The following is a 288,358-nucleotide window of genomic DNA, read 5'->3' as shown; positions in this document are numbered from 1 at the left end:
TTTGTTTAATCCAAAGTGATTTACAAATGAGGAATGCTACAATGGATCCTCTTAGCAACCACTCCATTAAGACATTTTTGTCATTTTCCAACTCTTTGTGGCTCACGGATCCATGAAGAAAGACACTTAAGGGCTAGCTGCAGTATAGCAGCACCATGTCTACATGTCTGGGTCACATTTCACCTAGACTGGCTCTACTGCCTCAATCTAACAGTCAGCAGCTTTTAAGGAGTCACTTACAAGTGATTCGTGATCCCGAAACATCCTGATATAACTAATGTGACCTTCTTTCAAACAAGTAAAAGAGCCATCTTGTCGTAACCTTTTTTCCTGCTCTTAGAAGTCAGGGGATTTTAAGCAAGAAATGTTCTTGTTCACTCCGCTGCCTGAGGCACATGTTGGGCTTTGTGGTTTTAAGTTTCAATGACAAAATAAACTTGTCTGCACTGTCTGAGCATGCTTAATATTTATGAATGATAAAGACTGTAGTTTGTGTTCTTTGTTGTGACTGTTGTTTCTCTTTCTCGCTGCTCCATGTGTTTGAAAAAAATGTTACACTTTCAGTATGAGTTTTGACTCATTGCAAATCATCAATAACATGCTTGGAGCTATCAAGAAACTCTTCAACTTTTTATGGTTTTACTGGAAAACAAACAACCTATGATGTCCTTTCATTTTGGCTGCTATCAGGCCATGGCTCTGTCCTGTTCTTAACCTCTTCAAGAAACCCTGAGTATTCCACTGTGATTTAGAGGAAATTAGGAATCTGGAATCATATAACAGGATGTATTGCTTCATGATGGCAGCGGACAGGCTTTCAGTGCGATGGGGCAATCAGAGCCTCTCTGCAGGCAGACCCTCTGGGTTTGCTGTTGTTGATTGATTTGTGCAAAAGATCCTTCTGCCCTGGTCTACTCCCACAAAATGCTCTCACACCCCACTGAGTGTCCATAACCTGCTGACTATCTCTGTCATCACTCTTGACAAAATCCAGCTTTAACACAATGTAAAACTGAATACATAAAACAAATAAATTCTAATGACTCAATTTTTTAATGACAACCAATTTGCTAAACGTTCTCTTCTTTATTTGATGCTATTGCAGACATAACTGTTTATTTATAAACTCTTTGTAAAGTCTGTTTAGTTATAATAAATGCATTGTATGTAAAAAAACAATTATGAGTAGTAATGGCAATCTTATGAAGGCTTAATTCACTGCCTGCTTTAGCTTCTTTGTAGGCCAGGTGGCGGGTTCTCAGACACCGCTGAAGCATCCTGCCAAAATTCAGACTTTTACAGGAATTCTAATTCTACACCAGCCCTCAGTGTTGGGCAACCACTTATAAAAAGACAGAAAGAGACAAAAAAAAACAAAAAACAAATGAAGACTCAAAGACATATGTAGTCAGGATGAAAGCAGTATTCTGAGGTTTCACAAAACTTTAAAACATGAAAACTATACAAACAAGTATTACGTATATTAATATTGGCTATAATATTTTTATATCACACACAAATTTTCACAATTCTAGTTGCGAGTAAGAATTAAAAAAATATATGTTAAGCAAGGATGCATTAAGTTGATCAAAGACTTTTGCATTGCTACACAATATAAATGATACTTAGAATAATTGCTGTATAACTGTTTTAATGTATTTTTAATCAAATAAATGTAGCAAGAGACTTCTTTCTAAAGCATTTTGTAAAATCTTACCGACCCCAAAATTTTGAATGGTAGTGTACATATAAGGAATAAGAGATTGATAGCTGGCCAATGAATGATATATTTGATTATTATTAATTTTTCTTTTGTCTAAAATGAAATATAAACTACACGTGAATACAGACATCACAGATACAAATACATTTAAAAAAAATTATGTATGAAAATTATACTTTAACATTAAATGTATATGCCCGATATACTCTTCATCCAATGTTGACTAAAAATTAAAAAATTACTTAATGTAATAAACACCAGTTGATTTTGTATCAGTATACAGTCCATCTTTAACAATTTTTCCTTTCTCTTTGGAGTGTTACAAGCTCTTGGTGCATAAATAAGATCTGTGAAGTTGCAAAGACTAAAGTCTCAAATCCAAAGAGATATTCTTTATCAAAGTTAAGAGTCAACCATGACCTCCTAAAATGCCTCGTTTAAACACACCACCATATGTCTATTTTACGATGTGGGAAGATTTGCATAATGCCACCAATGCCGTTGTTTGTTGTTTCTCCGAAAACAAATGCAGAAATGGCCTTATGTTTACACAGCACGATATGCAATGCAATGCATTAAAAGACAGTTTAAGTCATTAAGTAGATATGCCCCCACTGGATGCAGAAAATACCTAATTTGTTATGGGAATTGTAATTTTTGTCTCATCGCACTGGGACACGGCATCACAGTATGGTAAGGGCGTAACATTTCCGACACAAGCTTGAGGGATCCGGCCAATCAAAACACACTGGATAGCTGGCCAATCAGAGCACACCTCACTTTTCAGAACGATGAGCTTTGTAAAAATCCATGCATTTCAAAAAGCGGGGCATAGAGGAGCAACAATATGTACATTATGTGGAAAATAATGTTTTTTTTTACCTTAAACCGCATAAACACATTGCATTATACCAAATACAAAAAAAATTATGTTCTTTTTATCAACGTCATATGACAACTTTAAACCTCCTAAAATATATATTTACAGTAAATGCTTCTGACTTCTAAAAGCTGTTTTACTTTTGAAACTCCACCAATCAGAATTCAGGTTCTCCAGATCTTCCCATGGGTTACAGATGTCGAGAACTTTTGGAGCCCTGCATTGTTGCAGTGAAAGGCTGCAACTATTTTTCGTATGGTTCTGCTCCATCTGTTGATTGGCCAAACTGGTGGTCAAAGCAGGAAAAAGTTTGTGACACAACAGAGGAGGCAAAGAAGCAGGCACAAAAGCACAGCCGGCTGGTCCCTTGCCATTTCAGACCCTCAATGAACCAGCAGAAGTGCCCCCTGCTGGGTTCGATACCTCTATGGCTCCCTCACCCCAGGATGAGCCACGCTTTTATAATGTGTTCAGCCAATTCATTTTCTCCTAGGACACATTGGTATGTTGTCTCGCATGCTTCTTAAGATTTTGAATAAAAACTGGAAATGTGTGTACAGCTACAACTAAATTCGGGGTGGGGGGAGGGTGTAAAAATTTGAACAGAACTATAAGGTGCACATTTCTGTTTAAAGTATTTTTTAATTTAGCACTGCCCTTCAGAGCCTACATGGCCTTCAGATATTTAGATGTTTTCCAGTAGTCAAAATAAGTATATTCATCCAATTCAAAAAGTTTACGCATCATTTTGCTGTCTTGAGCACCAGTGAATGTGTTTACCTTTTGCAATAGTTGTATTTGAGTCCTATGATGGGATTTTAAAATCAAATAGTCACTGTTAAAAAGAGTTCAAAATATGCAAATGATGCTTGAAAACTGTATGATTCATAAATATTGCTAATACTTAAGAAGAATACCAATATGGCATTAAAGGAAACTTAAGGAATCATGAATATATATATATATATATATATATATATATATATATATATATATATATATATATATATATACAAAAGTGAACAAGTGGTAAATATTACCATTTATGGAAATGGTAACCAAAATCGACCCAAGAAGGATTCTGCAAAGACACTTAATCCGGTCTACCAAAGAAATGTGAGAATGTTGTGCCACTTTGGTCTGTTTGATGTTCAGCGGTGTCTGACTGTGTCCGATTGTATAGTATTGAAGATTTATGATTCAGCCAGGCATCTGAGTGTGGTTGAACAGTTGTGAATGATTATGGTGAACAGTAAATCTCAGTGCTGCGCTCATGCTTCAGGGGAATGGAGCAGGTTTGTCATGTCCATTTTTTAGCAAAGTGTAGCAAATGCATTGCATAGAGAGAGTAAACTGAGATCAGCTAACACATAGTCATTCTAACAGATGCCTCATGAAACAATCACCACCACACCAAATCTAGCCTGCCAACGTGAGAGCCTGCAGATTCAGATTAGCAGCAGAGATGTATTCTTTTGATTTTGGATACTTGTGATTGGTGTTGGTTGTTTATGTCACATCCATTTAAACTCTAACTAAACTCTAAACTAATAGCTTCTCTAAATCTTAGTTACTCTCTTGAATTGTGCAATACGTTTACATAATAATGTTGGCAATGCATCAGAACCTTCTGGATGAATCTTCACATACAGATCACACAGGACCATTTATCCCTGACAATTCTGTACTAACAGGATATGGTACTTTGACAAAAAATGGCAAGGACAACACTTTCAGATTGTGCAATGCTTGAGAACAATGTTTCCTGGCATTAGCATGAGAGCCCTGCATGTTTTGATTAGCTTTCTTGCTTAAACAACAAGCTTGTTAGTGCAAAGACAGAATGTTAACAATGGAGATCACATCATCGAGCCAAAATGCTTTACGTAAGCTTAAATTATACCATAGATATTTGGAGATACAAATAAATCCACCGGTACCAAGAAAGATAAATTGTTGTTTGAAACACGTTTTATTTGATAAAATTATTAATTTGGCACTACATTCTGTCATCTTTATACATTGGTCTCAAATTCAAAGGATAGTTTGCTTCTATGCTATAAACTCCCATGACATTTATCATTGATACACAAAAACCTCTTTTACAGGACCAGTTCATCCAAAAATAAATATTCTGTTATCATTTACTCACCATTATGTCATTCCAAAACCATATAATTTTTTTTTTTTACTTCCTTGGAGCATGAAAGTTCAGGTTTTAATAGAATATTCCCACATTCCTCTTAGGTATTATGAAAGTGAATGAAGACTGATCTTTCAAACTCCAAAAGAAAAATTTGATTTAAAAAAATCAAATTTCTCCAAAATAAAAACTAATTAATAGGATTATTTAATGTGAAGCACACTGTTGTTCAAACGTTTTTAAAAAGTTTTTTTATATATTATTATTATTTATATATTTATTCAAAAAGGATGCATCAAATGGATGAAAAGTTGCAATAAAGAGTCTTACAGTGTTATTAAAAAATATTTTAAATAACTTTCTATTCATCAAAGAATACTGAAAAAAATTATAATGGTTTCCATGATAATAAATAATAAATAGTTCTTGAGCACCAAATCAGGATATTAGAAATGTCATATTTAAACGTCATTCAAACCTTAATCATAAGCCTTATCAGACAAGGTCCAGTTCAATTGCACGACTGTGAAATATGAGGAAATGATCTGTGAATTGTGACGAATTGTGACTGATTGTGACTGCTATTTGCTGAAAATGTATTTTTAAGAAAGAAAAAAAAAACTACATTTTTAAACGACAAGTCAGATTTCTTAAAAGTGCAGAAAGCATACACGCTACATTATTTTACTTCTGGGAGCAACCGAGGCCTTATCGCAAGGGATGATACCAAAGAAATTTTACCAGTGAATCACAGACCGCAGCTAAGAAACAATCTCTCTACATTAACCATCAATGATGAGAAAACAGTGGGAAAATGCCCCCACACACCCCAAGCTCTAAAATATCTGCTTTACTGCCATTATTTTGTAACAGTGTATGACACAGTTGTCCTTTCAAAGCTCCATAGTCATTTTTGCGGTAGCGGTTAAACATAAAACACTACATGCAGATCCTAGACAGTACGTTGTGTCCTGTGGGACAGTGTTTCCCGCTCGCTTGCAAGATGCACATGTTGCAGATTACATTCTGATAATATCTATAGAACAGAAGATGTGGCATGGGCTGCAATATCTGCCAGCAGCATTCAGGTGGACACATTTAAGTATGACTGAAGAGAGGGATAAATTTGTTGTGCTAATCATCTTTGATTGAATCCTTTTAAAGGTGACTTTTGTATGCTCTATTGGCATCTTGTGACACAATTTTGATTATCACATTATTTCAACTAATTACTTGTTTGCTTAAAAAAAATAAAAAGAACATAAACATAAGAATCATGATAAGAAGAGAATGGGGCCAGCTTTAAGAAGAATTAAAAGCAGAAATGTGAAGCTTATAATTTTATAAAAGGACTTTCCTTGAACATTTTTGTTGTGTATTATCTGAGCTGTAAAGCTGTTTAAATGTAAATATTTTAAGGTTTAAGGCGTCTTGTTTGTCATGACAATAAAGCTGTCAAAGGAAAAGGTGAGTTAGTGAGTTTTTTTAATTCTAAAATCATCATCATGTTATTAAAATTAATAATTAATACATTATTATTAAAATCGTGTATATTTTTTTAAGTTTACAGATTGGCCACATTTAAATAAAGAAAATGAGGGTCAAGGAAACAAAATTTTGTGGTAATCAACATCAACAAACGCTGGGAACTAAACTTGTACTGAGCACAAAATATTCCTTTAGCCCCAATCACACTGCATGTTGGTCCCGGAAAACTGCCAGAACATTGCCGGATTGCCTTCTGTGTGAACGCAAACACGTCTCGGGATTGATTCCGGAATCATTCCCGGGTTGGGGACCTAGTAACATTGCCGGGTTCAATCCAGGGGGGCAGGGTTTCATATTTTTTTGAAGCACCCCTGGGCGCCACCATTGGCTAGCGGACCCCCACCTGCTGTTAGCATTCCATTGACTCCCATTCATTTTGGCGTCACTTTGACAGCGAATAACTTTACATCTGAGGCGTTTAAAGAAAAGTGTATAAAAGGCTCCCGTTGTATCTTAAGTTGTGGCCCCGTAGAAGCAGTTTTTGTAAAAAATAAGCTAACGATTGCGTCATAACCTGCGACTCTCTGTCGCACAGTAGAGAAATTACTGTATGGACAGGAGGAGAAGCTCGCAGGCAATTTTTTTTACTGTCTATGAGGCTATCGGGGGGACGTGGAGGTATGAAGTCAAGGGAGAAGCCCATAGAGAGCCCATTAAAGCAACGGGACAAAATTATTCAACAACGTCTGCAAGATTCGGTGGGTGATTCAGATTTCTCTTGGCACAGCTATTAGAAGACTTACAATTGTCAGACAGGTTGCTCACGTCACATCTACGTCATCAAGCTCAGTTTGAGTCTGCGCAGTACACTCGACCCCCAGGAAGTCCGTGCTTCCAATTAACTTCACGTGTCTCCGTTACATCCAATAGGGTCGCTGTGTCCATTTCTTTTACTGTCTATGGTTCAGTCCCGGAACGAGCTCTGTCCCTGCGTCTCAGTGTGCCTACTTATACTACGCCCTTACAATATCTTTTGGTGAAAAAAAAGTACACACTTTTGAGTGTGTAGTAGAAGAGTAGGCAAGCTGACATACTATCATGTCACACAATTGCATCTTTAAAGGACCGCTCTGTCCCACCTGTTACATGCACCCTTTCAATGTAAACTGGCCTGTCAATCATCTTGTAACAGTTAACATATTTCACATTTCATTTGATTTAACTTCCTACAGTACTGGAGAGAAAAGAAGTAGCTAGCTGATCTGCCAGTCGCGGGTCTTTCATGCTAAGAACTAATTTCATATTTTTTGCATAATGATGCATTTAAAAGTGAATCACCAAATGGATATATATATATATTTATAAAAGTTCACATTGCTGTTGCATATGGAATATAACACGGATAACAATAAAAAAAAAAAAAAATTTACCAGGTTAAATGTTGATTATTATTAGTAACTCACACCTCTGTAAACTGGTAAATATCTAACCGTCAATCGCGTGCATCCGCCACATTTTTTAGTTTGGATTGGATTGTGGGCAATGTTAGCCATTAGCTACTGCAGATCGAGGCGGGGCTGCACTTGATCTATATGTTTAGATAACATATAGAAGATATCTGCTTGATAACTTATTATGGAGCTGGGAACAAGCCCAAATAAGCAACTACACTTTAGAAACAAGCCCCCAAAAAATGCAACCCGAGACTACCAATATTTGTAAGCGACTTTACAGAAACAAGCCCAAAGTCGCTTATAAAACGCGGACTTGGCAACACTGATAAAAGCCAGATGCCGCAAAGGGTGTGTCGTAGTGATGATGCACGTTATCGTGCGACTCTTTTACCGGGTGTTTTGAAGGTAGATCAACGTTCGCGACGAAAAAATATGTGCAAACTGTAATGAGGCAGAAATCAGTTAGTTCCTCACGATCCGCGCTGAAGCTGAGATCGTTCGCCAGTTTAAGTGAAAGTTAACGTGCCTAGCGTTTTCGACTCGTACATCAAACGTCACATCCTGATGTGTCACGTGTCATTACGGGGCCTTTACTGGTCGTGAGTGAACGCACGCACAGATTCCGGGAATTCACTGTCAGTGTGAATCAGGCGCGTCGTTAGACATGGGCATTCGGGGCTTCAGCTTCAGTTTTTTTTATAGCCCCGGATCTCAAAAAATTTAATTTATTGATAATTATTATTATTTTTTTAAATAATTTGTATATATTTAAAAAAAAATGACCGGGTCTTTTAATCTATCCTTCGGAATCAATCATGTATTAAAGACGATTAAAATGTGTTCAAGCAGATCAAAGTTACAGCGTAGAGTGCGCGCCTGAGGAGAAAGAGCTTTGGGCTTTACTGTCATTGTTGTTTGTGGCTTCTGGTGGTAGCTATGGACATTAGACACTTTTTAAAAAGTAAAATAAGGAGGCAAGAAGAGTTATCTACTGGCGCCGTTCCCTCGTCATTAAGCTCAGGTCGGTGAAGGCTCTTTAGCAAACCCTGGTCTAACGTACCTAGCCCTGTACTTACTGTGGTATTAATGCAGAACAACATGTACTGTATATATAAAGTACGTGGGACCTTACTATTTCGCCTACAACCCGAATTCCGGAAAAGTTGGGACGTTTTTTAAATTTTAATAAAATGAAAACTAAAAGACTTTCAAATCACATGAGCCAATATTTTATTCACAATAGAACATAGATAACATAGCAAATGTTTAAACTGAGAAAGTTTACAATTTTATGCACAAAATGAGCTCATTTCAATTTTGATTTCTGCTACAGGTCTCAAAATAGTTGGGACGGGGCATGTTTACCATGGTGTAGCATCTCCTTTTCTTTTCAAAACAGTTTGAAGACGTCTGGGCATTGAGGCTATGAGTTGCTGGAGTTTTGCTGTTGGAATTTGATCCCATTCTTGCCTTATATAGATTTCCAGCTGCTGAAGAGTTCGTGGTCGTCTTTGACGTATTTTTCGTTTAATGATGTGCCAAATGTTCTCTATAGGTGAAAGATCTGGACTGCAGGCAGGCCAGGTTAGCACCCGGACTCTTCTATGACGAAGCCATGCTGTTGTTATAGCTGCAGTATGTGGTTTTGCATTGTCCTGCTGAAATAAACAAGGCCTTCCCTGAAATAGACATTGTTTGGAGGGAAGCATATGTTGCTCTAAAACCTTTATATACCTTTCAGCATTCACAGAGCCTTCCAAAACATGCAAGCTGCCCATACCGTATGCACTTATGCACCCCCATACCATCAGAGATGCTGGCTTTTGAATTGAACGCTGATAACATGCTGGAAGGTCTCCCTCCTCTTTAGCCCGGAGGACACGGCGTCTGTGATTTCCAACAAGAATGTCAAATTTGGACTCGTCTGACCATAAAACACTATTCCACTTTGAAATAGTCCATTTTAAATGAGCCTTGGCCCACAGGACACGACGGCGCTTCTGGACCATGTTCACATATGGCTTCCTTTTTGCATGATAGAGCTTTAGTTGGCATCTGCTGATGGCACGGCGGATTGTGTTTACCGACATTGGTTTCTGAAAGTATTCCTAGGCCCATTTAGTAATGTCATTGACACAATCATGCCGATGAGTGATGCAGTGTCGTCTGAGAGCCCGAAGACCACGGGCATCCAATAAAGGTCTCCGGCCTTGTCCCTTACGCACAGAGATTTCTCCAGTTTCTCTGAATCTTTTGATGATGTTATGCACTGTAGATGATGAGATTTGCAAAGCCTTTGCAATTTGACGTTGAGGGACATTGTTTTTAAAGTTTTCCACATTTTTTTTACGCAGTCTTTCACAGATTGGAGAGCCTCTGCCCATCTTTACTTCTGAGAGACTCTGCTTCTCTAAGACAAAGCTTTTATAGCTAATCATGTTACAGACCTGATATCAATTAACTTAATTAATCACTAGATGTTCTCCCAGCTGAATCTTTTCAAAACTGCTTGCTTTTTTAGCCATTTGTTGCCCCCGTGCCAACTTTTTTGAGACCTGTAGCAGGCATTAAATTTTAAATGAGCTAATTAAGTGGATAAAAGTGTAAAATTTCTCAGTTTAAACATTTGCTACGTTATCTATGTTCTATTGTGAATAAAATATTGGCTCATGTGATTTGAAATTCCTTTAGTTTTCATTTTATTAAAATTTAAAAAACGTCCCAACTTTTCCGGAATTCGGGTTGTATAACTAATCCATTTTGTGAGCCATAATCCTTTTCTCGTGAAGAATGTAGATGAAGTAGCCTATACATCTGATTTGGCGATTGAAACACGATGTGTAAATAAACGTTATTCCCCTCAGATGGATAGCTAGCTAGAATACCAGGGGCCGTATTACAGAAAGAGTCTAAGATAGGATTTTCCCCAATTGGTATTACCGAAGCAAATACTAAATAACTTTAGGAATCATATCTTGCTTCATTCTTTTTATTTCAGGTTAGGAAATCCTAACATCGCTAGCATCAACTTTTCTGTCTGATAGGCTAAGTTACCTATAGCAACCGATGTCACTTTTCTCATCTCGCGAGACGCGAGCTAAACGGCTTTTAATCGCTGTTTTGCTGCCGTTTTTTTAATGAAACATACAGTGAAAATGGAGAATTAACAACAACTCATTCATTGTTTCATTCCTGTCATTGAACTTTAAGTCAGGTGACTATGGTGCGTTCACACCGGCGCCGCGCGAGTGATTTTTATGTTTATGTCAATGAATGCACAGGAGCCTGCTTGCTGCTGTCACGTGGTGAAGTGACACAGTTTATAAAGTTATATTATGTTTGGCCTCAATAAATTATTTTGTAATATGACTAAAATGTCTCGTGTGGTTCTAATGCACAACAAAGCAAATCTTTCACATAAAAACTCTTTATGATTTTAATATATGAGAGATACTCATTTTGTATTGAATGCTATTTATTCCATATATATTCTAGATTATTTGAAACATTATTATTTGAATGTAAAGACAACAAACACTTAATGTATAAGAACAAAAAAAAAATCACAGGACAGGTTTCACTTTTGGAGGCTGGCTCCATTTATTATCAAAATAAATGACAGATTAGGTGGTGTCAAGGAAGGAGGCAGAGACGATGACTCTTTCTCTTATTTAATAAGAAAAGGTATAACGAACAGAGGTTCAAGTACACAAGTGCTGCTACTCAGCGAGCTCACGTTATATATGGCTTTTACCTTAAAAGGGCTTCCTTTAAAGTCACATACACTGTACTCTTAAAGTCGCATACACAATACTCTGACAGGTGGGTGCGGGCGAGGGTGAAAGAGCAGCCATGTAAATGAGTTATTAAACAGATAAACACTATCTGGTGGAAAAGTAAAAATTAGGACCGGCAGTTATAATATAATTTAAGGGTAAAATTCAAATACAGAACAAAAAGTAGTGTGAAGTGACATTCAGCCAAGTATGGTGACCCATACTCAGAATTTGTGCTCTGCATTTAACCCATCCGAAATGCACACACACAGAGCAGTGAACACACACACACACACTGTGAGCACACACCCAGAGCAGTGGGCAGCCATTTATTCTGTGGCGCCCGGGGAGCAGTTGGGGGTTTGATGCCTTGCTCAAGGGCACCTAAGTCGTGGTATTGAGGGTGGAGAGAGAACTGTACATGCACTCCCCCCACCCACAATTCCTGCCGGCCCGGGACTCGAACTCACAACCTTTCGATTGGGAGTCCGACTCTTTAACCATTAGGCCACGACTTCCCCGTAAACAAACAATATGTAAACAGTAAACATGGCCGTGTAAGAAAGGACATTCAGTTGCATTAATATTTACAGGATCTAGGTTATAATGGTGATATTGCCTTTATGAATGCTGTAAAAGAAGTGTTTAATACCCAATGCTTCCAAGTTACCAAAAGCGCGGGGCGGGGGGGGGGGGGGGCTGTGGATGGGGGGATCTGGGCTAAGCCCCCAATGTATCAAGACCCTAGCAACGCCCCTGGTGTGAATGAACCAAAATCTAACGACCCGGGAACTATTGCCGGGATACATTACCCGTGTATTATCCGGAATCTCAGTGAAAGGGGCTTTAAGTGATTGGAAGATCACCGTGCTGGAAGATTGTCTGCACAAACACTGGCTGTGAGATAAGTAAATATGTGTGAAACATCTGCTCTCTCTGCATTCAGATCTCTCAGTTTGCTCTCCTTCACTTCGATTAGCTAATTTTATTCCTCCCAACTCATCTTCATCAACTGTAGTTGCCATAGAGCCAATGACAAAGACAAACGTAATGTGATTTCCCTCTCTCAGCACAAAGAGCAATAGCAGATGTTGTCCACAAAGTCCCACACAACGCTTAAACGGCTATTCAAAGCCATAAGACGATGAAAAACATAACAGGATCGATCTAATCCTATAAAAATGATAGAAAATGGGATTATTTTTCTGATAGTTGTCTTGTATGCTGGTTTAAAACACCAACGGAATTCCAATGTCATCACGTTTTAGCTGAATTTAGAAACACAAAACACTAACTGGCACAAGTCAATCATACAATTTCAATTTCATTTTTCATACATTTTTAGGTTGAACTGCTTGTTAAATTTTTATTGAGGCAAGTAGTCACATGTGCTTTATATGCTGCAATTTTATTCACATTTTTACCTTTGAAATTTTCAGTTTAACAATTTTTCATAATTAGTTTACAATTAAAATTTTGCTTAAATAGTCTTTGACAACTTAGTGTCAAAGTGTGAGAACATGTTTGTGTTAAAATGAGTCTTGTTCCTGCACAATAACGGTGGAAATGTTCAATATCTTTGTTCAATATATGTACCTACACAAAAAGTGTGACCACTAACCCCTGTATCTACCATTATAAATCTATAATGGAACTAATTTAATATCAGAATTTCATTCATGGGTTCATTGTGCTCTTTTGGGAGGTTTGACATTATGAGTTCGGTACAGAGATTATTTATTTATTTGGCCAAACTGATGGAACGGAACAGAATAATATGAGAATGTCTTTTAGTCAAAACAATGAAGCTGGTAAATCCTATTTAAACTACGAAGCTCTAGCAGTTAGCAAATTAGATTGGGTCAATTGTTCCAGTAAAAACTAATTTTGTTAACCACAACATTGACATAGATATGGTCACCCTGGTGGCTGGTATGTCTGGGTGGGACTCCATCACTCTGCAGGCATATGGGGGGCATGGAGTCTACAGGGCTGGATTTAGACCCTAGAAGGCTCTTCTCGTGTCAATGATAACACTTCTAGTTTCCCTGTTGGCAGCATGTTTACTTAACTCAGGGGTACTCCACAGCAAGACCCCCAACACTCCATGTGGGGCGACTAGGACGGCGCAAGATCTGAGGATGACCTGACACCTCTTGTAAATGGAACTTCCCTCATTACAGTCAGATGATAATCTAAAGGGTTAATGAGATTTAATCCAAAATTACTTGATGAATATTCTTATTCCATGGCTTTGAAATGTTTTATTGTGAGTAATGAGGTTCTAATACTTTAAGATAATTTTTAACATCTTTTTTTAACAAATGAAATTTTGAAAATACAATGCTTGTTAACAGCACATTCAGAAAAAGTAGTTTAAGAGTTCATTTTGGTGACCCACTTCAGTACAGTCACTTCATTCCTCATAAGCTCTGCACCGTAACAAAAAAAAAAAAAAGTTTTATTGTTTCTATGCAAACTAAACCAGAATATTTCCATCGTAAATCAAATCCATCTGCTATGTTTCAAAAACACAGGGCTGGTCTACAAACCATAGAACCGAACACAATAATTCTTTAAACATTTCTGATGGCTTCCTTAAAATATGTATAAATTTATAAATATGTTTAGATATGTAGAGAATGTATTATTTATGAATGGACAGGTGGGTAAAAGGTGGAATATTTTGTAAAAAACAAAAGTGAGACTAGGAAAACAAAGCAGGCTCATTCAGAATTACAAAACACTTTGTTTTCCAGTTGTATTTTCCCTTTAGATGCTGACTGAGCATTAAGATAAATTCAGAGCTCTTGATCTGACGAGGCTTTAGAAATAAAGTGAAAACTTTAGAACTTTCTGCTTAAATCTCTTGTTATCCACTGGCCAACTGGGAATGTGCCTGCAGAATCTCAGGGTGGGTGTGAACTCTCCCACCAGTGGCACCTTGTAAAATGACATCTGCATTCACCTCCGGGCTTTTGAAGAGAGGAAAGCTGAGCACTCAAGACTTTAAAGGCATTAAAAAGTTAGTTTAAACACATTAACTAAACTTAGAATGACAGCAATAAAATAGAGACAAACATTTAAAAGCTTTAAAATAATGCCCAACAATGTTTATTCCTATCTTTCAACATTCTTTAAAATTAGATATACAAGCTAAAAATGTCTTTGAACAACAACAACAAAAAAAGCCAGTCTGAAATAAAATCTGGACTGCCCCTTCACTTACTAATGTGTCAGGGTAATTGACTGTGAGCGTGTGATTAAATGCATGCCAACACTTGTACCCCTCACTACACTGCTGGCACACACGGGCCACTGAGCAGCAGGTTTGACCCGGTGAGCTGGGTCTGTTTAGAGTCCTATTACATGAGAACTCGCCCCCCTCCTCTGGAGCTTCGTTCCAGGACAAGAGTCTAGCGGGGCATAGTTATATCCTTGGAAACTGAGAACACATCTGTGTCCTATTATACAAACTAATACACCCCCTCCCCATCAATGCCTCCCCACTCCGATTTAACTAAAAGTTTTGGCGGAAAGTTCTGGCCCAATATAAAACTAATTGTTCGCTTTCCCCTTTTCACTTTCTCTCTGATTCTTCTTAGGAGTAAGATGAAACAATAACACAGATATATATATATATATATATATTTATTTATTTAAATTACATTTTTCATGAGTATTTGTTTATGTTGCTAATACAAGGGATACAATTAATTCATTTCCAAAACAGTCATTTATGAACATAAACTACGAACCAGTATTTATAGTAAACTGGGCTGTTACAGAACTTGGAAAAGCCAGAGGTCTGCATCTGTTTGCCTTCAGTCATGGTAAACTCTGCAAGTAGTTTGGTGGGATCTGTGGCTGAATTCAGGATAACAGAAAAATACACAATGAAACTCTGAAAACACAATTCAAGTAGATAAAGACTTTAGAAATGTAAAGGTCAATGAATTGACTAATCCAGTAAGTAAAATACAGTACAATAAGAAATGCAATGCATAAGAATGAATCTTTTTATGATAATTATGTTTTGAATTTCTGAATAATTTGTGTAGGATTTGTATAAAGATGTATAGACAGTGTAGCTAAGAGGCTGTAAAAAAGAATCTATGAAAATACAGAAATTCTTTACAAATTTGGCATAACTAGTGTGACAATGTTTTATTTATGGGAAAATAAGCACTGAAGCGATACTGTTCATGTCATGAGTCACAATATTCATTTTCACAATATTCATCACCAAACTTCAAATATGACAAATCATGTATAAAAAAATAACTGCTCCATTGAAAAAGCGAGTATTTTAATTTGGTTCCAGAAAAGTAATTGAGGCTATCTGTAGGCCTACCTCCAATAGCTGACAAATCATCGTGGGAACACCCACTTTCTCTTTTTGAAGGTGGGGGTGTCTGGAGTAGAGCCTGCGCGTGGATTTAACTCAGAGACGCAGTTGCTGCTGTCACAATTGCTCCAGGATTCTAAATTGTGCGGATCTCTTCTTCACACTGCAAACATGGATCTGAAACTAATCGTAATATTCGCTCTGATGGCGGTCGTCATTCATGCACCGGTTTCAAATGGTGAGTTATTGTTTAACAGATACTTTGCAAGTTTTTACATTATTTTTGCATTGTGCATAAAGCTTAGATGCATGTTTGCTATTTTTGGGCAAGATTGTAATCCGTTCATAAAAGTAATTCGCAACTATTGCAAATTTCAAAATATTAAAGGTTTTTACGTAAACGTGCACCTGCGTGTAAAACGACGCGTATTTCATTGCATTTACGCATTTGCATTTAAATAGCTTATTAACCCAGAACAGTTTTATTTATAATAAATGTAATACACTACGGGTTTAGTTTCTAAAATCACGTGGGTCATTCGCACCAGTTGGTTTTATATTTTATTTGAATATAACATAGGTTAGGTGTACGTGATTTCGCAGATACCAAACTGACACGCATGCGGTCAGGAGGGCAGAAAAGAAGCTGGCACGGCGTTGATTAATGTGTGTATTTGTCGCCCTATTTGTTTTCTCTTAATTACCCACAAATTAGAGGATAAAACAGAAACCGCAGAGATAGCGCCAGTCTTTAGTTCAATCGAGCCAGTGCGCGCGGCTCTAACTATGGCTCGCGCGTTTACATGATAATAAGAATAGATTACTAGAGAGGTCATTAGCATTTTACAAGTGGGCTAAGGTGGATAGATCCGTTAAGTCGCAGGTACTTCACACCTCTGGGGGCTTGTGAGTGGGCAATGTCCGTTAAAGTATTTTCGTACGTGCAATCTTCACATACAATGTAAAGCTGCTCGAGCTGTGAAGTCTCTGCTTCCTTGAGCGCGTAACAGGTCTGAACCAAAAGGAACAATAATACCCGCGCTGCCATCACAACTGGCTCGCTTTAATGTGCACAAATGGGAAAGCTATTGAAATAAAGTATTTAGGTGCGCGCATACACTCAGTTTAATCTGCATTTAGTTAAAAATAAATCATACAATTATCAGTGCACTAAGCATTTCTCATCAATAGTAATTACTTGAATTGCTTTATAAATACACCTTCAAATGTCTCAGTACATACAATTACCCCAGTTTATACCTTATAATATTATAAACTGAATTTAGAAAGCATATTTATTTACGATTAAAATGTATAGAACACATAACAAACAATATCGCAGTTATATTATAATTTTATATACATTGCTAAAAAATTATAAAATAAATCTCGTTTTGTAAGTTTTCATAGAAAAGCCATTAGAAGGACAACGCATCTTCAGTGTGTCAGCAAATTGTGCTGGTTGTTATTAGAGAGTGTTCCAATAATGACTTTGGAGCTAGAATGATTAAGTAACAGTTTTTGAAAATTAACCAAATCTTTTAAGTTTCATTTTTAGTCAAGGATGCTGCTTTCTTTTACGAAGCACATCTGTGATGTGCTCTCAATGAAAATACCAGGCAAAAGTGATTTGCGTTTGTGTACTTTCTCATCAGGCTTCATTATTCGTCATGATTTTATCCAATGCTCACATGCACCGAATTAAAAGCATCACAGCAGCAGCTGAATTGAATTGAGTTTCTCTTTTCTTTTTTCTCTCTATTCTTCTCCAGCCAAGCCAATTAGCCTGGTAGAGAGATGCTGGTGCCGTTCCACAGTCAACACAGTCCCACAGAGAAGCATTCGCGAGCTCAAGTTCCTCCACACACCAAACTGCCCCTTCCAAGTCATGTGAGTATCTACACTGTCTCTTTCCAACTCGCTCAGCAGCTCTGCCTCTGACGAGGTGTCTGCCTGACCTAGAAACACATCAACTCACCCCATCAATCTCCAAATACTGAAGGGACACTGAATGGGAAAGGAATTGGTCTCCTCTGTCTGGCATTATAATGTTGGACAGGCTCTCACAATTGCACACATCCAGAGGGAAATGCTATAGGGGGTAGGAACTTTAAGCATTGATGCGACTGTATTTCTTACAGGAAAATGACATCACTGAGGTCCGAAAAAGTTCTTTCTCACGCATGTAAAGGACTTAAATTATGTGCTTAGCCACACACCATAGCCTTGCATGCTGATGAGAACTATCCTCCCTGTTATGTTTTCACCTCTGTTGAGTGAAGTGTTCAAAACAGCTGTTTTATTTTAGTTTTTAACAAAGATTAATGGCAGTGCCGTGTCAAACTCCATTTCAAACCATACTTATTTTCCATACCATTAATGCTCACCAAGGTCTATACAAAGACTTAAACTGTGTCAAATGGTCAGTGAAATAAAAAACAGCTGGTCATACTCAAAATTCACAATACAACCAACGACTGACACAAAAGCCAAAGGCAAAGCCCTGGAGAGTAGATCAGAACCTGATTCCCAAAGCTCAAGAGCCCTTGATACTTCAAATCTGCATTGATGAGTGATGCTGGTAACACTATCTACCAGTGTTTGCTGTTGGACTTGACTTGCTGTGAAGTAATTACTACCTGCTGTTCATAGTCCAGACCCTCTCAAACCCCTGCTGACTAGATCGAGATCGAGCAACAAATGCCAGGCCCTGATAAACTGCTGCTACTTCAAAAGAGTCAGCTAACCAAATTAGAGGACATCCGTGAATTGAAGATAAGAACTGATTAATTTAAATGATACAGATATGATGATGGTGGACACATTCTTTGAAGCTAACCTAGTCTCTGAACAAACTTCTCATTTTCATGACATTTTCAAGGATTTATATTATGTAGTGCCATTAATTTGTGGGACCTTTAGGAATGTTTTACTCACAGGATTATGAGAAGGACAACGAATAACATCTGCAAATTTATTTAAGTATTTGAGTGTGTGATGAGCTTTGATTTTTGCCAGAAACCCCAGGTTTAAAGAGATTCATTTCTTAGAAAGCATTTCTAGCAACAACACACACAACCAAAGCAGACCCACAAATTGTATTATTAATAATAATAATAATAATAACAATAATAATAATACATTATTATTATTCTATTAAACTATAATGATTTCCTTTTAAAAAAAAGTTTTCATTTATGTAATAACTGATTTTCAATATTGTAATACAAATAAATTTTTTATATGAATTAATGTCAAACTTAACTTGATTTGATCTTATATTGCTTAAATATCTTTTTTATTTTTTACAATTAAAAGTCAAAAATTACATTTGAACCTGAACTGGTTTTACTTAACATAGGAAAGAGTTTAATGATTTGTTTGTGTCAGTTGTAGCCAATTAAAAACAAATGGTTCACCTGTGCTGACAAGACACCTCTAATCTAATCTCTTTGCTGAGAGCTACAAGGAAGAGTGTGATAACAATCTGACCATCTGTTAAGACCTGTAAGAAAGACGAGGACTCAAATGCAGAAAAAGAATCAGGGTGATGAGAGACTGCAGTGTAATATCACTTACTAGAGAGAGGAGTGACTGAGAACTAACTGCTCGGCTGAGCTTGAATGCACAACTGTTCTGCTATTGTATGGCTGATGCTGACTATGGGGTTTCTATTGTACTGCATTCAAAATCTACTCACAATGGGCTCTTGTTGCTTTATACTTAGTAATGATTGATTTTTTATACTGCAATCTGAATGTCTAAAAAGTTCAGCACCAAGGTGTCATTCATATATATATATATTTATTTATTTAATTTTTTATTTATTTATTTATTTATATATTTATTTAACGTATAATGAAAACTTGCATTTTTTCCCCTACAGTGCTAAACTGAAGAACAACAAGGAGGTGTGCATTAACCCAGAGACCAAATGGCTGCAACAGTACCTGAGGAATGCCGTGAACAGGTAAGGACACCCTCTTGACAAATAGGAGCAGAGAAACGGGATAGGAAATACAGGGCCTTGTTCTCAAATGCACCATAAATGGTCTTACAGATTCAATTTTATTCCAGTTAACCAAACTATACTTACTTATCCCAGATTAAATTGTGCACTGCATCAAATATCAAAGTCTCATTGTTATAGTTTATATAATAGACTCCCAAGTCACCCAAACATTAAAACATTGGTTTTTCTTGTTTCAGATTTTTAGGGGTTCAAGCACGCAGTGCTGAAACCCTATTGTTTTTGTTAGGATTTTTATTATTATTATTATTATTCTTCTCCCCTAAAACTGAACGTGCAGCCCAAACCGTAAGGCCTAGAGACTTGAAACTTGGTCAGATGATAGAGCTCAATTTGGGGAGAACCTATCAAAGTCTCAGCCCAATTGGCCAATAGGGGGCGCTACAGTGATCGGAAATGCGTTTTAGCTAATAGCTCCTAAAGCGCTTGTGATAGAGCCAAAAATTTAACATTTCTGGAATCCTTGGGTCATGCGAAATGAGTCCTAGGTTTTTCGCCCAATCTGAACCAAACCACTGCAGAAATGTTCTCTGGCCAGTGAATATCAATAATTATCAAAAAAAAAGTAGAAATCTCGACTCACTGTCGTAATGGGATGCCAAAATGTTTGAAAGTCGAGGACCAATTTTACGCAACAGGCTATAACTCATGAATGAAATGAGATATCTTAACCAAACTTGCTGAACATTTTTATGAGCTAAAACTTTGGTCAAATAAAAAAAATTGCACACCTCTGCCACTTGGGGGCGCTATAAAAAGAAAAAACACATAAACGGCTATTACTAGGCAACCGTTGGCTCGATCGACTTGAAAATTGGTATGCAGTGTCTTGGTCTGAAGGGGCACAAGTACCTATGAGGACATTTGCATATCTCAAAAAACATGGCCGCCATTGGCCAAAAATTTTTAGGCACCTATTTGAAAGGGTTAACAGATGTTGATCGGAACGAAACTCGCTGGGTACGTTCGACTCATGAACCTTAAGGTCTGTAAGAATTTTGAAAGAAATCAGCCACTAGTTGGCGCTAACGAGTTTTATGGCTCTGTAATCACGTGGTGTTTCACATATCAACACAATATGCATATCATTTGATAGATCTCCTCATAATGCACAACTTTGTCTCAAGAACCATTGCTGTCAATCAAATCGATCAATTGTTATTCACAAATATGTTAAAAAGCTACTTTTGCGAACTAGTCCTAGGTTTTTTGTCCGATTGGAACCAAACCACTGCAGTAATATTCTGTGGACTCTCTAGATCAATAATTATCAAAAAAATGTTGAATTTTGTACTTTGGTTGGCTTTAAAGGGGTAATTTAGAAAAGGGGTGTGGCCAAACACACCCCAAAGCCTATAAAACCTAAACGAAAACTCAAAACTTTATGAAACTTGGTGAAATCATGTAACAGGTGACTCTTAACAAGCATGCAAAGTTTCATGAAGATCGGACCATAGGTGGCGCTATAACAGTAGAAAAGGTCTCAAAACACAAGATTTATATGGTAAATGCCCTCAAATTGTTTGAAAATGCTCATATATTCACTCAAAAACACTAGATCTTCATATCATATGATAGATCTTCTCATTCTGAACAACTTTGCCTCTGGGACCAATGTTGTCAATAAAGCTGTTAATTAAATATTCAAGATTATTTTAAAAAGTTACTTTGGCAAACTAGTGATAGGGTTTAAGCTGAAAATCAATAACACCACTGAAGTACAATTCTCTAGACTCTGAAGGTCAATAATTATCAAAAACATGTTGAACAATTGCATTTGGACAACTATAAACCAGTAATTTTATAATATGTTATTTGCATAGTGTACACAAAGGCCTATTAATACAAACAAGAAAGCCCACAAATTATCAAAACTGTGTAAAATAATGCATAATTTCATTCTAAGCAAGCATGCAAAATTTAAGAGAGATTTGGCAAAAAAAAAAATAACACTATAACAGTTATGTTTAAAAACACATTGTTGTTTGAGTAAATGCAATTTATAACCACTAGATGGCAGCGGAAGACCAATAATGGGCTCATTCAGCTAAGTTAAACAGTACTGTTGAAAGGATTCATTAATTCATGCCTAAACAATCAAAAAACACAGTTACAAAATTTTAAATCTCATTGAGTTAAAGTTTTCCATTTTGTTTATACATATATATCAGTTTTTAAATGTTTGCCACATTATGATTACAGTGAAACCTGAAAATGACATCTAAACTCTGAAAAACTAGTTTAATCATTTAATTTCAGTGCATGTGTCTGACTGTGACTACCTCAGAGGCCTTAAATGCTTGAACCCCGGTAAATGCTGCTTGCAGCTTTAATTTTTATTGTTTCTGTCCGCTTATAGTGCTGTGAAATATTGATCTTAAATTGATGTGCAAGATTAGCAGCTACTGCCTAGCAAATGAAAAACATGTTCAGGCTTTTGGGCCTTGCCTTAATAGTTCCTCTGCTGATCTTTATCGTAAACGTCTAAAGAAAGCAAAACAAGCTTTTGTTGTACTGAATCATGTGAAGAAAGACATTTTCCCACATCTGATCATGAGCTTGATATATTAGATCAGGGGATTGGTTGCCTTCGTCTTTCATTTCACCGCTAGCTGTAAGATTGTTATGCACACTCAGATTAAATTTGGGTTGGGTGAATATAAAAAGACTTATGGATGTATGGCAAAGTAGCTGGTACCATCATGGTGTGTTTGTATCTATTAAACAGTAATCATTGTCTAAGGGACAGAAAAGTGTAAATTGTCCAGTCTACACAACAAAACACTCATAGCCAGAGATGAATGATTGCTCCATGGGGCTGAACACCCATGAATGGCCGCTAGACGCTAATGAGTACATATACTGTGCGGTCATTAGTACAGCTCAATTAGGGAAAAAGGAAGTTGTACATCTGCAGGTAGTGAGGGAGGCTGCTGCCATCTGCAATACCCCTGGTCAGTGAGCCAGAGAGTTTTTTTTTTAACTAATTGCAGCATGCGGTTACTAATAGAAATTGCCTTTAAAAGTACAGAAATGTCAGTTACATTCTTGCCAGAAGCAGAATTTAGGTTTATTGTTGTAATCACTGTGGAGATTCAGGCTATTTAAAAATGTCCTGCTTCTCTTAACTAGTCATGAACACATTTAGTTAAAATAAATAGTCATTCAATTCTCCAGCATTATGGCATGACAGTTTTCTTATTCTGATGTTTTTCTTCTTTTCATTGCAGAATGAAAAAAGCCCAACAACAGCAGAGCTAAGAAGTCTGTCCAGATGACAAGAGAATCTGACAGCCCACCGTCACAGATATGTACCATATAGTCCTCTGGCATGCTTGCTGACCCAGCACTTAACCTGCCAAATATGCATCCCCAGTAAATGACCACCAGACCATCATTGCCACCCATGTAGTCTCCTCTGTTAGCACCAAGTGCAATTTTATATGTATGACTGTATTTTTTTCTTTTTTACATATGATGTATATACAATGTTTTTATATATCGTCTTAAAACAGTAAAGAGCTATTTTTGGAGTCGTGTTTGCTCCTTGTTGTTGGGTTATGTTGGGTTAGGCAGAAGGGCATTGAGATAATGAGGTATTTTGGAGCAAACATTCAAAACTCTGAAATATATTTTAATCTCAGATGTAAAAGAATATGTGACTTCACATTAGCAGGACTGAAGTTCTGACAATTCATATGCATGCAAGTGCTTTGACAGAAAAATAAGGGCATTGTTTTTTAACTATTTCGTTATGTATTTTACTACTTCATAACTTAGACATCTGTAACAGCATAAACTACATGTAAACATTATATAGCATATAAAAAAAGAGTCACTTGTTTTTGTTCTTGGAAAGGCAGGTTACTTTGCAAAACAAACATGAACATTTACCCAAATGGTTTTTGAATGACTTTATGTAATAGGCTTAGTGGAAGGCATTCGAACACCGATAGAAAGTATTTTGCAACGTTCTGTATATACCAAAACATCTGTGCTTGCAAATGTTAATGGTCCGATCAGAGTGTGCGTAAGGAGCTTGGTGTCACAACATATTAATCTTGCTCCAGCAGAATTATGTAATCAACAGAGACATTAGAGACGTCAGTCAACAAAGAAAAAACTAGAGGTTAGTGAATTTAAAGCAGTGCTCTGCAAGTACTAATTCATGCAATGATGAAAAACTGAATTTAAAGCATGGTAGGCATGATAATCTCAAAAAACAAAACAAAACAAAAACAGCAGTGTTAGTGGAACATTTGAGGCAGACCTTGAGGCAGAACTAATTGATGTAATGACTACCTATATATAACAATGCACTTTATAACCCCTTGTGACATTGACAGAAAAAAAAAAGATTCTGAATGACACCCATGACGTAGTGAATAGTTCTAGTGTCTTTGTTTAGATGTAGTTATGACTGTACTGCCAAATGTATTAAACATCTGTATCTTCAGCATCAGAATTATTTTGGGGTTTATTTGATTTATATATATATATATATATATATATATATATATATATATATATATATATATATATATATATATATATATATATATATAATTCATTTAAACATCAACAGCAGATGAATTACTGTACATAATAATAAATATGTCTATAGATACATTTAAAAAAACTAAAACAATTTATAAATATCTGACTTTTTGAATAAAAAAATACAACCAGAAAAGACATCTCAAAATCCCCCCCCAGTGAAGAGTAACCTAAGTGTGTCTCATGTTTCCCTTGGACAACCGTTTTGTCTAGGAATACACATAATGTGAACACCAAACATATAGCAAAGTATGTCAATGCCTTCTACCTCTCCAAAGAAAAATTAGTGTATGGAATTTGTGTTACATTACTGCCAATTTCATAATGTTGAGCCATTAAAAAAAACAGACCTCACAAACACAACCCTGAGGCACAAACTCTATAGAGAAACATAATGTGTACAGGATGAGGGGTTATATCCCCCGCCAGTACAGTACATCTTGCAAAAAATATCATGCACGCTTTGAAAATGGCTATTTCAGAATGTGGTTAAAGCCATATAATTAATGAATATTTTTCAACATTTAGAAAGTGAAAACAGACACAAAGCTTTTCTCACTCAAAATGTCCCAATGCTGTGATGCCAATAAATAAACCATTTCCAGGACTAAACAGCAAAGTAAGGGTAGTTATTTTATATATATTCCATCAAATTGCCAATATTCTCAATGTTGTAACATAAGTAACTGTGGCATATACCGTCCTTCCACTCATTTTCCCCACTTAATGTGAAGATTACTTCTGTGTAAATGGCAGCTTAAAGCATATCTGTTGTTCTTTCTTTTGTAAGTTTGTATATTGACTTGATTTAATCCCTTACATGTTGATTTTGAAATAAATCATTATGAAGAATTCTGTATGAAGTTTTACTAATGGATGCGTATGAACATCAGTCATGTCACCTGTGATTTGTTTCACACCGAGAGAAAAAAAGGTCACCTGTCACCTACTGTATACGTCTCTAACAATTAGAATCTGGATGTTAAATGAGCAAAAGGGAAATTAAGATTTCAAATGAGAATTGCAGGAAGACTCAAAATTCACACCTTGAATTCACACAGCTCTTATAAATAATCCTGGAAGCACTTTTTTTGATTTGCACGAGACACTGAATGACTTTTCACCTGCCCAAACATCCACTGAGGTTTGTTGTAAAATAAAATACCTGCCTTGTGCATTTTATAAGTTGTCATATTCAATTTGCCTTAAAAACGGAAAAAGAAACCCAATAAAAACCAAACTTAACCTCACTCTCAGAAGAAATCACTTATAGCACAGCAGGGGTAATTCAGTCATATTACAACTTAGTATAGCTGTCAAAATCAATATGCAAAATAAGGTCAAAATAAATTAATATTGCTAGTCAAAAAAATCTGGTACAGAGTTTATGCAAGATATATGCTGTAAAATAGATTCAATCAAGTTTAAATTTGAGGTACTAATTCAAAACAGACATTTAACTGACAGTAGAATAGTATAAAAGTACATGTATAAGGTTACATTTGTTCAATGTTTCTAATACTTATAAAAGAGATACTTTAAGCAAATCAATAATGGAATTATTAATCAGATTAACACATTTAACTGATATTAAAAAGACAAAGGGAATGTGTGGCTAAACAATATTATTTGTGATACGTTTATGAAAACTGTAGAATGATAAATGACAAAAAACATTACATATGTAAATTGTATAAATCGCTTACGTGAGTTAAAGATGTGGAATATAGTCCAAAACTAGGAACATCACAAGGTTTATTATTATTTTTATTTTTTTATTATAGTAAATAAAGTTTCAGATTTAAGTGAACAATTAGAAGTTTAAGTTCAATATAACTTCTGTCACCAATTTCACAAAAGTCACAAGCAGGTACTTTAAGGCTAAATGTGATGTTTCTAAAAGGTAATACTAGTTGTATGAAGTCTCCAGAGGTGAACTGATCGATTCAGCAGAGAATGAACTGAATGAAGAGTTTTAAATTGAAAATACAGAAACTCAAGGTTGCCTGAGCAACCGCATGTAAGAATAATACACCAAGCTGCTTAAGATGAGCTTAAAAATTAGGACACTTACAGTTAAAATTGAAAAAATTGCTTTGGCAGACTTCATAATGAAATCAGGAGCAAAAATAAACAAAGTCCTTCACAGAAGCCAAAGGAATTATTAAACCAAAAGGAATGTAATTCTGGGAACTTTCACAAAACTTGAAATCCCATGTACAGTGAAAGCATGCAACTTTATTAACAAGCATGTAAGATTATTAATCAAACAATCATTGTATGGTAAACTCTGACACACTTTTATTTATAACCACCTTATTTTAAGATCTACAGTCTAGAATGACATTGTGTAAAACTGTTTGAGGATGCCTCATTTTATAACCTGTCACCAACTATGTGGAATGAGTTACAGTATTCAAAGAGAATGCTACAAAGATATCATCAACCAGATCAGTATTTTCTGTTGCTGTGAAGACAGATATGATGTGAGTTATGAGTGTCAGTTTATCTTCACCGCAGGGCATAAAGAATGTACTTCAAAATGTGATACAAATATTGTTGCCTTAAGTATACATATATATTTACTTATTTAAAACTTCTGTTTTAGCATCTGATTGAGTCTCAAGAGAGCACAGAACAATCAGTCACTATGAACACAAATTAAAATTTGAATGCACAAAAAAGGTCAGTGAAACAAAATGCTGGACATATTTTTTATTGAAAAGGAAAAGTATAAATGTGCATTATGAAGCATAAAGTGTATAATAATTTGCATGGCACCGGGAGACAGTGACAGCAACAGCAACAGTTTTTCAAAAATTCAAGTCAACAAATCTGTTATTACAATCTATATATCAATACATTTCTAGAGAAAAAAAAAACACTGCACCGACAACCAAGGAACTCATTGCCAGTTAATCAACAAGCAGACTAACATGCATCATCACTGCAATATTCTTTAAAAAGCTTTTAGTGCCATCTAAACATTTGTACTCTATTTGGAGGAAGAGAATATATTTTACAAGTTCAAAGAAACAAAAAAGTGTTTCTGTTTTACAAAGTGATCACCAGCAAGATTTTAGCTCTGCTAATTTCCAGTTCCTAAAACTTTGTGACCTCAAAAACAAGCAGGAAAAGACTACAGTAACATGTTATTGATAATATAATATTTAGTCAATATTATAACTGAAAGTTATTAGAAAGGGATTTGTGACTATGATCTGGATTTATTACAAAAAATATACATTTCCCTCATTCAGATCAGTGATAGGTCACAGCGGTTAATTCTCATAGGTTTCTGCGTCAACCCCTGCATTATATTTTGTCTAATCTTTCAAATAGCTTGAAAACCACTCTAATTCGCTCCCTAGGGGACACACCAAGGGCTACTGCACTTTCTCATCACAATCTCTCTGAAGTTGTACGATGTGGCCTATGGCCATTTAACTTAGTCCATATTCTTGCCTTATTGCAAGCATGTGCTCAAAGAATTGCTCAAGGTTATGTGACAATCACTGAGTCACAATCCACCAGGGGATCGCGCCGCATTGGCAAGCACTAGTTGTTTCTGTATCTGATGAAACTTTATGATACAGCATGCAAACGTTTTCCCTCAAAAGGGCAATAATGATTCTGGAATGGCTCTGTTTGAAACTTTTCCTGATTATACATAGCTGAAAACCCTTTAATTGTTCTTACAATGGACAGAACCTACAAAGACATAAATCAATCCTAGAAGGAAATAATTCTGCTGAATTTGTCGAGGGAAGGGCAACAATTGAACAGTGTTCCTGTACATAATAACATCTTCAGAGTTCCTTTAAAATATAAAAACAGCCCCCTGTGGTGGATTTAACTATGTGTATCATGTGCAGTGTTGGGGAGTAACTAGTTACATGTAACGGCGTTACGTAATTTAATTACAAAATAAATGTAACAGTAATCAGTTACAGTTACTAAGAAAAAATGAGTAATTAAATTACAGTTACTTATGAAAATTGTAACGATTACAAAGAGGATTACATTTGAATATTTACACACATCCAAATACAGTTTATTTCTTTCCCAAATTGCACTAAGACATATGGCCCATAATCTCCGAGACGCGGAAAACACATTCGTAGAATCCAGTCATAAAAATGGATTATAACGCGGACGAAATATGCCACATTTTGGACGAATAAATCAAAAGTAGGTCAGTACAATTGAATCAAAACCCGATATGGACTGATGTCTGTGAATATTAAGCCGCAAAAAGACTGAATATGAATCCTGCACATTCTGCGTGTCTGTGGAAATCAGGCGCTGACTGGACATCGGGAGAACCGGGATTATTCCCGGTGGCCTGGCAGACGATTTGGCCCTCTACTTTAATATTGTTATTGTATAATTGCAGGCCGAATATACTAAAGCGATTATTTCCGAATCCGCCATTTGATAATTAAATCTCTAATAAATCATGAATCGGTTAGTCGTGACTGGCAATGGTTGGGCTCGCGCGCTCTCTGCGCCTCCGCCGAACGGTTTGGATCAGACTCCGAGTAATCAATGCGAGAGAGAGAGACCGGAGTGAACTGTGTAAGCGCACAGCTGGAGCAGAGAAGCGACTCTTCTGTTCAGGGTTTCAGGTGCAGGTCAGTTTCATCTGTAAATATGCTAATGTAGTTTTGTCTTTGTTTACTTAGTCAAGCAGCAGCAGCACATTGCTCGCAATCACTCAAAATACTGTATAAACGACGTCATTATTATCTTTTGTAATGTTACAGTAGTAAGTTAGCAGACAAATCATCATATTTTATCATAGGTTTAGGGGGAGCTAGTGCATACAAAAACACAACCTTTAGGAAAATTAATATAGCCTATGGTATGGCACTAACCGTGGTTTAATTATGGAATTTGTAGTAAAAATAAATACAAGTGGTAATTCATTTGCCAAAAAAACAAAATTGCACTTACAAAACATGGTAAAAGTCAAATAAAAATCTTCAGTATTAAAGTCATGAGAGAGATGGGTGGATAATGGAAGTGAAGGTGCAGTTCAGGAGAGAACTCTTAATTACGTTGCAAGTCCCCCAACCTAAGGATTCAAATCTTTTTGATGTCAGGTCCAAAAAAAAATAGAGTTGTCCATGTTTCAGAATGGGTTGTGGGTGTATGAGTGTGAGATTTCCCAGCCTATTTTTTTTCCCAGTCCGCCCCTCATGGAAATTAATCTCTAGAACAGTCACTTCATGAGCATTTTTTACTTGTTTTGAGAAACTATCATCATATCATATACAAAGAGACAGCAGTGTTTCAAAAAGACACCAATGTTTCAGGAGTTTAGTACACAAAATAGGACACATGCTTATTAGATAACCGTATTTGAGTTGATGTATATGCTTTTATTTTTTTATTAACTATTTTGCCCCAAACCATTGTTAGATGCAGTTAGATGCCTGTAGTTATGCAAAGATTTGGTTTCAAAACAGTATCTATAAACTATTTCTTTTGATTTTAAATCTGCTTTGAACTTCAGATCAATCTCTAAGTAAAAGCCACTACTAAAGTCTGATTGTGTGGTGGATGTGTTCAAATGTGATCATCTTAATTCAGCTGATGAAGAATGATGAAAGTCTGACAGTATTGAGCTCTACTGTAAGGTTAAACCTGCATGGTGTAAAATGGTTGAAGATGATTAACAGTTGCAAATTAACATTCATTAGAAATTTATAAAAGTAATCAAAATGTACTCAAAAGTAATTAGTTACATTACTTTATTAAAGTAATTAAAAAAGTTACACTACTATTACATTTTAAATAGGGTAACTTGTAATCTGTAACCTATTACATTTCCAAAGTAACCTTCCCAACACTGATCATGTGTTAAGGGAGAATATTAGATTTAATGCCACAGAGTCCGAGGGATTATACAATATACATTATACAGGCTCCAACAATGGTGAACATAGATGTTGGTGAGAGCGAGGTCTGAGCAGCAGACAAAGCAATGCACTGCCAGATTCTTTTGGAGTGACTCAGGCTCTGATGGAGGCTCCCCATCCTCCAACCATGTGAATTCCCTCTTTCAGATGGATGGTGTTCTTTTTGATCACAGATATTCACAAGACAATAGACTCTATTTCATGTGGTGAAGTGACCAATAGAAAATCACTTCTCTGGGGGCTAACGAGGCATGACGGGGGCCTGTTTTTGCTTCCCCTCCACACCTTATGCTAAGATAATAATGTTTCAGGAAGCCATGTTGAAGTAAGAAATAATTTTCTATTACTCATTAATTACTAGCGGTAAGACACAGAATACAGTCTCAAGATATCATGACTTAAAATCAAAAGAGGCCACATCCAACAGTGAGGCTCTAGGTGACTAAACCTCTTAACAGCAGACTGCTGACAAGACTAGTGATCTTATGAGATTTTTGAAACTTTATCGGAGGCACTTTTAACTAATTAGAATCAGAAACAAGCAAGAATTCTATTCTGAAGTCACATTTGCCTGTGTGAGTGTATATGATGCTGGGTAACACAGTAACACTTCATAAAAAGGTTAAATTTGTTAACACTGGTTTATGCGTAAAGTATCACAAACTAGCAATGAACATTTTTACAGCAATTATTTACTACTGTTCAACCGTTTGGGGTTGGTAAGATTTTTAAATGTTTATATGCTCACCAAGGCTGCATTTATTTGACCAAAATACAGTCAAAGTAGTAATACTGTGAAATATTACCGTTTTACATTTTCCATTTTACTTTTTAAAAATCTTCAGTGTCACATGATCTTTCTTAACTAATCGGTGCTCAAGATACATACTATCTGTGTTAAAACAGTTGTGCTGCTAAATATTTTTGTGGAAACCAGGATACATTTTTTCAGGATTTTTTGATGAATAGAAAGTGAAAATGTACAGCATTTATTAAAAACCATGTTTTTTTTTTTTTTTGTAACACTGTAAGAGTCTGTTCTGCCACTTTTGATGAATTTAATGCATCCTTCTTGAATAAAAGTAACAATTTCTTTCAAAAAAGAAACTCTTACTGACGTCAAACATTTTAATATATGAGTTTAGATTATTGTTAATGTATTAAATATATTAATATTATTAAATTATTGTTCATTGTTAGTGTATGTTCATAATAAATCATCTAATGTTAATGCTTCTTTAATTTAAAATGCTATTAGCTTATGAACATTAACCTAGAAAAATAAATGATTAATAAAACACATTTTAAAAGTCAGTAACTGATACCTATGAATTTAGCAATGTGAAAAAAATTAAACCTTTTTTTTTAATGTTAAAAAGTCCCTGTAAAGTAAATAGTTTCTAAATGTATTTTAAATCCTACAAATGTATTGCTGAAACACATTACAAAGACTGTGAATTCTGTAGTACTGAATAGTGGAGTTAGACTGTTAAACAGTTTTTCACCAATTCTGTATTCATGATTTTTTGGGTGGGGCTAAAACGATGGCTCTATGACGCACTGACTAACTCCCCTAACACTATAATAACTGTCGATGACGCACCGGAGACACCGAGCATGGCGATGAGTTTGATTCTTGGGTAGCTGGTGCTCTGAATTGGATTCTGGCTCTTGGAGGCTCAAACATGTATGGCTTTGTAAATCCATTTAAGATGCTAGGAGCATCCCTTCAGGCTGTAGCGGGTATTTGACATTTAAAAGACGGCAGTTTCCCCGTGAGTGGGCGTGTTTCAGCACATACAGTGGACACGCCCCCAGCATTTGAGAGCAGAGGATACCGCCCATTTTTCTTCGAGATTTTGATAACTTATTTTATGTACTTAGTGGATTTTTTTATCATTCAAATTTAGCTGAGTGGTTAATAATACATTTTTCTGTAGTGTGACAAACTCAGAGCACATTAATATTGACTTTACAGGGACTTTAAAGCTAATGGCAATTTTGATATAAAGCCAAAAAGCCAGAATGTGGCCCAAAGTGGCGATAACCTGAAGGCTTACAAAAGTTTGCTTTCGTTCATAGCAGCACTGAAATGGAAAAAGTATTGACACTTACAACCTAGCTTTTCTAAATCTATGCTGCAGACAATGGAAAATCACAATAAACACAAATTCCAGAGGATATTCTTATTCAAGTTAAACTTATGCACAACCAGCCAAACTCAAATGTTCGGATTCCCTCAGGTTTTGAAAAAGAGACCTTCAAGCTGTGACAGTGACATAATACAAAATGTGATGTTCAGCCCATTCGAAATGTCTGGGGATTAATCCGGATGGAATTAAATTAAGATGACAGATGAGGAACATAAGAACATGATAGACTGGAACATTAGAATTAATTACATATATTTCATTAGCTTTATTATTACACTTTTCAGTCTTTATATCAGAGCTGCTGCTGCTGCTGCTGCTGCTGCTGAGGAGATGTACGAGGAGGTTTGGTTTTTCTAACTGGAATGGCCAAATAGTGTTGAGTTTATTTATTTTGGAGTGATATTAATCAACAGACATACGAGAAGCCAAGTTGAGTCAGGGCTGTACTGGCACAAACATACTTATGTAATCATGCATATGGCTGTTGATCAGCTTCTTTATGCAGGTATCAGTTGTGAAAGATTAACTCTGGGCTAATCGTAATAAAATTCCTCTGGATCAACAAAACGGTTAAATCCACAAAAGGAACTTTACAGTAATAAAAGCACTGCTTCAGCTGGGAAATGTCCGAATGGCAGACAGTTGGAAAAGGGAAAAGGGAAAGTGCAGGGCCAGTAATAATTTGTAGTTTTATTGAAATAAGCTATTCTGGGAAGAAATAATAATTGGCTGCTGTACATAGTCTTGCTTTACACATGTAAAGGATTATAAGAGAGAGAGGAAAGTCAATGTAAGAAACATTGGATGCAGAGTAAAAATAAAATAAAATCTACCAGCAGGGGCTTTATTAAAGGGTTAGTTCACCCAGATAGCAAATTTATGTAATTAATTACTTACCCTGGTGTTGTTTCAAACCCGTAAGACCTCCGTTTATCTTCTGAACACAGTTTAAGATATTTTAGATTTAGTCCGAGAGCTCTCAGTCCCTCCATTGAAGCTGTGTGCAGGTATACTGTCCATGTCCAGAAAGGTAAGAAAAACATCATCAAAGTAGTCCATGTGACATCAGAGGGTCAGTTAGAATTTTTTGAAGCATCGAAAATACATTTTGGTCCAAAAATAGCAAAAACGATGACTTTATTCAGCATTGTCTTCTCTTCCGTGTCTGTTGTGAGAGTTCAAAACAAAGCAGTCTGGATATCCGGTTCGCGAACTAATCATTCAGTTCACCAAATCGAACTGAATCTAACAGACCCTCTGATTGACTTTGATGATGATGTTTTTCTTACTTTTCTGGACATGGACAGTATACCGTACACACAGCTTCAATGGAGGGACTGAGAGCTCTCGGACTAAATCTAAAATATCTTAAACTGTGTTCCAAAGATAAACGGAGGTCTTACGGGTTTGAAACAACACCAGGGTAAGTTATTAATTACATAAATTTGCTATCTGGGTGAACTAACCCTTTAAACCAAACATGTAACAAGCCAAACAAAAAAGAGAGGCAAATCTTTATTCAACCAGTTAAACATCTGCATACACTCTTACCACATTGGTAAACTTGGTACTGTAATATTGTACCTTGGTACATCAAAACATATCTTTTACAATTAAGATGTCTTTTCATAGAGTAACAGACATGTACTGTTGAGAACATGAAACGGTTACGTATGGAGAGTTCTCAAAAAAACACTACCCTGATCTAGACTAGTACACCTTTTACGTCATTCACTTTTGGGTATCATTCATGCTCTACTGTGCATTCAGCATTTTAACAGACACACTGATTACTTTTCAGATTCACAATGTATTCATTACATACAGACACAAGCCAAATGGATTACGCAATCAAGCATTTTAATATGATGGGCTGCTTTCTGCATGTGTCTTTTTTATGTTGACACCAAAGACAACAAGATTGATTCCTCAACGAGGCGTGGAACTGCGTAATAAAACAAGTTTTTAAGGTAAATAACAGTATGTATTATTATGATTGGACAGATAAGAACACCTTTCTGGCTTTCTTTTGAGCACTTTGCACGTTCACAAATTCTCAGAAAGTATTGTTTTTTTTCTGTCACAATATTGAAATGATCTACAATAATGGTTCATCATACATTTACTTTCACATTTAACAAAATGCACTTGTAAGGTTGTAATTTAATTTTAATTTTGATTTAAAACCTTTTTTAAAGTCTGATTTAATTTTTCTAAATTCCATGAATAAACTGTTTTTTATGACCTCACCTAAATTACATAATTTGACTATAAATCACCTCAGTTTCATGTTCGTCATTGCTTTAAGTTGCAGTTTTACAATTACTTTGTCAATTGTTTTTTAACTGTCATTATTTTGTGACTAAACTCTCTCCATGATTGGCTGTCCACATAATCAAACCCCTTTGCATGTCAGTCTGTCAATGAAAAAAACCCCGGACATTTTTACATTGAATTTGACAGTGTGGACTAATGGCACAGGTTCAAACAGAATACACTGGCAATACTGCTGTAAAGAACTGCACTCCTTTTCTAGTGTTTCACCAACATACTTCAGTTAAATGTGTTATAAGGCTGCAGAAACTGTTCTTTCTCAGCACATTCTCATTGTTAAGAAACCACATGAGGCTTATAGCAAGTCAATGAGAACTTTGTCTCCAAGGAAATCCTATTTATTATCACAAATCAACGGTAAAGCCAAACCACACAACTAAACAGTCTGTTTGAATGAGTAACAGACAAAAACAACTGTCCAGATCAAAAGTGTTTTGAAGTGGAATAGAGAATCAAATACATTTTCTTTAGTCCTATGAATATAAGGCAGACCATAGGGCTTTTTCAACATGGCACCATCACAAAAAATGTGTATTGTGCTTCACATGCACAAATATTGGTAAAATCATTAGGAATTTTGGATACAGATATCACTAACATGTTTTAACACTTTTTTCTGCTTGCAAAATTTAAAGCATGCACATGCAGAACTCACTCATGCAAAGATATGAGTGTCTGAAGAAACAGCCTGCAGATGTTTTAGTCCTTCATCACTTCCTGCCCCACTGAGACGCCACCAGGTTTCCAGGCCCTAATTAAAAGGTAATTGAGTTGGACCGGTTAAAATCTACCTAACCACTGAGCACACATTCCTGACATGGCATGTTTCACCTCTTGAAGAAACAACAAAAAATACTTTGATATTTAAAGGCGTGCTGTTTTGTCTCGGGTGGCATTACTTCAACAAACAACGATAAACCGCAGGGTCATTTTGTTAGTGAATAGAAGTCCAGGATTATTAACCTTGAATCTCATAGCGTGAAGGATGCAGTCTGAATGTGCTCAAAATTATTTTTGCATTTAAACAAAAGTAAGGAATGTTTCAACCGCTTTAACATACATCTCAGCTTAAACACTGAATATAATGGTAGGAGTCATATTATTCACCAAAATCGTCTGGCTCAAACCCTCAGAGGTTCTGGTAAATGTGGACTTGGACACTCCTCAGTATGAGTCTTTGTGAAAAGTGGAACTGGAAAGTAACATCAACTTTGTATTAAGTATATCTGAAATCTCTTGGATTCTTTATACACCATTCAGTTCTAGAAAATGGAAGAGCATAAAAGGAGAGCATAAACACTATTTCCAAACTTGGACTGAAAGAGAATGCACTATGAGTCAAATGTTAAGAGCAAACAAAAGACCTCTGCATTGAGAAATCAATAACAAACTGAAAATTTAAAAAGTGGAGGGACAGACAGAGATGGACAAGAAAGAAAATGTAAACAACAGGACAAAAAAAAAAAAAGATTCTTACAAGAAGATTAACAGTAAATCCAAATGGAAAGCAAAACCATTACTTGGTGAATGTTCCTGGGATTTAGAGGAAAGAATAGTGAAACTAGAAAGACTGGAAGAAGTCAAAAAAGGTCAAAAAAGTGTCGTACAGAATCTTTTGAGGGGAGCGATACAAATGACCAGTTACCACCAACATCTGTGGATCAGTTTCAGCCCTAAAAGAGGATCAAATTCCAAGAACATTCTGATATTCTCCAGTAGTAAATCTCCACACGATCCCTATTTTAAGTTTTTCATATTTTCAGACTCGCACATTAACTCTGAGTCACACTGGTCAAATAATTCTTATCCTTTCACACTAGACAGCTATTTATTTTTAGTTTAAATTTTCCCCTAAAATGCTCTCATGCTGAAACACCTGCAGTTCTTTAGACCTAGATTTCAGAAGCTGTCTGTGATGCACTGTCATAGCTTCACTGCTTTAAATGCACTGTAAATCTGAGTATCATCATGTGATTCATTAAAATTCTTTACAGATTAAGCAACATATTAATGTTTTCTTTTGAAAGACCATTAATGACTTATATATGACTTATAATATATTTATGTGATTTCTTCATCTTGTTTTGAGATTTACACTGCATTTACGTTTATATATTATAACTTTGATGAAACACGGAATGTATAAATAATCTCCTACAGGTGGAGATACCTTTTATCGAATATAGTAATGTTGAACTCTCACTTGCTGTTGGCTTACATACTAAGACCCCCCCCCCCCCCCCCCCCCCCACTCCAGAATTAAAAAAAGGGTATAATTTGCAAAGGGTATAATTTCCTGAAGGTGAGAGAGCAGTTCACACCAATGCTGCTTTATTATTCCAAAGGTGAGAAGTACTGTACTTTAATTTGATCTAGAGAGAGGAGGAGGATATTAGTTACACAGGTTTTATTGTTGTTCAATAAAAATGACAGAACAAAGTGTGCGATAGTCACATTCACACCTGTTTTTGTGAGACACGATATAATTAGTTTAATGTGAGAACCTGCTTCAGAGTAAACTTTCTGAATAAACTTCTAACACAGTTGGTTATTAGTATAATTTACAGTGAATAACAACTCTAAAGTTGAACTCTTTGGATATTATCATACTATAAAGAAGGAATTGTTATGCTTGGCACAATGCTTATCAAAAAAATGTTGTCTTAAATATAGGCATGTATATATAATTTAATAAGATGGAACTCTTTCAAATTGTCATATTGTTCAATTATTGTCAGATATTTTTATTATCATTATCTTTTTTTTTTTTTTGTAAATTTGACAATATATCAATAATGATCCAAAATGTGGTATTTCAGAACTGATCAATTTCAAAAGAGATTTAAAAAGTCAAATAAGATCAAAACTGTAATTCAATAGTGTAATAACATAACACTGCATGAAGTACAGTGCAGCTGAGTGTGTAGCGTGAAAGTTCACTTTCTTTTTTATTAGTCTGTTTATAACAAGAGTGTGAGGTTTCCAGTGAATTCCTGAATGTCAGTTTCATTCAAGCAGCTCCCTCAGTCCTGAGTTAAAGCAGAGATCTATAATCAGCCCCAGGCCTGACATCAAGTCATCCACAACTACCAACAATTTTTCACAGATCGTATGAAACATACGTCAACTACAAATCTCAACTAGAGCTATAAAGAACAGATAATGACCAAACGACCTATTAATGCCCCACACTGTTGTAAAAATATTTCATGGAGCGATTGCTTCACTGAGAGATAAATGAGGTGTCACCCCGCTGAGAACACTGAAAGATGTTTATGTTGCTTGTTGTTCTGGGCCTTGAGCTCATTTGTGCTCCTTGACACTAAAACTGGATGAGACCACAGAGATCAGATACTTTATATAAGCCCCTTTCACAATGCACGTTGTTCCAGGAAAATTGCCGGAACATTATCGAATTGCCTTCATTGTGAACGCAAACACGTCCCGGCATTGACTCCGGCCCGGGATCGTTCCCGGGTTGGTGACCTAGTTTCTTTTCCGGGTTCAGTCTCGGAATGAGCTCTATGTGAACAAAAGCCAGAACCAATGCCATAAAGGGTGTGTCGTAGTGATGACGCCGTTATCGTGCGACTCTTTTACAGAGAGTTTTGAAGGTAGATCAACGTTCGCAACGAAAAAATATGTGCAAACTGTAATAAAGCAGAGATCAGTTAGTTCCTCACCATCTGCGCTGAAGCTGAAAGTTAACGTGCCTAGCGTTTTTGGCTCGTACATTTCACGTCACATCCTTATGTGTCACGTGTCATTATGGGGCCTTTACGGGTTGTGTGTGAACCCACGCACATATTCCGGGAAATCACTGTCAGTGTGCATGAACCAAAATCTAACGATCCGGGAATAATTTCCGGGACACATTACCCGTGTATTATCCGGAATCTCAGTGTGAAAGGGGCTTATGACAGATGTATTCAGAAAAACACACTGCTACCTTCGTGACCTGCTTAATCAGATCAAAGGCGATCATGAGGCCTTATACCGATAACTGCATCATATGGGATGAAAAGCCATATGGGATGCATTGGAAGGGTTCTGTAAGCAAAACACAAACAATGTTTACAATAATTGTGAAAAAGACACTTCTACATTGCTAGCAGCCAGAATGAGACGTGGCAAACACATCTGCTAACTAATTTCTCAAATGGGACACTTGTAGCAGTGAGTTTAGCAGATCTGAAAAGAGAAAGCAGCTGTGCAGATTAAAAGCCAAGCACACACTACTTTTCACCATTCTTTGTAGAAGCTGTAGAAGCTTTTTACTGGTTACAATAATGTACATTTAGCAGAGTCTTTTATCCATAGCAACTTACACATTAGGAAAACAAGTGATTCATCTTAAAGAGGCAATAACACTCTAGCAACAGAAGTCGTGTTGCCATTGTTACTAGGGAAGTCATGGCCTAATGGTTAGAGAGTTTGACTCTTAACCCTAAGGTTGTGGGTTTGAGTCATGGGCTGGCAATACCATGTCTGAAGTGCCCTTGAGCAAGGCACTGAACCCCCCAACTGCTCCCCGGGTTTTGCAGCATAAATGGCTGCCTACTGCTCCGGGTGTGTGTTCATGGAGTGTGTGTTCACTGCTGTGTGTGTGCACTTTGGATGGGTTAAATGCAGAGCATGAATTCTGAGTATGGGTCACCATACTTGGCTGTATGTCACTTTCACTCAACACAAAGTTCTGAACAACCTCCAGAATTGTTCAAGATTTTAAGAGAATCTACTTAAATTTCATCCTGTTCCTCAAATAAAGCAATTGCATGGCTTCAGAAGAAAATAGGGTTGCATATATAAAATAAATGTGATGCTTTTTCTGTCCGTCACAGCCCCTAGTCACCATTCACTTTGACTATTTTCAGCATTCTACACAACAAAGAATGTGATCCAGTTACTTCAAACATTCAAAAGGTGATAAATTTCACTCTTGCAGCATGCGTTTAGCATTAGCAATGTTCCTCAGCCAAAGGCTTGGTTTGTTTTGATTGCTGTGTGTGTGTGCAAAGGAGAGAAAGGTTATGATTTCACCCTGAACGGCAAGAGGTCAGGAGTGATGTGTATTTGTCTTGCTCAGTATGTGAAGTCTAGGGATGTTATTAATCACTGCTGTTTTACTTTAATAGAGCTGGTGCAATTAATCATGATCGCTCACTGAAAGTTACCTGTTGAGAGTGATTAATTCAGAAAGCAGTCACCGGAAGAGGAATGAAACCACTCAACAACTCTTGTTATTTCATCAGAAGTGAATGAAAACATATTAGTACCTTCAGTTTTGGGGATAAAGTGTGTTTAATCGTGAAAAAACAAATTAACCAATCGAGGTGTTTAAGGACAGATTACATTTAAAGTCTAAACAAATTCAGGTCTGAAATTTTGTAGTATTGCAGCATTTGATGAAAACCAAATTTACAATACAAACGAAGCACAAAATCAGCTAGGATTTCCATAAAAAAATGTTTAAGCCTCCCAGCCAAACACTTGTCTTTATTCCATATGTGAAATTGAAAGGAAGTTTAGACGCCTTTCAAGGCTCACAAAAATATCTGAGGGGCAACCTTGTGTATCAGACCTCCAAGCTCTCCTGACCTTTGCCTCTTTATGCCAGGGTTTCTAAAATCACAAACGCTCAGGGATTTCACATGCTTATAAGAGGGCCTCAGAGCAGAAGCTTGTTTTTCTGAGAGTGTGATTGTCTTTAAAGAGCTTTGTGTTGGTCTAAAGGTGTGAGGGATAATAAAGCAGGGCTTACAGCTTGCTTAGTAGGGCAGCAACCTTTTTAGCAGCATTACAAATTGAACTTGTATTATGTGTGCTCAGATAGAAACACTTCACTAAGCCCAGCTGAGTCAATAGCTTCAGGGCGGGAAATCCAGCTACCTGATAGTAGTTAGATAGGAAGTACTGCAGAGATGACCAATAGGGCACACTGATACATTTATTTATCCTTAAGTCCTTCACAGACTACAAGTCAGGTTTGACTTCCATAGCAAGAGAATAATGTATCTTATACATTTAAATACACTTATAAATCTTTTGTAACCTTATACACTACTGTTCAAAAGTTTGGGGTCAGTTATTTTTTATTATTATTAATAGGAAACCATTATTTTAAATTGTAATAATATTTTACAATATTACTGTTTTTACTGTATTTTTTATCAAATGAATACAGCCTTGACGAGCATAAGAGACTTTAAACATTAAAAATGGTCTCATTTTTAAATAAAAAACAAAATATTTATACAGATATATTTTAATTATTTTTTAAATTATTCTAATAATAGACAAGAATCAGTTGATAATGTTTACATATTTTATTTATTAATTAAATATTTAATTACATTTAAATATATATGTATATATTTTTACTGCATTCAAACAGAGAACTTACAATGAAAAAATAAGTTGTAGTAAAGTTAGACCAAACTGATCAGTGTGTTCTCACTCTATTGATCTCCTGACACTCTAAACATGAGTAATATATTTTCCACATAAAGGGCCCCACACATTGTATACACTACCTTATGCAAGCAAAAATAAATGTAATGTTGAATGGGGGAACAGTGTGCTACATATATTTTTCTCTGGCCCCGTGTGATCAGTAAAGATGGCAGTCAATGTTGCTTTTATCTGGTAGAGACTGATGGATTTCGTTTCTCGACCCAGTTTTACTTGCAAATTCCATGTCAGCATTTTTTTTTTCTTTGTGAAAGGCCAGAGAATAAAATAGATGAACTGTAACTCACATTATTGCCTTTGCGCAATGTAGAATGATCTGAAAGCTCACAATAAAAATTACTAGGTTTGCATTTCTTACAGTTGCTTAAACTACACTCAGATCCAGGAAACCAGAGTCATTTGAATGATTTTAAGTTGATTAGCTGTGAGCAGCAATCCCAAACCCGGACTCTTTGAAAAATAATTGTACAAGAATAGAATGATTGCACAAATAAAGCAAAGACACAGCCAATTGCCATATTAAACCTACTTCCAAAAAATAAGATGTACCTCCTCTCATTTTTTCAAAATATGCTTTGTGTAGAATAATAGAATATTAGCCCTTTTGGCACATTCCCAAAGAAATGCGTTCCTGTACCGTTCTAGATTAGAAATGCAATCTAACCCTGTGGCAAAACATCTGGTCCTCACGTATGAGTTGTAATCTGTAGCGTTTGGAAACCCAATAGAACATTTGTCCCCAACTTCCAACCTCTCATTGACATGAACAGGATCTCTTGTATCAGATTCAGCTGAACAGACTCGTTACATATTTTCTCTGAGAATGTCTTTACTGTCCAGTGCCCTGGAGGCCTGAGTGCTGTCAATTTGGAGAATGAAAGGTGGCGACTGTATTCTGAACAGATTATATGATACATACAGTACAGTATGAAGACTTCAGTGCCCTGAAGGCCTTAGACTGGTCAATTAACAACTATATACAGCACTACTTGGGGGTTTCCATTTCCTCCCGAAATTACGTGCCAAATCTGAGCCCTTGCCATTATAGTCATCAAATGAACCAGAGGAAGACTGGTTGAGTACAATTGGGTTCATTTTAGAGTATATATATTTATATATATTATTCTTATTTTTTTAAGATTTTTAAGACTCCAATTACCAATAATCATAAAAATACATTTGTTTTAATATTAAAATAACACTACACATTCTGCCAAATTCTAAAACCACACTTGCAAAAAACTTGAAGTTCCTTATAAAGAATGTTAAAGGGATAGTTCACACAAAAATAAAATTATGTCGTTAATTACTCACCCTCATGTCTTTCCAGATATTTTTGATGAAATCCAAGAGCTTTTTGAACCTGTACAGACAACAATATAACTACCATGTTCAAAGCCTAGAAAGGTAGTAAGGACATTATTCAAATAGTCGGTCAACCGTAATGTTATGAAGCAACAATAATGTTTTTTTGTGTGCAAAGAAAACAAAAATAACAACTTTATTCAACAATGTCTTCTCTTCTGTGTTGTGTTCCTGAGAGTACCACAGCCCATGCATCTGCATTCCTTTGCTTGTAAACTTGTAAACATTTCTTACGTCAGCATCATCACATGCATGTGTTGTGGTCCTCCTGTGAACATGTCCACTGACAAGGAAGAGAAAATATAATTGAAAAAAATATGTTATTTTTGTTTTCTTTGTGAACAAAAGTATTCTCATAGCTTCATAACATTATGGTTGAACCACTGATGTCACATGGACTATTTTGTTATTATAATATTAAAGCAAAATTATTTATTTTTTTGTTAGAATTTTCATTTTTGGGTGAACTAACACTTTAAGGGGAAACCGTCTGCTTGAGTTATGTTCTCAGTGCAATGTACAAGTTTTTTTTTTTTTTTTTTTGGAAAGATAATGTGGGAAAATACATATTTCTTTCTTTTTATCACAACGAATAGCAGCAAGTGGGCATATTTATGAAGTGATCCTACAACAGTGAGTCTCTTTGTAATAACCTTTTGCCTGTACATAAATAATATATTAAGGACTGGACTGTGTCTGCAGTTTGACTCTGGACCATTTAGTTATCCAGATTGGATCTGATATTCCCTGCACACTTCTTTTAAGTTCACTTAAATTATTAGTGTACTGAATTTGACATATGATCCAATTCTTCACAACATCAATTATCTCTAAAAGATTAGCCACAGGGCCAAGAGTTCACATAACCTTTACTATATTAGATTCAACTAAAAACCAGCAACACTAAGTATAAAGAAAATCCCAAAAGGCCAAAATTGTCTGCCAAAAAGGACAGATTATATGAGATAAACTATTGCTGCTAAAAGTAAATGAGGAAGTGCAGGGTAAGCTGACATTATACAAATGCAATGTCACCAGGCCCAGAATACGATAACAAGGGTCCTGGGAAGAGGAAACCATTCAAGTGGTTTTGCCTGCAAATATATATTTTTTTGTAAATGAACAAAGGTACAGTTGGAATTTACAATGATCTATTTGCCCCTAACTGGTACCTTGACCAGGTGCTGACAGCAGCTATGTTGGGTGCCAAGCAAGAAAAACAAAGAACACAGCCAAGAACATGCTCTGTTTGTAATGCCAATCCAACCATGTTCCTTCCTGACTGCCAGAAAACTGAAAGTAGATTTTTTGTTCCTCTTAGTTACTTTTATTGATATAAAACTAACAAGGTGTTGAAAAACAGGTAACACAATGAGCAGATACAGCTTTGGGACTTTCTCACACTGTGTTTGTCTCACATCTGTCTATAAAGGAATCCATTCCCAAAACCATTAGCAGTCAGTTTGGGACGTCTTGTACCAGTAAATGCACATTGCATAACCAGGATGTATGCTTGACCCTCCAAAGAAGCATTAATCATTCCCTCTAATGTCAATTTACTGTTTATTTTTGATTACACCAACTTATTTCTTGAAACTCCTCAGTAAACCGCTGCAATGTCAAAGGCAAAGGACCCGTACATACCTTACAAAAAATATAGCACATTCTGTTTACAAACTATTATTAGATGTGGCTAGCTGATTCTTGATTTTTGTATCCCCCCAATTCCTAATATTTCACATTGAACAGTGTCCTCTCAAAGTAAATGAACAAGGACATTATGTTTCTCCCAGCAGTGATTGTGCAACTGATACAAATTTGTGCAAGCTGTATGATGGATCAAAATATGTCTTACATGATCTGCAGTTGATTTCTGAAGGTTCCAGATTGTACACACAAGAAATAAAATGACAAAAACAAAGATTTGTTTGATGGGCTGTGAGTCTGTCACCTGATTTTCAGTTGGTTAAACTCATTTAAGTGTTAAAGGTCTTTCCCCTGGGCCACTACAAGAAGTTTGCACAGCTTCAAGCCTGATTCTGTATGACATTACAAACCTTGTAGAACATGACTTTACTATGTTGAAACAAATGAAGTCTGAACCCTTGAGGTCTGGTCTCTCTAGTCACTTACCTGAAGCACAGTCGACATCTGCAGCAATGAAAGCATGCTGGAAACATTATTTTGACAATTACATAAATTAAATTCATATAGAATATATTAAACTAGAAAAAGTTATTTTAAATGGTAATTGTTGTTACTGTTTTTATTGTATAAATGCAGCCTTGGTAAGCATAAAACAAAAAAATCAAACACGGTAAAGAAAATGTAAGAATGCACACAAATTCACTGGTTATGTATTGTGAACATGCCAGTTCTATAAATAGACAGAATGCACTCTTTCATAGATCCACATTTTTTTATTTCATCGTCCATGATTATTATGATTAATATCACAAATTGCCAGTCTGCCAGGGTTTTTATTGTGCTTGACAAAAGCAGCATCTGTTTCCTAGAGTCCTAGCAGGGCACACTGCAAACTCACTAATGTTGGGAGTGAGGACAGAACTTTGGATTGCTCCTTGACTAAACTTCAGAGTCTGTTGTAAATGATCTGTGACTGCTCATTTTCTGATTTAGCACTTCGAGTTAAATAACATCAACCACACAATCCTTGTGGGCGCTCTGCACTAGGCCAGGCAGTCAATCTTTGAGTCTTCAGTCTCTTTCAGACTTTAGAAAATATCAGTGGCTCCACCAGCTGACATGGGTAAAAGATAGAATGATACGGGTGGACAGTTCTTTTGACCTGAGATTTTAATCTCTCATGACTTCTGGTGGGGGGGCTAGACTTTACTGGAAGCTCAGGTCTGTTCCCATTCAATGGCATAGAATAATTGTCCAAGGTCAGCGATTGAGGAAAAAACTAAACAAAAAAGAGAAAAGAAACATTGACCTCCTCAAACTGCGAAAACACAGAATCAGTTTGTTGTCCTCAACAGTATTACTCAGAAAGGATGTGAGCATCCGACCTGGGCTACTTCTGTGTTGCAACCTACCACATATTTCCTGTCCTTTATGCATGGTATCTTCATTGGGACGTTTTGTTTTGCTGTAAAAGACAATGCCACACACATCTGTTTGTCTCATTAGAGATAATAGAGGGGCAAGGTAATATCAGGGCACTGAACTCAAGTCTTTCACTGCTGCTCGCTTACTGTACAACTCTTATTATCCACATAAACATAATAGCAATGTCTATATATACAGTATATATATATATACATAAGTGTCTGGAGGCAGAGCAGATGTAATCTTTAGTAATGTTTCATTTTATCTATCTATCTATCTATCTATCTATCTATCTATCTATCTATCTATCTATCTATCTATCTATCTATCAATCTATCTATCTATCTATCTATCTATCTATCTATCTATCTATCTATCTATCTATCTATCTATCTATCTATCTATCTATCTATCTATCTAATAAGCTCTCAGAATATGGCAAGAGCAGACATGATTTATTTGATTCCTTAGCACTAAAAGTGTAATACAGTCTGAGTCTGCTGGCTCAGGGGGGTGTGATGGCTCATTAATAGTGTTGACACAGTGAATTCTTTCTCATAAAGGGAAACATGGACACAAAGGGGAGGTGGCACAAGGGAGAGAAGGGGAAACTTAGTGAAAGCATGTTTCCTACCACAGGATGAGCCTATAAGCACATAAGGCCTAACTGCAAGACTATAAAAGTGCCAGAGCCATATTTAACACACTGATCTGCTAGAAAAGACTGATGAAGATGCGACACTTCTATTTGCAGCCTTGTTTCTGTTTCTACTTAGAAAAACAGGAAAATGAGGTCAAACTTAAATATAATAAATTATTGTTAATGACCACTAAAGACTTTGATTTGAATGTGATTCAAATAATATGTATCTTCCAAAAATGAACATGCTGTCATCATTTACTCAAGCTAATGTTGTTCTAACTCATGTGACGTTATTTCTTCTGTGGAACACAAAAGGCTTCAGAAGACACGGAACAGTGTGTCTTAACTGGCTAAATAGTGCTCATTCGCTCCTAAATATTCAGCATCACAACAAAAGAAATCATAATTTACATGAGTTCTACATATGCCTTTGCAGTCTGCATTGAATGTGATGTGATAAATGCATGTGATAAATGAATGTTATAAATGCAAAAACAAACATACAACACAACCAGTGTAGTCAGATTCATGAACAAATTATGAGCGAGTTTTTAAATTTAAAAAGACGAGTTACCAGTTTCAAATCTTTGTAACTGAATCCATTAGTGGCTACTGAATTTTCTGATTTATCAAACTGCAAATGTGTTCCAATAAAGACAGAAAAGAAGCGCAATAAAAGTATTAATAAAGATTCACAGACAAAGACTATCAACATTAGATAATTATATACAGTTGAAGCCATTTAACTATAGATTAAATAAATTAATAAGATTTTTTAAATATGGTGGAATCAGTCTGTGGTTATGGAACCATCTTCTGACTCACTCACTGAACTACAAATCCCACAAATATATACAGTGTTCCAAGAAATAAAGAAAACCATATGCAAATAGGGTGAGTGAACGTTAGCTTTTGGATACAGCAGTTCTTTGTTGTTTTCTGACTTGCACTAAACCGTTGCCTTCACACTGAATTATGCATCTGTAGCCTGTTCAGTGTCAGTGCAACCTCAGACAGAAGATTAGACGGACATGTTGTGTTTCAGTTGTGTGCTTATTTCTCTGGTTATTAATCTCAGGCCTTTGACTCCTCCAGAACTGTAACCCTCCCAGAGCTCTGCTAGTGAATGGAGTCCTGATGCCATTGCTGAAAAGACACAGCATACATCACCCCCTTGGAATTCCAGGCACACTTTCACTAGTCTGACCAGATGTCGACTCATCATGGTTAATCATTATTTTGACTACAGCTGCTTTTTCTCATTATTCACAAATGCTTTTTCAGTGGATGCACTTTTGCATTATACAACCAAGGCTTGATTGTGGCTCTAGAAAATGGTTCCAGTGGACAATAAGATCCCTGTGAGATTAATTCCAGAAAAAATTAATTGTTGCTTGACACTGACACCTCAACACCAGAGGTCTCCAAGCCTTCATGTCCCATCAACACATCTGATGTGAGCATCAGTTCAGAAGAGCATATAATGGTTCTTTTAATTGCTAAATAACTTACATATGTATTTTAACTCAATACTGCTTAGCTAATGGACGTGATGCTACCAACTCATCCAAACTAAATATGAAGCAAAGGCTCAAGTCATTTATCATCATCAGAATCATGGCAAACTGTTCTCTGCAGCCATTCCCTACAAAGGCTGAATAATTTAATTACTACCATAAAAAAGAGAAGGGATGGGTGCTGTAGAGAAGACATGTTATGTTGCAATCTCTGAATAAATTATGATAATACAAGTACAGTGAAGCCTTGGTTGTATAATGAGAGACAGCTGTTGAGAAGTGTCCAATCACTAATTGAATTTGTGCAATCAGGAACCGATTATCCCCAGTGTATAAACAATTCATTCCTGTGAATCAAGTTTCTAACAATCATTAATATGGAATAGAAAGTAAAATTATTTCGCAGGAAGTTCATCCATTTGGTCACATAAACAATTTGTGCATTAGTGCATTTGTAACTCACATATACACCAAGAATATTAGATCCACCAGTGTTGTTTAGTGATGTGAGAGGGGGAAATATCGCAAAGATCTTTTTACACTCCACCTGTCTGAACTGAACTGGGGCTCCACCTGTCTGAACTGGAGTTCATGAAGAATGTAATTAAAATGGAAATGTTTTGCTGCTTGCCGACAGATGTATGAGTCTCATTTCCTTCCCAAAATTATTCTTAAGACTGTCAAGAGTGCTATGGATCCATATAGTGACACCCTACAAAAGACAAATCTCACTGGACAGATCCCCAGCTCTGATTTCATGAATTATTATCTGTACATGATATGGCAGACGCATTAACACAGCTGGTTTCTCATTAGAGTCTAAAAAAAGTGCCTAGTGCCTCAATCTTGAAGAATCTTGAAGGTATATTCCTTGTACAAGTAAAGCTTGGTAGAACCTGTGGTTAGGTATAGCGTCCATTATCCCAAAGTAAATAAATAAAATGAACTATTATTATTATTATTACAATTATTATCAAAATCATTACTTTGACTGGCCCCTTCCTTTCTTTCAAAAAAGCAAAACTTAAGCTTACAGTGAAAGACTTTTAGTATCAAAAACCTTTTTGTGTACAGTTATATATTTATACTTTGACAATGTAAGTGCCTCACCAGACCCCTGTTATTGTTGTTTTTTTTTTTGTTTTTTTTTATGGTAATAAAAAAGTTAGATTGATCTTAATTTCTATTGAACTAGGAACATTCTTTTTAATTTATTCTTGACAACTTCCTTAAACCTATACCAGTGAAGACAATGAAAAATACAAAAAATCAAGGCATGCAGTCAAGCATAAGGAGTTTAATGAACCTACAAAATCTAAATTAAAAAGTAGTGGCATTTATTTCACATCTATTAGTTTTGGTGCCTTCTGCTTGTGTATTCCTAAAAGTTGCTCCTAAGACAGGAGCAACATAAACCCATTAAGATCTTAAAGGGGTCATATGATGTTGCTAAAAAAAACATTATTTTGTGTATTGGTGTAATGTAATGTGTTTATGTGATTATGTGATTTAAGGTAAAAAAAACACACATTAATTTCCACATAATGTACATTATTGTTTCTTCTCTATGCCCCACCTTTCTAAAATGTGCTAATTTTTACAAAGCTCATCAGTCTGAAAGGCAAGGTGTGCTCTGATTTGCCAGCTATCCAGTGCGTTGTGATTGGCTGAATGCCTCAAGCGTGTGACAGAAATGTTATGTATCTTACCGTGATGCGTGTCCTGGTCAGAACACTGGTGTGACAAGACACAAACAATAAAACCCATTACAAACGAGCCATTTGTTGCATCCAATGGGGACATAATTATGAATTATAATGACTTATACTGTCTTTTTACGCATTGCACCATGCCACGTAAACATAAAACCATGTCTGCATTTGTGATCAGAGAAACGACAAACAACAAGTGCTACTCTACACTGCTCAAAATTTGCGTTTGAATCATCAGTGGCAAATCCTTTAAATATGAAAACATACTTACAGACTGTGAGTCAGAACAGTTGGCATTGTAGTCTACTCTCCCAGGTTCAAGAAACAGTCCTTCATCAAATGCGCTGCACACATCTGTATATTTGATTTGAACTGTTTTGGAACAGTGTTGTAAATACAACTTAACCACTGATTTCTAGTTGTGTCCTCTTTTGGAAGGCCAAACAAAGTAAGTGTCTCCACAACATTGCGCCGGTGGCAACAACAAGAATCAAAGTTATGCATTCTTTATTTGCGTGAACATTTGGGCGGTGTTATGCAAATCTTCTCACACAGTGACATAGACATGTGGGGGTGTGTTTAAATGAAGCATTTAAGGAGGGTGTGGACGACTCTAAACTTTTATTAAAAATATCTCTTTGGGCTTGAGACTTTAGTCTTTGCAACTTTGGGGATGTTATCCATTCATGAACAGCTTGTAAGACTCCAAAGAGAAAGGAAAACTTGAAATAGCACCATATGACCCCTTTAAATTTAAATATCTGAATAAAAATCCCAGTTGGTCTTTGTATCTGGGGTGTAGGCAGGATTTTCTCTTTGGATTGGTCTCCAAAATTGTGCATTGTGGCTGGGTGGGCAAGAATGCAGGTCCATGCTAGCCCAACCGAAGTAATGTGCCTGCTTTATACGCAAAGTCGTGGGTAACTGCTCAATGCATCTGTGATGTGGTGGCAAAATCTTTAGAAACTATTGGGTATCCAAGCACATTAAGTTCCCACGGTGATAATGGCAAGCAAAAGGTAAAAAAAAGACTTACGGTCCACTTCATTTCTTTCAAAGAAATCACATATTAGTCTTCCATCTCCCCTACTGTTGTGGGAATTTTGGGAAGAACTAATATTGCTGAATTAAAAGGGAAGGGAGTTGAAGGAGATGCCAACTCCAGTTCTAATATTAGCCATGTCATGCAACAGTGAATGCACAGCTAAATAAATAAATAATATACACACATGATAGTTCAGAAATCATTCTAACATGCTAATTTGGTGATTAATGTTTTTACTATTATAACTGTTGTGCTGCTTAATATTTTTATAGAAACGGTTTTTTTTTCAGGATTCTCTAATGAATGAAAGTATTAAATTCTTAAAAAATAAAAATCTTACTAACCCCAGAGGTAGTGTATGTAGTTATTTGTTATTTTTAAATAACATTTACAAATAATTAAAATCAGGGCCGTCGCTAGTGGGGTGAAAGGTGGTGACGATTATAGGGGCCCACAGCTGTGGGGGGGGGCTCCCAACGATCTCAACCGACCGGCTGAGGCCAGCCTAAAAAGATGCTCAGGACAGTTGACGGGACACTGCTTGTGTTCGGTGCACAAGAGAGAGAGAGACGCGTATCATGGACAGTAGCATTTAATCGTCTCTCCTGCACCTGAAAAGTCCCTCCTGCACCTGAACGAACAAATACAAATCGCAATTTGAACAAACAAAAAGTTCCGTACCACAGTGTTCTGGTGTGCAGGGCTCACGCAGAAAGAGGCATCTCTCAAAATGCTTGAACACAGAATTTGCATCTTTTTGCTCGACGACAAATACATACAAAATATGTCAAAATACCCACCTTGCAAAGTGTGCTCGAAAAAAATGTCAGTTATTTCTTAAGTGAAAGTAAACAGTTGAGGAAAAAATATATATTTTGGACGCGTTCGTCTTCTCTTAAAGTGACCACGCTATCTATCTATCTATCTATCTATCTATCTATCTATCTATCTGGTAATTGGTCAACAAAGTATTGATAGTTGTGTAAATATTGTCATAATAACAGTTGTCTGTAGTTTTGGTTGATTGTAATCCATTACGTACATTTCTATCAAAGTTATGACATTATGAAGAGAAATTTGTTCTGACACAGTTTAAATCTTAAGTTCTTGTCATATTTTATAACCACTTTACAAGTGATAGCAAATAAACTGTTATAATGTGAGAAATGTTATAGGTGCCTGAATAAATTTTGGTTTGATTGTATATTTCATTTTTACATTGAATACTATCCATTGCTATTTTACATTTGATTATTCGGTTTCTGTACCTGGACACCTACAAACCTGAAAAAAACGTAAACATTGTGTAAATAGCACAAATAAATGAAAATGAACGAACATACAAAATAAACAATTTCAAACAGGGCCCACTGGTACAACCTTCACCGAGGCCTCGCAAACCCCAGCTACGGCCCTGATTAAAATACCTTTTTTTTATGTCACAGTATAGAATGTGGCAACATAGTAGAAAAATTATTAATCAATTTATTAATGTATTAATTGTACAAGCTGTATGTGCACTGCACTTTAAACTAGCAGTACCAACGTGTTTCTGAGGACATTCATACAGCATTTACAGCTACAACCGCAGGTGGTTGCCCAATACATTACCACCTTATAAGATTCAATAAACGACTCAGATCTGCTGGCAAGCCAGATCAGGGAGAAACCCCCAAAGTATGGAGCCAGTTGACATTCCTCTTAACAGGTCAGCCTTTGATTCCAAACAACATTAAGAACATATCACTGGCTGAGGTAATTCATTTGTGGCTCCATAGTTTATTTGAGTAAGCTTTCTCCACCTGCCTACACTCTTGGCTCTCTCCCGGAGCAACGTGTACAGACTTGTGCTGGGAGCAATTCAAACATCTACTTTTATTTCCTTCCCATGAGATTTCCCCTCTCCTATTTCATGCAGTGTACATGCTGAGTAAATATTTTAATTGCCCATCCACCTTCAAAAAATTCACACAGAGAGGCATACAAAAAAAATTGCTATAATGCGCTGTGTATATTTTAATTTTAATGTTTGGTTAAGATGCCTCTGCATTTGTGTATCGCTGAGTAGAACATGGATAAGATTTTAATTAAATCCTCTGTTTATTTTGAAATGCTCCGTAAATAAACATTAGCCATTAGCCTTTTTTTTTTTTTTAAATCCCATGCTAGGTGTACTGTGTTAACCTAACTGAGACTTGTTATAGCACTTATATATCATTGCTCTTTTTGATGTTTTTGATTGCTTCCACTGTCCTCATCTGTAAGTCGCTTTGGATAAAAGCGTCTGCTAAATGAATAAATGGTAATGTAATGTAAATGTAAATAAACGCTTTGTACCGTCAGCTTTGCATAAGTTTCTGTTCATAGTACAGATGTTCCAGTGAAAAAGGAGTTTACACAAAACACCTTCTCACCAATCTATCAATAATCATCTGAAGCTCCACTAAGAAGTAACAGTATTCCTCATATTGCACAAAGATCTAACTTCAGGGGTCAGAAACTACAAAGTAAAGGAAAGAAGTGAGATTTTAATTTATAGCATCATCAGAAGCATAGACTTAAGCAAACCCAAGATTCACAAACACACACACACACACACACACACACACACTCAAAACCTCAGTGATCCACTGAAACCTTCCAGGTGCTGCACATTATTGTATTTTACAATATGAATAAAAAGCATTTGATGTAATTCATGACTGAACAATAGACTTATGTTTCTCGTGGATTTTGGGATTTTTCTATAATCTATGGATTTATGGATCTTTGTATCATTTATATATATTCGGTTAATTCTTAATAAAGATATCTAAGCACAGTCCAATTTAGTCAAATTAACAGTCTACTTCTAGCATTTAAGTTTTAAAATATTATTTTATCAGATAGGGCCTAGTAAAAAAAAAAACATAGATTACAATTTGAATAACATCACAAACTCAATGAGCTTCTCAAGTAAGATACACTACTAACAAAACAAATAAATAAATAAAACCATTGTGATACATTGTTGAAAGATGAACCTATTAGGAATTATAGAAGAACATTAAGAATAAAACATTCAGAAGAGGAGATTAATTAAACACTGGATATATCAGTTAGTCCCTCAGCAAGCCAAGGTTGACACAATGCCATAAATATATCATATGGAAGAAAACATCTGCCAGCAAACTCAAGGACAAAGAACAATTGATTTAGGTTGGCATGATATCATCAGGAAAATAAGTAATAAAGTATAAATGTTGTGCACACCAAGCACAGGATATTATGGAATGGTTGTTTTCCTGATCGCTTACTTTGATGTGTCACAAACTCTGTCATTACCGTATTTAACAGAGCCATCGAGGAAAGGGGGAAAAACAGAATTGGAAAACGAAATATAAAACTATTATACTTTCGGGCATTATTGGTTGGTTTCACACGTGCATATTTTTCCTTCGTCTACAGTATAAACAGCACATTTCAGATATATCTTGCGACTTTAGCAGCTCTAAAAGATTGGAGGCACGAGCAGTGTTGCCAGATTGGAAATGTCCAAGTATCGTACCAGAAGTTCAAAATTATCGTATTTGGAAGAAAATTATCGTACACGAGTCAAAAGAGTTATTTATCTATTCTAAACCAACAACTTTTTGACACGACCTGCAAATTACCACAATAGATAACAAGGCGTATTGTTGGACGGAAGCAGTGAGACAAAATACTATCCCATTATTTTCAGTGACTTTCTGCATCGTAGCGCATATTAAATCATATTAAAATGATTTTTAACACTTGCTTTGTCGCGTCCAGTGAAGAAGGAATTTAGCTGTTGCTGCACGGTGCAGTTAACTACACATCTGAGCCACTGTCATCGGAATCCTGCGTGTTGCCAGATGTTGAAGGGGTTCTTGCTGTCATGGACCGCAACTAGTGCTCGTTGGCTTTAAAGAAGGGCACTCTCCTGCATTCTTAACACACCCTCAGGTGCACACGAACGCATTTAGAGTGTCTGTAATGAGCCGATTTCGTACATGAGTAAAGAAGCCCTATGACTGCAACTACCATCATTTAAATTTTAATAAAATTCTGAAATTATTGTACATTACGGGATTTTTTTCATTATTGATCGTACATCGTACAGAGGTAAAAATTATCGTACAAATACGATAATTATCGTACGTCTGGCAACACTGGGCACGAGACAGTAATCGAAGTCTGGGAGACAGTCAATAATATTAAGCAGTTCGCTTTCGCCATCTACAGTTCATTCACCAGTATTATTCTAAAACAAACACAAGCCTCAGCCGAATTAACACTAAACGAGTGGGAAATTGTCATTTATGTAGCCTATATATATATATATATAATATATACATTTATGAAGAGGGTGACCGTGTGTTCATTGAAGGGATTGTAACACTGGCGTATATTAACCAGATCCTCAGTGGATTGAAAACATTCTGATCTCAAGAGGGCGCTGTATGATCTTGTAACGTGTCCATTAAGCGTCAACGTTGGCATGTTAGTCATAATGTTTTATAAAAGTATAAAAAGAAGGTCAATAAACTGATAATAATAGTTGTTAAATATTAAATAAAATTGATGTCGAATTCAAAATATGTAAATAATACACAATTTATGTTAACACAATAAATAATAATAATAATAATAGGGCCTAATAATAATAATAATAATAAATGTAACATCTCAAAGCACTTCACATAACAAATAAAACAAAAATACACCATATAAAAATGTATCAAAATAAGTGATAAACAAACAAATAATAATATATATAATATATGGGAGTGCCTCATGTTCAGTGTTTTTTCAGAGCTGATTAATTAATTCATTGATTCATTCTTCAGCCCACAAGTATGTATTTTTATATACAACGAATACAAACAGATAAATTAACTCGGGTTGGAATTTTTGCCATTATTAATTTCTGCACACACAAAAAGAAAATAAAAATAAAATAAAAAACTATTTACTTTCACTCTGCTTTCACTGTACGTACATGCGCTACTGACTTTTATTTTGACACGTTTTCTCTAGTCGGTGACATTTATATCGTGCCTTGAACTTTCTTTCTTCACAGTTTAAAATGCAGTGATTGTATAACAAGTTCACATGCTAGATAGTAGTACACAGCAAAATTACGAGATCTTAATGGATTTCACGTTAAACGAATAAATCATTTAAAAGAGTCGGGTCGTTGTGAAGGTTTGTTTGTTTAATGTTGTGCTTTTTAGAAGTCGTGAGTTGAAGGCTGACAACAATAATAGTATGCTAGCAGTTAGCATTTAGCACATAAGCCTATACTATTAGACAAATCGTTATTTAAATAGTTTTCAATTTGAAAACTTGAAAAATGAATAATCAAATATCATTTTAATCACATTTGTTTTCAAATTAATCCGTTCATCGCGTTGTTATTGTGTGTTACTTTGACATTTGTGGCTGTTGTAGTATTCAGTTATTGTGTAACGTTATGTCTTTTGTTATGTTCTTTGACAGTTACTGTAATTGTTCAGTACAGCTGCTTTAACCATTTTTAAAGAGATATTTATGAAACAAAGTACATTTTAAAATGGGATTCGATATATAAGCTATTATTATTAAACGGTTTTCTTGTTATTTTAATACTTTTACTTTGGTGTCTAAGTAATCAAACGTCCAATATTACAGTCTTAGATCATCCCTATTCACAGCTGCTTGGTAATGCCAGTAGAAGGTAACAAGGATCAGGCCCTGGCTCCTCTGTCCAGCCCCGTCAGTGCCCTTACTCCTGGAGTCCAAGAAGACAATGGTCTCTCCATCCCAAGAAGCCGTAAGGAAGAGCCAGCGGCAACATGTCCCGAGAATGTTGGTTCACAGAATCCTAGAAAATCACAGGCCCTGCTCCAGATCAACCGTCAGGAGATCCAGTCAGTGGACCGCAACTCTCAGGCTGCTGAGCTGCTGGGATTGGGAGTGGATGTGTACGACCAGGATGTTCTCGAGCAAGGTGTGTTGCAGCAGGTGGACAGGGCCATTCAGGAGGCCAACCAGGCTGCGGCTAAAGCGGAGGCTGAGAAAGAATATGAGTCCGTACTGGATGACGTCAGGTGAATTTATGCTTTTTTTGTTGATCTTGAAACAGTGTACGTTATGAATGTCTGTCAAAGGATGAAGTTAAAAGCAAAATATAATGTAGTTGGTTTGTAATGCATTTCAGGTCATGTACAACGGCCTTGAAACACATCAACAAAATTTTAGAGCAGTTAGCCCCTCATGCTGCATCTAGCAAGGACATCAGTCGGAAAATTGAGTCTGTCAAACGACAAAAAGAGAACAAGGTTAGCATGACCTAGAATTTTTTTTTTATTATAATTATTATTTTTGTTGTTGTTGGATTGGTTTACCCTGTACCACTGTGGATTTTTATTAATATATTTTTTTAATTGATTGATATTTTATGTTAAATATATTTGAACTTTAAGTCCGTTACCTTTTACAGGAGAAGCAGTTAAAAAAGATCCGAGCTAAGCAGAAGAGATTGCAGGCTGTTCTTGACGGAGAGGATGTCCAGAAGCTTGAGGCAGAATTATTGATTGAGGATGACGAAGGTAAGTTTGAAACAGTTCTTTGCAGAGGCTTTACATGCATTATTAGCACTATCAATTAAATATATTGGAGCATCATGAGCTCTTTTGATCTTGCTGAACAATAATTTTGAGTGTATAAAAGTGTTACATATTTTACATTTACAGACTATCTGTATCATGCAAAGTTGTCTTTTAATATTTGCTTGAATGTATTTTGTGGAGTACTTAGATAATAGTGGTTCTGCTTACTGGAGAAACCTTTTAAGGAGCAATGCTGGGGCTCTGAATTTATGTTACAATATATTTATATACTTTTTTTTTCACTAGATGTTATTTTCTAGATATAAAAACCTCTCTGCATATTGTCATTTTATAAGACTCAATAATAGTCTTTTTGAGCTAAAATAGATTAATACTGACAATTATGGTTGTTAATATTATATTACATAACATTTAAAAAAATAGTTGCACAATCATTATATTATGTAACTTTAAAAAAATAAATGCACAATTTATGATCACAATAAATGCTACACATACAATTTAAATATTCAGAAACAATTCCGTTTTTGTCTGTCTGTAGTTCTTTGGCTAGGAAATTAAAAACCGAGGCCGGGGACTTTTGGTACCTGCCTGTCCCTTGCAAACTTTCCCGTAGGAGGCTTCTTTAACGGAGTCAGATTTTAAATGTCAGCAGTAGACTTGTTTTAGTTTGAGCTAAAATAGATTAATACTGACAATTATGGTTGTTAATATTATATTACATAACATTTAAAAAAATAGTTGCACAATTATTATATTATGTAACTTTAAAAAAATAAATGCACAATTTATGATCACAATAAATGCTACACATACAATTTAAATATTCAGAAACAATTCGTGCTAAGTGTTTTCAGAGCTGATTTACTTATTCATTCATGTAAAAAAAATTCTGCACATTAAAACAAAATGTTACAGAAGGCCTGCATCATGGAAAGTTAATTTCCCTTATTGTCTTTCTTCAGTGTTTGCTTTAATACGCTTTTGTGTGCCTGTTAGTTTTACTGTTGTGCACTCTGTTTGTTTCTGTTAGAACCAGGCCCATCCACCTTGGGCAGCATGCTTATGCCAGCCCAGGAGTCTGAATGGGAAGAGCTCATCCGCACAGGTCACATGACCCCCTTCGGTTCACGGATCCCTCAGAAGCAAGAGAAGAAAGAGCCTCGAAAGGTTATGCTCAGTGAGAACTCCGGATTCGACAAGTACCTTGATGACCAAGCCATGTTAGCGGAAAGTAGGAAGAGACCCATCTTAAAGAAAAAGATCACTAAGAAAAACTCAGGAAAGACCATGGATGGCAAAAAGCAAAAGAACAAATCCCTCTCCAGCAAAGATAAGAAGCTCCAAAAGCGAATGCGTAAGCTCCAGAGGACTGCTCTGAAGGCTCACCCCAAAGCCAGGCCCAAGGTGGAGAAGGAGCCACCCCGAGCCAGGAGGAGGAAAGGTGATGGAGAGCAGACGTCCGACAGCGAGGGTTCAGAGTACATCCCGAGTGATGAGCTGATGGATCCTGAGGAACCAGAGAGAGATGATGATGATTTCTGGGTGGATGAAGATGAAGAATACCAACTTAAACCATACAAGAAGAAGAACCAAGCCAAAACCAGGAAGCCCAAGAAGGAGGATGAGAGCGATGAGTACATTCCTAGCAGCTCAGATGATGAAGACTCACAGAAAGGCAAAAAAGTCAAAAAATGTAAAGACGATGGAGATATTGAGTGTTACAGGCAAAGGATTAGGTAAGTTTAGTCTGAATCCATTATTTCCAAAACTGTCACAATCATTACAGTCAAAGGCCATTCATATGTTTAGTTACTTTGCCTAGCATGTATGCTGGAACAGATAGCCTAATCCACTGATGATATTGGCAGCTTTTCCTTGACTAAGCAAATTCTATGCCTATTCATATTTTTTCATTATGGTATGCATGTATTTATTCCAGTGTTAATGTGCAAATAGATGGAAGCAAACCTAACAAGATTTATGCATTTGTATTTATAGTAAGCAAATTGAGTTGGCATACGCTCTCTCTCTCCATAGTTTCTCCACTCTGATTGGTTTAAATGTGAATGCGGCTACTCATTTCTGCTATGGTGGCGCGCAAGCAGTGCCGAGCAGTGGAGGAAAGGGGGGAAAAGCGTAATTAACTGAACCAATGCTTAGTCTTGACTTAATTACAAGTGCAGTCTCGGAAGCCCCAGATAAAGGGAACAGTTTCATTGCGGAGTGACAGGACCAACCCCAAATGAAGATGGATTTTGATGGACTCTCTGTGTACCTTTCTTGGGGAGCTCAAACTCCTAATTGTCTATATCAATCTTAATTTGCCTTTCTGACGCCACTTCCACTAACTGCTGTAGCTTTCCCGAAGCCAGAAATGGGTCAATTAAATCTGGCCTGCTGGAGTGAGGGGCAGAGGAAGGGAAAGGTCTCTCACTCTCTTTCTCTCATTGGTTTCCGTTTTTGTCTGTCTGTAGTTCTTTGGCTAGGAAATTAAAAACCGAGGCCGGGGACTTTTGGTACCTGCCTGTCCCTTGCAAACTTTCCCGTAGGAGGCTTCTTTAACAGAGTCAGATTTTAAATGTCAGCAGCAGACTTGTTTTAGTTTGAGAAGATTGTTCATCAAATACTTTATGTGAAGTCTTCAGCATGGGAAATATCTGTGGGGTCTGCTGTTCAGTGTGACACCGTGTCCACACCAGTCTGTGCTGCGTTTCTATTTTTGACATGCAGCACAGCTACTCGAGCCACTTTGTTACTGAACTGTAGCCTTGTGCTTAGTGGTCGACTGATATAAAAATTTTTATGGACGATATCATGCAGAACAGGGTGGCTGTAGCCATAATAAAACAGATATATATGTGATTTCACATATCACACTTAATTTAAAGTTTAAATAACACATGCTGCAATAAAATTTCTGTATATTTTAGAATGATGTGTGTTAGAAATGAGAAATTAATCATTTGAAAACAAATCAATATGAAAAAATATTAGTTTGTTGAAAAATAAGACTGTAAAATAAAGATATTTATACTTTTGATAACAGTTTTTTGATTCTGTAATTCTAATATTTCTTACAAATAAAGAAATAGTTAAAACATGACTAAAAAGGAAGTATACTCCATAGTCTGTGCGCACTGGAAATCACATTCAGGTTGCACAAATTTTACACACGGTACACAGTGAATGTAACAAAGCGGCAAACTGGATATAGCTCAGCTTAGTTTGAAATCAACTAGTTCGAGATCAGCCAAAAAACATTTTGGCCAATGGGATCTTTATATATTGGTCAACAACTACTCATACTTAATGCTGATTGGTCTGTATTGATGAATGTTCAGTGATAATGTGCAGATTCAAAGGGCCTCATGTTAATGCCTGTAATGGCATTGTTATGGTTTTGTCTTCTTGCAGGAAATGGAAAAGGCGAAGACTTTGTGAAAAAGAAGCGAAGAGAGAAGCAGGAGAGGATGAGTCCGAGGAGAGTGACGTGGAGTTTGATGAAGGATTTAAAATGCCTGGTTTCCTCTGGAAGAAACTCTTTAAGTATGGCTCAACACAAATCACACATACAGTACTCTAATAATCAAAGAAAATAATCAATAAGTCACGGTTTTCTTGCACATGCTCATACAATAGGAAATATGAACTGTGTAAAAAAATTGTATGAGTCTTGAAAGATGAGCTTTAAATGATGGGGGGGGTGAAGTGTTGTAGACTTGTGTTGTGTTCTGGTTGTGTTTTACAGCACATCAATTGGGCAACACTTATGGCCCATTTATCCAGAATCAATAGTGATAATGGCCTTATGATTAATTCATCAGCCACTGTGTTTGTATTTGTGCTGGATCTGTGTTTTGTACGACAAAACGTTTGCTTTTGTTGTCCAGGTATCAGCAGACAGGTGTCAGGTGGATGTGGGAACTGCACTGCCAGCAAGCAGGAGGTATTCTGGGAGACGAGATGGGCCTGGGTAAGACCATCCAGATAATTGCCTTCCTGGCAGGCCTGAGCTACAGCAAACTAAAAACACGTGGCTCCAATTACAGGCAAGAGACTCCACTTGGTCATACATTTTTGTTTATATATCTACTGTATTTATGGAAGTCTGTTTCAGTTTCAGAATAAAAAAAAAGATTTTATAAGTAACCTAAAAGTAATTGATATTAATATTAAAAAAATTCTTAACATTTCTTTTTATGGAATGGAAATGGGCTTCTGTATTCTGTCTTTTCTTTGAGTCTTATCCTTTCCAAAACATGCTCATCATCATTAGCCACCCAGTCACACACGCACACATACATGTGTACAAACACTCGTAAACACTAACACACATAAACACAGCCGTCAGCCGTCCCCCCCCCCCCCTCCCAGACTCAGAGTCTCGATTGCGATGAATATTTCAGCAGCTGGATTTCTGGGGGAGAGAGGTTTTAGATGAATTATTAAAGACATTTCAATTATGATATTCCTCTAATTCTCTTAGTGGCGGCATCAAAGGAGATACAAGGACGTGACATGAAAGAGAGACTGCTCATTGGGCAGGAAAATTACATGTAATTAAACATGCTTAAAGTAGTGCCTTTTTACTTTTTTTTGGCTTTTCTTGCCATACACACTTGAGGTGGAGGCCCTCCTGGATGGTCAATAAGCTGTCTGGCATCGCCCATCCGCAAATTGATTGTTTGCAAACTCAATTATGGCTTGCTATCAATGGCTTTCACAATCTGGAATATCATATCAAGCCGTAATGCTCCCAAAGCCATTTAGTGCATTTCGTCAGTTCATCTCTTTTAGTGAACAGAGAAGAGCAGAACAGCTGTGGTGTAAGCTCATGGGGTTCATCACCTTGAAGGTAATGTGTGTAATTGCAAGTAAAACATTTGTAGGTGGGTTTTACCAAAAAGGACTACAGATAATAAGCTAATAATGGTATTGACACAAAACTCTCCTCTTTGCCATGTGCACAACATCACTAAAGTCAGATGGTGATCCAGTAACCGTTCAGAGAAAGGTTAGTCTACAAGATGCTTTTGAATCACTAAAACAAAATGACTCATAAGAGACATTTGTTCATGAATCATTTTACACTGGTTATATATTTTTAAATGCAAACCACAAGGACAACTCTATAGAAAGCAGTTTCTAAACGTTGTTTTGCAGTAGACTGCAAACTCACGGTCACAACATAGCTTACATGTATATTTATTTCATAAATTTATATTATTTACTTTTTTATATATAAATATATGCAATTTTATTCCCGTGACGGATTCAGTGTCACAGAAATTATTGTATTATACAAATTTAGTGCTCAATAAATATTTCTTCTTATTAAAAATAATAAAAAATGCTGCTTAATATTTTTGTGGAAACATTTTTTGATTGAAAATAAAAATAAAAATAGCATAAATCTTGCGTGTCATTCTAAATATCTTTACTGTCACTTTGGATCAATTTCATGCATCCTTGCTTAATAAAAGTATTAATTTCTTTTTAAAAAGTCATCATGACCCAAACTTTTCAATCGTATCATTTATTTATTTATTTATTGCTTTGCTGCTGAAAAGTGCAGGGCTTGGAATTATATTTGATTAAAGGCTTTTGTTTACCTCATATGGACACCAGATGACTGGTTGCATATTAAAAACCTGGTGCATATTAAAACTAGTAATCCAACTCTCATAGTTTCCCCAGTGTTGTGACCACATTCTCCTCTCATGTAGGTATGCTGGATTGGGGCCCACGGTCATTGTGTGTCCGGCTACAGTCATGCATCAGTGGGTGAAGGAGTTCCACACTTGGTGGCCTCCATTCCGTGTTGCTGTCCTCCATGACACGGGCTCCTTCACCTGCAAAAAGGTGAGTCACGCTTTTCTGGAGCTGAGAACATCCATTCTTGAGACTGTCATAATGCAAACTGTTTTGTTCCACTCTGTATGTAATCTCAACACCCAAACTTTTCCATGAAAAGAAGCTACATGACAACAAGAATAAGATGAACGGTGTCATTTTGGCCTGTAACGTTTATGCCAGTGTGAGATTTTCCCCCTTGTCAGCAAATATCCTAGTGTGTGGAGTCGAATTGGCTCCAAGGAAATGTTAAATTAATTAAAGCTAAGGTAGCAGGAGCTGCTGTGGGGCGGCTGTGAAGCGTTTACTGTGAGTGGTCTTCACTGCCCCCCTCCCCACCCTGCCTGACACAGTGATTAATGGGGGTTGTTGTCTGGCAGTCCGTGCTTTGGCCTCTAGGTGGAGAGTTGGTCTCAAGAGCTTGTGGGAGAGAGACAGAGGAACGTTTATGCAGCGTTGGCACCTAATGATACGCCTTCACGCTAACACTAACACTCCCGTAGAGCAGATGTACCTGATTAATTGGCTACAAAGTAAAAAAACAAATTGTGTGTGTGTGTGTGTGTGGGGGGGGGAGGTGATCTGGGAACAGAGGTTAGTTGCTTTGCAGGTCTATAATTGGAACACACTTGAGACCGTTCATGTGAGACATCAAAGCAGATGTATAGACTGGTTGTTCTGATGAAGATGCTATCACCAAGGGCCTGATACCGGCAACCTATAGCAATTTCCTCAATTTAATTAACAGCCAAAAAAGACATCATTGTCCAAGCGAGTTACTTTATTTTATGTTTTACTCCTTTATTCCTCTTTTTCAGGAGAAGCTCATCCCGGAAATAGTGGCGAGCCACGGCATCCTTATCACTTCCTACTCATACATCCGTATTATGCAAGATTACATCCAGAAGTACGACTGGCATTACGTCATCCTGGATGAGGGCCACAAAATTAGGAACCCCAACGCTGGGGTTACGATGTCATGCAAACAGGTGACCGTTGCTTTCTTTATAATAGATTTCTCCTTTATTTTACAATCAAGCTGTCAAGTGAAGTCTCAGGGGTATCGCAAAGGATCACAAGTAAAGCTAGTAGAGCTTTAAGAATGATCTTTGTTCAGTCTGTAACAAATTATATGAGCTCCAGTGCTATTGATCGCTATATAAAAAAAAAAAATCAATTGGAAATTTCACAACACTTTGATTTGGTATTGAATAAACTGAAGCTAATGGAGCTTTAAAACCAAATCCATCACAAAGGGAGTCAAGTATTATCTAACTGCTTGTGCACTTAAGCTCGAAAACTATTTTGATCTCATAAATTATGAAGGATTGTCACTGATTTCTGTGTTTTTTTTTGTCTGTACACAGTTCCGGACACCCCACCGTTTTATTCTCTCTGGCTCACCCATGCAGAACAACCTCAAAGAGCTGTGGTCGCTTTTTGACTTTGTATTTCCAGGGAAGCTGGGGACTCTGCCCATCTTCATGGAGCAGTTCTCTGTGCCCATTACCATGGGAGGATACTCTAATGCGTCTCCAGTGCAGGTGAACCACTCGTCACCTAGAGCTTACGGATCAATCCAGTTAAAAGTCTCTCATTATTTAAATATAAGGCTATAATTTGCATCAAATATAACAGCATAATGAACACAGAACACATTGTATATTACACAGAGATGGAAGTGCCTGTATTAATTCAAAGGCACATAAAAAAATTTGAACAGCGTAGTGATTGCTGTATGGTGAATGAAATCTAGATGCACCATTATTAGGAAACCTTTTTAATAGCACACTTACTTTATGGATTTCATTTCCGAACTGCTTTAAAAGGCTATTGATGTTTCCTCTGCCAATAATAAAAACCTTTACTAATTATTAATGTTATTAAATGGTTGTAGATAGCTAACCCCTGACTCATGGCGCTCTCTCCTTTCCCAGCCGTCTGCACAGTCCTGCTGACCAGCCTCATACATTCATAAATTTTGTTTTAGTGGATATTCATTTGAGAAATGAGAGAAGATTTTACAATCTTACAGTTAGAACAATTTCTTCTTTTCTTTGCACGAAAAATATATATATATGAAAAATGAACTAACATCCATCCAGTGCACTATTTAAAATCACTTTGCACTCTCATATATCTGACTCCCAGCTATGGAGTTTTTAATTTTGTGATCAGATTTAACACCCTTATTTCATGAAGATATTTTGTAATGATCATTTAAATTTGACTAATTTTCATATTGTTTGTCATAGATCAACATCTCAGGAAAATGTTATGGGTTTTCAAATCAAAATAGGCCTTTCAGTTATGAAACAGGATATCAATTTCAGACATGTCCACTTTAGAGGACACCAGGACTTAAAGGGATAGTTCACCCAAAAATTAAAATTCAAACAGTTGGTGGTTACCGTTGACTTCCATAGTATTTTTCTTTTCCTTCTATGGAAGTCAATGGCAACCACCAACTGTTTGATTACCAGCAATCTTCGAAATATCTTCTTTTATGTTCAACGTAAGAAAGCAACTCGTGCAGTTTTTGGAACGACATGAGGGGGAGTAAATGATGACAGAATTAAAATTTTTGGGTCAACTATTCCTCTAAAGAATGTTTATTATGCATTTTGGGAGACACAACAAGTGAATATGGATAGAAATTATTTATCAGTATTCCTATGAAATATTAGATTTCATTACATTTCATTTTTCATTACATGTTGCCCCAAAAACACATTAATATGCAAATTAGAAACAGTTTATAGATACATTGTTTATAATGGAAAAATCCTGTCTATGGCCATTTTACACACATTGAATAAAGCAAAATGGTATATCAGATTATTCTGTTATATAGTTTATAGCATAGTTGAGAATCATCTTTATACAAAATTTGGTATAAAAAATAAAGATTGGTTGGTTATTAAACATATTTTTGCATTTTCATGTCTATTCATGTCTTTTCATAAAAAATAAATTAAAAAAGAGGACTAGTGAGGACATAGCATAGCATATTAATAAAATATTATTTAAAAATATATATATATTTCAATTTTTTCTTATTTTCTAAAAAAAGTAAGGACATGTAAAATAATAAATTCTAAATCTGGGAAATTCTAAATTTCAGAATTTAAATCAGGAGAAAAAACATTCAGGATTTTGAGCAAGACAACATTAGGACATTAGAAATGTTTTAAGATCCTTTTAAACAACAGTTTGCTAATTCTTTTATAATCATGCATGCAGCTTTTACATCTTTATTGAGAAACTACATGTAATGTATGTACCTTTAAAATTTTATTTGTTATATTGCTGGACCATTTAAAATTAAACAGTGAAGGGAAAGGTTTTTCTTTATTGTTGACAAAAGAAAAGGAAAAGAATGATGGCTTACAAGTCCAGAAAGAAGGAAACATGAAGTCTTGAGCTCTTTTGCAGCCAGCTTCATTACTAAGGCATATGCTGTATCACTATTTATTCACACTTCTCTCTCTGTATCTTTCTCTCTTTTGTCCTCTCAACTGGGCCCTAATCCGGGCTCATTGTATGCCCTACAGTGTTGTGGTTCAACTGCAGGCTCTCTTTTGATCTGCAAACCCCTTTAAATTACAGCTAAATGGCATTTGGCCTAACGCTGGATCAGGAGAACATTATTGATAAAAGAGTGCAGCCCCCTATGGAGTCCAGCAGCACTCTTATGAATCTTTAATGTGTCAATCTGCTGATCGGAGGAGAGAAAGAGAGCAAGCGGCTGTTGACATGCCTCACGACACTCACATTTGTTTGCCTTTCATAAAGTCTATTGAAGTGGATGCTTGTTAATTAGCCAAAAACATAAATAGATTTTAGTTGGTGTGTTTGCTTGCAAAAAAGTTAAGACATACACACTGATGTTTAAAAGTTTGGGGTCTGTAAAAAAAATGGTATGTTTTTGAAAGAAGTGTCTTGAAAGATGCTTACCATGCATTTAAAATGCATTTTTTGACAAATAAAATAAAAACAGCCATTTTTATAATAGAACAATTTAAAATATCATTTTTATTATTTTACATTTTATATTTTAAAATGTAATTTATTCCTGTGATGGCAACGCTGATTTTTCTACATGATTCTGCAGAAATCATTCTAATTATTCCAAAAACATGTATTTTTTCATATTTATTTTTTAATAATGAAAACACTTGTTCTGCTTAATATTTTTGTGCAAACTGTGGTACAATTCTTCAAGATTCTTTGATGAATAAAGTAAAAAGAAATTTGTTTGAAAATATAAACATTATTATAAGCTCCTTTATTGTCACTAGCCCTTTTAGATTTTTTGAATCTAAGTACTATCAATGCGGAATATTGTTCTTGATTTGTCGCTAATGGTATTTTTTTTTTTTTTTCTATTCCTCAGGTCCAGACAGCCTATAAATGTGCTTGTGTTCTTCGTGACACGATTAACCCTTACCTGCTGAGAAGAATGAAGGCTGATGTGAAAGCAAACCTCTCTTTACCTGACAAAAGTGAACAGGTGCCCATATAATACATATAACAAAGAAATCTATACTCCACTATTTGGGCATTCCTTCTTACAGCACAGTTGCGAGTAAGAGATAGCTTTCAGTAACTTGCATTTCAGACTCTGCTTGGCCAGTTTTTTTTTTTTTTTTTTTTTAATGTTTTAAATGAAGCCAGAGCATCAAGCTTTATGTCAGCAAGCAATTCCAGAAGATGCAAACATTGAAACTTCATTCTGTTGTTTTAACTGTTGAATAATTATTTTATATATTTTACAATAATTATTAAATATATGTTGCCTTCTATCCAAATATCAACAATTATAGCCTATAATGTTTTATTTTCCGAACAGGTCCTGTTCTGCAGATTAACAGAAGATCAGCGGCAGGTTTACCAGAATTTTCTGGACTCCAAAGAGGTTTATCAGATTCTGAATGGAGACAAGCAGGTAAAGGATCCATGTGTGAAACACTAATGTGATTGTTTAAAATTGATGATCTTCTGTTCCTCACATATTCAGTATCCATTTATTTGAGAGCATTGACGGGCTCTATCATTATATGTTCACATACATGTTTAAAAGTGTGTAAAGAGTAACATTTAAAGAGGTTCAGGAATTTGTAGTGAAATGTTTGAACACCAACTGTATAAGTGTTTTTTTTTTTATCATGTAGAATGAATGAGATACAAAATATGTATGATTCACCATTAATTGTTGGTCACTAAAAAAAGCTAATTAGCAAATCATCAAGTTTTAAGCTTTTAAAGCAGCTCAAGCGCTGCTGTCATCAAAGCAAAAGTGAGTCAAACTGTGCAACTTTTCATGCAAATTATGCAGATAACAAACAGTGTGTAATGAAAAAAAAAACACGGTTAAGTTAGAAAAATGTAAAAGTGGACCTTTGAACTGAACTTTTTATTAATAATATGTGTACAGATACATTTTCTTTGTCGATAATTACCTTGTCACAAGCATGCAGAATCTGTTTCATTGATAAATGTTGTGTCGGCCTTATACAGTTTAGACGCTGGTTGTATAAAAAAAAAACGGTCCATGTGATCTATTGACACTCTTTAAGTGTCACAGAAAAGAGGAAGCTCCTTTATTCAAACTATTCATCACAATGCACCAAATTTGTTTTGTGGAGGAAAAAGCTGTGGGTTGCAGAGCAGTTTACAAACCGCTCTTATGTGGTCACAAACTCCATTAAGCCACATATATAATGCAAAGACTGCATTTACGTCAAGGAAGACACTTTACTTTGCTCTGGTCAATTACCTTCATTAAATTAGCCAGGTTTATTAATATTAAGATTTGTGTTTGCTATTTCTTACAAGGAAAGGGAACAGATTTTCTCCCTTCGTTAAATGTATTAAGATATCCATCCGGTGTATTAATCTCAATTCCCCACCCTGTGGTTCTAGGTTTTCTCAGGCCTCATAGCTCTGAGGAAGATCTGCAACCACCCGGATCTGTTCACAGGCGGGCCACGGTTGCTCCGAGGCATCCCTGATGATCAGCTGACTGAGGAGGAGCACTTCGGTTACTGGAAACGCTCTGGGAAGTTGATTGTGGTGGAGTCACTGCTGCTCCTGTGGTTCAAACAGGGACATCGAGTTTTGCTTTTCACCCAATCCAGGCAGGTCAGTAAGAAATGAGTGATGAAAATAAGGAGAGGAAAAGAAAATGTTTGCAGGTTGGCAATATGATCGGTGGAATTTAGCCAAATCCATCCAAATAGATCCATCAGGCCATCGTTGAAGTAAAGATGTGCGAATAAACCAACAGTATTAATGGATAAGCTGCACTCTCCCTATCTCCAGCAGCACAACTAAAGGACCAATAAACTTATTATGTCATTTTGCCCTCTAATAGAATTCATTAGGAGATCTTATTGCATTGTAGGGTGTCTGTCAGGACCCAGATGTCTTTGTTCAATAGAAATGAGATTTGGCTTCAGAGAGAACCTAAAACCCACACAGTTGGTACTTCTGTACATGTAATATTAATCTCACTTAATCCTATTAGCACTTATCCTGTTCTCAGTGCTCTGTCTGAAACCATTTCTCCCACACACACAGATGCTGGAGATCTTGGAGGTGTTCGTGAGGGAGAATGGCTTCTCGTATCTCAAAATGGACGGCACTACTAACATTGCGTCCAGACAGCCAATGATCACTCAATTCAACCAGGTGAACAAGATCACAGTGTCTGTGTTATGCTTTCTGTGATGGTTAAGAAGCTTTCAAATCAATTTTTTTTTTCTTTTTTTTCAGAACAAAGACATCTTCGTCTTCCTTCTGACAACAAGAGTTGGAGGTTTGGGAGTTAATTTGACTGGAGCCAATAGGGTTGTAATCTACGACCCAGACTGGAACCCAAGCACAGACACTCAGGTCAGCCAAAGCAGTATCTTGCATTTAGAATGCATGTTCTTGCAGTATCTGATGCAAACTATTCTTCTTAAAGCGTGTGGCAATGAACGGTATTGATGTGAACTGTTGACCTTTTCCTGTAGGCTCGTGAGCGTGCCTGGAGGATTGGGCAGAAGCAGCAGGTGACGGTTTACAGGCTGCTGACAGCTGGAACAATTGAGGAGAAGATTTACCACAGGTTAGTTTCCTAGGGTTTGGCATTGAGATGGAGCTGGTAATGGTGAGGAAGACTATTATAATCCATAATGTCCTACTTCTGTCTGCAGGAGCTCAATAGACAGTAATTGAAATGCATTATTTTTCTTAATTCGATATCAACACAGTTTGCTAATTGGTCGCTAAAGGCTGTCGTAGACTACTGGGTTATTTGTGGGGAGGCGATGGGAATTACGAAAGAACTGTGAAGACCAGGATTGTTTGCATATAAATTTTTGCTATTTCGAACTAACCACAATGTATTTGTTAAGCAGATAAACCATCCAGCAGGGTGAGATTGTAGCATGTCAGTGATTAGGCTATAAAGGAAATAATTCAGAAAATGTGGGACTAGGTTATATAATAATGATTAAAAAAACAAAAAAAGTACATTATTTCTTGTTTCTTTCAATAGACAAATCTTCAAACAGTTTCTCACCAACCGAGTGCTAAAAGATCCTAAGCAGAGACGGTTTTTCAAGTCTAATGACATTTATGAACTTTTCACGCTGAGCAATCCTGATGGCTCCCAGGGAACAGAAACCAGTGCAATATTTGCAGGTAATTCATGGATATGTTAACAAACTGAACATATTTTCTTTGCAAGAATGTTCATTTGGCTGATTTCACAAAGAGAACGTGTGTTGAAATCATTGTAAATAGAATTAAAAACTGGTACACTGTCAGAAAAAAATGCTTGTCACTGGGGCAAGTACTCTTAAAGAGACAACTATATACCTTGACTACCCTGAAAAGATGGATATCATTATCATCTTAAGGTAGCAATATGTGCCCTTAGGTTACTACAATTAACCATTTAGGGATAAATAAGATACAAAGTTGATCTTTGCACCAGTGACAAGCTGAAGTTCTAATTTTAACACATTTTTTCCCTGAGAGTGTAAATACCTAACTTTTATTAAATTGTGTTGTCTTTTTTTTCTTATTTTATAGGCACAGGGTCAGATGTGCAGGTTCCAAAAAGACACAAGACCTCCCGTCCATCTCAGGGGACCTCGAGACCATCATCTTCATCTACATTTTGTGTTGACGACCAAGATAACACATCTCCGTCAGGAAATAGAAACGCTACCTCAGTCAATGGTCTCTCAAACAACAATGCTTTTGGGTCGCAGAACAATAGCCTTGAACCTCATTCCACTGCTGATCGTTTGACAAACAGCACTAGTAAAGATCATTCTTCTGCAAACAGCCCTCAAAAGCACAGAGAGAAGAAAAAGCACTGTGAAACGCCAGAAAAGGACACGATATCCTCAGACAGACACAAGCGCAAGCATAAAAAGCGCAAGCACTCTGAAGACGCTACGTTTGAGGGCTGTCGCATTTCGCACCTGGTGAAGAAACGGAGGTACAAGAAAGAGGAAAATGAGGAGGAGGAAGAGGGAAAAAATGAGAAAAAGAGTGACGATTATGTTCTAGCCAAACTCTTTAAAAAATCAGGGATCCACAGCGTCATGAAGCACGACACCATCATGGAGGCATCGAACCCGGACTATGTGCTTGTGGAAGCTGAAGCCAATAGGGTTGCGAAGGATGCGCTTAGAGCGCTGAAGATCTCCAGACAAAACTGCAGGCTTTCTTTCTCAAGAGGGTCAACAACAGCAACCCCACCTCCAGTCAAGTATGTCTGTTTTGATTTTAATAAAAAGAATGGAAATTAAAAATAGTGCGTACTGTAATATTATCAAATTTAAATACATCTTAGTAAATAATACATTTTGCTCTTAGGAGAAGGTTTGGGCATAAGAAAAACTCTCTTCTGTCTCAGTCATCTGGGACAATGGCAACAGCAGCAGAGAAATGCAAGGTATGTCTATAAGGATACAATATCCTGTGAACCCCCAAAAGAATAAGAAATGATTGTTGGGCACTCATGTTCTGTTCCGTCTTTTCTTTTTTTACTATAGGATGCAGATATTATAAAAAAGTCGGTTGTAAAGAAACCAGGAAATGCTGCTCACTTCAGCGGTGAAGGAGCGCAGGAGGAGTCTGGTTCTCTCTCCTCATCTTCTCTTCTTGCTAGAATGAGGGCCAGGAATCATCTCAAACAACCCCAGAGACTTGAGGATGAGGAAGAGGGAGAGAGAGAGTCTGATGCCGTGCATGCTACCCCTACAGAACACGATGAGCTTCTGGTTGACCTGAGGAACTTTGTGGCCTTCCAAGCTCAGGTGGATGGCCAGGCGAGCACCAAGGAGATCCTGGAGTACTTCACCCCGAGACTCACTTCCACACAAACACCTGTGTTCAGAGAACTGCTGAGGAATATTTGTGAGTTCCACAGACTTCCTGGTCAGGAAGGGATGTGGAAGCTTAAAGCTGACTACAGGTAGACAGAGCAGAACTTATTAAAAGCTATATACTGAGAAGCTCCAAATGGAATATATACCTCACACTTCGAAACAGGTGATCCATGCATCAGTTATTTTAAGATTACAAAATGTGTGAATGCAATTCATTTCAATAATCCTCCTAGAACTTTCCAGGTTGGCCGTAAAACATACAAAAGAATTGTATTGACCCAATTATTGCACAACACTCCTATTGAATTTTAAAAAACCTGATGTCATCCTATTGTTGTTTTTTGTAAAATTCCTGGAATTTACTTGAACTTGGGAAATCTTTTGAAAATGTGTTATTCATGCAATTATTGTAGAGACCAGTATGTTTTTCTATACTACATTATAATACTATTACAATGTTATTGTAATACTGCTGTGATTTTCTTTTTTATTTCTTTTTTATTATTATTATTCACTCAATTATCGGTTGATAATTGAGTTCTACCAATAATTTGGCAATAATGGAAAATGTACATTTTATATAGGGTTTTCTACCCTATAAGGTGCTTGGTGTCAATGTGTTTCCATGACATTTTAGTAAGTGAAGATGATTTTGAAACTTATCAAATCAACATTATTTAATGTCTTGAGACTACCTCTGCCTTTCACTTACTGTATGTTCACCGAGAACAAATGAGATCTAATGTAATTACAATGTGTAAAGCCAGTGATGGAGTTGAGGGAATACTGTTCACATTTAAACAATTAAATTGATTCATTAAATGTTACCCAATAAGCATCATCCTTTATATCAAACATTTTATTAATATGAGCTAGGAAATTTTATGCATCACTAGATGATGAACCAGATACACCACCTCACAGGGGCTTATTGGATCTCATTTAAAAAAGGACTATGATTTTCTGTTGTTGCTTGTTGCACATTAATCACAATGCCATGGCCTCTCAGGGACAGGCTTTTATTTCTTGTAAGTTAATGTGTCAGAAATTAGTATATTGTTTAAAAGTGCGAGTTAGCACACAAGCAATTAAAATAATTTCAAAAATACTTCTGCAATTGCAAAACATTTATTTTATTTTATTATTATTTTAGTGCTTTTGTTATAATACTTTTCAAATAAGAACGACTACATTTTTAAATGAACTGCAAAATGCTTTTTGAAACAATATAAAACAGAGCTGAATTTATTCAACGCTTTATTCGAGTTGTCGACCTCATTAAAACTTTTTATTCGTTTCTGCAGTCGATAATGGGCTCAGAATAATACTTTACTAAATCGTTTGTAGTCTATTAATCAAAATGTTATTTTTAATATTGAATATTTGTGCGCAAACTGTCCTGTTGCTGACCAGGGTACTGAAAGTTTTTTTTTTTTTTTTTTCCTTTCTTATGAGACCTCATCCACACAGAATCATTCTGTTAGTTAAAAATTGAAAACAGCAATTCTTCAGTCGCACGTGCATTATAAAGACGTTTTAAACAGCGCGCTTAATGGCACTTATTTCATCTGGCACATATAATACACTCCCACCCAGTCAGACTCCCACTATAGTAGAAATCAGTTGATCTATAGATTTGATCATTCTAAATATATCTCCGTTTCGTATAATATTACAAATGTCAGGTTATACAGAGCTCGTCCCCCAGTTTCCGATGCATTTTGATGAGATCATAACACCAACTTTATTTTCAACGGTGCATAAATTAATTACACGCATTTAATAACTAAAATATCATTATATTCCCCTCTTAATATCATAAACGTTCTACGCCAGGGAAGCACTTAATAGTGCAGGGGGCCATAACAGGCTATTATCCTTGTGTAATGCTATTAGAGAACCAATTATGCACCATTACACTTGCTTTTTTGCAGTTTATGTGATTTCATCCAATACCGTCCCGCACTTCAAAATTTCAGCTGCTACTCGGAGCCTCATTCCCAGCAGCAGAGGAGCTGCGGTGTCTGCGCGCGGCGTCCCGCGTGCGTTTTAAAAGTAATTGAAAGGGTCCCGCAGCATATAATTTACGCGAGAGTGGGAAATAAATCCTTGGACCCCTTGCTGAGAACAAAATCAAAATTTGGACCTGCGAGCGCGCAGCCAATGGATTCTCGTATAAAGTGGACCCCTAACCCATATAATGAGCAATTACTGGTCTGACAGCCAATTTTAAATTCAAAAACAGTCATCTAGATTTTTAATATAAAAAGCAACTGTGTAAAAAAATAAAGTGCATCGTGCTTGTGCCCGTGTGTTTGTGATTTTGGGAATATGCATGCATCGAGCTAAAGTTTCGGAGTAGGATTGATGCCTTGGAGGATTTAGACGTTTCCACCACGTGCGCAAGCCGGTTGGCCGCTGAGAACCTATCCAAATGACTTGAAAACGAAAATCTGATTAATTGCAATTACGTGGGAGATTATAAAGCCAAGTGTTGTCATGCTCTAAACAGTCACAAAGACATCTGGTCACTCCCTCCTTATGCGCGAGAGAGCGGATAAACTGAAGCGCTCAGTGATTGACGGAGGGAGAGCTATTGCTTTGCTTAGGTTGTGCTGGAGACACGAGAATCGCGATTGCATAAAGACCATCTATTCTGCAAACCGATTGCAGAAACGTATTAGTATTGTTCAAAATTATCTTTTTAAGACGTATGCGATTGCAGTAATAGTTGAGCATTACGTTTCAATATTTTATTCTTTGCAGAGTGAATTATTCTGTCCACTCTCAAAGCACCGGGAAACATGTTTTACTTTCACTGTCCTCCACAGTTAGAGGGAGAATGCTGCAGGACCAACACATGTAAGTATGATTCATTTCTTCTGTAATAATGGAGTTTCATCTAAAATGTTAACTTTGTAATTTTATATATTAACAGTTCTTTCTGTGGCAATTTATAGGCTAGTTCCATAATTTGGGCCTACCTTCATAATGTGCATTACTATATTTGACAAAGTTACTTAATAATTAGCCTATGTTTGTGTTCGTCTTATGGTGTTTAATATTTTGCCACATGGTAACGTGATCGAGGCGCTTGAGAGCCGCAGCTGAGAATTTTTGTTGCAGTCTGTCTGAGAACAGATGTTAGATGTCATGCCTTTCAACTGGCGTTTTGTTGGTCACGGTTTCTCATTGTGTCCAGCGATAATTCAGGACTCTAGCAGATGAATACAATAAATCAACTGTTCTCTGTGAATTAGTGCGTAGCGATTAAGTGAGAGACAACCGAGGGGAATCATATTTTCCATCGCATTTGGGGATATATGAAAATGTTTTTTTTTTTATCCTATAGAAATATTATCTTTTAAAAGTGTCTCGTTACTGTTTTAAACAGTGAACACAAATGGATTTGGGAATCACTCCTCTGGAGACTTTGATGATGGTTTCCTGCGCAGAAAACAACGCAGAAACAGGACGACATTCACTTTACAACAGGTATCAAGATTTCCAGTGAATACTAAATAGAACCACTCTTCTCAAACTTATTTACATAGGCTAATGTTGATTTATAAACGCCCTGTGTTTATTTTTGTATTTTTATTTCTTAGGTATGCAGTGTGTAGATGCACCTAAACATACATTTATATGACGAAGATATCGCCTTTTAGAAGTAAACTTGTTCTTTTATTTGTAATTCAAAAACCAAGCATTTGCTTATTTAGGTTAAACATTTACACATCCAGACATCCGGAAAGGCCGAAGAGCTAGGCCGTTTTTCATTTGAATTAGGCTTTCTGTTTCAAAATCCATTCAAATTGTTACAAAAATTCAAATTCCTGTTATTCTACCACTTAAGGCAGCAGTTAAACAATTTTACAATTTTAGTGCATTATGCATGTAATTATTAGCTAATTATCAGCAAACGCAAGATATTTCTTTCTGAATTATAATGCATAAATTCTTGAAATAAATATATACAATATGTTTTACAGTTGGAGGCTTTGGAGACGGTTTTTGCACAGACCCACTACCCAGACGTGTTTACGAGAGAAGAGCTGGCTATGAAAATCAACCTAACAGAGGCTCGTGTCCAGGTGAGAGATTTTCCACAACTGTCCCGATCCAGAGAGGTAACCAATAGAAGATCACTCAAAATTCTCATCGAGCAGGTTTGGTCAAAGAAAGTTGGCTAAATGAAGCCACTCTGTCATTTCCGTGATGCGCTTTAATAACATCAGCATAATGTAGAATATTAGATTAGGTTGATTAATCGGTCATTCATAATTAACTAGTGGTAATGCTCTACACTAATTTGCCCTCGTCTCTAAGGTATAAAAAATTGCTTAGATGCACTACCATTTCCGTGTTTCAGCAAATGGAGAGAGGATACAGGCGTTTCGAATAAGACAAACGTCCCGAGAACGATTTTGCTCGGTTATAAAGCACTCGTGCACCTGAAACCTCCGATTTCATATTCCGCGGCCTTGCGAAACATCCGCAGTAGCCTAATATCAAGTTGGCCACATATAATTGCATTCAATGTGTCTGTATGTAATTTCCTGCATTCCAGATTTGCTTTTGGGTTTCCTTCTGAGCTCAGATCTAATTGTGGGGAATATAATAGTTTCCCTTTTGTTCCCCAGGGTCATCTTACTATCGCTTAAAACCAATGACTGCGACGCAACAATGGAATTCGCTGCTGTAAATTAGGGATTGTAAACAAATTATTTCTCTCTAATCGGATTACCCGATTCCTTTTATTAAATCTGAACATGAATCGGTCGCAACATGCAGGGATATTAAACTTACATTATTATTAGGAAATAAATTTTCTTTTTGTTGTAGTATAGTGGGCATCCACCGTTTTTAAAGTGTCAATTGGCGTGTGCTGCATTAAGAACAAACTGCAAATTGAGATTAATGGTGCAATTATGGAGCATTCAGTGCTGGGGGATCATGACTTCTTGCTGGAAGGTGCAAGGGTGAGATAATGTTGCCACAATTACATTGTGAATATTGTTGTCCTGCCAGTAAACTGTTGTGTCATATTATGTGGAGAGAGCAGCTATATGTGTGGCCTTTTGTTTGTTTGCTTCACCCTTTGCACAAAGCTGGCCAGGCACTGGAGATATGGATGCATTATGCAACCTTTCCCATTCAAATATGATTAATGCCTTAAAGAGCACAGACTTAATCAAATCTGATGTTGTCAAACAATCACTAAATAGAGAAATAAACGACTTCATCATGGTTCTCTCTCAGAAGCAGGGAGACTGTCAGTAGGAAGTCATTAAAAATGATAATGAAAAATTGCTCAATTAAATGTTGTTATAGGCAATGACCTTCATTCAGTTAACATACAAGAACTTCACTGCATATGCTCAGCAATTGTGTTCGTGAAGTTTCAAATAAGTCACTGGCTTGTTAGATTCTGTAGCACATTTCAGAAATCAGCACTGGGTGCAAATAATAATTATAATATTTATGCAACTGCTACTTAACAGGTGACATTTTATAGACTGGGTTTCAGCAGAGGATTTCACCCCCAAAATGACAGTTCGGTCATTTATTCACCCTCATGCTGTATGACTGTTTTTCTTCTGTGAAACACAAAAGGAAATGATAGCCATCTTTCGCCAAACCTCTCTTTTCTGCAGAATAAATCAATTCACAGGTTTCAAATGTCACGAAAGTGAGTAAATGACAAAACAGAATTTTTATTTTTAATCAAACCAAGAGACAATATTACTCATTATTACTCTGTTTTTTATACTATGCTTTCTCTTTAGGTGTGGTTCCAAAATCGAAGAGCAAAGTGGAGAAAAACAGAGAGAGGAACTTCAGACCAGGAGGGAAGCAAAGAACAAATGGGTGACGGCACCCCTCCAGCACGAAACCTAAACCAGTCTCCTGTTGACCACGGCAGAAATAAGAAAGAACCAATGGAACTACAGCAGAAGTGTGTGGATCATCAAATTAAATATATGTTTGTTTGTTTTTGTCAAGAGATATAATGCCAAACTCTTTCCTTTATCCACAGTATTAACAGAGTGGTGGGTTCAGGTGGACCTTTTTTCCCATCTTGTCTGCCCGGGACTCTGCTGAACACAGCCACTTACGCACAAGCCCTTTCACAAGTGGCAACTTTAAAAGGTAAGATCAAGGATCTACTGGATGGATGTCATCATGGAAACGTGTCCGATAGATTTGATATCTTAGTTTTCTTGTTACTGCAACTGATGTGGATGAAACGTATTATATACAACATATTTTTCGTTGTCTCTATATTAGAATCATAGATATATTGCATTACCTTATGAGACCTTAGAGATAGATAGATCGATTTTGAGCTACAATTTTTTTGCATTCTGTGTACTTTATATATAGAACCTTTTTTTCTGAAACCTTTTTTTCTGAACTGTTTTTCTGAAAAAGTGTGAAAAATGTACACAACTTAAAAAAAAAACATCACATGATGTATATAAGTTTCACAGAATAAAAATATACGAATAACTCAATTTTTACAAAAAATGACAAATAGAACCTTATAATTCTAAGGGGACTATAGGCTGCCAGATTATGACACACACTTCTGCTCTAATAAGGAAGTCCACTGTGTTCCTGCTGTGTGCCTGACCCAATGGGCCTCTCCTTCCTGCCACCATATGGATGCCAGAGTAACCGGACAGCCAGTGTTGCAGCCCTACGGATGAAGGCCAGGGAACATTCGGAGGCAGTGCTGCAGTCAGCCAACCTGCTGGGGGCAGGGTCTCCAACCGGGACTGGAGCGGGTCCAGGGGTCGGGCTGGGCCAAAGCACTGCTTCTGTGGGAGGAAGTGATTCCAGCCCTAACTCTGGTACCTCTAAGATCACATCAATAAGGAGAACTCCAGACAAACATTTGCACTGCCAAAAGGAGGGTCCGGATAAGAAATGAAGGAGCCTTGTTTTTTTTCTTTTCTAATCTGAGGACACACTTTGGACGAAGGATTTACAATATAATCAAACATTGACTGCCTGCTGCCTCTTTTTTGAGAGCACTGACATACCCCGGACAGGACGGTGTTAAGTGCAATTCCTTCTTGTGTATTCTGCGTGTGTGTGTCAAACTATTCATTCAACTGTAATTTTTCCTTCCCTCGTTCACTTTTACTCATGATTCTTGCCTTTGGTTTTCTTTGTTTGGGTGTATCTGGGTGCTGCAATTCAGTTTTATTTTTTTGTGGCGGAATGACTTTTGAACATGCTGTGTGGTAAAAGAAAACTCCCTGGATGCCAATGTGAACTTATTTAATTTGTCACAATCCACTTTGATGTTTGACTTGTGTACTGTGAAGTCAGGTGGTGATAGACATTCTGCATTGTGTCAAGATATATGCCATGCTGAAATATAAATGTACTATTGTGAAATAATATATGTAAGATAATATCAATGACAGAACTGTATATTACGTGGTTTGTCATGTTTTATGATGATCCGGCTAACTCTTATTCATGCTGATGTGATGGTAACTGACATCTCTCTTGTCATCACATCTGTACATCCATGATAGACTGCAAGAGTTCAGACACTGGTCCTGTTTTGACATGTTCTATAAAACAATTAAACATGTAGGCAATCATGTACATATCATGTTGCCTATTGCTCATACCATCTGGCTATGATCAATTATTAATTAGTTTACAAGCATTAGGGCTGTAAAAATGGAAGCTATGGTTGGTCTTATTATTTATTTACCGTAAAGTACATCATGACTTTCTCAATTCTTTTTTATATTAAAATTACAAACAAAACTACAATGTTTTAGACTGTCAGTGCTATTATACGATGAGGAAAAGGCATTTAAGAGCATACGAACCAGCAAATAGGGTTATTAAAAGGAAACGTGAGTACTGGTTTTCGAAGAAACACTTAGCAATATTGGAAAAGCAAGTTAGTTTAAGAACACTTTACTGCTACCTTTGAAAAGAAGCTGGACTGATTAAATTCTCGTCCTTGAGGATTTTCAGGAAAATTACTTTTGATAGGCAATAACACAATTGAGTAAACTGCACACACATTAGCATTAATAACTGATGTTGAATTATGTATTATCACAAAGTAGTGATTTAATTATTCATGATGTGACACCCTGGTGAAAAAGCAGAGGCAGATAATGTCAAAAGTCTTGCCTGATGAAACAGTGCAGCTTGGCATATTTGCATTGTTTGGTGACAATAATAAATGCTTTGTTCAAAATATGTGTACAAATATGGTATTATTTAGATTGAACTTAAAGAAAACCTCTTTTTTTTGGCTACAAATAATATGAATGATGACAATAATAGAAAATGAGACTATTATAATATATACAAATAAGGTAGAAAAAATTAAGTTTGACCAGGCCACAATATCATCGCTCATCTCCATATAACAAGCAGAATTACTATTACTCATAACATGACGTTAAGTGCGAAACAAATGAAAATTGTCATATCATACGACACATGCAAACAGATGAAAGAATGTACTGAATCTACAACAAAATATACTGAAAATAACTGTACATGTTCTCCATACTCAAACTATTTAAAATTAGTTGGAAGAACTATACAGGTACATCTAAAGTATAGATAAATCTTGCATGTTAAATACAATTAAATAAATATTAAAACTATATATCACTCGAAAAAATGCTGGGTTAAATACAACACAGCGCTGGGTGAAATATGGACGAACCCAGCGGATGGGTTAAATGTTTAACCCAACCTTCTGGGTAGTTTTATTTAATTTATCTATTGTTTAAAATTTATACTATACAACTATATGGCTGGCTTAAAATAAACCCAAGATAAGATGTAACTTAAAAATCAGACACAATTACTAGAGGACTCAGCAATAATCAAAAGGTGAACATTTATTAATAAGCAATTAAAAATATATATTATTTAAATATTATTTATTCAACTTATTAATAAATGTTGATTTATTGACCATATAAATACATGTTAGTTTTCAACATATATTGGGTTCATTTATAGAAATTTTTAAGCAGTAGTTGAGTTAAATAAAATTACCCAGATTGTTGGGTTAAACATTTAACCCAACATAAAGATTAAACGTAATGTCTAAACTTAATGTCTAAACTTAAATATTAAATCAGATGTCCACTCTAAATATTGAATTATGCAAAGTGACGAACAAAGCAGAACAAATTAAGATTAATTAAGTGACTTATTAGGGGAGCACACATATTGTGTTTTTAATTTAGGTATTTTTATCACTCTTCTGTCATCAAACAAAGAGATCACCCGGTCCAGTTCATAACTCTAAAGGTCTCAAAAAAGGGTAAAGATGCAGTGCTTTTAAGGCTACATTTACACAACAACTTTTTACACAACAACAATTTTCCCTTGCATTTTTTAAAAGTTTTACGTATACACAACAACGTTTTCAAAATGATTCCTTTTTACACATATCTGCAAAAATGGCCAAAAGCGCTGTATTACATATGCCAGGCCAGTAGTTGGCACCCTTTGTTACGTAACTAAAGTGGCGAAAGTTGAGTGCATGAAGCGTCTAACATTCCACACGTTGTTTTTTCGTTTATTTAAGTGCATCATGCAGGTGTTTAAAGTGCACTTTTCTTTTTGGAATTTTCAGTGTGAACGCACTACTCACACTATTTATATTACAAAACGTTATAGAATAGTGCATAAGTATGTGATCTGGGATGCACCTTATGTTTGTTCGCACTTGCCTTTAAAATTCTATTGACATGTATTGCGCATGTCTACATACCTAACACATACTACTCAAGCACATGACATCACCGCTTTCAAAGATTCCCGTATTGGGTGTTTACACGGAAACAATAACGTGCCATTTTCAAAAACTTGCACTTTGAAACCATTTTTCAAAAATATGCGTTTCCAGTCCCCAAAATGCTGTGTAAATGAACAGGCAAACATATAAAAAGCTTCCCGTTTCTGGCTGAAAACGTTGTTGTGTAAACGGCCCCATCCTGTCTTCACAGCGCCCTCTAGATTGATAGACTGAACAGTGAGTGGCGGATGGACTTTTCACCAATATGCATATTGGATAAGTATTAATTTATACATTTAGCCTTGATTTATGTGAAAAATGTATAATTAACATGTTGATTTATTAATATGTATACTAGTAACCTATGTACACATACATTAAATCAAAATGTTTCAAAATATTACAAAAAATGTTAAACTCTTTTTTTTACCTACAGATCCCCAAAATGTTGTTGTTGTTTATTTCTGTGCTGATACATTTTGTATCGAATTGTTAAAGGGCTTGTCCCTTTTTTAATAGCCAGTAGCCATTTCAAAAGTGTGATTATTTCATTGTTTGTTGTTTTTGTTTTTTTTCAGTATTATTAAAATTGTTAAATTACTTTACAAAGTCTTACAAACAGGAACAAGTAGGCTATAGGCTACTACATAGAAATTTCTGTCTGTGCTAAGTGGACTGTGCTTTTCCAGTAAGTATGAGCAGTAGGCTACATGGGTGGCGCGCCATATATTTTCAGCCGTTTTTCTCTTTCAGCCAAAAACTGAAAATACCATTTTCAGCCGATAATTTTCGGGCCTGAAATTTTGGTGCATCCCTAATTTGGCATTTGTAGATTGAGAGGAGTGTGTTAATCTAATCTTGTCAATTAGAGTACAAATTATGTTGTAGCCTATTATATTGATTTAAATGATTAAATATTGAATTATTTTTATTAGTTATATAGCCCATGGGAAAGTTAAAAATAGAGTTTAAAAGCAAGCAAAATATGTTTATCTTGCAATGATTTGAAGTGATATGAAAAGGTATCAAAATGTGAACTCGTGAACTAGGCAGTGTGTCAAAAGCAGGAAAGATACTGGTCATAACGATCACAGTTTTTAAATATCTAAACCTAAAACATGTTTGCACCATATGTGACCTGTCGTCCTCAGTATGTTTCTCTCATACAATAGAAATACTATTGTAACTGCACATTGCATCGGCTGATAAAGATGTCTCCACTTTGAGAAAACCCAAGGAAAAAAAAATCAATTTAGACGCTGTTGCTGTTGTTAATCTTTTTTCCTTTTCCAAAATGAATTTCCCGCACAGCAAGCAAACAAAGAAACAAATAGCCTGTGATGGTTTTAAGTAATTTAGAGTTATTGTAGTAACCTAGTATTTTTAGAAGATTGTTCATAACATTCATTACACGTGGATTATTGATTATTCAGTGCAGTAATTCATTCTATTATGAGAAGCATTGTTACATCAAATTAACTGGAGAGAGGCCAAGCAATCCTAAAAACCTTAAACTAAACTAAATAATGACACAAATCATTGTTTCAAATTCTGTTTGAATGAAGTTAATGAGTTCTTTTGTTGCATTAATGATACATTGTCAGTGAAGTCATATCCAAACTCCGGTGCTCCAGTTGTTTGTGATATGGGCCTCCTGCATAGGTCAAGATATGGTCAACATTTGTGCAGTTATCACAACTGCCTGCACTTGCATAAAAAAAAGATAAAAAACTCACTACATTTATTTTGACTGGGAAAGATAAGACAAAACTATCGTTAATGGATCTGATTATGCTTAAACGTTTTCTTACACAGTGCTGAATATTTATTATGCCCAGTTAAATTACTGCAGTTTTACAGGACGAAAGAAAATATAACTTTTAAAATAATTTTCAACCAGATATTTATTTTTACAAAAAACAGATATATCTGTAATATTTAATTTCATTGATTTATTATTGAATATAGTTTGTTCATACAAAGTTCAATGCACCCTTTGTCCACTAGAGTAGTCTATTGTGCAGATTCTGAATTCCCTCAAACCCACAAATAGGCTATATCACAGCACTGGGGTAAAGAAAGCAATGAAGCTCATTCTCAAGTTTACGTCAGATATTACTTGCATATTTTTAATGCATTAGCTGTTTAATGGTACCTGTTTGAGAAAACAGCAGTCAGTCAACAAATTTTAATTTTACATTTTTCTTTAATGATGATGTAATGAATTTCTGAAAGACTGTAAAAGTGGTACATTGCAAGTAGTCGTTTAAAGGCAATATTTTCATAGTCATACATCAGCAACCATGGCAAGGTAAAGACAGTCCACCCCTTTTTAATATATAATCTGCCAAAGCACATAAAGGTTTTAATGTTTTAATATGGCAAGTACCATTATCTGACTTTTAAACCTGAGGGCCTTAGCATTACCACTAAAAAGTCACATTAGAAATATTCTTTGTTGTATTATAAACAAGTACACTGCAAAATTATTTTCAACATAATTAATTGGAATGCTTCACAGTTCTTCCCTTGACTTTTTTTTGACAACAAAGAGCCCCTGCCTACCGCGATTACGGTAACTTCAGCTACAAAACACAACACAGTTTAACAGCAATCCTCAAATACAAATCAAAACAGTTTTAAGAACTAATTTAACATATTTAAAAGTCACATTTATATAGCTTAGATGTACATTCATTTAGCTTTAGATTTGTTTACAAACAGTATTTACCTATCTAAACAACTAACTTTACTCGTCATGTGCTCTCCATTGCAAAGTCCTCTAATTCACTCATAGTTATAATATCTGTGTGTCTTTCATTGTTGTTGATATTGTGTTCTGCAAACAAAGATGGATTGTGATTTTGCTCAGGGTACTGTGAATCTCTATTGCTATTCTGCAGATGACCATTCTGACTCCATGGTTCACCACCTCTCTCAAGCATATCCTGGTTGTCTGCTGGTGCTAACATTTCAGATGATGACCTCAAGGGTGTTAATGAAGACGCAGCCATTGGCAGAAGCCCACGATATAGCATGCAGGGAGTGTTCAACACCTCCAACGATCCTGGCTGTGTTAGAGCACCCTGAGACCTGTGACGGACATTTAGCTGTACATATTTACCAGTTTCTGGGTCATAAAATGTCTTTGTCTTAACCAGTAATGGTACATCCACCATGAAGTACTGCCCTGAGTTTGGGTCTTGCAAAAGTTTTCTCTGTGTCACAGGGAAAGGTTGGGCGACTATACTGTGTGCTGGGGGGATGTGATTTGGCTGGATGTCATACTGTGAAAGAGGAGGTGAGGCTTGTACCTCTAGATGTGTTGACAGTGTGTCCGAAGGTGAAGAGGGCACACCAGAGAGGTTTCTGAATGATTTGGACTCTAGCTGGTCTTGGTTTTCAGGTGCCATCTTGGGCGTCTCTGCCTTTTTCATATGTCTTGTTGTAAGTCTTTGTGCTCGCCGAAGAGCTTTTTCAGATTTGGGGGGCACCACTGGAGGTCTACCGAGTGGCCTCATATCACTACAGGCTGATTCTGGTCTATCATAGCAGGATGACTCTGGTCTTTCATAGCAGGCGGACGCAGGCCTTTGGTAGGTGTCTCTGTAACTTTCATGCTTGGGCATGTAGACTACACTTACGTTGGCCACATCTGTGAGGCTCACTGTACAGTTCTCCATATCCCCTGACATTGTGCTGATGACAGAACGAGTTTCTTCTTCCTCAAAATGCTGGCTCCTTCTCTGATGGCTCTTTGATTGTTTTGCTGCATATTCTGCTGAGGGCAAGTTGTTGTGGAGTGTCTCTTTTAATTTATAGAGCCCAAGGGCAGCAATAGCTGGTTCATGGTTGACTGGAGGGTTAGCAGACTCTATGGGGTGAATTACATCTTCTTTCTCTGAACCGTTCAAGTGTTCTTTTGGGGAGCCAATCCTGAAGTCTTCAGAGAATGACCTGTGAAAACGTGGCTTGACGGTTTTAGTCACAGAAGATGTTCTGATGGTATTATCCTTCACTCTGAACATGACAGGTTTCCCCATGGCTGGAGAAGAAGAGTTGGATTGTGGTCCTGTCGCATGAACTTTACCGTAGTCTATTAGACTTTGCAAAAATGAGTCTTCCTCTGATTTTTCAGTTGAGTCTGTGTTTTGAGACATTTTGAGAATTGGAGGAGGTGGTTCAGGTGCTTTTTTGGGCTTTGTTTCAGTGTCAAGAGCATTCACTGTGTAATATTGTAGTTCTTCGATTTCTTCTCCAGGTGGTGATGCCATATTTATTTGGTTGTCTGCTGCTTTTACAGTGCCAGACGCGGACAAGTTTGCAAGAGATTCTTGTCTTCCATAATGAGAAAGATTGCCTTTTTCAGTTGTTTTGTCATGAGTCATTTGTCTTGGTCTGCTTATTTTTCTGTTGGCTTGCAATGGTACACCTTGGGGATTCTTGGACTGATAAATGTTCTCCCTTTTCCGTCCGGTTGGATGCTCCATGAAAGTTGGTTTAGTGTTTAATTCCTTTTGATTTGTTAGAGCCTTTGGTTGGGTGCCCACTGATGCAGCTTCATTTTGTGAACCTGAAGCTACCAGTGATACAGGTTTTAGTTGAACTGTACTGGGAACCAAGTGGTTTTGGTTTTGAGATAGTGTCTCTTTATCTGTTTGTTTTTTAAGTTGTGATGTTTTTTGCTTGAGATTTTGACATTTCTCCATTGAAATGACATCTCTTTTAGATTCTCCCCCTATATCCGACACATTTGCATATAAATCTTTATGAATTCTTAAAACTGGCTGATCATAACTGTTGTAGAAGTCCGTTTTAGGGAATATATCAAGCTCTTTCGTATCATCCTCAGCTGAGATAACTTTCAGTCTAGCATAGTCTGCTATTGCTGATATTTCTGGTCTAGTCACCTTCATGTTTTTCTGAGTAGCTTCTGGTTTGGATAATATGCCTTCATTTCTTGTTTCCTGTTTACTTAACTGAGCATGCTCTTGCTCATATCTTGCACTTCCTTTTGTTTCTGGCTGATGCTGGTTTATATTACTCTGTTTACCCTGTTTTGTCTCCGTAGCTTCAACATTTCTTTCTTTATTCCCTCTGAGGCTGCTTCTGTTTTCATTAACTTTCAAATGACCATCATTTTGACCACTCAGATTTAATACAGGGTCTTCTTTTTTTCTTTTGTCGCTGTTCAGTGTGTGTTGTTTATTATCATAGACTTTTACATCATGAGTCTCAACTGCTCCTCGTCTTGGATTAATTTCTGTCTTTTCTAATTTAATTGGATTGCCTTTCTTAAGTGGTGAATTTTCTTTTCCAAAATCATATGTATTTTTGTTTACCATTTCAATGTGCCCTTTCATATTATCCACAGTTTCGGGTTCAATTTGGACTGTAAGGGTCTTCACTGTTAAGTTCTTTTGCTCTGTAAAATCTTTTTCACCCACATGCTCAGTCACAACAGCTCCTTTCTTTCCTTTCAGATCTTCCTTCTTTATCACTTCATGTTGGTTTTTGTGGCCTGCCATGAATTCCTTGTTTGATGATACTTCTGCTGTAGACACCTTTATGTCCTCTAAGTGAATTTTTGGGACTTCAAAACAGGCCTGGTCTTGTTTTACAACAGTACACACATCCTCACCAATACTGCAAACTTTATCCCTATAATTATTAACATGTGTGGCAGCACCTCCTTTTAAAACCATTTCATTCCTTGTATTAAGTTCAACTTGTAACTTTTCTTGTGACCTTTTCTCCCCTCCTTTGTCATCCTCCTTCACATTCTTTCGCAGAGTTTGAGCATGTTTGTCTGAGACAGATTCTTGTTTCATAGCCATTACAGGATCCTTTTGTTTTGCCTCATGTACAGTTTTATCAACTTTTAAGTTAAATGTTTCTGTTTCATGTATTTTATTCTTTTGAGATGTAAATGTATCAGTATCATTAAACAATTTGTCTTCACCTTCCACCTTTTGAGACTTCTTTTTAGATTGGGGTATCATCCTTTCAAGAATTGTACGTTTAGGGAGATTAGTGTTGACTGTATCCTTCACCATGGATGAAATGGGTGCCTTTAAAACCTCAGTGTTTGTTGGTCTTGTTGATTCATCTGTTGTTGTAGGTTGTTTAGCTGTCAGGGATACATTCTCAGTTTTCTTTGGGGACTCTCTAGAATTAGATTCAACATCAATATTTCCTGTCATTTTCCGACTTTTCACTTTATCAGTGTTTCTTACTTGCTCCTCAACTTTCTCTTCCTTCAACTCAATATCATTTCTCCTACTTTGCCTTGATGGTTCAATGTGAGTATCTTGATCTTGTTTAACATTTTCTGTATCTTTGAGTATTATGGTGGCATCTCTTGTAGAATTACCAAGCTTTGGCGTATTGTTTCCTGTACTCTGTTGCTTTTCAGCCATGTTGTTGGAATGAGTTATTGATATGGTATCATAGTGTTGCACTTTTACTTGCTTGATTTCACTCTCAGTCCCCTTTAAAGGTTGACTGGTAATGGATGCTTGCTGATCACCAGAAACCTGTCTGGAGTCTTCTGGATGTATTTGTGTTGTATCTGAGCTTTTTTCTTTGGATGGTAGAGGTCTGTTCATTTCATGATCTACTGATTTGTGTGGCAGGTGAGTTTCAATCTCCTCCTTTTCTTTTTGTTCTCTGTCATCCTGCATATGTTTTGATGTGAGATGACTGCAAACTCTGACCGGTAGCCCATATTTAGCTAAGAGGTCCTCATATGATGTACTGATTCTTCCTGTAATGTCTGACTTATCTGTAGTTGCCGTTGGGTCACACTTTTCAATCTTGTCATCTTTTTCTTCAATGTTTGAAGACACTTCAGTCCGTCTGTGAACATCATCATGTTCATTTTCTGCTCTCTTGTTTTTAATACAAAAGCTTTCATCCTTCACAAATCTGTCAGTTTCAACAGAACTCTCCTCTTTTCGTTTTACCGGATTTTGTTGCTCATCAATAGGACACTTAGTGGACACACAAATAGTGTAGATCCTAGGTTCATCATTTGAAACCGTTTCTGTTTTGCTTGAGACACAAATACTGTAAATGATGGGTTCCTCTGCAGGCTCCTCATTGCTTGGTGTAAGAATGGTGATGTTTGATGTATCTGCTGTGGATTCTACATTCTGTGTTAAAACAGGCTGTATATTATTTATTTGAGTTGCATCCTCCTCTACTATGACTTTATGCTGGGTAGAAACATTTGCTTTTAGAGCATCTTCAGATGATTTTTGGGGTTTGGAATTGGTCGGATTCACTTCTTGATACTCTTTTGTGGACTTTTGTGGATTGTTTTTCTCATGTGATATTTCTAATAGTCTGGGAAATCCTTGTTCTTGTTTTGGGCTTGCTCTTTCTGTTATTTTCTCTCTCTGTTGACAGTTATTTACTACTTCTGAATCATCTTTTATCCTTGGGATACCCTGATGATTTCTTGGAAGTTCATTCTTGTCAAATGAGAACAGAGTCTTTGTATTTTCATCATCTTGATGGATTTCTTTTTGCTGACAGCTTTCCTTTGCTTCAGCTGAAGCTATTTGTGTTAGTGATTCTTCATCTGCTTCTGGTTTTGAGTGACTCTCCACCATTTGGTTTACCATGGTCCTTTCTACAGCCTTTACTTGTGAAGTGTTGTTTTGTTGCTTAGCCAAGTCATTTCCCTGTGTTATATTGTTTTTGTTTATTAACACTGATACATCTTCATTAATAAAAGATTTTAGTGCTTCTGGCTTCCTGGTTCTTTGTAAGGCCAGGTCATTTGTTGGTCCAGAGTTGATTTTGACTGTATTTTCTGTTGATGACACCTCTGAATCTGAACTGACCCCAGAATTGTGTTTGTAGGTTCTATTTATAAGCTGCTCTGGATCTACATTCAATGTATTAGTTTGAAGGTTTGAGGTGAGCTCTGATTTGGCTGGTTCCATTAGTCGTTTAGTAGGTGGAAATCCATTTTTAAACTTAATGTCACTTGATGAGGATGTCAGTTGTCTAGCTGCAATCTCAGAGCTATTTTTGATTGGTTCATTTTTAGACTGCTCCACGGCAGCAGTAATCTTACTTTTATGATGTACATAAACTTCCTCAAATTTGGGTGTGTTTTTCTCCAATCCCAAGAGAGCATTTTTATTCAAATCACTGTTTGATTTTGTAGTTTCAGTGCTTGTAACATGTACTTCTTCTTTGATTATATCAGCAGGTTTAGTCACAGCTTTTTCAGTGGAAGTATACTGACTCTGGCTACTTCCATACATATTTTCTTTCCAATCATGCTGAACTGTTTGTTTTTCATTATGCTGTTCAGGTGGATTATGGGAAGTGTTGTTCTCTCTGTAAGTCTTGACTGGGGATGTAAAATGACCTGACATCGATTCCTCTGGTGACATTTCATGACTTTGCTTCACCAATTCCTTATTAGTGTTTATATTCTCTGAGCTTGTAATACTGTTTTGTTTATCTTCTGAGATTCTGGATGTCGGGTAGTTTTTATGGACATTATTTTTCATATTTGCCACTGTTGCCTTTCTGTACTGATTAGACGTTTCTTTTATCTCATTATCATCTACTGGATGTTTGTCATTCTGCCTTTCTATAGTGAAATGTTTGTTTTTTATATTTTCATCCTTTTCTGAGACAGCATTCTGATTATCTTCAAAATGGAGAGGAGGTATTATTGTTGATGGTGGAGATCTATTCTTGGGATGGTCACTGTGCATTTTAATTTGTTCTTTGTACTGGGTTACACTGGAATAAGTTATATCTTGAAACAAATGATTCAGCTTGTCTGCTGTGATTTCCTTCTTTACAGAATGACCTTCTTGGCCATCATTATTGATAGTCCCTCTTGTTTTTGTTGCATTTCTCACAAGAATGCCTTGTTTGGCAAGTCCCTTTTCTTTAATAGCTGATATTTCCTTTTGAGCATGTGCTTTCAATTTCGAAGTCAGTATTTCTTGTTTACTTTGGCTTTTTTCCTTGTAAGAAAGCACTCTTGTTGTGACCTTGTGAGTATCTTTACTCATTGTACTGTCTTTTGTTTCATTTGTATTTTGAAAATCCTTTATTACATAGCTAGGTGACGGACTTGTAATGTCCTGGACTTTGTAGCCTTGTTGCTCTTTTACAGGCTCTGTTATGGTTAATTTTTCAGCTGTATCATATTTAATTGGATTTTGTGGGTTTTCAGATTTAGCAAAAACAAATGTATTATCTTTTAACCTCCTTGCTTGCTCATTATCTCTAATGGAAAGAATATCATTTATGCTGAACCTGTTTTCTTGTTTAGTTGGTAAACTTATATTATTATGATGTGAGGTATCAATGTTTGGGATGACCAAATCTTTATTTTGCAAAGCAAGATTTGATGCATCGTTGTTGGTGGAAAACTTATTTTGATGTATGTGTAGTGTACTTGAAGATGTACTGGAGATTTTATAATTCTTGGCATCAGTTTGTTCAATCATCTCTGATTGTTTCTGTGTCCATACTCTTTCCTTGGTGTGTCTGTCTTCACTTGTTGATGACATGTGCCACTGTTTGTTAGGCTCATACCTGTATGGCTGATAGGAGTACAATCCTTCATTCTTTTGACCTTTATTAAAGTCATGAGCTCTCTGATCAAATGTATTTTGTGTTACCATGGTGTTAAAAGAAGAATTTTGCACTGGTACTCCTTTAACAAAATCATTTTTGACACTGAAGCTTTGTAAACCACCATAAACTTCTGTTAGAGGAGATGTTTTGGTTTGGAGACAGTTTTTTGGTATTCCGTATGATTCAATAGGCTTTGAAAATGTGCTTAATTGGTTGTTATGTATAGCTTTTTCACTGTAAGATGTTTTCCTGGGTGATATTGTTTCATCCCTGACCTCTTTCTCTTCCTTTTTTGTGAGTCGACCTAGTTTAATGTCTTCATTCACTTTTTGCATGTACGTTTCCTTTCGGACAGAATAGCTGTCATTGGCAAAATATTGCTTAGCGGTGGCCTTTCTCTGTTTGTCCATTTCAATCAGTGCTGCTATTTCTCCTCTAAATGGCTGTGATTCAGATCTGCTGTCTGTTTCCTTGACTGAACCAATCTGGTCCCATGAACATTTTTCTTTTACAGCCTCATTTTGACTGTGTTCAATAAATGTTTTTCTTCCAAAGTCCTTTCTTTGTTTTAGATCATTTTGACTTGCGTTATCACTCTGGCCGTATCGCTCTGATGTCTGAGCAGGCAGAGAATGTGTCGGTGGGTAAGCCCTTGGAAGCACATTTGCTATTTTTGTCCTAGCTGGAATAAAAGTATTGAGGTCTTTTAATTGACCTTCTGACATCAGAGAGCTTTTATCCTGAGCTGAAAGATAGCGTGTTGAGATCTCTATGTTAGACAGCGGATCTGTACTGGGAGAGTGACCCTCTGAACTACCACAGAACAATTTGTAATTAGTTACTCTGTCCTGAATTTGAGTTGAAGTTAATGTCAAATTATCATATGATCCAAAGCCATCGGTATAATCTTTAGGGGTGATAGGAGCTGCACTGGGCTCTTGAATTAGGTTACATGAGGCCTGTGCATCATTTCCAATCAAATTCTCCTGAGCAGTTTCTTGGGATACTAAAATATCTGAATATTGGGATTCTCTGCCCTCCAGCTTTGAGATCAGCTTATTTTGATCTGTTATTTCTATCCCTTTAAATCTAGTGGGACTGTACGTACTCTTGACTCTTTTTCGGTTATCTTTGAGGTTGAATAGCAGACTTGAAGCTTTGAATTTGTAGCTGTCACGCAGATGTTTGACATCAGTCTGAAGATTAGGGTCAGTTTCACCCTGGGAAGAATAATCAGAAGCATAAGGAGTTTGTGCAAACTGCATGATCTCAGACGTCTCTGTTTCTTGTCTTGTGTGAATTACTGGTGTGAGGAGCTGAGTGATATTGAATGGCGTCACACTGCTTGGCAGGTTGCTCTCGACCACTATCTCATGTGTAACTTTGTTATTTCTAAACAAATTTGAATCCGGCCTACATGTTCTCTCATTAGTAGGTGAAACTGTAGAGGGCCGGTTGCATGGAAGTTTGTTCCTTACTAAGTTGTTGTTTTTCTTCCAAGGTGGATAGTTGGAAGCCATTTCAGATTCGCACCTCTTCTCAATTGCGGAGGTTTTCTGGACAACTGTGGACATGGAGCACTGGCTGGCCACAACATTCAGAATTTTTCTCTGATTGAAGCCCCTACTTTCACACGGAGAGTTTGGAATTCTGTGGTTGTCTTTCAGCTCTTTGTACATAGGAGAATCATACCAACGTGGGAATTCTCTAGGTGGCATAAACCTTGACACATGTGTACTTTGGAAGGAGAACCTGTTGTACTCTTCCCAAAGCTGGAAGGGACTAAATTCACTATGGAAAAAACTGTTTGTAGAGTTCAGTGCTTTGAACTTACTTTTCAAAGATTTCATCAGGCCTGTTGTCTCCATCTGTGCCACTGTGGCAGCCACGTCGGATGTGTAAAAATGGTTTCTGTAAGACTGAAAGGGGCCGGACTTAAAATTCTGATGATATCCTGCAGAGAGATCGCTTTGGATGCTTAGCATAGCTGATTTGTCCCATGATTCACTGCCAAAATCTCTATACCTATCCCTTGCCAGAATAACGTCACATGTCCCACTGTCATGGTAACACTCCCCTGAACTAAAGGCTTTGATTAGAGATGACACCCTGGATGTGCTCCTGCTTTGCTGCCATGTCACCTCCTTGGAGCCATTGTTCATATGAGACAAGTTTCCCTCTCTGAAAGCCTGTTCCTGATGGGTTACATCCACATAGGAATGCTGGAATGTCGAGGCCATCTCTGACTGTGCTTCTGCTTCCCCATATCGCTGAATGCTGTATGACAATGCTTCGTGGGAGATTGTCTTTTGCTGGGTTTCCTTTGAAAATGCCTTGTGTCGTTCAGTAGGAGATGAGGAGAATTCTGAGTCATTGTAAATGGCCTTCTCTCCGATGCACAGGCTCCTGAAGGCACGATCGGTGAGGTTGCTCACCTCCCTGTCTGTGTCATCCATAAAGCTGCCACTGCTGGATGTGTCCCTGGGGCCATCTGAGTATTTGCGGTGACCCTGCATGCTTTCCCGCTGGCCTGTGTGGCGCTTTTCCAGGGAGCTCATTTCAAGCGCTCACTCTCATAGGCGCAGTTGTCCCTGTCAGTCTTCAGATGGCTGACACTGGGTGTCTTGCATTTAAGTCGTTTACCTTCTAAAAGGTGATCAAAATGCCTTCCTTTCCTGCAAAAGTACCAGAGATGTCGTAAACTTGCAGTTCACTGTAGCTTTCGACAAAGTTGCAAACTTGCAAATCACACTGCTATTGCTGAGTGATTCAGGTTTTTTGAAATTCAGATTTTGTCATGACCTTTAAATCTGATCATTTGTGAGTTGAGCCGCACTTTTGCCTTGTATCCTGAATATTCATATATTGTGAAGCACTATATAATTAGAGAAGGAAACTGCTTCCCATTCTTACACAGGATCACATATTAACCTTCTCTGACACTTGCATACATGCTAAAATAGGTCCCACTGGAACAGCCTGCACATGAACTTCATGTGTTAGTACTGGTAGAATTATAGAAGTACTCGGTTCTAGCATTACATCCAATTTTATATCATTTAAATAATAATATGTTTTGAAGTAATTCGAACTATTAATTTTTTGCATTTTGACTTTACATATTACAAAACGGCATGTTTACAGTTGTGAACATTGAGTGAATATAATTAAATATGGATTATTTTAATACCTCAACTTTTATGCAGAGCAGTATTCAAATAATGGCAATTATTTTCAGGTTAATTGCTGGGGTATAGCTATAAATACTTCCCCCACATAAGTGTGGTTACAAATTTAAACTGGCAGTAAAAAAAAAAATCCCCTGATGCTTTGAAACATGCAAGACATTTCGGTGAGAATGCCTCTGGAATGTATTTTCTTTTGTGTTAATTTAGTGTTTGCAAGTATGTCGAATTATGAATGTGTACACACACACACACACACACATATATATATATACACATACATACACACACACACATACTGATTTTATTATAATTATTACTTTGAGTTGAAGTGAAGTGTTGTCTGAATGATTAAAATACATCAAAGTTTCAGTATAATTTTTAGATGATAATAAAATTAATTACTTTTATTTATTAAAGCAGAATATGATATTTGTTTTAAGGCTGATTCGTAGTGTTTTAACACTTTTATTTTTGTCCCTGACTGTCCTGCATTCACAGATTAAAGATGCTACTTTACAGGCATATAACCACCAAAGACACATCCTCTTTAATGCTCAACCAATTTTTATTTATTTTATTTTAATGCGATTTACATTTATTTATTTTTACATTTGGATACATCCTTGCTTAGTAGTATGAAAACATAATAATAATAATAGTAGTTTGGGTTAGACTGTCTGCATGTACATTTTGTTTTATTAAAGCTAAATAAAACTTAAAAGCATAATTTCAATGCAAATATATCATACTTTGCATTTTTTTTTTAATGAATCAACTGGAACTAATGTGTTTAACATTGCAATTTCTTTTATTTTTATTTACATATTTTGGATGATGGTACTCATACACACAAATAATAACTTATTTAACATATTCTGTTGTTCAATTGCATATTTCTATAAACAACATAATGAAGACATTTTAGTTAGATTTTAATGCCTTGCATAAACTATCCATTTTACATTCTGTACACAAGTGTGCTTTTTTCTTACCTTTTGCTATTATATGGCATTTTTTAGTGGATAATTTTTTCATGCTTCAGAAAGAAGCTATTCCTCATCAGTTGCATATGTGCAGCAAAAAAAAAATCTCTTCAACAGTGCTTTTGCTGGGCTCTCCTTAAAGTTGACAAAGTGCAGATGTAAATGCCACTTTGTTCAAGGGCCCCGGTGGGGCTAAAGCAACGAGGCTTCTGAAGCAGAAACACACTGAAACAGCAGTGGCATCAGTCAGAGATGACAGAGCTGGAAACATGGGATGATGGCTTGAGACCGTACACGTATTGGAATAACCATATGGTGTCAAGTGTCAAGCAGATGAAAACAAAAATAAATAAATCCTTAAAGCCAAGCCTGTAATTATGTTGCTCCCTGTCAGTCCTTAATAATCAAAATTACATTGGAGCACCATTTAAATGTATAATACCAGGAGAAAAATCCCTGTTGTTTGTGGCATAACATGTATCCACTTGTAGAGTTGTTGTGGTGGATAGCATGTATCTAACCAGATGAACATGTGCCCACGGTGTAAAAATAGATTCTTGCTTCACATACAAGTGTCACTCTCTTCTTTTGGCTGAACTGTGCTCATAGACTTCAACAGATGATATCTGACCCCTTTTTGGTATTATAAGGGTTAAACATGTCTATTCAACACATTTACCCCATTTTTACCCCAGTAACTGTCAGTTATTAAAGCCTAAGAAAATTGAATAAACTGGACAGTCTCTGTTGTTCAAATTTCCTTAATATAAGGGGGTAATAAAAGGGTCACAATAGTAGGGGTATTTTTTGAGCCAACTCCTCCTCCTTTCAGTCAATCCAATTTCAAATGTCCCCCGATGTCAAGCTATCTCATGCCAGTCTTAACTTTGAAGCCAGGCACTGCTATAATAGGACATGGGTGCAGTAGGCTCTTTCCCAGGAGTCTTGGCTGCAGCACAGGGCCTGGTGTGTAAAGGTGATGGACACTCACATGTGGAGCAGCAGGGCCGCCCTCACTCCTCTTTAGAGCTCTGTTGCTAAGCTCTCATCAGAGCTATTTCTCCCTCACTCACTATCTCCTCAACACTCACAGCTGTAGTTTGCAGCACTGCCTGATACTGAGCAATTAATTATTCTCAGCTGAACAAGATGATATGTTATGACCAAAACAACATGATTCTAACAGCTGAGAACATGAGAGATGGTAACAATATAACAATTCAGTAATCTATCATTTTTGTTGTCATAAACATTTTTGTATTCATTTGTGCAATCAAGAAAATTCTGATCATGAAAAATAATGTTTTTTACAATGCAAGAAACTTTTTCTAGTAGAAAATTCTAAACATCTTTAAAATAAGATTTACATCAAAAGCAATATTCCATCTTATAGAGTTATTTTTTCAGTTTATTTTGCATAGCCTACTAGAAATAAAGGTTAAAGTTCACAGTATAAACACATGAACTGTTTGAGTAGGCCAAAACAGCAACATTCATCCAGTGGTGTGAGTTTGGGGATGGGACTATCTGTTTAACTAACCAGTGACAGACAGTGAGTGTTTAATCATTTAGCAATTTTTCAAATGATATTAATGACAAATTATTATTATTTTTTTATATATATATAAACAATAGATACCGACATTTAAGCTTAAAACAAGAAAAATAAACAATTCTTATTTAAAAAAAAAAAAAAAAAAAAAAAAAAAAAATATATATATATATATATATATTATGTATATAATATATGATATATATATCATAATATATATATTATGTTTATTATTATATTTATATAGATATATTTATATATTTTTTCAGTGTAAAAAGCTTACATATTACTTTGTGCCTAAAAAATCCTGAGCTTGAAACCCAGCCCTAGTCATGGAGTTGTTGTATCTAAATTGAAATGACAGTTGTTTTTAAACTCTGTGTGTATCAAAGGCGAATAATTAACACAGCCAATAAGCACAGTCACTTAAAGTACTTAGGCCATCAAGTATTAGAATAGCATCACCGCACCCTGGCTCATTTACAAAATGCTGCTGAGCGAAAATAACGCATAGCTCTCCTTATGGCGCCTGTATTGTTCTCGGATATTGATTGTATCAAAGATATTAGCTAGTCTATGACTCAATCAGCCACCACCCCCATCTGAATAAAGCTTAAAGCTAAATGACTCCCTCCTGAGGGGTCTACTTTGTCTCTTTTTATTAAAACCACACAGTCATTTGAAAGAATATGTCAATAGATTTCCCCTTACATATTTTATTCTAATTCAAATGTTATGGGCTTTTTTAAAATGCTGATCCACTGGGCCTACTACAGTATTTCAGTATTCACAGCTAATAAGCCGTGTTTCAAACTATGATCGCTGACATCCAAAGATCATGATTCAAGAGTTTTTTTATTCCCAGAAAAGTCGTCATGGATTACCGATACTGGAGAACAGCAACAGGCTATAATATGTAAATAATCTAGGTCATTAAACAAACCTATTTCCTCGCTGGGTCTTTTTTAGAGTGCCACAGTGTTGGTCCTCTGCATATCCATTAGTATAATTATAAACCAATTAACTGAGAATAATTTGCCCAATAAACAAACAAACTGAGCAAGTGATTTAATGGAGGGGTGTCTTTGTGTTGCTTTGTTGCCTTGCGAGTGGCCCAAATGAGTTTAACAAGAGCTCCCTTGAGATGCTACATATACCAGAGATATGAGAGAGCATCTCCTTTTGATTTCCCCTGGTCCTCGACTCCCATTAAAAAACTTTTAGAGTTATCTGTGGAGGTCGGTCAAGCACTTTACTATACCCAGCACTGACCAAACCGGAGATACCCATAGTAGAGACCGGACTGGAAGGCTCCTGTTTTAGCTGTTGTTGATAAGATGTTGTTGATGTGATGTGTGTGTTATTGTGCCGTCTCTCCCGCTGACTCGTGTATTACATTAACAAGCCACTTACCGATTGACTGAGCGCTTCTCTCCATGAGCCCTTTTAATCTACTCTGATATGAAATGCATGATTTCGCTGCAGGAGTTAGATCTGCGGGTGGGAAATGTCTTAAACTGTAATTGAATAAGTGAAAGAATCACTGTGTCTAACACTATCAAAGGGTAACATGAAATAAGTGATTTTATAAGTCATAAGACCATTTACCCTTTTCATTGGCACACACACCCACACCGGTTTATACACATTTGCTGCAAAATGTCATCCAAAACACAAGCTTCCAGACTGTGAACAAAGTGAACCATTTTATATCTTCTTGAACTATAAAAGCCTTATACAGTATATAACTATAAAGTCAATAAAGGCATCTTCTGTGTTGTAGCCACATGGAGTCAGTGTAGAGTCCTGATAGCAGGAATGAATGTGGTATGTAATTATTTAAAAATGAATTGAGTTGTTCTTGCATTTTGCTGGCATGATTAACTGGTTAATTAGAATAAACAAAACAGGTGTTTTGCAAAGAAAAACCTGATAAATGAGCTTGAAAAAAAAAAAGTGAAGTGAAGCTCCAAAAGTGATGTCAATACTGTTTGCTTTATTGACTAATGCTTTTTGGAATAGCCTGGCTTATACTGCTATTTCTGCAGCATACAATATGTACAGTAAGCCTATGCATGCATTTTCAATACAGTATTCCACGATGCAGAATTTACATTTCCAATGGTAGGAATAAGGAACCATTTGATTTGAACGTTTCTTGAACGTTGACTCATTATTGATGTAACAGTCACTGTACATCTTTTCAGGATGATAACTGGATGCTAACTCAGTTTTACATTTAATAATAATAAAAAAAACAACTATATGCTAATTGAGTAAATGCATGCTTTTATTCCATTTGGAATGTATAGTCAAAGATGTAAAATACAAACCTTTTTTCCTTGTTGTAATCAGTGAGTTGGAGGCAGTCCTGAAAGATAAGTGGTGGCATTTTTAGAGAATTGTTATTACAGTACATAGAATTCCTACTTGCTACATAGACTGCTGAGACTCGGATCATGTGGCTTGTGCTTTGTAAAAAGCTTTGAAAAATAGGAAACAGAGAGGTACTGGTTCCATCACATCAGAGTTTACTAATAACCATTTTCATGGCAGTTGCTCATTTAGTTGAATTTGTCATGTTTCATGTATTATTGTAGACTGTGAAATTCACAACAGGCTTTGTCTCTAGGCAGCATATTACAACATGCTGTATAGGCCATATACAGTATGCTATAAATTCTTCCTTGATCCGAAAAATGGAAGGATTTTTCCCAAACAGTACAGAGTTAAAGACAAAAGTATTGTGCTCACAGGGCACGCACTAAGTTGTAGTCCTATACTTTGCTGCTATATATTAGTACATTGTGTAATTCTACTCTTCTTGGCAGGAGTTGTAAGGAGAAACCACTAGCTCAGCACAAAACCCTACCCAATAAACCATTATGCTTCAAACCACGAGATGAGTTGACTAGAACTGTGTGCTGAAGACAGAAAACTACTTAAAACTCCAGACAGAGTACATATTTTTAAGAGTCAAAGTTTAAAGGGATAATTCACCCAAAAAGCTGATAATTTGTCATTATTTATTCATCCTCTTGTCATTCCAAACATGTATGATGTTCTTTCTTCCATAGAATACAGTATGAATTTTTTAAATGTTTGGTCATTTTGTTACACAAAGCTTTTATATATTTTGTATAAATTAGGGTGACAAAACATCCTCTTTTCCCTGGACATGTCCTCTTTTTGAACTAAAATATTTTTCTAAATCGCCCAAAATGTCTTGGATTTGGCTTTGGGTTTCTACAGTCACCATTCACTGTGTGTGGTGGATCTGCTTGGGGCAGCCTATGCACCAGTGGCTAAAGTAGTCAATGCTACTGCTGCAGACAGGGCATGGGAAGAAGTTGGCAAATACAGAGAAGTTACACCAATACCTCTCTCAGAAGATCCACTTCTGGTATAAGTATTAAGGAGTGTACCCACTTTTGTCCCTCCAGGCAAAACACTATATTTGTGTTCCAGGGACCAGTGTACCAGCTGAAAGAATTTTCTTACAATGCTGGTAGTGACAAAACACTGTAAGGAAGACCCTATCTAGGATTAACACACGCAAGGCTGCAGGTCCTGACGACATACCTGGCCGCATACTGAGAGACTGTGCTGAACCACTGACAGACGTCCTAACAGATATCTTTAACATCTCGCTGAGCCAGGCTGTCATCCCCAGATGTCTCAAATCCACAACAACCATACTGGTACCAAAAAATCACCTGTGTCCTGTCTAAATGACTACCGTCCCATAGCACTGACTCCAATCATGATGAAGTGCTTTGAGAGGTTAGTCATGGACAACATCAAAACCAGCCTCCCCAACACACTTGATCCGCTCTAGTTTGCATACCGTCCAAACCGCTCTACAGACGATGCAATTTCCTCCACCCTCCGCCTGGCTCTTACCCACCTAAAGAATACACACTCCTATGTTAGAATGCTGTTCATCAACTTCAGCTCAGCATTCAACACAATAATACCAAAACAGCTCATAAACAAACTAAACCTGCTGGGGCTTAATAGTTCCCTCTGTAATTGGATCCTGGACTTTTTAACTGGAAGACCTCAGTCAGTCTGTGTCGGCCACAACACCTTGAGCACTACAACACTGAGCACAGGTTCCCCACAAGGCTATGGGCTCAGCCCACTGCTCTTCATGTTGCTGACCCACAACTGCACTGTTCCTTAACTGCCAAGTTCAGCTCCAACCATATCATCAAGTTTGCGGATGACATAACTGTGGTAGGTCTCATCAGCAACAGCGATGAAACACACTACAGAGAGGAAGTGGCACAGCTGGCTGAATGGTGTTGCACTAACAACCTGTCCCTCAATGTGGAGAAGACAAAGGAGGTTGTGATGGACGTCAGGAGAAACTCCGTTGACCAAAACCCAATGACCATCGACAGCTCGACTTTGAAGAGAGTCAGCAGCACTAAATTCTTGGGGTTGCACATCACAGAGGATCTCACCCTAATTACTGTATGTAGCACCGTGGTCCTGTGAGACATGACATTTCATTCCACTGTATGTCCACACATGTAGTGGAATTACAATAATATGGTCATTGCACTACGTTGAGGGCTCCTTTAACCCCCTAAAACACAACACCTTTAAGCTTTGTAATAGTCCACTTTACTCATTATTTAACATAAGGATGTAAATGCTACTAAGACCTGCTACTTTTCCTACTTTCAAATGCTGTAGGTCCAGCTGAAATTTTGTGCTGTTCCCAAAGATTCTCTCTGGAAATGACATTTCCTACATACTTTTAACTGGCAGGGGGAGTGATTACAGGATAAAGAAAGAGAAAAAAGAAAAGAAAAAGAGAGAGTGGGTGAAAAAAAGAAAGACTGGGAAAGAGGGGTGTTTCTAAATGGGAACAGATCACGCACTGTTTCAGGTTACACACACACTGAGAAGGAGAAAGAAAAGGAGAGAAAATCCCAGGGACTCCTTTCTTTTCTTGACGTTTAGTTGGGTTTATGGAGCCTATGGGTCTGCAAAATGAAGCTCTCTGGTTTTGCGATAGTTGTCCTGACTAGGGCTTTTATTGGAGGTAAGAATGTTTATGTTGGTCTATTAATATGCAATGACGAAACAACTTGCAAAATAGCTTTCAGGGAGTGCATGATCAGTGAGATAATTTTTCAGACAACAGCTGCCCATTTGTTACACATGTAACTGCAGCATTCATCTGCATAAAACTATTTTGCATGCTAAAAAAATTAAGTAAACAAAACTTTTCTACTTTTATTCACTGACCTCATTTTACATTAAATATACATATTTTTCTTCAGTACAAAAACATATTGCAAAATGTTGCATTGTTCAGAACAGTCTAGGCATTTTCAGGTCAGGGGTTTATTCAGCATTATTATTGTGGGCTTTTTGTTTATGTCCAAATCTCTCTTGTGATGTGGTTTTTGCATTGAAAACAGAGCCCCAGTTGACCCCTGAGGGACTCCAGTAATTGGGACACATCATAAACACGACAAAAAAGGCTTTTAACAGCTGGATACAATCTTGTTGCCGCATTCCCTGCTCTTTCCTGTAGTTCAAGAAGGCAGACAAATGTTTTCCACCTGTAGTTTCTGTTTGGCACGGCATATTAAACCCAGATGCATTCAGATATTTTACACCCTTTATGGGTCATGGATTTGGTCCAAATAGGAGATATCATATATATATATATATATATATATATATATAGAGAGAGAGAGAGAGAGAGAGAGAGAGAGAGACTGATAATTAAATCTTAAAATCAGGATACATTTCTATAACTGTTTATATAACTTAATTGTTTAATTACTACAGATTTTATTGTATGCAATTATCTTTTTGAGGTATAAATATTACTATAGGAAAACATATTGATAAATATTTTTATACATTTAAAATTTTTGAAAAATACATTTGCAATTTTTTAATCTCTTGGGTTTTCTTTTTATGATTAAAATCTATTTTTTTCTCTTTTGCTTGCATATTTAAATCATGAAGGGCAATCCCTTTCTTGGACTTGATCATAAAATCAGATATACTGTATTTAATATAATACATCTGCAGCTATTACACATCTGCAGCAACAATACAGAGAAAGTCTAAACATGTTTTTATTCTTTTTACTCCATGTTTTTTCCCCAGAGCTGAGTGAAGCTTTAAATGTGACCGTCACCCCTGGGCCAGTCAGCATGTGTATGGAGGGAGACAACATCACTTTGACCTGCTTAGTGTCTCAGAGAAAGAGAAGCAACAGTGTCCTGGTGCTACGCTGGCTCTACTTCCCTACCCCTGAAGACGAGCACCTCGTGGGCAGGATGGGCATGAAGAAGACCAAATATTACGGCAACTACAGCAAGCATTTTCCACAGACCAAGTTCCACCTGTGGGAAGAAATGGACGGACAGATCTATCGTTTGCTGATCCTGAATGTGTCCCTCGAGGATGGGGGCAACTATACCTGTAAAGTGCAGGAAATACGGAAGCACAGAAACAATTGGAGGGCCTCGTCAAATGGAACAGGAAGCATGGAATTACGAGGTAACTTGAATGTGTCTTAAATGTACAATACACTATGTACTCAGTCTTCTAGTATATGACATCTTAAAGCTACTATCGTTTGAAGTGAAGCAAAGTTTTTTGTTTTTTTTTCACTAAATGGAAGCATTTGCCTTTTTCAGTTGATTTATCAAATGTGCATCCTCTCATTTTGGTATTGCCATTAGCTTTAGCATGTTAGCTACCTGAACCCAAAGCATACTTCAGACTATTTTTCAGTGCAATCACACTACTTGCACTACTTAGCAATCTGGAGTATAAAACTAACGTTCAATTCATGAACTAGTCAGTAGTGCCAGCAAACAGTGTGGTTTCGCTGGATGTTGTCGAAGAGTGATGTCTTGCCATGGTCAGGGCTACCACACAACAGCCGTTTCCTCCAGTTCACTAATCCTACAGTTCATCCAGCACAGGGTCAATAACAATTCCATAATCGGTGACAAAGTTCATTATTAGCTATTTGTAAACCTCTTTTGCAGAGTGGGGTGGTCTTTCTTTTCAGAACATCACAAAAGAGTGACTATATCAGATTCACACAGTGACATTACTCCATGTCAACAGTTCAAAGCCCAAATCCAAATAGTTTTTCAGAATGGTCCATAAAATTTGAAATAAACAATGAGAAAATGAGGCGTAAACGTTCCCATTTCTCGCACTGAAACCTTTTCCACATGCTAGCTTCAGTGTGTTTGTAAGTCTTAGGGTTCGACCTTCCACATATATATACATCATTTCCACTCTAAACAGGTTCTGGACCAAAACAAACAGACCATGAGGCTGTTAACGAGAGCAACCTGTAGGGACAGAGAGAGGAGACTTGGCAAGGATGCAACTGAAAACATTTACACTGGCTGAATTATGAGTTTTCCTTTGGTGTTCGGACAGCAAGAGGTGCCCAAAGCCTCAGTGTCCAATGGATTAATCATCTGCCTAATAAATGGCAATTGCCAGATGCTAGCGGCAATAAAGAGAACAAATAAGTATTAGTTGCATGCACTTGGAGTAAAAGTTCACTTAAAAATAAACATTCTGTCATCATTTACTAAGGCCTAATTTCTGAAATGACGTTCTTACTGCTGTAGAACACAAAAGGAGATTCTGAAGTTTATACTAGAGCTTTCAGTCTTTTAAAAACCACTTTGCATGATCAGTAGATTAAAATGTAAGCTATTCTCTGAAAATCTTCACCTTCAAGCGTTGAATTTGAGAACTGGATAAGTCTATGAATAAGTCAGCCCGATTTTGAGAACCGGATCAAGTCAGTTGAAAAGATACGTTTTGTTCTCTCAAGGACGTGCCAGTGAGAACTAGGTCAGATGTAAAGATTTTCAGTGAATCATAAATTACACAAAGCTATTATAGGTTTCAGAAGGATTGGAATACAGTCCACAAGTCATATTTCTTCTTTTATCTTCCACTGAAGAAAGAAAGTCATATGGGTTTGGAACAACATAAGGGTGAGTGAATGATGAAACAATTTCTTCAAGTTTCAATACAGTGGAATGAAGTGTCATGTCTCACAGGACCACGGTGCTACATAATTAGGGTGAGATCCTCTGTGATGTGCAACCCCAGGAATTTAGTGCTGTTGACTCTCTCCAAAGTTGAGCTGTCGATGGTCATTGGGTTTTGGTCAACGGAGTTTCTCCTGACGTCCATCACAACCTTCTTTTGTCTTCTCCACATTGAGGGACAGGTTGTTAGTGCAACACCATTCAGCCAGCTGTGCCACTTCCTCTCTGTAGTGTGTTTCATTGCTGTTGCTGATGAGACCTACCACAGTTATGTCATCCGCAAACTTGATGATATGGTTGGAGCTGAACTTGGCAGTTAAGGAACAGTGCAGTTGTGGGTCAGCAACATGAAGAGCAGTGGACTGAGCCCATAGCCTTGTGGGGAACCTGTGCTCAGTGTTGTAGTGCTCAAGGTGTTGTGGCCAACACAGACTGACTGAGGTCTTCCAGTTAAAAAGTCCAGGATCCAATTACAGAGGGAACTATTAAGCCCCAGCAGGTTTAGTTTGTTTATGAGCTGTTTTGGTATTATTGTGTTGAATGCTGAGCTGAAGTTGATGAACAGCATTCTAACATAGGAGTGTTTATTCTTTAGGTGGGTAAGAGCCAGGCGGAGGGTGGAGAAAATTGCATCGTCTGTAGAGCGGTTTGGACGGTATGCAAACTAGAGCGGATCAAGTGTGTTGGGGAGGCTGGTTTTGATGTTGTCCATGACTAACCTCTCAAAGCACTTCATCATGATTGGAGTCAGTGCTATGGGACGGTAGTCATTTAGACAGGACACAGGTGATTTTTTGGTACCAGTATGGTTGTTGTGGATTTGAGACATCTATGGATGACTGCCTGGCTCAGCGAGATGTTGAAGATATCTGTTAGGACGTCTGTCAGCGGTACAGCACAGTCTCTCAGTATGCGGCCAGGTATGTCGTCAGGACCTGCAGCCTTGCGTGTGTTAATCCTAGATAGGGTCTTCCTTACAGTGTTTTGTCACTACAACAGCATTGTTAGAAAATTCTTTCAGCTGGTACACTGGTCCCTGGAACACAAAGATAGTGTTTTGCCTGGAGGGACAAAAGTGGGTACACTCCTTAATGCTTATACCACCACTTAAGTGGATCTTCTGAGAGAGGTATTGGTGTAACTTCTCTGTATTTGCCAACTTCTTCCCATGCCCTGTCTGCAGCAGTAGCATTGACTACTTTAGCCACTGGTGCATAGGCTGCCCCAAGCAGATCCACCAGCGCACAGGATTCTTATGACCTCTTTGGTGGGGCTAGGAAGGGGTCACCTTCACCAAGGCAAGCTCCTGTATGGGTCTTTCTTAGTGAGCCCCCACTCTTCCAATGCCTCTGAAAGCAATGCACATATGTTTTTGTTTATTTGTGGCCTTTGAGAATCTATATTGCATCGACCACATTTTAAAAAATTATATATCGAAATTGAAGTTTTTGGATGAACTATGTCTTTAAAGTAGCTCAACAATTTATAAAGTTCAAAAAGTTATTTACAGTTATGCTCCATCATTGGCTATGAACAACCACCGCATCTAAAATATGTCTTTGTATGACTGATGCTTTACAAGCTAAATCAAAAAAACTAAAAGTTATAAGTCTGTGTATTTCATAAGTTATACATCGTTGTATATTTAAGTAGGGTACATTTAGAAAATAAATAAATGCAGTAAAAATACTTTTTTAAACTATTCCATAAAGTGCATATGTAGCTGATGATTTATTTGAAGAAAAACATCAGCATATATTTCACAGACATAAAGATGTGGTTTTGAAGGAATAAAAGCAACAGAATATTATTGCAGGGGTTAGACAACCACAGATACCCCACTTAACCAAATCTGAGACACAAAAATACAAGAAAAAAATAAAATAAAATAAAATAAGGAAGGAAATGGAGGTAGTAGGTTGACTTAAACAGGGAATTTGTCTTGTGAAACACACAACAAAATGTCAACAAGCTGAGATACCCCATAAACAGACCAAAGCAGGACCACAGTTTTGGGTTAACTGCTTCAATCAACTCTATAGCCACAGGGTCCGTCTGAAAATGACTTAATGCTTTTCCAAAACAAAAGCGGCATTCAACATATGTTGTTCCCCACCCGTTTGACTTTGGATTTAGCGTGTTCTCAAATGTAACTGCACAATGGGTCTGCAGATCTGAAAATGTGCTGAACCCCTCAGTTTAGCAGGGGTTAAATAGAATGGCTTTGTTGTGAAAGAAAATGCAAATCAGATGTGTAACTGTATGCCTGCTGCTGATGGAGTCAGTGCTAATATAGTGCATGTGAGAGACACACAACAGGATCCGTTAGGACTCAGAACACAGAAAGAAGGGTGCTAAAAGTTCTTTAATATGCTGCTGATCAAGGCTTATGTTTTTGGAAGATTTTCTTTTTTTTTTTTTTAAAGCTCAGCCCTTGTAAAATGTAAATTTTAAATACCTTCTAATTGAATATGTATAGATTTCCATTTGTAAATTGGTTTACCTTTATTTCTTTAACATCTTAACCTTCCCAACAAAGCAACACTGACTCGAGCAATGGTGTTGGTTGGTTCTTCGCTGGCCAATAGCAAATGGAGGAAGTGTTCAGGAAACTTCTTGAAAACAGTTTTTTCTTCTTCTTTTCTTTTTATGATAGTAGCACAAAAATTACAGTTTTAAGAGAGTGAGAACCTTTATTGCGTTTCATCATACAATTATCTAAATTTTATTCAGCTAATATGACATTTTAAATAAATATCATTCAATTATTTTTGACAGTAATACTGTCCACCAGTGCCCTCAACATCTGTAAGCAATTTTCCCTGACCTGACATGCTTTTAAAAAAACTCAATGCAGTAAGCGTTTAAAGAAGAAAAATTAATGAAAGAATGAGAGAAAATATGATTTTCCATATAATCTCAAAAATCTGAATTTTGTTTCAGGTAAACAAATGTTAAAAGTATTTAATAGTAGACTAAGTAATTTAAACATTGATGAAATGGGTGCTGTGTGTATTAATAGCTGTTTATGAGCTTTTTGTGATAGATTTATTAAAGCAACATTTCTCAGGGTCAAAGGTTAAATATTTTTAGAGGACTCTAACCCAAATTCCTTTTAATCAAAATGTCCTTGACTGGTCCTATTGAAGCCTCATCAAGCACAACCCTGCAAAAAATCTGCACGGAATACAAGATGTTGGTGAGAATGACCAGGTTGAGCATTGAGTCAAATATGCAACAATGTTAATACGCTTCATTATCATGTTTTCCCCTTAAACTTAGATTGTAAAATTGCAATACAAATGTTAAGCATGATTAAACAATCCACAAGAATTCAAAACCAGTTTACTTTATAAAAAAAAGACCTAACCCCAAAGGTCAATCAATAAAATAATTTCTCATAAAATGTTTCTTTATATAATTATTTATAAACATTTTACCTTTTACTATTTTCACATTTCATACTTTTCTTTTGTCTCTTTTAATGTTTTCAGTACATCATATAGCCAGCACAGGAAAAGCTGATGTCATATGGCGCATGTTTGAAGGTATGCTGTTACCTCATTATTTTAATAAAATAAGGCAACATGTTGTTTATTGCAGTCTGGAATCTCTGTCACTGATCAAGTGGATAGGATCACAGCTTACAGTGTTGGACAGACTTTAGCAAGTGTGTTATATTTCCTCTTTTCTGGTTGAGAAAGACCAAACCAAAATCAACCAAGTGTAAACCAAGTGTGCTCACAGCGTTGGGTTTATTTTTGTGGTCAGCTCTGCCTAAGCTTATATTGGAATAAGGATTCTACCTTGGCTTATGATACTTTTTCAACATTTCCACTACATTATTCCAAAATACACTACATTTTATATGCAAATTCATAATTGAAAAATTATAGTTTTATTTCCATATCTGTTAAAGGGATACTCCACCCCAAAATGAACATTTTGTCATTAATCACTTTCCCCCATGTCGTTCCAAACCCGTAAAATCTTTGTTTGTCTTCTGAACACAATTTAGGATATTTTGGGTGAAAACCAGGAGGCTTGTGACTGTCCCATTGACTGCCAAGTAAAATACAGTGTCAAGGTCCAGAAAAGGATGAAAGACATTGTCAAAATACTCCATCTGCCATCAGTGGTTCAACCATAGCGTTATGAAGCAACACGAATAGTTTTTGTACAAGAAGAAAGCAGGTTCAGCAAGTGTTTTCCAAAATGGTGCTACAGTGATGTAGGGAGAGATTTTTGTTTTCTTCTCATACAAAAAGTACTCTTGTCACTTCATAACGTTACGGTTGAATCACTGATGGCAGATGGACTATTCTGACGATTGTCTTTCATAGTTTTCTGGACCTTGACAGTGTAACTTACTTGGCAGTCAATGGCACAGTCACAAGCCTCCCGGTTTTTATCCAAAATATCTTAAATTGTGTTCCGAAGACGAATGAAGCTTTTAAGGGCTTGGAGCGACATGGTAATTAAGTAATTAAAGACTAAATTTTCATTTTGGGGTGGAGTATCCCTTTAAAACTAAAACTAAAATAAAAAGTGATTTATCACTTTTCAAAAAAGTTTTTATTTGTTGTCTGCCAGGTCAGGGCTTGTTGTAATTTAGTGTTTACAGCACACTGTTTTGCTGTGATCTTTCTCAGATTTGTATCTGTGTGCTGCGCTCATCTGCTCTATCGGTCTGGTCTGTATGCTTGTCTTTGCCATGACTATCACATGTCAGCACCTGCAGCACAGACGAAGACTACGAGGTGATGAGCTTTTTAAGATCATTTATCATTTACATAATACTTTTAAAAATACAGTGTCATCAAAGCAAATGCATTTCAAAATATATAAAAACAAATATTGTATTCTTATCGTATGATTCTGTTTTTCTTATTACTACACACATATTATTTAAGTTTTTATGCTTGTTCATTTCTATATCTATCTAGCCAGTTATTACCTTGTGAAGTGTCCAGAAAACAGGTAAACCAATGCAAAATGATTGATCACTGCTTTACTGTTATAACTGACTGATTGATTCTTAGACTGAATTTAATAACATCATTGCGTTTTATATATCTAGCTCGGGAGAAACAGTAACCAGTGTGTGCAGTTCTTCTCCTGCAATGCACAGAAAAGAGAGACGGCACAAACCACAGCTCAGAGACATCACTGAACCACTACCACCACCACAGATACCAGCTAAAGGTACATAACAAACTGAAACCCTTACATTAAAACACCAAATCAAAAATGATTGGGTTATCAAAATGTTGGATAACACTGTACATGAAGGTTCAATTCAGTTAAGCTAGTTAATACATTAGTTATTTTGAACAATGAATGAGCATTTATTGCATTTAATAATATAGGTTAATGTTAATTTATGAATATATACTATTGTTCATTAATTAATTCATGTTCATTTAAAATGCATTAATGAATTGTTATTTACAGTGAAATTATATGTAGACCAAAGTTAATGAACGCTTTAAATTATTTAATGTTAGCAAATGTTGAACACGTATCACTCATTTTTTGGTTTTTCTCACTCTTTCTTTCTCCTTTTTTTCTAGCACCTGTACCAAGAAAGCCACGTAGGACCAAACTTTTAAAGGCACAACCTACAAAAAGGGTAGGAATGCTAAATTTTATTGAACTCATTTTACATAAGAGCATAATTTTCTTTCATACTAAAGCATTAAAAAGATTAAGTGATGATGATGGGGTTTCATAATCGTCCTAAATGTATATCTTGCTAAATTGCTTGTTTTATAATCAATTTTGTATGTATAATCTTTTTATTCACAATTGTATAATATTTGCATCAAACAACACACTGTTTTTAGCCTCTCAATTGAATTTTCACAGACTAGAAACATGCAAGAGGGAAATAATGTGGCTTTCTTATTGAGCTTTATGTTTGCCACAGTTATTGCTATACCAACCTCCATTTATGGCTGTTATAATTTTATTTACTATTATTACTTTCCAAAGCGTGATTATTTATTTAACATGCTTGATTCTTATTAGATTAGATTCCAGGGAAATCATCAATGAAATGCTGAAAAGCAGCAAAAAATCTGAAAATGTTTTACGGTCCAGCATTGTATTGTGAAATCAATTTGTAATCTGGTTGGTCAACGGAGAACAAGCTTTTTAGACTCTTCTAGCAGGACACAGACTTCCTTAAATAAGTGTTACTGGCAGGGGATCGGAGAACATTTATATGTCTATCCTGCTGTTCTGTCCACTTGCTTTTTTGCATTCCATTTTAGAAGTACTTCCTTTTGACCATCTGAAATATATGTTTATCAGATTAAGTGGCCGTTCCGACTTGTTAGAACCGTTTATGAACAATTACACAAATAAAATTACACCTATAATTTCATGTTGTTCTGACCCCGCATTCCCCAGAGAATCTCCTCTTTCAGACCTCTGACAACATACTTTAGTTTTCATGTATCTGAAATGCCCTGTTCTCTTCTCGTCTTCAAGCCAAGGGTGGTAGAGGACAGCCTGACATATGCAGAGTTGGAGCTGGTGGAACCGAAGCCTGAGCTAAAAACAGACTTGACTGGATGTGCACAACCTGAGCTGAAAACACAATGCACAGGGACTGTATATGCCCAAATACTCTTTGTGGAGAAGCAAGTGTAAATATTTTCACACCAAAATTATTTATAAGAATAAAATATTTTTTTCCCTACATACTGATGTTCTGTTATTTCACGCGTACTAGTATTTCTAGTATAAAATCTGTAATACAAAAGCAGCATTTTCTTTTATATATGTATGGGCACATCTCTTTAACCTAAAAATTAAGGTTTTCATTATGGATTTGACTCCATTTGGAGTGGAATCTGATGATGCAATTTTGTAAAGAATGTAACAATTAAATTTTTTGCTGTGTTGTATAAAATAAAGATTACTTCCTAAATGCAGAGGATGATACAGTATGAGCAAACAGAGCACATGGATATATTATTGTCTCATTTATGCACGCTTAAACAGGTCATCATTGTGTTGTTTATTGAAGCATATCAAAGAACATTTAACCCTCTGATATAACCAGAATAAGACCTGTAAGATCAATTACCTTGTTTGCTGTTGTTTACTTTCCATAACTAAAAATACATGTCAGCTATAGTGTATTAAAGGGCAAGTTAGAGATTTAAATGGGAATTTCAATTGAACTTGCCTGTGACTATCTAAAAAAAAAAAAAGAATTATAATACATTTTTATAATTACTTTATGTGCATAATATTTACACTTTAAGCAACATATTGTACATAATACTTTTCTATTTATGCATATAAATGCAATTTATGTATTACATTCTGTAATATTTTCTAACTCAGAGGCGATCATAATTTGTTACTTTTTACAATGTATAAACAGAACATCTGCTGACTGTGGGGCGAAAGACATGCAGGCGGAAGACGTATGCGTCAGGCGCACGCAAAGTTTCCTTACTTTAGCAAAGGAAAACCAGTCTTCTCTTGGCTTATTTTGAAATCCACTGACGTTTTTATTTACAAATCATCTATTTGTGCTTCTAATTCATGACTGGCATTTTGTTTTGTTCTCTATCCGCTCTCGTCACTAACCATGCAGCGCTGACGAACTACAACATCAGCCTGCAAGTCTTCTGGCTCCCAACAGTCAGCAGAAGTGAGAAAAAAAGTTTTTATTATGTTTGAAATCTGGATATTTAACTTACCAAAAAGCATGGATTCGCTACAGGGGGCCTTTAATCATCACCCCCCGGAGCCATGTGAGGGACATTTTGTTACATATGCATGCACTTTATTTCACATCTTTTGAACGGTTGACAACAAACACCTGCTTATGCCATTGAAAGGCTTGAAAGAGCAAGGACAATTTTTAATATAACTCCGATTGGATTATTCTGAAAGAAGAAAGTCACATACACCTAGGATGCCTCAAGGGTGATCAGAAGACAAATTTTCATTCTTGGGTGAACTAACCCTTTAACAGCTAAAACTGGTTATCTACAAAATTAGGTTTAGACAAGATGGGTGCAAGTGCACAGCTATTAAGCATAAAGTCACTGATACAATGCGCATTATGATGTCTCAGTTCATCTTGTCCTCTCTTATTGACCGTTCTTGAGTTTAGTCTGTCTCTTTCTCTCCCACTAGGGCTGGACAATATGGCCAAAAAAATATATAACAATAAAATTTTTCATATCAGTTGATATCGATAATTATAATGATAAATTTCAAATCTTTATTTCTTTCAAATTTAAAGGCATATTTTGCTCCTAAGTGTAAGCTGTAGAAATCAAACCGTTAATTGGGGTTTTAAACACACAGCTAAGAGCCAGTGATTAACCCATTAATGGTTACATTTATTAAAATCATACTAATTGTAATTATGCTTAATAATTAGCTTTACAGTGCATTATAATTAGGTTAGGCTACAAGATGGTTCTGCCTAGGTGCTATAATTTATTTGATTTAATTATTCAGAGGAGCCAAAATGGTTTGACATTTAATATCATAAACCCACCAACATATTAAAATTGAGATGGCTATTGTCTTTTGAGAAGGTCATTTGCTTCTCTTCAAGAGATATATGGTGATTATGTTCCAGTCTATTAAGCGCCTCTATTTAGCACAATCAGCCGCATGCACAAAGGTTAAAGAGAGCGATTCTCCCCCTTCATTGTGGTCACAGAGCATATTAATGAGCAGATGCAGCGTGAGGATGGCATAGGGGCCTGAGAGGGAGCTCAGAGGGAGTGAGAGAAGGAGATGCAGTTTCTCCTGCGTCCTTAGCGCTGGATCACTCTTAAACATTAGTGTCGAGCGTAAATAAAGCTATACTCTTCAGCTGTCTACTAGTCTCTTCTAAACCTGTAATGACGATCTGCGGTCCCGCTTTGTTTTTGCTCTGCAGGATTGCATATATGTGACATGACATTCAGCCAAGTATGGTGACCCATACTCAGAATTCGTGCTCTGCATTTAACCCATCCGAAGTGCACACACTCAGAGCAGTGAACACACCCACACACACTGTGAACACACACCCGGAGCAGTGAGCAGCCATGCTGCGGCGCCCGGGGAGCAGTTGGGGATTCGATGCCTTGCTCAAGGGCACCTAAGTCGTGGTATTGAGGGTGGAGAGAGCACTGTACATGCACTCCCCCCACCCACAATTCCTGCCGGCCCGAGACTCAAACTCACAACCCTTCTATTGCGAGTCTGACTCTCTAACCATTAGGCCACGACTTCCCTGTGATATGATACAACAGATCCTCTCAGAGAAAGAGTATCCAAGTATGGTGTTCTGCATTGAACCCATTCAAGTGCACAAACACAGCAGTAAGTAGTAAACACACACAAACACACATACACACACACACACACACACACACACACACACCCCCGGAGCAATGGGCAGCCATTTTTTGCTTTAGCACCCTAGGAGCAGTTGGTGGATTGGTGCCTTGCTCAAGGGTCTGGTATTGTAGGTGGAAGAGAGCACAGTACATTCACTCCCCCACCTACAATTCGACACTCGAACCCACAAACTTTGAGTAACGACTCTAACCATTAGGCCACGGCCGCGCCTTCTTTTGTATATAGAACTACAGTGGGTGTAGATGTTGCAAGCACAAAACCCAGAGCAAAGCGAGAATGAAAGCCGTTGTTCTGTCGATTTGTCCTACCCTGTCAGATTTTGCTACCTTCCATTAAAACAGTGGGTAATACAATTCTACAATCAAAAATGCTGCCCATAACATTATGGTTTATTAACATCTACACCCTTCACAACCCTAAACCTACCCTTACAGTAATGCAAATACAGTAATTATGAATTACTGTATATTCGCGGTTGAAGATATAGAAGGATTCAGCTACAGGAAACCAATAAATATTTTTTTCTACCTATTAGATTGTGTTTTATTAAAGTCTACACCTATCCTAAGAGTAAAAATACAATTACAGTAGTGCAGACACATTAAATGTTTTTAAGCATGAGAAATAGGGATGTGCAGTAAACCCTGTAAGGAAAATCTGACGGGTAACAGTTAGTCGAGTAGTCGGAGTCGGGACAGAAATCCACAAACACAGTGTGTACCACGAACTATTAGGCCATCAAAAGCAGAGCAAATTCATCTACTCTCAGTTCTGTGGCTTAGAACAACACCCTTGACCAAATATGAGGAGGAAGCAGCAAAGAAAAAATAACAACAAATTTTCTGCACTGAGCCTCAACTTCAGTAAAACATAAAGTGTATGATTATTTAACTTACTCACGCTCATGTTCCAAATCCATATGCTGTTATTTTCGCATAGATACTTAAAATGAGAAAATCTGAAGAATTTCTACACCACTCTTCTCCTCGCAAGCAGTTGACCTAACGGAGATGTGTAACGTTAACATAATTTTTACACGACAGCCATTTTATGTATGCCTACTTAACTTTATGTATATAACTGTTTACTCACGCTCAAGTCTTTCCAGCGTAACTTATGTGTTTTTATTTTAAACTCCAAAGGCGTTTATTTTAAACACTATTTTCTTAACATTCACAGTGATGTTAATACTCGATTCGCGCCATCCAGGGGCCTGTTCTTCGTACGTCGCTTATTACATCCGAGATCAAATGACAAATCCAAGATGATATCATCGTGCTAATCATGATCCGGCTAATTGGGTTCTTCGAACACACCTGTTGTGTATGAGTATCGCTGGATTGAGTTATCTGAGATAATTGCGCGTTCATGTGTTGGCTTAAAAGGGGATATGTATCGATACTCGAAACCATGATCAGCAGTGCAGCGATTGGCTGGTGGCAAGACGGCAATGTAATGACGTCATATAATTTAAAATGACACCCGACGAAAAACTTGACAAATTTCTGGACTTTTCTAACGAAACAGCCAAGCAAACAAAACTACATAAATGTTATAATAGATACATGAAACAGATAATAGATGCATGTTTTTATTTTATTAGAATTTTTTTCATGATTCCCAATTATTTATATTCGCAATTTATAATAGTTGTACAGTCTTTACATTTTTATTTCAATGTAGAAATTATCTATTCATTTCATTTTATATTTGGACAGATTTGTTACGTGACAGCATTAATGAAAGTTTCTTAAGGGTCAATATCATGTTATCTGCATCTCCTGCACTCCATCAAGCCACTCTTATAATAGCAGCCATCACTCCAAATAATGCACGACTCCTCTCTGTATAGCATGTGTGTAAGACTCTAATACAATTATGAAGTAATACTTTTATGACAAATAAATATTTCAGTGAGTAAAACTGGCTGTGTCTATAGTAGGCTGTTATAGACTACACAGCATTTTTATATTATTTTTAAATATTTTTTTTAATGATTATTATTTTAAATTATTGTCCCTGGATCAGTACGATACTCTTGTAATAAAGTAGCGGTGGTAGCAGATATATTTTGAGTATCAGTTCTGGTTGAAAAGAAGCGATCTAATCCTGTTTACATGAAATAAGCCTGCTGCCGAGCAGGTTTAAGCTCACGGACCTGTTGCTATGACAGCAGCTCCGGGATGAGCTTCGAAGAACCAAATGATCCAAGATCACGCCAAATCGTCAACATTCAAATCCAGCTAACTGAGTTAGCGACGTACGAAGAACGGGCCCCAGCGGTGTGACATCATATTGTCCATGGCAACGCTTTATCAAAAATGAATCCATTTCTCAATGGATGGTTGTTATTTACGCTCTTGGCATTTTTGTTTATACATTTTATAATGTTATATTTCTTAAAATAAAAAATCACATCTCCACTCGAACGCCCTCTTACAAAATTCCATTCAAACACGGATATTTAAAGACACCGTATAAAATAAACCACTATACATGGTTTCATTATTTGGAATAAACTGAAATTAGGAACAAACATTATTTAAACTAACGATTCCTTTAAATATAAACATATAATCTTACTGCAGTGAATACAATAAACTATAACATTTATTTAATTTCCCTATTTTGAGAGCAACCCCATTTCATTGCTCTCTATAGCCTACACAGCCTTATGGAATGGCTGATTTCAGACCGCCATCCCTGGTTTATTTATTTATTTTATGGCCCGAACCCCATCGCTGGCTTATTCATGCTGCTTCATGACAGCTATTAGGAGAAGACAGTCTCCAAAGGTTGGAGGGAAGCAACAATTAGCCCTCTTCCCCAGAGAGGCAAGTGAAGCATGGCCTGGTGGGAGCTCCCAGGATTCACAGCTCTTTGACTGCTGTCTGCTTAATGAGAGACCCAGACTCAGCCCTTTAATACACAGCAAAGTGTGTACACAATACATCTGGACAGCTGAACACAGGAAGAATTGATGTTTTTTTGCAGTTGAGTCTATTCAACAAGTCAGCCCTGGAAGCATGAATATGTTGCCGAGTGTCTAAGAAATAAGTATTTCAAACAACAGACTCTACAAAAAAAATAAAATAATAATAATAATTATATATGTGTGTGTGTGTGTGTGTATGTGTATATATATATATATATATATATATATAATATGAGAAAAATTAAATTTAAAAAAGCATATTAAAAATCAGTAAATTACATTTATTAAGGGTTCATCGTCCACATTGCAATTTTGTTGCAAATGGAATGTGTTACTCTGCATGCAATTAAACTTAATGGACATCTTTGTCGATTCTATGGATTTAACTACCGCAGTAGCCCAGACAACTACAAAAAAAACGTAATATCCACTTCTGGATGCTGACAGAGAACCACATGTACAAATGTTCAATTCTCAGAAAGCTTAGGCTACATTTGCTAGTATTTCTGTGGAATAAACACACTCACTCATGATTCATTAAAGGATGTCAGAATCGGACTGTATGCAAACAAAACCGTCATTCAGGGTCATGACTAAATGATGTTATTCAAATCACAAGAATCATTAGTATTCCTGACATCTTTAACAGATGATGTTACACATTTACACTTTATGTGTTGATGCCTATGAAAGGGTTAGAGGTTATATGTTAATAAATACTACTGTTCAAACGTTGGGGTAGGTTTTACTTCTGTGTAGCAAAGTCACATTAAATTGATCAAAACTGACAGTAAAGACTTTTACATTGTTACAAAAAAAAAAAAAAAAATTATGTATATATCCTGACAAAAAGAAATCACAATTTCTACAAAAATATTAAGCAGCAGAACTGTTTTTAACACTGATAAGAGTTAGAAATGTTTCTTGAACACCAACTCAGCTTAAAATATATTAAAATAGAAAACAGCTATTTTAAGCTGGTGAGCATAAGAGAATTCTTTCAAAAACATTTAAAATATTAACAACTGCAGATTTTTAGACACACACACACACACACATATATATATATATATATATATATATATATATATATATATGAATGCATTAATGTTAACAAATTTAGCTGTTACCAATAATAATTCTTTACACAGTCAAAACAGCATATCACTGTTGTTTCCTGTTTGCCATAATTTACTGGCATTTACTTCAGAATTCTTCAGATCATGGAATGCATCTAAATGCAGCTTTACAGATCCACACCCTCTGTGATGGGAATCTGGGGCACACTGGCAATGGAAACTCTGACTCTAATTGGCTGAGGAGGTTGATTCAGCCCTTTAACAGTAACATGTCCCACACTGAGCTAGCAGGACCGCATATTGAGTAAGGAATTTTATTTGGATTTAATTACAGTTAAATTTAACTAATAAAATTATCTTGATATACAGTATTTACTATATAAAAAAAATCTTACAACATAAAACACAACTAGTAAGCAGAACCCAGCTACTTTATAAAAAAAAATATATAAAATGGCACGCAAGCGAATGCCTTTGAAACTCCAGCATACCAACACTGCGTTGGTTTTTCTGGGAGTCCAGTGAAAGAAAGAGAGCTACTATACGATAAAACCGATCAACCAACTGGGCCTAATTTATTTTTTTTAAATTGCATCATCTTTAATTTCTTAAATAAGCGGTGTTGCATTTCCAACTGTGGCCAGCAAGCCTCACTCAGTCCAAGAAAGAATGCGTCATCCCTGTAATTCACCAGACCCAAAGTAGGTCTCCTGAAGTCAGCAGTCCTGCTGGAAGTGGTGAGAGCAAAGTGCATATGTAGGCAGTGCTTAAGCTGGTCTCTCCGCTGGCATGTGGCTGCATTCAGCTGCAGTTACAGCTGACTGTAACACTGACTGACGGATGATCAACTGATCCTAGCTCTCACAGGACCAGCTGTACACCCTGCCCCAGGCATCACCGACCAGCAGTGTGCCATGCGTTCTGAAAGCACAAATTAAAATCTTCAGAAGAAAAGACTAAAGACTGCTAATCATATTGAGCGTAAAGGGATAGTTCACCAAAAATGGAAATTCAGTTACTTACTCGCCGCGCTGTTGTCACCACATGCCCACCTTTTTTTTTTCTGGACGACTGGAGTAGTAATAAAAAAAATGTCCTGCTCACACTTCTCTGTATAATGCCATTGGATCACGACCAGCATCAAACCTTTTTTTTAATAAGACCATAAGTATCACTTTCATCATGTGTCAAACTTTTTGTGGGTAAGTCAGAATGAACAAAGTCATGTAAAGAAGACCACCGGACAAGGTCAAGATTTTCAGTAAATAATAAATTACATTTCAGTTTGATGCTGGTCACTATCCACTGCTATTATATTGATTTTTTTTTTTTTTAATCTCCAACAAAGGAAGAAGGGTATATGGCATTAAAACAACACCAGGGTGAGTACATGATGACTTAATTATATTTTTTTAGGTGAACTAACCCTTTAATCCTGTACTGAATAATTTTAAACATTAGAAGATCCATTTGATACCAGGTTTCAGATCATATTTTGGTCTGAGAGACCTGCCTTTCTTCAATACCTTGATATGCCCAGAGCTGTAATCGCAGGGTTATTTTTGCAGCGTTGACGAGAGATGACCTGATTGCGTTTTAACTCTCGACAGAGCACCAGGTGTCTTTCCCACTTCCATGAGCTGCTGTCTAAGAAAAGCAAAGGCAAGAGTGAGATGTGAGAAAGAGATTATTTATGGTCAGCACGTTGCTAAATTGAGAGAAATACATCTAATATAAAGCCTTCACTGTTACGAGTTCCCCCAATTTAATTTAAACGTGTTGATACTTACACGCACTGACGCTGTGCTGTAACCAATGTGTACCAAATTGGATTTGGTTATTATTGCTTTCTAAATTGCATGCCTACATCAGCAAAATTGCTCATCAGTGTTTGCAGGCTGTATGTTTAATAACTTTGCCCTGTAATTTCTTGCAGCTAGCCCTAATGCGTCGCACAAAACAGTAGATCATTATGAACTTTTTTTCGGATCGCTCAAAAACAAACCTCCGGCTGAGAGTCTGCACCATCACACTTAAGAGCAGACGTAATCCCATTTATACAGCATTTTTGAAGGATGTCTAGTATTTGTTCTGGCTATTTAATTTCAAAGATTACTCGTATATTAGAAAATAACGATTCTCGTGACGTCACAAAGCACACTGTTTTCCAATATTCCAGCATTGAGTTCCTGTTATTTCTTGCTGGCCTTTAAGGAAGCTTGTGGGTTATAACGCTCCTATGAACAGAGGCGAGAACGAAAGCACATATTCATGCTCTATTTCAATTCTGCATTTAAGGTGAAGTGTATTAGTGTTACCTGCTTCCTCAGGAACTGATGACAAAACATCCCCTTGAGACACCGAGCACTCCTCATGTCCAGGTAATTGTACTCTAGTATATTCAGTCTTCCATATCTGCAACGTAACCACACGGTTAATGAAAAAAAAAATAGGGGGAAAATATTGAATGCGATTGAAGCTATATTCATAAATCAAATCTGCCGGCCATTGATGTCGCAGGTCCAGGCTCCACTTGATGCCCAATTTAAAAAGCATTTTGATTTAATAACTGCTCTTACCTCATCTTAAGTTGAACACATGTAACTATTAATGCTTCTGTGGGACTTCTCAGCCAAGCCCGTGAACCTCATTTCAATATCCCAGTTACCATATTTTAATATTTTGCAGCTATATTACCTGACTATTAAAGCAGAAAACACTACAAGGAAGATTTATTGCTTAAACACAAAGGTGTAGTCTTTGAAGAAGACTTCTATTTAAATTCTGTCATTATAAAGTTTGCTGCGTGAATGCTACGCCTCATCATCTTTCAGTCAGAACCTTCGGAGGAGCACCGAAAAATCCCGTTCTGAAGATGTGCACGTACCCGGACGATGCCGTCAGCGCTGCCTGTGATGATCACGTTGCGAGGGTCCCACTCATACTTCTGTGTGAAACAGCAGCAGAGAATGTTTCCTTCAGGCCGGCAGGAAGTGTTTAAAGAGGCCAGCAGCTCCCCCTTCATGGTCCACAAGTACAAATGGGTCCCTGCGCATGACACAATCTCACCCTGAAAGAGACAGAATGGTCATTAATGATGCACATAGCAGGCAAAAATACACAGTTTTTGTTCGGGCTCAGTAATTTATTTATTTTTTAATAATTCATTAAACTGATGAAGTTTAATGAAGTGACAGTAAGGACTTTCACGTTGTTATATAAAAAAAAAACACTTTCATAAAATTAAGTTTTTTTTTTGATTCATCAAAGAGACCTCAAAATGCATGATGATTTCTGTGAAAATATTAAGCTGTACAATTGTTTTCAACTGTGATAATAGGAAATGTTTTTTGAGCACCAAAACAGCATATTAGTATGATTTCTGAAGAATCATGTGACATTAAAGACTTGCATTCAAAAACATAAAAAATGGTAATATATATTTCTCCGTATACACAAGTTTTTTTAAAGCTTTTTTTAAACTTTCTAACATGCCGACATTCAAAGTAGTTTTTCTAGTTAAAAAAAGCAACCCATAAAATGTATGAAGAAATGATGATAATAAATGGATAAATGACTATAAATACTTTCAATTTGCTATAATACTAATTATTTCAAGGAGGTTTGGAACTATATCTCCATACTTTTCTCTCGTGTTGTGCGTAGCAGGTATGTTTCGTGCTGTGTAACAGGGGGTTTAAGCATTAAAGCAGGTCTGAAGGGAAGGACGTGCCCACCCTTCCTTCACACATCTGGCTGAGGGGAGTTTCAGAAACCACTCTGCTGGTGCAAATGAGCCGGTGGAAATGTGTTATCCAGAAGGCAACATGAGCCGAAAGGCCCTAACCAAATTAAATGTACAGGAGTGAGATGGATGGAGAGAGATTTGGAGGCTGAAAAATCCAGGCTGACCTCAGAGCGTGTATGTTTTTTCTGGAGGGTACTCACGGTCAGGTCATTAATAGCCAGGGCAGACACGGCAGAGGAATGTTCTGGTAACTGTGTGATGTAGCCGAGCTCCTCCAGATCCCACAGGATGCAGGTCTGGTCCAAAGAGCCACTAATAATCATGCTATGTGCTTCTGAAGCTACCAGACACGTCACGGTGTCTGTGTGTCCATACAAGGTCTAGGATGGAAAATAAACATTTATTAATTCATTAAAAAATAGACAAACCCACTGTTTTGAATATTAACATTTCAGAACTGCTTTGTGACACCAAAGCATGAACATGGCTCTCTAGGAATGATAACTCTTGTGAATCTGACCTGTCTGAGTCTCATGTGTTTAAGTTTGTCCTTGCTGATGGAGACATCCCACACACAGACTACAGTGCTGGTCCCGGCCGTGATGATGGTGTTGTTGTTGGGGCAGGCAGCACATACAGCATTACCCCAGTCCGACAGGCTCTCAGACACTGCAAAGCTCTGAAACACAGGTAATTAAGCTATCAAACTTTAACAGCCAACCAGAAGTAACCTCGTTTAATAATAAACAATTCTTCAGTTACACAATAGGAAAACATCAAATAAAAAATGAATCAGTGAATGAACACTACAAGCAGGCCCATCAGGTTAATTTATTTATAGATCTAGAGAAACTATGAAAGCAAACCTTTTCAGCTGTGTAGCTCCCAAAAGAGCAGGTCTGGTCATAAGAGCCCCAGCTGAAGTATGTGTTCCAATGAGGTGGGATGAGAAGTTTGTTTTTTTCCACGACCAATACATCTTTCTCTCTACACACTATTTGACCAACAGGACCCAGCGTGAGCTCTTTGTAGAGAAACAACAGAAAAACAGGTTTATGCAGTGTGACATGCTCTCACTCTTATATATATTTATATATATATATATAGTAAATGTTTTTGTTCAAATTAATGTAGACTTGCTGAATAAAAGAATGCATTTCTTTCAGAAAATAATCTAATAATAATGACTGAAAACTTGTAAATGGTAATGTCTATTTAAACATCTTTAACCTGCTATTAAAATGTAAAAAAAGAAAATTTAAATTTACGAATACTATTACATATTTAAAAAATATATTAATAGTCTAAGACTTTTTGCAACAACCTGTTTATTTAAAATGTTACACTCTATGTATTATATATTTAACAAAAAAACTTTGTTGAAATGGCCATGCATTGTTATCAAGTTATTGCATCAATCTATCAAGAACTTTTGAACCAGGCATTTGAGTCATTTTAACTGATCATGTTTACAATGTGAAAAAATTGTTGAAACAACTGTCAGGACTAAGCATTAAAAAAAAGCAGTATTCTACTTTCAAATGACCTACATATACGAGGACACATTCTCCCTGCTCACTGACAGTAGAATAGTAACACAAATCATAATGAAGCCTAAGATGATCGCAAGTTTCTCTCGAGATGCCCTTTAAATCTTTCCTTGTAGGATTTACTGATCAGAATGATAAAGTAATGCCTGATGTGAGGAAAAGATATTGAGTGAGAGACAATAGAGTGAGAGAGATGGAAAGAGAATCATCTAATTTTCCAAAGAGATCCTTTTGGGACATTCAGATTATTAAATAAGCCTCAGTGGCTGTATCTTCAAGAGTGGCCTAACAAATAGCTGAATGGAGCCGAGCTGAGCTATGACTGAGAAAATGAGCCTGCGAAAAGGCTAGCCAGCATCTTCTTCCTTACGGCTCCTATTGCTCCCTGTAGACATGGCCCCATCTTGTAAAAAATTATTGAGGAATGGAAAAAAATAACAAGGTGACTATGAATGATTAAATGGGGGGGAGGGGGTCTTTACCTCGGAGCTAAAAATGTTCATTTTAAGCAGTACCTTTAATAGCTTGGGCGGAAAGCTTGAGCTTGTCCAGTTTAAAGAAAAATGGGGTTATCTGACTGGATACTGATGTCTCTTTCCCAGCAGAACCCTTGTGAGATGTGCGGCTAGGGTGTGGTTTTGTGAAGAGCTGGAAGCATAAAACTTATTTTAGTATTTAAAATAGAATACAGTATCACAATAAATCATTTCATTACCGTAAAAAACCTTACCAAACATTGGAAATGCTGCATATATATATATATATATATATATATATATATATATATATATATATACACAGTACAGACCAAAAGTTTGGACACACCTTCTCATTCAAAGAGTTTTCTTTATTTTCATGACTATGAAAATTGTAGAGTCACACTGAAGGCATCAAGGGCTATTTGACCAAGAAGGAGAGTGATGGGGTGCTGCGCCAGATATAATTCCACATGTGTTAATTCATAGTTTTGATGCCTTCAGTGTGAATCTACAATTTGCATAGTCATGAAAATAAAGAAAACTCTTTGAATGAGAAGGTGTGTCCAAACTTTTGGTCTGTACTATATATATATATATATATATTTTTTTTTTTTTTTGACAAAATAATAAAGAATTTTAATACTGATCAAATGTATCCGTTATCAGCCATAACATTATTATCGGCATCAGCCAGAATTGTAATATGGATGCATCCCTAGTATAGCTGGTTGTCAAAAGTGCTATAAAATTGCATTTTGTATGTACAGCCAAAAAACATTTACTAAAAAAATTAAATACAGGCTTAGAGGATCTCCTAATATTCTTTAAACAGTGTGCTCAACTGGTGTACCTGCTTAGGTATTTGGCCAAAGTTGCTGATGTAGCCAAGGACAGTGCTTTTCACGACAGGATCCTTCATGCTCGCTCTGTCGTGTTTGTCAGTGTAGAAATATGGGTGAAAGGTGTTTAGGGCCTCTACTGCGGCCAGACCCTGCTGTTTGTATCCGAAGATCAGATCAATCCAAAGATGCAGGCGTGCACTCACATAATCACTCTCAAGAGCCTGAAGAGAGCACAAACTCAGTCAGTCAGCAGATCTGGATGGGGACTAATACGCTATCAGTGATGCCAGAACTTTTATTTCCGTAGAAGTGCAGGCGGAAAAGCTGTACTTACAAATATCAGGTCAAAGAGATTGCACAATAATGTATTTAAAAAAGATATTATTCCATCTTGGCAACTGATTACAGTTCAAACAATCTGATATAAAATTATATTCCAAAAGTCTGTATTTCTATTTCATGTTACGAAGTCATTTTTCCTATATATATATATATATATATATATATATATATATATATATATATATATATACTTTAGATAAAAAAATACTTTAGATAAAAAAAAAAAAATATATATATATATATATATATATAGAATTTTTTTTTTTTTTTTTTTATCTAAAGTATTTTAGAATTGGCTGAAGTGTCCAAACAAAACAAACATATATACAAAAGCAAAAACAATAAAAACACTTAAAATAACAAGTATAATCAAAGCAGCTCTAAGTCACAAGCACTAAATTGTGGAAGATCCCTATATTACCCTTCATATGCATATGAAGGAAGGTGAGCAGACCGAATAGCTCATTTTATGCCATCTGGAAATGTACAAATATTGCTCTGTAGATTGGGAACTGATAAAGTCTGGCCCTTATATGCCTGCAGGCGTAACGTAGTGAGAAAGAAAGCATTCATTCCAATAACCAGCAGGCTTCAGTAATGGAGTTATAGGAGAGTGCAGATATTGTACTTGTGCTGCATTGGGCTTGTTATCTTCTAATTACAATGGCGTTAAACAGAGTAATGGGGCTTCCTTGATGAACTCAACAAGTGCTTATTATCTCAAGAAAGGCAAAAAATAAAGCAGCTGCAAAAATTATTTAACCATTGCCAAGTTTATCTGGATATAAATGGTGCCACAACACTGATACTGTTTTAACCCTACGCTTGGTTTCAAAAAACTTTGCTCTATGCTCTGATTGCACTGACCCTCGTTGTCTTTTACAATATAGTCTAAGAGTAAGTAGAGCAGTATCTAAAGCATAATTGGATATTGTGATGTTGGTGGTCCACAGTAAGGCCTATTTTTAGTTTGATGGACTGCCTTGACCAGAGAAACTGACCTCTCTGTGCACTCTGATGAACTCCTGTGGGTCTCCTTTGGCCCAAGGTGGCAAAACCACATCATCTAATGGTGTTCCATCCTGCATGCAACCTGTATTATCCATACACACATTTACATTACACATGAACCAGACTATTTACAAACAAAATATTAAAAACAAGCTTCTATTTTTCTATGCTTCTAAATTCAGCGGGCGGGGGGGGGGGGGTGGGCATACAATTACATTCAATTGTTGAGCTAATACTAATAAATTACCAAAGTCAAATTGGTTGGAGTTGACAAGAAAGTCTGGGAGGTAGAAAAATTCTGGAATGAGCTCTCTGACATCACTCATGTTGTCCTTAGATGCAGATTCCCACTCATTCTGAACGCTGTGAAACATCCGCTCTGGAACGTCAAACATTCCGCCCTATGAAAAAAAAAATTATTAAACCAAAGTTTGAAACACAGTGAAGGGTGCGTTTCCTAATGTTGTTTGAAAGCAAATGAAAATAACTATTAAAATACAATTTAGAGCAATGAAACAGCAAAGAAGTAAAGAAGAATCACAAATGAAAAAAGTCATGTCATCATATGTATTTGTTTAACACAAGGTTGGGAGCTCCACCGCCAGCAAGACTGCCTGGAACACTAAAACGGCCCCATGTGTGTGTATGAATCAGTCAAGAAACAATTGTCTTGATTTGAGACATTTTCAAGCAATTGATTCAGGCTTTTTATTTTTCAAGGGAGTTTATACATCCTGACGATAATCTCTGGAGAAGTTATGTAATTTGCAATAAAAGCAAATGCCTTCATTGAATGAAAGTAATATACTGTTAGTGGCACAAATCTTATTATGAATATTACTGTATGGAGAAAAGCTGCTCAAGTGAAGCAAATATCACTGCAAAGTGTTAGCCTAATGTTTGCATTACGTTACACCGGCTATCAAATATGCATGACATTTTATTTTAATCAATTGGTTCCATGTGTATAAATGAGATATTCTTTAAAAACAAAATGTGATTTTGCACGCAAGAGACGCAAAATAATTTATTTGCATACATATTAAAATCATACCCTAATTTGTCTTTGGAAAGAAAAAATGAAAAGCGCACACAAGCCCAAACAAGGCCAAGAACAATAAAGCTCATTTCATCCTCAAAGTTCAATTTGGAAAAATTAAATTTTATAGAAGTTCTGTCAAGCTGACGTGCTTTGTGCTTCATTTGATAAAAAAAATAAATAAAAAGAAAATAAAAAGAGACCAATACACATTATTTATTGGAGTTTCTGTAGCACTGTGTGTCCTGTAACAACAGTAGTGTGATGTAATTGAGAAGTTTACCTGCAGGTGGAGGAAGGTCTGGGAGAAAGGCTCCATCCTCACCAGGTACGAGGCCACTATGATGGCTGAGGAATAGTGTGTGCAGTAATGACACTGAGCTGACAGATCACCTGTAATCAACACATTCACTAAGTAAATGAAGGCATTGGTCCCCGAATGCTGAATTTTGTTCATTTCTGGGAAAGAAAACATAAAAGACACCCAGAGCCTCCATGTCTGCAGGTGAAACAGACAAACTGCATGAACTTCAGCTGTATGAGCAATAGGTTTTTGGTCTCAGTTAAGGAATAGCTGCACACAGGTGCATATAAAAATATACTTTACCATCATTGTTTTCCACCTCATTGTATCTCTGAATGAATTTCTCTCTTCTCTTCTCATTTTGAGCTCCCATTGGTTTGGACAGATCTCTGAATGTAGCAGGGCAGGACAGATCCAGAGTCTAATAAGCGGTTAATAAGATCAAACAAACAAAATGTTTTAGCATGAAAAAAGAAAAAAGTGAACATTTTTGGGTCAAAATGTAAAAGTGTGAGTGATATTAGTTCTACCTCTGATTCGTAATCAGCAATGATCCATGGAAAAACAGGATATTGCATCAAGTCATTGTATGTCCGTCCAGCAAGTGTGTTTAAATGCATAAGGTATTCAAAGTTACTGATTTCTCCTCTCTATGGAAAAAGAAGATACACGCTATCAAGAACAGAAGAAAAATAATACCAAAAAATATGCATTTGTGTTAATGTAAAATACATTTTCAAAGAGCTTATATTTATATAAATATTCAATCAGTTCACTGTATAAAAAAATAATGGTTAATAATGATGCAAGTATTGAAAGGCTCTTTACCTGCCATTTAATTAGGGCAGTCTTCTCAACTGCTGCCATCTTTCTGTATGAACAAAACAAAAGAATAATTGAAGAAATATTTTATGTCAAACAATTTGTGATATTTCTTTCTCACTTATTTTACAAATACCCTGTTTGACCTATTGCAATGTCACCTAACTTAATGCATACAGAGTTTTTTTTTTTTTTACTTCTTAACAGTTACAGAATCAAGCGCCTTGAATACAGTGAATTCTGAACAAGTCATCCAAAACAGGTCTATTATGATTGAGGTTAAGGAATAAAAAGAGCTTATGCATTTAAACCAATGAGACACAATAGACACAAGGGCCAAAAGAGAAACATAAGTTCTAGTGGGAAAAAAGGTTTAAGATTTTATTCAGGCAATATGTTCCTTCCTTGAAAGGAGTATAGCGCCATCTATAGGTTTTGGAAAATATCTGTAAACATAACATTACCTCGGAAGTTTCCTCCTTCAAACACATTAGTGAATTACAAGATTACAAATGCATTTCCTACAACAAGCCATCTAAACATTCAAGATCACAGCTGATTTGACATGGATGTTCAGATTTACACTATTAAAACTGGTTTGCTCTGAAATATTTATCACTGCTTATTACCACATATAAATGAAAAGAAAGCGATTAGAGAAGAAAATGCAAAGTTCAATCTAATGGGCTATTGGGTGAAACCATTAATGCCCTGGACTTCAAAGAACATTCTGGAAATGTAATCCGAGGGAGTGTACAAACACAAACGCTGCAACACTTCTTTCTCCCCTTTCTTTTGTGCAAGCTCCGGTCACAGGACAATAAAACTTTTGGCACCCCGTGCAAGCGTTGCTTGGTAACAAAAGTTAAACAGGACAAAGCTTCTTTTAGGACTACAGTCTGAATATCCTCCTCTGATTCTCAAGCAATTCAGCTGTGGACCTCATTTAAAAATTGTAAGTAAGAAAAACGAATTTAAGTCTTTTTCTTGTCTATTTCTTTCATACCAGAAAAGGGATAAAATGAATCCTGGGTAACAATAGCTGGTTGGGGCAAACTGATGGTTTGTGTAATCCTTTTACCTGTAATTATTTTATCCTTTCTGAAGTTTTCATGGAGCATGTTTAAGAACAGGCAAAAAATAAACTAAAAAAAGGTCACACTAACAATAAAACATTTCAAGATATAAATATATAAATATTCCTAAAAATGTGCTTACTGACTGATTTGTAGGGTGAATTCAGGTACAAAGAGTGGCAAAGTTAGACATTGAAGCTTAATATTAATCTATCACAGTATTTATATATTTTTTTATTACTAGAAAAAAAAACATTTTATAATTTCAAACTAGCCATTTGGATCATATTTTACAAACAACAAAAATGTCAAATTGAGAGAACGTGTCTGACTCTATTAACTATTTTCTTGTTATATGTACAGTAAGTGTTCAAAAGAATACATTCAAAATATATTATTAATTTTGGTAAAAAAAAAAAAAACCTTTAAATTAAGACTCACTAAACAATTGTTTAAGAGATTTTCAAAAGCATATTCAACAGTTAAAAAGTATATTTTGGTAACAAACTGTTATCGGTTTTAAATCATATAGTCCCAGAATCAATGTCACAAAAATAGCAATACCATCCGATTTTCTCTCTATTCTGAGGGATTCAGAATCAGCGAATCACAAACAACATGAAGATGGATCACACCGATGGGCAGCTCCCTGTAATTGCACCTCTCAGATGCAACAGATTCAAAACAAAAGGTCTAATAGAAACAGGATGAAACATAGTAGCCTATCCACCAATGTGATTAATGAGTCGCCAAAGGGCTTACAATGTAGCCACTCCTCCTTTTTAATGGGAAGATATGAAGGGAGCGATTTAAAATGTATTTCCAGTGTCATTTATCAAACTGATTTAACTCTCTCTACACAGTCACACGGACTGCTAGCGCCACCCTAGATCAATCAGATGGAACACAAACAGCTTTTCCAAGAATATGTGTTGAGCGCTCGCCGTACCCACTGTTATCTGGTATTAGCCATAATTAGAGAACGACATTATCCCAAAAGATCCCTTTAGGGTGAGTTGGGTGTAAACATTACACCCCCCCTCATTCCCCAAAAGGCCCGACACCTCCGCGCCCCTGATACTGCCTGCAGGCATACATGATACCACTTCCCCATGCATGCAAACAACTAAACTGTCCCATCATTAAGTCATACATGCTTAAAGCTACGAGGTCCTGAGATAATAATTACATGACTTGAGTTAAGACTTAATCAAATTGATGCTTCAGAAGTGCTTAACCATTAATCTGTCTATACAGCTCCATGGCTAAAGGAAAGAGAGCAGGTGGAGCCAAAGGTACAAAGATCACACTGAAAATGGCTAAAAATGCCCTTAAAGTAACTCCAGATGGCAAACTACGACTTGATCTGAGCAATGTAGGCATCGCCACATTTCCCAAATGCCTCCTAAAGTTAAGAAACATAGAGGAACTTGACCTGAGCCGGAACAAATTGAAAATTATCCCAGAATTCGTTGGCCAGCTCTCTGGACTGCGTTGGTTAGATCTTCACAGCAACCAAATCGAACAACTCCCGGAAAGCATTGGACTCCTAACATCTCTGGTCTACCTCAACCTCTGTAACAACAACCTGGACTCTAATGGTTTATCGCCTGAAATAGGAAGTCTGAGAAATCTCCAGGCTCTCAACTTGGGTATGAATCGTCTAAATGCCCTCCCTCCCACCTTGGCCACCCTGACAAACCTGACAGAGCTGGGAGTTTTTGATAACTTGTTCACACGGATACCAGAATGCATAAACGTATTCCCCTACTTGACGAAGCTCAACACCAAACGCAACCCTGTTTCCTATACACAGCGAGAGGGCAAAGACTCTGACTCTATAAAACCAACAGGAAATCTGTTTTTGGTCAGAGAGGGAGATTTGTGCCATCCCTGCCTAGAGAGATGCAGAAGGAAAAAGCTGCTTGACATGTCGCAAAGAAAGAGTAATTTTTCAGGGCTGATCTCGCCAAACTCTATAGCTCGAGGTAATCAAGAAAATTGGCGGCAGCAGACTTCTATCTCACCTCCAAGTTTTCAAAAAGGACAAGCCAGACCTGCCGGAGATACCAACACATTGTCTTTTATGAATAACCTTTATGAATAAGGGCATTCTACATAATGAATCAACTTTTAAAACTCCTCCTGTACTTTTAGGGAATAAATAGGTTTTGCAGGGGGTCCACCAAATATTGTTAGATCTCAAGCTCATTTTCGTGGGGAAATTATTTTGAAATGTGTCAAACACAAAACAACAAAGTTCACTTCAACTAAAGCTAAAATTATGAAGTTAAAGTTTAGCTAACTGTTTCATTGTGCTTCCCAAATAAAGCGTTTTAAATAGAAATCAAATGAAATGTACATTGATGTACAAACATGAATATATAAATACGCATATACATTATCTGACACTAAAATACATGTTTTTACAGGCCAGCCCAAAAATGCAATACTTTTTTACAATATCCTTTATCTCTCTATATATATTTCTTATTTTAAGAAAACAGCTTTGACTTTGAAGCCGATGGGAAACGTTAAACATTAAGTCCATTCCCACTTCATCATTTCAAAATGTCAGGGGAACTAAATATGATAAAACTAAATTGAGTAGAAATTGAAATGGTGAGTTAAGGAATGATAATTTGAACCAAAAGAACATCTGAAATAACGAATAGTTAGTAAGCTTATGGCATCCTTGCAGACAATTAACAGCTATAAAATTGTGAGTTGTATTGGCTGTTGATGACTTTCAAAAGTTACTGAGGCTGTTTTAATTGGTAGGAAGTGCTGAAGATGCAGTAATTGTAGTTTCAGTGTAATGCCGGGATATTGTTCAGGGGATTGAGAGTCTTCCTGTCAATCGTTAACCGCAAACATAACAGAATGGGTTTTCTGGAAACTTTGAAACCTGTTTCATTATAAAAGCCTCAGTCTCTCTAACTGAAATGGAAACTGTCTGCGAGATCTGGCAGATGCTTTTGATACTCACCTCACATTAAGTACAGTTTCTCCCCTTCCCTTTAATGAGGAGACCACAGAGCACAGCCTAGAAAGAAAAGATAAATCAATTTAGTCTGTCACCTCACACAGTTGTTTACCTGCCTGAATCACAAGCACTTTCTCATTTTACCTTTTATATGCGTTGACATGGTCATTGTTGAAGAATACCAGGAAAACTGAAGTTCCGTTCTTTAAGAAAATTTCCAGAGCATTGTCCTATAGTGTCATGGAGAATTAATTAAATTATCAAACATGATAAATAAAGAAATACATATAGTGGCTAATAAATGCACTGGAGAACACAGACATATATGCCATTTATAGAAGACAAACAAGAAAATAAAAATCAGTAACATTAAGTTTTAGATTGATAGATTTATCCTATAGAATAAATAAAGTACAAAGGTTTAATGACTATGGGACTTGTGAATCTCACCTCAAGCAGAAAGCGCATGAAACTGGCCTCTTTGATGTCATCATATGACCAGCGTTTGCAGCTTGGGCTCACTGAGCTTTTCTCTTTAGTCATCATGTTGCAAATATATGAGTCTCTCACACTATAAGTACAGAAAATGTAAGATACTGTTAAATCTGTACACAAATATAAAGAAAGCTGTTCTCAGTAAACCTGAAGTTAATAGTTATATTATTATTATTATATATATTATCACATAATAAACTATATAATTACACAATTCTGATAAAATGCGTCTATTTTGCATTTTTTCTATTTATTACAAACACACACATTGTAAATGATATAATTTTATAATGATATAATTACATTTGTAAAAAATTCCAAAACCTTATTTCCAACTCTAAAGAAAAAAAAGTGATATTTTAAATGCTTTAATAAGTAAAATATTAAATAAATAAAAAATAAAATAAACATACACTACTGTTTAAAAGCTTCTCATTAAGATTTTTTTTAAAGAAATAAATACTCTTATTGAGCAAGGATGTACTAAATTGATCAAGAGTGACAGTAAAGATAATGTAAAAATATTAATATTAAAATACTGTTCTTTCTAACTTTCTCATCATAAAAGACACCTATAAAATATATCACCGTTTCCACAAAAAAATATCAAGCAGCAACTGTCCAAAACAGCATATCAGAATAATTTCTGCAGTATCATGTTTCACTGAACATTCAGCTTTCCATATGTTCTATCCTTTTATAATGTAATAAAATAATATATTTTAATTTTAAGATCTTTTACTGTATTTTTGGTCAAATAAATGCAGCCTTGGTGAGAATAAGAGACCAACCCCAAACTTTTGAACAGTAGTGTCTATAAGTAGAGTAGAGATTTATGCTGAGAGAAAAATGTGACTTTACTTGGTCTGATGATGGATTCTACAGCACACATCTCCAGTGGAGGTCAACGTGAAGCCCTCACATATGTAGAGGTCAGCTTTGCCAAACAACAGCACTCCTTCGGTCACTATGTGACCACTGACGACCACCACACAGTGTTTCGCTTTGACCTGAGGTATGGACACATTACAGCAGACAGCATGTGTATCAAGCAGCTCATATAGGAATCTGTGCTGTGCATTGAACTGTTTAAAATAAAGCTGTAATTTGTTTTACATGCTGTCATATTCAATGAATAAGTTAACACAATGTCAAGCGAAGTTTTCAAGAGTTATATAAAGTGTCACTGCACCCTGCCTTCTGAATTGTGCCCTGGGGCTAATGTGTCAAGGAAGCACCACCCCAGTCTTGATTGATCACTATTACCACTTCATTAACTAAACAACACTGTGGAGAGACAAAAATTAAAGGGAGAAAAAGGTAAGATGCTGAATGGATATGGTGTTTGTGCAACGAGGCCAATCTTCCGCAGGCGGAGTTCGCACGAAACCTCTCGATTATGCACGGCTAATTGTATTGTCTCCCTTCATTTCACACCAAGCAGCTGCACCTGGCCTCAGCCCTGAGTCACCACAACTCTGGGCTCCGGGGATCCGTGCCTCGAAACATATGGGGTCCAGCTATACTGCCAGCCGCTCCACAATTAATACAAATCAAATCAGAGCCTCCTCTCCATGCAAGCGCCCCCTCACCAGCACAGAGAGAGGGCCCCACTGTTTATTACCAGAATTAATCAATGACACCGCAACAATAGCAACACGCTAATTGATTAAGGCCCTGTTTAAATATATGGTCCACCTGGTGCGGTTTTGGTTTCAAACAGAGCTATAAACCTGAGGCAGTCCTAATTATGTCTGGACTTAGGGATTTACAACAACGTCAAATTATACCTTGCTAGAGGATGTTTTTAAGAGTGCTCCGCTATAGTTTACTACGGAGAAAGATTAAATATGCACCACTCATCATCCATTCTGTCAAAAACTACGGGCATGACGGAAACCAAAGGCAGCCAATTAATTCATCTATAGGCATTTTTTGAAGGAAGGTCCTAAAGAAACCAGTTTCAGATCAGGTTCCAAGTCATAACAAAACAGATTTAGATATAAACCGAGCAAATATTTAAATGTATCTTTTCAAAGAAATGGTATTCTAAAGGAAAAAAGGGGTTAAAAGTTGGATTTTTATAAACAAATGTACTTTTTTCAACCCTTTAACTGCCAAACCACACACAGATTTTGCGGAGTAAGCACTGAGGGATCTATGTAATAATAAATAATAATGATAAAGTCATAACAATAAAGGCACAATAATAATCATCATCATAAAGTCAAAATAACAATAATAATAATATAGTCATAACATTATAGTAATCAAAATACAGCCAAAAATAATAATGATAAATTATAATAAATAAACATAACAATATAATCATAACAATTAAGTCCTAATAATAATATTTTATAATAATAACATTATTATTATTATTATTATTTTGCCTTTGTTATTATTATTATTATTATTGTTCCTAATAATAATAAAAATAAGTTATTTTCTATTTTAAATGTGGCCTTTTGGCACCTTTATTGATAGGAATATTTAAGCTAGTACAAGAAATTCTGGGTAGGTGAAAGATTGGGGAATTATATTTGTACCCAGCATGTGCACTAACTGACACACTTTAACTCCATACAAAAGCAATAATTAACAACACATAATACTGCATCTTTAAAGTTATTTCTTGTTTGAGCAATAATGAAAAGCTAAGCCTCAGAAGACATGGTGGCTGTAAATTACAATCATCACATTGCCTCTGGAATTGTACGGAGAGGGCAATTTGGTTGAACACTGCACAGCAGGACACACCACCTACTGAATGAATACAAGACAGCAGACATCACCTCCTACTGTTCCTTATTAATACTTCTGTCAGCAAATCTCGGCCCTATTAATGCTGAAGAGCACTGTAAGGCTTAGCACACACACACAGCTGTCCACATGAAAATGTGTTTTCTGTACCAACGGAATGTGGCTCCAGGTGAATATGGGTCACTCTCACCTCTTCAGTTGGTTCCAGCTCCTTCAGTATGAGTTGAGTATCCATGCACTGCTCTGAGAAATCCTCGGGCATAGGTGAGGCCTCATTAAGGACGGGGAAAAAGGTCAAATGCTGACAGTCCAAACTGTGCTCTTCCTCAACCTCCCGGCTTGGCTCGCACAGGATCCTGGGGTCTGGGACACACAAAATATGTACTTTTAAAAAAAATGTCCAGATACAGCTTTTGCTACACAATATAAAAAAACGATCACTGATCATAAAAATGACAGGAAAAGTGTAAAACCTGAATCAGCCTCAATAATTTCTGTAGCTCCTTTGATTTCTTCAACAAAATTCTTCTGAATGAGGCCTGAGGTCAGTGTTGGCATCTATTTAAAATAAATAATATGTAACAGAACAGAACAACTGAAACTGATAAAGAAGACAAATGAAAACTTGTTTTGTATATTTACTGTTATAAATTAAATGTAATATAATAAAAAAAAACTGCATTTGAAGATTATTCAATAGTGATAGAAAAAAATGTTTAATAATAATAACAATAATAATAAAAATAAGTAAAAGAAAACCTGCATCTTTACTTTATTTAAAACTCAGAATTTTACTTTATCAATATTCTTCAGCCAGAAATTATTATTCTTATGTACACTGGTAATCGTTTACCTTTTTGGATCGATGTAGCTGCTGTCTGCGAATTCGGGATCGTGTGCGGTTGCGCCCCTCTGCGGTGTTCTGCACCCAGCCTCTTTTGAGGAAGACTCCTGGACCAGGACCAAAGAGACCCCTCTCTCTAAGCAAGTCTTCCTCTATTCTTAGCCACTGAATGGCCATACGATCATTCTCACTATGCATCATCTGCACAAAACACAAAAGCAAAACAATTACTTTTTTTTTTTTTGCTGGATTCCTGGATCACATCTTTATATGTGTTAATGGTAAAATAAATAAATAAATAATATAAAAACCTGTGCGTGACTCCTCAACATGCTGTCAAATATGGTCTCACAAGTTTGCCAGTGTGCTTCCATGTCTATGACAAACCCCTAATGGAATCAAACACACACAACATGACCACACATGAAGGTACATTACAAAGGTGAACAAGCAGACAGTTATACGTAAACGGTCCTCTGTAGCTATTAGGTTTGCACACAGTTACAATAACATTTCGTAAATGCATTCATGTGGGGAAAAACAAGCTAGTGGCTATTTAACCATACAATAAAGCTGTCTCCAATAGTCCTCAGTGTGCTCTAATTAACTTAAAGTATAATATGAGCACAGTGTGAGGTGGCTGCTGGCCCTGCGCCATGCTCTGTGCCCTGCTGATTTATTGTACTGATAGGCATTAGCCCTTCAGGAAGCCAGTGTACTTCAACAACGACCTGCTCATCTCCAGATTTACTTAAAGGCTCATTAAACCAATCATCACAGTGGTGTCCTCTCTGAGCCGGCCCAACAGCTGACTGACTGCAGTTCAGAGACTGGAGGTGAATCCAGTAATGCTAAAACCCAATCTGAGACAAGAACGAATTATGAAAGCACAAGATAAATCTAAAATTGGTTCAAAAGCGTAACCGCATGAAAATGTTTTCTAAAAATCATCTATGACCATTTAATGTTTTGTTGTTTTACTGCTTTAACTCACAGTGGACCTAATTTGGCTTTTTTGGTGCGTCTACTAAATGCTGACTTGAGGCCGATGAATAGTTATGAACAATACATTTTAAACAATTTGTAGAAACTTCATTTTGACATGAAATAATTTTCCTGTTATTTGCATCAAATGCAGCAAATTAAATCATCTGTTGTGAAATAATAAAATGTGAAAATCTCCTAAGGGGCAAATACTTTTTATAGGCACTGTGCGAAAAGGACTTATGCAAGTACACAGGAAAACACCACTTCAGAAGATCTATAAACTTTATTAATACATTAGGTTTGCAATAAAAAAAAAGTCATTTAAATTTGTAGTTTTTCTTCCTAACTCTGTGTATTTGTTTCACCTACATACCCATCGCTGCTGTGCATGCCATAGCAAAATGAGAAAATCGCAAAGATATTCAGGAAAAATACAATTTGAGTACTTCGAAAGACAAACAGTGACAAGTTATAAAACTAGAAAAAAGGAAAGAAAATTGTGCATTTGTGTGTGCTAAATGGATGGCGGGATTAAGAAGTGTTACAAAGGAGTTCACAGGAGTAATTACGGTCCTGTGCTGACAGATAAACATTGAATCATCGCCTAATTGTATTCTTTTATTTAGAGAATCATAAGTAATATATAGCATTAATTACTCCATTTACCCAAACAGCAAACTTATTTGCCTTGTACATGCGCCACATTAAACAGCATCCCCTCTACAATTAACATCACACTGATTTCCATTTTAATTACTTTCCACAGAAAAAGACTACCTTTGATGATAACATAACAATGTCAGCTTCATTTTAGGCTGTTGGTGAATGTGTAATAAACTTAACTTGATCATTAGCTATGTTAATTATCTTTCCATTATGAATATATAATTAGTCCGTAGCATATATCTGAAATGAATCCAGAGAAAGTTTGTCCCTTGCCGTGCTGAAAGAGTAAGTTCTGTGGTGTACAGGGAACTGGATTAGATTGTGTGTGCTTAACAAACGTTTTAAAATGCTGAAATTGATTTAGCACCCATTAGACAGAATTGATGTAATAGTAACAAATAACTAGATATACGTTTGCAGACAAACTAAGTTGGCTTGAAAAAGCCTAGCCAGAAAGTTTGTAAAAGATTTAAAAGCTTGAAGTTTGAAGTTTTTGAAGGCAATACAGTCAATCAGAAGAACAGACATAGAAAAACATATCACTAGGGTACCTGGGTGGCTTCTAGGGTGGTTGCTAGGGTACTCAAGATGGTTACTAGGGTATTTCTATGTAGTTGTTAAGGTACTCAGGGTGGTTGCTAGGTTGTTACTAACATGTTGTTAGCATGATTAACAAGTTACAGGCATGTTTCTGGTATGATTAGCATGTTACTAGTTTTTTGTTAGCCTGTTTCTAGCATGATTAGCAAGTTACTAGCATGTTGTTAGCATTTTTCTATGCTAATCCAGCTAAAACCAGTTGACTCAGTAAAAAAAAAAACCTGTTAAATACTAGCTAAGGGAGACTTATAAGCTTAGGCTGGTTTTAGCGGGTTTTTTTTCAGTAGGGAGTCTAATAAGTCTGAAGGTCTGACCTGAGTTTGGTGATTGTAGCTTTAAATGTCTAGGAGGAGGTACAATTTAAATTTTGGTCTCAGAAGAAGAAGTTGTTTAAAATGGATTTCAGTAAGTTGGATTTTTCAAGCCAACTTAACTAATAGAAATAACTATGGTCAACCTCATCAATTAAAAATATTTTTTTTCCCCCAATTTATTTGTACATTTTTCTTTTTACTTAGATTTTCCCCTATGCAGAAAGAAATGAGATAGGTAAAACTAATATTCCTTATTATTTTTCACATTACTATCAACTGAAATTAGAAGTTTACACTACAGTATATTGCAAGGCCCATATAAATATGACTTCACAAAAAAAGGGACAAAATGTGTAATATATGAATTATTTACATTTCAAATAAAAATACGAACTTAAAAAAAAAAAAAGTAAAATCCCATTCTAAAGTCTTATCTTGCTGGACATTATTTACATTTTCTTAAAATAGCTAAGGAAAAAAGTTTCATATTCAAAATAGTTCTGAGTGTTGCATGGCATTTTCTGCATTTGGACCAAAACTTACAATGACTATTAGTTGAGCAAATAACATCTTATCATTCAGTTTAATCTTGCTCAATTGAATTTTCTTACATGAGCTAAAGTTAACTTTCTATCAAACCTTATAAGAACTAAAGTATGATCTGATGATTGTGTGTAACCTCAGGCATTTATGATGACTAGTTTCCAGGAGAAATTCAAAATCCACAAAATTCTCAGCTAATTTCAAGCAGCACGTTTTTGAGGAGGACAGTTCATCAAGACAGCTGATAGGCTGTCATAAGCTGATATAATACAGAGTAACACAAAATGAATGTTTTCATCGGTTCGGGACTGACTATAATTACCGCCCTCCTGTTTCTGAGGCGGAGACAGAGATAACAGCAGTTGCAAAGAAACAGCAATTTCATGCCCTTGTGCCTGAGTAATATCTCTTTGCATCCTTTTCCAGATGGCGACGTCTTCAGCGGTGGGAACTAATGATGTGGGCCGCGTTTCGGGGGGAAAAAACAACAATAACAGCGTCTTTAACCTTCAACAGCAAATGCAATGTTCTAGTGATTGTTCCCATGGAAAAAAAATGAACAAATATCAATTACATTGCCCACTGAGGTGTACTCAGCTGTAATAATCCAAACCGATTTAGAGACAGGATTGAGACAGTGCCACGGGGTAGGTGACGACTTCCGGTTGCTGTGAAATTGGGATTGTGTGAGGGCACCGGTGTATGAATTCTCAATGACTAAACCAATCACTTCCTGTCTATCTATAATATCATTCATAGGGTACATTCAGTAAAGCGGTTCTGGACATGCATTGCATCAAGGAACTGGAATATAACAGAAAACGTGTGTTAAATCTAAACTTGATTGTCCTACCTCAGGAGTGCAGACTGGATCCTTCCCAAACCTCTTCTGAACAGACTGCAACGCACTGCTGAGAAGTCCTGCCCTCTTCTGGTGACCATTATTCGCTTTTTTCTTCTGAGAGTCTGAAAGAAATATGTTAAAAATATTTTGCAACCTACAGTATGTTATTAATAGCCAACTCCAAATTTCCTCTTATATCAGACAAATACCACCGAAACTAAAGCAAAAGGAACAAAAAAAGATGGCTGACAATAATCTCAAATGCTGACACACAAGCAGAGACTGACCTATAAAGACCTGCCAAGCTTTCATGGCCGTCTCCTCCCACAGAGGGCTCACATCACCCATAGAAACCTGGCCCTCCTTGCTGCCCGGCTTAGCAGAGAGGTCAATTTTATATGCCTCCTCTAGTGCCTGTCTCCGCTCCCTCATGACTCGATTCCAGGTGCTTTCCACAAGCAGCATCAGCTCCGACTCCACTACTAGGATCACAATCATTTTCAAAGCTTTTAATTTGAATTGTGTGCTTGGCAAACAGAGCAAAACAAAAAAGTAAATGGATGGTAAAGAATAAAAACAGACCTTCTGCTGAATCTGTAACATTAGTCTGTGACATCACCCGGTTGTTCTTGTGTAGAAAAATGTGCCTCCAGATGTTTCTTGTAGGTTTTTTATGGACTTCGCAGCCAAACCCTTCAAGAAAACTTGAAGAGAGCATTTTTTAAAAATGATTTCTTATTCAGAAAATGAATGTTAAAAGGAGGAGTATACTAATTATATTACATATATTTAACATATATTTAACACCTGTTCTTTATTTCTTTCTTTAGCTAGCCATCTGTCTAAAACTAATAATTTTAGGGATGCAATTTTTTTTTTCATACAATAACCAATGATATGTTGGACTTGTGCTTTTTAATACTTAGAAATAAGACAACAAAGTGTATCCTGTATCCTGTCCTGAAAAGTCCCACTGTCACTAACAATGAAACCCACCTGCCAGAGCGGATAAGGACGAGGCAGTGCATGAGACAGATGATGAAGTGGACATTGGCATTGTATGTTGCCATGATCACATCCCAGTGCTGCTGTAACAAGTGAAGTGTTTGAACAATGAGTTCCTGCTCAGCTGGAGTCTGTCTGGGTCGAGACAGGAAGTAAAGAAGGGCCCGGTTCAGGTTTTTGTAAAGAACGCTGACTGTTATTTCCCGATTACCGTGACCTCTCTCCAGTGCCTGATGTCAATACAAACATGCAGTGTAAATACAGGTTTGTCTAGACTTGAAACAATACCGTATTTTCCATACTATAAGTCGCACTTTTCATAGTTTGGCTGGTCCTGCGACTTATTTATCAAAATTAATTTAACATGAACCAAAAGAAATGAACCAAGAGAAAATATTACCGTCTACAGCCGCGAGAGGGCGCTCTATGCTGTTCAGTGCTCCTGTAGCATAATATTTTTTCTTTTTTTTCCTCGTCATGACATATTTTTGGAGTGATGCGACTTATACTTAGGTGCAACTTATAGTCCGAAAAATACGGTAATACCATATATATTGGATAAATAAGAAGATAAACTCACCATTGCTATCTGTTCAGCCATGAAGACCAGGAGATTCTCTGGCTCTACCACAAACATTCCAGAGTAGAGTTTTCCCACTAGCATTTTACTGAAGAATGCCACATTCTCAACCAAAACAGCAGCTTTTCCGTCCTGCTTGGACCTGGATGGATCTTGGAAGAATATAGTGGGACATGTGAGTGGTATAAAACAAATTCAAACCCTGCTTATTTTTTACAATATAATTTCGGCCAAAAAGATAAAAATCGATTTCTGACATTCAACAAATTAATTTAAAGAAGTTTCATATGGTGTCTGATATATTTTACCATCTCTGGTCACGTGAGTAGACTGGCCCTCTTCCTGTCCTGTCATGTGGATGATGTCCATCACAAACTCCAATAGTTCAGTCTGAAAACTCTGCCTCTGCTCTTGACAGACACCATCCGGGGAAAACTAAACACAAATCATTCAGAATGCTAAAATAATGCTGGGGGAAAAAAATCTTCACTACGGTCCAAAAGAGTGCTACCAGCTTGACTGTATAAACCGCTAGATACTGTCCCCCAGTGAGCAGTAATGTGCCTCTCATTGTCAAAACTGAGCAAAGGGTGGCATCTTATGGAGGAAAAATATTATACACACTATCAGATCCTGATTTAACAGTTCAGATATGACAGTACCTTTTATTATTAAACTGCACTTGAAAAACGAACCGTATCTATAGTGTTTATTTATTATAATAGCATATATATTTAATATTAATTATTATCATTAGTAGTATTAAAATAAAACATAATATATTTATAAATTATAATATACTTAAGTAAATTATTGTAATGTATTTATAAGTTATGGTATTATTTTGTTATAATAATAATAATAATAATAATAATAATAATTATTATTATTATTATTATTAATAATAATAATATTAATAATAATAAATAATAATAATAATATTAATTATTATTATTATTATTATTATTAATAATAATACCAATAATAATAATAATAATAATAATAATAGTAATTATTATTATTATTATTATTATTAATAATAACTACAGCAAAAACGTTTATAGAATGTATACAACAATATTGTGAAAAAGCAGTTTGATTTATTAAATATCAATAATTGACATCCCTTACCTCTACTAGTTGTATTAAAGGATGAAAACCATCTTTGACAGGAATGTTAATGAGGCTGTCCATCAAGAGGATGCGGATGAAGTCACACACCTGCTTCCTGCCTGGGTGGGAGGGACGGAGCAAGAGGGGCTCCCCCACCACTTCGCCACTTTCTTTGATACCCTGGACACCTGCAGAGCTCTGTATGAGAACCAGAATACCACTTCTGTAAACTGCTTGACTATGGGACAGTAAAATGTCTCTTGGGTATGTATTTAAATTGCACACAAAAAAAAAGTACAGTCCCCAAAAGTCTCACCTCTGGGGTTTCAGAGGGGAAAACAGCACTGGCCAGTGAACTTAGGAAATCAGGGGAGGTCCAGAGAGGATCTTGAGGAAACAAACTGTTCACCAGGCAGAGAAACTGCATCACACTACCCGGGTAATGCACTTCCCAGCCATCAGTACTTCCTGTTACAGGCTTTTTAGAGTAATACAAATAGCTGGTTTTACTGATCTTGCATCAATGACTATGGTGACACAGATAACGCCTTTAAGTAACTGGATCATGCAACCTTTTTCCAATAAGTGACTGTAATCATGCTAACTGCCTCTAAAAGAATATGTACAAGATTACATCCTCCAGACATGCAACTGTCCGTCTATTCCAGTAATGCCTTTTTTTTTAGCATGGTGCTTAAATTTCTACCCAATTCCAGCTGCTATAAAATCAGAATGCTTTAAATATATATATAAAAAAAATGTGTGTCATGCCAATACATTTAGCAATTAAGACACACTTACCTTAGTAATGACAACCTTAATCAACTCTAAAAGAACACAAGCTGCATCTGTACATAGCTGAACGCCCTCAGATCTATCACTGCAGCCGTCAATCAAACTCTGAAGCATCATGTCAACATCCACCTGCCATCCAAAAGACAATGCATAGTATAAAATTTCTCATAATTAATCAAAACCATGAAAGACATAAGCAGAGAGGGGAACTGGTCATTTGAACATTACAAATAAATACACTTTGGCATATCAGACAATTAGGCAATGTGACCTCTACCTGCCCAGGAGGAACCTGGAAATCAGATTTTCCTAGAAGCAGTGCAGCGATAGCTCCATAAACTTGAGGCAGGTGGATGTGGCTGACAAGAAGCTTCTGCAGGACTTCAAACCCCGGGCAGATACAGCTCAAACATTCAAACGACCATGAGCGAGACTTCAGATTATCTAAATTAAATAAAAAATAACTGCTGTTCAATTTTTTTAATGGTTGTAGTGCTGTACATAGCCATCACAATGATAGTACTTATGAAATTTAATCTAGAATCACCTGTGATATTGATGGGCATCTCCATGGTCTCCACTAATGTTCCTGGTGACACACCCTCTCTAAACTTGGCCAGGATGCTTGGATATGATAGGAAGTGAGTAAGCAGTGTGAGCACCAGCAGCACTGTGCTAGTATGGATGTGGCTCTGTAAGAATAGGAGGAACCAATCGGATCCCAATGCGAAGAATACCTCTTCATGGTTACTGTCATTTAAGAAACATCAACATATTTAGAACACTAGATTAAATTATTTGTCAGTGGGTTCATAGAAAAAAGGATAAAGCGTGCAAGACTTTGTGTTGTTACATTGCTAATCTTGACTCACATGCTTGAATTGTTTGAGTTGATTAGAGAAGACAGCATAGAGAGCAACTGGTTCCTGATCCAAACTGATCTCCCAGGAGTTTGACTCCAGCCTAGAGCCACAAAGAGTTTAAAGAGCATGTAAGCAGTCGGCTTCCTTCAGAATGTAAGATTTTGGAGCAAAGTAAAAAATCTAAAATCGTGTGTGTAAAAAGTGTGTTTATTGCAAAAATCTGTACCTTGTGATTGATCATCAAAATCCAAATAAGAGAAAGTGCATTTCTCATTCAAAGTCGGAGGCAAAAGACTATGAACTAGGAAGAGTCCAAGCCTGTTTGAACAAACAGGACTGTCAAGAAATCACACTGGCTGACATATTTTTTGTAATTCGATGTCTTAAAGCGTTGGTGATTTTCCCAAAATTGTTTGATAATCAACAATGCAACAAATTATTCAAGTTAACCTATAAAAGTTAACAGACATGCCTCTTGATGTCTGTGGTGTTGAAATGTTCCTCGAGGAGGGATCTGATGATGGTGCAGATAACGGACACCTTCCTGCAGGTCACATTGTTATCATGCAGCAGGATCAGGAGTTTGCTCATAATGTTGAGTCGGTGCATGACTTCAGCATTCTGTTGACTCCCACTGGAAATAAATTCACAATCACAAAAAGCACTAGCATGGTTGCATGGTTGAAAAACAGGAAGTGATCTTTGAGTTACACATCTCTTTATGCTGCAAACCAAAATTCGCAAAACAACCTGACATCAGTTGCCTACAACGTACCTCGGTGACTTCAGGATTTCAACAAAATGATTTAAAACACAAATGTCAAGATTTTCTGGAGCACTCTGCCACACCTACAGGAAAAAGAAAAAAGAAACTTGAAGAAAACAATCTTGTGAAACAACTAGCAATGAAAATAGAATCTGAGTCATGGATTCCCTCTGGATTTTCCTATGAGTTTTTAGGATGGCAGTAAAATAAGGACATGTGAAATTGACAATAATGGCATTTATAATGTACAAAAGATGTATTTCAAATAAATGCTGTTAATTTGAACTTTGTTAATTAAATAATTCTGAACTTCAAAAGGAAGGTTTGACTTTAAAAAACTAAAATTCTAAAAATCTTACAGACCCCAAACTTTTAAATAGTAATGTACCTTGCTAAAAATGTTTCTACATAAGGACTAAAAGATCTGTTCATTTAACTGCACATCATTAATCAAGCACAAACACTTGCTTCCTTGTTTTGCATACAGAAAGTACTGTTAGCACTATTTTTATACATGCTAGCCCACATATTCAATGACTGAAAGAAAACAAGAACAAGAACATAAAATAAAGCTGTCCATGCAGAATTCCTAAAGCTCTTAAAAGTGAATTTCTATATGCCAGCTTATTAGATTTGCAGTGGTTTTCAACCTTCATAACACAAAGTATTTGAAGAAAGCTGTCAGTAAATATAGACTTAGCCATGACCAGATTTGCTTTGTAGTGACAGCAAGCAAGTTAAGTTAGCCTTCTGGGTTAGTCTACAAATTGACTTCATGACTGAGCAGCTCTATTAATATAGCGTTAAAAACATTCAGAATGCCATTTAACTCATCAGAACATAAAATAATGTACCTATGAAGAAACATACCATACCAATCTAAAGCTTACCTCAAAGTCACAGAGGATGTCCTGGAAGGCAGTGATGTTTGGAATGCGAACAGTGAAAATGCCCAGCTCCATTGTGCCAACTATGGCCATAATTAGCTGGAAGATTCTACTGCTGATCAGCTTAGACTTCATCTTCAGCAGGAAGGACAAGAGCTGAAAACACAAAACAAATCAAATCTGCAGCTTGGATTCGTTATACTTCCAAGTCTTAACTGAATTTATTTGACAGCACTACCTTATAGCCATTGGTCCGTTTCATTTCCTGATCCATCACAGGATTTGTCTCTAAAACAGAGAGCAGAACTTTGATAGCAGCATACAAGGAGCCGTCATCTGAGGCCATTGCCACCAAACTCAGAATGGCAGCAGGTCCACCAACATACTGGAAGCTACTTGCAGCACTGTATGACTTGAAAGTCCTTACACCTGGAAAACAAGGTTTAAAATCAGCTTCAAATTAAAAGTTCACTACAAAAACATAACTGCTGCAGTTGTCACACAGTAAGCACTTTAGAGAAGTAGCTAGTGGACGTTTTACCAAAACAACCAACCAGGGCTGCCCCAATTGTGCGAGCAGTTCCACTGAGGTGCTGGCTGATGTTATGAGCCAGAAAGACAGGAGTACAATTATCACGTGACGTAATCCCCATCTGTGATCAAAATAATGGATGAATAACTCATGATTTAACAATCAAAATAATTAAATGCACGAATTAAAAAAAAAAAAAAAAGTCAAATAAAAGCACCTCTTTGGCTATATGGCGACAGTCTACCTCGTTGTACTCGTCTCTAATATCTGCTACTGTAGTGATGGTGGATACAGCCATGTTTATGGCAAAGGAAATCCTCTCCGGGGAGACTATCCTGATTTGAGACATAACACCATCTGTCTCACCTCCTAATTAACAAATGCACTTTTGTCAATACAGATTTCTATTCAATTCAGAACTATTTTTGGACAGAGAGAAGCAACCTTTCTCACCTTGGGCACTGACAGCAAGGTAGTTGCCGATATATTTGGTGCCTTGCCCATAAATAGTCTCCACTTGATCAGAACTCAAAACTTCCTCAAACAAGTATGTAGGACCGACCCGCCAGACAAGAGCCGCATGCTGTTTCCATAGAGATGGAGTGCCAATAATCCCACACACGTCAATGACTGCAGAGGGATCCATTGAGACAGACTGACCGGGAAATGGCAGAATGTATTTAATCTGCAAAAAGACAAATAAAGATATTATGTCAGTTAATGCTGACTAACACATATTCCATATATTATATAACATATATTGGCAAAAGCTTTTGTCCAAGGCAACTTAAATTCCATTCAGGGTATATTATTTTAGGTTATGCATTGCCTTGGACCCGATCTTGGCCTTGTCAATCCATTATCAAAACTCTGTGACCCTTTTCTCATGCTTACACTACTATTATGGTAGTTTGGGATCAGTAAGTTTTTTTTTTTGGAGAAACAAATATATTTATTCAGCAAGGCTGTAAAACTGATCAAAAGTGACAGTAAAGACAATGTTATAATTTCTTTTTAGATATATAGCAATTTTTTTCAACATTAATAATAATAATAATAATACTAAGAAATGTTTCTTGAGCATCAATTCAGCATATTAGAATGATTTCTGAAGCATGGAGTAATTACTTTATTCCATCACAGGAATAAATTTCATTTTAAAATTTAATAATATAGAAAACAGTTACTTTAAATAATTACAAATATTTGTGTAATATTTTACAATTCTGTTTTTAGCATAAGAGACTACAAAAACATTAAAAAAAAATCTTACTGACTCCAAACACATCTGACTTGCGTCTTTTTGGAAAAATCCTTCATACTTTATAACAGAACATCAAACATTCTCGCAAAGTCCCTTAAGTCAAACTTTCACTATTTATAAAAGACCAGTCAGAATATTTTTTTCAAATTTCATCTTTTGTTTTCCACAGAAGATACAAAGTCAGAACATGAACAACATGAAAGAAGGATGAGTAAAAGATTAAAAAGAATTTAAATTTTTCTGTGAACTATCCTTAACTCCCTGCACCAACCTTTGCTGTTCCAATTACTGTTGCATTCAGATAAACAGTTACTAAACAGCTCTTCTTGATTCCTTTGGCCATAACCAGACAAAGATGGTGCCATTGGCCTGGTATCAGCTGTTTGGAACATTTAAACCGGACTGAGGATGGTAGAGTGTTGGGAATCTGCTCCTCTGGCTCCATCATGTCTGTAGAATAAAATAAGTACTGTAAACAAAACATGCCTAAACTAGTACAAGTTTAAATAAAATGTAACCGCAAGTGAAAATTTTCACCCAAGAACTGATAAGGTTCCTCCTCAGTGGAGATCACCATGCAGCCGTCAGTGGCAGAGATACTGACAGCGAGGCAGCTGAACTGCTGCTCAGCACGAGACATGTGGCGCACTATCGTGAGAAGACGCACAGGGTGGGATTCACAAGCTGAGCTGAACCTACAGATCATAAACCAGCAGGAGAAAGACAGGCCAGCTGAAGGAGGGAAGCCTCTGCAGTCTGTAGTGATACACAGGAGGATACATACAGTAAGAAGAAAAAAAGACCTGCATACCACTTTTATATATTTTATAAAAGCATAAAGGGGTACGTGGGTAAATGGGACCTTTCTGAAGCAGATACATCCATTTGGAACCAATCTTTTATTAAATCATTAAAATATACAATTTTCATACAAAATTATTGAGATGTATTTATAGCGCATGTTTTAGATGGGGTTTCTATTTGAATCTCCGGTTATTAATGTAATTCTATAGATTTTCTCACCAGTGCCCAGTCCTCCTGTGGAGATAAAGTCTGCACTGACACCTTTTACTGTGGCAATGGATGGCAGAAACAGACATCTGTGGAGACAAAATGGTTATCTGCAATTTAACAGAATAATCAATGCTTCGTTACAAAAGTTTAATTAATATATCCATAACTTTACTTCCATTGAAATTTTACATTTGGCATTGATGTGGTAATTCATTGATGTCAGTTTAATTCATTGCTATGTTAAATAATTGTATTTTGTATAAAAAGTCCCAAAAACTATAAATGAACCACAATCATTTTGTGATCCCAGAAGTTCAAGAAGAGTTTGTTAAATAAAGCCAATAGTTATTGGTTGGGGGGGATGAAAAATATGATTTCAGATAAATTCTTGACTTAACGTATGTATGCTCAAATGTATTGGAATATTAAGAGTGGTCACATGATGTTGCTAAAAATACAACCCGAATTCCGGAAAAGTTGGGACGTTTTTTAAATTTTAATAAAATGAAAACTAAAGGAATTTCAAATCACATGAGCCAATATTTTATTCACAATAGAACATAGATAACGTAACAAATGTTTAAACTGAGAAATTTTACACTTTTATCCACTTAATTAGCTCATTTAAAATTTAATGCCTGCTACAGGTCTCAAAAAAGTTGGCACGGGGGCAACAAATGGCTAAAAAAGCAAGCAGTTTTGAAAAGATTCAGCTGGGAGAACATCTAGTGATTAATTAAGTTAATTGATATCAGGTCTGTAACATGATTAGCTATAAAAGCTTTGTCTTAGAGAAGCAGAGTCTCTCAGAAGTAAAGATGGGCAGAGGCTCTCCAATCTGTGAAAGACTGCGTAAAAAAATTGTGGAAAACTTTAAAAACAATGTTCCTCAACGTCAAATTGCAAAGGCTTTGCAAATCTCATCATCTACAGTGCATAACATCATCAAAAGATTCAGAGAAACTGGAGAAATCTCTGTGCGTAAGGGACAGGGCCGGAGACCTTTATTGGATGCCCGTGGTCTTCGGGCTCTCAGACGACACTGCATCACTCATCGGCATGATTGTGTCAATGACATTACTAAATGGGCCCAGGAATACTTTCAGAAACCACTGTCGGTAAACACAATCCGCCGTGCCATCAGCAGATGCCAAATAAAGCTCTATCACGCAAAAAGGAAGCCATATGTGAACATGGTCCAGAAGCGCCGTCGTGTCCTGTGGGCCAAGGCTCATTTTAAATGGACTATTTCAAAGTGGAATAGTGTTTTATGGTCAGACGAGTCCAAATTTGACATTCTTGTTGGAAATCACGGACGCCATGTCCTCCAGGCTAAAGAGGAGGGAGACCTTCCAGCATGTTATCAGCGTTCAGTTCAAAAGCCAGCATCTCTGATGGTATGGGGGTGCATAATTGCATACGGTATGGGCAGCTTGCATGTTTTGGAAGGCTCTGTGAATGCTGAAAGGTATATAAAGGTTTTAGAGCAACATATGCTTCCCTCCAAACAACGTCTATTTCAGGGAAGGCCTTGTTTATTTCAGCAGGACAATGCAAAACCACATACTGCAGCTATAACAACAGCATGGCTTCGTCGTAGAAGAGTCCGGGTGCTAACCTGGCCTGCCTGCAGTCCAGATCTTTCACCTATAGAGAACATTTGGCGCATCATTAAACGAAAAATACGTCAAAGACGACCACGAACTCTTCAGCAGCTGGAAATCTATATAAGGCAAGAATGGGACCAAATTCCAACAGCAAAACTCCAGCAACTCATAGCCTCAATGCCCAGACGTCTTCAAACTGTTTTGAAAAGAAAGGAGATGCTACACCATGGTAAACATGCCCCGTCCCAACTATTTTGAGACCTGTAGCAGAAATCAAAATTGAAATGAGCTCATTTTGTGCATAAAATTGTAAACTTTCTCAGTTTAAACATTTGCTATGTTATCTATGTTCTATTGTGAATAAAATATTGGCTCATGTGATTTGAAAGTCTTTTAGATTTCATTTTATTAAAATTTAAAAAACGTCCCAACTTTTCCGGAATTCGGGTTGTAACATTATTTTGTGTATTTGGTATAATGAAATGTATTTATGTGGTTTAAGGTTAAAAAACACATTATTTTCCACACACTGTACATTATTGTTTCTCCTTTATGCCCCGCCTTCTGAAACGCGTTGATTTTTCCAAAGCTCATCAGTCTGAAAAGCGAGGTGTGCTCTGATTGGCCAGCTATTCAGTGCGTTGTGATTGGCCGAATACCTCAAGTGTGTGACGGAAATGTTACTGCCCTTAACATACTGTGATGCCCTGTCTGGCCGGAGCGACGAGATATAAACTTAAAACCCATTATAAACTTGATATAAACATGGTTTCTAGTCGTGTCCTCTTTTGGAAGGCCAAACAAAGTAGTTTCGCTTTCTCAATGAAACAGCGTCACACACTACGGCCTTGAGTGAGCGGAGGCCGGAGGCCTTAAGTGTGCCGTGGCCTAGAGTGAGCGGAGGCCGGCTTGAGCAAGCAGAGACGGAGGTGTTTGAGTGTGCCATGGCCTAGAGTGAGCGGAGGCTGGCTTGAGCAAGCAGAGACGGAGGTGTTTGAGTGTGCCATGGCCTAGAGTGAGCGGAGGCCGGCTTGAGCGAGCAGAGACGGAGGTGTTTAAGTGTGCCATGGCCTAGAGTGAGCGGAGGCCGGCTTGAGCGAGCAGAGACGGAGGTGTTCGAGTGTGCCATGGCCTAGAGTGAGCGGAGGCCGGCTTGAGTGAGCAGAGACGGAGGTGTTTGAGTGTGCCATGGCCTAGAGTGAGCGGAGGCCGGCTTGAGTGAGCAGAGACGGAGGTGTTTGAGTGTGCCATGGCCTAGAGTGAGCGGAGGCCGGCTTGAGCGAGCAGAGACGGAGGTGTTTGAGTGTGCCATGGCCTAGAGTGAGCGGATGCCGGCTTGAGCGAGCAGAGACGGAGGTGTTCGAGTGTGCCATGGCCTAGAGTGAGCGGAGGCCGGCTTGAGCGAGCAGAGACGGAGGTGTTCGAGTGTGCCATGGCCTAGAGTGAGCGGAGGCCGGCTTGAGCGAGCAGAGACGGAGGTGTTTGAGTGTGCCATGGCCTAGAGTCAGCGGAGGCCGGCTTGAGCGAGCAGAGACGGAGGTGTTTGAGTGTGCCATGGCCTAGAGTGAGCGGAGGCCGGCTTGAGTGAGCAGAGACGGAGGTGTTTGAGTGTGCCATGGCCTAGAGTGAGCGGAGGCCGGCTTGAGTGAGCAGAGACGGAGGTGTTTGAGTGCGCCATGGCCTAGAGTGAGTGGAGGCCGGCTTGAGTGAGCAGAGACGGAGGTGTTTGAGTGTGCCATGGTCTAGAGTGAGCGGAGGCCGGCTTGAGTGAGCAGAGACGGAGGTGTTTGAGTGTGCCATGGCCTAGAGTGAGCGGAGGCCGGCTTGAGTGAGCAGAGACGGAGGTGTTTGAGTGTGCCATGGCCTAGAGTGAGTGGAGGCCGGCTTGAGTGAGCAGAGACGGAGGTGTTTGAGTGTGCCATGGCCTAGAGTGAGTAGAGGCCGGCTTGAGTGAGCAGAGACGGAGGTGTTTGAGTGTGCCATGGCCTAGAGTGAACGGAGGCCGGCTTGAGTGAGCAGAGGTGGAGGTGCTTGAGAACAACGCAGCTGGTGGATTCCAAGAAGGAGCGTCCATTGGGTTTGTGGCAACCACATGTGACGATCCCGGGCTGGACTCAGCTTCGTCCATTGTGAAACACGATCCGGCATTCCACAGTGCAAAGTTGATGTATTTTAGGGGTGGGAATCTATGGGTATCTCACGATTCTATTCGATTACGATTCAGAGGCCCATGATTCGATTCGATTACGATTAATGATGCATCACAATGTTGCCATACAACCTGTACATCTATTAGGGGTGGGAATCTTCAAGTACTTCATGATCCATTCTTCAAGGGAGTCACGATCCATTTCAAAAACGATTCTTGATCTACATTTTTTCCCCAATAAATTCTTCTGCTGTGCAAATAAATCTTTACAACTTTACATCTTAAACAAAATTGCAGTTATACGTTTTTTTCTTTATGTCAGTACTGCCATCTTAAAAATATAGGGATCTTCACTGGTTTCACAATTCAGTTCAATTACGATTATCATTATCAACTCAATATCACTTTGCTTCACATTCTCAGTTTTCAACATTACTGTGCATGGCTACATTTTCATATACATTTTATATCAAATTTATTTTGTGCAAAATTAACTTTTATTATTATTATTATTAAGGCTATTTCTTTTTAAACAATTACTTATTTAAAATAACTGTTCTTTAAGTGTCCAAAAAATTAAAGACAATAGTTGAGGATTTTTCTTTTTTTCCTGAGCATTATTGCCATATGCCGTTTGATTACTGATGAGATCATAGAAAGTGGCCGCTTTAACAGGCTGCATTCATACACAGATCTATTTCGACATCAGATGTTTTGTCCTGCTCTGAAAACATAACTGACTGTGTGTACATCAATTTCACATAAAAGTATTCGAAAATGCAAGTGCATTTAAACTCAGCCGCTATTTAGCTTCAGGACAACAAACACAAAGCGTACGTAAAAGTCTGTCAGTGTGCGAGCTTCGTGCATCTAATAGTACTGCATTCCAAATGGCATAAATTAAAACATAAACATTAGCGCACACAGGTGCCATATGCGGGAAAAATAAACAAGCTCAGAATCGATTCAGAATCATTGAAGAGAGAATCGCGATGCATTAGAGATGCACTCAGCGACCAGCTCGGATCTGCTCCAGGCATGACGAAGTGGATATCGTCCTCTTTTGGAAGGCCAAACAAAGTAGTTTCGCTTTCATAACCAAACACACAGCATCTATACGGCATGGCAGCTGCAACAACAATACTACAACGAGAATAAAAGGTACGCCTTCTTTCCTTGCATGAACATCTGGGCAGTGTCATGCAAATCTTTCCACATAGTGACGTAGAGATGTGGGGACATGTTAGTATGAGCCGTTTTAGGAGGGGGTGTGGCTGAGTCTTAACTTTTATAAAGAATATATCTTTGGATTTGAGACTTTAGTCTTTGAAACTTTACAGATCTTATTTATGCACCAAGAGCTTGTAACACTCCAGAGAGAAAGGAAGATTTAAATCATATGACATCATATGACCCCTTTAAATATCATAAAATATATATTTTTTTAATATATTTTTATATATTAATTGTTATTTATTTAAATAATCTGAAGCCATCCACTGTGGTCACTGTGATGACAAATTTGCAGGCCCAAGTGGGCCCTGGCCCCTGGTTGACAACCACAGGACACACATCTGTATTGTTGTCTATGAACTGATTAATTTGTGAGGATATTCTTACCCATAGCCACTGTCTGTCATGTCAAACTCCACAAAAGAAGGGGAAATGGAGACTTTGTGTGGCTGAATGCTCCGTGGCGATGTTATGGAGACAAGGCTTATGATTCTATGAAGAGGAACTACAGTCCCACTGTCTGAAGATGTTTTCAGTAGACTAAAACTTCTTTTCATTGCCTTTTTTGAGGATTTTTTGTTATCCTCTATTGAGTCTTTTGTCTGGTCTGCAATAGATAAAAGATAATTATGAAAGTCTAAACAGCCTCTTCAATCAATAGATATAAGAATAGGTTTAAATGTTTTCATGAAACAGGAAGTAATCCAAAAAGTAAATCTGTGAATACAAAGAGGAACTGTACTTGTGTTTTTGGCCTCTTCACAGGAGACAGAAAGCCGATTGTTACCACTACACATCAGAGGATCCCCAAGACAAAGGAACCGCCTAAGATAAAGCACACTATTGTTATGGCATACAAAACATGTGCACTTCGTCTATCATTTAATATCATATATTTAACATCTGTCATGAGGAATGCATGAGCATGTCGACTGCATCTGCTTATGCTGACCTGAGGCATTTGTGATCCATGGACTGAGATGCGAGTTTCTCAAGGATCCGTACTATGGGCAGGTGTAATGAATGGGAATTGTCAATGAGGATATGTTTGCAGTGAGTCAGCAGTGTGGACGCCAGACCAAACTCACACATGATCTGTCTATCTCTTTCCGTTTTCAAAAGAGTCTGCACATGATGAGTCACAGCGAGCTGCAGCTCTTCAGACAACTAAAAAAAAAGAATGTCTAATTATTGTAGTATATAGTATGCTCAAAAACAAACACATATTCAGCTCTACATACAGTAGTTTTCAAAAGTTTTGGGTCATGATTCTAAAGCCATTATTGCATCTTAATCATTACAACAAATACAAATTATGTAGAAGATATGTAAATGATACTGGTTTTACTTACACAAGGGTCACTGGGACAGTAAATACTAGGCAGAAGAGTCATGATCAGCTTAACAGCTCCAGGATGAAGAATGATGAGGTCACAGTAAGCCCTGAATAAGCAATTATATGTTTAACAATGACAGAAAAAGCAAAGCAGAAACGGGTACCAGTTTCTGACTTTTCAGGTCTAGACAACAGCAAATCTATATCAAATAACTATCATGCTGTACATTTTTTTTTGGAGTGATTTATATGTTATTGTCCAGACAATAAATAAATAGATAAACAAAATAAAATAAATGTTAGATCTATAAATTTGATTGGGAGTAACTACCTTCCAGAATCTGTTGATACAAATGAGACAGTTGAGGCCCTGGTGTGATTCAACGCCTCATCGTCGTTGGATGGCTCCCCTGTCCTCTGACTCTCACCAGCGTCATTATTATCATGCAATCCTGCAGATGGACCTGCAACCAAGCTCACACCGGTAGCAAATTGCTCCAGGAATCCCAGCAGATTAACACAGTCTCCTAAAGGTGGTGGCAACTGAGGTTCTGGCCTCTTCACCGCCTCCACAAACTCTTGGAAAGTCCTGCAGTCAAAGATTTCTTTGTCTGTTTCCACAGGGACCCCTCTCTGGAAACAGCCCAGCTGCATCAGAGCATCACCAAGCTTCTCGCAGACTCCGGTCGTGTGGAAAATGTGGCCATTGATGGGGTGCACATGCACAGCAAGGGCAAGGGTGTGTAGGGTGAGGAGCAGCAGCTCAACAAGGCTCTGGTGGCACAGTGAGGCCCATGGTCCTGCTGGGCTTTCCAGCAGAGATCCCTCCATGTCCACAACTATGGAGAGCAGGCCAGTAAATCCTCCAGAGGTGCGAAAGGCGTTCCAGCTGTTTTGGTTTTCCAGAACTTTCATAATAGACTGTGCAAAGGCAAAGCACAAGGTATTATTATTATTACTACACTAATGTTAATGTTTTTTTGAAAAAAGTCTCTTATGCTCACCAAAGTTCACAAAAAAAAAATTGTTTCATGAATATAAAATATTTGATTAAAACATTTAATTGAAATAGAAATCTTTTGTAACACTATGCATGTCTTTAGTGTTACTTTAATCCTTGCAGAATAAAATTATTACTTAAAAAAATTGTCTTATTGACCCTAAAACTTTTCAACAGTAGTGTACTTCAGATGTTAATGCTTTTTGATCAATAATATTATAGCAATTATTTTTTACTATGCCTCCCAGGATGTGTTCAGAATATCTGTTCAGATATAATGCATCACTACGAAAAGGGAAACAGGAGGGGGTCTCCTGTTTCGAAGAGCATAGCACAAAATGGATTAACCCTTATTCAATCTACCATGCTAATACATCAAAGAGCTAATGTGTCATAAAATGAAGCCCAAATCTAATTAGGACCAATAGAAGTAATCAGAATGGCTTTGACACATTTCACAGAGTGGTAGGGGTGAATGCAATTGTCAGCAGCCTTAACCCATTTCCACTTTAATGGTCTGCAGGTTAGTATTCCTGCGCTTGAATCTTAAAAAATGGGCATGTACAGTAACTGAATAACATAGTTATGCATAATTGGATTTCTCTCACATTCTCTGATCTGATATTGCTCATAATTTTGTGTGTGTCACACCACAAGGCTGCAAGCTTAATCAAATGAAGCTTGAGTTAACAGCTAACAGTATATTAGCAAATCAATCTGAATTTGCCTATAATGGAATAAGGCTCCCAAAACCCGATATAATAAATTCACCGGCTCATTATGCTTTAAACATGTTATAATTTGTTAGAATTAGGAATAGAATCTGAATTTACAGACAGGAACTGTATATGATACCTGAGCTAAGTTTAGTTTTAGTAGGAGTCCCTTCTCTCCACTCATGCTTTGAAATAAACTGTGACTTGCATTTCAACATGTTTACATGTGTAAAAAAATCAGTAAAAACCAGAACGTCAGACATAAATATGAAGTATCACCTTTTCAGCAGACATATGTGACTAAGCATGTGCGTTAGCCAAAAATAAAAAGCAGCAATGGAGTAAATACCTGTAAGAGATCCTGTTTGAGTCTGATCTCACTCTCAGTGGAGGAACAGAGGGCTCCGATGGCGGTGCTCATGTATTCCTCTGGATTGACCTCCGACAGCTGCTCCAGGATGCACAGAGCTGGACTGCGGAACTGCTCAACATCCAGAAAGATCTTCACATAGGGAATCATTCCCAAGTCCCTGATGAATACTATTAATCAAAGAGACTGATTAGATATAATGAATTTGGATGTACTATGGTTTCAAACTCCTTATCTCGATTTGTACATATTTAGCAGATTAAAAAATATATATATATTATCATAAATGAATTTATTAGAAATTTGTAACTATTTTAATTGCTTTTGACCTCTATTTTATTTCAATTATCTCCTGCATACATTTAAAAAATTGGTGTAGAAACAATTTTCACAGTAAATTTCACAAAGAAACAGCAAGTAACATGTTAAAATAAACATGACATTTCTACTTTTAACAGTGTTCAATACTTATAAAGAAAAATTTATTAATAGTTACAACCCGAATTCCGGAAAAGTTGGGACGTTTTTTAAATTTTAATAAAATGAAAACTAAAGGAATTTCAAATCACATGAGCCAATATTTTATTCACAATAGAACATAGATAACGTAGCAAATGTTTAAACTGAGAAATTTTACACTTTTATCCACTTAATTAGCTCATTTAAAATTTAATGCCTGCTACAGGTCTCAAAAAAGTTGGCACGGGGGCAACAAATGGCTAAAAAAGCAAGCAGTTTTGAAAAGATTCTGCTGGGAGAACATCTAGTGATTAATTAAGTTAATTGATATCAGGTCTGTAACATGATTAGCTATAAAAGCTTTGTCTTAGAGAAGCAGAGTCTCTCAGAAGTAAAGATGGGCAGAGGCTCTCCAATCTGTGAAAGACTGCGTAAAAAAAATGTGGAAAACTTTAAAAACAATGTTCCTCAACGTCAAATTGCAAAGGCTTTGCAAATCTCATCATCTACAGTGCATAACATCATCAAAAGATTCAGAGAAACTGGAGAAATCTCTGTGCGTAAGGGACAGGGCCGGAGACCTTTATTGGATGCCCGTGGTCTTCGGGCTCTCAGACGACACTGCATCACTCATCGGCATGATTGTGTCAATGACATTACTAAATGGGCCCAGGAATACTTTCAGAAACCACTGTCGGTAAACACAATCCGCCGTGCCATCAGCAGATGCCAAATAAAGCTCTATCATGCAAAAAGGAAGCCATATGTGAACATGGTCCAGAAGCGCCGTCGTGTCCTGTGGGCCAAGGCTCATTTAAAATGGACTATTTCAAAGTGGAATAGTGTTTTATGGTCAGACGAGTCCAAATTTGACATTCTTGTTGGAAATCACGGACGCCGTGTCCTCCGGGCTAAAGAGGAGGGAGACCTTCCAGCATGTTATCAGCATTCAGTTCAAAAGCCAGCATCTCTGATGGTATGGGGGTGCATAAGTGCATACGGTATGGGCAGCTTGCATGTTTTGGAAGGCTCTGTGAATGCTGAAAGGTATATAAAGGTTTTAGAGCAACATATGCTTCCCTCCAAACAACGTCTATTTCAGGGAAGGCCTTGTTTATTTCAGCAGGACAATGCAAAACCACATACTGCAGCTATAACAACAGCATGGCTTCGTCGTAGAAGAGTCCGGGTGCTAACCTGGCCTGCCTGCAGTCCAGATCTTTCACCTATAGAGAACATTTGGCGCATCATTAAACGAAAAATACGTCAAAGACGACCACGAACTCTTCAGCAGCTGGAAATCTATTTAAGGCAAGAATGGGACCAAATTCCAACAGCAAAACTCCAGCAACTCATAGCCTCAATGCCCAGACGTCTTCAAACTGTTTTGAAAAGAAAAGGAGATGCTACACCATGGTAAACATGCCCCGTCCCAACTATTTTGAGACCTGTAGCAGAAATCAAAATTGAAATGAGCTCATTTTGTGCATAAAATTGTAAACTTTCTCAGTTTAAACATTTGCTATGTTATCTATGTTCTATTGTGAATAAAATATTGGCTCATGTGATTTGAAAGTCTTTTAGTTTTCATTTTATTCAAATTTAAAAAACGTCCCAACTTTTCCGGAATTCGGGTTGTATATAAAAAAATAATAGTTATAAAGAAAATTACTTCAACTAACCAGTGTTTCTGACTGACTTCAAAGCCAGGGCTGACACCACATTCAAAATGTTGGTGGTCAACTTCCTCTCATAGCTGTCAGCTTTCTCCTCAACTGAGGAGGAGATCAGGATCAGACATATGCATTTCAAACAGTCTTTATTTTTGTAATTCATAGTACAGAAAAAAACAGAAGACTCACCAGCAACACCAGTCTTTCTGATTATCTTTGCCCTTCTTTTAAGCTCAAACAACAGTTGTTCCATCAGTCCTCCATCACTCAGGACTTCAGACAGCAATCCGCTGTGAATGATGAGCCTGTAGAAGCAGTCCAGAGCTGCGACATTAAAGGCCTCAGAACGACCCTGTTTCAACACTGCTTGGACCTTCCTGATTGTCTCGTGTGGGATGTAGGAGAGCTGGTAGATGACGGTTTCAAGCAGTTCGAAGAAAATGAGGTGAACAGGTGGCGATTTCTGCCACACACACTCAGCCAGCTGAGCCAGAGACTGCAGAGACCACTCCACCAGGAAGAAGTTAGCCTTTTCCCAAGACCAGATCATCTGGATGGTATGCAGGATTTGGCTGCAGATTACTGTGTTGCCGGAGCGCAAGAAGGAGGCCTGGATGATTTTGAAGGCTGTGAGGTTCTTCACTGGCGAACCTGAAAATATTAAAATACAGTCAGGCACAGTAACTAGTTGAGCTTATATTCATTGACAATTTCTAACGCCACTCCTAGAAGTACGTATACTGTGTGACAGAAGCATTATTGAAAACATTATATATAACTAAGAGCTCATGCAAATGAGAACTATATCAACATTCAAATGTATCAACATATGAAAAAGACTGATTGGGTCCTAGGACAAAGGTGCTCTGATGTTTATAACAAATAAATATAGCTGCATAGGGGAATTAGATTGAATTGCATCCATAATTAAAATCACATCAAAGCCAAATGAAATAAAGGTTAAAAATTTCACAGGGGCGGTTTTCTCTCTCTCAGCAGTGAGGTGCTCTGGTGGTGATGAATGGAGAATTGCTGTATGGATGAGGAGAATGGATGCAGGGTGGCTTAACCGGGTTAGTGAGGAGAGCTACACTTCATCATCCTGGACATAATTGCCTTTTCAGTGGCGTTACCATGAGGTGGTGGAGCAGGGAGCTTACCATTGTCATGGTAGCTTACCGTTAGTCAGGGTGGGGTCAAACGTGAAGCCTGGTGGTTGGGGGTTGTTCACACATATGGCAACCTTCAGTTCAGCCTTGCCAAAAAGTGTGAATGACGCGATGAGGCCTAGAAGGTCTTGAACGGCTAAATACTGCTCCTCTGTCACTTCCTCCTCACAGCTATAAAAGTGGCAAAAATGTCAATATGTCCTTTACAGTAAACACAGTATGAACGAATACTACTGTTCAAATGTTTAGGTTAAGTACAATATCTCTGAAAGAAATGTATACTTTTGGACAATTGATCAAAAGTGACAGTTTTGACTATAGATATAAAATGTTATTAAAACTTCATGATTTCCACAAAATTATTAAGCAGAAAAATTGTTTTCAACATTGTTAATAATTAGAAATGCACCACATCAGAATGTATCATGAGACACTGAAGACTGCCATAATGGCTGCTGAAAATTCAGCTTTGCCATCACAGAAATAAATTATTTTTGTATATATTTTTACATAGAGCATTTAATTTAAATGGTAATATAATTTCACAATATTACCGTTTTTCAAAAACGTCTTACAACCCTTAACTTTTTGAATGGTCATAAGTAACAGACAACTAGATAACAGTGGCCTCATTCACTAAGCACTTTCATTTACAGTATGTGCACAGAAGAGTTTTTTAACATGAACATTTCTGTTGTACAACCTGAATTCCGGAAAAGTTGGGAGGTTTTTTAAATTTTAATAAAATGAAAACTAAAGGAATTTCAAATCACATGAGCCAATATTTTATTCACAATAGAACATAAATAACGTAGCAAATGTTTAAACTGAGAAATTTTACACTTTTATCCACTTAATTAGCTCATTTAAAATTTAATGCCTGCTACAGGTCTCAAAAAAGTTGGCACGGGGGCAACAAATGAAAGATTCAGCTGGGAGAACATCTAGTGATTAATTAAGTTAATTGATATCAGGTCTGTAACATGATTAGCTATAAAAGCTTTGTCTTAGAGAAGCAGAGTCTCTCAGAAGTAAAGATGGGCAGAGGCTCTCCAATCTGTGAAAGACTGCGTAAAAAAATTGTGGAAAACTTTAAAAACAATGTTCCTCAATGTCAAATTGCAAAGGCTTTGCAAATCTCATCATCTACAGTGCATAACATCATCAAAAGATTCAGAGAAACTGGAGAAATCTCTGTGCGTAAGGGACAAGGCCGGAGACCTTTATTGGATGCCCGTGGTCTTTGGGCTCTCAGACGACACTGCATCACTCATCGGCATGATTGTGTCAATGACATTACTAAATGGGCCCAGGAATACTTTCAGAAACCACTGTCGGTAAACACAATCCGCCGTGCCATCAGCAGATGCCAACTAAAGCTCTATCATGCAAAAAGGAAGCCATATGTGAACATGGTCCAGAAGCGCCGTCGTGTCCTGTGGGCCAAGGCTCATTTAAAATGGACTATTTCAAAGTGGAATAGTGTTTTATGGTCAGACGAGTCCAAATTTGACATTCTTGTTGGAAATCACGGACGCCGTGTCCTCCGGGCTAAAGAGGAGGGAGACCTTCCAGCATGTTATCAGCATTCAGTTCAAAAGCCAGCATCTCTGATGGTATGGGGGTGCATAAGTGCATACGGTATGGGCAGCTTGCATGTTTTGGAAGGCTCTGTGAATGCTGAAAGGTATATAAAGGTTTTAGAGCAACATATGCTTCCCTCCAAACAACGTCTATTTCAGGGAAGGCCTTGTTTATTTCAGCAGGACAATGCAAAACCACATACTGCAGCTATAACAACAGCATGGCTTCGTCGTAGAAGAGTCCGGGTGCTAACCTGGCCTGCCTGCAGTCCAGATCTTTCACCTATGGAGAACATTTGGTGCATCATTAAACGAAAAATACGTCAAAGACGACCACAAACTCTTCAGCAGCTGGAAATCTATATAAGGCAAGAATGGGACCAAATTCCAACAGCAAAACTCCAGCAACTCATAGCCTCAATGCCCAGACGTCTTCAAACTGTTTTGAAAAGAAAAGGAGATGCTACACCATGGTAAACATGCCCCGTCCCAACTATTTTGAGACCTGTAGCAGAAATCAAAATTGAAATGAGCTCATTTTGTGCATAAAATTGTAAACTTTCTCAGTTTAAACATTTGCTGTGTTATCTATGTTCTATTGTGAATAAAATATTGGCTCATGTGATTTGAAAGTCTTTTAGTTTTCATTTTATTCAAATTTAAAAAACGTCCCAACTTTTCCGGAATTCGGGTTGTATATATGTACTACCAAAATAATGTTTTCACACAGGTTTTATGAACAAATAAGTGCATACACACGCTTAGTGAATGAGACGCATTGTTCAGTAAGAGCTGTTTTATCCTGCAGTGACCCTTGCTGTTAGAAAACGCAAAAACACAGCGAGTAAGAAGGAGCTGGCATGATCAGTAATCTGATTGAGCTCAATTTACTGCTGATCTCATTACGAGCTCTTTAATTATTGAATTCTGCAGCATTCAAAAAGAAACTTGCAAGAAGAAGGACCTGAGACCTGAGAGAGGAAGAAAGAGAGTTACAAAAGGGAATGGAAAGTACCTAAGAATCATGTAAGCACATGCATCCCCTGAAGGTAGTGTTCCAACTACTTGTCAAAGTATCAAAAACATATAGTCTTCAGTTGTGTGCTTTTCATATGTGCAATATTTACTGACAGTATTATATGAAAGATTTCCCCCCAATAAAATCATGAATTTACCGTATTAAAATGGCCTGAAAGATGCTATAGCCATCATTGTTCTCAAACTCCTCAAAAAGAGCAGGGCTGACTGGATAAGAGTCCTTCACAAAGCTGAAAACACTCACGGCCACCTCAGCTAGAACATGGCAAGGGATGTTCTCGTTGATCTTATGCATGTTCTGGATGCAGATCTTCATGCAGTTACTAGCTAAAGAAAACAAAACACCAAAAATAGTATATACTGTATATGATAACAATAGAAAAAACATCACAAACAATTCTGGAACAATTCTGGATTCTGGAAGTTTCCCTAAATTAGTCTGTAAATTTGTTCTTATTGTCACTGGATTCAAGACAAGATGTCCCTGGTCAAACTTTGCGACTTGTTTTTCTAACTGCTGCCCTGCCTAGACCTAAATGAAATCTCCAGCAAAAAACTAACATTATGTAATCGGAGGTTTGGGAGAATGTTGTATATTGTGTTGATGCTTTATGTGACTACGTTTCCCATGATGCACTTTGTACTTATGTTTCCGGTTATGTTCCGGTGTTGTTATGGAAGTGCTGTTGAGAGAATAAACAGAACAGTCACGTTAAGTCTGTGTGTGTGTCATACTGGTCTGCATACGCCGTTATACTCTTCTAAAAGACACAATAGAGAACAAGTCATTTTAAGTAATCAGCATCATGTGAAAGCAAATCTGATGATGTGCTAACAGTACCTATCTATACTTACACAAAATATAATCATCTTGTTGAAAAATGTTATATTTATAATATAGACATTTAGAATTAGATATTACCAACAGTACACTTACTACACCAATGTACTTGTGCAATAATATAAACTAACATTCTGATAAGAATGCTCTGATATAAGATACATTTCTTCGGACAATGAATTGGCTGGAGCTTGTGTGTGTACAGTAGATGTTGACCTTGCAGTGCAGGTACAGTGTTGTGAGCTTGAGCAGCAGACACCGCTCTGAGCACACGAGATGCCTTCTGTCTCCATGAGGGGCTGCACTGATCCCACAGCAGTGTGAGAGAGATGATCACGCTTGAAAGCTCCTGGGTCTCCAACAGAACCTCCACAAAACACACATGCCTGCACAGCTGCAAGATCACCTGAGCAGAGGTGAGGGTTTAAAGAGACAGATTTCTCTTAGTTTGACACCAATACATTAGATGATTTAGATATGTATGCAAACTCTGTATACAGTGAGTACATGGTCATGCACTGTAAGAACTTGATCGTTTTTTTTGCAACTTTGCTTCTGAAACTGGAAGTGCCAATGGGGAGGCATTATCCAATTTTGATACACAAGTTAAGCATTTGTGATGTAACTGATTCACAATATAAAATAAAACATGTCAAAATGTAAAAACCTGAGTAAAAGTGTCCTGAAAAGAGCATTTGACTTCCTCGTCAACATCATTCTGAGAGACAAAGCTCTCTTTTCGGGGAGGCAAAGCTACAAACAGGTAGAGACACTTGACTAACGCAGCCGGTAAACCTGTCTTGATCATAACGCCAACCTCCTGTCAAAGATAAGAAGAACGTCAAAACATGACTAGACAGGATATCCCTCTGTCAAACAGAGGAATGCTATCAATGACAGATCTACTGTAGAACATATAGAATACTGAATAGTATAATAAACCATAGCAAGAAAAAGTTATTTTCTATTATTTTTATGCTGAATGAAATATTTTTTTATTTAGCAATCATAAGTAAAATGCTCTTTAACTACATTTTTAAAAATGTGTAGTTATTAACTACACACTAGCAATGTAATTATGGAGCTGTATAAATATATTATAGATGTAATAGTAAAACTCACAGAGTCTCTGTTAGACAAAAGAGATATCGATTTGAGCAGAAGCCATCCTTGATTGCTTCTGACCTCTGACCTCTGAAACAACTGCTCCAATTCATATCGGGCTTGCTCTATTTTAAACAAAGTCATAAAAACAACAGACAGCAAACTTAAAATTATTTTATCTTAGATCAGCATATAACTGATAAGTAAGGTTTTCAGTTCCTTCCACACCAACATCCTTTTTGAATATTAATATTAAACAAAATAATTTCAACTAAATACTATAAAAAGAAATGAACACGAATGCATCACGCAGAGAATTGCAAGGATGGTAAACATTATCATGCCACATGTTTGTGAAATAAAGAAGTGAGCAACTTCCCTTCAAACACTAACAGAATCTCTCAGTTTGCTTTTTGTTTGGCCTTTAGTGACCTCACGAACGCCACTGTTAACTATGCCTTTGAAAATGTTATTTGGAGTACCTGCAGGCTTATCTGCCACTCTCTGCTGTATATGACAGACAAGAGCTTCTCCAACCTGCAGCGCCAAGCCCTGGAGTTCCAGATCATCCAGGACACTGCCGCTCTCTGAGACCTTATAAAGAGCAAGTGGAATAATTATTTCTGCAAATATTTAAGCATGAACACAATAAATTAGGTTTGAGATGTTTATAACATGTTTCTCACAAAGGAAAATATGATGATGAAATGGGTAGCATAATTAGCTCTAATCACAAAGAAGAAACAAAAACATCTAACCAGAAGTGAACTTGAACATTTTCATAACAACACAAGTTTCATTTTCTTAAGCTGTGTGAATATTTCAACATTCCCTAATTCAGTGTCTGCTTCTGTGTGACTTTTTTAAGCGGATGGTGGAGGTGGTGCCTTACTCTATGTTTGGCTAAATCCCAGTAAGAATCCAGGAGTTGTAAGTCAATGAGTCAGACGTGTGTAAACCCCCACACATGCACAAACAGCACTAAGCCTGTGAGTGTGATTGCATCTCAGTGCGTCATGAGTGTTTGTCAATGTAAAATTTAAGTTCTTAAAGAGATTAGATCCCAATACTTTATATGACAAATATACATTATAAATAAAATGTTTAAACACCCTTGACAGAATTATGATTTTATGATGAATTATATATAAATATACACACTACCGTTCAATGTTTCGGGTTAGTAACTTTTTTTAAAGAAATTAAAAAGTAAAGGCTTGAAATATGCCATTTTTATTAAATGCTGTTTTTTTTTTATTTTCAGTTAATCAAAGAATACTGAATCATTTTTTTAATACTTAAAAAATGCATCACAGTTTCCACACAAACATTAAACAGTATGATTGTTTTCAACTTTGATAATATTTTTTGAGCAACAAATCAGCATATTAGAATGATTTCTGAAGGCTCATATGACACTGAAGACTAGCGTTATGGCAGGAGAAGACTGAAGTAATTCAGTTTTGCCATTACGAGAATAAATTACATGTTAGAATATATTACAACTGAAAATAGCCATTTTAATATTTCACAATTTTACTGTATCATATATGATCAAATAAAAGCAGCATTGGGCTTTCAAAAAATTAACAAATCTTACCACCCCCAAAATTTTGACCAGTAGTGTGTATATGTGTGTGTGTGTGTTTGTAAATAAACTAAATGCAATTAATCGTATTTAAATGACTGTATTTGTATTGAATAAGCAGTTCTATTCCACTCCTCTCGCTGATTTTCTGTACCTGGATGAACAGAAGCAGAAGTCTGTTGAGCTCTTGGTCTCTTTGTTCTGGTGACTGTTGTCTTATTGTACCCAGCTGAGTTAGTTGATCTTTCAGAAGCACCACTGAATCCTCATGTGCTTTCAGGTCTCCATTTGTCTGACTTTGGATTTGGGTAGTTTTCGCTTCTATGCTCTCTGAACTGTCCCCTGATGCAAGTTCCACGTTCTCCTTAAAAGAAAAGTTAATAAATAAAAAGAACAATGGGATAATTTTACAGCTCTATGAATTTTATGTCAAACACCTGAGACAAACTTGATATCTGAAACTCTTTATAGGAAGTTGCCGCAAAGTAAAGTACAGTATAAACATGGTGTTATGATGAGTTGTGTCATCCGCTCAGATCGACAGCGAAAAATGCTACCTATCAGATTGTGGTACCAACATCTTATTCATGTGGTTTGAGGGTTTTTGAGAGAGCAAACACAAATCCTAGCAATCGCCACTTCCAGTGGCATTTTCTCTGGCAGCTGCTTTCTCGCGGTTTCTGCTGTTTGCTTGGTAAAATCTACACTGTGTATATCCTTATAACCTTACTGTTGTCACATTTACCTGGTTAAATAAACATTACATAAAAATGGCTAAAAATAAATTATAGTTTGTATTTTTACACTATGCAATATTCTGTATATCAAAACAAATAAATTTCATCAAGTTAGTGTTTTTACGTATTTTAACATTCATTCCAAAATAATAACAAAAGGCAGTAACAATGCAAACAATATATTTGATTTGTCAACTGATGTTCAGCTGTTCTTTTAAACTTTACCAGCGGGCATCGCTGTTGGACAGTTACTTTATAAAAACTAGTGACTTTTACGCTTTTTAATGTCACATTTTGTTTATTTTTGTAATATCGATAACTTTCTCATCTAGTTTTTCTCTCTCTCTCTAAAGAGACCCTGCCTCCTTTGCCTTGACTGATGGCATGCAACAAAACTATGATCCTTGCGGCTTTGAAGTTATGTAAATGTTGGCAGGTAATTCATACATTCATTTCATGCATGCAAATTAATAAAATGGCAAATGGAAATTGGGAAGTTCAATTAAGTATAGCATTTAAATGAAAATAGGCAAATGTGGGACCACCGAGAAATTAAATGTTTTTTATTACAATTTGTATAACTACAAGTAGCATGCTTTAACTGTGGTGAGTGTAGCAAAATGTTTTAACTGTAATAAAAAAGGTTATTTGTTGCAAAACCATGTGCAAATTTCATTATTTATGTTGCAAACGATTTTTACTGTTATTACATATAATTAGTAATAATATATTTGTAATATTTATAGAAAGCATTCAATGTTAGAAAAGATCATTTATGTAATTTACTGCAAATGGCTACAAGTTTAAAGCATTAATTGTAACATTTGTATATATACTAAATATTTTGACCATACTTTCTTCTTTCACAGCAGGAAAACATTTTTTGAGAGACACCAGGACTGCCGCTGACTGGATCATATGCCACTGAAGACTAGAGGTATGGCAGGAGAAGACTGAAGTAATTCAGTTTTGCCATTACAGGAATAAATTACATGTTAAAATATAACTGAATAGCTATTTTACATTTTAATATTTCACTATTTTACTGTATAATAAATGATCACATAAAAGCAGCATTGGGCTTTCAAAAAATGGTTGATAAAGCAAAGTACAAAATTTTCAACAGATTTGAGTAGATTGAATATATATATATATACATATGTATACATACACACACAGTGCCTAAAAAAAAAGTATTCATAGCCCTTTTTCACATTTTGTTATGTTGTAGCCTTATGTTAAACTGCTTTGAATTACTTTTTTTCACACATCAATCTACACTCCATACACCATACTGAGAAAGCAAAAAAAAAAAGAACTGTCACAACTTCATAAATATATAAAAAATAACAAAACTGAAATAAGTAAATTGCATAAGTAGGCCTATTCATACTGTAGCGGCGCATAAAGAACAATCCAAAGACAGCTAAGGAGCTGAGTCGAGGAATAACTTTCGTGATGCGTTTCCTTAAAAGCTTAACTGTCGTTTTATTTGTACAGGCTTGTACAGTCAACCAATATATGTGCTCCCGCACTCACCCCCATTCTTCCCTCTCCAACGTACACACCCCACAGGTGTTTTAACCCCATTTAATGAATGACACTCCCATAAACATTAGGTCACATGACTTTCCCATTACATGGCTCCTACACATACCTTTACCTCAGTACTTAGCTGAATCACCTTTACAGCCTCAAGTCTTTTTGGGTATGATACGAAAAGCTTTGCTCATCAGAATTTGGCAGTTATCTACCATTCTTCTCCTTACCTTCAGAGGTGGACAGAGTACACAGCTTCATTACTTGAGTAAAAGTACAGATACCCCTTGCTAAATTTTACTCAAGTACAAGTAAAAGTACTACAGTCAGATGTCTACTTAAGTAAAAGTAAGTAGTCCTTTAAGTGATTTTTGCACATGCTAAGTGTGTTTTCATGTGTCTTCACTGAGAAGAGGATTGAGTTTGGCCACAATAACATAAAGACCAGAACGGTGGAGTGATGGAGTTTTGTTTTCCTTGTAGATTTTTCCTATCTCCACATATGATCATGGAGCTCAACTAGAATGACCATCGGGTTCTTGGTCTCCACACTAACCAAAGCCCTTGTCCATCAGTTGCTCAGTTTGGCCAGGAGGCCAGCTCTAGGAAGAGTCATGGGTGTTTTAAACTTCTTTCATTAAGGGTAACACGGACTACATACTTCTGTGACCCTTCAATGAAGCAAAATTTTTATAAATTGTAATAAATTTGCGAATGTTAAAAACCAGTTTTTTGCTTTGCCATTATGGAGTCTGGATTAATGTGGAAAATAGGTATATATATATATCACTGTAAAAAGTCCTTCAAGGGTGTTGTCTATAAGAATTTATTTTAAAGAGTATATTTATTCCAATAAATTGATTCCCTTTTCTTTTTTAATTAATTTAAGTTTTACATAAGTAAAAAGTGTGAATGTTTTTGTAACTTATTATTACCTATCAAAAAAATGATTTTACTGATCTTCACAATAAATTGCTTCTACAAAACTCTATTTAAGTGTTTATATCCAAAGTAAAACGTCACGACCCGACCCAGTGTTGCCAGACGTACGATAATTATTGTATTTGTACGATAATTTTTTACCTCTGTACGATGTACGATCAATAATGAAAAAAATCCCGTAATGTACGATAATTTCAGAATTTTATGAGAATTTAAATGATGTTAGTTGCAGTCATAGGGCGTCTTTACTCATACAAGAAATCGGCTCATTACAGACACTCTAAATGCGTTCGTGTGCACCTAAAGGGGTGTTAAGAATGCAGGAGAGTGCCCTGCTTTAAAGCCAACGAGCAATAGTTGCGGTCCAACACAGCAAGAACTTCTTCAACATCTGGCAACACGCAGGATTCCGATAACAGCAGCTCAGATGTGGAGTTAACTGCACCACGCAGCAACAGCTAAATTCCTTCTTCACTGGACGCGACAAAGCAAGCTTTAAAAATAATTTTAATATGATTTAATATGCGCTGCGACGCAGACAGTCACTGAAAATAATGGGATAGTATTTTGTCTCACTGCTTCCGTCCAACAATACGCCTTGTTATCTATTGTGGTAATTTGCAGGTCGTGTCAAAATATTTTTGGTTTAGAATAGATAAATAACTCATTTGACTCGTGTACGATAATTTTCTTCCAAATAATTTTGAACTTCTGGTACGATACTTGGACATTTCCAATCTGGCAACACTGACCCGCCCACATGCTGCAGCAGAAGAGATCGTTGCCCGTTGTCATGTGTACCGGACCAGTGTCGGATTTCTGCGGAGTTTTTGAGGGTGCAACCGATGTAAGTAACTATTTACATTGCATAAAGTTAGGTTTTAGCCGAATGAGCACGCATTTATTGAACTATAAAATGTAAAAGCTTCGCCTGGTTTCAGACAGTAACGTTAAGTTTGTCAGTTTTGCAGGCGCCGCATGAGGAATTACCGAGGGTCTTGACATTAACATTAAAAGTTATGTTAACTGCTGCTATCAGACCTGCAAACTTGTCGCTTTTCGGCGACAATCGCAGTTTTCTTGGTTAATTGGGTTATTTAACGTGACGTGAATCGCGTAGAAACAGTTTTTTTTTTACATCATTTGCTCGTCTAAATCAGTGTTATGATCTGGTTTTCAGTCTGAACGTCAAGTAAATGCCTCGTCCGTATAAAGTATAAACAAGGCTTTAGGCAGTCATTCATGATGTGGGTAAGAAGTTCTTTCATTCTGGCTCCTCAGTGGACGTCTTTTCAACGTACACCTCTAGTGACAAAGAAGTTGAAAAGACATCTTTTGGACATAACTTTGCTTAGTGGGAATCATCTGATGATATAACTGTAAGAGTGGCATTTTCAGATACTTTTACTTAACCACACCTACAGTATGTGTTACCAGCTGAACCCCTCTCCCCTTTAACGATTTAGGCCTTGGAGGTGACTTGTGTATGTGATGGTATGGTTTGTTGTGTCAACTGAGACTGTACTGAAAGTTGTACTATGAAGCCAGTTCAACAGGCTAGGCTTTCGGTGCAGGAGCTGGTCAGATCAAACTTAAAACCTTTTGTGAACTTTTAATGTGTGATTTTTATTAAAGGCTTTTGAAGATCGTTCTCTGTTGCCACTTATTGTTCTGTTTATGTCTCATACAGGAAAAAACAGAGAGCAGTGTCCACGAGGACTTGAAAATGAGCAATATTCAGATATATGTCTGCCGTGAACCAGATGTAGTGGGCATCATCATTGAGGGAATCCCAGTGCTTACTGATCTTGGAAATCTGGCCAGGGCATGTTTCTTGCTTCTGGGGATGACATATGCTTTGAACCTGCAGTATCCACCACAACTCTGCAAAACATTTGAGGTGTTCCAAAGACTTTTTGTGGGACTTGACACACTGCACCCAAAACCTTCCTCCCGATTCATGACACTAAAAAACAAGCTTCCGAGTTAGTTGGTCAAATGCCAGCCTTGCACTCATAAATGGCAATCTCATTGTGTTTTTCAGAATATTGTACTGAATGTTTAATAGTTAATTGGCTGCAGTTCAGAAATTCTGTTATACTATACTGGTAAAATGTTTTAATACATACTAAGATGTACTGTGCACTTATGGATTGAAGCTGAAGTCAGTTATTTCGTGTCAGATGCCGTGATGCGGCTTCCCTGTGTTTTATTTTAATGTCCTTGTAAGGATATATGTAAGATTAAGGTTTATTTTATTTTTTTATGTTTTCTTTGCTTCACCACTCTTGCTAGGTGGGCAGTTTAACTGAGAGAAATGTGGTAGTCAAGCACAGACTTTTTCAGTTCCTGGATAAGCCTCCAGCTGCTGGGCACTTGAGCCCTTGACTCAGTTCTGTTGTCAAATGCTGAGGTCTAGGGCTGAAACGATTCCTCGAGTAACTCTATTACAAAAAATGATCGAGGCAAATTCCTCTGCCTCGAAGACTCTTTTAATTTATTTTAAATCTCACGTCAGGTTCTTTCGCAATGATTTTTTAAATGTGACAAAACGCGTTTACGTCACCAACAAAGCGGAAGGAGACACAAGCGCTGCGTCCGAAATCGCATTCTGCAAGGAGTCAGCAGTGTTTCTATTTGAGGGCGCAGGTGTGATACACACAAAGTATGTATACAATTGTGTTTTTTTATTTTTCACTGAAATCTGTATATTGTTATAAGTTCAACGATAACCTTATTTTTTTTATGCAGTGTGCAAATTAACGTATGTATATTGGTTTACATGGATAAAGAAAAAGGACTCTTATTTTGATATTCTGGCCCGGGAGTCGCGAACGGACTGGTGAACTGCGCAGGCTTCCTCATACCAACAGAGGAGCTGTGAAGGAGCAGACGTGACTCTCCCGGTCTTTTCATTTTATCCTGTTTTTACAGGTAAAAGCACGAAAAGTATAAGAAAAACTGTGAAATATAGAACAGCGGTTGCACTAGTGTAATGTATGATGAATGTGAAGTGTTGAATTTGATTCATCTTATGACGTTTTGTTTTTCATAAACTATGTTCTCTCTTTAATATGAGGAAAAGGATCTAAATATGCTCCAGTGATCTTTTATATCGATCTATATACATTTATTAATTGTATTTTGGTTATAAAATGTTTATTTGTTCAAGTTAATGTGTAAAATGGAGAGGTGAATGTCTCTGAGAGGCTCATTCTGTTGCCGCGTTTGGCGCGCTTGGTGGTCACGTGACCGGGCACTGAGGAAAGATTAGAAAAGCACACTTTGTGTTCTTCCATTATATATATTCGCCTGTGAGGGGAAAAAAATAGTGAATTGTGTTAATATTTACAACACACAATATACATTTACAATGTATAATATACATATATTGGGTAAATCTAATTCTAAGTCAAATTGTCTTTATAAATATTAGTATTGATGTGTATAAAGTGTATACAGGGTATTCAGGTGTCAACAAAAGGGGCAAAAGGAAGATAAGAAAAATGATAATATGATTTTGTTGTGATGACAGTGACATTAAAGTGCTGTCTAAAAGAGACACAACAGAATGTAAAGCAAAGCTTATCCACTCCATGTGACGCTTGGAGGCGGGTCCAAAGATTTCAGAACCGTAGGGACCAGGCGGCGTTGGGGCTAGAGGCCGGCGGCTGCTACATCCACGGAGCAACGAGACAAGAGGGCGTGTGCCAGGCAATCTGTGAGTACTGTATTCATCCTGAGGTCCAGGCTACCACCGAAGGGACGACGGGCGGTGACATAATGGCGGATCGTGCAAGGAAACAGTTGGTGTGGGACATCAAAAGGGAGCTAATCTCCTTACCTGCTGACGAACTGTTCCGCATCGCTAAGATTATTGGGTCAACAGCTAAACACGGCACCAGTGAACTGGATCTGGTGTTGTTAGAGGTGTGCTGCGAATTATCAAGCCCGGCATTTTTAAAGATATGCTGATGAACAAAGATGACATGACTGTAGCTGAGCTTAAAGGGTTTTTACAATCGCACTTGGGGGACCGAAATAGCACAGAGCTTTTCCAAGAACTGATGTGCACCAAACAGAGTGAACACGAAACCCCTCAGCAGTTCCTATACAGAGTCATGGGGTTGAAACAAAAAATACTCTTTGCTGCAAAACAAGCTGACTCAGACAGGAAGTATAGTGCTGCTACTGTACAGGATGTGTTCTTACACACTGTCTACCAAGGACTAAGCCACCGGTGTAAAGATATTCGTAATGAGCTGAAACCCTTGTTAGCCGATAGTGATGTAACTGACGATGCTATACTCAGGCACGTTATGAAGATCACAAGTGATGACAATGAGAGACTGCGGCGACTGGGTCCACCTACCAGAGCAAAACCATCTATGGCTAGTAGTGCCCAAGTTAGCGATGAGACAGACAGAGATGTGAAAGCTGCAAAAGGTTCTGCTGCACAAAAATTTCAGGACGATCCGATTAAGCATCTTACTGCCAGGATTGATGCTCTAACCCGCATGGTAGACGCCATACAACATTCCATGCCAACACGTACTGACGGGGGCTGCCAGTGCTCTGCCAGCCAACCATCTTTTAGCCGGGTGAGCCGTTTGCGATGCTGCCCACGATGTGCAGACGAAGGGCGACAGAACTGTGCACACTGTTTCATCTGTGGAGAGGATGGACACCGGGCAGTGGGTTGCCTACGACGACCTCAGCGGCAGGGAAATGGGAGCCGGCCACTGCAAAGGGGCGACCAGTGACCGCACAGCAAATGCCTCAGTCAGACATTACTCCCCTGAAGTCAGCCAGGCCTAGCGGTGGAGTGTTAGGACAAGAACGCCTGTATCAGAGACAAACAAACAAACCAATTGAGATTAAGTCCATGAGTCAAGGAGCAAGCATCCTGGGTTCCTGCAAAAACAAAAATGACAACATAAACTGATCGGAAGCAAGGCACTGACCCAGTGCAACTTGAATGGCTTGACAGTAAGAGCGTTACTCGACACCGGCGCCCAAGTCAGCATGGTGGACCGTGTGTGGAGAGAGAAGTATTTGCCAAGTGTTGAAGTGAGGCCACTGCGAGAACTTCTCGGATGTCAAGAGGATCTAAAAGTCTATGCTGTAAATGGAGACGTTATCCCATTTGACGGTTGGGTAGTAATCACAGTCAACCTGCTAGGAAATGAGGACCCAAGTTTATCTATCAATGTCCCATTCCTGGTGAGTAAAATGCCAATTGAGAGACCATTACTGGGTTTCAACTTAATTGAAGAACTGATTCAGGGGCAGTCTGAGCAACTGATGCCAACACTTACCTCACTACTGGCTGGAGCCATTGACATCCCTCGTGAAAAGGCACAAACCTTAGTCAAGGTGATCAAAGCTGCTGAAGATGATGATGGAGATGGGCACTTGAAGGTTGGTCCGAGAGCAGTAGTCATCCGGGCAGGACAGGTGGCTTGGGTGAAGTGCAGAATCCCTTTAAAGATGGCACAGTCTGACTCGGTGGCCCTGTTTGAGCCTCATGAAAATGGTGATCATTTAAGATTGTTGGATATTGGGGAAGGACTCTTAGAAATACAACCCCAAAGTGACCCTTGTGTTTTCATACCCATTGGAAATAACACAGTGGTAGATGTGACCCTGCCCCGTGGCACAGTGATTGGAACTCTACAAAGGATTGAGAGGATATTAGCGGAGTTTGGAAAAACAAATGAGCCGAGACAGACAGCAACAATCCAAGCTGCGTCTACTCGAGAAGATGAGGCAAAGTCATTGTGGCACCCACCTGTCAACCTGGACCATCTGAAAGAAGGGCAACGAGAGGTAGTTCAGAGAATGTTGTATGAGGAGTCTGGTGCTTTTAGCAGAGATGACAATGACATCGGATGCATACCCAGCTTGCAGATGCCAATCACACTTAAGGATGACATCCCGGTTCAGAGGGCATATTCCTCAGTACCAAAACCTTTGTTTAATGAGGTGAAGAGCTACATACAAGATCTTCTAGCAAAAGGATGGATCGTTAAATCAAAGTCGCCATACGCTGCTCCAGTAGTCTGTGTCCGCAAGAAAGATGGCAAGCTGAGGCTCTGTGTTGATTACCGTCTCCTAAACAGGAAAACCATCCCTGACCGTCATCCATTGCCTAGGATTCAGGATCTGATAGACACCCTTGGGGGCTACTCTTGGTTCAGCATTCTCGACCAAGGCAAAGCGTACCACCAGGGGTACATTGCAGAAGGATCCAGACACATGACAGCATTCATAACACCCTGGGGGCTTTATGAGTGGGTCCGGATCCCCTTTGGATTATCCAATGCGCCTGCTGCATTCCAACGCAGTATGGAAGAAATGCTTCATTCGCTCAGGGATGAGTGCTGTATCCCATATTTAGATGACATCTTATGCTATGTGAGGTCCTTTGAAGAACATGTTGAGAGTATACGTAGAGTTTTGAGGGCCCTCCAGCATCACGGTGTAAAGCTGAAACCTGAAAAGTGTGAACTGTTCCGGAGTGAAGTCAGGTACGTTGGGCGGCTGGTGTCAGCCAAAGGGGTACGGATAGATCCTAAGGACCTGGAGGCTGTCAGATCCTTAACAACCAGGACTCCTCAGACAGTGGGTGATGTAAGGAGGCTGCTCGGGTTCCTCAGCTATTACCGTGCCTTCGTTCAAGACTTCTCTAGGGTAGCAAAACCATTGTATGAGCTACTGCAGGCCAAGTCTGGGACAGCACAGAACACTCACAGCAAGAAGAGAGCTAAAGGCCCACAAATTCCCTCCAGATCTCCAGTAGAATGGACCAGGGACCACCAACAGATCCTGGAAGAACTAATTGGAATGTTAGCAAGCCCACCTATACTGGCATATCCGGACTTCAACTTACCCTTCACGCTCCACGCTGACGCATCTGAAAGGGGCCTAGGGGCCATCCTATATCAGCGACAAGATGGGAGGTTGAGAGTAATAGAATATGGGTCCAGAACATTGACAATGACAGAGAGGAATTATCAATTACACAGTGGCAAACTTGAATTCCTTGCATTAAAGTGGGCGGTGTGTGAGAAGTTTCGGGACTACCTGTTCTACGCCCCACACTTCACAGTGTACACAGACAACAACCCCTTGACATACGTGATGAGCACAGCAAAGCTTAATGCAGTAGGCCATCGGTGGGTCGGAGAGCTGTCTAACTTCCGGTTCGACGTGAAGTACCGGCCAGGGAAAGTCAACATTGATGCAGATACCTTGTCTCGTCTTCCTCTGGACATCGAAGTATATGTGTCAGAGTGCACGGAAGAGCTACCTGCGGGGGCAATACATGCAGCATGGGAGGGCAGTAATGCATCAAAGATGAAGGACGTAGCCTGGGTCGCTGCCCTGTATATGTCTACTGGGGAGGATGAACCACGCCAACCTGCCACCTGGTTGCCGACAATAGGACCAGATGAACTGATTCGGGCCCAGAAAGAAGATTCCGTAATCTCTCAAGTGAGACAATGGAAGGAGGATAGTGTCACTCTCACAGATGAGATGAGGGGAGGTTTGACAGGAACCAGCAGAAAGTTGATGTATGAGTGGAACAAGCTACATCTTGAGGGAGGAATCTTATATCGAAGAACGAGAGAGAGAAAACAGCTTGTCTTACAGAGCAAGTACAAAAAGCTGGCACTCGAGCACCTCCATGACAAAATGGGACATGTGGGCACAGAACGAGTGCTGAGCCTGGCCAGAGAACGGTTTTACTGGCCATACATGAAAGTTGAAGTGGAAGAATATGTGACCAGAAAGTGCCCATGTATAAAACAAAAGAAACCAGCTGTACATGTTCGAGCACCCATGGGTAGTATTACAACACACTCACCAATGGAACTGGTCTGCATTGACTACCTGCACCTTGAGCCGAGCCGTGGAGGATATGAATATATCCTGGTCGTCATGGACCATTTCACAAGGTTCGCGCAAGCTTACCCAACCAAGAACAAGTCGGGGCGGACTGCAGCTGAACGCTTGTTCCAAGATTACATTCCGCGCTTTGGGTATCCTGCCAAATTACATCACGACCAGGGCCGTGAGTTTGAGAACGAACTGTTTCGCACTCTCCAACAGTTTGCTGGAATCGGCCACTCTCGAACGTCACCATACCACCCCCAAGGAAACCCAGTGGAGAGATTCAATCGGACTCTACTACAGATGTTGAGAACACTGGCAGAAAAAGAAAAAGAAAGGTGGAAAGAGCACTTACCTCAAATCGTGCATATTCTCCCTTTTACCTGTTGTATGGGTGGCATCCTCACCTTCCTGTGGACCTGATCTTTGGCCTGGTGGAGCCAACGGATGGAGTGACACCAAAGGGCTATGCAAATCAGTGGGCGGCACGAATGGCAGAGGCATACAAGATCACTGAAGGAAACAGTCGTCAGTCAAGTGCCAGAGGGAAGGCTCAATACGACAGAAAAGCCAGAGGAGTGGTACTGAAAGCGGGAGACCGAGTGCTGGTCAGAAACCTTGGAGAACGAGGGGGTCCAGGGAAGTTACGATCCTACTGGGAAAAAGTGGTCTATGTGGTGAAGGGTCAAGTCTCTGATAACCCAGTATATGTAGTTTATCCGGAGAATGGAGACACGAATAAAACCAGAACGCTGCACCGGAACCTACTACTGCTGGTCAATGACTTACCTGTGGAAGCTCCCACGATGACAACTCCATCGCCGAAACCTGGAAAACAGAGAAAGACAAGAAGTCAGACACCCAACAAAGAAAGCATCAGGGACAGTGACACGACAGACTCAGATGAAGAAAATAGCGGAAGAGGATACTGGTTGAGAACCCCAGTCAGCTGGACGGAACCAGGGAATAGCCGTCTACCTGAGTGTGGACCTGTAAGGGAAGAATATGATCAAATACACAGAAGGGAGGAATCAAGGGTAATGGAAGATTTGTCAGAAAGAGAACCAAATACTTACCTGATACCACCTGTGGAAGACTGTGTGGATGAGGAGAGGGAAGCAGCTGCTTTTGTGGAGCCAATGAGAGTAGCAAGTCCAAGTGAAGGGAGTGAAGCTGCAGTAAGAAGATCTACGAGGGAGAAAAGGCCAAGACAGATTTACACTTATGACACCCCTGGTCAGCCTGTGCTACAGCCGTACCCTACACTTAATGCAGTGACAGCTTACCCTATCACACACATACCTGTTTGGGGCTTTAATAGTTGCTTACCACAAATTGGTTATACCAATTCACACACTCCTTACACATACTTACCTTACAATTTCACTTTACCTGTGTGTTGATTGCACAAATAGGGGGTAAGAGGTTGATCACTGGAGCTTTTCTTATTTTGTCAGGGAGAGTGTGATACACACAAAGTATGTATACAATTGTGTTTTTTTATTTTTCACTGAAATCTGTATATTGTTATAAGTTCAACGATAACCTTATTTTTTTATGCAGTGTGCAAATTAACGTATGTATATTGGTTTACATGGATAAAGAAAAAGGACTCTTATTTTGATATTCTGGCCCGGGAGTCGCGAACGGACTGGTGAACTGCGCAGGCTTCCTCATACCAACAGAGGAGCTGTGAAGGAGCAGATGTGACTCTCCCGGTCTTTTCATTTTATCCTGTTTTTACAGGTAAAAGCACGAAAAGTATAAGAAAAACTGTGAAATATAGAACAGCGGTTGCACTAGTGTAATGTATGATGAATGTGAAGTGTTGAATTTGATTCATCTTATGACGTTTTGTTTTTCATAAACTATGTTCTCTCTTTAATATGAGGAAAAGGATCTAAATATGCTCCAGTGATCTTTTATATCGATCTATATACATTTATTAATTGTATTTTGGTTATAAAATGTTTATTTGTTCAAGTTAATGTGTAAAATGGAGAGGTGAATGTCTCTGAGAGGCTCATTCTGTTGCCGCGTTTGGCGCGCTTGGTGGTCACGTGACCGGGCACTGAGGAAAGATTAGAAAAGCACACTTTGTGTTCTTCCATTATATATATTCGCCTGTGAGGGGAAAAAAATAGTGAATTGTGTTAATATTTACAACACACAATATACATTTACAATGTATAATATACATATATTGGGTAAATCTAATTCTAAGTCAAATTGTCTTTATAAATATTAGTATTGATGTGTATAAAGTGTATACAGGGTATTCAGGTGTCAACAAAAGGGGCAAAAGGGAGATAAGAAAAATGATAATATGATTTTGTTGTGATGACAGTGACATTAAAGTGCTGTCTAAAAGAGACACAACAGAATGTAAAGCAAAGCTTTATAAAAACAGTTGTATGTATCTGAAATTGATTTTGCACTGAATAAAGATACCAACAGAGGAGCTGTGAAGGAGCAGACGTGACTCTCCCGGTCTTTTCATTTTATCCTGTTTTTACAGTTTTTACAGTAATCTGTCTGACGGGCCTCCGGAGGCGGGCCTGCAACACAGGCAAATGTAAAGAGAACGTCGTGGCGTGTGTCCATTGCAAGATAGAGCTGGCATACCACAACTAGGGCCCTATGATTTCCGCGATGCAGAAAACGTGGGGGGAATCGCGGAATCCAGTCATAAAAACGGATTTTACAGTTAAACGCGGAATGGCACGGAATTTGCCAAATTTTTAAATTAATTAATCAAAAAAAAGGTCATTACACTTACATCAAATCACGATATGGACTAATATCTGTAAATATTAAGCCGGAACAGTCTATTTAAATATGAATCCTGCATGTTCTGCGTGTCTGTTAATGAATGGAGCAGAAGCGCGTCTTCCTATTTCACACACTGATGCGCACGTGACGCTCGCAGTAATTTCAGCGTCTGCTGTCTCACTAAATAAGGAGGTGAACACATGAACAACATCTCCAGAACTGCTCTGACAGTCACTTCATGAGCATTTGACCGTTTGATTTGAGTAAAACTAGCGTCACATCACACACACAGAACTGTAAAGGTACGTCAACCCATCAAAATAAAAGTCCGGTTAAAGACAGCAGAATGTACATAGCCTACCACAAAAAAAAAAAAAAAAAACATTTTTTTAAGGTTTAAATCACAACATTTCTTCCATGTTTTATATTTAATAGTAAATCCCCTTTGTTTACCAAAAAGTTAAGTTAATAATCAATAATTAAAAGATAAATTAAATTTATGTTTTATGTGTTTAATGTGCATCTCAGAAAATGCTTTATTTAAAACCCCAGCTGAATGGCACTTAAATGCACTTAATTCATCTGTCAACTTTCTTGTCATTGTTCACAGTACAAGTACAGAGAAACAATGGGTAATAATTAAATGTTTATTTTTGATGTATGCATTGCATTCTATGCATTTAAAAAATAAAAAATAAAATTTCTAAAAAAGGAAACTTAGCTGTTCATTTTAAGAGACCTGTGACGGTCACGGAGGGACCGCACGTTCAACATGGACGTTAATATGCACAAACACACACAGAGAATGAATAAAATACCTGCAACCCTCATGGAACACTCTCCACTGAAGAAATAAACACAGACTACCTTCCATTACAAAGACATTCACATTTATACTGGTGGCCAGCACCATTACCACATGTGGAGGGACAAACTCATAGAAAACACCTTACACATGTTCTGTTAAATATACAGTCTGAAAGAAACATATTGGCATGATGTTCTACTTAATAAATCTACTTTGATGTTATTAATTCGTTCACATTAAACAGGAAATAACAGCAACAACTCGGCCTTAAAAACAGCTTCAATCACTAACAAATTAGCTGTGTGTAAGGGGATATTCACACAGGCAGTAAGGAAGAAGCTAGTTTACGAAAGTAATGTTTTTTTTTTTACATATAAACGTACAAATGTAAAAAAAAATGCTTAACGCTAAAACAAAATGCCTAACTAGACAAACACTGAAAAAATATATTTTTTTGAAAAGCCAGTTTTTAAAAAACTTGCATCGAAAAGCATACTCCTCTCCCACTCCGCTACCGCTCGCTTCGTCCGTCATTACGCTCTGCCGAAAAGAATTATGGGATAGGTAGGACGGGAAAGGATCCACCACACGAAAAGGAGGACGTATTTGTGGGCCGCATTTGAAGGAACCTACGAATTTGGACAGCCTTCGTCGCGGCGCTGTGACGTAACATCCTTCAAATGAGTACTCCGAAGGATGTAGACCGTGAATTTGGACACAGCCGTTGTTTCTTACCAGGACTCTAAAAATCACGGGACAAACGCTACACAGGAACAATACACATAGTTTACAGGAATTTCATTCACTCGCTGATCAATAATTACAATAAACTCTTGTTTCACCAAACAGTCTCGGTGTGTGTTTGTGTGTATGTGTTGCGGTCCCTCCGTGACCGTCACAAGACCCAGGAGTCTTATTTTCTCTTGCATAATTAATATTGCACTTTAATTAAGCAAAAACACATTTTATCTGATTACTCAATTAATCGATGGAATTTTTGGTAGAATACTCGATTACTAAAATATTCCATAGCTACAGCCCTACTGAGGTCAGAGGCCCTTTATTTTATTTCATTGTCAAATGTTTTTGTAGAATATGGCACAGATTGTACTTAAAACGTGTTCTTGTATTAGTTTATGTTTTAATACATATGAAAAGGTACTGTACTGTGCACTAAAGTCAGTCCTTTTATGTAAATCGCCCAGGTCAAGAGTCACTGTATTTTAATGTCAGTGTTAAGAGTACACAGATTGCACTTTGAAGGTGTTACATGCTGCACTTAAAGATGAGGTCAGACATTTCTGTAATTTTTTATGTTAAAATGTTTATATTACCATTATTGTGTAACATTAACATTAAAATTGATTACAGAAAATTAGTTCACCCAATTGTTTGTAATAAACGTTGGAATTGGAAATGAATACCTCTCTTTCCTTATTTAAGTTATGGCAATACTAATTAATTATTTCAAGTGGATTGAAGAAATAATTTTTCTAAATTAATCAGAGTTAATGAATTAATTAAAATCAAAAAGTTTAATATTTTATTTTAAATGTTACTTATTTTAACTAAGTATGATTTGGTTAATATGCTGCTCTTTGTCACAATGGTTAAACTCAAATGTTTTGATTAATCTTGTAGACTCTACTTGATTTTTTAGCATACAGTAAAATACATAATACTGATTTTTACCAACTCAAAATACCAAGAAGTTCACTAAACTTCCAAAAAGTAGTTGGAAAATGTTGCCTGAATTTTTTCGAGTTGAATTTAAGTAACAGTTTTTACAATGTGTGTGTATATATATATATATATATATATATATATATATATATATATATATATATTAAAGTAATATTTTAAGTAATTTATAGGTAGGCTATATAAAAACATAAGGAAGCAACATAACAAAATGTGAAAAAATGAAGGGGTATGAATAGACTACTTTAATAACTAAAGTGTTACATTAAATGTTTGTGTGTGCGCGCAGCCAATATACAGCTGGGCACTCCTTATGTGTGTTCTTTATGGGAAAATGCTTATGCAATTTATTGGGATAGTTTACAGCAGAAACGGCCACAAACTACCGTGACTCCTGGCACGAACTCTTGCAGCTGATACATAAAAGTGTGTAATAATAATAATATTACGATTGTCGGAACTTTGTATCATCATTTAAAAAAAAACGCCACCGCATGCCATTGAGAACATTGTAGTTTTTCCGATAAAACAGCAAGAAAGACCGACGAGAAACGCCGATAAAGACCGCATCTGGGGATGCCACCGGAAGTGGCGCTGCGACCTGCCGCTGCCAGAGAGAGAGCGTCAGCATCTGCAGGACCTATCCCTTCCCTAAACCTACCCGTCCATACCTGCCCTTACCCTAAACTTACCCTTAAAACAATGCAATATGTTGTTTGGTAGCACAATCTGATAGGTAGCATGTTTGTCGGTACAACCGGAAACTGAAGCGTCTAACAATAAACTTTCATTAAAAGGCAAATCAGCAAATACCTTCTTTCTGTTGCCAAAAGACAATCACAGTGTACAATAAGCTGTTCACATGTTAATGGGATCTTGTTATGTAAAGAAGTGAGCTTGTTTTGCTACAGGGAGGACAATTCACATTCCTGAAGAAATTAGATGTTTGCACTGCACATTCCCACCAGTTTATTCATACAGCACAAGGTCATTTCATTATTTTATACAAATCTTTGACTGCGGTACATTTTCTTAATGCTCTACAATTGTTCCCTTGTCTCTTTCTGAAATGTTTAAACCTGATACAAACAAATTAGTTTGAGGGGAAACAAATCGTGCTTCTAAAGCAGCCGATTAAAATCAGTCGAGCTTCCTTGTTTATTTTATCTTTATTTTGTTGTCCTCCTAGAAGTTGAGTGTCTATGCAACAGATATGCTTTGAATGCACTTAAATGAGAAAAACAATTGAATTATGACAGCAGGCAACCTCATAACAACGGCTGTCAAAAGTGATCTGTTATGAGAATTAACCTTTCAAATTCATATTAACCCTAGGCAAAACTCCAGTTTAGTCAGTCTGTAACCCCAAACATACCTGTTGTTTGGTGGGTGGCATCTCAAGTCTAGACGTATGGCTGGACAGAAGGTTTTCCGCTGGTTTACCATGTCACAGTAATCAGTAGTGAGTGGAGTGAGTGGCCCGCTGAAACATGCCTCCTAATCTGTTTGCCTGAACTTTGCACAGTATGAAACTCTGACATCAACTGCGCATGGTCATGTGCCTCACTTCCTAGTGAAAAAAGGAGAAGGGGGACTTTCTTGTACATGTGTGTGTATGTGTGTGTGTTTTCAACACTACAATAGACAAATTAGGATCATGTGAAGAAGACTTCATTAAAGCAACACCTCTGATTTTAGTTCTATTATTCCAAATAGGAGATTAAAAATCGGCCAATCAAAAATGAGTTTGAGGTGTATGCCTTCTGGTATTTAAAGCTGCAGTCCGTAACTTTTTTGTGTTCAAAAATTTACAAAAATGTATATAATAAGCGAGTACACCATGAATCCATTTTCCAACCCGTTTTTGGCTTGCCCTGACTCCTGAATCACTAAGGTACACCTACTAAGTGTTTATAGTCGGACTATTTATACTGGTTCTAGGTACCGCCACGGAGTAGCTCAATACCTGCGTAATTCGTCAAAAACATATACAGAGAGAAGTAGTTCTGGCTACAATGTTCTTCCGCAAGACGCACGCAGTTTTGTTTATTAACCGCTAGAGCGCCAGAAGTTACGGACTGCAGCTTTAAATTGATTTAAAATGAGTCAGATGTTGAGCAATAGTGACATCATGTGGTAATTTAAGGTTACAAAAAACATTTCACGACTAGACAACATGGAAACTGTACACAAATATAAAGAATATTTCTGAAATAAAGAAAATTACCTAATGACTATGTAATAGAATAAAATATTGTACTATTGATATTTATCCGAAAGACTCGTGTGTTTAGATAATTTTCACCTTTAAAATAGTGTCAGTACAAACATTAAGTTATATACTCAAAATTTCACTTTGTGTATGATGGGACTCGATGTTCTACTATTTAGAGTATTTTTAGCCCTCTCATTTGAATATATACTTTGAAATCGACCGTGAGATGCTAAAAGCAGAAATGAGTGGATAGAATGGGGAAATGTGTTATAATTGGCGAGGCTTAGCGATCTGTGGTTGATTCTAATTGGCCAGGTAAGATGAGTCATATTATCTATTATTTCTTTACACCTATTTTATTTCTTAATGAATATTTATGTTTCAGTGGCGTTATTTAGGTGTACAATTTGAACAAGACGTCCGTAATGTAGCAGACACAGGGACCTTGCCATGTGGTACTTGTGACGTTTCCCCGCGCTGGAGTAGCTGAACCAATCACAGTCGTTTGCGGTTGCATCATATGGAAACAATAATTAGTATTTTATTTATTTATTTATTAGGTAAGGTTTTATTTGTATATGACGTACCAGTCTATACAAATAAACATTTTGCATATTTCAAACGATTATCTCCAGTGATGCAAAACACCTTGACCGCCGAGCGCCCACTAGCCATTCCACTCCCTTTCGTTCATTGGTTGAGCATATACATCTTCCACCTCCAGAGTGCGGAGTTTCCTATAAATCAGTACAGCTTATTTACATATGGCCAAGAATTTTTCAGCCTACAGAAGGCGTAACGTGAATGTATGGTGGCAGAATGCTGCAGGCTTCAGGAAGTTGTATATTTGAATCGATTCAACGGGGGGAGATCGATCGAGTTTCACATTTATTAAAGCAGGATCGGGGTGTTTTGAAACAAAAGGGTGAGTCTTTTGTTTTAAAGGGGGCTGTAATTGATCCACAGTGGCAGATGATGACAGAGATTGTATTTATCCTTCGTTAGCATTTCACTTTAACCCTCCTGATCCTATTCAGGTCAATAGAGCGTCACGTAAGCGGTTTTTTTTTTCATTCGTTCACCCACTTATCGTTTCCTTATATTATCTGTTTATGGCCACTATACTTTCAATTAAAGAAAATACCTAGATGTGCGATACGTTTTAATGCATCTGTCGTTTTATTAGCCATGCTTCTTCCTTCCTATCTGTTTCTGATACCTGATAAACTTTCTAAGATGTCCTACCCTTCGACAAATGTATCATATATTTAACCATATAATAACCATATAGTATTTTTTCTCCAAAATACAGAAATTGTCAACACGGTCATTAAAAAGGGGGAGTTAAACAGAAAATACTAAACTCACTTTGAGAGATTTCATAATCATTTATTATGGATTTACATTTGCAACTACCTGCAGCAACTGGTATTTTGACTAAAATTATAATTAATAATAGGGAATTGTTGATTATTAATAGGGAATTAACCTTTTGAACTCTATAAATGTATTTGTGATTTAAGTGTTTTCTGCAAGCTTGACTAATTTATTTGAAATGTGTTAATTCTAACTTAATTATTTACACATAACTATATGCACGGTTACTTCCTGGTTTTATGTAAGCCAGCTCAGTCATTTTCGGTCAACTGTCAAAATCTACACAATACATTCAGTTTGAAGAAAAGTTTTGTTTGTCTAAGAGGACAATACTGTAAACTATACATTACCGTATACTGTCATTCAGGAATGACAACCGCGAGTGTAAAAAATTAAGCGAGTGAATAATTCTCTAAATTATTCTTCGAGTTAGGCCTACTGCTATGATTGACAGTAATAACTGTAGCAATGGGCGGAGGGAACTATCTGACGAGCTAGTGTCAAAAATAAACCTGTGCATTAAAGGTACAATTTGTAAGATATTTGCAGTAAAATATCCCAAAACCACTAGGCTGATGTTATAAATTTTGTCCAGCTGATTACTAACAATATCTCTAATGTTTTCAACTACTTGTAAATCATGAGAAAATTCCCATTCTAAACAGTGACACGGAACAGTGCAGTCGCCTGTCAATGACGTTAGTTACCCTTTGTTACTGCCTTTACTGACGTAGAAACCACATGACAACTGTGTCGTGGACAAATGCGGAAGTAGCTTCGCGACAAACTTCAACTAGAAAGAGATGCCAGTCTCACTAGTGTTTTACTCGACAGGTGAGTTGTTTTGATTGCTATCTTTACAGAAAACGTATGCTATTATAATGATCAACAAGATTAGTATTAGACGGCATACATGTCAAACGCGGGGCATCGCGTCTAGACCCGCGCAAGGACGCGTCTGATCCATAGTCTGATCGCGTCTTTGCATTGACTTTTTATGTAATCTACTCGCGCAAATCGTTGAACTCGTATTAAATCCATGATTTACCTTTCTGTCTGATTGATGGCCGTCAGCTGTTGGGTAGAAGACAACAAATCCCATCATTCCACGCTTCTTCTTAGCGTCATCAAACCACGCGATTGTTATTGTTTTGGTAGTGCACCCTCTCGTGGCAGGTCCTACAACCTGTACCTTTAAGTGATTCAGTGTAAATTCAGAGTAACGAAACCACAGCAGCAAGTCCATTTTACCAGCTTCTATAGTTAAAGATAAACCTTTAAAAAATGTAGTTTGTAAATTAAATATTTCAAAATGTCTAATGCATTATTATTTAATTGTTATACCATTAAAAATTAACTTGTTTAATTTGTAGTTAAGCATTTAAATAATTAACACTACCAGGCTGTTGTGTCTGTGCTTAATTATTTATTCATTTATTTATTTAATGATATGAGACTTAGGGTCTTCCTGCACTTGCTATACTTTTATGATTCAGTGCAGTAAAAGTACTAAAATGTGCTACAATAGTCATTTTATAATAAATCCAAAAACAAGGTGGAAAAAAACTAGGCTGAAATGGCAGCTGACCTAATGAGTGAACCTCTGCTTCCATCTACTGGTTATAATGCTAATTTCATGTCATTTTGATCTTAAAAAGTCTTTGTTTTCCACCAAGAGAGCATCTTTGGCACATTTTTTAATGTGGTCTTCATGAATGAAAAGTGAATTTTTAAAGTTAATTTTACTGCACAACTGTAACTAATCTCACTCCAGCCAGGCAACCAAAGTTGCCCCTGTGTACATATTCAGTTCATGACTATAAAGTTATCAATTATCAAGAATACCATTTTTATTTTGTTACGAGATAGCATCGCTAGCTAGCTAACGTTAGTTTAAACCGTTACGATAGTGTTTAGTAGTCAACATTTGAATGTACAATTACATGTAAGGATACTCTCCTGGGATTAACAGGCTCGGCATATAAAATTATATGTTGTTAAATAACATAAACCCTATGTCAATACCACTTTCATCAGTTACAGTGTTGCAATTATTGTGTATATGAGAAGAACGAGACAGGAGAGGTTTCTGTGAAAAGTCTCAACCTATATATACCACACAAAGAAATATTTTTAATAACACAGTATTGTTTTCTGTATTGTTACTGGCTAAAATTCTTTTAAAAAGTTGGAATAAAATCCAAAAAATAAATAATACCACAGAACATAACAGAATTTATCCAATCATTTGCTAACATTTGCATTGTTTTCCCACCGTATATGATGTCACCTCCTGGATGATTGTGTCTTTAAGGAACTGGCTTTTTGTTTGCTAAATGTGTATTAAAAAGACTTAACACAATATATAGAGGTATTCCCAAGAATTAAAAAACAAACAAAAAAAGCATGCTGAAACATTTAAACATATCTTAATATACTTGCATGTTTTATATAAGATTTCCATCTTTACAATGGTTATAAATACTGCATACTAGGAAAGACAAATACTAATTCTGTTCTTAACTGCTTGATTGTTTATGTTGTCATCAAATGTCAAGTATACTATTGCCCAGCTCTAGACTGCTAAATGTGGACAACTAGGCATTAACATCATGAAACACTGTAAAGCTGCTTTGAAACCATCACTATTGTGAAAAGCACTATAAAAATAAATTGACTATAAACTTTTATATGTTATTATCCGTGTTAACGACTGATGTTTTTGGACATGCAAAAAACTATCCCAGCACAATGATATTTGTGTTTCAAGGTTAGTTGTGGTAAACTTTTCTGATTTTCCCAGGTTGGGGAGGTTTCACAGCCCTCCACTTTGCTGCTCTCCATGGAAACCGGCCAATGGCTGAGCTTCTGCTGAACAGCGGTGCTGATCCAAACATTCCCTGTGATTCCGGAATAACTCCTTTTCACTTTGCTTGCAGGTACGAGAGACCCCATCCATCTTATATTTGTGAATTTAATTAAAACATCCATCATAAACTTTATTTCTCCTGAAAGATCATCACACCAGTGTCCTTTGAAGAGGGCTTACTGTACTCTCCTGTTATTCTAACAGAAATGGCCATATTTATATCATGCACAAAATGATGCAGCATGGTGCAGACTTACACATAGTAGATAAGCAAGGGAAAACGTCTCTTCATCATGCAGTCGGTGGAGGAAGCGTGTAAGTAACTGGGCACAGGAACTGTTAGACTAGTGGCAGTCAAACGTTAAAACAAAAACAAGAATTATAATTAGTTTTGTTTTGAGTATACTGCATGCTTAAATATTTTTCCCTTATGTTTTTCTTTCTCAGTATTGCCACGCAGTACCTGTGGGAGACTGGCATGTTCTGTTTCACAGATGCCGATAACTATAAGGTCACTCCGCTGCATTTGGCAGCTTCCACAGGAAATTCTGACGTAGTCCGTTATCTCCTTAGAGCAAATGTAAGCACCTTTATTTGACAGCATTGCTTGTAGTTCACTTTCAGGGTACGTCTGGACAAAATGGACACCAAAACACTGATAGGAGAATGCAGAATGCATAAAACAACGCTATAAATTGCTCCTATGTGGAAATTCATGACATTTCTTACTTTCAGAATCAGCCTTTACACTTCTATTCCTAGAGAGAGAGAGAATCAAAACAATGCCATTAATCAGTTTGTTCTTCTCTTCCAAAGGTCAAAAAAGGTTTCCTTAAAGGAATAGTTCATGAAGTGCTTGCATGACATTTGCTGCCTTTCAGATTTTCAGTTGTTTTTGCTCTAAATCTTTAACCAGAGATGCACACCAGAGGCAGTTGACCACCAGGGGGCGACAGCACTTCACGTGGCTGCAGAGAATGGCATGATTGAGGTGTGCTGGCTGCTGTTGAAGAGTGCCGGGCTCCACATTTTACACATGAAAAACCACACTGGCCTCACGCCTCTAGACCTCTGTAATCAAGGGAATACATTTAGGTCTGTTGAGAATCAATGAAAATGTAAAGGCTCAAAAAATATATATATATTTTTTTATTTTTACATTTTATTTATGATTTATTTGTTTAAATTACCCAGAGTTGTCACAGGCTAGGATATGTGTATACATTTTATGACATTCACTGAATAAAAAAAAAAACTGGAGTTTTAATACTTTACTTGATCTGTACTCTACTTTACTGTGGAAGTTTAAATTGTGAACAGTAAGATTATTTCTGATTTTTTTTCTGTAGACATCAGCAGCTCTCCAGGATTTTGACTAATTTCAGTCACCGACCAAAAGATCTGATTCCTAAGGACTCATATGGTATCATTGTTTCTTTTATTTTGGATTTGTTGTATAATGATATTGATCAGCTGTAACTCATGAAATGGTCTGTTCTGCAGTGATGTACTTCTGGATGCTGCTGTTGCCGTCTCTCTCCGGGGCTGCGGTTCTCATTATAGCTGCAGCTCTCGGTGAATATGGGGCTATCCTTTCTGCAGTGCTTTTCCCGTGTTTGGCAAAAGTCATTCTTTCTCAATATCATAGACTGAGCAGCTTTCAAAGGTTAGAGGGTTGTGATTGGAAATTACATTGCTTATCATTAATAATATAAATGATGATGATTGCATAATTACTTTTTTTTTACTCTTTTTAAATTTGGACTTTAGGTTACCAAACCCTGTGTACTTGGGAACACTGGCTGCAGGCATTATTCATTCCTCAGCTTGCTTTCTCTATAAATTTTTACCCAATATCCTTTGCAAATAGCTTATGTCAATCAACCTCTTTCAAAAGTCTTTTGGTTGTTCTGTCAATTATTCCTTGACCGCTCACGTTTTTGGCCAGCTTATACCCTCTTCAATTTTTCACTTGTCCATTTTTGTGTGCTCGTTGGACTTTTTTGGAAAGTTCTAAATCAGAACCCAGGACAACTCAAAGAAGCTGACACTGATTCCCAGTTTTCCAGCATAAGAGACTTGATAGAAGCCGGAAAGAGCCCGGACAGATTCTGTATTCACTGTGAGGTGAGCACTGGGTCTGAATCTCTTTTCTGACTAACATTTAAAATGTACTCAAACTGCTTTTCTTTGTAGGGCTGTAACTTTTTTTGTATGGTTAAATCAAATTGAATTATTTAAATATATTATTGAATATTGTTGTTTAAAAGAATAATTAAATCAATATTTTTAATGAATCAAACTAATAGTTTATAATAATAAAAAATATTTTAAATAATAAAAATAATCAGAACTGGATCCTAATTGGTTTGCTAATAATAATAATAATAATAATAATATATGTCCTAATAATACAAATTATACAATTATAATCAGTACTGGATCTTTAACATTTTGCTGACATATTTTGAGATTTGAGAAGTTAATTTATACACCGCATTAAATATGTGTATGGTTGAACCAACCATTTTGAATAGTTAATTCCCCACATACAAATATTATATATTTTTAAAATGTATTATTGTTATTGTTATTATCAAAATTCAAATTTCAAAACTGCACAAGCTATTTTCTTTCAGTTGATCCAAGTGGACAACTGTAAACACTGCCGTTTGTGTGACATGTGCATCCAAGAATACGACCACCACTGCCTCTTCCTCAATCAATGTGTGGGACGGGACAACCACCGCATCTTCATCCTCTTCGTCATGTCTATGGTAATGGCTCTCCTCATCTTCATCCTCAGTGCCATGTACTATCTCTCCCTGAAACTCTCGGGCTTGGAGATGTCTGACTGGGGCTCACTGGCAGGAAGAGAGGCCTCTGTGCTCCTGCTGACTCTGCTCAACATCGTCTCTCTGATCTGGGTGGGATGGTTGCTAGTTGAACAGCTGGATGCCATTTCCATGGGAACCACCACCTATTTTAGGCGGTACGACAACAAAGGGCCTTCTAAAAGACAACGCTTGGGAACAATCCTCACTTTTCTGGTTGAAGGGAGAACAAGACAGGAGCACAGTCAGTCTTTCAGTATATAGAGACGTTTTGAAATTCCAATCACAGTTTAGTCTTATTGTTGTTTATAAAGGCTGGAATAGATAACTTCTGTTACATACTTCACAGTCCTGTAATTTATGATGAGCTCAGATTCAGATTTTCTAGCTTCAGACTACGATGTTATCCAATCATAGGATATCAAACATGATTGATATTTTGCGATGATTTTAGACCATATATTATTTTCATTTCTCACTCATCTCCTAGCAATGAGATGCATGTTTCTGTGAGAGTTTAGGTTCGAAACAACATAAAAGTCAATGCGATCTTTTGTCATGTAGTGTATGATGCCCAGTTTTTATTTTTTCTAAGCATTTACAATGTCAGCAAGTGTGTGATGCATACTGTGTTAAAAACTGTTCAGAGTCTACACTCCAGCCTTAGTTTATATGGAATATTCCCTGAATTTAAGATTAGGTTTGGGCCGATAGATGATGCCATCATCCATCGCCGATGGCTGATAGACATCACGATGTTGAGCCAGCATTTTTTCCCTTATAAGGATTCACGCTTTGAGCACCCCCCCCCCCCCCCACCGGCTCGCCAACGCTGATGTCATCGTCCATCGCACTGTTTCACTGTAGACATCGCCCAACCCTATTTAAGATTGTTCATTTGAGACTCCCATAGTTTGTAAAAATAAACAACAACAAAAAAATTACATTACCTAAATTATAAATCTTTGTAATAGTGCTTTACATAAACAAAGGTCACTGCTTTCTTGCCTTGCCATAACTGTATCTGTATTTTTTATAACAAACATTTTAAATAAATGTCTTTCAGTGTAAATCTATAGTTTGATTTTATTTTTTATATTTTAAAGTTAAAAATAAATCTGTAAATTGTTTTTGCAAAAACTATGCACTGAAAATAGATTTCCTGTCATTTATTAGCATATTATATTGGGATGAAATATTTGATTTTGTTATTCTACAAAATAAAGATTAGAACATTTGTTTTGTAACACCAATTTGAGCATTAGGATTGTGAAGCCTCTTCCTATCCCTGCTTTTATGATGGGTGTCCATCATCAAACATCTGCGAGGCCTGTGTAGTATGCTGCTAATTTTCCATTGATTTTGCTGCAGTAATACCATGCAGGGGGGGAATCTGCAGACCTTTATCATTGGTCTAAGTGACATGGCAATGAGTAAATCTCACATTTAGAGAATCTCACATTCAAGGTTATTCATGGGACATCCAAGTCAGGGCTTGATTCAGGCTGTGTATTGTATTTTCTTATACAACCTCTTTATCTGTATGAGGCATTTGTTCTTCAGTCTTTCACAGTGAATCATGTGATCCTCTTTATTACTTCTATATCTATTATTAAATTAAATGATAATTCAGTCTAATTGCTAGTTTATTTGGTCCCACGCTAGACTCTGCCAGGATGATTTGTATTTTAATAAAAGGTTACAGGCTTATACTTGGAGTCTGAATTACATTTTGAAACATTTAGATTTCCAAGTCAAAAAGAATCAGTATTTACACTTAATATTACATGATTTTTCCAGGGCAGTCACACATTTTACACTACCCTTGGCTCGACTCCATAAAGTAATGCTGTTATACAAATCACTCTTCAAAAGAGCAGCAATAAACCTCGACATGATATTGTTGCTTTTCATTTATTGCATTTGTTTAATCAGCACTAGTATGTGTAGGAAAACATTTAACTAAATGACATATAAGGCCATAATAAGAGGCACTTGCACACTGCTGTTTTCACTTCTGCATTAGCAGTTGTCATTTCCTTGTCTCCGTCAATCTACCAACCTTGTGATTTTTACACCTCTCAGCTTTTGGAAATTTCCCCCTTATTATGCAGTCAAGCACATATTTTTAGCTAGAATTTAGTTAATCTAGAGTAGTGAATGTAAAAATTCTGATCTCATAGTGTTTGTATTAGAGGTAGAATTTTGTCCTGAGAAACGCGTTATTTTTTGATTATGTGAAACATTTTTTTTATTTTATTTTAAGATGTGGATTTATTAAATGTGATAAATTCTTAGCCAATCCTCCTCCCCTCAGTTTCTTAAGATATTAAGTGGGAGTCTCTATAAGTAGACACTTATAACTAGTTCTCCTTTTACTTATATAGATATTTGAGGCAGTTAGTTTCAAATGCCTCACGTGAATATGCTACATTGTAAGCCCTGATGTACAACTCGGAGTGTTTACTGCGATGGAGAGACGATGGAGATTCTTAGGTATTTAAGTGAGTTTTTTTATCATCTTATTTGACTGAAAGCGTTCTTTATGGTAGTTTGATTGCAACAATTTGATGTGTATGACAAAGTATGAATGGCAAAATCTTTCTTAAATTCATAACATTTATATGACCTATGACTGTACAGTATAGAGTATATTGTGGATGCTTTTTGGAATGCCTCATTGTTAATAAGTAATTGTCTATATAGTATCTGTCACTGTGAGTCTTTCAGCAAAAAATTCTGACATACAGTCACCATGTAGTTTTGCAATCAGCATTCTTACTGTTGAGATTGTTGTGAAATGTACTATGTGTAAAATGGACACTGTGTGAACAGTGTTACTGGGAATTGACTTTAGGAAACCATTTTTTAAATAAATTCATTATCAAAGCAACTACTAGATCCTATGAAGACAGTTAAAGGAAAATGAAGGATGAATAAAAAATTCAAAGGATTAGTTTACCTAAAAAGAAAAATAAGCTATTAACTCACGCTCATGTTTTTCCATGCCCATGGTGTTATTTTTATTATAATTCTGTCTTTAGAATTATTTGCAGTTCTTTTAATAAATTACATGATGACCGTGTCTGTCACCTCCAAAAATGACAAATCATCATAAAAATAGCTAAATGAATTTTACAGTACAGTATATTTCTAATTCTTATTTATTTATTTCAGAAAATTCTTTTTGGAGCTTGTTATATGGAAAATATCAGAAAATTCTCCAAAAAAGAAAAAAGGAATACGAGTTTTTACTTACCCATGAGGGTGAATAAATAATGACAGAATTCAGATTTTTGGCCAAACTAACCCTTTAACCTTTTTTGTTTTGTTTTTTGGAAGTTGAAAATGTGAACACGGACTAAAGGAGAGAAATAGAGAAGAACATAAAATAGTACACACAAGCACATGCAGATACATTCACCATACCAAAGTACCAATTAGGAGGGAAAGCGAAGGGGGAGAGATGGCAGAAGCCCTTCTGTTTCTGCTTCACTGAATCACTGAGTATAATCATCCAGGCCTTTAATGGCTGGTCCAAATTGGAATTAATTTGGGTGGTGTAGGATAAATAATGCATTATGGGTAAGGGTGGATCTGAGCGTGTGCTAGAGGTCTCTCTCCAGCTGCCTCTGCATGATGAGGGTGGGAGGGGCCCGGGAAGTGTGCTGCTCTGTGCAGTGGGGTACTGGGACATGAAAGGGGGGAGAGAGAGAGTGAGGAAGGGAGGGAGGTAGACAGATGCTGTCCAGAGCAGGCGGAAGAGGTGCAACAGGGCGAGGCTCAGGAGGAGAGGAGAGTACTGATCCCAACATGTGGATAGAGGACAGTGTTGCTCAGCGATGAACACCATGCTAAGTCCCAAGATTAGACAGTCCAGGAGAGGTAAGACCTTTAATTCTCACTGCTGTTTCTCAGCATCAGTGTCCTGCGTTCCCATCCATAGCAACACCCAATTCTGTATTAGCTGCGCTCAGTACTGGCTCCTGCTCCGCTAGTGCGCTGATCTCACAGCTCAGTGATGTGTTGTTGAGGACCATGGCAGTGATCCAATAGACTGGGCGGTTGCTTTGTAACATCTTTCAGCTTGATTAGTGGTTAATGAGTGTAAGTGGTCTTTGGCTTTGTGTCACACTCCTTAACCAGGAAGTCATGATTCGGATCCTGACACCTGCTGATGATGCCAGATGTTTCATAGTGGGATTTACTTTTTTTTTTTTTTTTTATAAAATCTTTAAAATAGAGGTGGTGTTTGCAGCAATGCCATAAGAATGATTTTTGGGTTCCTCAAAGAACAGTTCTTAAAAGATCCATTTTTTTCTTAGTGTGAAGAACATTTTAATAGAAAAAAATGTTTTATTTAACTATAAATAACTTTTAAAGGTTCCTTTTAGAACCATCATTGCCAATAAATAACCTTTATTTTCAAGAGTGTAGAGTACATGACAGAGACAAAAAGTCTCTGCTCTACTCTACTTACATTCTATTCTTGGTCTATGATGAATTGTAGTTTCAACACTTAGAATCAAGGGACTTGCAGGTGTAATAAATCATAACCAAACTATTTCACCTACATGAGTAAAAGCTTGCTGTCAATAGCCTGTAGCCTACTGTACTGTACATGTCATATAATGTAAATTAAATGTATATACAGTATTGGTATGTACATTTATACGTTTATTGATCATATTGTACTGTACAATACGTTTTAATTAGTTAACTTTAGTTTATGCTTTAGGTATCATGAACTAACAATGAAAAATAATTGTGCAGCATTTATCAACACTTAATGTTAATGTTAATCTACACATATACTAATCCATTTTTAACAGCTGTATAAATTAGCATAGTATTTTGAATGGACAATATTATATTTAAACAACAGTATATTTGTAAATTAATGTTAACTTACATTAATAAATGATGAACTAATAATATACTTCATTGTTAGTTTATTATACCTAATGCATTAACTAATGGCAATGGATTGAACCTTATTGTACAATGTTGCCATCATTCAGGTCCATGTACAAAACAGGTTGCAATATAATTTTTTAAGTTGAATTGATAAAAACTTAATGGTTTTCCAGATTATTTCCCCTGGAGAATAGGCTTGTCTGCTTCATCAGCAAAATGCTATTTGTGAATTGATTTCTGTCCTGCTGTGCAACATAAAGCAAACAGGAGCATTTGAAGCACATTGTCTGTCTGCTGGGCTCTGCATTTATCATCTTGCATATAGATTGTGTCACTTTTGATGAGGGTATTGGGTTCCAGCACAGCAGACTCAAAGCAAAGTCAAAGACACTGCAAGGTTTCATTTGCAGTGATATTTCACTCTGTGTGTCAGAATATTAGGTGGACCGACAATTGCCTTTTTTTGTCAGTTTTGTGCTGTAGATATGTGTAATTGGTTATCAGGACGTATGACAGGTAGCGTATTTTTTATATATTTAAATATGTCTAATTTGACTTATTTACTGTACATGTTCCTTTACTGTTACATTACATGTTAACATTTGATGTTTTTCGACATATTACCAGTGGGAAAATGAAGTCATGATGGATCTATTTATTCACTTGCATTTTGCTTATTTCTTTTACTGCTTACTGTAATCTGCAAGATTGTTATAATAGAACTGGATTCAAGCCCTTAGTAGAACTAAGAAATAATCCAAACCATCTAGGAGCTACACAAGACTGATTATTATTCTGTTTATCATGCCATTCTCAAGGTGTCCTCATAAAACATGTCTTGTACAAAACTCTTTATTACGGGACTATTTTAAGCAGGATGAACATTTCAGGCAGAGATGAATTGTTCATATTAATCCTTGATGATTTTTAACAAGTCTTCATATTAAGTACCGGAGGCCTGAAAGAATATTTAAAGGGCAGACACATAAAAAAAGGCTCTTTTGTCATTCCAAAAATGAGTCTAAATGAAATATGCATGGGCCTGGTCAGACTTCCAGTATTTTTAGACTGAACATGTCACAAGAGCAGAAAATCAGACAAATGGAGGAAAATTCTGATGCTGAATGGTCTAATGGTCAGCAACCTGTGTGTTATTGAGAGTTGACTGCTATAGGTTTGTGGGTAATAAGGAGAAACACAATTGTGTGTGTCCCTGGAGATTGCTGTTCAAAGGGCTAGATCATTTTAGGGGCTTTTCTCCCACCCTCTTCCCTCCCATTTGTGCTCTCTCACTCTTTCTCTCTCCATGAGGCTGTGGGGTGTACATTAACACTGATAAGGCTTCCATTACTTACAGTCATTTAATCAGAGTGGAAGCATTTGCAGCCCTTCAGACTGAGGAGCGGTCGGTTCATTGCTGTAATGTAGTACCTTTTCAACTCAAGAATATACTTGAGTTATAATTTAATGAACTGTAATTGTATATTTATAATTATAATTTTATTGAATAGTATACAGTAATTTTATACATGTATATATATGTTTAAATACTTGGTTTATATTTGTAACAATTTTAATATTTTGTGTATATATATATATATATAATGTAACTTTATAAAATAGGGCAGAAAGTGAAACAAACCAAATAATTCAGAAAATAAAAAAAAAATTAAAAAGGATGAAACCAATTGTTAATACTAATGTTTGTGTTGATGTTTTTCCACCAAAAATGACATCACATCCTGGATGATGATGTCACTGAGGAACTGGCTTGTGTTCATTACAGTGATGTTAAAAAATCTAACAGGATGGAAACTGATATTGGAAATTTGATTATCATATTATATTAAAATAATATAATTATATTTCCAATAAATAAAAAACATTCAGCAATTTAAAAAAAGAATTTCAGCTGAAGAAAGGACAAAATAATATTGATTTTATTTCCTTAATATATTATACTATAGTAAATATTGGCGTATAAATAAAATATAATTGCAATAATTATTATTAGCATTAAAATTACATTACATTTGCATTTAAATGAAAGTAGTAAAATAATTAAACATTCTATATGTCTTTTTAGTTATTTGTGAAAATGTGATCAAATGAAAACAAATTAATATGGTTTAGAATTTTTTTACGTTTAATTTGTTTTATTTTAAATCTATAATAGTAATATTTTATCCAATAAATTAAAACATATTCTCAGCACAAAAAAGGCTAAAAAAAATCCAGAGTGATCCTAAACAAGCCTGTAAGAAGAAAGCTTGAGAGTGCACTCTCATGTTTACTGCTTTCCTGCTGCTCTCAGCACACAGGAAAGCAAGGATTGATTTTTTTCCCCCTTCCGGCCCACAAGCATTAAGCAGCTGCTTGTGACACTGGACATGCCTCTCCAAAACAGCTGCCCAATCTGATCTGCTTTGCTGTGGTTTGTGGTTGTCTCTGGTCAACACAAGGGGAATTTAAATTCATGAATAAGCTAAAAAATGGGCTTTGCATCACTGACAAACCTGTCATAAGGCATGCATGATACATCTTGTCTATGCATCTATGCATTTGTATGTGCGTTCTGTGTATATACTTGTCCAGACTAGTGGAGGCTAATTCACTTGGTTTAGATGAGCAGAATGAGAATCTACTGTAAATGTGACATGAAATCTAACCTAACATGTTTGAATGTATGTGTTTGTGTTTACTTTCTCAGCAAGGTCTAAGAGCATGGTCATGGGGGAGCTCTCCCGAGGACCAAGCAGGCCATCGTCCCCCAGTCTCCAAGACAGGCCATTGAAAGCGGGCTGGCTTAAGAAACAACGCAACATCATGAAGAACTGGCAGCTGCGCTGGTTCGTGCTTCGAACTGACCACCTTTATTTCTACAAAGATGAGGAGGAAACCAAACCACAGGTACAGTTGGAAGAGGACAGACAACCTGAGAATAAAAATAAAAGCTGATTATTTATTATTATATAATTTATCTGAAATATAATGCTGTCTTTCAACAACATTGATCAAAATAAATTCTGACCCTATTGTGTCTAAACAATGTGACAGTTAATGTTGCAAAAAATAGGTTTAAAAAATAAGGGACCATGACCTTTTATTTCATATCTGATCAATAACCTCTAAAAAATCTATACCTTATCTATCTTACTGATTTAAGCATCGATTGTGAGATAACAAATGACTTTACTGTTTTCAAGTTCAACCCCTTAACCCATGATTCACACCATCTACAGGTTATTAGACTCGACCTGAATCAGTGAGAGAGACAAAACTGCATTCATTCAGGCAGTTATGAATTTAATTGCATTGAATATCTGAGGTTTTGGGACACTATATGTTCATTTGTTATAAACATGTACACTACCATTCAACAACCACTACCATAACAACATTTTTTTTTTTTTTAAGAAATTAGTACTTTTGTTCATTAAGGATGCATTAAATTGATAGAATGTGACAGTAAACTCATTTATAATGTCACAAAAGGGTTTTCTATTTAAAATAAATGCTGTTCTTTTGAACTTTCTATTCATCAAAGAATCCTGAAAAAATTTATTACAGTTTCCAGAAAAACATTAAGCAGCAAAAGCAATGTCGATGTTTTGTGAGCAACAAAGCAGCATATTAAAATGATTTTTCATTTGAAATTATAATAAAACACAAACAATTATTTTATATTGTTCAAAATATTAAATAATTATTACTGTATTTTTGATCCAATAAATTCTGCCTAGCAGAGCATAAGAGACTTATTAATTGAAGAAATATTTATTAATTGAAGAAATATTTATTAATTGAAGATTATATATATGCTAGCGATTCATTCTCCCCTGTCAGTGAAGCTGTAGGAACACAGCTGTATCTTCCTCACTGCCTCCATTACACCAGGATGACATCAGCATGCTGTTACCCTGACAAACTAATTTGGAAACAGCATGCCCAGCCCTGCTTGGCTGTAGTGTAAGTCAAAGGATTTAGTGGATTCAGAGCAGCTGACCTGTGACCCCCTAATGTAGCATGACTTTTTTCAGCATATACCGCTGACACTGGCTCATCCATCCTTTAACTGGTATTATTCTCCTCCAGAGCCTGTAAACTCCCTGTAATGCTCCTGCTCTCTTTCTCCACCCCCACCCCCACCCCATCTCCATCCCAGCTTAATTCGATCTCTGCAGCAGAAATGTGCCCATCTTGCATCTGAGTGGGTAACCCTATAAGCATTTACCCTTATCAATGCATACCCTCTGAAATTTCATTTAACTGCAGCTGAATGGCAGAGAGGAATTTTAGTTGAGCAATGAAAACTTGCATCTCTGTGTTAATGCTGGGGCAGCGAAAAATGGAGGATGAACCAAGGGAGGCTGGTACATAATTTATGATTTGACTGTGGTTGGGTCTAATTATGCATGACTCAGCATTGCTGATTACAGCGTAAAATTGGGCCATGCACACAACTGATAACTATAATCCCACACTGCCTTATCTGCCCTGAAGGTGAGCCCCTGTGGGTGCTTATTAGCGCCACAAATCAATTATCAAATTCCAGCAGCCTAATGGAACACACTCCACTTATCCCTGAAGAGAAATTGTTCAGTTGTTTAATGTTTTAATAGATAAAACATCTTAAAATGATGTAAAACACACAAAAAATGTGCCCTTCAGACATATTTACTGTTTAAAGCAATCTTTTCTATCTTTTTCGCTCCAGGGATGTATCCCATTGCAGGGTAGTCAAGTCAACGAGCTGACAGCCAATCCTGATGAACCTGGGCGGAATCTTTTTGAAATAGTTCCAGGTAGGAGATAATTAAATTTACCCAAATCTTCTGTGGTCTGATTTATTTAAGCGTTTAATGGTTTGTGCCACCAGGGCATAATCTATGCATGTTATATTTGATACTTACTTATACTCTTCGTCCTAATCATCACTCAAGGAGGCATACAATGGAGAAGCACTGTGTTTGCATGCTCTGAGTGGGAGCTTGCATATTGTAACTGATGAAATACTGCTTCCTCATTACCAGAGTTAATCACTAGAGGGCATTAGGTGTCCTCTGAGGATACGTGAAGGACATTTGTGAAGACTAAAATCTATTCATGTGCAAAATACTGACCATCTAGTAAGGTACAAAAGTCTGAGACCATATTGAAAATCAGATTTTTGATGATTTTTAATGGACCTTAGCGAACATGAATTCACAATAAACAAATACCTCTTTTGCGAATATCTCATAAGCTAAGGATGCAACCTTAGATGACCTTGAATTCAGTATGGAGTGTCAGGCCAACATAAGCTGATGCAATCGGTCCTTGATTTAAAATAAAGACTAAATGGGTGAAACTGATATGTATTTGCCTGTGTGGTCCATAGCAATGACGCATGCTTAATGAGATCTTCATGATGCATTTAGTGACACAGTTGCTTGTGTTGAAAATTATGAGAGCAATCATTAACTGTCAAATATTAGAAAATCTCATTCACTCTAAGTATTTTGAAGCATGACAGCTGAAACTCATCTAGTGTTTTCAAGTTTATATAGCTTTGGTGATGTTATAGTGAAATGCTGTTGTCTTTTTACTGGGGTATTTTATTTAGGTGCCTATCAATGCTCTGACTCTCTCCCGTCTTTGACGTAAAATGTTTTACTTAAAATTGTAAAATTGTTGTCACTTGCTTTTTACTGCTACATCTGGCCTAAAATCTTGTGTGGTCACATTGTGAAACTGCATTATTTGTAAACTAAGCTTGGTGAGCCACTTATAATATAGTTTAATCGACAAGCTGCAGGCCGTTTGAAATTCATCCACGGTTGAATTTGGCCCGTGAGCCAGACTTTGGACACCCCTGAATTACACCAGCACGTGGTTTCACTTGGCATGCAGGACTGAGGTGTCTGTATTCTTTCTTGAGACTTTAATACTTTAATTGACTTTAATACATTAATTTCATGCTGAAGCAAAATCTAAGCTTGAACAAGTTCATAATGGAACGTAAGGTAAAAAAAAAAAGAAAAAAAATCATTGTTACCATCACCATTCAAAAGTTATTTTGAAATAATAAGTCATAATATTTCAAAATATTACAGTAACACTTTAGATAGCATATCACTAAGCATGCTGGCTGCTTAGTATAAAGCACACATTAATGCTTTATTCTGCATGACCATATTTTAGATCCCTTAATCTTGCCCCATGCCTAAATTTAACAACTACTTTACTAACTATTAATATGCAGCAAATTAGGAGTTTATTGGGGCAAAAATCATGGTCAATAGTTAGTTCATAGTAAGAATCTGGTCCCTAAAATAAAGTGTAACCTATATTACTGATTTTCCTGTATTTTCAAAAGGCATTCACAATGGATTATGTGAGTTCATATAAATAAGTGAAACTATTTCATGCTTTTTTTTTTTTTTATTAAAACTGATTAGTCATTGATTATTTTGCATGAAGAGTGGACACAAAACCTCTGATGTGTCTTGGTGGTCTTGCATCCCAGATTATTGAAATTAAGATTTAAAGTGAATAAAGGCTAAATCCCTCGTCTCTGAGAGTCTTTGCACACTTCTTAGGAGTTAGAGAAAGAATAGCTCTTAAAAATAGGCCAAACAAAAGGCAAGTCTTAGCAACCTCTGCTGAGAATGAAGCATGAATTAGTTGTTGAGATTCAGCACTGGCCTCCATTTATGTATTTCCTTTATATTCCGTACTTCATTTTTTACACCATCACATTATTATTGTCGCCCTTATAATCCTTTTGCACGGTGGACACCGTGAGCTTCTCCATATAACGGACGGTGTTTGTTAACTAAACCCGCTTTCCATGGTCTTGTTATATCAGTCACTCAAACAATGGCTCTATTTACTCTTGCTCTCGACAAAAAAGCACAAATGCAGACTGGAGTAGGGAGGTCTGATCTGAGCATGTTCTTACAGCTGACAGAAGCATCATGCTCTGTCTGTGAAGATTGCAGTTTGGTACATTAAAAGCTCTGATCTAAAGCCTTCTGGAAATGTACAATAAAAGCTTCTGTGTAACACACAAAGCCCCTTGTGGTTTCCGAAATGTCTTCAAAGAGAGGAAGTTTTAATTAATAAGCTGTTAGATTTAATAGGGGAAAAGATCCAGGCAACATGCAGAGGTTTCTGTGTTAGAATTGCAGAAATTTTCAACTGCCCGGCCCCCCATTAGAAATCACATCAACCCCCAACCACAAACACACACACACACACACACACACACAAATTGATTAGCTGGGTGTGTTTGTGTTTGGGGCGGGGGGGGGGGGGGGGGGGGGGGGTTGCAGTGTTTGGCAAAGATGAGCACTGTGGTGGCTCTGCTCATGAGGTTGAGCGAGGGCGAGTCTGACAGACCAGGGAGGCGGGGAAGAAAAATATAGAAAAGAAAGAGAACACAACAACTCTTTTTTTTAATGAATGAATGAAGTAGACGGAGGACTTGTTTTTCAGGTTTCTGTTGGTGATGGTACTGTGGGGTTCTTTGCGTTTTTTATTTCACTTTTTTTTCTTTCCCATTCTCTTTACTTTTCTCTGTCCCATGCACACGTTTTCTTCTATCTTTTCTCTATGCTTTCTCTCCATCAATCCCACACCCCTGGCACACACTCACCTTCCCGGAGGGCCAGAGATGTAACTAACATGGCACAGCTCTAGCGCTGCCCTCTTATGCGCCCGTGTGCCAATATGGGTCTCTGTTGCCGCAAGCTGCAGGAGCACCGATCTGTTCACGCTAAGGGTAAGGAAACACTTTTCTCATAAAGACGACTAGTTTTATGGATCGATAGACGAGATTTATCATGGTGAAAGTACAGTGAGGCATTTATAGCAGGATAGGAATTTAGGGGTGATGGGAGTTTTGTTTTTTAACCTGTAAATCATCTATGTTGGATGCAGCTGTGGGTTGTAAGGACTGTAACATCTGGAGTGTCAAATGCATGAAAAAGATCCAGGAAGCTGTGGCTTTGTGAGCCGTGTATTTTTGGAACAGGCTGTGAGGAGTGGAGCTTCTGCTGGTGAGGTAGTCTTGCATAAATGTGAGGGCCTGTAATTTTGCCTGAACCATGCTGAAAGGTGTTTGTCTGCTCTCTGATCTGAAACTGACACTTTAACCCTTTCCTTGTTGATTTCGATTCACATTTCAAGACTGGAGTAATGACATTCATTTCGTATGAAGTTCTTAAATGATTGTGATGGTAAAAATATGGCTGTTTCTTTGTGATATACTGATTTGCCTTTACAGATGTCGTGATCACATGAAGCAGTTCCCAACAACAACCTCTATTCCTTATGGTAATAGTTTCCAGGGAGTGCAGACTTGCTTTGCAAAAACATGAGTAACAAAGAACTTTACAAACTTTGCAAATAATTTACAGAAATACATTTTTAATTAACACACAACATAAATTTACTTAATAACATTAATAATGTTCTAGATTCAGACTGTGTTTCTGCAAAGAACTTCAGGCAACACAATACAACTAGAAAAAAAATAAAGATTTTTAAACTTAAAATGCTTGTGACAAGTTGTTGTTCTCTCATCTGAAGTTTAAAAAAAGTTTCAAAGTCTTGTGTAGTTTGAATATATGAGACATTAAATTAGATACAGTGTTAAAGGGATGTGAGTTACTTTGGTGCTTTGAATGGTTTCTAAACAGTTACTAAGGCATTTCTATGTGGTTTCTGCTAGATATTTGCAAGGGTGTTTTGGTTGGTGGGGCTCGATTAAATGGTTTCTACATATATATATTTTTATTAATTTAGTTTTTATTAGATATATAGAGAGAGAGACAGTCATAAGACAGATGTTATTATACACCAATATTAAATAAAGTATATGATACTATATAAAGCTTCATAATTATTTGAATGAACATTAACTGAAAAAAACTGAATGATGTTTTGCTGAACTTTATCCTGCTGTCAGACTTTCACCTCTGAAGGCAAGTGTGTCTGCAAAGTTCTGGATTTAAAATAAAGACCTTCATCTGAAAGCCTCAGGCTTGTCGTGCTGGATATCCTCCCAGTCTACTACTGGCCAAACCGCACACTGTCCCTTGGGCTTTGCGCTGCCTCCCATTTTGCTCTGATACATGAGAGAGGAAGACATGCAGCTGCCACCAGTAAAAGCTGCTGACTGAGTTCTTATATTGATATGATTTCATTCAAGATGTGAAATCTTTGTAACAAAGATTTAACAAAACAATGATATGACACATTTAACCACATCAACTCTGGGGACCCACCGGTGGGTCCAATATTGCATATGCCTAATTCTCAAAAAATCAAAATAACAGCTGAAGTGGTTAACTAATGGGACATTAGTGAAGAAAGTTCAGCTCGTTATGGCAAAGACTACCAAAGAGATGAAATTCACCAGTACATGTTTTATCTTGAACAATGCATCATGTATTAAACAGTGGGCTGCAAGGCATGACATTGTTTAGTTCTTACCACCAGCGGAATGCTAAACTTGCACATCACTGTTCAGTCCTTCATATTATAAATAGTCCATATCCATGACCTTCCCGTGAAAATATGCTGAATGTCATAGTAAAATCATTGTTTGGGATATGCACGCTAGGAGAATGTTGTGCAGTTTAGCCTAGCTTTGGGAACAGATAAGGGATTTTCAAGGACATCTAACATCCCGGGAATTCAAAATTACCAGATATTAGAGAGTATGTTGTGAATGTACTGTAGAGTGATGATTCCTGACCTTGAATTTGGCCTTGCATTAGTACAGAATGAAAATGTTGTCCAATTGTGCTTTAAGGATTCAAGAAGAACCAAAATCTGTGGGCTGATGTATCTACAACACCAGAACAAATATTCAGTCTATTAGTGCGCATGCGAGCCGTCAGTAAGTCATAGTCCAATTTGATGACATACTAGCATCTTTGGGAAAAAGAAAATCCTCTCCGGTTCAAAATGAACAGAACACAAAATGAGAGTTACACCTTTCTCTATCTGTTATAGTGTAAGCAAATGTGCAAAAACAATCTACATTCAAAATAGGCTTGGACACATGGCAAAAATATCATCACAATTCTTTTTAAGAAGAATCACGATTTTATCACAATTATTTTATTTATTTTTTTCAGGTACAGTATGTGTATTTAGGAGTAGCATTCAAGAAACTGAATGAACAAATATAAAAATATCATACACTGATTCTTATTAAAGCAACTGTATTAAAGTTTTTCAGTCAAGAGGGAGAGATTTTTCTCTGTTTTGTTGTTTTATTAACATTCGTTAGTTTTTTTTTTTTTTTACTATCAAAGTCGATAGGGACCAGTTTGGTTATGGTTGCCTACATTCTTTAAAATGTCTTTTTTGTGTGTTTTCAGCACAATAAAGCAATGAATAAACGTTTGGGACAGCAGAATTGTAATGACAAGCAGAGGCAAGTTTACTGTCACTTTAAAAGCTGCATGCATCTGTATTTCTTGCAACTGTTAACTTTCACTTTGGACATAACCAACTGTGATTTTACATAAACATTGTGTGTTTTCAACAGTATTAGTGCAATCCGATGCAAAATATATCGTAGTCCACTCATCAGGTGCTGTTTGACAGGCTTCTTATTGTGTGCTCCCTTCAGGTGTACGCGCTCAGAAAAAGCGCATGTCAGAGCAAAATGTCTAAATGATCAGCAAGGCTTTAAAGCACATGCAAATAATGTATTTTTGTGATTGCGAGTGCAGTGTCCTGTGAGTGTAACTCTACCGCTGAGTTAACATTCGATGTGAATGTATGTCTCGTTGTACAGTATATTCAGACAGAGGCGGCAGGACTGCAACTGTTACAATGTGTGTGTAACAATATAAAAACTTCACGGGAAGAAGGAGGCGGGAACCAGCGGACCTTTAAATCAAAACTTTAGTAATAAAATAAACTCACGGACGACTGCCACGCACAAACAAAAACATAACACAAAATAAAACCCAGGCCTGGTCCTCTCTCATCCTTCACTGTCGTCACTCCTCTTTTGTAACCTTCTGATCTCCTCCTTGGGACTCGAGATCGGTGAGTGGAGCAGGTGTAGCTCATTTCCAATCACTCCACTGGCCTTAGTCCATTCCCACGGCTCTCGGCCCCACCCCCGCCCCACTCGTCACCGTGTGCTGTAGCGCCATATTATGATATTTCTTCAAAAGCAGATTGTGGAGAGATTTAAATCATCCACGATCAAAAATCACATTATCGCACACCACTAAATCAAGGTCAGAAGACCCATTTCTAAATAGAAATAAAGGTCAGTACATTATAGAATCAATAGCTTGTGTCTTCTAAAAAAAAAAGGTCACACTCAATTCTCTACTAAGTCTGGCCTTTGATTATTGCCATTACATGTGTGAGATTGGCAGTGGAACTGCATCTGCCAAGGGCACAAGCACAGAGGCAATGCACCACCCACTCCTACTGTCTTTCAGACGTGCAGACAGAGACAGTCAGGCGTTCCTCAGGGAATCCTATGTGTGTTGTCTGATGCAGCCACAAGCTACCTGACAATATTCTGTTCATTCTGCAGTGAGGCTCAGACCGATAATGGAACCATCCATCAACAAAAAATATGAGAGAACAGAATTTATGCTGTGGATATTTTCGGAAGAAGAGGAAGGGCTGAATATGGAAGGAAATGAAAATAAGTCACAGTTCCATAATGCTAGGAATTTAACACGGCATTCAGTGCTTTTGAAAACCACCCAAAAGCAAATCAACTGAATTTGAACTCTTCAACTCTAGTTCATTACTTCATTTGAATTACAGAATGACAAAAAAATAAAAATAATAATAATCAGTTCAAAAGATTGCTTCTCCAATTGTCATGGCACATTTCAGTTAATCTGATGTCCTTCCTTTAAGAACAAAATACCAATTTTCCCCTGTGCTGCTATGGTTAATGTCTGGTAATGTATGTAGGATTATGTCATAAAGAGAAATCAGTGTTTTGTCCATGTGCAGTTTTGTCCATGGCTTTAGTGCCATCTAGTGGTAAATTTACTATAAAATATTGTAAAGACGATCATACTATGTGCAGATCTGAGATAAGACAGTATTGTTATATAAATAAGTTTACTATAATACAGATATTCTAATGTCTATTGATTTCTCCTTATATATCTTGTTCCATTCAAAAGTTTAGGGTTGGTAAGATTTTTTTGTTTTTTGTCTTATGCTCACCAAGGCATTCAAAAATCATTTTAATATGCTGATCTGCTGCTCAATGTTAAAAAACAATCGTGCAGCCTAATATTTTTGTGAAAACCATGATAAATAGTTCAAAGACCAACAATAATGAATTATATAATGTCACAGCATTAGAATTATGTGCTTTTAATGATTTTCAATAAATAATTATGAAATGTGTTTTCAAGTGTTCTAATAAATACAGTTGAAGCAATAGAATTATTAATTATTTTTGGTATTTTTCTGTCATTTCAAGTGGCAGGGGGCTCTGACATGCTGAATGCTATCAGTGCCAATCAAATGATTTATTTGTATTTTTTTGTGTGTTTGTGTCTTCATAGGCTGTACAGCAGAGAAGGACAGATCGGCTCTCAGCCATGAGGCTTTTCTGCTCATGGCAAACTCCCAGAATGACATGGAGGATTGGGTCAAAGCCATTAGACGTGTCATCTGGGCTCCCTTTGGAGGAGGTAGCTTATTTACCTGGACCTTACACACAAATAAGACTTAAGGCAGCATTCTATCTTATGAGGCAACATAGTCAAGAAAAAAAATGAAATTAAACTAGCAAGTATATGTCTGGTTTTCTGACCTTATTTGTGTAGAGTGAGTGACCTAATCTGGCACACAGTTTATATCATGTTGCATGGCTGATGTACAGGCACACTAAAATAACAACAGCACTATCAGTGTCTGAATGACAGTGTCTAGGTATTGGGTTACAGGTATTTAATAACAGAATATTTTGGGGTGTCTGGAATTACGGCAAACATTTTAATAACATTTTAATGATATTCAATATTCACCACGGCACAGAAAGATTGTTGTGTCCCAATAAGAATGCAGTTCTCAGCATAACTTATAATGACACAACCAACAGGACTTCTCAGTTTCAGCCTTAAACTTCAAATCTCACCTCGCAAGACTTTGGCTGAAGTGGGAGGCTAAGCTCGATGTACTTGTAAATTTCAGTCTTGTTATTGGTTTACTGGATGCTATAAGACTACATTAACTATCACTAAGTTATTTCTGACTTTGAAATTCAGACCGATGACAAGATCTGTGACAGTTCAATAAAACATTTCAGTCACATTTCCACACAAAGCCTTTGCAATTCTCAGCACAGTACATGGTGATTTGTTCCTGAATAAATTACTGCTTTGAACTGAAAGGTTATCTGAATGATTATATGACTCACTCATACAGATACTTGCCACCACCTATATTGTCTTGATGTAACCTGCCTAAAACAGTGTTGTGTTTGTTATCTAATACTTAAATTAAAACTGTTAAAACATTTGTTTTTGTTAAATGAAATAAATCCGAAATTGAATCAAATATACCTTAGGTCAAAAACATTAACTTAACATTAAAATAGCATATGAAATGTTGCCTTTGCAACTTGAAATGTTGCTTTTGCAACTAACTGAAACAAAATAGTTGAAGTGAAGCTGAAATGACTAAAACTGAAATAAAAATTGTTTAAAGGTAAAATTTAAATATTAAAACAAAATAAATAAAAACATTATAAAAGCACTAAATAAAATTGCTTTAAAAAAGAAAAGAAAATGGAAACTCCATAAATAATATGCAAATTCATGCTATAATATTACATACATAGTCCTAAAATCCTTACAATAAGGCAGAAGTGTTAAGAATGGTCCCAGTGCTGCTGGACTGTATATCAGCACTTGTGGAACTTTACAATCACTACATTTGACTATTTAAATAATCCTAAATAGTCAGTATTTAAATCATTGTGTAAATAATTCTAATCAAGACATCGCTGGGTTAAACCTGGGCATTGATGGGTTAAGCAATATGATACTTCTCTGCATGATCACTTGTGCTCATCCCACATTTTTACCCCCCCCATTACAATGAACGAGGGCATAAACAGGTGTGCACTCACTCACTCACTCACTCACATTCTCATGCATCACTGTTCAGTTGTGCCTGAAGTGGACTGCTGCCCACACCAGCAGGGATCTGTCATGTGCCTCACGCCTGAAGTTAAAGCTCTGTCTTGTCTGTTCGCTCATCGTGGCTTGTGTGTGTTTGCTGAAGACTGTAGTATACAAGGCAGAGCCAATGTATTGCAAGGTACAATAGGACACTGTATATTCTTTGACACAGTCAGTTTTGAAGTTTTAATTGAATTTTGTTTAACATATTTCGATTTCTAGCATTTTTTGATAGTGTCTTGGCAGGTTTACAAATGTGTTTTATACAATATCACTGTTTTAACATGTTTCTATGGTGCTTGTATTATTGTAGGTATCTTTGGCCAGCACCTGGAGGACACAGTACAGTCTGAGAGAAAGTTTGGACCCCGACTGGCCCCTCTGCTGGTGGAGCAGTGTGTGGATTTCATACGGGAGCAGGGTCTGAAAGAGGAAGGTCTCTTTAGGATGCCAGGGCAGGCCAACCTGGTCAAAGAACTCCAGGATGCTTTCGACTGTGGGGATAAGCCTCTGTTTGACAGGTAAGACAAGTTCGAAACATCCTTTTACTTTTAATCATTTAGAAGATGCTTTTATTCAAAGTGACATACAAATAAAGAATAACACAAGCAATTTATTATTAAAGCCAATCATATTTGCAGGAAATATTGCCAAGTTTAAATTATTAATTAGAGTATCACACAAGGTGTAGCAGAAGTCAAATCCAGACAAGTAGCTTTCTTTGGAAGGTCCAACTACAAACCCGATTCCAAAAAAGTTGGGACACTGCAAAGATTGCGAATAAAAACAGAATGCAATGATGTGGAAGTTTCAAATCTCAATATTTTATTCAGAATACAACATAGATGACATATAAAATGTTTAAACTGAGAAATGTATCATTTTTAAGGGAAAAATAAGTTGATTTTAAATTTCATGGCATCAACAAGTCTCAAAAAAGTTGGGACAAGGCCATGTTCACCACTGTGTGGCATCTCCTCTTCTTTTTATAACAGTCTGCAAACGTCTGGGGACTGAGGAGACAAGCTGCTCAAGTTTAGGAATAGGAATGTTGTCCCATTCTTGTCTAATACAGGCTTCTAGTTGCTCAACTGTTTTAGGTCTTCTTTGTCGCATCTTCTTCTTTATGATGCACCAAAGGTTTTCTATGGGTGAAAGATCTGGACTGCAGGCTGGCCATTTCAGTACCCGTATCCTTCTTCTACGCAGCCATGATGTTGTAATTGATGCAGTATGTGGTTTGGCATTGTCATGTTGGAAAATGCAAGGTCTTCCCTGAAAGAGACGACGTCTGGATGGGAGCATAATATGTTGTTCTAGAACTTGGACATACTTTTCACTACTGATGGTGCCTTTCCAGATGTGTAAGCTGTCCATGCCACACGCACTAATGCAACCCCATACCATCAGAGATGCAGGCTTCTTAACTGAGCGCTGATAACAACTTGGGTTTTCCTTGTCCTCTTTAGTCCGAATGACATGGTGTCCCAGTTTTCCAAAAAAAACATCAAATTTTGATTAGTCTGACACCAGAACAGTTTTCCACTTTGCCACAGTCCATTTTAAATGAGCCTTGGCCCAAAGAAAATGCCTGCACTTCTGGATCATGTTTAGATATGGCTTCTTTTTTGACCTATAAAGTTTTAGCCGGTAACGGTGAATGGCACGGGGGATTGTGTTCACCGACAATGTTTTCTGGAAATATTCCTAAGCCCATGTTGTGATTTTCATTACAGTAGCATTCCTGTATGTGATGCAGTGCCGTCTAAGGGCCCGAAGATCACGGGCATCCAGTATGGTTTTCCGACCTTGAACCTTACGCACAGAGATTGTTCCAGATTCTCTGTATCTTTAGATGATATTATGCACTGTAGATGATGAGAACTTCAAACTATTTGCAATTTGCAAACTCCTTTCTGATATTGCCCCACTATTTTTCGCCTCAGCATTGGGGGATTTGGTGATCCTCTGCCCATCTTGACTTCTGAGAGAAACTGCCACTCTGAGAGGCTCTTTTTATACCCAATCATGTTGCCAACTGACCTAATAAGTTGCAAATTGGTCCTCCAGCTGTTTCTTATATGAACATTTAACTTTTCGGGCCTCTTATTGCTACCTGCCCCAACTTTTTTGGAATGTGTAGCTCTCATTAAATCCAAAATGAGCCAATATTTGGCATGACATTTCAAAATGTCTCACTTTCAACATTTGATATGTTATCTATATTCTATTATGAATGAAGTTTATGAGATTTGTAAATTATTCCATTTCTTTTTTTACTCACAATTTATTTGTAAGTGTCCCAACTTTTTTGGAATCAGGTTTGTAACTGATTATAAGAAACCATTTAGACTGATGTGGATTTCAGTCTGAGAAGGAGAATTAAGATGTTTTAAACATTATGCTTCGGTCCACCAGTTTATAGTTTCTGCTGTATATCTCTGCTGGTTTATAAAGGTGCTGGAACAGGTTACCATAATTTTCTAGTCAGGAAAACTAAACTGAAGTATTTGTGTATCCCCTGACCTGTATGTGACCTCTTGCAGTAACACTGACATTCACACAGTGGCGTCCCTCCTGAAGCTCTACCTCAGGGAGCTGCCGGAGCCTGTGATCCCCTTTAACAAATATGAAGACTTTCTAACCTGTGCACAGCTTCTGCTAAAAGATGACGAAGTGGTGAGTCTGCTATACATCAGTATTTCAATGACATGAAGTAAAAAAAATGATTGCAAAAAAAGAGATACATTTTTACAGATACAGAGATACAGTTTAGGAGTATTTATTATGAAAATAATATATTTTTAAAGAGTATACTTATAAGTATATTGTGTACTGCATGTAATGTTTTCAGACACTTAATTGCATGTTATTTAAAAAATATAACATTATTGTATTATATTGCAAAATTATTTTAAATGCAATTAGTTGAACTTGAAATTGCTTTTTTGAACCACTTAAGTGCACTTAAGTAAATTTTTTTTATATGTAGCTTCATAATTTCCCTTGTCTTTGAAATATGTTTAAAAATAAGTGCACTAATGAATATACTGACAAGCATTTATAGTAAACAAAAATATGCTTAAATTTAAAATAAATGAGCTTTCAATGTACTATGAAAGTACATTGTAGTTTAAAAAGTCCACTGCAGTTAAAATTATAATCAAGTATTTTACATGTGTTTTAGTATGTTAGTCAACACATCAATATAAGTGTTTCACTAAATTCTTTTTTTCTTTTTTTTTCAGTAATCAAATATTATCTGCAAGTACAGCTTTTTAAAAATATACTTTTAAGATATTTAGTACACTACAAGGGCACATTCAGTCCTATTAAACTTACTTCTTTTTCACAAGGATGGTTTTAAAAGGCTCATTGCATTTTCACTTACCAAAAATTCTTGTTTCCTGGATTTGTAATGGATCTTCTTCCCATGTGTCTCTTAAAGGGTCTCAGTGAGCTTGTGAACCAAGTAAACACTCTTCCTCAGGCTAATTATAATTTGTTAAAGTACATTTGCAAGTAAGTGAAAATATAGCATACTATCAGTTTTCTTGTACATGGCGATGTTGTTGAAATGATTCCATTACTGATTTAAATGAATGATGAATGAATGTCTCTTGTATTCATGGTATGTTTAATGTAGATTCTTAGATGAGGTGCAGTCACATTCGAATGAGAACAAGATGAGCGTTCAGAACCTTGCAACAGTTTTTGGACCAAATATCCTTCGGCCTAAAGTAGAGGACCCTGTTTCAATGATGGAAGGTAAGTAAGTAAGTCTTGCCATATTAATATTTATCAATTTAAAATAATTCAAGTTGAAATGACTCGTACTGCCAATTTGATTATACTTATTTTTATTTTTAATTTTATAGGAACTTCCCAGGTTCAGCACCTGATGACGGTGTTGATCAGTGAACATGAGCGTCTGTATGTGGGGACTGAGGGAGATGCATCTTCTGAGCAAACCAGAAGTTGTCTTCAGGGTCAGCGAGGCATGGCAGAGTGGATCTCCGATGAGGAGCTGCTGAACTGCTCATCGCCGAGCCAGACGTCCAAAGTGGCAGAGAGTGTGTATGGCAGTGCCACGTCTTTAGATATGAATACAGGTGCTCCTACCACTGCCAAAATGACACCTCAGGGAAAAGCTGGGGTGACAGTCAGCCCCAGCAAACAGGCTAAATCCCTCCCCTCTTGGAAATACTCCTTCAAGAGTGGAGGGGTACGCGCTCAACCTGTTAAATTTGGGGGCTCGTCTGTGGATGTGTCCACCTTGCCCAGTACAGGCAACTGGTTGATGAACGGGCTTTCCTCTCTGCGCAGCCACCGGCGTACATCATCAGGAGAGCGCATGGGCAAGGATTCAGTCCTGTCGCACCGTCTATCCACTTACGACAACGTGTCCTCATCGAGTCTCAGTGTACCCAGTGTAGCAAGCACGCCCTGGTCCACGTCCTCTTGTGAGATCTTAGTGGACGACTCTGTGGGTAGTGACCCCTCTGAAAAAGTGGATTGGTCAATTGGAGGCTCTGTCCAAGGTCAAAGTGGGGACAGGAGTTCGGGGGTCACTAAGAGCAGCAAAGTACTTGAAATGTGTGTGAGCAGTGCAGGCTGTAGTGAGAATGGAAGTGGAGAAGACGCGGTGAACGTTACAGGAGATACTGACATTAGCAAGACAACACTTAACAGTCTGGTAACTGAGCTGAAAGACGAGTTAAAGAAACAGAAGGTCAACTACGAATCACAGATACGAAGGTATGTTTGAAATCCACAGCACTTTGATGAAATGTATTTTGTCTTTAGACTTCAGAAGGTAAAGTTTACTTGAAACACTTAAATTAAGCTCAAGACATGAGCAGTCAGCTCTTTCTAATCATTCCAGTAATGTTAAGATCTTTTTCAAAGATAAAGTTTTTCATTTCATTTTTGTCATTTATTTTCTATTGTGACATATATTAGTGAAACTGCTTCTCGAACAAGAAGAAATGCATGACGGAACTGAATTTTTATCCATCTAGAACTGATTATTGTTGTCACTAATTGATGTAATCTCATGTGAGTGACAGGTTGCAAAAATTAATAATAAAAAAAAAAAAGTAACTAACAATTCTGATATCAGTTTGACATCACAATTTACTGCTTCTGGTTCCAAACGGATGCCAAGAGCATGCTTCAGATGGTGCTAATATACACTTGTGTGCTAGTAGTTCTGAAAAATCATGATCCTAACCTTCACAGTGAATTCTCAGTTGGCCAGAGAAGGATTCTCTTTTATACGCCAGCTTGACAACATTTATTATTTTTCCATTCTTATTTGATATTTGATTTTATATATATAAAAAAAGTTTTATAATGTATGAATATTTTGGGAAAAGAACATATATATATAATTATATATATAATTTTTTATTTTTATTTTTTATGGAGTTTTCTTAGTATTTCCTATATCACATAGAGTACTTGGCATTCATGTTAAAATCTAATTCCTATAATTAATTTTTCTAAGGCTAGAGGAATCAAGTGTCACTATGCATAACCAAATCGAGAGGCTAGAAGAGGAGTTGGACCAGGGGAAGAAAAAGTATTGCATGTTGGAAATTAAACTCCGCAACTCTGAGCGAGCCCGTGAGGACGCAGAGACCCGCAACCACTTGCTTCAGAACGAGATGGAGGAGTTCTTCTCCACTTTGGGAGATCTGACATTGGGAACCAGGACAAGCTAAATTTGACTGGCCCTCTTACAGGCCTCCTGATTTAACACTGAGAGAATATGTGTTTGTTCGAAAAACCTCTCTGCTCATGCATCATGAGTATTCAGAGGTAATTTTGTGCTGTTTTGTTACAGCGACTTGATCATGTGTAGCGGTTACACTTTTCTCCCTGATCTTCAGTCTTGCATTTTAAAGGGATAGTTCACACAAAAATACAAATTCACTGGTTATTTACTCACCCTCATATCGTTCCAAACCAATATGCTGTTTTTCTGCAGAGAACAAAGGGATCATTTTTGAAAAATCTTCACAAGTAGTGCACATTTTGTGTGAAGAACACCTTAATGTCAAACTTGCCACTTCTTCTTTGTAAATAATAACAATATTTTCATTTTCAGGTGAACTATTCCTTTAGGATGCCATTCAGTTTCCATTAGCTTGCATTTCCAGTCACTTGCATAACCTAACATGCACAGACAATACCAAAGCATGACATTTCTGACCAGACTGTCTCACAAAGGCAGGTCATTTTAATGGCATTTCCTGTTAATGCATGGCATGAAAGATGTCCTGCTGAACTGTCTCTTGGGGTTTTGGTGAAATTATCACACAATCCTTTTTCAGTCAAACTCTTCATCATTTAAAACCAGTCACCATATAGAATTTGCATCCCGTCACACTGTGCCTCACACTTCCAACTGTTCAGTCATCAGACCTCACAGACCAAACTCTCTTCAGCAAATCCCTTTATTGTAAGTAAATTGCACTAGAATAAAATACCTTTTTTGGTTTAGGTGAGGTAATACCATCCAAACTGTCTTATTGTACAACTTTTCATAGACACTGTACAACTGTCCAATTGTACAACTGTTAAAATCTCAACTATATTGAAGGATTATTTCAGCTGCAAGATTGCCAAGGCTAGTATTTATTTAAGCTTCCTCAGGTTGTTTTTTTAAAACACTCAATGAATGAGTGTCTTTATATAAAATAGATGATGGAACTAAGGCTGACATATACTTGAATGTGTTAAAGTATTTTGTTTTTAAAGTATGCACATACTGTATGTTCATGTTGTCATTTTTTTTTTCTGTTTTGATTCCTGAATGCAGAAAGTGCCAAAGTAGAGGACTTTAAAAATGGGTGTTTCATTTCAAACGACAACATAATAAATTGTTATAATGCATCAAGAAAAGTCTGAAGTAAGAAAATGAGTGATATAAAAACGGAATCATAAAAGCCTACTTACTGATAACAGTAAATGTTCTATCAAACATTTCAAAAATAAAAAAAATGGATAATTCACCCAAAAATCGAAATGCTGTTATCACTTACACTCGTATTTGTTCATCTTCAAAACAATTTTTTATTTTTTTTTATGAAACCTGAGATTACTGTACTTCCATTAAAAAGTCCATTCTACCAAATCGTTAGTGCTTAGAGAAGTATACATTTGAGCTTTAGATGTTCTCTGATCAATGTTTATATGTGAATAAAGGTAAATCTGGTCATCATTTAAAGCAGCTGAGGACTTGAATTTAACCACTCGATGCATATAAATGTCCTTTATGAACTTTTTTTAAAAAGGCGTCAACAGTTCTGGTGAAACAGACTTTCAATAGAGAGAGAAATCAGTTTTTCTAAATACCTTAATTTGTTTCGAAGATGAATGAACGTCTTACGGGGTTGGAATGACATGAGGGTGAGTAAATGATGACAATTTTCATTTTTGGGTGAACTAACCCTTCAAAGTCTTTGGTAATATATGTAAAATCAGTAAAAATGTCCAAAGTTGTTCAAGGTCAAGAAAGATAAACTAAAAATATCTTATTTGATAAGGAAAAAAGATGGGTAAAAAAAAAAGAAAAGAAAAAAAAACCCACACACACAAGCAAACCAATTTTCCAGTTGTTTATTTCCATTTTTCCAGTTGTTATAATGGTAACACAATTGATTTTCAGTGCATTCTAATAAGGTGGTAATCTGCTAACCCTAATATAAAACAACTGCCTCAGCTTGTGCAGTCTAATAAACCCAGCACCATGATCTTTAGTTATTTTACAGTGTTTTCGACTTAAAATAAAATGCTAAGCAGGTCATGCAAGATACCTCCCATCGTCGAAATTGGGGATGAGAAACTTTTCTTCTCCATTTGAACTATTCTCATTTCTTTTTCTCGAAACAACAAACAAGGACAGAATCCTTCCAAACATTTTCGCACAGATGTCGAGTCTGAAATAACCTAACATTTTTCTGCTTGGAGTTACAGCACATAAGCTGAAGAAAACAAAAAAAGTCTAGATTAGAATAAACAAAAACATACTCGTTGAATTGTATACACATACATACAGTACTTTCTCACAGATTCAAACTATACAGACAGTGCAACACTCCTATTTTTCTGAACAAATAAATAAAATGAAATAAAGGTTACAATAATACTTGTCAAATGTGAGCAGTATGGTAACAGTGTGAGGTAGTTCAGACTCGACCATCAAACAGCTCTGTGTTTCATGCCCAAAACATATCACATGTTGAGAAGCTTTTGCTCTTTGCATGTACAAGAGGCTCAGGCTTCCCAGGCAGGTATGTAGGGTTTAATATCATTGCCACTGTTAAGAGCACTAAAAAAAAACAGCAATAATATAAAGTAATAGCAAAATATTGATTTTTTTTTTACCCTGTGCACAGGTAAATATATCCAATGGACTGAAACCCATATATCAACAACATTTAGATTCCCTCTTAGAACTCCAAAACTTCAGGCCGATTCACCATTCTCTATCACCTTCACATTCAGAACCCACTTCCCTGATTTTTCACACATTATTCAATGACACAGGTCACAAAGCACCCATTAATTTACAGCACATCACTTGCCAATAAAGACCTTCCAACCTGATCGGGGAAATAAAAAACACAAAGTAAAACCGATCTAGAGATAAATAATTTTCAAATCTGGTTCATTCACTGTCGTACAAAAATAAATAATTAGCTTAAACTGAAATTATTAACATTTGTTCTACCAGCTCAGAATTTCTGACTCATATGTCATGAAACAAAACCTTATAAAGGGATGGCAAAAACATTAGAGAAAAAATGCAAAATGCAATGATACAATAATGAAGCGCAATGCTTGATCTATATGCAGATTTTGAAGAAGTAAAACAATTTTTTAATTATAAGAAAATAAAAAAAAGGTGCTGAAATCCTAGGTAACTAGGATCAGAACAAAAACTAGAACACCAGAGACAAACGCACAAGCACGTCACATTTCACATTCAACCAGGAAATTAACCAGCAGCAAAATAATTCATGAAAAAAAGAACAGCCTGGTAAAATAAATCAGTGTACATATAAAAATATTTGTTTTTGTTTTTTATGTTGTAAGTTATTATATCTAAATGAAACTGTACAAAATTTAAATAAAAGGTGTGAATCAATGACAGAAAATATGACCCAGAAAAAAACACCTCAGACAGGTTATGTCAAAATGAACTTAAATAACTATGCTGATATTAATTTGTGCAATACTGGTATGTCCATTTAAAAGTACTAATATGGACTTGTTTCTAAAGATTTCCATATCGAAAATGAGCAAGAAAATTATATATTGACCAGGAAAAATGTAATTTGAGAAAATATATTCACAATTCAATCTTTACAGATTACCTTCCAAAAACCCTCTACGACAACTTGACAAAATACCCTAAACGTAGCTTATAAAAGAAGAGATTTGTTAAGGAGTTCACTATCATTGGCTAAGCCTATTAGGGCTGCTGCTAAAAAGATCAAAGTGTGTAGTCATTTACAGCATCTAAAGCGGAACTCAAAAAAGCCACACCCGACCCGAAATCAAGTATTAGACAGGCCTAAATCTGATACCATGCCACACACAGAGAAACTCCAGGGGAAGGTGATAGTCATCTGCAGCAGCTCAGGGGTCCCGCGGAGGCCTCAAGGCTGCTGTCTGTGTCTGAGGCCACGGTGGGCTCTGTGGACATGGAGGAGACGTCATTGGTGGAGGAAGAGGAGGAGGGCTGGGGTGAGCCGTTGATCACTGCTGCACCTGTGCTATGTGAAACAACAGCCAGTTAGATCACCTGCACATGATGTGTGGTTATATGCAAATGGTAAATAAATTAAATAAAAAATAATCAAGAGAATCTGCATTAGACTAAGAGAAACTCATCTAACTAACCTAAAGGAGAAGGCTGACCTCGAATGGCACCGTTTTTCATCCATTCTTCCCAATCCAGGACTTCTTTATAGATCAGCTCTGAAGACGACGAAGAAAACAAAAGAAAGAATAATTAGAATACAATGCGAGAGAAAGAATAGATGAAAGAGTGAGGTCATTTATTTTGAAGTTGTCAAGTTTATTTGCTTATTAGACTTCATGAAACTATTTTTATCTAAATACAATGAAACCATTTAAGGTAATATGGCTCTGGAAATGTATCTATTTAGCATTAAAAAAAATATATAGGGATTTCAATTGGCTTTAATTAAATTAAACCGATACATAAAAACTAGGGGGAAAAATATAACTTGAAAACATTGTGATGAACACCAGCATGTAATGACATACTTGGAAGAAAAAAATAAGAAAAAATTAAAGTTAATTGTTTTGTTTTTCTCCAAATTAACTGATTACTAAATTAATCATAATAGGCAACACTTTTAGACGACTATCTTGAAAACAGCTGAGCTACTGTCATGCAGCTGAAAAAAAGTTAGTTGCATTGTTACTTAGATATATACTGTCATATTGAACAGACGAACGAAGTCATGGAAACTGGCAAGGTTTTGAGCTGACAGCACACGTTCCATGAGTTGAAAGAAATATCAATCTTTCTAATTTTAGCAACTGCCGTCAGACATTTAAACATGCTGAGGAGCTTATTAATGCTATTCAATCAGGTGACCCCTGCAGACAAGATTTCGACTGCATGTGCAATGGGCAAATGATGCTCGCTCTCAACCTCTGGCATTTTCCTTTTGCATTGGATTTCACTCTGTGAAAAACAAACCACCTTTCCACTCCTCCACTGTGTGTTCCCTCTCCTCGAGCTGTTTGTCTGTGATTAGAGGAGGTGGCTGAAGAGAGAAAGATAAGCACACATAATTATACTGGTGAGAAAAACAATCAATGTGTTGAAAATGAGCTTATCTGAAATAAACAAAACAGAAACACAAACTATTTTTTGTTGTTGTGAGAACTATTAGATAGACTACCGTTGACAAGTATGAAGTCAATAGGAATTTTTGCGGTTGTTGTTTTTAAAAAAAATTAATAATTCTATTTCAAATAAATGCTGTTTTTCCTGATTTCTTGAATGATCATGTGACACTGAAGACTGGACTAATGGCTGCTGAAAATTTTGCTTTGCCAACATAGGAATAAATTACACTGGCTATGTTTACATGCAACCAAAATAATCCATTTGTAAACGAATTGACGGCTCAATAGGACTGAAAAGCCTTCATATAAACACCTTAATTGATCCGATTGAGCTCGATCGGAATTAAATTTCGATCCGAATGAAGGGGGTGGTTTATTCCTTTTCTAAAATGATTAAGAGTGCATGCAAACACTCCATCGGACTGAACCTTCGAAACTGAAAGGACTGCGCATGTGCAATGATGCAGAAATAATGTAATGATGTATGATGCGCGAAACAAGTGGCTCTACATTTTGGAATAAATTGTTATATAAATTTGTGTCCTTTCATTATAAAAGTTTCCTTTCACTTGGCAAATGTGAAGTGGAGCAGGACAACTTCCCACCACTCCTTGTTTTGGATTCTCTTCCACAGGCAACCCATTTTGGGTGCGGGGAGGGGCATTTTTACTACTTTATTTAGCGTTCATATAAACACTACATTCAGATTCATCAATTGGAATGAATTCGGTTTGTTTGAACCAAAAATGTGCACGTAAATGTAGCCACTAAAATACAGTGAAATAGACAACATTGTTTAAAATTGTAAAAATTTTATACGAAATTACTGTTTTTGCTGTATCTTTGATCAAATCTATGTGTCGTTTTTGTGAGAATAAGAGACTTCTTACAAAAATATTAAACAAAAAAACGTAAAGGTACGGAGCCCCGCACATGACACGCAGGAAAAAAATATAAATCATGTGCACGATTTACTAATTCGTTTCCTCAATGTACTAAAACGTGCACACGATTACTATAGCATTCCCTCGATTTACTATTGCGTTTACTCGATTTATAAATTGTGCGCACAATTTACTAATTCGTTCCCTCGATTTGCTAAATCGTGTGCACGATTTAGCTAATCGAGTGAACGCAATAGTAAATCGAGGGAACACAATAGTAATCGTGTGCACGTTTTAGTAAATTGAGGGAACGAATTAGTAAATTGTGCGCACAATTTATTTATTTTTTCTTGCATGTCATGTGCGGCGCTCCGTATAAAGGGATAGTTCACCCAAAAATGAAAATGTTGTTTCAAACCCGTGAGACCTCAGTTCATCTTCGGAACACAGTTTAAGATATTTTAGATTTAGTCCAAGAGCTTTCTGACCCTCCATTGAAAATGTATGTACGGTATACTGTCTATGTCCAGAAAGGTAAGAAAAACATCATCAAAGTAGTCCCATGTGACATCAGAGGGTCAGAATTTGTTGAAGCATCGGAAATACATTTTGGTCCAAAAATAACAAAAATTACGACTTTATTCAGCATTGTCTTCTCTTCCGGAAGAGAAGACAATACAAACAACTGTGTTCCGAAGATGAACAGAGGTCTCATGGGTTTGGAACGACATGAGGGTGAGTCATTAATGACATAATTTTTATTTTTGGGTGAACTAACCCTTTAAGAGTTCTCAACCTTTTTAACAGTAATGTATATTGTTAACTAATTTTTTAAAACATCAAGTATCCTTGAAATTTTCAAACCAATATTAAATCTTTACATGTATTGAAATTATAAAAGATTATCAGTAACTACAAAACTTTAATTTGCACAATTAAAATGTATTTATTTTTGTCCAAATTTATTGCTAGAAATAAAAACAACAACAAAAAAAGAGCTTTGAGAAAAAGGATTCCAAACTGCAGCCCTTGGATTGACCATTTGGAAAAAAACTAAATCCAACATTATTTTTGTAAAATATTCATAAAAATTACATCAATACAATCAGATTGCATGTTAGTTGATGGCAAGGGACTGGAAATTCCTTGTGCGTGCATTGTGTGTGAATGCGCATAAGCTCACCGCTTCCACTTCAGCTGGATCGTACCACACGTTAATGTAGGGGTGCTGCAGAGCTTCTTCCACAGAGATTCGCTTGGATGCATCTATCACCAGCATTTTAGACAGCAGGTCCCGCGCCTGGCTTGCTGCATAACAAATCACATCCAGTACAAAGAGTTAATGGTGCTTCAGTTGTTCTCAAGTGGCTTGACATGTCACCTCGACCACACAGCTGATTATTCAGGCTACTCACTGTAAGTGCACTGGAAATGATTACAATTGCAAATAAGGTTGTCTGTGTTCTGCAAATACATGTCAATTATATGATATTTCAATACTACACTGACAGAATAGCAACATTTAGACATCCACATTTGCAAGCAGTGATTACAAAGCTGCCCAAATAAGAAAAAATGCTACAGAAGAAAATGTCACACATTTAAATCTTTAAGCAGATGTACCTTTCAGTTTGTTGTGTTCTGAATCAGCAGGGAACAGGACGTCAGGAAAGAGCTTCTCAAAGCTGTATCCAGTGTAACGCGGCCTGTTCTCAACATAGGTCCGCACAGACTGGTTGAGTTTCATCATGAATTCCTGGGATGGTGTTCCCAGCTGCTCTATGACTTTGTTCCACTGATCAATATCTTCAGGAATTAGGGGGTTAAGAAAAGTATAAACAGAGGCATACAATATCTAAAATGATCTTCTTGAAGGCTTTCCATTAATCTTGTACATTGAACCAATTCATTCTGATTGCATATGCTAAGTCTATTTAGTCCTAAAAGTCACAGTGTACCATAGAAAACAAAGTATTGTGTTTATTAAAGAGAAATGATGACCATGGAATGGATGTCACATGACTGACAGGCAAAGGATACGATCTGAACCCGGAAACAACACACTACCTCTGACCATTTCAGCCATGATACAGCCAACAGACCATACATCCACTGAAAAATGAAATGAAAGTGAAATTAGCATGCAACATAGAGCTAAAAAAAGAGGGGGAAATAATGATGAACAAGTACCAATGAGAGCACATCATGCACAACAAAGAACACAATCTAAAAGAATCTTCATAAACATTTATGGGAGACTAGCGAGGGACTATCTAACTCAATATGTGGTCCATGAGCTAAATGCAGTTTGTAAAAATGACAACAGACAATTCTAGCGTTGATGATGCAGTTTTCTTTACTTGTACGGCTCAAGGATACAGTCCCTCCCAGGAAAAAGGATTTTGTGACGGACCATTTCTGCCAAAATGCAGCCCACAGACCAAATGTCCACTAAGCGCGTGCAGCAGAGGGAAAGAGAGAAAACAGTTAAGCAGGAAGTCAGGGGGTGTTAGTATTTTTGTACTGTTTTATTGTTTTATTCATTATAGTTTGGGTAAGAAATGAATGAACAAACAAAGCCATTGTCCACTCATCACACACTGAACAGGCTTCACATTTTATCAAAGGGAAAACAAAAAAGATAGAATTCCCAACAAATCGAATCCCTCGTAACACATTTTGGTGCTGAAACCACAAAGCTATTAGTGCAAGAAAAGCATTAGAGAGGCCTATAAAAGCGTGAAATGAAACCTGCAACATGAGGATGATATTGGCCGCTAAGCATGCATAGGATGTGCCAACTAGGCATTCTGCAACTTGTCAGCAGCACTGACCATTGGCTTGATATCCCATTCCCAGGATGACTTCAGGGGCCCTGTAGTAACGCGTCACCACATATGGTGTCATCAGCAGACCTATAGCTGCTGTCCTGGCCAGACCGAAATCCAGGATCTTCAGGGTACAGTCTGACTTTACCACAATGTTACTGGGTTTCAGATCCTAAAGAATCACAAGATAGAATATTAGTCAATTTTGCATTTTTCATGTAAATGAGAGCTTGTATCTCATTTAGTGGATTTGTATGTTTTAAAAAAATATAATGGCAGTCCAAAAGTCTGAGACCTAAAAAAAAAACATGTAAAACCTGAAAAGAAAAACAAACGTAAAAAAAAAAAAAAAAAAAAGTAACTAATAATAAAGAAAATGTTGTGATATACTGGTTGGGGCTGGTATGATTTTTTTATTATATTTTTTTATTAATTATCTTATGCTCACCAAGTCTACATTTATTAAAATAAAGAATAAACAGTAATATTGTGAAATATTACTACAATTTATAATACCTGTTTTTTAGTTCTAGTTTCTATTACATCCAGTACAAATGTAATTTATTCCTGTGATGGCAAAGATTAATTTTCAGCAACCATTACTCAAGTCTTCAGTGTTACATTATTATATAGAACAGTTCAAAATGGCCATATTAATTTTAAATAGAAATTAATGTCAATTCACGGTTCTACTCAAATTGTTATGCTGATAATATACTATAAAGATAAAAATGTTATTAAATTAGAAAAAAAAAAAAAAAAAGGGGCACATCTTTGGAATGATAAATGATGTTTATACCACTGTTTGATACAACTGTATGCCATATTTTGATATAAAAATAAATGAGCTGAAAACACTACCTGAAAAACGTTAAGTGCTGTTCTATAGTATTAAGCCTCAAATGTCAACTATACATCAGATTGGTTTCTTCTTTAAATTATAGAAAAAGTCAAAATATGAATGGAATTATGTTACTAAAATTAAAATAATGGGAAAAACCCTTAAGATAACATGCAGATAGAAAAAAACTCATCTTAGCACGCAGAATAACATAAGTGGACTTTGAACGATTAATTTCTGCTTTGAAAAATAACGTAATTGTGACATACATGATTGTAATCGCGATTAGAAATTTGATTAATTGTGCAGCCCTAGGCGTGGCTGTAGCTATTAACATTCAGGAGATATTTATGGGTAGATGTAAATTTAAAAAAAAAAAGTGTCAATTGTTATCAAAAATAAATAATTGCAAATAAATCCCATAAGTGGCTTTAGAAAGAGGTTTAGATGTCAGCTACTTATTCACTATTTTTGGTTTTACTTATGGTCCTGTCTAACTGATAACTGCCCAAAAAATGTTATATTTCCAAGGGCTTAAGTGTATCAAACCTAATGTTCTGTAGTCCACTCTCAACAAACAAATCTTTCCACACCATTAACCTTGAAAAAGAGGAGTTATTTCCTTTCCGTGTTCATGTTTTCTCATCACCTATCAAACAATCTGTCAGAATGAAACCATTTTTATTCATTTAATGCTTGATTATCCACTGTTGCGAATGTAATTTGTATTTTTAATGTTCAAAGGTCGACATTTATGAGACATGACCTTGTGCAGTGAGACAAGATTCTTTGTATTAAGAAGGTCTCCGGTACACTGTATAAGACAGAGGTAAAGTCAAGGTGAAACGGGACTACAGGACAGCGATGTTTACTGAGGATCACTTGATCGCTTCCCTCCTGTCGCCTCACAACACGTTGTCTCTGCCTCAACAGCGCAATGCAGTCCACAGCAGCAGCTGCAGTCAGGCAGGCAGGCAGAGGTCTGGCTTTTTGTAATCAGCCCAGGGGATGAAACCCTTCCCCCTCCCTCACCTTAACTGATTATTAAGCTTTTCGCTGTCAGTGCAACCTTTGCTGCGTACGGCAGTCTTTTTGTTTAGGCGGAAAGGCTTTAGGCTAAAGAGCACAGACCCTGTGGATGATCCCCGCCGAGTGGAGGTGTTTTATTCCGCACAGCATCTGGTACAGCAAATAGGACAGCCGCTCGTGGTCCAGCTCCATCTGAATGACTTGGCAGAGGTTGGCATCCATCAGCTCCATTACTAGGTAACTGTCGTTGGGGAAGGGGCGGGACAAAAAAGACGGTGTGATGGGGGGGCAAGAGAGAGCAGAGAAGAAGGGGAGGGGTGTTCGTGGATGGGAGAGAAAGGGGAGAAAGCATTAGAGGGGTATCAGCTGGGGTCTGGCATTTTTAACCATATAAATATGGAATATATACTCACACATCTTGGAATTCGTCGAATGTTTTTTGTGATGTAAAAACATTTAACAGACCTATTATCTGGAAATGAAAATGTACATCCATTAGATGGCTTATGCTCTGCTGGATTTCCCATTGCACGCAACATGTTACGACCCATTTGGGGTCATGACTTACGTTTTTATGGTTGACATACTTCATGAGCACCAGCTCTCTGTATGCGCGTTTGGCATGAGTCTGATTCTGAAAAGGGCGGCTGAGTTTCTTTATAGCAACATTTCGCTCAAGGTTGTGGTCATATGCTGAGCTAAAAGGGAAAGGGTACATAAATCAGATGAAAAGATGCGGTGACTGTGTAATGTCCTTGATTTGAGGTGGAATACGAGCTCTAGAACATACCAGACTATTCCCTGAGCACCCGAGCCAATGGGTCTTAGATTCTGATACCGCTTCAACACTGTGAATGTTGAATCACCCACATCTACGCTGTAGAACTCTTTTTCTCTCTTATTTTTGTTCATGGTAAAGCCGATGTGTGAGCATCCGAACAAGGCAGACTTTTACAAACCTAGACCATAAAAACAAATCAAAACCCACAATAATATTGCAATAGTTCTGATATCTTTGTCACCGTAACATGATTTTCCTGCAGTTTTTTCTGGCACAGCAGAATAAATTAAAAGGACAGCATAGAGTGGTCTTAAACCTCTTTTTAGCTCTGGGCTTTAGCTCTATGCCATCAAAAAGAAAATAACTAGAGCATACAGCTGTTAGAAACACACGCACACATAAAAAAAGGGACTCATATGCCACTAAAGAGTAGGACAGTTTCCTAATAGCTCTTAAACTGAGTTAAAACAGCAGGACTAACAGCATGACCCAGTTCCACAGAAAAATGCTTCCATATTTTTTGTTGTTTCTGCAAATGGCATAATTTCAGGGATATTTTTTTCCTGACATATCGCAGTACATTAAAAGTAACACAATTCACTGTGATAATAGGAAATAGCATTGCATATGTCTGAATATAAAAAGCATATAGAAACTGCATTTTGGATCCACAGCAACAGAGAGAAAATTTTGCCAAGATTGTATTCTGGACAAGCGTTGATTTGTGGTTGTAACCGTGTACAATCAAGCAAGAAAAAAAATATATAAATAAATAAAATTACTAAACATGTTTTGACATACAAGCCAATATCAATGCTTATACTGTATAATCAGGCATGCACCCGAACAAACCAGTTACTCAAGTAACAATTATACACAATAAAATAAATGAATAGAAACTGTACTCAAGTAATTGAAGATCAAAAAATATAAAAATCACACGGTGCCTGCTGTCATATAAACAATGTGACAAATCCTGATTTAGACTTTTATGGTTTGTACATGCCACTAAAAATAAGGGCTTCCAGTTTGTTTTCGTTTCATGAATAATTTAAACAATTTATTCATCAAACAGATCTGTTCAGCATGTTGCCAATTTATTCAGAAGTGACATTTAAATGTTTTAAAAATATGTGTACCCTGATTTATATGACAGTACAGGGCAGGATGATACTATATACACAAGAAATGTAATGTATAGCCTAGTCTTTTAGAAGGTGATCAATATGCATTCTAAACCGATTAGTAATTCAGCTTTTCATATGTTACGTTCCTGATTAAATTGTAACCGGAATAAACACGCAGTATGGTTACAGTGGACTGCTGGCAAAGCGAGCAGCTTGACAAATAGCATTGTAAGTGATCCCACTAATGTTAACCCACAGAACCCGGCTCATTTATTAGCCGCTAACGTTACGTTTAAAAGCCTCATCATTCAAAACAGCGACATTGTCGTATTACTGTTTCAGATAAAATAATGAGCTGTGATGTATGCTTAAACCCTCCCCCACGCCATAACAATACCACGCATTAAAACCAACTTAAAACGCTTAACGTTACTTACCTGCTACGACTGAAATATAAACACTCCGTCTATCCTAAATGCCACGTAAATACCAGGACTCTTCAGAAACGATTTGTCGAAGGCTCTATCGATTATTAATAGAGCTTATTCTGCTGCTTGTCTCGATAACATGACCGTCACCTCACTGTATTGAAAGCGCTTTCTTCCTCTGGTAGCAGGCCTCGCGCGAACTGCGGACGACATGCGCTCTACGTCACCAAACCCCACGCGCTTCCGTTCCATCACGCCGGTCTATTCATAGATACAGCATTCTATCTATCTATCTATCTATCTATCTATCTATCTATCTATCTATCTATCTATCTATCTATCTATCTATCTATCTATCTATCTATCTATCGATCATAATCTGTCAAAAATTTTATCATCATTTCTGTTGTGCATCCTTTTAAGGATATTATATTTAGCCCGCTCGGATAGTTATTATAACATGTAAATGAATCCTTTTCATATTTATTGCATGAAAATAGCTATATCAGTCTGTTTCTCATGGCTGTCCACAGTTATGGCACCTAATAAAGTTTTTTCAAGAGTTTTTGTTTACCAAGGAGACAACAGTGGCAGTGATGAGCTTCAGAGGAACTAGACAGGTAAAACCTGTTGTTGATTTAATATACCTTTTTCTTTTTTCATTCTGTGTAATTTTAGATCAAGCTGTAAAATTATGCAAAAAGTCTGGAAATGTTCAATTGTGTGTATTATAGATACATGTGCTAACTAGCTTTAGCAAGACAGACATTTTAGATAAAAAATAAATGTCAAAATGTAATTTCCACTACAGAATGATATTTAACACAATATGTGGTGATAAGAATCAGAATTCTTCTGCATGCATTGCAAGGGAGGCCTAAACAACGGCATGAAATGAAATGACACTTATTTAAACATATACACAGAAGGACCACATCTTCACTCAAAAAGGTACCAGACTGTGCGCAGTAGCCTTTCAGAAGATACTGATATGTACTTTCTAGGTGATAATATGTACCTTAAGGTACTTATATTAAGCGTAAGATACAATTTACCTTTTAGCTTTTGTTCTTTACTGTCTTAGTGACAGATTTGTATCTTTGTTTTTGGGAGTGTCAAGTAAAAAAATATGTTCCTGAAGACTTCCTTATCCTCTTTTGTCGCTGCTCATTTAATCCAATTGAGCTCTTAGCTGTAGTCTAAGAATAGTTGTTCAATTTGCAAAGATGTTTCGAGGTCCCACAGACATCAGTTGCTTCTTAGTGATTAGATGGGAGTAGTTCATCAGTAAATGCCTTTTTGCATGGTTGTACAATACTACAGTATGCTGAAGCAGAGATTGTGCATGGCTGGGTCACACGAGGCACTTGGTAACAGAAGCTAAACGAAACATGTAGTGATCCACAGGATTAAAGTGTGTGTGCTGGGACCGAAGCCATCAGAGGGAGATCAGGACCTTAAGACATCGAATGCTAGAAGGTAAAATCTGTTTATATTCCCAAGATGACAGATCACATTTAGTAGATAGAATTTGTACTATTTTGTGAATCTATCTATTATTATGTCTTCATTTAAAATTCACAAACTTATATGTTCTAAGATTAACATCATAGTCTGTTTGTAATTAATGCTGCTGCCATTACTTGGTCAGCTATATTGGTATTGTATTAAAAGGCTACAGTGCTGAGCTGTTATTGGTGTTTGTGTATCTTTTTATTTTAGACAGGGAAAACAGGATGCAAAAAGAAGAATATAAAAAAAAAAATCACTTATTTTTCTGAAATATTTAGTAATTTAGGCAGTGTTTGTACATGCCCCTATTAGTATTTGTGCACAGAGGCTACACTGTTTGTCATAAAATTCTCAGATTTGATTATTGTAGGAATGCAGAGAGAGTTTAGTGTCATTTCATTCTCTTAGTACATGAAAATTTGGATGTCTTCCTAGATACTGATGATCTGAGAGAGCTCAAGCTTATTTAGATTTTTATTTTAATTGTAGAGGCACATATACACAGCTTCGATGATTTCAGTGTTTTTAGCATTTGTGTGCTTAAAATAAAGCATTCTATTTCTGACAGGCCACAAAAAGAGCTTCATGTAATGCTCAGACCTATGTTTACACATCTGCAGGTCCTGCTTAACCTTCTTTGGAGTTCAAGCTCATTATTGCTCTGGTACATTTGTCTGTGTGTGTGTTTGTCTAGCCCAAAAGTTTGTTGTTCTTATTGATCTGATATACTGAGGCAGTGACAAACCTCTGGTATCCATTAATAACTTATATTTAAATTTTTGCATTTACCATATTTTAGTATGTCCTTTTTTACAAAGGTGTTGAGTCAGCCTGTTAACACCCAGGTTGTGTAATTAACTAGATGCTGTAATCTCCCTTTATTGGCACACAGACTTGATCTAGTTTAATATAATAAGCCTCAAAACTACCAAACAGTAGACTGAATGTAAGGTTTTGAAATACCCTACATTCTTATTTAAATGCATTTAGTATATTTACATAATATAATTCATATATTTTTTAATCTAATTTTTGAAATGTAAATAAAAAAATTCAAGCAGTTCTTCAGATTCTACAAAATACACTGCTAAATATCTGAGACGGTTAAAGAGTCATCAGTAATTACATCAAAATCATTATTATTTATGAGAGGTGTTACATAGCCTTTACATTTTTTTTTCATTTTAGTAAATTCCTCTTGACTTAAAACAAAGATGAACTTGAAAATATTTAGCTCTCTGTGTCAGTAAATGCAATATGGTATTTTATCTTCACCTGTTGAAATTAGCAGAGTAAAAGTCGTTGAAAATAATGTCATGACTTCTCTTGGCACATTTTCTTGAGCAGTCAGTTGGGGTCTCCTTATGGATATCTGATTATATCCCACTTCTCATACCAGATCACTATTATCCTTAAACTTTTTTTTCAGCTAAATAAATGAAAAAGTCACTTCTGTTGGTAATTTAAATAATGTATTATATAAATCCCAAAAAAGGTGTGTACATTGAAGTTAATTTTTTGGTACCAAAGGAAAATTCTTTTGTTAAGTGAATATAATTGACTAGTCTAGTAGACATGATATACTTGAGTCGAAATGTCTCCATCTGGCTTCCATTTTGAGTAGTTACAGTTAGACTCTACAGACTACATCAAACAACTGTCTGTAGTGTATTGTTCAGTACTGCAGCAGGGAAAAAACTATAGACTCAGAGTAGAATGAGATATCTTAACAAATATATTTAACATTGGGGGAAAACAGATGAAATCTTTTGACATAATTTGTAAAACAAATATGTAAAAAAATAAATAATAATCTGTCTGTGTGTAGTTTTACTATCCTCAAAAATGATCTGAAAATGACACAAAAGTGAAGAAATATATTTATGTGTGTCCTATGAAGTTAGAAATGAAGTTGATAGCTAGAATGAGGTCAGCAAAAGACAAAAATAGATAATTGCAGACAGATTTAGAATTATATATCATGTATATTACACAATATTGTTATGAAACATTGGTGATGAGCTCAAGAGTCCCCTGCTGATCACTTTGTTTAGGCTCCATCCTCCTCTTTCAACAGATTTCTCTCCACCTCCATCAGCCAGTTAGCTTGTGTCTCTCCTTCTCAGGTATCTGTCTCTCGATTCCGCAGGATGAGCAGCACGTTTGTGACCCTTGCTGAGGTGCTGGAAGCCAGAGGAGGACCGCTGGAAGAGGACGAGGTGTGGTCGCTCCTGCTGGGCTCAGCTGAATCCCTATTAGACCTTTCCTACAAAGGTAAAACACTGTCCTTGAAGTATAGGTGATTTTTCCTGATGGTGAAGAGTACACTCCATGCAAAATTAATTGAATGTGGGTCTGTTTTTCTAGGTCACAATATCTGCAACATTATAACTCCTGCATCACTGCTCTTGTCCGCAACTGGGACGCTGGCATTCAAGAACTGTGCTATGACAGATGAGGTGTGTGCCTTTACAGCCCCAGAGATGCTGCAAGGACGTGCCATCTCCACCAAGCTAGCCATGGAGAAGGTCAGATTGATTCAGCGATGCATGGCATGTAGCACTGTTGTCAGAGATTGAGACACACTAACACAATTGTGTAGCCTATATATTATACATAGCAAATCAGTTATGTTCTCTTGACAAAATGACTGATTATTGCAAAGAACAAAGTGATATCAATAGGAACAGAACACTATAGAGAAGGAGAGGGAAAGCTAAACTGTCTGTGGTCCAGTTCACTGTATTCCCGCTTTATTTATTTATTTAATATCTTTTTCTCACACCCACAAAAATGAGCTAAGGAATACTGACCCGTCAAACCCTCAGAGCGTTCTATAGGTGCCCTAAAGTGGTCATATGGAATGCAGTGAAGATAAATGCATTCTCACTGATGAGAATTTCTTTTATTTATTCTATTTTTTTTGTGACACTTTACAAAAAGGTCCCATTAGTTAATGTATTAACTAACATGAACAAACAATGAACAATACATTTATTACAGTATTTATTAACCTAAACTAAACTAGGGTCAGTTCATGAAAATACAGATGTTCATTGTAAGTAAAATTCACAGTGCATTAACTTATGTTACCAGGCCTAACTTTCTATTTTAATTTTAGTTGAAATTAACATGAACTAAGATTAATAAATGCTGTGCAATTATCATTTATGTTAACCAATGTAGTTAACTAATGAACCTTATTGTTAAGTTTTACCATTTGTTTTGTTTTTTTTGTCGCCTAGCATGAAATTTAGTCAAAAGAAGGTTGGATTTATTTTAGAAAAAGTGCTTGAATGCTCAATATGCTGATGATTTTTGTCTATTCTTCCAGATAACCGTGTATTCTCTTGGGATGACTCTGTATTGGTCAGTAGATTATCATCTTCCTCAAAACCAGGTCAGTCATATTGAAATTTGAGTAAGAGAAAAAGAGTATATCAAGTAAGATTGATGAACAAATCATGCCAGTGTAGAATAAGGCAGCTACATTAAGCTTCTCACCTTCAATCTGAAAATAAACGTTTTTTTCTGCTCGTTCAGCCCATTCAGCTAAGTGACTCTCTGAACTGCCTTCTACTGAGCATGTGTGAGGACATGGCCCATCGACGAGACAACCTTAACTCTATCTTGGAGGTGTGTGAATCACATCACAAAGCATCTCTGCTGCCTCCTCCCAACAAAGTCATCAAACAACTGGTAGAGGACGTCTTCCAAGACACTGTGAGTTAAAAAAGAGCATTTATCATTCATACCTCATTTACGTCTCAATTGCTCAATTTAGAAAAATATTAGCCAAGAGGTTCATGAGACTTCATTTCCAGGTGGATCGAGCTGCTTTAACTGAAAATGTTGTGCAGTTGAGTGGGAAAAGTCAGATGATCAGAGAAAGACTACATGGTAGGAATTTCGTCCTCTTATGTTCTTATAGTTGTGAAAGTGTAAAGAAGTGTTGTCAAATGAGTTAAAAATATGAAAATAATATTTATATTTTTGTTTCATATTTGAAAATGTTTTTATTGCATGTGAATGTGATATGATGTTTTGATGCATATGCATGTTCATTGTTTTGATGGGTATTTATAGAAGAGTTTTAGCCTGTCATGTTAGAATCTGTGAAGGTCAGATCCTTTGCATAACAAGTCTAAGTGACTGTGAATGCCACTTATTTGTCTCAAACGCTGTCCTTAACTAACCATTTCAGTGGTAATCCCAACATATTCCTTGGATTATAATGTTTATCCTAAAAATGTAATTAGTAAAACCCTGCAGGTTTGACTAGCATGTGCATAAGAAAGCACCACCGCACCAATAAAATAGTGTCCACAATAGGATTAACGGTTTAACTTAAACCGAACATGGGATTACAAAAGGTTGTAATCAGGCTCAAAGCGCTGATTCTTAAACACAAACTGTAATGTAAAGCGTAGTGATCTTATTTTTGGTCATTTTCCAGAGGTTACTTGTGCAACCATGTGCAGAGTATAAACTGCTGTGTATGCAGTGGATGCACAGTGTGCGTTACATGTCGGTAGTGATCAGGTCTCTGTTGAGCAGGTAAGCGTGGACCATATCCTGGTTATACAGAGGAGAACGGAGCTTCAGGAGAGACCCGCAGACTGTCTTTGGACTCCGAGCTAAAGCAAGGTAAATTCATACACTAGGATTTATATATATATATATATATATATAGATATATATATATATATATATATATATATATAAAATGTTTTTGAAAAAACTCTTAGTTTAACCAAGTTAATTTGATCAAAAATATTGTAAAAACTGAAATCTTGTAAAATATCATCACAATTTAAAATAACTGTTTTCTATTTTAATATATTTTAAAATGTCATTTATTCCTGTGATGGCAAAGCTGAATTGTCAAGAGCCATTCGTCAGTGTCACATGATCATTCAGAAATTATTAGAATATGCTGATTTGGTGCTCAAGCTTTTCCAAAGTTCTTTGATGAATAGAAAGTTAAAAATAAAAAGAACAACATGTATTTAAAATAGAAATATTTTGTAACATTATAAATGACTTTAATGTCACTTTTGATTAATTTAATGCATCCTTGCTAAAAAAAAAACTAAACATTTAAACAGTAAAGTATATCACATTTACATCTTTAGTGAATTTATTGTTAGTTTAAAATGTCAATTTCTTAAATTATTTTTTTTTATCTTTATTGTAGAGCATCTAGACATACAATAGCTAATTATTTAAATTTATTTGTCAATATTCAGTTTAGCTGATTTTTTCCCCACCAGGAATTTCCCAACAACAGAAAACCTGGTCTCTCAGAAGTAAACCTAATCAAATCACATCCTCTCTGGGTCCAAACAAGTTAGTAGTAGTATTATGCATTTTTAAATGTAAAATTAGGCTTTTAACTATTAGTGCTGTTAATGTCAATCTCTGATGCTTTGTTATCCCAGAATTCCACCGGGGCTTCACCACAGACGAAGCACAAGTTGTTGGCTGTCACAAAGTACATGCCTCAATGTTCCCAAAAAGGGTGAAACCCGACCGTCCAGTCCCTGTATCACTGTTAGTGAGTCTGCAGTCAGCCTAGGAAGGAAAGCCAAGGTAATGTACTTAGCATCTGTGTTGTACAATAATATGTTTGCTGAATCCTATGCTTGTTAACTGCATGTTTCCATGTTTTAATTGTAGAGTCTTGGGCCTGAATTTACCAGGATGATTGATGAACCTCAAATAGTTTTGGAGCTGCCGGGATCTATAGTGGTAAACTATGTCTTAGTACTTTTGGTTACCTATATAACGCACTTCAGTTTTAAGCGTTCAGCACTTCTGTTCAACTTTACTGCTAAGTTTGTGTGTTGTATATTTAGCTTCTTCCCCCTTTCTCTTTCGATCGATACAGTCAAAGAAAGGCAAGTCAGGCTTGTCACAAAGGGAAGTTAATGTGATTATGCCAAATGAACAGTGTGTGGCAGTGAAATGTGACATCAAGTCCCGTGGGAGAGATGTCTTCGACATGGTTGTGGCACACGCTAACCTTGTGGAGCACTTTTACTTTGGCCTTGCTTTCATTGATGGTAATTCCATCTTTATATATATACCTTTGTGTGCTCTTGTGTGGTTTTAATGACTGTAAAAGGATCAAGTGTTTGTAATGTACATTTTGAGGCAGTCTAACTTAAGTAATTGAGCGTTAATTAATTTTTTTCTCATTTAGATGGTGAATTTTTCTTTTTGGACCCTGAGACAAAAATCTCAAAGGTTGCCCCAGATTACTGGAAGAAAGTGGCTTCTGCAACATTTACACTTTTTCTCCGTGTCAGATTTTTCCCTGATGACATCTCCTACATACTGTATGTCTTTTTCTACTGTCTTAGGGGCTATTCACACAGAACACACTTTTGCATTCCACTGTGCTGTTTTTCCATTGTTTTTATATGTAAACATGCTAGACAGATGTGTTTGACCATTGCATTGATACGCCATTCTAAAAACTATGTGCATAAGTAAAAAGAAGTTCAAATTAAATAAAACATTTCTCTATATTTTTTTCACTCCATTGCTTTGCATTCTGTGTGAATGGCCCTTTACAGTTTGCACATACATAATATTTAGATGGTCTATTTAAAGACCACATGATATCTCTGTTTTGAGGCTTTGATTCTACGTCTGTCAGGTTTGGGGTCATCTACAGTATGTGCTAATTTACTATAAAAACAAACTTTTAGTATATTTATACTATTCTTTCAAAAGTTATTACTTTTATTCACCAAATATGCATTAGATTGACTAAAGGTCAATGAAGACAATTATAATGGAAAAAAATATATATATTTTCATATAAATGCTTTTTTTAAATTTTCTATTCAGCAAAGAATCCTGAAAACAGTATATCATGGCTTTCACAACAATGTTGAGTAGCACAACTGTTTTTTCAACATTGATAATAATAAGAAATTTTTCCTTGAGCACCAAATGTTAGAATGATTTCTGAAGGATCATGTGACACTGAAGACTGGAGAAATAGCTGCTGAAAATTAAGCTTTGCCATCACGTGAATAAATTACATTTGAAAATATATAATCAAATGTTAATATTTTTTTACAATATTACTGTATTGATCAAATAAATGCAGTCATGGTGAGTATAAGAGACTTCTTTAAAACATAAAAAAAAACCTTACTAAGCTCTTAACTTTTGAACACATTTAAAGATATTTTCTTGCATGAAAATGAACCAAAAGAAAACTGCCCTTGTCAAGTGATTTCACGGGGTCCTTAATGGACATTATATCTAATAGTTTGCAATGAAGTTGTACTCTTTTATTCTAATGTCACTTTTTTTGAAGGCATAGACTTACACAACACCAGTACTATCTCCAGCTGAGGAGGGACGTTCTGGAGGACAGAGTGTACTGTAATGAGGAGACTGCATTGTTTCTTGCTGCGTTAGCACTGCAGGCTGAGTTTGGAGATTATATGCCTGAAGTGAGTGAGATATTAATGAACATTAGAACTTTCAACAGATCTAACTAGACTCTATTTTGAAATATCACACTGACTTTTTCAGGTTTATGGGAAGAACTATTTCCAAATGGAGCAGTACATCTCTAAGAGAGTCATAGAGAAAGTGGCCTTGCCCTGTTTAAGAGAGGAGTTGCCAAGGTTACATGCCAATAATGCCCACATGCTTCCAGATGAGGCTGAGATGGAGTTCTTAAAGGTTCTTTCTTTGGCTTTCAGTTAGAAATTATAAAATTATAAAATTACTCTTGTAATGCTTAGAAGGGTGCTTTTTTACATAATAGTAGTTTTGCTCAAACATCTGGCTATTTGATCAAAGTTTGTCAGTATTTCAAGTGTCTTTTTTGCTTTTATAGATTGCACAGCAGCTGCCAGAGTATGGGGTGCTGTTCCACAGAGTTGCCCGTGAAAGGAAACCTATTATTGGAGAGCTGGTTTTGGGAATTTGTGCCAAAGGAATTATGGTTTATGAAGTCAAGAACATTTCTCGGGTGTTAACCCGCAGATTTCCCTGGACAGAAATAGACAGTCTCTCAACAAGTGTGAGTTTATTATTTATGTGGCTTATATTGCTTGTTTAGGTTTTTTTTTTTTTTTTACTTTGAGAAATCCAGAAACATGCTATTTGAAGTTCAGAACACTATTATGATGAGATTTTAATCATTTTCCAATAATCCTGTCAAAGAGACGAAAATTTAGCATTGAGTGCCGCCCGAGTGGGAAGAAGCACTCCTTTGTGACAGAGAGCTCAAAGATCGCACAGTACCTCCTGAACCTCTGCTCAGCCCAGCACAAGTTTCACAGTGAGATGACCTCTCGTCAGCTGACTTACTGTTTAGCCTCAGGTGTGTACAGTTATTTCTGTATACAGAGTCATTTGAAGTTGAATATAGATAAGGGTTGTGCTCCAGTGTACTCGAGAATTTTTTTTATTAGTTTATCATTTTCATCAGCCACAGTTAGTTTGTCAACTGGCAGTTATTTATTTTTTCTTATATTTCATCCTAGATGACAATGTGGCAAAATATGCATCAATATGCCGTGCTCGACAAGATCAGATAAAGAGGCTGTCTTCCTCGGAGATTGTGCTCAACAATATTGGTTTGAATGTGTTACCAAATGACTCCATGAGCAAGTCTTGTGATGACCTGTCAGCAAAAATCGGAGTTCGGATTCGGCAACCGAGCAAAGTAAATTACATCCCTGAAGCAAGAACTCCAAGCGAGCTGAAAGACCAGAGCCAAAGCAACAGGTGTGTTACTAGATCTGCTCTGCACAACATTAAAATCACAATACAAAACCAAATATTTATCATATTGTGTTGATCTTCCTTACTTGCAGCCCTCCAGAAACATTCAGTCCTCCAGTTTATCGTATCATGTCCAATGTCTCTTTGCAAAAGCATGACTTAGAGGTCCATTCCACCACCTCATCTATAAGAGGTAAACAAGTTTCTTTCTGGATTTAATTTTAAAGTTTGACTTTGACTTTAAACAATTAGCTTATGTTTCTATGATAATAATATTTCTAATATTTGTAATGTAAATATATAACCCTCATGTTCTTTTTAGGTTCTTAAAAATTCCAGGACCATTTTAAATGCCTCAAAAACAAATTGATAGCTACTTCATAACTTTTCCTAATCTTAAGAGAACTGATTATAAACAACATTTAAATTCAAAAACATGCTTTGAACATAAAAAAATTAAGTTATGCTCAATATTACATGATAAATAGGATATTGAATTTGTATTATTGGGTTTATATTATACAGTGGGTATAGAAAATAATCAAATTGTGTTGCTTTGCAGCCTGAAATGAAGACAGACACAGTTTTTGTTTTATCCAACTGTATTTATTCAGTGCAAATTATAACATCCAAGTAAAAGATATAACACCAACATTTTAGAACAGAATAACTGAGTTGGAAAAGGGATCACCCCCTCCTAAAATTAGTTGTAAACCAATCAGGTGTAGCTAATGAACACAAAGCCATTTGACTTTCGACTGTGATCAGTTATTAGCTCAGTATGAAAAGAGCTTTCCTGGAGTTTTTCAATACTTGGTAGTGCAACTGAAGCAAACAATCAGTTATGGGTGGCAAGGCACTGTCAGAATATCTCCGGGATAAAGTTGTGACAGGCACAAGTCAGGAGATGGATACAAAACTTTTTCAAAGGATTTATCAATGCCTAGAAGCACAGCAAAGAAGTGGAAGGTATATGGTACAATACAGACCCTCCCTGGATCAGGACTTCACTCCAAACAGGATGAAAGAGCCAGGAGGAAATTGGTCAGAGAGGCTACCAAAAGGCTTACAGCAACTCTAAAGCAGTTGGAGGAATTTATGACAAAGAATGGTCATTGTGTGCATGTGACAACAATATCACAAAATATCCACAAATGTGGCTTGTATGGGAGGGTTGCAAAAAAAAACAAAAACAAAAAACACTCCTCAAGAAAGGCCAAAATGCAGACTGAAGATTCTGAGGCAGATTAGACAAAAAATTTATTATTTGGCCTCAACACCTTATATCTGGTGGAAATCCAATACAGCTCACCATCCACATAACAGCATTCCTACAGTGAAGCACGGAGATGCTAATATCCTGTTATGAGGTGTTTCTCTGCAGCAGGGACTGGAGCACTTGTCAGGATAGAAGAAAAAATGGATGGGGCAAAATACTATCGAATTCTTGAGGAAAATCTGCTGCCCTCTGCCAGAAAGTTGGCAATGAAAAGAAGATTTACCTTCAACCATGACAGTGACCCAAAGCACACAGGAAAACTATGCTCACAGTGGTTGAAGGAGAAAAAGGTGAATGTCCTTGCATGGCCTAGTCAGAGCCCAGACTTAAACCCCATTCAAAATCTGTGGAATGACTTGAAGACTGCAGTCTACAAATGGTCACCATCAATTAACAATTTAACTGAACTTGAGCAGTTCTGCAAAGAAGAGTGGGCAAATAGTGCAAAGTCTAGGTGTGCAAAGTTAGTAGAGACATTTCCCAATAAACTAAAGGCTGTATTTAAAGCAAAAGGTGGTTCAACAAAATACTGACACAAGGGTGGTGATCCTTTTTCCAAATCAGAGATTGTTTTTTTTATTTTATTTTATTTTTTTTGGTGTTATATCTTTCACTTGGATGTTGTAAGCTGCACCAAGTAAATACAGCTGGATAAAACAAAAAATGTGTCCATCCTCATTTCAGGATGCAAAGTAAAAAAAAAACAATTTTATTTTAAAGGGAGGTGATTCTTTTCTATACCCAGTATGTGTCATTTTTTGATCCATTTTTCTTTTTATTTCTTTTTTAGTGGACACACCCACAAGAACAACCCCAGAGAGAGAAATCATCTGTGTAACTTTAAAGAAGGATCCCAAACTTGGTTTCGGTGAGTGTGCATCTTTTATGATACATTAAGCATTTGAAGTAATCCTGCTCCAAAATGCTGATATATCCCTTTTGATGAAAAGGTTTTGTAATTGTCGGGGAGGACAACACAGGGAAGTTAGATCTTGGAATTTTCATTGCATCCATCGTTCCCGACGGACCAGCTGATAGGGATGGCAGAATCAGACCAGGTAAATATCCTGAACATTTTCCCTCTTTTATGCCAAAAAAAAGAGAAAAAAGAAACAGTCTTTCATTTTCTTTTGTTTGTGTTTAGGTGGTCGGCTGATCTCTATGAATAAGATCAGTCTAGAGGGAGTGACGTTTAATATAGCTGCTGCCATACTGCAGAGCAGCCCAGATGAAGTGGAGCTCATAGTGTCCCAACCCAAACGTATGTCTTCATATTGTACCAATGAATTACATATTTGTCATCATCTGTCTTTATAGTTAAACTATAAAACTATATTAAAGATGAAGTGTGTACATTTTTGTATTAAAATAAATTATCCTATCCCAGCAAGCCATTACTGTATACCTTTATTTTTGCAATTATAGTACATTTGCTGATGGTAATTGTACCTTTATCTTTAAAAGAAAAAAAACTAACCACTGTAAGGTAAGTTTTTTCAATTTTTTGGTTCCTGAGTAGAGGATCTTCGGGACAGTAAGACCTCACTGGCTACAAGTAATTTAGGGATGATGCTGGAAAGAGGCTTTGGCTCTCAAAGCACCCTGAGTGCAGAGTACAGGCCTGTGATGGAGGAGCTGGAGGAGACCCTCTCCAACATCATGACTCCTAAAATGGGCAAAAGGCTGCACATACCTGTGGTGCGGATTCTGGATGTTCAGGTATGATTTACAGTGATGCTGTCTCTTCAGTTTATTAGAAAGCATCTGACATGGACAAAAGCTAACCGAGATCATTTTCTATTATTCGTCCTATACAGGATAGGATGTCTAATTCTTCCAGCTTCAGCTCAAAGCCAGGTGAAACAATCTACATGGAGCTCAGAAAGATCAACAGCAGCTTGGGAATCAGTGTTGCTGTGAGTTTTTACTCAGTATGGTGTTCATTTAATTTCTCAAATCTTAAAACATGGAGTAGGATACTATTTTTAATGATTTTTAGGGGGGAATCAACACTAATGTACATCATGGAGGAATCTACATCAAAAGCGTGATACCAGGAGGAGCAGCAGATCAAGATGGACGAATACAGATAGGTTAGGATCCATCATTAACAATTATAAAACCCAATATTCTTTTAATAATTTTTTTGATGAATAGAAAATTCAAAAACAGCATTTATTTGAAATGGAAATATTTTGTAACGGTATTATTTATAAATATAAAATTTAAAATGAGTAAATTGACTGTCACTTTTGATGACAAAAATCCTTGCTTAACAAAATACTAATATCTTAGAAAAAACAAAAGCCTTACTAACCCCTTTTCGACATAGTGGTATCTGTTCCAGTTTGTGTTCTGTTGTGTACTATGCATATTTGAAATCTCCTTGATGACGTACAAATATGACCTGGATGTGTCCCTAACATGCTAATGAGGATGAATATGCAACATCCTGACTGGTTGTGAGGCATGACAGCCCAATGAATTCTTGTATGTGTGACAGGTGACAGGCTGCTGGAGGTGGACGGCTGTAACCTGCGTGCTGTCACACACAGGCAGGCAGTAGAGTGCCTGAAGAGGACAGGGGAGGTACTGACATGTGTTTGCTTTACTTCTGAGCGGTGCAATCACAACCGTTTATGTAATTGCGTATGATTGAGCCCGCAGTATGACACGAACACTCATGATTACATATGTAAGTCAGCTATCTTTTTTCATATTTAAAGTGATATATATTTTCCAGTGATATTTTCATACATTAGTAGCAGTCATTTTCATTTTCTTTAGTAGCAGAGCACTTGCATTAAGTTTGTTTTTGTGAACAGTTAAAGAGCAGTTACTTTCATTTCATCTTACCTGACATTTTGAGAAGTAACTGTAGCATAGGGGCGAAAGTTCACATTTTGTCTGAAGGGCCTTTGGTCCTCTCTTCAGCATGTCATTTACTTTAGGGAGCAACATCAGCACCCTTGTGTCTTACGGGTTCTCAGACAGCACAAAAGAAAGATTTAAAGTGACACATGACTGTGAAAGCATATGTGTGGGTCGTTATTTTTGTCTGTGCTAATAAGATTTTCTGGGGTATGACGCTAAACCCTGCACCGTCATACTGACACACTATCACACTTAAGCTGCTGACCAGCCACATGATCTTCTGCCACACGCACTGGTTAGGTAACATGCCTTGTGTTAAACAGAAGTATTGACATGAGAATGTTAGGTGTGCAGCTGATATGCTAAAATAAGAAGACATATTGCATTAATTATGGTGTTATTTCCAGGTGGTGAGCCTGGTTCTGGAACGAGAGCCTCCAGTGGTGTTGGACACTTACAGTGCCTCATCCACATTGGAGAGACAGAGATCTCCTTCACCCTTCAGTGCGCAGAGCACGCCCACCCCCCTGAGGAGAGATATGACCATGGAAACGCCCTTGTCCGTCAGGGCCAAGGACTTCAGCTTTGTGTCAGATGGTGAGATGGGGAGAAAACACTTCAAAACATTTCAGCTGAACCTGACAGTGACACTGTGCTAGCTGCCAGACCCACGTAACTCAAAGACCCAGCCAAATTTAGATCTCGTCCAGAGGAACATTGTTTTTTTGTATATATTACATCACCATAATTACATTTTTGCACTGGCGTATTTTTTGCATCAGATTTAACAGTCTCTTTTGGATGCAAAATTTCGTTTATTTTAAATAGATAGCACATCCAAAAATGAAAGTTCCATCATCAGTTACTCAGCCTCATGCCATTCCAAACTTGTATGATTCGAAAGTGAAGTGTTGCAAAAGCATCATTTGACTATACACACCGTTTGACTATATTGCAAATCTTCTGATGCTATATCAGATTAGTGTTGTTATTGTTTACTAAAACTATTAAAAATAATTTTGGATAATTGAAATTAAATAAAAAAAGATAAATTTTTTCAATAAAATAAAGCTAACTAGAATGATTTAAATACAAAAAAATTTATAACTTACAAAAGCACATGACAAATTGCTAAAACCTTAAAAAAAATTTTTATAAAATGCAAATATAAAAATAAAGTGAATTTCAATGATCAGTTAACACTATAAAAATATATAAATAAATAAGTTGAATAGTAGGTCATATGTGTTCGGAACATAAAATATTTATTAAATAAAATCTTTTTATTAAATTTTTCATTTTTTGATGAACTGTCCTTTAATAGTTACATACAACTGATTTTAGTGTGTGTGTGTTAGGCTGGACTGATTATAAACTACAAATTGAGAGAGTTCTGTTCTTTGTTTGTGGCAGATAACTTCCTGGAGGTAACGCTACAGAAGAGTCTCAGGAGCCTGGGGTTCACTTTCATCATATCTGAACTGGGTCCGGATGAGGACAGCATGGTGCATATTAAGAGCCTTCCTTCTGGTCAGCCTGCAGTGGATTGTGGGCTTCTGGAGGGAGACATAATCCTGGCTGTCAACAGAGAACCTGTCAGAGGCCTCTCCTATGAGGTTAAAGATGTATTATTTATAATAAATAAAAATAAAAATATTACAGAGTCCAGACTTTTTAACAGTAGTACATGTCTTTCTGTTACCACAGGAAGTTCTGCATCTCCTCCAAAAATGTCCATCTGAGATCAGGCTGTCAATCTGCAGACCCTCACGGGATGAAATTGCAGACATTGAGACCTCTCTGGTAACATCCTTATTGCTACATGGTTGTCATTGACTCTAAATTTGACATGTTATTTCTCAAACTCGCATCTCTTTTTGACAGGGTCCTGACACACTTCCAGTCCGTGCACTGAGAGCCAGATCTCTAGACCTGCAGGTGAGGACTGTCGCCCCAGAATTTAGTGAACTCCTCAAGAAACGGGTGATAGAGATGGGTCTAAAGAAAGAAGTTTCCCCAGAGAAAACCCCAGAGATCCTCTTGACCCATCAGAAAAAAGATACTGAGCTGGTGGATACGACTATATCAGCACCCCCACCCCTACCCCCACGCCCATCCTCAAGTGAAGCTGGAGAACCAAAGCCTCATGACATAATAGGGGAGGGGCATGAGCATAAAGCTCCACCCCCAACACCAAGCACTGTAAAAGTGACAGCAGCCAACACAGCACCAAGTCCTGCAGTCCCTGAAACCGCAATTACAGCCCATCAGCAAGAAGATGATACCATCTCAACCAACCATGTCTCAGCTTATTCCAGGTAAAGCCCTGTTTATTTCTATGTGATAATTTCCATAAAATTATCAATACGATCCGAACATTAAATGTAAATGTGCCATTTAATGCATTTATTTAATCATAAATACAATAAATATAGTAATATCGTTCTATTTTAATGTTAAAATGTAATTTATTCCTGTGAATTTTCAGCAGTCATATCTCTAGCTGTTAGTGTGACATGATCCTTCAGAAATCATACTAATATCCTGAATGGATGCTCAGTTCTCATAATTATGAATGCTGAAAACAATTGTGATGCCTAATATTTTTATAAAAAACTGTGATACATTTTTCTTTGAATAAAAAGTTCAAAAGAACAGCATTTATTAGAAATATATATAAAAAGAATTAACATTATAAATACCTTTTTTTTTGTCATTTTTGGTCAATTTCATGCATCCTTGTTGAATAAAATTAAACTTAAAAAAATAATTCTTACTGACCCAAAACTTTTGAATGGTAATGTAAATTAAGAAAATCCTCCTTGACCCAAAAACTAACCATGTATTAAAACCAACACTCCGCAATAACCAGATGGGAATTGATATGTTTCTGGTAAATTACATTTTTCTGTCTACACTGAACACAAAAATGCTGCACAATGGAACCCAGTCAGTTCATATTTAATGTTTAATATGCAGCTATGTGGAATGGACTTTTGAACCAATGAGATTTCACTGTAGTTTGGGCTACCCAGTACAAATCCACATAAATGAGAAATGATCAACAAAATGATTTCGCTTGTGGTTTATTTATAAACAAACACTGGGATTGTTTTATTCATACAAGACAATGATCTTGAAAGAATAAAATATGTCTTAATCACAGTAACACAACTGAAGGCGTGGAAGAGAGCATGACAAGTTTCACAGCTAATGGACTGACTGTCATAGCTGATGAGGAATACTTGACCATCACCACCACAGCACCCTCTCTGCCAAGCAGCAGCATTGCTGTGTCCAATGAACCGCCCCCTCCACCGGACCTTTCTCCATCACTGCTAAGCACACCTCCATCCTACCAACAAGCAACTCAAGCATCCTCCCCAACAAAACCTCATGCCCAGTTCACCACCCCTTCAGCCAGCAACAACGGCTGGGACGATGATGAAGAAGAGGATGAGGAAGATCCCAGAAGGGTAAAGTCTGATCGCATTTGCCTATAGATTCAATTCAATTCAATTCAATTCAATTCAAGTTTATTTGTATAGCGCTTTTTACAATACAAATCGTTACAAAGAAAATTATGTTTCTACAAAATTTAGTAATAGCTTAGTGGTGACTGTCAGTTTGTGCACGTATGACAGGATTTTTAGAAAAATTAATAAAAGAGGTAGTCAGCCAGACGATGAACATTATTAACATTATTAATAATTAATAATTATTATATGATGCAGTCACACTTGTAGCAATATTTGTTAGTTCTGGGATGTAAATCCTGTGGCAAAACATAGAAACAAATAGAGACATCATTAGCATAGCTGCTGATCCAACAAAGTAAAATTAATTAGTTTAACCCAAGCTAAAGAATAAGAATGCACATTTGATCAGATGCAACTACACTCACAATTTAAGATACATTATTCAAATGCTTGGCGAAAGAGATGCGTTTTTAATCTAGATTTAAACAGAGAGAGTGTGTCTGAACCCCGAACATTATCAGGAAGGCTATTCCAGAGTTTGGGAGCCAAATGAAAAAAAGCTCTACCTCCTTTAGTGGACTTTGTTATCCTAGGAACTACCAAAAGTCCAGCGTTTTGTGACCTGGGAGAGTGATGGATTGTAGCGTGGTAGAAGACTAGTTAGGTACGCAGGAGCTAAACCATTTAGGACCTTATAGGTAAGTAATTATAATTTGTAGCTGATACGGAATAGGTAGCCAGTGCAGAGACTGTAAAATTGGGGTAATATGATCATATTTTCTTGACCTGGTAAGGACTCTAGCTGCTGCATTTTGGACTACCTGTAGCTTGCTTATTGAAGAAGCAGGACAACCACCTAGAAGTGCATCACAATAGTCCTGTCTAGAGGTCATGAATGCATGAACTAGCTTTTCTGCATCAGAAACAGATAACGTGTTTCGTAGCTTGGCAATGTTTCTAAGATGGAAGAATGCAGTTTTTGTAATATGGGAAATATTGACTGTAAATTTTTGACTGTAGAGGAAGTAACAGTACATTCGTCTAGTTGCAGATTGTAATCTACAAGATTCTGTGTATATAGATGTACAAGCCCATAACATACATTTTAATGCTGGTTAATGCTCCAACTTTAAAATTCACTACATACCTAATTTATTTAAATCCTATCTGAAAACATATTTTTAGGATGGTCTTAACTTGATTTTATTCGTTTATGCATGCATTGTTAATTTTTCTGTTTTCTGTGGAATCGCCTTGAGAAGCTTGCTTTTTTTTAAATAAAGTGCTAAAATGTATTATTATTATTTAATGCTGGTCTAGCATGGTGAACTAGGATAAGCAATGTTGTTTAACATCTCTTTTCTTCTACTTTTAGGACGTATTGAAGGAGTTTGAACTGACTGTCTCATTGACCAAATCATGGTGTGGCAGTTTCGGTTTTACAATAACCAGGAGCAAACTGGACAACTGCTTCTATGTCCAGGATGTCCTGGATAATCCGGCCAAAGCAGATGGCAGACTGAGGGCAGGAGACAGGCTTGTCATGGTACAGCTTTTCCCACCATTAGAAACACAATCACAGATATGCAGTAATGAACCTTCCTCTCTAAAGATTTCATAAGAATTGATTTGATTCTAAGTGATTTTAATTGACATTGTGTCCTTTTATATATTTTTCAGGTAAACGGTCACGATGTGACCAGCGTGTCAGATGATGTGGCTATTGGCATCCTCAGGTCCTCCTCTAAAAGACTGCACATGTTGCTGGGCAGAGCTGTGCAAAATCTACTCCCTCCGCCGCCTCCTGACAGCCTCCAGGACATTGTCATTCCCAAGACTCCATCCGGACAACTGGGTGAGGAAATGCTTTATAGTAGCGGAAACCAGGGTAACTTTGTATCACTTCATAAGAACAAAAACATTTTAAGGTTTGTAAGTCTGTATTCAATTCAAAATGTGATCCAAATGATTTGTCTATGCAGGTATCAAGCTAACTGGGGGTATTGGCAGCAAGTGGCAGGGAATTTATGTCCAGGAGGTGGTGCCAAACTCCCCTGCTAGTGAAGAGGGCAGCATCCAGCCCAATGACAAGATTATTTATATATGTGGGAAGTGCACCCTGGGAATGATGCTGGAGGATGCTGTGAAAGTGTGTGAGAGTGCTCCGCGCAAAGTCAGATTAAAAGCCATGAGGTCAGATTGGAGTATAATTAGGTTTAGATGTTAATTAAATAAAGTATAAGTTTTTGCCTTTGTAACTTTTTATTAAATGTTTTTTCTTTGTTTCAGAGATGATCAACCAGTGATACCAGTAGATACATGGAATGGTAGGTTTGAGCTGCATCTACTTGAATTACAGCAATAATTGGTTTAATAATAATTCTGTACAGAATAAGAGGTTGTAATTATGTTTAATGTTTTTGTTCGCTTTGAGAGTGTATTTGTTGTTATTATGAGTCTTGGGATTATATGGAGTTACATTGAGACTTTAACCTTCCCATGGGCCAGGTAACTGCTCCGGCTGTCAGTTGGATGTTTTTTCTTGCTCTGGGTGTGTTTAGTTTCCGGCTGGGCTGCAGAGGGCAGTCGTGGTCAACGTGTTTCAGACTAGTCTGAAGTGACAGAAATGAGGCAGAGAGCTGCTCCAGTGCTTTTCCAGAGCAGCCTAGGCTTTCACGCTTCACTAGACATCGCGTCATTTCAAGCGGCGTGTCAACTTTTATTAGACAGCATTACCCACTGTGTCAGTCCTGAAAAATAATCGATTATTTTGATTTCAATCACTACCTTTGATTTTTTTTTTTTTTTTTTACTCTATCCATATTGATATGTACTGTACAGTGGAATTTATACAAAAAGTATTTATTAAATCCAAACCAATTCATACACAAATATATATATATATATATATATATATATATATATATATATATATATATATTAGACATATATATACACACATATATATATATATATATATATATATATATATATTTATTTATTTTTTTTTTTACTGGTGCCTTTCTGTACAAAACCTGATGATTGGTTGTTGATGGTGGTTGTGCAGAACTAGTTATATTATTAAATGAGCCTGAGCATAAATAATAATACAATTCATGCCATACAGAAAATGTCAGGAAAAAAAAAAACTTTTGTAGGGTCTAAAAGTTGTCATATATTCATACACATGTAAAATGAAGCAAATTTTGATTTACGGAGTAACGTATTTAAAACCAAAAACATCTGTTTATTCCTTCTATTTCTCCTCTTCAGGTTTGTTTGAATGGAAGGAGAAACAAGTCTTTCCTCACCTGGAAGAGCCTGCGTCCCCTGACATGGAGGCAGCTCCTGCCAATGGTAAACCTTTAGTTTCCTGTGTCTCTGTTGTCTGGGAGTTGTGGCATTAGATCTGTGCTGACAGACATGGCATGTCCTGCTCAGAGGGCAGCGGGTGCAGGATTAATTATTAGCAAGGGATATGGCCTCCTCTGGTCGATCAAAGTGCGCTTTCGTTGTGTCTGATGAATAAAGGCCAGTTGATCTGGTGGGCATCTGGGTTACTAGGAGACCTCTAGCCAGGAGGTCCGAAAGAGCTTGAAAAGGCAAGCATAGTTTACCTACAGTAGCACAGAGCAGGTCAACACATCTCCCCCGAAATGGCAGCAGAGGAGGGAGACATTCGTGAGTTTGGGAAATGTTTTACATTTCTGTGAACTTGTTTCTCATTTAGCAGGAAGAATAAGATTTTATGTGATGCTTGGTTTGATTTTTGCAACTTTGACATTTGTTGAAAGTGTTTGATGAACCATTCAGTGCGTAAATGGTCCAGCTTAAAGAAATGCATCTAAAATTTCTATAATTTTGTTTTTTGACAAAATCTTTCTCTCATTTCTCTTACAGTTAAACCTGTCGCTGACAGTGCCATGCAATTCAGGAAAAGGCTGTCTGTCACATCGGAGCAGGAGGTAATTTTTCCCTTGGCCTTGTTTTAGGCTGATGACATAGGCTGTAACATGACTCTTGCTTTGTAATCTATGTCATTCACCTCTAAATACCTTTGTAATCATCAGCATCAGATTCTTAATTCATTAATATTACACTGTTCAAACAGCAATCATTTAAAACTTTCTTACAAAATGGGAGGAGATGCTTGTTCAGACAGGACTTGCATGTCTGGCCCTGTGTCCAAATGCACTCATTTTCACTCTCTTTCTTCATTTAGTGATTGGTAACATTTACCTATTTACCATCCACGACATAGTAAATAAGTTAGCAGTTCTGAACACAGTATATTCTTGAATGTGTTAAATGCATCTATCCCTTATGTGAATACAGCATGATGGATAAATTTTTTTTTTTAAATCTATGCATTAATCTTTAAAAGGATACATTTAATTGATCAAAAGAGACATTAAAGACATTTACAGTGTTACACAAGATTTCTATAGATCAAACAAATAAAAATATTCTGTTCTTCATGAATCTTGAAAAAAATAAAAAATAAAAATCACGGTTTCCACAAAAAACATTTGTAGCACTACTGTTTTCAACATATATAATGATAAGAAATGTTTCTGGAGCATCAAATCAGTATATTACAATGATTCCTAAAGTATCATGTGACACCGAATGCTATAGAAATGGCTGCTGAAAATTCTGCTTTCCACCACAGGAATAAACTATTTTAAAATGTAAAATAAAAAATGTGCAATAATATTTCACAGTTAATGTAGTCTTGGTAAGATTTGTTCAAAAACAATCTTACCGACCGCAAACTTTTGAACAGTAGTGCATTAAATATTGGCCAATCTGATCTGAGCAAATGGATCTGATTTCATCACTTGAAAAATGACAGTGTTTTTGTGATTTTGTGACAGTGATTTGAAAGCCAAGTTTTATTAGTGTGCAGTGTTAACAAGGCCTCAGTGTTTAGTTTCCCTAAATGTTCCTGTTCCTTTCTTTTCTGTAGAGCTGTATCCTCCAGGTGGAGTTCACCAAGCCTGAGAAAGGTGGGCTAGGCTTTGCTCTGGTGGGCGGGTTCAATGGAAGCACACTGAGAGTGAAGGATATTTGTTGTGGGGGTGTGGCCGAGCAGGACGGTCGTCTCCGTGTAGGTGACATTCTTTTGGAGGTATGTGCAAATTATGATCTCAATGATTTTTCATTGATAAACCATATAGAGGTGTACCAGATCTGTGTATGTTGTGCAGGTGAATGGCATCATTGTATCAGGACTGAGCCACAGTAAAGTTGTGGATATTTTGCGGAAGGCAGAGGGCACGGTTCAGCTGACGGTATGTAGGGACATCCTCCCCATGTCAGCCTGCTCTGGTTCCAGCTCCCCTGCTGAGGCCTCTCAGGAATTCATCACATCAAATTCTGCAGGTCAGCAAGCCTGATTTACATTCGCCCTGCTCTGTGTCTCCCTCTGCATTATCTCTCATCTGTTATGAAGAGTGGCAGCATCATTTATCACTCAACATATAGCATTCAAAAAAATAAACAATTAAATTAAGGTATGAATTGATGGATGAATATGTGGTTCAATTAATACCAATAGTTCTCTCAGTTGATAAAGCTTTTTGGCAATTTATTTTTTTGCCAATTTTTATGAAATGTTGAGTACTAATTATGTAAAATATACACAACTGTTCAAAAGTTTGGGGTCTGTACAATTTATTTATTTATTTTTATAAAAAGTATTATGTTTATTTGTCAAGGGTGCATTAAATTGATCAAAAGTAACAGAAATCTTCTGTAACATTATAGCTGTCTTTACTATTTCAATTAAATGGTGTTAAAAATAAAATCATCAATCAATTATTCAATTATAATATATCAATAAAATATAATTTCCTAAAAAATACTAAGCATTTTTTAGCAGTGATAACAATAAAAAAAGTTTCTTCACACCAAATCAACATATTAGAATGATTTCTGAAGGATCATGTGACACTGATTAATGGCTGCTGAAAATTCTGCTTTGCCATGACAGTAATACACTATATTTTTAAAATAATTTAAAATAGAAAATTTAAGTACTTTTACATTGTTATTTAACTTCACAATATTTTTGTAAACATCATTTGTCATTATATTATGTATATTGCAGGATCTCAATTTAACAAAATTTGTGTGATTAATTATGATTAATTATTTTTTAAATGTGAAAAAAAACATATTTTTGGTCTATGCAATTCATTTGATTAGTTCCATTAATGAATTACTCTTTCATGTAATTAATTCAGTTTTATTTTATTATTATTATTATTTTTATTTTTATCACATTTACATTTTGATTTTGACAGCTGATTATATTGGTCACAACTTTAAAAGGCTAAATTATTTAAGCATCTGTAATGACACGTTAGAAACTAGTTATTATAGATATTAGTTCTAATATTTTTATTGTCGTCTTCATTTGCAGATATTACATCACAAATGGAAACATATGCAGATCATGCTTCTTTCCAGACGTCAAGATGTCCTGGTCATGGAGGGGAATGTGAGCAGGTATAATTTATTTTAAAATTTTTACTCAATCATTTAGATTAAACTTGTAAATTACAATACTGAGATGATGACTTTCTCCAGTGAATTGAAAGCCCTTCCTAGAGCAGATTTGTAGACAAAAAGCTAATCTAATAAGTGACTAGTTTCAGCACCTAGAAAGGTTCACCATAAACTGAATTAGCACCGCCTCCAATTCCTCTCAGAGGAAACCGCTGAAACGTAGATAACAGTAAGGATGTCTCAGCAGAGTTAACTCATCACCTGTCTCCTCTTTCTTTCTCTTTCTCCTTTTTCTGTCTATCTCTTGCCTGTAGGAAAGTCGTAACTGTACACCTACCTGTCAGAGGTGTTGTCCATCTCTGGGAGTTACAGAAATGTTACAGGAAAGGTGAGTGTCACTGAAATTGTTTTTGATGCTGCTGCTATATTACAGTTGGCATCAAGAGTGCTGCAAGTGTATTGTACTGTATGAGACCTGAAAGTTTGTTCTGAATGAACTAAAACTATACTGTGTGTTATTTATCCATAAATCTGCTTGTTGTCACCAAACATAAACCAGGTCATAAGGGCTGAATTTCATTGCCATTTGGTTTTTGTTTTTATTTTTTAGCATAGCTCTCAAAAGGAATCGCCACAGGGAGGCACTAAAGAGTCATTAATGAAATACAGGCCCAATAATCACAGCTTTGGGTTCTAGTTAGGCTGGCCTACAAGCCACACTTATTATAGTACGTAGCACTTGCAATTAGCAGCTTTTTTACATTTTAGGTGGAAAAATCGCAGGAAAATCAGCCTTGCATGATAACAGGCCCAGGAATGTAGCAATGTGGTCAAGGTCTCTGCTCATTCCTGCCCCGTACCCCCTTCAGGACAGACCCCCAGAAGGAGCATCCAGAAAAATCTGCCATGAAAACAGAGCATAGCCAGTCAGACGGCTGGAGCAGTGATGAAGAAGAGGATGGTGATGAAGATGACAGTTCTTCTCAGCCACTGCTTCCCGAGACGGTGACTCATACAGGTAAATGAGACTACATAATCTTCATGTCTCATTTTTTTCACCATCTAAGCAATGTAATTCCACAGTTATTCTAAAGCAATGAATTCCAGAGATCTGTGACTTGTGTAGTTCCTGAAATCACCTGAAAAAGGACTTTGTTACATTAAGGTCAACCAATTGTGTCAGAAGAGGAGCTTGCTAGGCTTGCAGTGATATCTCCATCTAAGAATAGGCAGTATTCTGGCTCCAGGGTCAAAGCCCTCATCCAGGCCCTTGAACAGTTGGAAAAGCAAGATCTGATTAAAGAGTTTATGGTAAGTTCCTTTTTTGACGTTACTACAAGCAACTATATTTTATTTCTTATTGATGCAAGCAGACACATCCACCACATTTATTTTCTTGTAATGTTTTTAATATAAATCTGTAGTTTCTCTTTAATACTAAAATAGTGTCTACAATGCACATTGTAGTATTTTATTTAAAGAATGATAACTCAAGAGTGTTGATTAGAGAACATGTGTGGCTCTTTTTTGTAATAGGCATTAAAGCATCTGAAACCCTCAGACAGCTGCCTGGTCGGAAAAGCACCCGAAAACCGGGATAAGAACCGATACAGGGATATCCTGCCCTGTAAGTTCCTCTGCTTCTCCCATAATCCACCACAAACCCATCTTTAGTTAGATGTATTATTGCCGTTTTACAGTTTGTAAGCCTCAGTTCTCATAAAATAGATTTTTGGGTGTACATTTTCACACCATTTTGCAACCACAGGGACCACACACTGTGCACTGCCAGGAAACTCTTATTTCTTAGAATAAAAAAAAAAAAACTGTATGCACATTTTTGATAGTAATATCACTGTACATAAAATAAATATATTGTCATGCATTGTGAAGAGTTACCGTGAAGAGTATGCAGTTTTATAATAGTACTTTAAATAAATTATTCTGAGTCACAGTACTGTTTAACTTTATTTGTATTACATTATATTAATATTTTTATTACAATAATTTAATATATTATTATTTCAATTAAATTATTTGTAATAACTTTTTCAGCTACTACAAAAAATTACTGCAACTACTGTTATTGACAAAAATATACTGTAAATTCACCCTAATATTAGAGAGCAAAGAACATTTGTTCAGTTTTAGACAACAGTGAATGTGAGGAGAGGAATGACTCCTGTATACATTTACCTGAACACATGACACGGCAATTAAGTGAAATGCAACCAATCCCTGGTTGTTTACTCCCAGATCTCCTTCCATTGCAGGATATAAGATTACATTGCTCTTCTAGACGTCTATATTTGACTCTGTATTTCACACTCTATCCGCCACCTCTTTGCCGCTTTCCGAACCTCCTCACCCATGTGGTGCCATTTTCACACTATAGCCACGTTTATCCTGTTAGTACTGATTCAGTTTTTGCTGGTGTGAAATGTAAGCAGGTCAGAGGCAACGTGAGGTATTGTTTGCCCTCAATTTAAAACAAACCAAAAACGCTGCAAACGTAAATTCAAACAGGAGATATGTAACTCATAGATCTGCTTTCACTGTTAATGGGAAACATCCATTCATGTGTGGGGTCAGAACGAGTATGCAGAGAGTGGGCTGCAGTTGTATTGAAGAGAGGGGGGTCTCTGTACAGAATGGGCACAATACGGCGCTTTATTATCACGGTAGCTCTCTGGGCTTCTGTTCCCCAGGATTGGATAGTGTGAGGGTCCCTGGGACTTAACCACTGTTATTGCTGGAGGGAGTTCAAGGGCCGCAACCTTCTTCAGGAAGCCTGATGCCACCCATTGTTGAGACCGCTCTGCATGAATTTACCTACTCCTGGTGACATACGCTTCCTCTTACATGTGCCCCCCTTGTTTATCTCCTTCCCTCTCAGTTTCATTTTCAGCCCTTTTCCTCTTCCGTGTTTTCGCAAGCAGCCCCATTTAAAGTGTTACAACAGCAGTCCCTTCAGCACTCTCACTATACATTGCTTACTGATTCTGATATTGTACACATTTAAACTACTGTGTACAGTGATTACAGTGATTTTTTTTTTCTTTCAGGGAATCTCAGATGAATAAAAGTTATAAAGAACAGCATTTATATGAACTTTAAATCTTTTGGTTGTCTGATTTTCTAAGTTTGATATATATTTCATCTATATGAAGTATTAACGTAATAATGTTATTTAACTGAAATAAACAAAAATCAAACAATATTGGTTTTTTTTTCCAAGTCAAAAAAAAAAGAAAAGAAAAAAGTGACCATCACATTGAAAACTGTTGCTATTTTGTAAAAATGCCAGGTAAAGTCTCAAGTCTCAGTCTACATGAACCAACATGCCACCATGAGAATACACTAAAATATTCTTCTCACTCTGCTCCCCTGTGTTCACTCCTTAAGGCTTAACAGCCAGCATGACCTTGAGAGCTTGTTTTGTTTATTTAGAGCTATTTGTTGTACCTCTGCATAATTTGTTCCTCCTCTATGGGGAAACCAACAACGCTGCATTCTTTGTTTGCAGATTAATAACCCTGTTGTCTACCAAAGTCAAAAACAGCAATCACCTCATTACAGGAATGCTGAAGCCTCGTATAAATCTCCTACATGCGTTTCAAATAAAATTGGTTTGTAAAATTGTTTGTGGTTTGGGAAACATACATTAGATAGTCAATACACAGGAGTTTTGTTTGTTTGCTAGGCATAGATTTAAAACGAATCTGAAAAGAGAAAAACTGTATACCTTCTGGTTTTCATAATGAGCACTCAAAAGTTAGGTTGTCCTGTGGGAATCGAGCCGTCAGAGAGAGTTTAACTGTTGTTTTCTTATCTTATATTATGGCCAAATAACATGCATGCTTCTTTAAGCTGAGATGTACTAAAATCTTGGCTGAGGAACACATTTATCATTACTGCAGTTTTTCAAACTGTGTAGGAATAATTGATCACAATCTACAATCCCTGATTATCTCAACTGTTTGAACACTCAGATGATAAGACGCGTGTTCCTGTCGGAGAGAATGAGGGCTACATCAATGCCAGCTACATTCGTATGAAAGTGGGCACAGAGGAGCTCTTCTACATCTCCGCTCAGGGCCCTTTGCCTGGCACTCAGGATAACTTCTGGCAGATGGTGTGGGAGAACAAGTCTGATGTTATCGCAATGATGACTCAGGAGGTGGAACGGGGCCGGGTAAAATGCCACAAGTACTGGCCCGAGAAGCTCGATGTTCCCAAAGAAACCAGCCGTTACCAGCTCCACCTGGATAACTACCAGATGCTTGGCTATTTCCACATTAAGGTCATCAAGATGGTGGAAAAAGAGGTTAGGAGCGCGTACCTGATGGAAGTTTTTTTTATTGTAACCTTTTCAGTGTAAAAGCCACCATTTAAACATCACAATCAGGCTATGTTTTTTCGACATCCCTAAAGGAATAGTTCACCCAAAAAAAAATGTAGGCCATCCAAGAGTAGATTAGTTTCTTGATTCATATTTTAGCATGACATCACCTGCTCACCAATGGATCCTCTGTAGTGAATGGGTGCCGTCATGATGAGAGTTTTAATGTTTTAATAATGTTTAGATATGGAAACGAGACAAAAAATACTGATTAAAAATTGTTTTTGCAGTTTATATCATAAATTCCAAATCTCAAAAAATCTAACTTACTAAGTTGTTATACAACATTGTATTGTGTACCTTTTCAGAGTGGAGACGTTCATTTTGTGAAGCATCTAAAGTTCACCACATGGCCTGACCATGGGACACCACACTCCTCCGAGCAGCTAGTGCGCTTCATTCGTTACATGAGGGCTGTTCACGCTAAAGGGCCAATCATAGTCCACTGCAGTGCAGGCATTGGTCGAGCTGGAGTCCTCATCTGCACTGACGTCATCCTCAGTCTCATTGAGAAAGACTTAAGTGTGAGTATTTTGAATCAGCATCAACCTTTAAGCAATAGTTCACCCAAAAGTTAAAATGTGTGTTTATTTAAATATAAGTAGTGACCGAACTCTCATTTAATTACACAGCGTAACATTGAGTATGAGCAGCTGAATGTATATACTTCTGTTGCTGCCATAGATTAACGTGAGTGGCATAGTAAAGGAGATGAGACTCCAGCGGCATGGCATGATTCAGACCAAGGTGAGTATATCAGGACATTCAGTAGAGATACTTCCTTCAGATGAATATAGAAATCAATGATGGGAAATTCACTAGGGCACATCATTTCTCAGCCCATGAATGATAAACCTGCCAATCATGAGTTATTCTTAGATAGGTTATCCTTCTTCTGAATATACAGTATAGTCGTATAAATCCTCTGGACAGGTTTTGCCATTCTTCTCTCTGATTTCAGGAACAATACCTCTTCTGTTATAAAGTATGGCTGGAAGTGTTACAAAGTATTTCACTTCTTCATGATCACCCCTGGCAAAATAAAACCTCTTCATGAACAAATCCTCAGTGTTTCCTCAGAAAGGCAACAATATATGTGTTTTTGAGTGGCAGACATGGTGATATGTTGATTGTGTGTCTATAGTACTATATAGTACTAGTAGTAGTAATATAGTACTACCACTTAAATTAAATGAATGAACGAAATGAAATGAAATTAAATAAATAAATTTAAATTTAAATAAATATAGTACTACCACTTCTATTATTAATCGAATATTGAATATATCATAGGAAATATGGTCGATATGTTCATTATCTGTGCAATGTCTCTGTGTGATTTGGTATATATTTTGTACCATTTTGGATTTCATAGCCTTTCTGGACTCTTAGTCGTTTTGCCTTGAACATTTTTTTATTTTAAGATAAAAGTTATGCACATGAATTATTAATTAAAAATTAATTTAACTTATTTTTCATATTTTGAACAGAAGTACGTCCAATTATGTGATTTTCTTATAGTATCGCACTGGTTTGATTTTGACAGTATAGCAGCATCTGATTTTAGTAGAGAGGCCATTTTAGTTTAAAATGCTTTTTACACTCTCAGAAGAACCAGCTGCTAGACAGATACTTTTAGCAAAGTGCCTTTTAATTTCTCCATGTGGGGAGTTTACCGCTCATCTTTCTTTATCTGCACTCTTCTTGATTAAAACAAGCTGTTTTACCTCTTAGTTGACATTAGGTCAGAGCAGGAGGAATTAACCCAAAGAAATAGGACTGATGCAAAGAGATTACAAACCGCAGCCTTCTTATCTGAATGCATAGCCTATAAGGGTCTGCCAGCAGGCATAATCACTTGGAAACCAGGATCTGACGTTGGACAGCAGAGCAAGTATCTGCTTACACATGTAATGGAGAAAGAGGCTCGTCGTAAACCATCTTAACACATCGGTCTCACAATAGTAAGCAACAAATGTGTGAATGGGTTGGAAATTCTAATGGACCAATATTCTGTGAAACTGTAGTACTTTTCACTGTTTAGCTTGATGCAAAGCAACAGCACAAAAATTTTCAGCACACTAATGTCTTAAAATCTACTTTTATTTTAGACTATCAGAGCACATTTAAAATGGGTAAATTGTCCAATTTGATCTATTTATTTGCATTAATTTTCCACAGGCTGTGTGAAAAGGTGATCAGACTACTATATTGCTGTATTACACTACCAAATTATTAACCTTGTACTTTGATGGAAAGCTCAGATATAAGCTGTAGTTATGAGATGTATCAGAAATATCTTACTCTTCCTGTACCCATTTTTACAAATAAAAACACTATATAATTGTATTTCATGTGTTTCAATATGTCATTTATCATATTCAGGTTAGAAACTGAGAACCATGTTTTTTGCTAAAAAAAAAAATCCCTGCCAAAATACTCTTGCACTGCAGTGGAGAATACATGGTACCACATAATAGGAATTAGCCACTGGTTCACCAAAACATAAAAGTTACAAATTGCTCTTAGAATGTGTTGACAAGTTATGTCTGATTACAGAACGAATCACTCTTATGAGCCAGATTTGAAAATGGAAAATGTTACATTTTTTACATTTTCTATTCACACCCTCAGCCAATAATAAAGAACTACAACACTCTTAGTAGCACACTGAATCCTATGTACTATATCAGCACATCTCAGAAGCCTTTCTTCCTGCACTTGATCTGTAAACATCCTTAGGTTTCCTGATGTCATTGCGGCCACGCTGTGGATGATATATTTCAGTAGGAGAAACAAAAACAAAGACTTTACAGCCAAAAACCATGGCACATGGGGCAGAGTGTTCCCACTCTGTTTTTACTGCAGAGGAAATACTGCCTCTCACATGGGCTCTTGTGACAGCATGGAAAGCCTTTTGACCTTGCAGAAAAGGAGGAAAGCCTTCAAAGCCAAACATTTGTGCGAAAACACGATTAGCAAGTTTGCCTGTTCCAGGCCTTGTTGGTATTGTGAACTATAGAAGCTGTCGCTTGAGCTGTCTTCAACTTTTTGTAAAGTGCTAAACCACAAAAGAGTGGTAATTTCACATCAGGAGGGATGTTCCCTATTATAATTAAATGAACAACCACTCGAGCTTTATATGTTGGAAATGAAAGGCTATTCCCCTAGCTGATGTGATTTCAGGCATGTTTTGCTATAATAAAGACCCATCTGAATTTCATTATTACTTCTGTTTTCTTCATGTTCTCCAAATGTTTCAAATAAGTAAAGACCAACAATGCCACTGTTGCCTCAAAATAAACATAATGTGTTGGTGCAATTAAATCCCTGACATTAATTGTATTATTTAGTACGTGGCAATCCTATATTGTTTAATTGTTATTCTGGTTCATGCAAATATTGCTGCATTTTTTTCCATCTACAGTGTGACTATAAAATAGCTATTCTATGAAACTCATTAACAACAGCAACCCGCTGACATAAAGCAATTCTTTTAGCGAGGTCTGATTTAGTGAACTTGCAGAAGGAAACTGGTGGAGGATGTGGTTGGTATCTGACATACCCCAGTCATTGATCATGTAATTCAAACCACATGTGCGGAAATTTGAACATACTTTAAGGATTAATATAAGCCCTAACTGAGCTCTTCTTTCAGTTTTATAACACTTTCAGAGCCGCTGATATTATCACTGAACTGTAGAGTTCAAGAAGACAGTGACTTTCATTTCTGCATAAAGCTCTGGAGTGGGTGTATTGTCGTGGTAAAGTCATTTGGAACCGTGTATTTGGAGAGAGCCAGTGATTTATAAGAGTGTGGAAAGTGTGGAAATGATCTCACAGCCACCTTGTAAATCCACCAATTTTTGGGTTCATAGTACAGTGCAGACAGTGCAGTACTTTTTGGTAATAAATGTAAAAATAGCACACAATGTAATACAGCACTAACTTGTCCACGTCCTCCTGAAGCGGTTCCACAGAATTACATTGAAATTGTTGCTAATGCAAATAGATTTTAGAATAGATAATCAAAGAATAAATTAAAGCACAAAATCATTTTTTTTTGCATCATTTAGAATCAAAGAACTTATTTTTTTAAGACTTAAAAAAAACTCTGGTTCCCTTTCGAATGTTCTCTCATGTTGTGTATGGGAAACTCCTGTTTATACCATTACTGAAGCCTGATTTGTTCACGTTTGTGTAGCTGCACAAACCAATTGCGTTCTAGCTCGCCAGAATGGGTGGAGCTGATCCCTTTATAAGTCGGAGCACCATTTAATTTGCTATTGACGTAATTATAAGAACTCTGGTTTGGAGCGAAAATAGTTTATTGCAATATATATATATTTTTTTGTCACTTTATTTTAAGGTCCAGGTTTCGCTATTGATAAGCCATATGGCTTTTGCCTTAATAAACTCCTTATTTTCTGCTTTAATTTCTGCTATTTGGTAGGATTAGGGATGTGGTAGAATATGGTCGTGCAGAATATGTGCTTCAAACAGCCAATATGTTAATAATAGATATGCTAATAAGCAACTAGTTATAGTGAGTATTGTTCCCTCTACTAAAGTGTTAGGATTTTTTCTTATCCTACTTGTTAAGGCAGATAGGCCTATGTATAATTTTTGCATATGTGTGGTTTCACGGTGAGCGTGATTTCAACAAGTACAACATGTTCCTGGATCAACATCCTTGTTGATCCTGGAACAACATTCCAATCAACCAATCAGAATTGAGATATAACTTTTCAAGAAATATCTGTTTTAGGCTTAAAATCAAGGTTAGGTGCTTCTACACGCTTGTTAATCAGCCATCATTTCCCACAGATTTTAGGAATAAATTATGGGTAGGGTTAGGTTTAGGGGTAGGGACTGGATTAAGTTTATATTTTTGGACAATAATGTTGATCCAGGATCATCAAAAGATGTTGATCCAGGAACATGTCTTACTTGGCAAAATCATGGCGACCGTGATTTCACTTGGTTCAAATTTGGTCTTAAAATTAAAATAGGCTACATCTCAATGAAAACTTAGGCTACTGATGGATACAGTATATAGTAACTTGCAAATTTTATGCTACTTTGGCCACGTTCACAAAGCAACAGAATAGGGTTGTGTCAGTCCTGTATTTGAGTACTTAATATGGTTACATTCACACACAGTACCATTATTTATGGGGATGACAGTCACATTCTGTAACCGAACTCACACCTGTAAATTTTCAGTACTCACAAATGCATTCTCGGGAAACCTGTGCTGTGTGAACGGAACAGGACTGGACAAATAGACCTAGTTGTCTGTCACATCACACAGTTGCACTTTCATACAGACAGTATTCGAGACACTACTGTAAGTTGCTTTGTGTGAACGTGTCATTTCGAGACTCACACCTGTAAATCCCAAAAACTGACAGTGTGAATGTAGCCTTTGTATTATCTTTGTGAGCTCTTTTGAATGAATAAGTGTAAATTCATACAAACCATTTGACTCCATGTGCAAATATGGTCAGTGTTGTTTGCAGTTAAATACCTCATTCCCAAAACCCATGAGTGAATATTGTGAATCTGCAGTGAATTATAGAGAGCAAAGAATCAGTTCATAAAAGGGAGCCAATGGATCTTTGAGAGCAGCCAGAGACTTCAGACAGAAGATGCCTTGTATACATACAGCTGGAGCTTCACTTATGGACTTCTTCAATTCAGAAAAAGAGGACAAGAGGAAATGATGGGAAAAGCAGAAGAGTACGGATGGTTAGAAGAACAGGGCAGGTGTTGACTAGGAGGTAAGTAATAGTGTTCCACCTGTGCTGTATCCCCCATGTAGTCATGTATCTGATTAACAGCAGGAAGGGCTCTCTTCCAATGTGAGCTGTAAAATATGACCAGGTTTCTTGAGCGCTACAAGATGAAGTATAGATTTTATCTTAAAAAAAATAGTTTATTGCAATGAAAAGCTGAATTACATACAGTACAGCACATTTAAAAGTATTTAAGTGCAAAAGAGGCCAATGAGTTATGTATGGAAAGTAAATATGACTGAACGTCAGCTCCTTTTCTGTGGAAAGTGATATGAAATGTGAGGGAAAGTTCTGTGGATTCAGTTTGCAATAAGTGGAAAGGAAGGTTGCTGAATAGGATTAGTCTGAGGATCTGCCAATCTGGGCCAGTGCAGTGCAGCTGGTGCTCGTGTGTTTGTTTCTTACATTGTCCTTTGTATAGATACGGTCCCTGGTGTCTTTTCTGTGACTGCATAGTGGCACAGACAGACCAACCATTCATTACAGGCTTAAAAAACTCTGGTGGGCTTTAAAAAAATTAAGTTATGTTGAGGCAGGAGGCTTAGGTTTATCTTTTGCATCAACACTGTTTTGTTGCTCCAGGCTAACTACTGCTAAGGATGCAGACTTTTTAAACTTATAGATATAGACCTATATTAGATCAATCAAGCCCTTTATCGTGCTGTGCCAAGATTCTAATATGGAAGAACAGAATTTCCAGTGTGATGGTTTGGGAGGTGGAACGAATTGTACATCTGCAAGCCAACACTTATCTACATCATATTAAAGGGTTCAGTGATTCTCCAAGGACATGTAAAGTCAATGGAATAACCAAAAATGTTTCTGAAAAGTGTTCACTTGAGGACCTCTCTTGTGATTAGACCTTTTTATGTCACTCATTGAGAATGCTCTGAAGACAAAACCGTCTGTCCGTACGTTGAATGGAAGAGCATTTGGTGTTATTTTTCAGAATTAAACTTGCCAGAAGAGAAGAGGCCAAGGTTGTGAAAAGTGAATGCTGTTGCAGCTGTGGTTATGGTGTTTCATTTTGAGTAAAATGCTGTTCTGTGTTCCACTGTTAACCTGAACTGTTTGTTCAGTGATTGACAGATATTGTTTATTGACACTGAGTATTGACAGTGAAATTAAATTCCTCTGTGGTATGATAATGTTTCTTCAGTGCACACAGCTCTTGCAGTTGAAACTTACATATATCGTTATGGTTGTCATCCAGTCTTCCACACATGTTGATAAAACCAAAACGTAGACATTAAAAATCACAGGATTTAGCTTTGTGTTAGTTAGACTATTGGCAGATATTTTTATAGGATATTATTATTATAGTTAATTGGTGTATATATATATATATATATATATATATATATATATATATATATATATATATATATATATACAATTAAATGAAAAATATTCTAAAGTCTTAATTATTCTAAATAATAAAAAATAGCATATTAAATATGTTATTTTATAAATAAAATTATAATGTAAAATATATTTTTGTGGGGACAAAAACTTCTTGTGAGCTAGAAGATGCCATCTGTTTTTAGACCCACTGGCTGGCCTCTGTGTCGGCCCATCTTCAAAAACTCGCTTTTCCATGACACCAGAACAATTATTGTAAGCTCTTCCAGGGAGTGAAAGACATTGAATGAGTGCCTGTCATTTACACCACTGTGGGTTGGCAACACGCTCCCAAAGGCTGCTCTGTTAGAATGAACACCTTTATTCAAAGTGCAGTTAAATCCAGTGCCCCGCTATGTTAACAATTCAGCAATTACATCTTAATGATGTTCCCTTGCAATCCGAGTCTGCAGAACTTCACATTCTTTGTTGAAGAGATAACAGAACTAATACGGCTCTCCAGAGATCCTGAGAGGTAAACTGAGTTGCGTGTATTCGGATAATAAATCAAAGACACAAGTGTGTGATGTAGGTGTGTTTAAACAATTCACAGGACTCTGTATGTTTTTTTCTATCGCTGTTGTTTATACTGGCCCAGTTGATAATTTTTTTTGAGGATAAAGAATGTGAAATATTATTTCAAAGGTGATAAATCTGAAAGTTGTTTTACAGTGCACCATTCAACCAGGGATCCGGTTTGCGTCAGTGGCCGAAAGCAGCTTGGACCAGAAAACCTGAGCCACTCACGGTGACAGACAGGGGGATGGTGACATTGGACAATAGATCACTTGGCTTGTAGGGCAATCTGGGATGCCACAATGCCAGATGGAGAGGGTAGCGACAACGCTTTGAAACAGCAGCGGCTTGATAAATCTAAAGACTCCGTCCACAAAAAGTAAAACCCAGATTTTGACTTTTATAAAGAAAACTTGCTGACATGATGTCAATTACTTTTAAATCGGCATGTGGAAAATAGGTTTTCTGATCAACATGCCGTCCTCTTGTTTGTTAATGTTCCTGCCCAATCAAAAGTGTAATTAGCACCTGCTTTCAATTATATTACTGCAATGTCAAACCAGAGATATAGACAGATAAATCATGTCTCCCATCATGCAAGATGTGCCTAAATTAGAAAACTATTAAAATGAGTTAGCAGACACTCCGACATCCCAGGAAGATCGTTTATCTTCATCAAAGTGCGCTATCCTTGAGCAACTCAACAGGGGGCGTGTAATTGAAAAATGCAGGGAGATGCGATTGTTGGGAGCAATAATAATTTATTACACTGAGCGCCAGGAGCTCGGGGAGCCATTTGTTTTCATTAATGTGCATTCAAATTACCTTGGCGATTAAAACATGACTTTGACAGGCAGAGGAGATCTGATCAGAGAGACAGGACTGATGAGACCCCTAATTCGGGTCATTTGTTTTCCACCCGAAGAACGAGAGAGCGTTGCCTTTCCTGGCTGCCTTCATTTGCCATTTAATTTGAATTGATTTGATTTGAGACATTAAAAGCGATGGCCACAAAGAGTGCGATGGATCTCCCTGGTTATTAAAGAGACTTTCAGCCAATTGGATTTATGAAGAAGGGAGAAATCTCTGTTATAGTATCAAAAGGCGACAGAAAAAAACTCTTCGTTTTAAAATCTCTGTGTCATATAGAGTGATAAAGACCAGAAATAGGTCAATGTTATAAAGATAATGTCAAATGATGCTGAGCAGTCACTTCTTCCCCTGACTGTCTGTCAGAAATGGTGACGAACATGGAAAGTGAGTAACTTTATCAGATGTGGTCCGCCATGGGTCATTTGATCAGCAGGTCACTACTTTATTTGTGCTTTAGCGGAGATTAAGATAAATAAATAACAACTCAATTCATGAATAAGCTATCGTATGAGTTCAAAAGACTGGGACTGTAGTGCTATGGACTAAATTTACTACACTTTTATGATGCTTTATGAAGTAATAAGGACAAAAAAATAAAATAAGAAATTAATGCAAAAATGAAAATTTAGCCAGAACATAGCAAAAAAAAAAAAAAAAAAGATACATAAAAGAAGGTAACCTAAAGTGCAACCATAGGTGGCGCAAGAGGACTCAGCGGCACCTCTCTTATTTCTGGGGCAGCAGTGTGAGTCTGATAAGATCTGTTTCCTGAGCAGGAAAATATCCTCTCTTCTGTGCATTCATTTCTGAGTTTCAGGAAGATATCTTTAAAATACTGCAGTGCTGTTTTCCATAGACTAGTACTCTGGAGTGTTTTTATGATTTATAATGAAGTGTTGATAGAAAACGACTTAAAAGCATTTTCTATCAAATATCTAAATCCGAAAGTTGCATGGCCTTCATACAGCACTAATGTTTTACTTTTGGAAAGTTAAACTGATTGGTTTTGAATTGTCTGTTAAATGTTAAAACCCATATTAAAACCACTTCATTTATATTGTTTATCATTAGAAACAAAAAAAACTCCCAAAAAAAACTACTAGAAAAGCGTTCCATAAGTCTCTTTTATTATGTGGAAGAGAGGAAGTGCACAATGTGTCTGGAGTTTATTAAGACTATGACGGATGTGAAACATGGCATGTTTCTCACACATCTTTCACTGCTGTCACTTCATTAAATAATTAATGATGGTCACTAGCAGACACACACACTGCTCAAGTGTTTCAGACTTTTGTAACATTAACCCTCTGTTTGATGGAAGTCTCAGACAGAGACAATGGGAAACGGGAGCTTGTCTGTCTCTACATAAAACACACACAGCTGCCTCTCATCGTGTGGTAGATTCGGCTTCAGTTACTGCACTTCCTTGTAATTCATCACTCACCCAATCAAAAGGAAGAGCTGTCGCCTCCAGTCCACGGCTCGGGTTTCATCCAAATATTGGTCAATAATCAGGCATATCAGCCCCTCTGATCTGAGCGAACTCAACTTGGAAGGAGAGCTAAGAAAAGGCACTTCAAACGGGTGAGTATGTTGTGTGTTTGAATATTTTGCCAGCAATTTACCTCAGTAACAACTTAATTGATTCATAACAACCTGGTTAAATCTACTGACTTTTCATTGTCCAAAAACAGCACAAATTAGAGAATTAAGCAAAAGAGAGGAAAAAGATGACGAGGGAAGCCCAGGTGACGTGTTTGCACATATGGAATCCCCCTGTGTCTGAGGCCAGCCTGTTACTTTTTCCAAGCTTCTAAAAACAACAGGCGTTTCATGAGAGGCTCCCCTTCCTTCTGAGAGGACAACTTTCAAAGCACAGCTCTTTTTTCTCTCTCTCTCTCAAATCACCTGAACTGTCAGAACATATGCCCCATATGCAAAAAAGTGCTTTGAAAAAAAAAGGATCCATATATTTTTAAACCATATATTTTAATTAATAAAATCCATCATACATAAATTATATTAAAGTTATTGAGACTTTTTATAAGTTATTTTATTAAATTGTATATATATATGTGTGTGTGTGTGTGTGTGTGTGTGTGTGTGTGTGTGTGTGTGTGTGTGTGTGTGTGTGTGTGTGTGTGTGTGTGTGTGTGTGTGTGTGTGTGTGGTAAAAAAAAACACTGTCGTTAAAGAAAAAACGAATCTCCTGTAAATGAATTCCAAATGGCCAAATCTTTCCCCATAAGGGAAATGTTTTGACACATGGTATGGAGAATCTAACGCTGAAATAATGTCCAGGCCACTGAAGAACAATCACACAAATAAAGTTTTTGTCGATAGAGTACAAAACGTATCAAACAAAAAAGGAATTGTGTCACAAAATCTGAGCGACTCTGAATATCGTGTGTAATCAATCCAATGGAAGAGCGTGACGTCACAGGCGGGGTGACGTAAGTGACCAGGAAGCTATAAAAGCACGTGCTGTGCAGCTGGCATCAGCTTCGCGTCTTTCAGAAAGTGCTCTGTGTGTGAATGTCACTTGTTTGTCTTGTGAGTCTTATTTACTGTTGTCTGTCCAGTAAGAGCTCCAAGTCATGCCGAAGAGCAAGGCGAAATCTAAGCATACTGATGGCGATTCCAAATCGCGTTATAGGTTGTGTGTTCTTCCCTGCGATATATAACGGGTGGGGATACACACAGCTTATGCGTGGTTTGCCTGGGAGCGAAGCACGCTGAGTCGGCTCTCGAGGGGGCCGACTGTCCGCACCGTGAGCGTATGTCGGTGCGGCTGCTTCGTTCCCGGAGGGCCCTCTTCGAGGAGGGGGCCTTCGCCAGCGTTCCCCGCGGTGCTGGTCCCGCTTCTTCCGAAGCAGAACGGCGGCTGCACTCGTGGGGTTCGCAAGTGGATTTGGTGGAGGGAATGGAGACGGGCCAGTCCCTATCTCCTTTCACTTCCGCCAGATCCGGCGCCCAATCCCTGGAGTTGGAAGCACGCTCTGTGGTTCCTTCCACCCAGGGAGAGGGATCGATGCTCTGCCTCTCTTCCTCCGAGGAGGTCGATGTGGAGTCGGTCAACAGGGATTCGCCACCCCTTTCGCCGCAATATGAGGAGCTCTTGGAGATGGTTACTCGTGCGGTGGCCAAATTAAGCATTGAGTGGCTCTCCGAAAAACCGGCCGAACCGCAGCGAAGCAAGCGCGATGAACGCTTCCTGTGCGTGAGTGAGCCACCTCCCAGCCGGGGCCTTCCATTCTTTCCCGACCTGCATGATGAGATCGCCAGGTCGTGGAAACGCCCATTTTCAGCCCGCCTCTACATCCCCTCGTCTGACTACTATGGCAATGTAGTGGGGATGGGAGAGCACGGCTATAGAGCGATGCCCCGGGTGGAACAGATGCTCGCGAGCTATCTGTCCCCCGGTGCGGCATCATCTCTGAAGGCCCCAGCATTGCCCTCAAAGCCACTCAGAACAACATCGGCTTTGGTGGGCAAAGGGTACGCGGCTGCAGGTCAGGCTGGTGCGTGTCTGCACACCATGGTGGTGTTACAGGCGTACCAAGCCGACCTGCTTAAAGAGCTAGATTAGGGAGAGGAGATCAAGTCCCATGATATATCAGAACTAAGAAGGACCGCTGATCTCTCTGTCCACGCCACCAAGGAGACCGCCCGAACGATTGGGCGGTCCATGGCAGCTATGGTGGCCGCGGAGAGGCACTTATGGTAGACCCTGTCCGATATGAAAGAGCAGGACAGGGTCTGCCTCATGGACGCCCCGATTCAGCCGACCGGCCTGTTCGGCGACGCAGTCAATTCTGTCGTCGACAGGTTTCAGGAGGCCAGCAAAAAAGCGGTGGCGTTCCATAAGTTCCTCCCTCGTCGCTCTCTCGGAGCATCTGGGCGGGAGATGCCCCAGCCGCACCCTAGCTCCTCGTATCGCGAGGCCCAGAAACACGCTCTCAGCCAAGGTCTTCTAAGCCTAAGCAAGATCTTAGGGCAGTCATAGAAGCTAAGAAGTCCTCTGCCAAGAAACCCTGACGCCAAAAGCCCAGGCTTTCAGAGGGCAGCCTTTGCTGGGGTAGAGCGGTGCACACTGCAGTACACGGTGCTCGTCTCGCTTCAGTGCCCTCTGGGGGCCGATCTGCCAACCCTGCCAGTGGTCCCCAGCGAGCATCGGAGGACTGGTTTGTCACAACAGATCTCAAAGATGCATACTTCCACATATCCATCCTTCCACAACAGAGGAAGTTTCTGAGGTTCGCATTCGGGGACGAAGCTTACCAATATCGAGTACTTCCCTTCGGCCTTGCACTCTCACCCTGCACGTTCACAAAATGTGAACGCGGCTCTGGTCCCCCTGCGCATGCAGGGCATCCGCATTCTCAACTATATCGACGATTGGTTGATTTTAGCATAGTCAGAGCAGGTTGCGGCTCGGCATCGAGATGTCGTTCTCGCACATATGGGGGAGCTGGGTTTGAGACTGAATGCCAAGAAGAGTGTACTTTCTCCGGTTCAGAGAACCACCTATCTAGGCGTAGTATGGGATTCGACCGCGATGCAGGCACGATTGTCCCCTGCTCGTATCGAGTCGATCCTCATCTCAGTCGAGAGAGTCAGAGAAGGCCAGTCACTTACTGTCAAACAATTTCAGAGATTGTTGGGTCTGATGTCAGCTGAGTCCAACGTGATACCTCTTGGCCTGCTGTACATGAGACCCCTACAGTGGTGGCTCAAGACCAAGGGATTTTCCCCGAGGGGCAATCTACTTCATACTATCAAGGTCACGTGGCGCTGCCTCCATGCCTTAGACATGTGGAAGAAACCTTGGTTCTTGAATCAGGGCCCGATGCTGGGAGCTCCTTGTCGCCGTGTAATACTAGCGACGGACGCATCTCTCACCGGCTGGGGTGCAGTCATGAGTGGCCACCCTGCCCATGGGCTGTGGAGTGGTCACCATCTAACATAGCATGTCAATTGTCTAGAAATGCTAGCAGTTTATCGTGGACTGAAGCACTTCCTCCCAGACCTAAGGGGTCACCATGTGTTGGTGCGCACCGACAACACATCGGTGGTCTCTTACATCAGCCACCAGGGAGGTCTGCGTTCGCGCCCTTTGTACAAGCTGGCGCACCAGATCCTGGTGTGGTCCCAGAGCAAACTCCTCTCATTAAGAGCAGTATATATTCCTGGGAAACTAAATATGGGAGCAGACATACTGTCGAGGCAGGGGCAGAGGCCCGGGGAATGGAGGCTTCATCCAGAGGTGGTGAAGCAGATATGGAGAGTGTTTGGCAGGGCTCAAGTAGACCTTTTTGCGACTCAAGAGACATCACAATGTCCCCTTTGGTTCTCTCTAGTTCATCCAGCTCCTTTGGGACTGGACGCTATGGTATAGACCTGGCCGAGGCTTCGTCTGTACGCCTTTCCCCCTATTGCTCTGCTCCCGGGAGTTCTGGCGAGAGTACGCCGGGACGGGGTCCGTCTGTTATTAGTAGCCCCGTTCTGGCCGGGCCGAGTATGGTTCGCAGACCTGGTCTCGCTCCTCGACGGCTCTCCATGGGAGATACCGATCAGGACAGACCTACTCTCACAGGTGCAGGGCACGATAATTCACCCTCGCCCGGAGTTGTGGAAGCTGTGGGTGTGGCCCCTGAGGGGGCACAACTATTAGTAGCTGGTCTCTCAACTGAGGTTGTTGAGACCCTCCTCCAATCCAGAGCTCCCTCAACGAGGAAATTGTACGCCTTGAGGTGGAAACTCTTCACCTCATGGTGCAGAGACCGCCAGCTAGACCCAGCAAACTGCCCAGTTGGTACAGTTCTGGAGTTTCTACAGGCCAGGCTCTCTGCAGGGCTGACCCACTCCACGCTGAAGGTTTACGTGGCAGCCATTGCTGCCTACCATGCCCTTCTCGATGGCCAGTCTTGGGAAGACACCCCCTAGTTACACGTTTCCTCCACGGTGCGCTGAGGCTGAGACCTCCGTTACGGTCCCGTATTCCCCCGTGGGACTTGGTTGTGGTGTTAGAGGCAATGTGCAAACTCCCGTTTGAACCCATTCAAGATATTTCAGACAGACATCTTACACTTAAAACCTCCTTTCTGTTGGCTATCACCTCTCTGCGGAGAGTAGGAGATCTTTAGGCCCTCTCTGTGGCCCCCACTTATCTTGAGTTTGCACCTGGCATGACCAAAGCGTTCATATACCCTCGAGCGAGATATGTTCCTAAGGTTCCCTCTGTTACACCACGACCTGTAGTGCTGCAGGCCTTCTGTCCTCCTCCCTTTCGGGAGCCCGACCAAGCGAAGCTAAATTGTATGTGTCCAGTTCGAGCGCTGGACGCATACGTCCACAGAGCTGCCCTGTGGAGAAAAAACTGACCAATTGCTTGTATGCTACGGTCCCCCCAAGAGGGGTTCTCCTATTATTAGTCGTTGGATAGTCGAGGCTATCAATGCCACCTATGAGTCCTCTGGTCGTCCCCCGCTGTCGGGAGCCAAGGCTCACTCTACTCGGGGTATGGCGGCCTCCAAGGCCTTCCTAGCAGGTGTATCCATGCTGGACATCTGCAATGCTGCAGGGTGGTCCATGCCTTCTACGTTTGTTAAATTCTATGGCCTAGACATGCCAGTCACTCCAGGCGCTTTTGTCTTCTCGTCCTAAGCTGTGCTCTTCGGATACACACTAGGCAGGGGTTTGGTAGTCTGGCGGCATTGGTACTCGTTCCCCAAAGCGTTGTTCGATGCAGCTCGAGTTCCTGAAGAGGAACGTCTCTAGGTTATGTATGTAACCCTAGTTCCTCTAGGGAACGAGACGCTGCGTCTCGGGGGCCATACCCCCGGCACCCCTGCCGGCGCTTGCTGGTACTCGAAGCTGACGCCAGCTGCGCGCCACGTGCTTTTATAGCTTCCTGGTCGCTTACGTCACCCCGCCTGTGACGTCACGCTCTTCCATTGGACTGATTACACACGATATTCAGAGTCGCTCACGCTAAGCGCGTTCCCCAAAGCGTTGTTCGGCGCAGCGTCTCGTTCCCTCGAGGAACTAGGGTTACATACGTAACCTAGAGACGTTTCCCTCTTCCACCCATCATGTTTTAATAGCAGAAGCAGGAGAGGGCACGAATGCCAGAGGCAAGATCCAGGCCATCTGCTATTCTCTTTGTGAAGCACTGACAATTTTACCTTTTCTGCGCCTTGCCATATTTTGTACACCATGCCAAAGACTAATGCACTTGCACTTGCTGCAACTGTTACAGATGTAACTGAAGCTAGTTTAGCTACTCTCCATCCATCGTCTTCCAGAAAGCAACTCAAACTGACTTGGTGAGCAAATATATGCTTAGAATTTTTTTAAAGAAGAATTAACTAAAAATTATGAATTGAACTCTCAGCTGCCTTGACCCACAAACAAAAACATGACAACTGATATAAATCAATGCACTTTGTTTTTTTATGCTTCAAACATTTTAATGACCAAAATTTCCTTCCTCCTTTTTTAAGTTTTTAATAATGAGGCCTAATTTCTTGCCTTTTAATAGTTTGAGTTGTACACTTTCCCATTTCATGAATTCTCTGGCATTTTGCTGTCCTATTTTAAGCTCCAACCAAATGCCCTAATGCCACAGAAGAATGATCATAATAAAGCTTTCAGACATGTATTGTTTGCAGGAGAGAATATAAAACGTGGGCCTTTGGCCTCACCTACAGTCTGAGCTCAACCGCAGCCCTCAGCGGGTGAGTGTGACTAATTAGCTAGAGAATGGTATTTATACATGGCGGAGCCATTAGCAATTTAAGCTCATGGGTGGCACAGTGGGGAGAAATGACAGGCATTGTAACCACATCAGCCTTGCTACAGTATGTCTTATTCAGCCCTTAAGCAGAGTCTGCCATTTTGGAGACCTTAGCCATCTAAGTGGGTTAGCAAAACAAACAACAACTGCCATAATGGAAAGCTGCACTTGTTCTGCTTAGTTTAAAAAAATGACATCATTAGGGGAGACAAGACCTATCTGAAATAAGCTGTATTGATTTTGCTATTTATGCAAAACATAAAAAGGAGAATGGGCTATTTTAAAAATGTAGATTAAAATAGCTTTATCACAGTCTTATCTTTGGATCTTTATAGTTGTGATGAAACATACAATCAGCTCTACCAATAGTCTGATGTTCAAATGAATGTCTCTTCTTTTTTAGTGAATTAAAAACATTAAGCACGACCAATGTAGTCATTATTTTTAATGAATAAAACTAGCACGATTAGTGTAGTCTACTGACTGATTGTGTGTTTTTTTTAAATAAATGTAATATGGAACCATTAAGGAACCTAAATTGTTAAATTCCTTATAGATTCTCATCCCTAAGTATAACAGTTGTAACCATTAGGAATTGTGTTTGTGAAACAAAAGATTAATAGCACCTCTAAGACAGAAAAAAAATGCTCCATCTGTCCACTGAGGGAAGCCTGGTGGCAGTCAGTTGTGAGCTTTTATGAAAGGTGTAAAAATACTAGACTGGTCCAAGATAAACTCACTCTCCCGAGGCCTGACATTTACCCTGGCCCAAGCTAGAGGGCTTGCACTTACCTGGAGAAAAGCCCCATTGATGTGAGCTGGCACAAACTTTCAGCCCCTGTTTTAAGTACTGGGCACTCAGTCGGATCTGGGAAATGCTGTGTTTTTCCATACGCTTCACTTGCAGAAAGTGTGTCATGGGCTACCCCTGTTTGTACAGGTATGGGTGACAACTTTTAAGTGCATGTAGTAAATTACTCATGCTCAATTGGGAATTTGGGAAATCTGTTTTCATAAGTAGGCTTTCAGGTGCACTTTTCAGAACCATTTAAAAACTCCAGCCCACCAGGATAAATATATATTTATATGATAAATAAACAGTATTAAACAGTAAAATAACATGAAAGAATTGAATATCTAATGGAGTTTGGAGCATAATAAATCATAGACTAATAGACTAAATGTAGATCACTAAATGGATTTGATCACAATAAAAAAGGTGCAATGCAGTCATTGCATTGCACCTTTCGTTGTATTTCTTTGATTTTCGGCCCTCTCAGCATGCGTTACTTCACCCATTGTGTCAGTGTGTGTTGCTAAGAATAGAAAGCACAGAGTTCAGGATTTACATGTAAGTCCTATGTCTTTTTAGGAGCTGTGCTTTTAGTGGTTAAAACAGCACCAGAAGAGCAAAGCAGTGACTAAATAAACCTTCAATGGATTTCTTTGGAACTTTTTTGCTATGTTGATGACTTTATCTCCAATTTTAGGTTTATGTGTCTATTTTTAATGTCTTTCAGACTCCCCGTGGTGTGAAATGGATTTTCCAGTCATTAAAAAATATCTTGAAATTTGGTATAGACTAACAAAGAGTTCCTCAGGGATATTAAACAAGAACAAACTGGATTTCATCTTTGAAAGTATGTGATCTTCCGTGTTTCTTAAGTTACATGTGTGAATGCCATGAACAGCAAGATTCAAAAGTTCAGAAAATGTGTAATTATCACAATTGTGTAAAATTGAGCACACATACTGTACACTACCATTCAAATGTTTTCTTAATGTTAAAACAAGCATGTTTATTATGCTCACCAAGGCTGTATTCATTTAATTATAACTATAGCATTAACAATACTGGGAGCCTGTGAAATATTATTACAAAAATAAAAACAAAAAAACTTTTTGGAGTACTATTTTATTAATAGAAAGTTCAAAAGAACAGCATTTATTTGGATTATAAATAATTTTTTATATATAATATATAATTAATTTATATATAATATAATAAGTATTAATTTCTTAATAATTTCTAATAAACAAATAAAATAAATAAATAAAATACTTTTTTTAGCTGTGTTGTGTATGTAATTGTATAAATAACTTTGTCAAATTAGTTAAGAGATCAAAATCAAAGGAAAAAATTTATAATTTTAAACTCTCTTTAGCAATTAGTATTCAAAGATTAAATATCTTGGAAACATTTAAAGCATTTCTGCCAAATGTTAGCAAAGCATCACAAAGACAATATGAAATCCCATGATGCCCTTAACGATGCTGCATCACTGGACAGAGCAGGATGAGGTCATGCGTTACAGGAGAGGTAACTTGTGAGGTAAGCGATCAGTCAGCTTTGATCTTGCAGGTAAAAAGGATTAGACCTGCAGGCAACATCACACCTGCCACAGAGTCTGCTATCATTTCCACATCTGATAGCAATTATTCCTCAGTTAATGGCACCACGCTATTAACTTGATGCACCAATCCTACCAAGGATGACAAAACTCATCAATCTTGTGCTGTCACTTGTCTCAGAGACACTGGTGTGCTGTTAAGTGTTGCTCTTACATCCCAAGAAGCTCTGTGCTGACAGACAAGCCTCTGGTTTGCAGACTTACTTGACAATCATGCTTTTATCTTTTAATATGAAACTCTTTTTAGTTGTACATTTACACTCTCACTTCATCCATTTGCTTTGCTTGGACACGAGGAGCCCTTTCTTACATCAGTCTTTCAAAACCTGCAGCAAGGATAACTCTTTTCAGACGTTTGGCTCGCATTCTCAAGTGGAGGAGCCCACAGTGTTGCGGTATCCTACCTATCATGTCGTGTCTGCTTTTGCAGAGGCCTTCCCTCACTCAGCTCCTCATGTCGTGGATGTGTTTTCATCATGCCCAGCAGGTTCTTGACTGTCCACAAAGGCCTCTTCATGCACAGGCGGAGAATGCCAGCTGGTGTGAGTACTAACCAAATAATGACTCTATCTGCTCCAGCCCACTGACCTGCAGCAACAACACACCCTGTGGACCTGGAGCAATGTTTTGTGGGAAAAAAAACCTTGGATCATGAGGAGATCTAAAAAGGTATTATGAATAAGAAAAGCTGGGAGTATTATAATGAAGCCAGTCAACTGCACACATCCACAAGAACAAAAAGCCTACTCAGCTCTGGGTAAAACTTGTTTCCAGTTACCATTTGTGCCGGAGTCATTCTGAATTAAATTAAGATTAAAAACATCTTGGTACCAAGCAGAACATGGCAAGTAATGTCTTTGCAATGCTATATTTAAAACCCATACAAAAATAAACAAAAAGATTTTGTTCTCAATGGGTCAAATCTGTTTCACACAAAGTATTTCAAGTTTGTGCACTGAATTTGAGAGAAAGTGTTTTTTGTGTGTATTATGAATGAATCATAATGATATCCTTGTAGGTTCTTTAATAATAAGGGAGACTGATGAAACAATTCCACTTTCATTTATGAATTGTTTTATTCTTATGTCATTTTAATTATGTATGGTCATCAGTTTTCAAACATAATTCTTCAGGAAAAGTATTTGTTAGTGAATGCAAGAACAATTTGTTTACATGATGATTCTTAAAAATTAAAAAAAATTACAAATCACAGTATGTTTACATTCTTTACACTTGAAGCATGACAAAACTACTAATGTGTCATTCCTCCCACTGCCACTCCTCATATTCCAGTTGATTTAAGAAAAGCCATTTAACATTTGAGACTGTTTAGACCATCAGTAATGCTGTAAGTGCAGACAGTTTAACAGATTCTAGCAGGCAGGGCTTTCTGGGTCAAAGCAAATGTGCACATGGAGCACTGCAGCCTCATTTGCCTTTAAGTGTCAGTAGTAAATTACATTGGCCTTTCACCTAGTTAGCTTTAGATTATATAAGACATTATCAATCTTAAAATTCACTAAGTCACCTGGGAGGCAGGGAGGACTAGTGTAGCTGTCTCTGAATATTTATTTAATCTGTGTTACCCTGAGAGCTAGAGCCCACAGAATTACAAGCATGTATTTACGGGTATGTTTGTCTTGTCTGCAAGAGTGTTGCTGTTCCAAATATTCAGACCAACACAACACATATTACGAGTAAGATATTATTTTTTATACAATAATTTAAACTATTTTAGGTAATAGTTATCATTATATTTACATTTATAGTTATCATACTTTGTGTGAACAGGCCTGTTTATATTTTAGAGCTGTATGGATGTATATTATGGGAAAAAGTCATTCGCCAGAGTGTCATCACGTCATATCTGTAAAAAGAGAAAACTATCTTTAGCTATTTGTCACAATAAGCAAGAGACATATTCACCATGGACCATGCAAAACGGTTGTAAAAACAAGCTCCAATGAGAACAGTCCAAAATAAAAACCTGAATCAACACTGGCTTGGCTTTTTAGAGGAGGCAAGCTCTCAGAGAACTGAAAGAATGTAAAAGTGACACAAAGATGGCTTCTCTCTTATTCAACAGGTATGATTTTACTTAACCAATCTGTAGCTCTCTAACAGAGTTCGTTAGCTGTTGTAAATGGTCATTTCATTTTTATGGCTTTTTGTAGTGCTGTGCCTGATTTTTTTAAATGAATCAGTTTTTGACTGAATTAGTTGAGTAAATGATTCAATAAAGACAGCAAGTTCAATAATGAATTAATTATTTATTGAAGATTCTCTGGAGTAAATTCAAAGACTTGATTAAACTTGTTGCTAATGGCGTAATTAATCTCCATAAAGTTAAATTACTTTTCAATATGTTAAATTGCACATATGACTTTCCCAGATCCATTAAAAGACTGTTCTGTGTAATCTGCTGTTGTGGGGAGTTTTTGAATGGGTGGTGTAGTATAAGAATACAGTGCATGCGTGTGTATGTGTTTACCGAGGGAGGTGTTGAACATTTATTCTGGAAGAGCTCCCGATGTAACACCTCAATAAAGCATCCAGCCAAGATTTATTCCGGGCCTGGGAAGTCTTGCATGGTGGTCCATGGTAAGACCTTTTGAATAAGAGACTAGCAAGCTAAAATATCTCTTGTGCAATAGCTGCTAAGACTAAAATAGCTTCTGCTTATAGATTAATAAAGATTCACAACAAAATGTTGTGCTTTCAAAGTCTTTGGACTATATAATGCAACCACAGAGTAGTAGACCTCTTCAAACAGCCACAGTCCAGAAAGATCTCTTCCAGTTCACAATTTGCGACATTACCATACTGATAGGATATTTTTCTCTAACATGTGTGTTCCATTATTTTTCCAGAACTTCAGCGTGGTGTTGATTTAGCTGTAAAGCTGATATTGTATTGATCATGCTAATCACATTCGAGTTGATCTAGGCAGCAGCCAGTAAGCTGGGATCGGACATGCCCCTGTGCCACGGCTGATGGTTGTATGACGGGGGGTAACTTTCTGACCTGTTCACATGGATAATAAAACATTCATAGAGGGAGAGGAATTCCAGTGTATAGTGTTGCCCTGTCTGTGATGCTTGGAATCCTGCAGTGACCCCATAGAGAGCACTATTCTGTCTGCAGACAAAGGCCTGCTGTTTCTGTCCGTATGTATCATCATGGAATAGACCAACACTACTGACTGCTTGCTGCAAAGCTAATAAAACATTTTTCTTCCACCACAGAATTGGTCTTAATAAATACCTTTTTTTTTTGCATGAATTTTCACTCTTTTTCTTCTACAAATTCATCTTGTACCGCAGTGGTGCTATAGTTCATGCAGGTGGTCAATGGGTATTTCTCTTTTTTGTGTGTGGAGAAAAGTGGCCTCTAGTGTTAAAGTAGAGGGAAAGAGTGCCAATAGCTCTCACAAAGACCTGATATGCCCAAATTGCCTGGCTTGTGTGTTGTAAAAATATTCCGCAGATCTCTTTATTGTTGTTTGGGTTATAATTGGGTTATGACACTGCAATGCTTCACTTTAATTGTGCTTCACCTCTGTCAGTAAAGTCCAAAGAGGCCTATGAAATATGAATTGCTCTGTCTGTGCATTATTCCTTCGAGACCACTTTGAAATGGTTCACACAATCATTTCTTAATGAAAGAGTCATTCCGGAGTGTGCTAAAGTAATCCACTTGGCACAAGAGGCTGTTCAGCAAAACAAATGATAGAGTATTCTTGCTGAATTTATGTCTATTAACTTTCCTGAGCCATAGGCACTTGCCTTCCCTTTTCATCTCACAATAGACACTTTATGTAGCTGTCGATGTTTGCCATGAATCACTATGATGGCTAGTTGTTGTTTTTTTCTTTCCTTTTCTGGATAGCATTTAAGTCATCTCTCAGTGTCTGTGAGGCTTACATTTCCCAACAATGAGAATGGAAAGGACTTCTCATCAAATTCTCTTCATATTTTGAAGGGAGCCTCATCTTTTCATGATCCCCTTTCTGCCATGTGAAAATGGCTCACTGCAGAGCAGTTTCCCACTAATCTACACTCTAAAATTGGTTTCCAGGAAGGAAAACCTTCTAAACCTACAGACTTGGTGTTGTATTTACAAAGAGAGAGTTATATTCATTAAAGTCTAAACGGCGTGCTGTCATTTCCTGAACAAGTCCCAGAGGCCCGTGACCTTCACCTTCACGGCAATGTCTTAAACCACTGTCGGTGGCTGCCAGGAAGAAATTACAATCAAAAGAAGTGCTTAACTGTTGTGATTTAACTATGGCGTGACAAGGATTATAAAATATATAGAAAATGATGAGGAGAATAAATCTTTTGTATTTGTAACCCAACTTTAATGGTTTGTACAGTTCCTTTCATGGATGGTTTTCATAGAATAAAATTTTTAACACCAACAATATTTATTTGATTTTACAGATTCCTTGAAATTCTTTCAAAGATAAATAATTTTGTAATTTCCGTTCACATAAACCTTCATTTTTTATTTTGTTAACTTGCACTGACAAGGAAAATCCTTAATGCCGGGAATTGCTGATGAGTATTTTTTCAATAATAGAATATTTTTGAACATTATTAGCCTCTTTTGTCAGCGTTCAAGTGGGAAACTGTGGCAATAGTTCCAAGCTAAATGTTAATGCAAGTTTTCATCCAACATTTTCACTCCATTCAAATTCCAAACAGTTCCATTTGTTATTTTCTGACTGATCTGTGAACAAAACTAATACTAATTAATGATCTGAACTTAATACACATCAATTCTTTTGCCTAAAGTAGTTTTGGGGCAAGTGAATCTGCATCAAATTAAATGTATGTATCTGAGGAACAGAATTTGTTTTACTGGAAAAAAACTACAGCTATTTTATTTTATTTTATTTTCACAAGCTCACACTTAATCAGATTGTGCAAATAGTAAGCATATTTGGCATGCTGTCTGAGGGGAGGACTCCAAGCCCGGAATATAGCCCAGAGTAGTCCCCATATCCCCAAGCTGGGATAATAATAGTTAGGAGTGAGGAGTAGGGGTGGAGGAGGGATGCCAGAAAACCTGTTGTGGGACAGAGGTAAGTTGGTTGTATATATATGTTTGCTATCATGCTAATTAAGTTGATTATCTGAAAGTGGTCCACCTGTGCTGAATTAATAAAATATCTGAACCTGCTCTACCCGAACTTTGTTAATAAAACATCATTTATTTTACTTTATTTTCATTTTATGAATTCCAAAAATCATTACATTTTGCAATCTAACCGAATAACCCCATATTTCATGCTCAATGGCATTCTGTAGAAATTGCTTGGATTACCACTGAGTGTTTGAATTGTGGACTCTGGCTCACCTCTGTCTTAAGAATGATGGCTGCCAGCATCCCAATCCAACAGCCTTTGTTTACTTTCTTATTGCAAACAAACTGCATTTTTTCCCCCAGTTATTTTCCCTGGGTAGAGGCCATCAGAAAATTAAAGGGTCTGAGTGATATCACTCATGTGACATTAAAGGAACACTCCGACTTTTTGGGACTTTAGCTTATTCACAGTATCCCCCAGAGTTAGATAAGTCCATACATACCTTTTTCATTTCTGTGCGTTCTGTAAGTGTTATTTGACGCACCCACCGCTAGCCTAGCTTAGCACAAAGACTGGATGTTAATGGATACTGGTAGCATAGTAATCCCAATAAGTGACAAAATAATGCAAACATTTTCCTATTTACATGTTGTGATCTGTATAGTCACAGCGTGTACAAATAACAAGGCTATATGAGACAGAGACCATTTTAATCGTATAAATAGTGGGAACTATATTCTCACTAGGCGTAGGAGCACAGCTAACGTTACTTGGGCGGAGTGGCTACTTGGGCGGAGTGATTAGCGCAGCACTCGAGACCGTAAACAAAACAAACGTGACTAACCAGCTAGACGTGACTCGTGATCATGGCTGACTTTGAGGAATTGGCAGACTCAGAGGAATTTTACTGTGTATCAAACCAAGATCCAGAACCATATAGTTTTGAGCCAGAATACACAGACGAGGATTTACAAACTTTGGAAGCTGTAAGACGAAGGGAGAATCAGAACGAACACGGACTGGTGGTGTAAATGTGGAACATGCCAACCTATGCCGACAGAAACCGAGTGCCTTTGTTGTAATGAATGGGACCGGGTATAGCCATCAATGTCAAGGCTTGATGACAATCAAAATATTTGCGTCACTACCACGGAAGATTTCTCTGCCCTAATAACGTACACCCGGCAGTTGTCTTTTTTCCCATTGTGACAAGATCAACGCCCCATGCCGAGTGAACCTAATGGTCAGCTGTCCACCAAGTAAGTGATTTTGTTATAATGATCATTCATAGTTCAATGAAATTGTAGTATAGCCATTGCATACAGTGTGTCACAATAATAACAATAAAGGGGATACACGGAGCCCATATTCACGTAATAGTGTCACTACTAAGGTTATATTACATTAGCATGGCACTGTTACAGTATGGCTAATGTTAGTCATCTCAAAACATAACGGAGCACTTACCGCAGCAACAGGTGATCCAATTTGTCCTGTCTTTATTATCGATGGGATGGCTGTATCCTTTAGCACACGTTTCATGGTCCGAACGAAATACTTCGTGATGGTGTTTACAGGTGTGTTTGGATCTATTTCCAGAGCAAGTAGCCATCGATTTATCAGGTCAGCGTTTGTGGTTGGAATTCTATGAAACATCATAGTAATACCTGGTCTCCCCTGTTTATTGTTGCAGTTCTTAACAATACAGCGAACACCCATGATTGTACAGTATAAATCTACTATCTAGTAATTGCTGACTCTATTACTCCAACTCTGAGCGAACTCTCTTCTCCTCACCACGGCGCGTCTCGTGTGCTGCGCTAATCACTCCGCCCAAGTAGCCACTCCGCCCAAGTAACGTTAGCTGTGCTCCTACGCCTAGTGAGAATATATTTCCCAGTATTTATACGATTAAAAATGCTCTCTGTCTCATATAGCCTTGTTATTTGTACACGCTGTGACTATACAGATCACAACATGTAAATAGGAAAATGTTTGCATTATTTTGTCACTTATTGGGATTACTATGCTACCAGTATCCATTTACATCCAGTCTTTGTGCTAAGCTAGGCTAGCGGTGGGTGCGTCAAATAACACTTACAGAACGCACCGAAATAAAAATGGTATGTATGGACTTATCTAACTCTGGGGGATACTGTTAATAAGCTAAAGTCCCAAAAAGTCGGAGTGTTCCTTTAAGACCTCTACATTTGAGGAGGCTTTTAATGGCCACATCATGTTCTCTCTCTGTAAGAGCCATCAACAGCATAGTGTTTAAAACATAAAAAATGTGGTTTCACTGATCCTGGGACTCAGAATCATATATACAATAAAAATAAAATGAACTGGCATTGGTTTTTACACAGACATAAATAAACAGCAGGGCTGGTAAAATGATCCAGTGTCTTGCAATTATCCCCAAGATAGTATTAATTAGATTTATCTGCTGCTCTGGCTCACTCTGCTACAGACTATATTTTACAAACTCAATGAATCTGAATACCCCAAGGTAGCATTACCCTTTCTCCCCTGGCTCTGTAACCCTGCTAGTCTGTATATTTTTATTGGCAAGTGTTTCAAAAAGGCCATCAAAAATGAACAAAGGTAAAGAAACATGCTGAATGTGTCTAGACACTCGAGGTCAGGCTTCTTGGAAGGTTTGGATGCTCTGTGTAGTGAGGACAAGCAGATGTCTGTTGCGGTATGTTGTTTCTGAATGTTTGGGATTGTTTTGAAATTAAGTATTGCAAAGGCTGTATTTGGGATTGGTTTATTGGCATGTACAGAACATATCAGTTAGATATGAGGGCATTCTGTGGTGCTTCTGAACATGATTATTCTCTATGACCAATACTGGACGATGTTATGTAAAACTTTGATCATTATGGTAAAATGAATTCTCAGATAAACATGAGAAATGCATAGAGAAGGCACTAAGTATAAATAATGGCTTCACAACATCCAATACATCATTGTGACATAAAAATAAATGGGATATTTCTTTCAACAAGCATAATAAAGATTATGCTACTCAACCCTCCAAAATAAACAAATGAATAAATAATATAAAATGCTGTGTAATAATGCTTAAGACTAACTATTGAGACAGATTTTATTGTCTACTGGCATTTTAGTATTGTCAAATTCAGTATTAAAGCATTTTTTTTCCTTGGAGCTGTTAAAATGTATATGTCAGCTATGATTTATTCCATATTTGTATGCTCTCATTGGCTAGTAAAGTAAACCTAGCTGCATTTAGCTTTTCTCATAAGAGATACTGTGAAATGGATGAGCTTTCTTTTAAAAGGCTATATCAAATATCATTATGACTGAGAGATTTTAGTGATCTTTTTGTGACTCATACATTAAATACACATATAATGGTCGAGCTTCATACACGCTCCATTAAAAAAGAAGATTATAAAAGGGACAAAAAAACTGATGTGAAAAGATGAATAGGAGAGTTCAACAGCAATGACATATATTTGGCAGATGTAAAGCACTTTTGGAAAGTCACTCCAAGAAATCAAGTCATTCTAAAACATCCAATTCAGTGTTTTGTTTGGATGCAGATTAAGGTAAGCAAGAAACTATTTAAGTTCACTGTAGTGCAGTGATCTACAGCATGTCTACAGCATGTTCCTTTCGAACATTTGTACAATCTGAAGGACAGACATTTCACAGAATGTTAACTGTAATAATGTACACCAATATTTTTCAAAAGTGTACGTTTAAGAATAACTTCAGAAGTACTTCTTTAAAACCCTTTCATAGGCTTCAGCTTGGCAGTTGTCAAGAGAAGAGACAAGCCTCTTACATGAAAGGGAGAAATCTTAGCACTAAATATGCATGGTGACTGTAGCCTCGCCTTAAAATTAAAAGAACCAGTTGCCTTATATAGTTGTCATGATACTTAATATTGTGTCTATGGGAAGTTTAAAAAACCTTAAAAATAAGTTGAAAGGAAGTTTAAAGTCTGGCTTT

At 37.2% G+C, this 288,358-nt stretch overlaps 11 protein-coding genes and 2 long non-coding RNA genes across 23 annotated transcripts in view; 8 read left to right on the top strand and 5 right to left on the bottom strand.

Moving 5' to 3' along the window:
• The window catches only part of LOC132111124 (uncharacterized), a 9,861-nt gene extending 1,633 nt beyond the window's left edge, over positions 1-8,228 (bottom strand). The window contains exon 1 of the long non-coding RNA XR_009424736.1: positions 8,163-8,228. This is a non-coding gene — a long non-coding RNA (uncharacterized LOC132111124). The remainder of the gene's footprint in view (positions 1-8,162) is intronic.
• Positions 8,229-15,890: 7,662 nt separating this feature from the next.
• Positions 15,891-24,307, top strand: cxcl12a (chemokine (C-X-C motif) ligand 12a (stromal cell-derived factor 1)). The gene is made up of 4 exons (XM_059517360.1): positions 15,891-16,050; positions 17,585-17,702; positions 19,699-19,782; positions 23,073-24,307. The coding sequence occupies exons 1-4, from the start codon at positions 15,984-15,986 to the stop codon at positions 23,101-23,103; spliced, it is 300 nt and encodes a 99-aa protein (XP_059373343.1). The 5' UTR covers positions 15,891-15,983; the 3' UTR covers positions 23,104-24,307.
• Positions 24,308-55,717: 31,410 nt separating this feature from the next.
• Positions 55,718-73,336, top strand: ercc6 (excision repair cross-complementation group 6). Of its 2 annotated transcripts, none has more exons than XM_059517359.1 (20): positions 55,718-55,843; positions 56,332-56,727; positions 56,838-56,958; positions 57,120-57,228; positions 58,283-58,988; positions 60,667-60,798; positions 61,143-61,301; positions 62,979-63,114; positions 63,924-64,094; positions 64,473-64,649; positions 67,502-67,618; positions 67,958-68,053; positions 69,031-69,249; positions 69,688-69,798; positions 69,883-70,002; positions 70,125-70,219; positions 70,652-70,797; positions 71,191-71,878; positions 71,986-72,064; positions 72,165-73,336. In XM_059517359.1, the coding sequence occupies exons 2-20, from the start codon at positions 56,342-56,344 to the stop codon at positions 72,588-72,590; spliced, it is 4,194 nt and encodes a 1,397-aa protein (XP_059373342.1). In that variant the 5' UTR covers positions 55,718-55,843; positions 56,332-56,341; the 3' UTR covers positions 72,591-73,336. The 2 variants fall into 2 exon arrangements, with proteins under 2 accessions (XP_059373342.1, XP_059373341.1); XM_059517358.1 differs by having other exon boundaries at positions 55,733-55,843; positions 56,309-56,727.
• A 1,829-nt stretch (positions 73,337-75,165) lies between these two features.
• On the top strand, positions 75,166-80,151 carry drgx (dorsal root ganglia homeobox). Its single transcript, XM_059518291.1, has 6 exons — positions 75,166-75,362; positions 75,895-75,995; positions 76,493-76,594; positions 78,290-78,459; positions 78,541-78,653; positions 79,106-80,151. Exons 1-6 carry the CDS (start codon positions 75,305-75,307, stop codon positions 79,435-79,437), a joined length of 876 nt encoding a protein of 291 aa, XP_059374274.1. The 5' UTR covers positions 75,166-75,304; the 3' UTR covers positions 79,438-80,151.
• Positions 80,152-91,543: 11,392 nt separating this feature from the next.
• Positions 91,544-96,572, bottom strand: LOC132110305 (cardiac-enriched FHL2-interacting protein). The gene is made up of 3 exons (XM_059516870.1): positions 96,104-96,572; positions 91,742-94,598; positions 91,544-91,569 (listed from the first exon to the last, which is right to left on the bottom strand). Exons 2-3 carry the CDS (start codon positions 94,479-94,481, stop codon positions 91,544-91,546), a joined length of 2,766 nt encoding a protein of 921 aa, XP_059372853.1. The 5' UTR covers positions 94,482-94,598; positions 96,104-96,572.
• A 5,740-nt stretch (positions 96,573-102,312) lies between these two features.
• On the top strand, positions 102,313-112,518 carry LOC132111121 (V-set and transmembrane domain-containing protein 4-like). 2 transcript variants are annotated; one of them, XM_059518289.1, is made up of 8 exons: positions 102,314-102,702; positions 103,788-104,183; positions 109,210-109,263; positions 110,368-110,475; positions 110,662-110,695; positions 110,796-110,920; positions 111,289-111,347; positions 112,211-112,518. In XM_059518289.1, the coding sequence occupies exons 1-8, from the start codon at positions 102,651-102,653 to the stop codon at positions 112,370-112,372; spliced, it is 990 nt and encodes a 329-aa protein (XP_059374272.1). In that variant the 5' UTR covers positions 102,314-102,650; the 3' UTR covers positions 112,373-112,518. The 2 variants fall into 2 exon arrangements, with proteins under 2 accessions (XP_059374273.1, XP_059374272.1); XM_059518290.1 differs by lacking the exon at positions 109,210-109,263 and having other exon boundaries at positions 102,313-102,702.
• Positions 112,519-119,631: 7,113 nt separating this feature from the next.
• Positions 119,632-185,989, bottom strand: LOC132110616 (WD repeat- and FYVE domain-containing protein 4-like). The gene is made up of 62 exons (XM_059517355.1): positions 185,833-185,989; positions 168,217-168,426; positions 166,957-167,068; positions 166,493-166,599; positions 166,038-166,190; positions 165,587-165,776; positions 164,667-164,856; positions 161,919-162,079; positions 160,929-161,390; positions 160,749-160,841; positions 158,587-158,777; positions 156,853-157,442; positions 156,538-156,628; positions 156,138-156,352; positions 155,928-156,010; positions 155,573-155,792; positions 150,206-150,282; positions 149,720-149,938; positions 149,454-149,632; positions 148,372-148,603; positions 148,136-148,287; positions 147,928-148,039; positions 147,625-147,815; positions 147,390-147,542; positions 146,509-146,582; positions 146,206-146,367; positions 145,960-146,051; positions 145,743-145,833; positions 145,418-145,620; positions 145,148-145,314; positions 144,877-144,999; positions 144,392-144,553; positions 144,094-144,273; positions 143,271-143,397; positions 142,963-143,114; positions 142,374-142,612; positions 141,960-142,081; positions 141,665-141,859; positions 141,387-141,499; positions 137,735-137,812; positions 137,433-137,624; positions 137,053-137,137; positions 136,770-136,942; positions 134,675-134,823; positions 133,769-133,889; positions 133,463-133,548; positions 133,322-133,378; positions 129,263-129,305; positions 128,965-129,084; positions 128,738-128,855; positions 128,414-128,523; positions 127,339-127,492; positions 127,082-127,173; positions 125,747-125,959; positions 124,933-125,065; positions 123,734-123,891; positions 123,388-123,546; positions 123,068-123,247; positions 122,007-122,189; positions 121,438-121,534; positions 120,646-120,766; positions 119,632-120,040 (listed from the first exon to the last, which is right to left on the bottom strand). The coding sequence occupies exons 1-62, from the start codon at positions 185,851-185,853 to the stop codon at positions 119,974-119,976; spliced, it is 9,495 nt and encodes a 3,164-aa protein (XP_059373338.1). The 5' UTR covers positions 185,854-185,989; the 3' UTR covers positions 119,632-119,973.
• Positions 129,841-133,291, top strand: lrrc18a (leucine rich repeat containing 18a). The gene is made up of 2 exons (XM_059517356.1): positions 129,841-130,211; positions 131,590-133,291. Exon 2 carries the CDS (start codon positions 131,594-131,596, stop codon positions 132,437-132,439), a length of 846 nt encoding a protein of 281 aa, XP_059373339.1. The 5' UTR covers positions 129,841-130,211; positions 131,590-131,593; the 3' UTR covers positions 132,440-133,291.
• A 1,471-nt stretch (positions 185,990-187,460) lies between the features above and the next one.
• LOC132110615 (uncharacterized) lies at positions 187,461-194,399 on the top strand. The gene is made up of 10 exons (XM_059517354.1): positions 187,461-187,597; positions 190,853-190,988; positions 191,123-191,233; positions 191,366-191,498; positions 191,835-192,013; positions 192,268-192,341; positions 192,422-192,584; positions 192,689-192,771; positions 192,855-193,045; positions 193,558-194,399. The coding sequence occupies exons 1-10, from the start codon at positions 187,477-187,479 to the stop codon at positions 194,014-194,016; spliced, it is 1,650 nt and encodes a 549-aa protein (XP_059373337.1). The 5' UTR covers positions 187,461-187,476; the 3' UTR covers positions 194,017-194,399.
• A 1,525-nt stretch (positions 194,400-195,924) lies between these two features.
• Positions 195,925-219,803, top strand: LOC132110611 (rho GTPase-activating protein 22-like). Of its 4 annotated transcripts, none has more exons than XM_059517343.1 (10): positions 195,925-196,248; positions 201,380-201,579; positions 203,387-203,474; positions 211,230-211,358; positions 213,166-213,373; positions 215,399-215,531; positions 216,301-216,374; positions 216,499-216,620; positions 216,731-217,610; positions 218,362-219,803. In XM_059517343.1, exons 1-10 carry the CDS (start codon positions 196,224-196,226, stop codon positions 218,576-218,578), a joined length of 2,076 nt encoding a protein of 691 aa, XP_059373326.1. In that variant the 5' UTR covers positions 195,925-196,223; the 3' UTR covers positions 218,579-219,803. The 4 variants fall into 4 exon arrangements, with proteins under 4 accessions (XP_059373326.1, XP_059373327.1, XP_059373325.1 ...); XM_059517344.1 differs by having other exon boundaries at positions 195,925-196,256; XM_059517342.1 differs by lacking the exon at positions 195,925-196,248 and adding an exon at positions 197,505-197,637.
• A 2,189-nt stretch (positions 219,804-221,992) lies between these two features.
• LOC132110612 (mitogen-activated protein kinase 8A) lies at positions 221,993-231,908 on the bottom strand. 6 transcript variants are annotated; one of them, XM_059517348.1, is made up of 12 exons: positions 231,679-231,908; positions 230,124-230,292; positions 229,902-230,031; positions 229,747-229,805; positions 229,436-229,574; positions 227,470-227,635; positions 227,015-227,086; positions 226,259-226,441; positions 225,819-225,943; positions 223,603-223,666; positions 222,786-222,845; positions 221,993-222,635 (listed from the first exon to the last, which is right to left on the bottom strand). In XM_059517348.1, the coding sequence occupies exons 2-12, from the start codon at positions 230,243-230,245 to the stop codon at positions 222,490-222,492; spliced, it is 1,266 nt and encodes a 421-aa protein (XP_059373331.1). In that variant the 5' UTR covers positions 230,246-230,292; positions 231,679-231,908; the 3' UTR covers positions 221,993-222,489. The 6 variants fall into 6 exon arrangements, with proteins under 6 accessions (XP_059373331.1, XP_059373329.1, XP_059373330.1 ...); XM_059517346.1 differs by having other exon boundaries at positions 222,768-222,845; positions 231,679-231,907; XM_059517347.1 differs by lacking the exon at positions 227,015-227,086 and adding an exon at positions 226,676-226,747 and having other exon boundaries at positions 222,768-222,845; positions 231,679-231,907.
• Positions 231,909-232,027: 119 nt separating this feature from the next.
• On the top strand, positions 232,028-261,623 carry LOC132110613 (tyrosine-protein phosphatase non-receptor type 13-like). Its single transcript, XM_059517353.1, has 48 exons — positions 232,028-232,289; positions 232,993-233,148; positions 235,331-235,455; positions 235,549-235,709; positions 236,516-236,581; positions 236,725-236,904; positions 237,006-237,081; positions 237,739-237,828; positions 238,455-238,530; positions 238,623-238,773; positions 238,861-238,932; positions 239,072-239,246; positions 239,387-239,522; positions 240,518-240,656; positions 240,739-240,891; positions 241,049-241,234; positions 241,378-241,537; positions 241,701-241,944; positions 242,034-242,134; positions 244,011-244,088; positions 244,171-244,278; positions 244,365-244,481; positions 244,740-244,939; positions 245,038-245,136; positions 245,220-245,313; positions 245,724-245,809; positions 246,502-246,691; positions 247,508-247,710; positions 247,802-247,897; positions 247,979-248,412; positions 249,261-249,570; positions 250,949-251,119; positions 251,254-251,428; positions 251,556-251,766; positions 251,863-251,900; positions 252,847-252,930; positions 253,474-253,538; positions 254,543-254,704; positions 254,784-254,958; positions 256,001-256,086; positions 256,401-256,474; positions 256,956-257,104; positions 257,252-257,397; positions 257,623-257,713; positions 260,079-260,413; positions 260,797-261,012; positions 261,173-261,235; positions 261,450-261,623. Exons 3-48 carry the CDS (start codon positions 235,332-235,334, stop codon positions 261,543-261,545), a joined length of 6,642 nt encoding a protein of 2,213 aa, XP_059373336.1. The 5' UTR covers positions 232,028-232,289; positions 232,993-233,148; position 235,331; the 3' UTR covers positions 261,546-261,623.
• On the bottom strand, positions 236,775-253,042 carry LOC132110614 (uncharacterized). The gene is made up of 4 exons (XR_009424666.1): positions 252,885-253,042; positions 240,530-240,651; positions 237,707-237,818; positions 236,775-236,902 (listed from the first exon to the last, which is right to left on the bottom strand). It is a non-coding gene; the product is annotated as an uncharacterized LOC132110614 (long non-coding RNA).
• Positions 261,624-288,358: the final 26,735 nt, after the last annotated feature.

The sequence above is a fragment of the Carassius carassius genome, chromosome 30 (assembly GCF_963082965.1).
Source record: "Carassius carassius chromosome 30, fCarCar2.1, whole genome shotgun sequence".
NCBI lineage: Eukaryota > Metazoa > Chordata > Actinopteri > Cypriniformes > Cyprinidae > Carassius > Carassius carassius.
This window is presented reverse-complemented; position numbering and strand designations above follow the sequence as displayed.

Excerpts from the sequence above, each read along its gene's own strand:
- LOC132110612 (XM_059517346.1), bottom strand. The coding sequence starts at position 230,245 with ATGAACAAAAATAAGAGAGAAAAAGAGTTCTACAGCGTAGATGTGGGT. Across the intron at positions 227,087-227,469 it reads AATGGGATATCAAGCCAATG|TGGACATTTGGTCTGTGGGC; the intron begins GTCAGTGCTGCT and ends GCACGCGCTTAG. Across the intron at positions 222,846-223,602 it reads CACAGTGGAGGAGTGGAAAG|AGCTGATCTATAAAGAAGTC; the intron begins GTGGTTTGTTTT and ends CGTCGTCTTCAG.
- lrrc18a (XM_059517356.1), top strand. The coding sequence starts at position 131,594 with ATGGCTAAAGGAAAGAGAGCAGGTGGAGCCAAAGGTACAAAGATCACA.
- LOC132110616 (XM_059517355.1), bottom strand. The coding sequence starts at position 185,853 with ATGCCACCCACCAAACAACAG. Across the intron at positions 166,600-166,956 it reads AGTGGCAGATAAGCCTGCAG|AGCAAGCCCGATATGAATTG; the intron begins GTACTCCAAATA and ends TGTTTAAAATAG. Across the intron at positions 145,315-145,417 it reads GATGCCCATCAATATCACAG|ATAATCTGAAGTCTCGCTCA; the intron begins GTGATTCTAGAT and ends TATTTAATTTAG.
- LOC132110305 (XM_059516870.1), bottom strand. The coding sequence starts at position 94,481 with ATGAGCTCCCTGGAAAAGCGCCACACAGGCCAGCGGGAAAGCATGCAG. Across the intron at positions 91,570-91,741 it reads AATCTCCAGTACATCTTCAA|AGATAATGAGCAAGCAAGGA; the intron begins GTACACTACACA and ends TCTTTCCATTAG.
- LOC132110615 (XM_059517354.1), top strand. The coding sequence starts at position 187,477 with ATGTATGGTGGCAGAATGCTGCAGGCTTCAGGAAGTTGTATATTTGAA. Across the intron at positions 192,585-192,688 it reads AGACTGAGCAGCTTTCAAAG|GTTACCAAACCCTGTGTACT; the intron begins GTTAGAGGGTTG and ends TTTGGACTTTAG. Across the intron at positions 192,772-192,854 it reads TCTCTATAAATTTTTACCCA|GTTTTTGGCCAGCTTATACC; the intron begins ATATCCTTTGCA and ends TTGACCGCTCAC.
- LOC132110611 (XM_059517342.1), top strand. The coding sequence starts at position 197,595 with ATGAACACCATGCTAAGTCCCAAGATTAGACAGTCCAGGAGAG. Across the intron at positions 197,638-201,379 it reads GATTAGACAGTCCAGGAGAG|CAAGGTCTAAGAGCATGGTC; the intron begins GTAAGACCTTTA and ends TTACTTTCTCAG. Across the intron at positions 217,611-218,361 it reads TACGAATCACAGATACGAAG|GCTAGAGGAATCAAGTGTCA; the intron begins GTATGTTTGAAA and ends AATTTTTCTAAG.
- drgx (XM_059518291.1), top strand. The coding sequence starts at position 75,305 with ATGTTTTACTTTCACTGTCCTCCACAGTTAGAGGGAGAATGCTGCAGG. Across the intron at positions 76,595-78,289 it reads TAACAGAGGCTCGTGTCCAG|GTGTGGTTCCAAAATCGAAG; the intron begins GTGAGAGATTTT and ends CTTTCTCTTTAG. Across the intron at positions 78,654-79,105 it reads ACAAGTGGCAACTTTAAAAG|GAAGTCCACTGTGTTCCTGC; the intron begins GTAAGATCAAGG and ends TGCTCTAATAAG.
- LOC132111121 (XM_059518289.1), top strand. The coding sequence starts at position 102,651 with ATGAAGCTCTCTGGTTTTGCGATAGTTGTCCTGACTAGGGCTTTTATT. Across the intron at positions 109,264-110,367 it reads CATATGGCGCATGTTTGAAG|ATTTGTATCTGTGTGCTGCG; the intron begins GTATGCTGTTAC and ends GATCTTTCTCAG. Across the intron at positions 110,696-110,795 it reads GTGAAGTGTCCAGAAAACAG|CTCGGGAGAAACAGTAACCA; the intron begins GTAAACCAATGC and ends TTATATATCTAG.
- ercc6 (XM_059517359.1), top strand. The coding sequence starts at position 56,342 with ATGCCAGTAGAAGGTAACAAGGATCAGGCCCTGGCTCCTCTGTCCAGC. Across the intron at positions 58,989-60,666 it reads TGTTACAGGCAAAGGATTAG|GAAATGGAAAAGGCGAAGAC; the intron begins GTAAGTTTAGTC and ends GTCTTCTTGCAG. Across the intron at positions 71,879-71,985 it reads GCAACCCCACCTCCAGTCAA|GAGAAGGTTTGGGCATAAGA; the intron begins GTATGTCTGTTT and ends TTTTGCTCTTAG.
- cxcl12a (XM_059517360.1), top strand. The coding sequence starts at position 15,984 with ATGGATCTGAAACTAATCGTAATATTCGCTCTGATGGCGGTCGTCATT. Across the intron at positions 16,051-17,584 it reads TCATGCACCGGTTTCAAATG|CCAAGCCAATTAGCCTGGTA; the intron begins GTGAGTTATTGT and ends ATTCTTCTCCAG. Across the intron at positions 17,703-19,698 it reads AACTGCCCCTTCCAAGTCAT|TGCTAAACTGAAGAACAACA; the intron begins GTGAGTATCTAC and ends TTTCCCCTACAG.
- LOC132110613 (XM_059517353.1), top strand. The coding sequence starts at position 235,332 with ATGAGCAGCACGTTTGTGACCCTTGCTGAGGTGCTGGAAGCCAGAGGA. Across the intron at positions 235,456-235,548 it reads ATTAGACCTTTCCTACAAAG|GTCACAATATCTGCAACATT; the intron begins GTAAAACACTGT and ends CTGTTTTTCTAG. Across the intron at positions 246,692-247,507 it reads CTTCAGCTTTGTGTCAGATG|ATAACTTCCTGGAGGTAACG; the intron begins GTGAGATGGGGA and ends TGTTTGTGGCAG.